Source organism: Ornithodoros turicata, chromosome 1, assembly GCF_037126465.1.
Source record: "Ornithodoros turicata isolate Travis chromosome 1, ASM3712646v1, whole genome shotgun sequence".
Taxonomy (NCBI): domain Eukaryota; kingdom Metazoa; phylum Arthropoda; class Arachnida; order Ixodida; family Argasidae; genus Ornithodoros; species Ornithodoros turicata.
Window position 1 is genome coordinate 103,749,346 of NC_088201.1, and position 273,582 is coordinate 104,022,927.

The 273,582-nt window shown below is 46.1% G+C and overlaps 5 protein-coding genes, 2 long non-coding RNA genes and 143 other non-coding genes across 152 annotated transcripts; 4 read left to right on the plus strand and 146 right to left on the minus strand.

The window, feature by feature from the left end:
- Window positions 1–7,087: 7,087 nt before the first annotated feature.
- On the minus strand, window positions 7,088–55,719 carry LOC135381243 (uncharacterized). Its single transcript, XM_064612539.1, has 4 exons — window positions 54,928–55,719; window positions 42,749–42,752; window positions 33,723–33,975; window positions 7,088–7,214 (listed from the first exon to the last, which is right to left on the minus strand). Exons 1-4 carry the CDS (start codon window positions 55,717–55,719, stop codon window positions 7,088–7,090), a joined length of 1,176 nt encoding a protein of 391 aa, XP_064468609.1.
- On the minus strand, window positions 26,696–26,767 carry Trnat-ugu (transfer RNA threonine (anticodon UGU)). Its single transcript has one exon. It is a non-coding gene; the product is annotated as a tRNA-Thr (tRNA).
- Trnat-ugu (transfer RNA threonine (anticodon UGU)) lies at window positions 26,940–27,011 on the minus strand. The gene has a single exon. It is a non-coding gene; the product is annotated as a tRNA-Thr (tRNA).
- Trnat-ugu (transfer RNA threonine (anticodon UGU)) lies at window positions 27,184–27,255 on the minus strand. Its single transcript has one exon. It is a non-coding gene; the product is annotated as a tRNA-Thr (tRNA).
- On the minus strand, window positions 27,428–27,499 carry Trnat-ugu (transfer RNA threonine (anticodon UGU)). Its single transcript has one exon. It is a non-coding gene; the product is annotated as a tRNA-Thr (tRNA).
- Window positions 27,916–27,987, minus strand: Trnat-ugu (transfer RNA threonine (anticodon UGU)). Its single transcript has one exon. It is a non-coding gene; the product is annotated as a tRNA-Thr (tRNA).
- On the minus strand, window positions 28,155–28,226 carry Trnat-ugu (transfer RNA threonine (anticodon UGU)). Its single transcript has one exon. It is a non-coding gene; the product is annotated as a tRNA-Thr (tRNA).
- Trnat-ugu (transfer RNA threonine (anticodon UGU)) lies at window positions 28,399–28,470 on the minus strand. Its single transcript has one exon. It is a non-coding gene; the product is annotated as a tRNA-Thr (tRNA).
- Window positions 28,640–28,711, minus strand: Trnat-ugu (transfer RNA threonine (anticodon UGU)). Its single transcript has one exon. It is a non-coding gene; the product is annotated as a tRNA-Thr (tRNA).
- On the minus strand, window positions 28,884–28,955 carry Trnat-ugu (transfer RNA threonine (anticodon UGU)). The gene has a single exon. It is a non-coding gene; the product is annotated as a tRNA-Thr (tRNA).
- On the minus strand, window positions 29,124–29,195 carry Trnat-ugu (transfer RNA threonine (anticodon UGU)). The gene has a single exon. It is a non-coding gene; the product is annotated as a tRNA-Thr (tRNA).
- Trnat-ugu (transfer RNA threonine (anticodon UGU)) lies at window positions 29,368–29,439 on the minus strand. The gene has a single exon. It is a non-coding gene; the product is annotated as a tRNA-Thr (tRNA).
- Trnat-ugu (transfer RNA threonine (anticodon UGU)) lies at window positions 29,612–29,683 on the minus strand. Its single transcript has one exon. It is a non-coding gene; the product is annotated as a tRNA-Thr (tRNA).
- On the minus strand, window positions 29,856–29,927 carry Trnat-ugu (transfer RNA threonine (anticodon UGU)). The gene has a single exon. It is a non-coding gene; the product is annotated as a tRNA-Thr (tRNA).
- On the minus strand, window positions 30,100–30,171 carry Trnat-ugu (transfer RNA threonine (anticodon UGU)). Its single transcript has one exon. It is a non-coding gene; the product is annotated as a tRNA-Thr (tRNA).
- Trnat-ugu (transfer RNA threonine (anticodon UGU)) lies at window positions 30,344–30,415 on the minus strand. The gene has a single exon. It is a non-coding gene; the product is annotated as a tRNA-Thr (tRNA).
- Trnat-ugu (transfer RNA threonine (anticodon UGU)) lies at window positions 30,832–30,903 on the minus strand. The gene has a single exon. It is a non-coding gene; the product is annotated as a tRNA-Thr (tRNA).
- Trnat-ugu (transfer RNA threonine (anticodon UGU)) lies at window positions 31,076–31,147 on the minus strand. Its single transcript has one exon. It is a non-coding gene; the product is annotated as a tRNA-Thr (tRNA).
- Window positions 31,320–31,391, minus strand: Trnat-ugu (transfer RNA threonine (anticodon UGU)). Its single transcript has one exon. It is a non-coding gene; the product is annotated as a tRNA-Thr (tRNA).
- Trnat-ugu (transfer RNA threonine (anticodon UGU)) lies at window positions 31,564–31,635 on the minus strand. Its single transcript has one exon. It is a non-coding gene; the product is annotated as a tRNA-Thr (tRNA).
- Trnat-ugu (transfer RNA threonine (anticodon UGU)) lies at window positions 31,808–31,879 on the minus strand. Its single transcript has one exon. It is a non-coding gene; the product is annotated as a tRNA-Thr (tRNA).
- Window positions 32,052–32,123, minus strand: Trnat-ugu (transfer RNA threonine (anticodon UGU)). The gene has a single exon. It is a non-coding gene; the product is annotated as a tRNA-Thr (tRNA).
- Window positions 33,146–33,217, minus strand: Trnat-cgu (transfer RNA threonine (anticodon CGU)). Its single transcript has one exon. It is a non-coding gene; the product is annotated as a tRNA-Thr (tRNA).
- Window positions 33,390–33,461, minus strand: Trnat-ugu (transfer RNA threonine (anticodon UGU)). Its single transcript has one exon. It is a non-coding gene; the product is annotated as a tRNA-Thr (tRNA).
- LOC135378531 (uncharacterized) lies at window positions 48,086–54,538 on the plus strand. Of its 3 annotated transcripts, XR_010418438.1 has the most exons (5): window positions 48,086–49,463; window positions 49,624–49,710; window positions 50,487–50,628; window positions 54,294–54,391; window positions 54,470–54,538. It is a non-coding gene; the product is annotated as an uncharacterized LOC135378531 (long non-coding RNA). The 3 variants fall into 3 exon arrangements; XR_010418437.1 differs by having other exon boundaries at window positions 48,086–49,710; XR_010418439.1 differs by having other exon boundaries at window positions 48,086–49,710; window positions 50,490–50,628.
- A 741-nt stretch (window positions 55,720–56,460) lies between the features above and the next one.
- Trnat-ugu (transfer RNA threonine (anticodon UGU)) lies at window positions 56,461–56,532 on the minus strand. The gene has a single exon. It is a non-coding gene; the product is annotated as a tRNA-Thr (tRNA).
- A 172-nt stretch (window positions 56,533–56,704) lies between these two features.
- Window positions 56,705–56,776, minus strand: Trnat-ugu (transfer RNA threonine (anticodon UGU)). The gene has a single exon. It is a non-coding gene; the product is annotated as a tRNA-Thr (tRNA).
- Window positions 56,777–56,948: 172 nt separating this feature from the next.
- Window positions 56,949–57,020, minus strand: Trnat-ugu (transfer RNA threonine (anticodon UGU)). Its single transcript has one exon. It is a non-coding gene; the product is annotated as a tRNA-Thr (tRNA).
- A 171-nt stretch (window positions 57,021–57,191) lies between these two features.
- Trnat-ugu (transfer RNA threonine (anticodon UGU)) lies at window positions 57,192–57,263 on the minus strand. The gene has a single exon. It is a non-coding gene; the product is annotated as a tRNA-Thr (tRNA).
- Window positions 57,264–57,434: 171 nt separating this feature from the next.
- Window positions 57,435–57,506, minus strand: Trnat-ugu (transfer RNA threonine (anticodon UGU)). The gene has a single exon. It is a non-coding gene; the product is annotated as a tRNA-Thr (tRNA).
- A 171-nt stretch (window positions 57,507–57,677) lies between these two features.
- Window positions 57,678–57,749, minus strand: Trnat-ugu (transfer RNA threonine (anticodon UGU)). The gene has a single exon. It is a non-coding gene; the product is annotated as a tRNA-Thr (tRNA).
- Window positions 57,750–57,920: 171 nt separating this feature from the next.
- Trnat-ugu (transfer RNA threonine (anticodon UGU)) lies at window positions 57,921–57,992 on the minus strand. Its single transcript has one exon. It is a non-coding gene; the product is annotated as a tRNA-Thr (tRNA).
- Window positions 57,993–58,163: 171 nt separating this feature from the next.
- On the minus strand, window positions 58,164–58,235 carry Trnat-ugu (transfer RNA threonine (anticodon UGU)). The gene has a single exon. It is a non-coding gene; the product is annotated as a tRNA-Thr (tRNA).
- A 171-nt stretch (window positions 58,236–58,406) lies between these two features.
- Window positions 58,407–58,478, minus strand: Trnat-ugu (transfer RNA threonine (anticodon UGU)). Its single transcript has one exon. It is a non-coding gene; the product is annotated as a tRNA-Thr (tRNA).
- Window positions 58,479–58,649: 171 nt separating this feature from the next.
- Trnat-ugu (transfer RNA threonine (anticodon UGU)) lies at window positions 58,650–58,721 on the minus strand. The gene has a single exon. It is a non-coding gene; the product is annotated as a tRNA-Thr (tRNA).
- A 171-nt stretch (window positions 58,722–58,892) lies between these two features.
- Trnat-ugu (transfer RNA threonine (anticodon UGU)) lies at window positions 58,893–58,964 on the minus strand. The gene has a single exon. It is a non-coding gene; the product is annotated as a tRNA-Thr (tRNA).
- Window positions 58,965–59,135: 171 nt separating this feature from the next.
- Trnat-ugu (transfer RNA threonine (anticodon UGU)) lies at window positions 59,136–59,207 on the minus strand. Its single transcript has one exon. It is a non-coding gene; the product is annotated as a tRNA-Thr (tRNA).
- Window positions 59,208–59,378: 171 nt separating this feature from the next.
- Window positions 59,379–59,450, minus strand: Trnat-ugu (transfer RNA threonine (anticodon UGU)). The gene has a single exon. It is a non-coding gene; the product is annotated as a tRNA-Thr (tRNA).
- Window positions 59,451–59,621: 171 nt separating this feature from the next.
- Window positions 59,622–59,693, minus strand: Trnat-ugu (transfer RNA threonine (anticodon UGU)). The gene has a single exon. It is a non-coding gene; the product is annotated as a tRNA-Thr (tRNA).
- A 5,307-nt stretch (window positions 59,694–65,000) lies between these two features.
- On the minus strand, window positions 65,001–65,072 carry Trnat-ugu (transfer RNA threonine (anticodon UGU)). The gene has a single exon. It is a non-coding gene; the product is annotated as a tRNA-Thr (tRNA).
- A 172-nt stretch (window positions 65,073–65,244) lies between these two features.
- Trnat-cgu (transfer RNA threonine (anticodon CGU)) lies at window positions 65,245–65,316 on the minus strand. Its single transcript has one exon. It is a non-coding gene; the product is annotated as a tRNA-Thr (tRNA).
- Window positions 65,317–65,488: 172 nt separating this feature from the next.
- Trnat-ugu (transfer RNA threonine (anticodon UGU)) lies at window positions 65,489–65,560 on the minus strand. The gene has a single exon. It is a non-coding gene; the product is annotated as a tRNA-Thr (tRNA).
- Window positions 65,561–65,732: 172 nt separating this feature from the next.
- Trnat-ugu (transfer RNA threonine (anticodon UGU)) lies at window positions 65,733–65,804 on the minus strand. Its single transcript has one exon. It is a non-coding gene; the product is annotated as a tRNA-Thr (tRNA).
- Window positions 65,805–65,976: 172 nt separating this feature from the next.
- On the minus strand, window positions 65,977–66,048 carry Trnat-ugu (transfer RNA threonine (anticodon UGU)). Its single transcript has one exon. It is a non-coding gene; the product is annotated as a tRNA-Thr (tRNA).
- A 172-nt stretch (window positions 66,049–66,220) lies between these two features.
- Trnat-ugu (transfer RNA threonine (anticodon UGU)) lies at window positions 66,221–66,292 on the minus strand. Its single transcript has one exon. It is a non-coding gene; the product is annotated as a tRNA-Thr (tRNA).
- Window positions 66,293–66,464: 172 nt separating this feature from the next.
- On the minus strand, window positions 66,465–66,536 carry Trnat-cgu (transfer RNA threonine (anticodon CGU)). Its single transcript has one exon. It is a non-coding gene; the product is annotated as a tRNA-Thr (tRNA).
- A 5,516-nt stretch (window positions 66,537–72,052) lies between these two features.
- Trnat-ugu (transfer RNA threonine (anticodon UGU)) lies at window positions 72,053–72,122 on the minus strand. Its single transcript has one exon. It is a non-coding gene; the product is annotated as a tRNA-Thr (tRNA).
- Window positions 72,123–72,294: 172 nt separating this feature from the next.
- On the minus strand, window positions 72,295–72,366 carry Trnat-ugu (transfer RNA threonine (anticodon UGU)). The gene has a single exon. It is a non-coding gene; the product is annotated as a tRNA-Thr (tRNA).
- Window positions 72,367–72,538: 172 nt separating this feature from the next.
- On the minus strand, window positions 72,539–72,610 carry Trnat-ugu (transfer RNA threonine (anticodon UGU)). Its single transcript has one exon. It is a non-coding gene; the product is annotated as a tRNA-Thr (tRNA).
- A 173-nt stretch (window positions 72,611–72,783) lies between these two features.
- Window positions 72,784–72,855, minus strand: Trnat-ugu (transfer RNA threonine (anticodon UGU)). The gene has a single exon. It is a non-coding gene; the product is annotated as a tRNA-Thr (tRNA).
- A 172-nt stretch (window positions 72,856–73,027) lies between these two features.
- Trnat-cgu (transfer RNA threonine (anticodon CGU)) lies at window positions 73,028–73,099 on the minus strand. Its single transcript has one exon. It is a non-coding gene; the product is annotated as a tRNA-Thr (tRNA).
- A 172-nt stretch (window positions 73,100–73,271) lies between these two features.
- Trnat-cgu (transfer RNA threonine (anticodon CGU)) lies at window positions 73,272–73,343 on the minus strand. Its single transcript has one exon. It is a non-coding gene; the product is annotated as a tRNA-Thr (tRNA).
- A 172-nt stretch (window positions 73,344–73,515) lies between these two features.
- Trnat-ugu (transfer RNA threonine (anticodon UGU)) lies at window positions 73,516–73,587 on the minus strand. Its single transcript has one exon. It is a non-coding gene; the product is annotated as a tRNA-Thr (tRNA).
- Window positions 73,588–73,759: 172 nt separating this feature from the next.
- Trnat-cgu (transfer RNA threonine (anticodon CGU)) lies at window positions 73,760–73,831 on the minus strand. The gene has a single exon. It is a non-coding gene; the product is annotated as a tRNA-Thr (tRNA).
- Window positions 73,832–74,003: 172 nt separating this feature from the next.
- Window positions 74,004–74,075, minus strand: Trnat-cgu (transfer RNA threonine (anticodon CGU)). Its single transcript has one exon. It is a non-coding gene; the product is annotated as a tRNA-Thr (tRNA).
- A 172-nt stretch (window positions 74,076–74,247) lies between these two features.
- Trnat-ugu (transfer RNA threonine (anticodon UGU)) lies at window positions 74,248–74,319 on the minus strand. The gene has a single exon. It is a non-coding gene; the product is annotated as a tRNA-Thr (tRNA).
- A 172-nt stretch (window positions 74,320–74,491) lies between these two features.
- Window positions 74,492–74,563, minus strand: Trnat-cgu (transfer RNA threonine (anticodon CGU)). Its single transcript has one exon. It is a non-coding gene; the product is annotated as a tRNA-Thr (tRNA).
- Window positions 74,564–80,076: 5,513 nt separating this feature from the next.
- Trnat-ugu (transfer RNA threonine (anticodon UGU)) lies at window positions 80,077–80,146 on the minus strand. The gene has a single exon. It is a non-coding gene; the product is annotated as a tRNA-Thr (tRNA).
- A 172-nt stretch (window positions 80,147–80,318) lies between these two features.
- Window positions 80,319–80,390, minus strand: Trnat-ugu (transfer RNA threonine (anticodon UGU)). Its single transcript has one exon. It is a non-coding gene; the product is annotated as a tRNA-Thr (tRNA).
- Window positions 80,391–80,562: 172 nt separating this feature from the next.
- Trnat-ugu (transfer RNA threonine (anticodon UGU)) lies at window positions 80,563–80,634 on the minus strand. The gene has a single exon. It is a non-coding gene; the product is annotated as a tRNA-Thr (tRNA).
- Window positions 80,635–80,807: 173 nt separating this feature from the next.
- Trnat-ugu (transfer RNA threonine (anticodon UGU)) lies at window positions 80,808–80,879 on the minus strand. The gene has a single exon. It is a non-coding gene; the product is annotated as a tRNA-Thr (tRNA).
- Window positions 80,880–81,051: 172 nt separating this feature from the next.
- On the minus strand, window positions 81,052–81,123 carry Trnat-ugu (transfer RNA threonine (anticodon UGU)). The gene has a single exon. It is a non-coding gene; the product is annotated as a tRNA-Thr (tRNA).
- A 172-nt stretch (window positions 81,124–81,295) lies between these two features.
- Trnat-cgu (transfer RNA threonine (anticodon CGU)) lies at window positions 81,296–81,367 on the minus strand. Its single transcript has one exon. It is a non-coding gene; the product is annotated as a tRNA-Thr (tRNA).
- A 172-nt stretch (window positions 81,368–81,539) lies between these two features.
- On the minus strand, window positions 81,540–81,611 carry Trnat-ugu (transfer RNA threonine (anticodon UGU)). Its single transcript has one exon. It is a non-coding gene; the product is annotated as a tRNA-Thr (tRNA).
- A 172-nt stretch (window positions 81,612–81,783) lies between these two features.
- Trnat-cgu (transfer RNA threonine (anticodon CGU)) lies at window positions 81,784–81,855 on the minus strand. The gene has a single exon. It is a non-coding gene; the product is annotated as a tRNA-Thr (tRNA).
- A 172-nt stretch (window positions 81,856–82,027) lies between these two features.
- Trnat-cgu (transfer RNA threonine (anticodon CGU)) lies at window positions 82,028–82,099 on the minus strand. The gene has a single exon. It is a non-coding gene; the product is annotated as a tRNA-Thr (tRNA).
- Window positions 82,100–82,271: 172 nt separating this feature from the next.
- Trnat-cgu (transfer RNA threonine (anticodon CGU)) lies at window positions 82,272–82,343 on the minus strand. Its single transcript has one exon. It is a non-coding gene; the product is annotated as a tRNA-Thr (tRNA).
- Window positions 82,344–82,515: 172 nt separating this feature from the next.
- On the minus strand, window positions 82,516–82,587 carry Trnat-cgu (transfer RNA threonine (anticodon CGU)). The gene has a single exon. It is a non-coding gene; the product is annotated as a tRNA-Thr (tRNA).
- Window positions 82,588–82,759: 172 nt separating this feature from the next.
- Window positions 82,760–82,831, minus strand: Trnat-cgu (transfer RNA threonine (anticodon CGU)). The gene has a single exon. It is a non-coding gene; the product is annotated as a tRNA-Thr (tRNA).
- Window positions 82,832–83,003: 172 nt separating this feature from the next.
- Trnat-cgu (transfer RNA threonine (anticodon CGU)) lies at window positions 83,004–83,075 on the minus strand. The gene has a single exon. It is a non-coding gene; the product is annotated as a tRNA-Thr (tRNA).
- A 172-nt stretch (window positions 83,076–83,247) lies between these two features.
- On the minus strand, window positions 83,248–83,319 carry Trnat-ugu (transfer RNA threonine (anticodon UGU)). The gene has a single exon. It is a non-coding gene; the product is annotated as a tRNA-Thr (tRNA).
- A 172-nt stretch (window positions 83,320–83,491) lies between these two features.
- Trnat-cgu (transfer RNA threonine (anticodon CGU)) lies at window positions 83,492–83,563 on the minus strand. The gene has a single exon. It is a non-coding gene; the product is annotated as a tRNA-Thr (tRNA).
- A 172-nt stretch (window positions 83,564–83,735) lies between these two features.
- Trnat-cgu (transfer RNA threonine (anticodon CGU)) lies at window positions 83,736–83,807 on the minus strand. Its single transcript has one exon. It is a non-coding gene; the product is annotated as a tRNA-Thr (tRNA).
- Window positions 83,808–83,979: 172 nt separating this feature from the next.
- On the minus strand, window positions 83,980–84,051 carry Trnat-ugu (transfer RNA threonine (anticodon UGU)). Its single transcript has one exon. It is a non-coding gene; the product is annotated as a tRNA-Thr (tRNA).
- Window positions 84,052–84,223: 172 nt separating this feature from the next.
- Trnat-ugu (transfer RNA threonine (anticodon UGU)) lies at window positions 84,224–84,295 on the minus strand. The gene has a single exon. It is a non-coding gene; the product is annotated as a tRNA-Thr (tRNA).
- Window positions 84,296–84,467: 172 nt separating this feature from the next.
- Trnat-ugu (transfer RNA threonine (anticodon UGU)) lies at window positions 84,468–84,539 on the minus strand. Its single transcript has one exon. It is a non-coding gene; the product is annotated as a tRNA-Thr (tRNA).
- A 172-nt stretch (window positions 84,540–84,711) lies between these two features.
- On the minus strand, window positions 84,712–84,783 carry Trnat-cgu (transfer RNA threonine (anticodon CGU)). Its single transcript has one exon. It is a non-coding gene; the product is annotated as a tRNA-Thr (tRNA).
- Window positions 84,784–84,955: 172 nt separating this feature from the next.
- Window positions 84,956–85,027, minus strand: Trnat-ugu (transfer RNA threonine (anticodon UGU)). The gene has a single exon. It is a non-coding gene; the product is annotated as a tRNA-Thr (tRNA).
- A 172-nt stretch (window positions 85,028–85,199) lies between these two features.
- Window positions 85,200–85,271, minus strand: Trnat-ugu (transfer RNA threonine (anticodon UGU)). Its single transcript has one exon. It is a non-coding gene; the product is annotated as a tRNA-Thr (tRNA).
- A 172-nt stretch (window positions 85,272–85,443) lies between these two features.
- On the minus strand, window positions 85,444–85,516 carry Trnat-ugu (transfer RNA threonine (anticodon UGU)). The gene has a single exon. It is a non-coding gene; the product is annotated as a tRNA-Thr (tRNA).
- A 172-nt stretch (window positions 85,517–85,688) lies between these two features.
- Window positions 85,689–85,760, minus strand: Trnat-ugu (transfer RNA threonine (anticodon UGU)). Its single transcript has one exon. It is a non-coding gene; the product is annotated as a tRNA-Thr (tRNA).
- Window positions 85,761–85,932: 172 nt separating this feature from the next.
- On the minus strand, window positions 85,933–86,004 carry Trnat-ugu (transfer RNA threonine (anticodon UGU)). The gene has a single exon. It is a non-coding gene; the product is annotated as a tRNA-Thr (tRNA).
- A 172-nt stretch (window positions 86,005–86,176) lies between these two features.
- On the minus strand, window positions 86,177–86,248 carry Trnat-ugu (transfer RNA threonine (anticodon UGU)). Its single transcript has one exon. It is a non-coding gene; the product is annotated as a tRNA-Thr (tRNA).
- Window positions 86,249–86,420: 172 nt separating this feature from the next.
- Trnat-cgu (transfer RNA threonine (anticodon CGU)) lies at window positions 86,421–86,492 on the minus strand. The gene has a single exon. It is a non-coding gene; the product is annotated as a tRNA-Thr (tRNA).
- A 172-nt stretch (window positions 86,493–86,664) lies between these two features.
- Window positions 86,665–86,736, minus strand: Trnat-ugu (transfer RNA threonine (anticodon UGU)). Its single transcript has one exon. It is a non-coding gene; the product is annotated as a tRNA-Thr (tRNA).
- A 172-nt stretch (window positions 86,737–86,908) lies between these two features.
- Window positions 86,909–86,980, minus strand: Trnat-ugu (transfer RNA threonine (anticodon UGU)). Its single transcript has one exon. It is a non-coding gene; the product is annotated as a tRNA-Thr (tRNA).
- A 172-nt stretch (window positions 86,981–87,152) lies between these two features.
- Trnat-ugu (transfer RNA threonine (anticodon UGU)) lies at window positions 87,153–87,224 on the minus strand. Its single transcript has one exon. It is a non-coding gene; the product is annotated as a tRNA-Thr (tRNA).
- A 172-nt stretch (window positions 87,225–87,396) lies between these two features.
- Window positions 87,397–87,468, minus strand: Trnat-ugu (transfer RNA threonine (anticodon UGU)). Its single transcript has one exon. It is a non-coding gene; the product is annotated as a tRNA-Thr (tRNA).
- Window positions 87,469–93,127: 5,659 nt separating this feature from the next.
- Trnat-ugu (transfer RNA threonine (anticodon UGU)) lies at window positions 93,128–93,199 on the minus strand. The gene has a single exon. It is a non-coding gene; the product is annotated as a tRNA-Thr (tRNA).
- Window positions 93,200–93,371: 172 nt separating this feature from the next.
- Trnas-uga (transfer RNA serine (anticodon UGA)) lies at window positions 93,372–93,443 on the minus strand. The gene has a single exon. It is a non-coding gene; the product is annotated as a tRNA-Ser (tRNA).
- A 171-nt stretch (window positions 93,444–93,614) lies between these two features.
- Window positions 93,615–93,686, minus strand: Trnat-ugu (transfer RNA threonine (anticodon UGU)). Its single transcript has one exon. It is a non-coding gene; the product is annotated as a tRNA-Thr (tRNA).
- Window positions 93,687–93,857: 171 nt separating this feature from the next.
- Trnat-ugu (transfer RNA threonine (anticodon UGU)) lies at window positions 93,858–93,929 on the minus strand. The gene has a single exon. It is a non-coding gene; the product is annotated as a tRNA-Thr (tRNA).
- Window positions 93,930–99,113: 5,184 nt separating this feature from the next.
- Trnat-ugu (transfer RNA threonine (anticodon UGU)) lies at window positions 99,114–99,185 on the minus strand. The gene has a single exon. It is a non-coding gene; the product is annotated as a tRNA-Thr (tRNA).
- A 172-nt stretch (window positions 99,186–99,357) lies between these two features.
- Window positions 99,358–99,429, minus strand: Trnai-uau (transfer RNA isoleucine (anticodon UAU)). The gene has a single exon. It is a non-coding gene; the product is annotated as a tRNA-Ile (tRNA).
- Window positions 99,430–99,601: 172 nt separating this feature from the next.
- Window positions 99,602–99,673, minus strand: Trnat-ugu (transfer RNA threonine (anticodon UGU)). Its single transcript has one exon. It is a non-coding gene; the product is annotated as a tRNA-Thr (tRNA).
- A 172-nt stretch (window positions 99,674–99,845) lies between these two features.
- On the minus strand, window positions 99,846–99,917 carry Trnat-ugu (transfer RNA threonine (anticodon UGU)). Its single transcript has one exon. It is a non-coding gene; the product is annotated as a tRNA-Thr (tRNA).
- Window positions 99,918–100,089: 172 nt separating this feature from the next.
- Trnat-ugu (transfer RNA threonine (anticodon UGU)) lies at window positions 100,090–100,161 on the minus strand. The gene has a single exon. It is a non-coding gene; the product is annotated as a tRNA-Thr (tRNA).
- A 172-nt stretch (window positions 100,162–100,333) lies between these two features.
- Window positions 100,334–100,405, minus strand: Trnat-ugu (transfer RNA threonine (anticodon UGU)). Its single transcript has one exon. It is a non-coding gene; the product is annotated as a tRNA-Thr (tRNA).
- A 172-nt stretch (window positions 100,406–100,577) lies between these two features.
- Trnat-ugu (transfer RNA threonine (anticodon UGU)) lies at window positions 100,578–100,649 on the minus strand. The gene has a single exon. It is a non-coding gene; the product is annotated as a tRNA-Thr (tRNA).
- A 172-nt stretch (window positions 100,650–100,821) lies between these two features.
- Window positions 100,822–100,893, minus strand: Trnat-ugu (transfer RNA threonine (anticodon UGU)). The gene has a single exon. It is a non-coding gene; the product is annotated as a tRNA-Thr (tRNA).
- Window positions 100,894–101,065: 172 nt separating this feature from the next.
- Trnat-ugu (transfer RNA threonine (anticodon UGU)) lies at window positions 101,066–101,137 on the minus strand. Its single transcript has one exon. It is a non-coding gene; the product is annotated as a tRNA-Thr (tRNA).
- A 172-nt stretch (window positions 101,138–101,309) lies between these two features.
- On the minus strand, window positions 101,310–101,381 carry Trnat-ugu (transfer RNA threonine (anticodon UGU)). Its single transcript has one exon. It is a non-coding gene; the product is annotated as a tRNA-Thr (tRNA).
- A 172-nt stretch (window positions 101,382–101,553) lies between these two features.
- Window positions 101,554–101,625, minus strand: Trnat-ugu (transfer RNA threonine (anticodon UGU)). Its single transcript has one exon. It is a non-coding gene; the product is annotated as a tRNA-Thr (tRNA).
- A 172-nt stretch (window positions 101,626–101,797) lies between these two features.
- Trnat-ugu (transfer RNA threonine (anticodon UGU)) lies at window positions 101,798–101,869 on the minus strand. The gene has a single exon. It is a non-coding gene; the product is annotated as a tRNA-Thr (tRNA).
- Window positions 101,870–102,041: 172 nt separating this feature from the next.
- On the minus strand, window positions 102,042–102,113 carry Trnat-ugu (transfer RNA threonine (anticodon UGU)). The gene has a single exon. It is a non-coding gene; the product is annotated as a tRNA-Thr (tRNA).
- A 172-nt stretch (window positions 102,114–102,285) lies between these two features.
- On the minus strand, window positions 102,286–102,357 carry Trnat-ugu (transfer RNA threonine (anticodon UGU)). The gene has a single exon. It is a non-coding gene; the product is annotated as a tRNA-Thr (tRNA).
- A 172-nt stretch (window positions 102,358–102,529) lies between these two features.
- Window positions 102,530–102,601, minus strand: Trnat-ugu (transfer RNA threonine (anticodon UGU)). The gene has a single exon. It is a non-coding gene; the product is annotated as a tRNA-Thr (tRNA).
- A 172-nt stretch (window positions 102,602–102,773) lies between these two features.
- Trnat-ugu (transfer RNA threonine (anticodon UGU)) lies at window positions 102,774–102,845 on the minus strand. Its single transcript has one exon. It is a non-coding gene; the product is annotated as a tRNA-Thr (tRNA).
- A 172-nt stretch (window positions 102,846–103,017) lies between these two features.
- On the minus strand, window positions 103,018–103,089 carry Trnat-ugu (transfer RNA threonine (anticodon UGU)). Its single transcript has one exon. It is a non-coding gene; the product is annotated as a tRNA-Thr (tRNA).
- Window positions 103,090–103,261: 172 nt separating this feature from the next.
- Window positions 103,262–103,333, minus strand: Trnat-ugu (transfer RNA threonine (anticodon UGU)). Its single transcript has one exon. It is a non-coding gene; the product is annotated as a tRNA-Thr (tRNA).
- A 172-nt stretch (window positions 103,334–103,505) lies between these two features.
- Window positions 103,506–103,577, minus strand: Trnat-ugu (transfer RNA threonine (anticodon UGU)). The gene has a single exon. It is a non-coding gene; the product is annotated as a tRNA-Thr (tRNA).
- Window positions 103,578–103,749: 172 nt separating this feature from the next.
- Trnat-ugu (transfer RNA threonine (anticodon UGU)) lies at window positions 103,750–103,821 on the minus strand. Its single transcript has one exon. It is a non-coding gene; the product is annotated as a tRNA-Thr (tRNA).
- A 172-nt stretch (window positions 103,822–103,993) lies between these two features.
- Trnat-ugu (transfer RNA threonine (anticodon UGU)) lies at window positions 103,994–104,065 on the minus strand. The gene has a single exon. It is a non-coding gene; the product is annotated as a tRNA-Thr (tRNA).
- A 172-nt stretch (window positions 104,066–104,237) lies between these two features.
- Window positions 104,238–104,309, minus strand: Trnat-ugu (transfer RNA threonine (anticodon UGU)). Its single transcript has one exon. It is a non-coding gene; the product is annotated as a tRNA-Thr (tRNA).
- A 172-nt stretch (window positions 104,310–104,481) lies between these two features.
- Trnat-ugu (transfer RNA threonine (anticodon UGU)) lies at window positions 104,482–104,553 on the minus strand. The gene has a single exon. It is a non-coding gene; the product is annotated as a tRNA-Thr (tRNA).
- A 172-nt stretch (window positions 104,554–104,725) lies between these two features.
- Trnat-ugu (transfer RNA threonine (anticodon UGU)) lies at window positions 104,726–104,797 on the minus strand. The gene has a single exon. It is a non-coding gene; the product is annotated as a tRNA-Thr (tRNA).
- Window positions 104,798–110,683: 5,886 nt separating this feature from the next.
- Window positions 110,684–110,755, minus strand: Trnat-cgu (transfer RNA threonine (anticodon CGU)). The gene has a single exon. It is a non-coding gene; the product is annotated as a tRNA-Thr (tRNA).
- A 172-nt stretch (window positions 110,756–110,927) lies between these two features.
- On the minus strand, window positions 110,928–110,999 carry Trnat-ugu (transfer RNA threonine (anticodon UGU)). Its single transcript has one exon. It is a non-coding gene; the product is annotated as a tRNA-Thr (tRNA).
- A 2,027-nt stretch (window positions 111,000–113,026) lies between these two features.
- LOC135381274 (uncharacterized protein K02A2.6-like) lies at window positions 113,027–115,247 on the minus strand. The gene is made up of 2 exons (XM_064612540.1): window positions 113,625–115,247; window positions 113,027–113,539 (listed from the first exon to the last, which is right to left on the minus strand). Exons 1-2 carry the CDS (start codon window positions 115,245–115,247, stop codon window positions 113,027–113,029), a joined length of 2,136 nt encoding a protein of 711 aa, XP_064468610.1.
- An 18,743-nt stretch (window positions 115,248–133,990) lies between these two features.
- On the minus strand, window positions 133,991–134,062 carry Trnat-ugu (transfer RNA threonine (anticodon UGU)). Its single transcript has one exon. It is a non-coding gene; the product is annotated as a tRNA-Thr (tRNA).
- A 172-nt stretch (window positions 134,063–134,234) lies between these two features.
- Window positions 134,235–134,306, minus strand: Trnat-ugu (transfer RNA threonine (anticodon UGU)). The gene has a single exon. It is a non-coding gene; the product is annotated as a tRNA-Thr (tRNA).
- Window positions 134,307–134,478: 172 nt separating this feature from the next.
- On the minus strand, window positions 134,479–134,550 carry Trnat-ugu (transfer RNA threonine (anticodon UGU)). Its single transcript has one exon. It is a non-coding gene; the product is annotated as a tRNA-Thr (tRNA).
- A 172-nt stretch (window positions 134,551–134,722) lies between these two features.
- On the minus strand, window positions 134,723–134,794 carry Trnat-ugu (transfer RNA threonine (anticodon UGU)). The gene has a single exon. It is a non-coding gene; the product is annotated as a tRNA-Thr (tRNA).
- Window positions 134,795–134,966: 172 nt separating this feature from the next.
- On the minus strand, window positions 134,967–135,038 carry Trnat-ugu (transfer RNA threonine (anticodon UGU)). Its single transcript has one exon. It is a non-coding gene; the product is annotated as a tRNA-Thr (tRNA).
- A 172-nt stretch (window positions 135,039–135,210) lies between these two features.
- Window positions 135,211–135,282, minus strand: Trnat-ugu (transfer RNA threonine (anticodon UGU)). Its single transcript has one exon. It is a non-coding gene; the product is annotated as a tRNA-Thr (tRNA).
- Window positions 135,283–135,454: 172 nt separating this feature from the next.
- Trnat-ugu (transfer RNA threonine (anticodon UGU)) lies at window positions 135,455–135,526 on the minus strand. Its single transcript has one exon. It is a non-coding gene; the product is annotated as a tRNA-Thr (tRNA).
- Window positions 135,527–135,698: 172 nt separating this feature from the next.
- Window positions 135,699–135,770, minus strand: Trnat-ugu (transfer RNA threonine (anticodon UGU)). The gene has a single exon. It is a non-coding gene; the product is annotated as a tRNA-Thr (tRNA).
- A 172-nt stretch (window positions 135,771–135,942) lies between these two features.
- Trnat-ugu (transfer RNA threonine (anticodon UGU)) lies at window positions 135,943–136,014 on the minus strand. Its single transcript has one exon. It is a non-coding gene; the product is annotated as a tRNA-Thr (tRNA).
- Window positions 136,015–136,186: 172 nt separating this feature from the next.
- Trnaa-ugc (transfer RNA alanine (anticodon UGC)) lies at window positions 136,187–136,258 on the minus strand. Its single transcript has one exon. It is a non-coding gene; the product is annotated as a tRNA-Ala (tRNA).
- A 172-nt stretch (window positions 136,259–136,430) lies between these two features.
- On the minus strand, window positions 136,431–136,502 carry Trnat-ugu (transfer RNA threonine (anticodon UGU)). Its single transcript has one exon. It is a non-coding gene; the product is annotated as a tRNA-Thr (tRNA).
- A 171-nt stretch (window positions 136,503–136,673) lies between these two features.
- On the minus strand, window positions 136,674–136,745 carry Trnat-ugu (transfer RNA threonine (anticodon UGU)). Its single transcript has one exon. It is a non-coding gene; the product is annotated as a tRNA-Thr (tRNA).
- Window positions 136,746–136,917: 172 nt separating this feature from the next.
- On the minus strand, window positions 136,918–136,989 carry Trnaa-ugc (transfer RNA alanine (anticodon UGC)). The gene has a single exon. It is a non-coding gene; the product is annotated as a tRNA-Ala (tRNA).
- A 172-nt stretch (window positions 136,990–137,161) lies between these two features.
- Window positions 137,162–137,233, minus strand: Trnat-ugu (transfer RNA threonine (anticodon UGU)). Its single transcript has one exon. It is a non-coding gene; the product is annotated as a tRNA-Thr (tRNA).
- Window positions 137,234–137,405: 172 nt separating this feature from the next.
- Trnat-ugu (transfer RNA threonine (anticodon UGU)) lies at window positions 137,406–137,477 on the minus strand. Its single transcript has one exon. It is a non-coding gene; the product is annotated as a tRNA-Thr (tRNA).
- A 172-nt stretch (window positions 137,478–137,649) lies between these two features.
- Window positions 137,650–137,721, minus strand: Trnaa-ugc (transfer RNA alanine (anticodon UGC)). Its single transcript has one exon. It is a non-coding gene; the product is annotated as a tRNA-Ala (tRNA).
- A 171-nt stretch (window positions 137,722–137,892) lies between these two features.
- On the minus strand, window positions 137,893–137,964 carry Trnat-cgu (transfer RNA threonine (anticodon CGU)). The gene has a single exon. It is a non-coding gene; the product is annotated as a tRNA-Thr (tRNA).
- A 172-nt stretch (window positions 137,965–138,136) lies between these two features.
- Window positions 138,137–138,208, minus strand: Trnaa-ugc (transfer RNA alanine (anticodon UGC)). The gene has a single exon. It is a non-coding gene; the product is annotated as a tRNA-Ala (tRNA).
- A 171-nt stretch (window positions 138,209–138,379) lies between these two features.
- On the minus strand, window positions 138,380–138,451 carry Trnat-cgu (transfer RNA threonine (anticodon CGU)). The gene has a single exon. It is a non-coding gene; the product is annotated as a tRNA-Thr (tRNA).
- A 172-nt stretch (window positions 138,452–138,623) lies between these two features.
- On the minus strand, window positions 138,624–138,695 carry Trnaa-ugc (transfer RNA alanine (anticodon UGC)). Its single transcript has one exon. It is a non-coding gene; the product is annotated as a tRNA-Ala (tRNA).
- Window positions 138,696–138,866: 171 nt separating this feature from the next.
- Window positions 138,867–138,938, minus strand: Trnat-ugu (transfer RNA threonine (anticodon UGU)). Its single transcript has one exon. It is a non-coding gene; the product is annotated as a tRNA-Thr (tRNA).
- Window positions 138,939–139,110: 172 nt separating this feature from the next.
- Trnaa-ugc (transfer RNA alanine (anticodon UGC)) lies at window positions 139,111–139,182 on the minus strand. The gene has a single exon. It is a non-coding gene; the product is annotated as a tRNA-Ala (tRNA).
- A 171-nt stretch (window positions 139,183–139,353) lies between these two features.
- Window positions 139,354–139,425, minus strand: Trnat-cgu (transfer RNA threonine (anticodon CGU)). Its single transcript has one exon. It is a non-coding gene; the product is annotated as a tRNA-Thr (tRNA).
- A 172-nt stretch (window positions 139,426–139,597) lies between these two features.
- Window positions 139,598–139,669, minus strand: Trnat-ugu (transfer RNA threonine (anticodon UGU)). The gene has a single exon. It is a non-coding gene; the product is annotated as a tRNA-Thr (tRNA).
- A 172-nt stretch (window positions 139,670–139,841) lies between these two features.
- Trnat-ugu (transfer RNA threonine (anticodon UGU)) lies at window positions 139,842–139,913 on the minus strand. The gene has a single exon. It is a non-coding gene; the product is annotated as a tRNA-Thr (tRNA).
- A 172-nt stretch (window positions 139,914–140,085) lies between these two features.
- Window positions 140,086–140,157, minus strand: Trnaa-ugc (transfer RNA alanine (anticodon UGC)). The gene has a single exon. It is a non-coding gene; the product is annotated as a tRNA-Ala (tRNA).
- Window positions 140,158–140,328: 171 nt separating this feature from the next.
- On the minus strand, window positions 140,329–140,400 carry Trnat-ugu (transfer RNA threonine (anticodon UGU)). The gene has a single exon. It is a non-coding gene; the product is annotated as a tRNA-Thr (tRNA).
- Window positions 140,401–149,157: 8,757 nt separating this feature from the next.
- Window positions 149,158–150,381, plus strand: LOC135381290 (uncharacterized). Its single transcript, XM_064612541.1, has one exon. The coding sequence runs from the start codon at window positions 149,158–149,160 to the stop codon at window positions 150,379–150,381; it is 1,224 nt and encodes a 407-aa protein (XP_064468611.1).
- Window positions 150,382–172,854: 22,473 nt separating this feature from the next.
- On the plus strand, window positions 172,855–189,728 carry LOC135367273 (uncharacterized). Its single transcript, XR_010414408.1, has 3 exons — window positions 172,855–172,977; window positions 173,080–173,097; window positions 189,567–189,728. It is a non-coding gene; the product is annotated as an uncharacterized LOC135367273 (long non-coding RNA).
- A 38,149-nt stretch (window positions 189,729–227,877) lies between these two features.
- LOC135381321 (uncharacterized) lies at window positions 227,878–228,510 on the minus strand. Its single transcript, XM_064612542.1, has one exon. The coding sequence runs from the start codon at window positions 228,508–228,510 to the stop codon at window positions 227,878–227,880; it is 633 nt and encodes a 210-aa protein (XP_064468612.1).
- A 6,497-nt stretch (window positions 228,511–235,007) lies between these two features.
- Window positions 235,008–235,784, plus strand: LOC135381338 (uncharacterized). Its single transcript, XM_064612543.1, has one exon. It carries the CDS (start codon window positions 235,008–235,010, stop codon window positions 235,782–235,784), a length of 777 nt encoding a protein of 258 aa, XP_064468613.1.
- The last annotated feature ends 37,798 nt before the right edge of the window (window positions 235,785–273,582 follow it).

The following is a 273,582-nucleotide window of genomic DNA, read 5'->3' on the forward strand; positions in this document are numbered from 1 at the left end:
CCCTTTACTTTATTTTAGGTAGCAGAACTCCACAATACTGCTATTGCAACGTGTTTCCCACGCCATGGAGGTTTTAGTTAACTACATTTTATGATTGTATTATACATTTTATGATTCGCGAAACAACAGTGATCACAATCAGTGAGCACTGGCAATGAGGACTTTATATCACAGAACATCAATGGCCGTGAGTGACTGGGCTTTACATAATCAATTATGATAATCGTCAAAAACAATGTTCCAGGGCAACTCATGAAATGACCGAATGCCTTACGGCCTTGGATGGCCAGACTTATTTGCACTGTTCACCGACAGTGGTGAATCCTTCCTGCCACCTGCAGCAGGGCGTGATCTGGGTGTAGCCAGGTTAAGCTTCTTGTTTTTCTTTCGTTCTTTTTTTTTTGCGGGAAAAGAACTGCAGCCGACATCTAAAAAAAATTAAGCTCTTCAGCTGTTTTCTGGATTTAGTGCGCACTCCATCCAACGCTAGGACCCGGACATATGACATATATGTGAGGTACATATAACACCTTGAAGGTTGCACGGACCTGTGCCAACTTTCTCAGCAGGGTGTACTGCTTCTATTGTGTGTCCCACAGCGTCCGCTTTATTCGGTTAAGTTCTGCTTTTATGCAGACATGTGAATCAGTCCGACAGGAATTGTTGCCAGTTTTACTGCAGGCTAGAAAAGATAAATTAATGAATGCGTGTTATTATGGCCACTTGTTGGCTGAATTGCAGTCATATGTTACAACAGACAAGTTTCAAAGGGCTTCTATGAATAGTAACGCACATTCTACTTTGATGCGCCTAGCTGTCTGTCTTGAACGCAGAGTTCTGCTGTTCCAACGTCGATGAGAGGCGCCGAGCTTCTACCACCACTACTCATCCGTTTTCTTTTCGAGGACGGTTTCGCTGCTGGCAGCCTCGTCGTTGCGCGACTTTTAGGCTTTGAGGTGCTCAAGTATTGCGGACACCCGTCAACAATTCGTGGCACGGCCTCAGGACGCAGCTTTGACCTGTCGCGAGGCATTGTGACCTTCTCTTTGCTTGCGGTGTCATTCAGAGCTTCGCGTGTCACGAGGAATTCGTCCGCTCTGACAATGTCGGGTGCGTCAAAGTGCTGCTCGCATACACGTGTCCACTTTGACTCAAAGCTGAAACGCGAGTCCTCTTTCTGAGGTATCGAACGGTTCCACTTGTCTCGCTAGATGGCATCAGTCGGCAACGCGAAAAACGATATCTTTTCACCAGAATTATCATCTCCCGAGCGACACGCTGGGATACAACACGTCTGCGGCATGCATAGATTAGCCGAAATATATTCACAGTCTAAGTATGCACGTGGATTTCAGGAAGAAGCGTCTACACTGGTCAAAACGCAGGCAAAAGAAGAGGCATTTACCCGTATCAGCTGGCGTTTTCTCCCCAAGTAGCGACGCGCGCGCCTCCGCGCGGCGGCGGTTCTCCCTAGGCAAACCAGACCTATTGTTCTCCGGCGGAGTTTCGTGACCAGAGAGAGTATCAATGGACCGTGGTACCGCTCAGCGCTGGATTCCATCATGGACTTAGTGTCCGCAGTACAGGAAGCAATGATCTGCAAAAGGAAAATGGTGGCTGTATTCCTCGATGTGAAACGGGCGTATGATACCGTCAGTCGCATTTTCATCCTATACATGCTTACTTGTGCTTCTTTGCCATTAAGGGCCATGCGTTGGATCACGGATTTCCTTCGCGGTAGGTCCCTGTTTATCCGCACAGCTGAGGGAGATACTGCGCGTGTTCCATCAGACTACGGGGTGCCACAGGGAAGTGTGCTTAGCCCGCTTCTTCTCTTCAACGTAGTTATGGCCGGTCTTAAGGAATGCATAGGGAGGAAAGTATATTTCTCTCTTTATGCCGACGACATCTGTATCTCGACTACCAGAAAATCTCGCCCCGCCATTCAGCGGCGACTGCAGTCAACCCTTAACTCCACACACCAATACCTGTTGACGGCAGGCTTAGATATCTCGTGGGAGAAGACAGACGTCATCGCCTTCACGCGAAGGAACATGCTTCCATATCGTCTTTCTGTGGCTGGACAGCAGCTCCGGTACTCCACCTCATGTAAGTTCTTGGGTGTAACGCTGGACTCCCGACTCTCGTGGAGAAGACGTATAGCGGGCCTAGAGGCGAAACTCTCCAAAGGGATCGCCCTAATGCGACACATTGCTGCCTTAGGTGGGGCTGCGATGCGCGATCTCTTTTGGCCATTCATCGAGCCTTGGTGCATGGTCCGCTCCTATACAGCCTTCCCGTATTACACGGGATTTCGCCATCCTCCGAGTCCAAGCTTCAGTATCTTTTGCCACGTAGCCTTGGTGTGTGCCTGGGCGTGCCAAGAACAACGGATACTTGTTTAGTCATCGCAGCAGCGAGAGAGACTCCGCTTGCTATCCAGCGCTTTAATGAGACGAGCCGTCACTATCTCCGTTTGTTGGCTCATCACCGGCAGCGCCCTTTACTGCTGAAGCTTTCCCGTCGCAGGAATAACAAGTTCAGGTCCTGCATTCAACAGCTAAAGCCTCTCCTGCCACGTTTTCAAGTTGAACCACAGGCGCGTTCAACTCCACCTTGGACCCTCCCTCTGCCATCTGCTTCACTATCCGTTCCCGGGCTGCAGAGAAAGAATGATGTCGCTGCAGGTGTGTCCAAGGCGCTCACACTGGATATGATGAGCGAGCTGTATGCAGGCTTTACTCCTGTTTTTATGGATGGCTCGTCCACAAAATCCAGCTCTGCATGCGCCTATATTATTGCGGACATAACTGGTATCTTCCGTCTCTCGCATCTGACGTCGTCAACATGTGCTGAGCTACATGCTTTGCTCTTTGCCACGCGCAAGATCATGCAGTGTTCAGCTCGGCCATGGGTCTTCTACACAGACTCGATAGCTGCTATCCAATGCCTCGCAACAATGGCCATTCGAGGTCCTCTCATGTCCATTGTTGCTGACGTGCTTGAAACTTACAAGGATCTGCTGGACCTGGCCCACTGCATAGTATTACAGTGGGTACCTGGTCATGTCGGCGTACCCTGCAATCAAGAGGCCGACCGAGCGGCCCTGCGGGGTCATCATATAGATTCAGCCCACTCTATCATCTTGCCCAAAGGTGATCGTCAGGCCCTCGTCCGTGCTCTCTTTGCAGACAAGACAAGATCACAGTGGCTCCATGACATTACACCCTACTCTCTGCTCCACGCAGTGGATCCTTCTCTTTCACTGTCGCTTCCTCATCGCCTTCCGCGACACTACGCATCCCTGCTTCACCGCATGCGGCTGAATGTTGCATTTACACCAGTTATGAGGCAGCGTCTTGGCCGTGCGCCCTCGGACCTTTGTGCAGCATGCAGTGTGCGTGCAGACCTGCACCACCTACTTATGGACTGCCCGGACTACCAGCGGGAGCGTGCGATCTTGCAGCACGAACTGCATGCGATCGATCATCGCCCATTTACCATAGGCAAGGTGCCGGGCCCATGGTCCAGTCCAGCTCATACACGCCAAGGTCTGCGTCACCTTTGGGACTTCGTGTCATCAACAGGCCTCTCCACCCTGCTTTGATTACCGGACCCCTTATCATATCCATCATCATCTCTCATCACGTACAAGTGGCACTGGGGCAGGGCCCAGCCTGCTGGCCGGCATCAGCCCCATCTCATCATCGTATCTCTATTTGTGTGTGTGTGTGTGCATCACTCTTGTCGGAAACCTCACCATTATTGTTCTACAGGTTTCGTGTTGCTGAAGATAGCTGGCAATAACCTTCAATTGCTTGCACTTATGTGAAGCAAAATAAGTGGTGGAAAAAGTGATAAAAGTGGGGTAAGCAAGAGTTATAAGCTACAACTACATGCCAGTTTTTGGCAGTCCTCCCAGAAATTCTACCCGAGAAGGAAGCCTTGGATAATGCCCCGGTTTCACCAACTCTAAATTGACATTTAAACCGAGATCAACGGTCCCTTAACTTTCATTTTACGCTTAACATTACGTGCAAGAAAACTTGCTGCAACTCCATGCATTAAGACAATTTAACCAAAAAGTATAGGGCACCACAAGGAAGCAGGATAAGATGTAGAAATCAAGGGCACACACAGCTCAGCTATCAGGTCTTCTTAACATCGCCTTCTTTGTGATTCCCACCTTACGAAAAACAGAGCGTTTTTTTTCAACAGATGTGTAGTGAAGAAGTAAGCAGCTCAGCTAAAGATCAACCATGTCTGCATTTCTTGACTGCAGATCATGTCCCACTTCAGATTATTAACACAAGATGGCATAGCGACCCTCAAGACAGCTACTTACACATGTGCTATGCATACTATGCAGTTTGCTTAGGACATGCGGTAAAACAACTTTTTGCATGTTAGAAGCATTGTGGTTTTCGTTACAGGTCCCGGAAGGGATGGCGTGCAGAGGTGCTCAAACATGTCGTATCAGAACCTGTCAAAGTATTTTCAAGTTAGCAGTTAGTGTACATGATGTTTTCGCCTCTTTTGACGCAGCCCTTGCTATACTTCAAAGAAACATATTTCCTGCCGATTTCATATTTCTGAAACGCTGAACATCTGTGCTTCCTATTGTTACTGTTGAATTATTATAAGTGACTCATAAGCATCTACTACTTAAGAAGAAACTTCAGTCTGATATGCAGCCTACTGCACAAGTTCTTTTTACTAATGCAAGTTTCTAACCATGTTATTCTTACCTCTGATAATTTGTTATGAGAAGTTGCGACATGTTCCAATTATTCCCTATCAAATTCAGAAGCAATGACACGGCAATACACTACCCCAAACATTGGAGAGTATATGAAATTGAATATGTATTCTAATTCAATGGAATACTGAATTACATGTTACATGTATGAAATATATTTCACTGTTGACATTTTTGCAAGAATTGTCAAATCCGTAAATAAGGACAACAGAGCAATAGTGCACAGCACACTAGAAATTCACACATACTCTGGCTCAGTTCAGACCCTATGTGTATACATTAGGGTTACATACATTACATTACATACATACATTATACACCTTCCTAATACAGTGCATCATGAGCATTTATCACATGCCTGCTGCCTTGTCTGTGTAGGAAAAGTTGCTCACCTTCATGTTCTGAAGGTCTCTCACAACTGTGTGCTGAGAAGTAGACTGCACACCATATACGTGAAAATATCTGTCAAATTCAATTGTTTCGAGAACTTGTGCAACTCCAAGTACCAAGCGGTTCACTGTGTAAATGTCACAGAGCTGGAGAAACAGGGAGCTCATCATCATTAATGTTGGGCACAAGAACAGAGCCTGATGAGTGCACAGCGTCATCAACTGTTATGGACCTCACCACAATAATATTATCAGAACTGATGTTCTTAGCACATAGAAAATTCTTTAAAACGTCAGGTACGTGCTCAAGGAGGCAAGGCCTGCTTCCAGTTGTAGTCAACTTGGCTTCGCAGTGGAATTGCGAGAAGAGGTACATATGGAGGTATTGATCCCTTGTAGCCAGACTAAAAGTTATGTTTCTGAAGTTGCGAATTTTGTGCGAAATGTCTTTGAAGTAAGGTCCATACCTATAGATATATGAAGGATAGTGAATTAGGTAGTGCATCTTGGGTGGTGTTGCAACAAATGGGAAAAGTCTGTGAAAGTCCATCAAGAAGAAATAAATGAGACACTCCAAGTACGGTACACAGGACACAGGGATCCTTCTGCACATTATCAGGTCAACTACCTGCTTCAGTAGTGTACATACTTTCCATGCAGGACAATCAGAGGGTACACAATCTCCCACATAGAGAGACAAATGCCGGAAAAAACAAAAAAAAATGGACTAGCATTTCCCTTCATGCTTCCGGTCCCATGAATGAATTCTCTTGACACAGGCTGTGGCTTGTTTCTGTTGTTTTATGTGGAGTACCCAAAATGAATTATTTCCTTGTTGAGGTCATCAATGGAGAAAAAATATAAAGAAACGAGGTTTGAAATAATGTGTTTCATAGCAAATGGTAAGACTCCTTCGTGAATGTCATGCATGACGCAAGGTGGAAAGTGGTGCGTAGGGTCAAATCCGGAGAACGTCAGTTCGCATGGCTCTCTTACACCGTAAAGTGACACTGTGAGTGCACCACATTGTGCATTGCTAAATGATGTTGATGACCACTAGGAGTACGGAGTACAAACTCCTGTTCAATATGCTTGATGTTGATTTCACGGCGAAGAGCCAGACAGAATCTGCAGATCCTTCCATGGGAGAAACTGCACTTAAATCCACCAAGTCTATGTTGTGATAAATTGTCCCCGGCAACTGCAAATACTGTTCCTTTTATAGCATGACCTTCAACCTCAATGCCTTCAGTCTCAAGAAGGACAACAGGTTCCAAAAGTGGGCGAAGTATGCTGTTCAGCCCGTACGTATTGACATGTTTGTCCTTCACAAGCAGAGCAAGGTGGATGCTCGAAAGTGATGATCTAGATTTCTGTGGCAAGTTTACAATGGAGAAATACACTGTCATCAGTTTGTGCACTCCTCTTTTACTTCCTAGAGGGTCACATACTTCGAACTCGACGCTATATAGTTGCATGCACAGTTTCGATTTGTCCCCGCGGAAGTATACATGATCATGGAATGCTGTTCCATCAAACACCAATGTGAGATAACCATCGTGTGATGTTGATGGGCGTAGTTGTTCAGCCATACCTGGGGACTGCAGCAGGTGTTTCAATACATCACATACTGGGACATAATGGCACACATTGGCCGCACCATTTTCAGTTTGCCCGAGGACAATCGTGCGTGGCTCCACAAATGGCAAGAACAACTTCCAATTGGACTCCCGGCCATTTTTGGTGCTCAACTGCTCCATACTCTGCTCCAAAACTGATGTCAATCTGTCTTGAATGTCAACCGCACAGCCTTGTTCAAGCAGTCCTTGAATGTACAGGGTGATATCATTCACAATTTCATTGACAGTGGAATCTGCTATACGCCTCCCTGCTTTCCATTTGAAAATTAGCAGAGCAAATTCCTTCACACTGTCTCGTGTTAGAACCCCGCAGTTTGCCTCAGGGTCTTGTTCATGATCCACCTGGTCACTGGGTCCAGGGCTGCTGGTCTCTGGCACACAATGAAGACCTGCTTGTGGTTCATGGGAAGTTTTCTCTGCGTCCTCCTGAAGCAGATTTTTATGCTGATGTGTAACATGTCGTCGGTATGCTGAGTACCGTTGGAAGGTTCTCATGCACTGATTTAACTCACACACACAGTTGCCCTCCCTCGTGTCCATGGCACGTTCGAAAGTGTCGTAAAAGACATTTTAGTGTCGCAGTCTTCCAGTTGCATATTGAGCAGCAAAAGTGGCGCACCCCAGGCATGACAAAGTGCACGTGCAGTCTTATACGGGTCACATGTGTCAGTGGGGTTCACCCTGCAGTTGTGTTGCCACGGTTTATTAACACAAAAGTCACCACAAATGAAGAAAGAGTTGAACTGCAAGGATTGTATGCCAGAAAATTACTGCTGTTTACTGGGCAGTTTCACCAACATCGTTGATGACTTAAACAACGATGAATAGTTCCTTAACAGAGAACTACTGCGTATAACTCTTCTTAAAAATGTTGTTTAATGCTACTAGAGTTTACGTGGCGTCACTGTAACTAATGTTTAAAACAAGCCCTTGAGGGTTAACTACACGCTTGATCTCTGCTCACTTGACATTAGGGGAAAGAGGCGACAGCAGCAGCTGATTTGAAACGGAATGTGGATGTATTACCCAGACCGGTCATATAGTCAACTTTTGCCAGATAAAGAAGTGCGCTGCACCCTCTTTTCCACCTGCACCTGTATGTTTTACCTGTTTGAAAGCACTGTGTACAACAGTGGTTTATCCAGAATCCCAAGCACGGAGGGATGTTAGAAAAAAATGGGGAGGGAGGTCGTTATTATAGTTACGTCATTACAACTTAACATATCATTACCGAGATGTTTCTAAAGCTGAAATCACAAGGGCACCCTTCTAGGGGGTACACAGCTGAAAAAGTTAGGGGAATGTCACTGAACATTTGGGGGGGGGGGGGTCTGGATAAATCACTGGTGTACAAAACCTCAGGTAAAACCACTGACGACTTCGCAAAACTATCCCTATACTCATTGCATGTTAATCGGAAGCGTGTGTAATGCTTCAGGATCCTTACATGTTTAGAGCTGTAACAGCGCTGGGGGGACGAGCGAGCGATGCGGTCGCCAAGAAGAACTTCGAAGCCCAATGTTTCTAAGCCCCCGAAAGCAAATGCGATGCAGTGACGCTCCCAATCACCACGATGTGAGGATAGGCGAGCGATGACTAGCAGTGGTATCGCCATATTCACGTGATACCAATGTCTTTCTGGAAAGTTTTGGGAAATTTTTGACGAAATGATTGAGTATGGCAACCATTGTCGGGATTATGTGTCATAGCACCGCGTGGAACATACATTGTTTGCATTACATGCGTTAAAGAGTATCGTTTTTTCTTGGTAGTCTGGCAACAGCAACATGTAATGCTCTTGCAAGTGCCCGCAAGTTTGACGGCGCCGAGGAACGCGCGCGTTCAGTTCTTGTTTGTTCCGTTGTACCCCGCTCGGGTTCGTTGATAATACGTCGAGAGAAGAAACCCCGAACGACCCCGAACCATCTCGTAAAACTGTATGAACGGCGGAGGTTACATGCCTCGTTGAAGTTGTGTCGGACGTGGTTAAGAGAAAGTGTACGCTGAAGACGTCTAGCCTTACCAGGCTACGGACAGCCGTTGCGTCCAGCAGCGCTTTGGGCCCTTTTGCAACAGTTGAGCAGACTGGATACCAGGTAGATTAATCTTTTATTTTGTTTTTACTTTGCTGCTTGATCGCTAAAAGCCACTCATGTGATTTCCTGTAGATATTCGACGAGGACTTTCAGGATTATATAGAACTTTCAGCGGCTGACACCATTGGTGACAGATCACGCGTCCGGATGGTTGTAGAGACAGCAAAAAATTCGCAACGCTTGAAAGGGACAGTTGATGGCCCAACCTGCTCATTCCCATTGCATCCTTGGATGCAAACGGTACGATTTCGCATGATAATTTTCTTGTCGCGCTTTCATGTTCTTTCGCAATGTGGATCGGTTTTTGCGAGAGTAATTGTATGACCCATCTTGGTAGTCGATTTCTAGTGTTAAATATGAACTACTATACGCAGCTGCAGTTTGAGGTGGAAGAGTCTGACAACAGGGCAGGAACGCCGCCGACACCAAGCAACCCAGACAGAAGCGTTGGAAGCGTCTACTCACTGTCAGCTCTCAGGTAAATGAACACGTTTGGTGCTCAGTTATTTGTCTTCCATATGGACGAGAAAGCAGGCGGCCTCGCTGGTCACTTGTTGGAAAGCAGTCTGTTGGTTGTGCACAGTTTAAATTCCAAAGACCAAAACAAAAGCTTGCACCATTTCCAGTTCATACTTTGCAATAGTAGTGCAATAGAGTGGGCATTGCGGCTCCGATATGTGGATTGCCCAGATTGCCCTTGGAGCTGCCTTGCCCACTTGCTTTGTACTGTTCCGTGTGCGAATGCTACTGTGTTTTATATGCGGCTTCTGTCCTGAGGCAACTCCCTTCCTACATCTCTACCGGTTCGCTGGATTTCTACCCATCTGTGTTTTATATCAGTTGCTTACCTACTTAGTTTGTAAGCTTTATGATTATCGATGAAAGATGTCCCTTCTATGTTGTTCCAACCTCAGAACATCAGTTCTTTCATGTTTATGATTATGTTCCACGTCTTCTCATACTGTCCGGCAACGTTGAGCTGAACCCGGGCCCGAAGGGCGGTCAGTCTGACAGCATTCTTGAAATACTGAAAGAACTGAGCGCACGGTCTAGCACACTGGAATCTGGTCAGACACGACTGTTAGAAGCTGCAACATCTATCCAGAAAACTCAGGCTGACATCTCATCACAAATTTCTGAATTGAGTTCGAGGCTGGTTGCTGTCGAAAATACGGCCTCCTCCTTGCATACTATCAAAGACAAACTTGGTACGCTTCAGAAACAAAATACTTGCTTGTGATCCCATTTTAACGACCTTGAAGATCGTTCCAGGCATGAAAATTTGATTTTGCATGGGATTGCTGATAGCCCGATGGAAACGAAACAATCTCAAGAGAAGGTTCTCGCCGTGCTATCCGAAAACCTTGGTGTTTCCGTCACAACTGACTCCTTTCAACGAGTACATAGAATCGGTGCGCTCAAATCAGCTAAACCACGTCCCACCATAGCAAAGTTTACCTCTTGCAAAACACGCGAGCTGGTCCTACATGCTAAGGCTAAGCTGAGGTCAACTGACATTACACTATCTGAGGACTTTTGTGCGGTCGCTAGATTAGCACGAAAAAAGTTAGTAGAACATGGCAAGTTAATAGGCTCACCTTTTAAGCTAAGATACAATACTCTGTTACTGACCAATCGTTAGTTTCGTTACGACAGTAAAAACGACTGCGTTCAGGAGCTTCGTGCTTTTGCAACCACTTCGGGGCACTCTGTTTCCAATAATCATCCTCCCCCTCACCTGAAGATGATAATGCAGGCCAGTGCTCATCACTCCCTAATGGCAATAACTCTAAGCTGAGCACTGCATAGCAATCCTCTCATGGCAATATCTCTGTTGTTTACACTAACATTATGTCTTTGTTGAAAAATCGCGATGAGCTTTCATCCTTAATCGACTCGTGATGCTGATATCCTGTTGCTAACAAAAACCTGGTTGTCACCCAAGGTGCCTAATCATGAATTTTTTGTGTGTCACAAACGTTACAATGTATATCGCGCTGATAGAGGTATTAGGACAGCTAGGGGCGTGCTTATAGCTATTGCGGAAGGGATTATGTCCTCAATAATCAACTGTCCCTGATCTTGAAATGATATGGGTCTGTGTCATCTTTAATTTCAAACGTATTTTACTTGGAGTGTGTTATCGACCACCGTGTTATCGCCATCTTCGACCTCGACACTTGTCAATGAGTTGCATGACGCATTAAATGTTATCGTGAATAGATTTTCCGGATCTCCCATACTGTTAGTGGGAGAATTTCACTACCTGAATATTAACTGGCCTGATGTCATGTCTCAAGCAGCTCAGTCGCAATTTAATGCTTTTCCAAATATGTGTCATGACTTCAACCTGTCACGAACTTGTCACTGATTTATCTTGCATAGACGGGATTAGCGATAATTCTGTCATTCATTTCTTTATTGACATTCCGATACAGAGGCGCGTGACAAAGAAGAAACCGATCAGGAATTACAATAGAGCTAACTTCACAGATATTAACGATGAGCTCAGTGTGTTTTTGGACACATTTGTCACGGATTTCGTTTCTCGTTCTGTTGAACAAAACTGGTCTTTATTCAAAGCAAAAGTGCTGGAACTGATCGACGAATACATTCCCCTGGTATACATACATACTAATTCAAAGCTTCCGTGGTACAGCAGACATATTCAACGAGTATGTAACAAGATGAAGCGACTTTTCAGAGCGGCTAAATCGCCCCAATGTGCAATCAAATGGAGTAAATGCCATGAAGCTGCCTCCCAGTACAAAGATGCCATCAAGAAAGCTAAGACCCATTTTTTTGCCGTTTCACTTCCAGACATGCTTAAAAACAATCAGAAACACTTCTGGAATACAGTGAATAGCCATCAGAAGTGCAACTCCTACGTAGCACTAACCGACTCATCTGAGGAGAATATTCCTCCTCATGAATGTGCCGGGGTGTTTAATAATGTGTTTTCCGAGGTATTTTCTCGCACTGCAATAGCCAACATACCCGACATTCCTGCTTCGAATTACGTTGTTATGGATCCTATTACAATTGACCCCTTCGGGGTTAAAAATGTCATCGAGTCATTAAAACTATCACCAAGTTCCGGTGCAGATAAACTGTGGACCAGGACTGAGAAGGGGCTCACAACTGGTTTACTATACAGTTATACAGGAACTTGAAAGTAGATTGTGGGTGTCCAAATCGAATATCTGTGGCCCTATTCTCGTCTAAGTAATGGACCTCAATTGCTTTCTGCCTTTGTCCGCCATTGGTCATTGCGTGAAGAAGGCGTGACGACTAGTGACAAAAGAGGCACGAAGTAATCGTGGCAGATTACTTTGATGATAATACGGCCCCTGATACCTTTCACAGGGTGTCTATGAAATTGCAGCTGATAAGTTCCCACCTCATTGAACAAGGTTTTGTTTTAGTTTTGCACAGGTGCATATTTGATGTTCATTGACAAGAAGTATAATAGTGTCCCCTCTCCCTTTGTACAGTACAGTGAAGACATGCATGATGTGAAGGTGTCAGTTTCTCACACTAAAATAAATTAAGGTTGCCCACAACAATGCATGTGGTTTTCTTCTGGCCAACAAAAACTGGTGGATTTGAATGATACCTTATTTTAGTTGTCAGTATATTTTACTATATAATAATCACTCGCCAGTAGCCGCTGATGAAAGTTAGTACCTGTGGACGCTCAATAGTAATATGGTGCCCCCACCCCTGCTTTTTCTTTTTTTTCCCCAAGGCCAATGAATCGGACTCTTTTATTTTAATTATCCCTCCACTGGAGATTGCGTAGCACGATCTGTGCTCACCACTCGTTAATGGCTGTAATAGCTGTCCCAACTCTCATAATTTCCCAAACTCATACATCCTGTCTTTTTTTTTCTTTTTTTACCAAATTCTCTGGCACTCCCTCGACTTTTCCAGTTGTGTTGCTTGCAATTCCCTGATAATGCCAGTTTTGTAGACATCCTGTTTCAATGACAAAATGACATGGAACACATTCATTTGGTACGGAGAAGTCCCTGCTCAATGGGGATCTTCATTTATAGCATTTTCTTCGCAGAATGTCCTGTGACCACAGCAGCATCATGTGGGTCCTATTCTTCTCAAATTTTGTGTAATCTGTTATTATTTGCCAACGTACTGAAGCCGAGAGCAATGACAATGCCATAGCGAATGGCTTTCACATGCCGTCAGCCAATTAAAATAAAACACATTATCGTGCAGCCTACCTGCTGTGTCTGTGTTTTCTCCTTGCGATAATGAATAAACACTACAGGGATATAAAAACAGCTACAAAAAAGCAATCGGAACTATGGGAGCACGCTCAGAATACAGGGCATACTCTAGATTTAGATAAGCCACTTATGTTTGCCAGAGAAAATTGTTCATGCGTATACAAACAGTTGGAATGCGGGTACACTGTAAAAAGAACTACAGTAAAATGTACGTATATTTTAATGGCAGCTATGTTGCCGGACTTTTCTCGATAAAACTATGGCCACTTTTTTCCGATGGGATAGCTCCTGAATATCCCTGTCAATTATCATTAATTTGTGTAAATTAGACACGCTCTTCACATTGGTGAGGTAAAAACGTGACCTTTACTTGGCAAATTTCCGACTTAAGCTCGCAAAAATTTACATCATTAAACTTACGTTACACGACATTCACATAAGGAGGTGGCAAAAACCCAGTAAGAACAAATGCCGTTGACCGCGTGACTCTAAGTGGTGTAGTTTTTTATTATAATTCAATGACACGTTTTCTGGGACACCCTGTATATTTTTCCTTTTGATGACTAGTGCCACGGGTGATATATGCAGGAATGAGATGGTTAGTTTACAGCAAATCACTGCACTAATCTCACCGTGCACCCGAGAATTGCACGCCTGTGTTTTTTCCATAAAATATGTACCACATAAATTTGCTGCACCCTAATGTCCTTCATACTGTCACATGCACGTTCCGCACCTGTACTACTCATCACCGTAGAAAAAGGGAGAGAAAGCACACAATTTCCATGTTGAATCTAACACTGACTTCTTTGTTCCGCACACAAATCATGATTGGAACCACCTCCCCACTTGCCTCGTAACCATTTTCCCACTAATCATTTTAAAACAGCATACTGCAATTACGTCGCACCAGTATAACAGTTTGTGACCAAAGTGGACTTTCTTTACTACTGAGTTTTTACTATCGTCATAACAAAGAAACAACTCTGTAATGCTTCTTGCATTCTGGAGGAATAAATACTATGGAGAGTAGAGCACAGCATCGTGGTGCACCAGCCTTACAGAGGGTACCACACTTTCTAACTGCTATGGAGAAACAGAAGCTCTGAATATATAAATTAGGATAGACAGGTGCATGTGCTAGCCAGCGACTAGTAGCTTTACTCAAGGACTTTGTTTCCGACAAAAAATAAGGAGAGGGACACCGAACACTATCCGCCATGCTATGCACTTATTGCCGCAATTTCTAAGTGGGTAAAAAGGCGCAATTTCAATCGCAAAGGAATGTTAATGTTCAAGGGTGGACAAGCATCATGACAACCCAACAAAATACCCTAATTTCATGTGAAGTTACAATTGGGACACCAGTTCCTTAGGTTCTACCTTTCTATACATAGGTGTGATATTTAAGTTATGAACACTACAAGCATGTGTTACAGTCACTAAAGAACGGCGGTACATACGGCTAAATAAATAACCCGGAATAATATCAGTTTGAAGTTGAAATCTGCTGCTGCAGAGTGAAGGAGTGAAACGATAAAGTGATGCAAGACTGATTGATGAGAAACCACGGAAAAGAGATGCCCCCTCCTGGGTCTTCTTTCAGCAGTTGATCCAAGGCCAAGCGCGTTTTGGATGCCTGTGCACGCGACTTGGCCAGGAAGAATGGTGTGCCCAGAAGTGACCATCTCTGCTGGAACAGATTGGAACCGAACAAATGAGGCAGGGGTCAAGAACACCTAAAACATGTTCAACAATCACGACGGGATTTCAACTTCTAATCTGCTCCGTGAGGCGCCTCCGTTGTGCCTAGTAAGGAAGACGTAATCGTGCTATAATTAACCGTGCGCTGCTGATACATATTTCGGCAATGCGAAATATGATCACAGCGCAATGTGAGGTGAGTGTTGAGAAACAATAACATTTTATACATACCTGAAACCCACTGTATTTAGATACATGGAACTTGCATCGACTTCTCTGTCGCCATTTGCAAACGCCGTCTGTCAATTTGAAAATGACGTTGGCGATGACGATGTGTGCGGCCTTGGCCATCGTTGGTTCAGCAAATGCCGCCGACGCGGCTACACTGCTGCCGGCAGCATTGCGCGCTGCAGCCCTGTTGTGTTTGTTTTTGGTACGTATTTTCCTGTCCGTTTATGTAATCTCTGTGTATATTAGAAATCCGTCATCCTGTTCCCAGCGTAAGTAGCCTTTGTAGTGAACTAAATGGCAGTATGGGCTGGGCCCCAGTGCCGTTGCGTTTGCGTCGCTAGTACACGCTGCACAAGTGTACTTTGTCATATTAAATATCCTGAACAGTAAACGCTGACGTCTGTTCGTGTATGTTCTTTGTGTGTTTTTGTCTTTAGAGCACACGGTATGCTAAACAATGATGCCCACTGTTTGTACGACATGCCGAGGTGTGTACGTACAGCAGCAGATATGAAAGTTATTGAAGTATGGACTTGGCATCTAATGAAATGAAATGCATAGCAACGATGTCCCACCATATGCATGTGTACATGTACAGCAATCAACCATTTATTAAAATTCACTGTTCCCAGCAAGCGTAGCACAATGTCAGAGATTGGAAGGCAATGTGAAAGTATGGAAGACTACCATAAAATCTACAGCCATTTGACCGTAATCAGGATTACGGACACACTACCGTCTTATTTACGCTGGTAACCGTCATAATTACGGCATATTTCATTGGTGCCATATTAATTACATTGCTTGGACCGTATTTCCAATTACGGCAACGTACCTGTTCCTTTTACGGCAAAAAAATGGATTTTGACCGTCAGTTTTACGGCAATTTTTTACAGTGAACGTTAAACGAACACAGGAAGCTATTAACAAAGGCCCCGAACCACTGCCTGATTGCTAGGCCCCATTGGTACTGGGCCATTCCACGCCAAGTGATCTAGAGGTACCACTCGACCCCATGGAATTGTATGTGAATTTTTTTGGTGATTCCTCATGACTCCGAAAGCAATAGAACATTGGTCTTCTCTAACAAAATTGAAAGTTATGGGGTGCAGAGCCCCTCAAAGATGCAGTGCTTGGCGAAAACCTATGTCGTTTTAAGTTGGCATTACGGCCCACGTAAGGCACGTAGCATGTTAAAAGGTCTTATTTAATAGGGGAGAGTTCACTTTACAGTATGTAAGCAATTTTCAACATCGCACTCGACGGAGTCGACGTTTGTGTCGTGCAGGAAATTTGCGAAGTTTGTGCAAGTTAAGGATTGTTTTGTAATATAAAATTCTGGAATTTCTTCTTCACAACTTTTTGTCGTATAGCCCCCGTGTTGCAAACACGTCTTTGCCTCCTTCAATACCCGACGGTTGTTAACTGCGCGCTCGTTAAGCTGGTCATCTTGTGCTCTAACGAAACATAGCCAGCTCGTGGTGCTGGTAAGTGAGAGATAAGGAAAGACATGGGAGATAGGGGTACATTAAGGCTTTATGGTACCATATGGTTGATTTTTGGCCGTGTGGCATCCGGCATTCGTCAGTCGAGTCCTTGACGTGAGTAGAGTAATCATGACATGAACAGTGATCAAGTACTTCCTGCACCGAACACAAGCGGGGTATGCTTTAACCAGTAAGTTCTTTGTATGTGCCGTTGTTCCTTTCATTTTTTTGCATGTGTTTGTTAACTAATTTCATATTGCAAAGAGATCCCTTTAGCTGCCCACTCCTCTTGCCCATATATAAAACTTCGTAGCTGTGAGGTACGATCTTTTCGCTCTGTGCGCCAACAGTTGAGATGTACGTATACTAGAAAAATTTTGTCAGTCACGAGTGCTATCTCTTTCACTACCGGATAAGCTATTTCCGGGCATTCATGTTGTGTACGAAGCTATGATACATGTACCGCGTTATTCAGGTCAGGTCTAACGTTTCTTTCATAGTCATCTTGCATACCAGGGATTGTTACCTCAGAGAAAGATGGACGAGCGTACCTGGACAGGCTTGCCATGTGAACACACTATAGTGTATAAGCAAGACCTTAAAAATGACTTCAGGGACGTCTGGGACTTTTCGCCTTCGCTTAGATCTTTACTTGAGCAGTTCAAGCAGTTGTTTTATGGCAGTGATCAGGCTCCAACGAACAAGGCGAAAAGTCCCAGATCTCCCTGAAGTCATTTTTAAGGTCAGGCTTACACACTAGGCTTCGCACGACAAGCAGTATCAATGTGCCTGTCCTCGTACGCTCGCCCATGTTTCTCTGAAATAGCCATCCCCCGTATGAAAGATGACAATCAAAGAAACGTTAGACCCGACCTAAATAACCCAGTATCATAGTTTTGTACACAACAGAAATGCCCGGATGTAGCTTCTCCGGTAGCGAAAGTGATAGCACCTGTGACTGACAATTTTTTTTCTGTTATGCGTACACCTCAACTGTTGGCACACAATGCGAAAAGATCGTACGTCATAGCTACTAAGTAAGTTTTATATACGTGCTAGAGGAGCGGACAGCTACAGGTTATGTTCCCAATACTGGAATGAGTTAACAGACACATGCAAAAAAATGAAAGGAACAATGGCGCATCCCCAGGAACTTACTGGTGAAAGCATTCTGCGCTTGTGTTCGGTGCAGGCAGTACTTGATCACTGTTCATGTCATGATTACTCTACTCACGTCAAGGACTCGACTGACGAATGCTGGACGCCACACGGCCAGAAATCAACCTCATGGTACCATAAAGCCTGAATTGCACCCTTATCACCACATCTTTCCTTATCTCTCACTTACCAACACCGTGAGCTGACTAGAAATTTGTTGGTGCACAAGATGGCCAGCTTAATGAGTGCTCACTGCGCAACTGTCGTGTGTCGAAGGAGGGAAACACGTGTTTGCAATCGTGTTACAACCGCTCAGTTGTTCATTTGGTACGATGGGACGCAGCACGCATACACGTTTGCGAAGTCGCCTTCAATTAAAAAAAAATATTTGAGTTTAACAAAAAGTACCTCGGAGTTTTTTTGCTACGTCTTGCTAGGAAGACGATGCATCGAATGGCACCTTCATCATGCTTCTATCCCGACACTGAATTTTTCTGCCAAAAATGTGCATTTTGTCGAATTTTCACAGCATCCCAATTTTCTACTGCGGTTTACAGTGCACCGGCTGGGTTGGCTCTTTTTTGCTTAAACTATAGCATGGGGGCTACACGACAAAAAGTTGACGAAGAAATTCCAGAATTTTATATTGCAAAATAACGCGTAAACTTGCAGAAACTTTGCAAATTTCCTGCAAGCCACAAGCGTCAGCTCGTCGAGTGTGATGGTGAAAATTGCGTACGTACGGTAAAGTGAACTCTCCCCTATGAAACAAGATGCTTTTTAACATGTTCCGTGCCTTACATGGGCCTTTGCCCGCTTAAAATGACATAGGTTTTCGCCAAGCACTGCATCTTTGAGGGGCTCTGCGCCGCATAAATTTCAATTTCGTTAGAAAAGATGAATGTTCTGTTTCTTTCAGAGTCATAAGGAATGACCAAAAAATTCACATAAAATTCCAGGGGGTCGAGTGGTACCTCTAGATAGCTCCCTGTGTTCATTTAATGTACCAGGAGTCCAATAGTGTGCGTACGTTCGAACAATTTTCTCTGACAAACATAAGCGGCTTATCTAAGTCTAGAGTATGCCCTATATTCTGAGCGTGCTCCCATAGTTCAGATCGCTTTTTTGTAGCTGTTTTTATATCCCTATAATGTTCATTCATGCGTGTGTGTGTGTCTTGCTCCCTGTTTCACCAACGTAAGTTGCGGGACAGTCCGAGCATAACACCTTGTATACAACGCCGCAACTGTTGTACTGTTATCACATGAAGTACATACAGACTGATCACCCCCACATAGCCAGATGGTACATGTACTGTCCTTTACTTTTAATACTTTCACATAGGTCACAGTATGTAGCACGAATGTACTACATAGAGTATCTAGTCAGCATCATGCTACCACATATAGTGGCTGCCTAATGCTGTGCATGCTCTGTATGACTGAGGGATAAATGACCCTATAAGTGGGTGAACCCTTCAGACGAGTTTGTCGCAGTAGCTCTGTCCAGCAGCTCGTGATGTGTAGAGTAGCCAGGTCGCTTACTTTGACAAGAATAGGGCCTCCGCAGTGCGTAAGGAGGGGCACAATGGCTTGTCTTGACTTCAAAGTGCAAAATCTTGAGATACACTATGCTGGCTTATGCCCTCTCATGTCCTTTGCTACAGTTATTTCATGTGTCTGTCTTACCACCACAGAAATGACATGTCTGATGATGGTATTGCTTACTCACTTCCAAACATTGGAACATTGAGTGCAAGCATAAAAAACGGGGAGCCCTTCGCCTCTTCCGTCCACGCTATATGCCGACGACATCTGCTTATGGACATCTGCCGCTCGCCGCGACACCATTCAGCATCGACTGCAGGGAGGCTTAGATATTATCGTCGCGTATCTCGCCGACCGCGGTCTCTCCGTTTCACCCAGCAAGACTGTGGCCATGGTGTTCACTCGTCGATCATTCACGAGGTTCCCGCTCGTCATTGAAGGTTCACCACTGCCATTTGTCCCGTACTGCAAGTACCTGGGCGTGGTACTCTACCGTGACCTTTCCTGGTCTCGCCACATTAAGTCTCTCACCACCAAGATCAACAGCTACGTTGCGGTTCTTCTTTGCCTCGCTGGTTTGCGATGGGGCCCGTCCTTCTCTGACCTCCGCCGTGTCCCCCAATCATTCGTGCTGGGTTCTCTCCGATATAGCCTTCACATCTTGCATGGTATCAGCCGAAGCAGAAATCGAGATCTCCCCTTTAGCCAAGCCAGGAGCCTCCGCGTTTGCTCGGGAGTCCCTTCGATCACTGAGACATACTCTGTCCTAGCCGAGGCACGCGAACCGCCGATCGATGCCCTGCGGGACGGTGCAACCCTCCGCGTTCTCGCACGGTACCTTACTCGGCACCCTCTTCACTACCTTCGCCACGTCGACGAAGACTGCCCGGCCTCTGACTTCGGTCGTGCTCTCGTTCGCCTCAAAGGTTCCGTCCCTGCACAGTTCTCCCTACCCTCGCACGCCCTTGCGATGTGGACGCTTGCAAGACCCGAGATAGGTGCCATTATCCCCGGGCCTCCAGAGGAAAAACGATGTGCTTGTGACAGTAGCCCGCCAGCTCGCTCGAGCATCTCAGTTCGGCCTATCCGCTGAGGCGCGCCATTTATACTGATGGATCGGTAACGAATGAGTCCTCAGCAGCGGCTTACTGAGGCGCCCAGGAAAACCGTGACCTCGCCCTCCTACTTCCCTACACAGTGTCCTCCACGGATGCGGAGCTGCTCGGACTGCTTGACGCTCTGCGACATATCGCTGCGTCTGTGCCTGATGCGTGGGTCGTCCTCACAGACAACAAGGCGTCTCTGGCGCTCCTGTTAGCATACCGCCCGAGCGTCGTGAGTGACCTCGTACCATGGTACTTCAGGAGTACGCCCAACTCTCCTCGGTCGGCCACCGCATCTGCCTTCAGTGGGTACCCGGGCATACAGGGCTACACGTAAACACCTGTGCTGACGCGGCTGCGAGACGCGACGCGCTTGATGCGGCCACGCCGGTGCCCCTACTGGCCCTCCCGGTGTCTGCGTGTCGCCTGATTATACGGCGTTTGTGCGGCGACGGTGCTATCCGACCTAATTCGTTCCTGCAGTCCATCGATCCCTCACTGTTGATTGTCATCGGCTGCCACTGTACCCGCGAGGAGGAGTCCCTTCTACATCGTCTTCGGCGGAACGTTGCCCTCACCCGTTCACTCCTGTTCAAAATGGGCAGCGTCTCATCTCCCACTTGCCCCTGCTGCGCCGTAGAAGACGATATCTCTCATCAGCTCCTGCACTGTCAGCGTCACCACCATCAGCGGGCCATGCTCTGGCAACACCTCTCAGAGCTTGGGTGCACGGACGGACGGTGCTCCGCTTTCTGCGTGACACGGGCCTCCTGGGCTCCCTGTGAGCCGAGTGTCTTTTTAAATTTTTCTTGTTTTCATTTATTTATTTACCTTCTTGTTATTTCCTTTTCTCTTGTTTATATTTTCCCTTTCTTTTTTCTTTTTTTAGGCAATGGCAAGACGGCGTGCCGCATGGCTGACCTTTCGCCTTTCTTTTTTTCTTATGTTTTTCTGCCAATAAATTCCCCCCGTCCACAGCAAAGTTGTGGAAGTGCTATTCCAGTCGATGGCATCCCAAACGCTGTGAGTAACTTTCTCTGAGCACTTGATGCATACGTATCTTTCATGCACTGCTTTCTAATCCATCGGTCACCTAAGAGCTACCAGTTCATTTTTTGTTTTTCTTTGTTCCAGCTATCCATCAAAAAAGTTTTATTTTAAAGTTGCAAATCTCTTGCTCCAGAGATACCCTGGTCTTGCTGATGCCATTGGGGCGGGCCATGTATGTTTGCCAGTTTGAATAAGTGCAAACATATCATTTTGTCATGATGCAAGAGAGTTCTTTCTTCATTGTCAGTTTTCGGGCGCATAGCTATGCGGCAACTTCAATCAAAAGGTTTTAAATCTGAATCCTTTGGAGTTGGATGCTGAAAGGTGATAAAAGCCCTACTGCAAATGTATAGATTGGAATAACAATGCGTGCGTTTGTCGGCCTAATTTAGCATGCTGGCTAACATTGAATGCAGAAGGCTAATTCCATGTCAAATGATCCAGTGTCCCTGTTGGATCATCAGCAATGTTTAAAAAAAAATGCGGGTGTTGCTTACCTCGCCCAATGATATCCTGCAGAGAAATTTGTCACGTTCAAGCTCTAGGCGGCTCCGAAGCGCTCCTTTTCTGCTAGAACCACTGTCGGCTTGACAGTGAGCTGAGACACTCCATCTTGGGAACACTTCATTTGTGTCTCTTGGCAGAAGAAAGAATGTTTATTACTGCGCAACACTGGCTTGCACAACAAATAAAAACAACGATAAACAAGAAAAGGATGATTCGACGCCTATGCGGGCGTCCTCATCAGCTTCAAAAAACGTGAAGGAACTGTTCATGAGAAGGGGAAACCTTTCATGGGAAGGGGAAAGAAGGAAGAATATTTTAGATCTTGGTCGGAATTGCAGTCCACTTGCTTAAAGGGGTGCAGGAACGCACAAGCCATAATGAACAGAATATTTCCTTAGTTTTGCGATTCTTTTTCTACAAGAATGTAAGTTCTCCAATTTCGACGAGATATCTTCTGACCCGCACAGCATACTCCACAATAAAAAAAAAATAAGCTTCACGTGAAACAGTTATTTGAAGAAAAATAGGCAAAATAAGTATTTTCTTAAAGAAATGGTTCAGTTTGTGACAAGCATTGCGCAATGACTAGGTCGCATTACCCGAGTAAAAGTTGTGTCTTGTTATGAAACAAACCTTCCTTAATAACAGATAGAACAATCTCGAGGGTATTTTTTGATATACTTTAGCACTTCTTTCTTTTTTTTGCGTGTGCCACTTGTACGCATTTCCAGGGTTCTATGCGCAGCAACCACATGCCGCACCTGAATGTGTTGTGCTATTTCTTATCTCTCTCACTCTTTTTCTTTCATATTGTACTCTTCCATTCTTAACTTGACTGGCTCTATAAAAAATACCATAGCTATAGTTGTTTCTTTATTATTTATATTTTTTCGTACAGTTCTAGTTCTTGGTGCGAAAGGGCAAACCGAGCTGTTGTGTGTGCAGACTAAGATGCGTAAGATGTGTGAGAGAAGGAATTCGTTAACAGAATGCGTAATATTGCTCAAAACCAGATTATTATACTGGCACAAGGCATATTGCTGCAACAAATAGGCTCGTAGGGCATACAGCTGCGCCATACCAGTTGGAGCAAGGAAGTACCATTTCTTCCAGCCTGAGAGCCATTGCAAAGTGACAACTACACACACCCCCTCGTCGAATGTCAGTAAACGTTTCTTCGTCCTCCACCCGTAACGTTGTATACAGTCGCCAGTATAGCGAAGTTCTCATTCATGTGACACTTTGTCTTCCTTTAGCTTCTCGTCTAGTTGAAATGCATACTATGTGCGGCGGCGTCTTCCGTCGGAGGCAACTAGGGCTTCGCGAAACATGCTAGATTACATGTGTAGACGGTATTCTATGGTTCGCAATTAAAAACGAAGAGATGTTCTTGTTTCAATTGCTTCATATTTAGCTTTCGAAATATTACGGTCCCCAGTATAGCAAAGTTTTCATTCATGTGACACTTTGACTTTCTTTAGCTTGTCGTCTAGTTCAAATCCATACTTTCTGCCGCGTCGACAGCCGCCAACATAAACTGGGGCTTCCAGAAACATGCCAGATTACATACGTAGACGGCATTCCAGGGTTCGCAGTCAGAAAGGAAGAGCTATTCTTGTTTCAATGGCTTCATATTTCGCTTTCAGAACATTACGGTCGCCAGTACAGCAAAGTCGCTCATTCATGTGACACTTTGACTTATTTTGGCTTCTCGTCTAGTTCAAATGCATACTTTCTCCCCGGCGACAGCCGCAGACAACAAATGGGGGTTCCAGAAACATGCCATTTTACATGCGTAGACGTCATTCCAGGGGTCGCAATTAAAAAGGAAGAGATATTCTTGTTTCAATGGCTTCATATTTCGCTTTTTGAACATTACGGTCGCCAGTATAGCAAAGTTGCTCATTCATGTAACACTTTGACTTCCTTTAGCTTCTCGTCTAGTTCAAATGCATACTGTCTGCCGCGTCGACAGCCGCCGACATAAACTGGGACTTCCAGAAACATGCCAGATTACATGCGTAGACGTAATCCCAGGGGTTGCAATTAAGAAGGAAGAAATATCCTTGTTTCAATGGCTTCATATTTCGCTTTCGGAACATTACGGTCGCCAGTATAGCAAAGTTGCTCATTCATGTGACACCTTGACTTGCTTTAGCTTCTCGTCCTGTCCAAGTGCATAATTTCTGCCGCCTCGACAGCCGCCGACATAAACTGGGGCTTCCAGAAACATGCCAGATTACCTGCGTAGACTGCATTCCAGGGGTCGTAATTAAAAAGGAAGAGATAATCTTGTTCCAATGCCTTCATATTTCACTTTCGGAACATTACGTTCGCCAGTATAGCAAATTTGCTCATTCATGTGACACTTTGACTTCCTTTTGCTTCTCGTCTAGTTCAAGTGCGTACTTTCTGCCGCGTCGACAGCCGCCGACATAAACTGGGGCTTCCAGAAGCATGACAGATTAAATGCGTAGACGGCATTCCAGGGGTCGTAATTAAAAAGGAAGAGATATTCTTGTTCCAATGCCTTCATATTTCGCTTTCGGAACATTACGTTCGCCAGTATAGCAAAGTTGCTCATTCATGTGACACTTTGACTTTCTTTTGCTTCTCGTCTAGTTCAAGTGCGTACTTTCTGCCGCGTCGACAGCCGCCGACATAAACTGGGGCTTCCAGAAACATGACAGATTAAATGCGTAGACGGCATTCCAGGGGTCGTAATTAAAAAGGAAGAGATATTCTTGTTCCAGTTCCTTCATATTTCGCTTTCGGAACATTACATTCGCCAGTATAGCAAAGTTGCTCATTCATGTGACACTTTGACTTTCTTTTGCTTCTCGTCTAGTTCAAGTGCGTACTTTCTGCCGCGTCGACAGCCGCCGACATAAACTGGGGCTTCCAGAAACATGACAGATTAAATGCGTAGACGGCATTCCAGGGGTCGTAATTAAAAAGGAAGAGATATTCTTGTTCCAATTCCTTCATATTTCGCTTTCGGAACATTACGTTCGCCAGTATAGCAAAGTTGCTCATTCATGTGACACTTTGACTTTCTTTTGCTTCTCGTCTAGTTCAAGTGCGTACTTTCTGCCGCGTCGACAGCCACCGACATCAACTGGGGCTTCCAGAAACATGCCAGGTTACATGCGTAGACGGCATTCCAGGGGTCGCAATTAAAAACGAAGAGGTGTTCTTTGGTTCAATGGCTTCATATTTCGCTTTCGGAACATTACGTTCGCCGAGAAGGAGGAGGAGTGTCGTTGGGAGGAACCCGAGAGGTCTGCCTGCCTGATTAGGCGGCATGTTTCTCGGGAAGGGAAAGTTGGTGGAGAGGAGAGGAAAGGGTGAAGTGGAAGACCGAGCGGAATCCGCTCGGGGGGAGGATAGCTGCGTCTATGGGCCGACTTCAGGGGAACTGTGCCGGCATACGCCTATTACACATCTGAGGGAATCCCAGGAAAAACCCCAGACGGCACAGCCGGCCCGCGGATTCGAACCGCGGACCTCCCAGTCTCCAAGCGCACGCGTTACCGCTGCGCCACCGGAGCTGGTATTACGTTCGCCAGTATAGCAAAGTTGCGCATTCATGTGACACTTTGACTTCCTTTTGCTTCTCGTCTAGTTCAAGTACGCACTTTATGCAGCGTCGACAGCCGCCGACATAAACTGGGGCTTCCAGAAACATGCCAGATTACATGCGTAGACGGCATTCCAGGGGTCGCAATTAAAAAGGAAGAGATATTCTTGTTTCAATGGTTTCATATTTCGCTGTTGGAATATTACGGTCGCCAGCATAGCAAAGTTGCTCATTCATGTTACACTTTGAATCTCTTTAACTTCTCGTCTAGTTCAAATGCATACTTTCTGCTGCATCGACAGTTGCTGACATAAACTGGGGCCTTCAGAAACATGCCAGATTACATGCGTAGACGGCATTACAGTGTTATGTCGTAGTCCGGCGTGTGCTGATCAGAGGACACAAGAAACATGCGAGATCACATGCGTAGACGGCATTCCAGGGGTCGCTATTAAAATGAAGAGATATCATTGCTTCAATGGCTTCATATTTCGCTTTCGGAACATTACGTTCGTCAGTATAGCAAAGTTCCTCATTCACGTGACACTTTCACTTCCTTTAGCATCTCGTCTAGTCCAAATGCGTACCCTCTGCCGCGTCGACAGCCGCCGACATCAAGTGGGGCTTCCAGAAACATGCCAGATTACATGCGTAGACGGCATTCCAGGGGTCGAGATTAAAAAGGAAGATATATAATTGTTTCAATGGCTTCATATTTCGCTTTCGGAACATTACGGACGCCAGTATAGCAAAGTGTCTCATTCATGTGACACTTTTACTTCCTTTAGCTTCTCGTCTAGTTGAAATGCATACTATCTGCCGCGTCGACAGCCATGGACATAAACTGGGGCTTCCAGAAACATGCCAGATTACATGCGTAAACGGCATTCGGCCCGTAGAAATTTAACGTTGCCTTTTATGCTGTAATTCTTGCACGACTTCCTACATGTCGCCAGTGAGGATTGAACTCACGACCGTTAGTTTACGAGACCAGTGCTCGGCCACTGAGCTATTTTTTTTTCTAGCGGCTTGTCGCTAGAAATTTAACGCCGCCTTTTATGCTGTACTTGTTGCACCCCTCGCTACATCAAAATATTGTTTGGTTGATTCGACATGACAGGTAGACTCCTACCGTCTTGGTCTCGTGAAACCGATCTTTCCTTGTATGTCAAACGAGAGTTGGAAGTCACCTGACGTTGCCGCCAGTGAGGATTGAACTCACGACCCCTGGTTTACAAGACCAGTGCTCTGCCACTCAGCTATAGCGGCCCGGTGCTAGAGATGTAACGGTGCCTTTTATGCTGTAATTGTTACACCTCCCTCTACATAAAAATATTGTTTGTTTGATTCGAAACGACAGGTACACTCTTTCCCTCCGTCTTTGTCTCATGAAATCCATCTTTCCTTGTATGTCAAACGAGAGTTGGAAGTCACCTGACGTTGCCGCCAGTGAGGATTGAACTCACGACCCCTGGTTTACAAGACCAGTGCTCTGCCACTGAGCTATAGCAGCACGGGACTAGAAATTTAACGTTGCCTTTTATGCTGTAATTGTTACACCTCCCTCTACATAAAAATATTGTTTGGTTGATTCGAAACGACAGGTAGATTCTTTCCCTCCGTCTTTGTCTCATGAAATCGATCTTTCCTTGTATGTCAAACGAGAGTTGGAAATCACCTGTCGTTGCCGCCAGTGAGGATTGAACTCACGACCCCTGGTTTACAAGACCAGTGCTCTGCCACTGAGTCATAGCGGCCCAGTACTGGAAGTTTAACTTTGCCTTTTACGCTGTAATTGTTACACCTCGCTCTACATAAAAATATTGTTTGGTTGATTCGAAACGACAGGTACACTCTTTCCCTCCGTCTTTGTCTCATGAAACCGATCTTTCCTTGTATGTAAAACGAGAGTTAGAAATCACCTGTCGTTGCCGCCAGTGACAATTGAACTCACGACCCCCGGTTTACAAGACCAGAGCTCTGCCACTGAGCTATAGCGGCCCGGTACTACAAATTTAACGTTGTCTTTTATGGTGTAATTGTTACACCTCCCTCTACATAAAAATATTGTTTGGTTGATTCGAAACGACAGGTACCCTCTTTCACTCCGTCTTTGTCTAATGAAATCGATCTTTCCTTGTATGTCAAACGAGAGTTGGAAATCACCTGTCGTTGCCGCCAGTGAGCATAGAACACGTGACTCCCGGTTTACAAGACCAGTGCTCTGCCACTGAGCTATAGCGGCCTGGTACTAGAAATTTAACGTTGCCTTTTATGGTGTAATTGTTACACCTCCCTCTACATAAAAATATTGTTTGGTTGATTCGAAACGACAGGTAGACTCTTTCCCTCCGTCTTTGTCTCATGAAATCCATCTTTCCTTGTATGTCAAACGAGAGTTCGAAGTCACCTGTCGTTGCCGCCAGTGAGGATTGAACTCACGACCCCTGGTTTACAAGACCAGTGCTCTGCCACTGAGCTATAGCGGCCCGGTACTACAAATTTAATGTTGCCTTTTATGCTGTAATTGTTACACCTCCCTCTACATAATTTTTTTTTTTATTCGAAACGACAGGTAGACTCTTTCCCTCCGTCTTGGTCTCATGAAACCGATCTTTCCTTGTATGTCAAACGAGAGTTCGAAATCACCTGTCGTTGCCGCCATTGAGGATTGAACTCACGACCCGTGGTTTACAAGACCAGTGCTCTGCCACTGAGCTATAGCGGCCCGGTACTACAAATTTAACGTTGCCTTTTATGGTGTAATTGTTACACCTCCCTCTACATAAAAATATTGTTTGGTTGATTCGAAACGACAGGTAGACTCTTTCCCTCCGTCTTTGTCTCATGAAATCCATCTTTCCTTGTATGTCAAACGAGAGTTCGAAGTCACCTGTCGTTGCCGCCAGTGAGGATTGAACTCACGACCCCTGGTTTACAAGACCAGTGCTCTGCCACTGAGCTATAGCGCCCCGGTACTACAAATTTAATGTTGCCTTTTATGCTGTAATTGTTACACCTCCCTCTACATAATTTTTTTTTTTTTATTCGAAACGACAGGTAGACTCTTTCCCTCCGTCTTGGTCTCATGAAACCGATCTTTCCTTGTATGTCAAACGAGAGTTCGAAATCACCTGTCGTTGCCGCCATTGAGGATTGAACTCACGACCCGTGGTTTACAAGACCAGTGCTCTGCCACTGAGCTATAGCGGCCCGGTACTACAAATTTAACGTTGCCTTTTATGGTGTAATTGTTACACCTCCCTCTACATAAAAATATTGTTTGGTTGATTCGAAACGACAGGTAGACTCTTTCCCTCCGTCTTTGTCTCATGAAATCCATCTTTCCTTGTATGTCAAACGAGAGTTCGAAGTCACCTGTCGTTGCCGCCAGTGAGGATTGAACTCACGACCCCTGGTTTACAAGACCAGTGCTCTGCCACTGAGCTATAGCGGCCCGGTACTACAAATTTAATGTTGCCTTTTATGCTGTAATTGTTACACCTCCCTCTACATAATTTTTTTTTTTTATTCGAAACGACAGGTAGACTCTTTCCCTCCGTCTTGGTCTCATGAAACCGATCTTTCCTTGTATGTCAAACGAGAGTTCGAAATCACCTGTCGTTGCCGCCATTGAGGATTGAACTCACGACCGCTGGTTTACAAGACCAGTGCTCTGCCACTGAGCTATAGCGGCCCGGTACTACAAATTTAACGTTGCCTTTTATGGTGTAATTGTTACACCTCCCTCTACATAAAAATATTGTTTGGTTGATTCGAAACGACAGGTAGACTCTTTCCCTCCGTCTTTGTCTCATGAAAACGATCTTTCCTTGTATGTCAAACGAGAGTTGGAAGTCACCTGTCGTTGCCGCCAGTGAGGATTGAACTCACGACTCCTGGTTTACAAGACCAGTGCTCTGCCACTGAGCTATAGCGCCCCGGTACTAGAGATGTAACGGTGCCTCTGATGGTGTAATTGTTACACCTCCCTCTACATAAAAATATTGTTTGATTGATTCGAAAGGACAGGTAGACTCTTTCCCTCCGTCTTTGTCTCACGAAATCGATCTTTCCTTGTATGTCAAACGAGAGTTGGAAGTCACCTGTCGTTGCCGCCAGTGAGGATTGAACTCACGACTCCTGGTTTACAAGACCAGTGCTCTGCCACTGAGCTATAGCGGCCCGGTACTAGAGATGTAACGGTGCCTCTGATGGTGTAATTGTTACACCTCCCTCTACATAAAAATATTGTTTGATTGATTCGAAAGGACAGGTAGACTCTTTCCCTCCGTCTTTGTCTCATGAAAACGATCTTTCCTTGTATGTCAAACGAGAGTTGGAAGTCACCTGTCGTTGCCGCCAGTGAGGATTGAACTCACGACTCCTGGTTTACAAGACCAGTGCTCTGCCACTGAGCTATAGCGCCCCGGTACTAGAGATGTAACGGTGCCTCTGATGGTGTAATTGTTACACCTCCCTCTACATAAAAATATTGTTTGATTGATTCGAAAGGACAGGTAGACTCTTTCCCTCCGTCTTTGTCTCACGAAATCGATCTTTCCTTGTATGTCAAACGAGAGTTGGAAGTCACCTGTCGTTGCCGCCAGTGAGGATTGAACTCACGACTCCTGGTTTACAAGACCAGTGCTCTGCCACTGAGCTATAGCGGCCCGGTACTAGAGATGTAACGGTGCCTCTGATGGTGTAATTGTTACACCTCCCTCTACATAAAAATATTGTTTGATTGATTCGAAAGGACAGGTAGACTCTTTCCCTCCGTCTTTGTCTCATGAAAACGATCTTTCCTTGTATGTCAAACGAGAGTTGGAAGTCACCTGTCGTTGCCGCCAGTGAGGATTGAACTCACGACTCCTGGTTTACAAGACCAGTGCTCTGCCACTGAGCTATAGCGGCCCGGTACTAGAGATGTAACGGTGCCTCTGATGGTGTAATTGTTACACCTCCCTCTACATAAAAATATTGTTTGATTGATTCGAAAGGACAGGTAGACTCTTTCCCTCCGTCTTTGTCTCACGAAATCGATCTTTCCTTGTATGTCAAACGAGAGTTGGAAATCACCTGTCGTTGCCGCCAGTAAGGATAGAACTCACGACTCCTGGTTTACAAGACCAGTGCTCTGCCACTGAGCTATAGCGCCCCGGTACTAGAGATGTAACGGTGCCTCTGATGGTGTAATTGTTACACCTCCCTCTACATAAAAATATTGTTTGATTGATTCGAAAGGACAGGTAGACTCTTTCCCTCCGTCTTTGTCTCATGAAAACGATCTTTCCTTGTATGTCAAACGAGAGTTGGAAGTCACCTGTCGTTGCCGCCAGTGAGGATTGAACTCACGACTCCTGGTTTACAAGACCAGTGCTCTGCCACTGAGCTATAGCGGCCCGGTACTAGAGATGTAACGGTGCCTCTGATGGTGTAATTGTTACACCTCCCTCTACATAAAAATATTGTTTGATTGATTCGAAAGGACAGGTAGACTCTTTCCCTCCGTCTTTGTCTCACGAAATCGATCTTTCCTTGTATGTCAAACGAGAGTTGGAAATCACCTGTCGTTGCCGCCAGTGAGGATTGAACTCACGACTCCTGGTTTACAAGACCAGTGCTCTGCCACTGAGCTATAGCGCCCCGGTACTAGAGATGTAACGGTGCCTCTGATGGTGTAATTGTTACACCTCCCTCTACATAAAAATATTGTTTGATTGATTCGAAAGGACAGGTAGACTCTTTCCCTCCGTCTTTGTCTCACGAAATCGATCTTTCCTTGTATGTCAAACGAGAGTTGGAAGTCACCTGTCGTTGCCGCCAGTGAGGATTGAACTCACGACTCCTGGTTTACAAGACCAGTGCTCTGCCACTGAGCTATAGCGGCCCGGTACTAGAGATGTAACGGTGCCTCTGATGGTGTAATTGTTACACCTCCCTCTACATAAAAATATTGTTTGATTGATTCGAAAGGACAGGTAGACTCTTTCCCTCCGTCTTTGTCTCATGAAAACGATCTTTCCTTGTATGTCAAACGAGAGTTGGAAGTCACCTGTCGTTGCCGCCAGTGAGGATTGAACTCACGACTCCTGGTTTACAAGACCAGTGCTCTGCCACTGAGCTATAGCGCCCCGGTACTAGAGATGTAACGGTGCCTCTGATGGTGTAATTGTTACACCTCCCTCTACATAAAAATATTGTTTGATTGATTCGAAAGGACAGGTAGACTCTTTCCCTCCGTCTTTGTCTCACGAAATCGATCTTTCCTTGTATGTCAAACGAGAGTTGGAAGTCACCTGTCGTTGCCGCCAGTGAGGATTGAACTCACGACTCCTGGTTTACAAGACCAGTGCTCTGCCACTGAGCTATAGCGGCCCGGTACTAGAGATGTAACGGTGCCTCTGATGGTGTAATTGTTACACCTCCCTCTACATAAAAATATTGTTTGATTGATTCGAAAGGACAGGTAGACTCTTTCCCTCCGTCTTTGTCTCATGAAAACGATCTTTCCTTGTATGTCAAACGAGAGTTGGAAGTCACCTGTCGTTGCCGCCAGTGAGGATTGAACTCACGACTCCTGGTTTACAAGACCAGTGCTCTGCCACTGAGCTATAGCGGCCCGGTACTAGAGATGTAACGGTGCCTCTGATGGTGTAATTGTTACACCTCCCTCTACATAAAAATATTGTTTGATTGATTCGAAAGGACAGGTAGACTCTTTCCCTCCGTCTTTGTCTCACGAAATCGATCTTTCCTTGTATGTCAAACGAGAGTTGGAAATTACCTGTCGTTGCCGCCAGTAAGGATAGAACTCACGACTCCTGGTTTACAAGGCCTGTGCTCTGCCACTTTTTTTTTTTTTTTTTACTGAGCCAGCTTTTTATTATTATTCAGATGTTAAAATACAGCTAAAAACCACAAAAAGCGCCTTTGCCTTTTGCTTCAGTGGTGGCTTCTTCTTGTCATGGGTCTTGCTCGGGTGCTCTTTAGCAGGCGCGTATTTGAAACCAGTCCGCTCTTCCCCACTTCACGACCTGAAAATTCGTTCCGCATGCCCATGCGTTCAGGTTGCTTCTCGTCCCCTTCTCCAAAACGAGCTGTGGCTCCCTTCTGTAGGCTTACCAGGCTACGCCTCTCTATTTTCCGGGCACCCCCTTTTCTCTGTCTTGATGTTTTGCAAGAGCACCCTCAACGAGTCGCACAATGCATTATCTTCTGTTGCTTTCACAGTTGCTTCGATCCATTCGAGGGTTCCCAGAAATTGAACCCAAGGTGTCTTTACCTTCGGAACGCACTCGGCAATAGCCCTCCGGTATCGCCACAGAGCATCTAATCCTGCCACCACTAGCGTAGCCGGGGTGTCGTTTTCTTCTCTGCCCTCGAAGACCAGGAACTTGACCGACATCCAGTTTATGTTTATATCGAGGTTGGTGTACAAGGCCTGTGCTCTGCCACTGAGCTATAGCGGCCCGGTACTAGAGATGTAACGGTGCCTTTTATGGTGTAATTGTTACACCTGCCTCTACATAAAAATATTGTTTGGTTGATTCGAAACGACAGGTAGACACTTTCCCTGCGTCTTTGTCTCATGAAATCGATCTTTCCTTGTATGTCAAACGAGAGTTGGAAATCACCTGTCGTTGCCGCCAGAGAGGATTGAACTCACGACCCCTGGTTTACGAGACCAGTGCTCTGCCACTGAGCTATAGCGGTCCGGTACTACAAATTTAACGTTGCCTTTTATGCTGTAATTGTTACACCTCCCTGTACATAAAAATATTGCTTGGTTGATTCGAAACAACAGGTAGACACTTTCCGTCCGTCTTTGTCTCATGAAATCGATCTTTCCTTGTATGTCAAACGAGAGTTGGAAATCACCTGTCGTTGCCGCCAGTGAGGATTGAACTCACGACCCCTGGTTTACAAGACCAGTGCCCTGCCATTGAGCTATAGCGGCCCTTTTATTATACAGCAGACATCGACGTAAGACATGTCATAAAAACATTGTTAAGTAAAAAGTGAGCTCTGTCTTGGAGCCACACTACCACAAAATTTCTCCATCCAGTCCAGTACGTGCCCTCTGCATTCCGCAAAACGCTTCATTTGAATGAGCTGATCCGCTATATAGGTCATGGGTGTTCCCATGGGCTCCTCATTTCTCCCAGCAATTACCAACTTCCACAAGGAAAACATAGCAATCACACAGAGTGTATCGTACCGTGGTCCCGACTTTTCTATCAATGGGAGATACCGAATCGTGTGTGGGTTGAGTCGAATTCTTTTTCGTATGGCTGTACTCAGATCATCCCACATAAACTGTGCTTCCGTACAGTACAAAAAGACATGTTCAATTGTTTCTGGCTCTTTACAGTACCTGCAGTTAACAGACCAGGGTACAAAGATGCCCTTCTGTGCTAGCCAGGCTTTCACAGGTAATGTATTGGTGTGTATCTTAAAGAAAAACGTTTTCACTGTAAAAAATTACCGTAAATTTTACGGTCAAAATCTATTTTTTGCCGTAAAAAGAATAGGTATGCTACTGTAATTGGAAATACGGTCGAAGTAGTGTAATTAATACGGCACCAATGAAATATACCATTATTATGACTGTTATCACGTAAATAAGACAGTAGTGTGCCAGTAATCCTGATTACGGTCAAATGACTGTAGATATTACGGAAGTCTGCCACACTTTCACATTGGATTCCAGTATCTGACATTGTGCTACGCTTGCTGGGAACAGTGAATTTTAATAAATGGCCGATTGCTGTACATGTATACATGCATATGGTGGCACAGTGTTGGTATGCATTGTATTTCATTAGATGGTACCAGTTGAAGTTGGTCTGGTGAGCAACTGGAAGTGAGGTGGTGCCAGTTCGAACTGGACCAGTTTACATGTTTAGGGGAAGTTTCGGTTTCAGTGCCATGACATGTTAATATAAAGATTGCAAGGCGAAGTTAAAGTAATTTTATTAGTAGAAACAAATAATATTTCAATTTTTGGAAAACTTCATTAGCGTTAACGAATGTTATTTTGGAATTCTTATATTTGTATTTTGTGCGTTCCTGCTCCTGTGAAGAATGATGCCACGGAGTAGAAGTAAGGAGGCCGATCTCTCCCCGAGCGCTGTTAGGAGAGTTTCGTACCTAATTCATCGAATATTTGTGGCCGTGTGGCGGCGCTCGCGAACTGACGGAGGCTGGCACCGCGGCCCTTCCCGTAGTTACGCCTTGGTTAGCGCTATTTATTCCGGTTACGAAAAAACCTTCGAAACAAGAGCTCAAGGATAGCTTGATGAAGAAACACGTCCATCTTGTGTCCATGCAATTTTCAATCTACGCCTTTTGTCTCGAGATGCATTCTTATTTAACTCGCAATACCTTTTTCTGTGCGCCTTGTGGGAAAGCCGCCGTTATGGGACTCGCAGATGTGTGTAGTGTGTGTAGAACAGCCAAGGGGAGTCCCGACTGTTGAACGGCTGTATACAACGGCAGGTTTTCTTATGTTGGTCGCTTTCTTTCTTTCAATGTAGTGTTACAGCATTACTGTTATCCGCAGCAGATATTAAGCCACAGCTCTACGGGCGCCTTTACATGCAAAATGTCGAACGAGAAATACCCGTGATGGAAGGTTGTTCTCAGGCTCCTTTTACAGACATACCCACCATACTTCGTACTAAAATGACTCATGAACGCAGGTACGGATAAAACGTAAGTTTTTTTCGTTTCATTTCCATCTGTTTTCATAGATCGTTAGCATTTGAAGATAGACCAAAAGCCAGGGGACATCAGGAGAAAAATTTACACACATTGGCTTGACGTAACAATGAAACAAAATGTAATATGACGTTTCGATGCCTGTTCGGGCATCCTCATCAGGATTCAGAATTCAATCAATCATGCTGATGATGATGCCCGAACAGGCATCGAAACGTCATATTACATTTTGTTTCATTGTTACGTCAAGCCAGTGTGTGCAAGTTTTTCTCGTGATGTCCCCTGGCTTTGGGTCTATCTTCAATCGTTAGCATTTGCCTGTCACATCAAACACAATCGCAGTGTGACCGTGATTCAATATAGGGGGAAAGACAGTGCGGTCGTTCACTCACCGCCGTATTCTTGAACAAGCCTCGACTCGACGCTCCGCCTCGACTCCAACGAGTGGAGGAAAGTGGCGCTGCTCCACTCGAAGAGCCCATGCGTTTCATGAACCCTATTCGGGGATTCCTCCGCCAAGGCGCTCCTCGAGAAACCGTCCTCGAATAAAGCTGTAGTCTCGTTCCCAGCCGTCTTTCGGGACCACTCGAAAATGTTAATTATCGTGCTTAAAACACACTTATGGCATGAAAAATAAATGTAATTCTTTACTTTATTTCGACCAACGTCCATTACAAATACAAACACAAAGGTCTGCAAGTGTTTGAAGAAGGGTGCAGGTGTTTCGAACTGGGAAACAGACTGATAGGTTTCCTAGTTTTCTGGTCTGGCAATTATAACCACAACGGCAGCAGCTAGCTTAATGGCATGGTCACCTCGTATCAAATAATATGAAAGATGATGTCACTGCTTGTCACTCTTCTATTATGTTACAATATGTGGCGTGAATGACTGTTTGTTAGCGGATGGGTACGTTTACCCAACGCCTTGAGGGTAGCTATAAACAATCAAACAAACAAAACAGATTTTACAACAACATCCCGAGCAAAGAATCGGGGAGACCATTCTTGGGGAGTCACCGCGAGCATGTTGTACGAACGTTGGCCCTCAATCGCGCTCTGCCTAAACGGTGGAGCCTGTTATCCCGCCCAACAAACGGAATTCGTACTATTGGAACAACAACTGCAAAAAAAAAAAAAAGAAAACTAGAGAAAAAAACACATGAATGGAAGATTTGTTGAGCCGTTTCGGTGATAGCTGGAGCAGGGGTTGGGCCAGCTTGATACAGTATAAAGATTACGGAAAAACATTGAGGAGGCAGATCAGATGTTTATTTTCTTAGATGTCCAGTCAATGCACTGTTTCTTTTTTTGCACCACTTTTTGTGTGAAAACATCCTTCAAACACACCTTCTTTGTGCTAAATAGCGCGAAAGAAGGAAAATTTATTACACCTTGTCTTGAAAAGTGTGCTTGCGAGAAGGTGTGGGATTTTTTCCACAACGCGGCACAGCGTCGTTTCTGACACATTCGCAATGTCTCCCGTGGCAGTTCGAAAAGTCCTAACGTCATAAAATCACATGTCGACGGGCAGCTGTAGCACAGGAGGTAGAGGCAGCCCACGATTGCACACATTTTCCTCCACTTGCAATGTACGGTTGCTTCGTGCGGTTTTCTTCATGAAGCGGTACCGCACACCATATGAGGAACTCGTGATCATCAAAATGGTCAAAAGGAGTTTGATGGCCCCTTATTGAACGTTGTCGCTCATGGTGATGTTGTCAGCACCCAGTTAAAGGCCATCGTGGCACAAAACGCAGTCGATGGACGCAGCGAACGACCTGTCTTCCGCCATGACACCAGCCAAACTCGAGTTGAGGAGCGTTCTCGAGGTAGCACCGATGTTACCTCGAGATTTTCGAGGAATGCACGGAGGAATTCCTCCACTCGAGGAGCGTTTCGAGTCAAGGTCGATTTATGAAGCGCAAAACCGGCCTCGAGGAGCAGCTCGAGCCGAGTTTCGAGTCGAGGCTCGTTCAAGAATACGGCGGTCAGTCTCTGACTTTTGCTTTTTCTTATCACAGGTTTTATCAGTTCCCAGTCGAACTCTATCATTGTAACTTTGATTGCTTTTGCAGCAGTTTTGTCTTCCTTGCCTTGTCTCCGTGTCGTCTGTTTTCCATCTTACATCCGATGTGCATCCTCATCACCGTGTAATAAGATATGACAGATCTTGTTAGGTCATCCTTGTGTTCTTCACAGCCCACAGCTGGCACAAGAGTCTGTTCCATGTCGTCAACAATGCAAAAGAGCATATCCTCATGCATCCTCCCACTCAGTCTCTTCATTATTATGCTTTCGAGAAATGTTAGCAGGTTCAACAGCTGGCCTGATGGGAACGTTAGCCCCCCCCTACTCTTTAAAACTATCAGCCTGTACTGTTCATCAAGCTGTTCGTCTGCTGTTGCGGTGAGAGCCTGTTTGCAATCTTCGCAGCTGCTAAGAGTTGCAACTTTCCTTGCGACAAATCCGCCGACATAGGCCAACACGTCCAAATTAGTGTCCGTTATGTTGTAGCTGTGCTCGTCGGCAGTTGCTTGGCTGACCGCCTCACTTTGTGATGTGTGACCTGTGATGCCTGCTAGTCGTTCCCTGATATCTGCCTGTCCAGAGGTGGAACTTTGTGGACACTCAAAGTCTGCCAGAGCCGTCAGGATTTCGCCCCCTGTAATATTTGACCCCTTTGGTGGCTTCATCAGCGAATAAGCAGTGAGCAGTCGGAACATCTGAGCGAACATTGCAGAATCTGGGTGTTGGTTTTGGCCGCAGCTGTTCCGCATCATACCAAAGAATCGCTGAAAAAGGAAACAGTATTGTGTTTGCATCATGGCATAATGCCACACTTTTGTGCGCAGGAACATCAGGTACCTCCAAAGCATCCTGGTTCAGGCGTGCTGTCATCAGGTAATTGAATCCACACTCAGAAGTCAGGTAATCCACAATCTGCAACGTCGCCTTGATCGTAACCTTTAACCCAACTGATGTCTGAGTCGTCATGTAGTTCTCCTCAGCTGTTCCCCATGGCTGGTTGTTGCTCATCGCCTCCCATTCGTTGATGAATGCCAGAAATTCCTCAAGCACCTATGAACATAGCAAAACGGAGGAAATGTTGGCACCTTTTCCTTTTATGTTGTTAGCTGATTATTAATGAGCTGTTTACTTCAGGACCTGGAACATTCTTGCTTGCTGTATGCATGTTTGTTACATGTCAGCATGAGTTGTGTATAGAAAAGTATTTTAGGCAAAAAGCTATGGAGCTAATACAAGGCAATTCATGACACTAATGCAACAAAATGCTGTGATAGGGAAGGGAGGAAAGACCCAGTGACATCCTTTTGTTTTAGAAAGCTGCTGTGTCCACAGTCTTGGCCATGTTTATTATTTCTGTATTACTTTGTCTGTTCTTGGCTATTAGGCACTGTTGCAGGTTCCCCATAAACAAGCTTCGATATGAAAGCACTGGAGCTTTTGTCTATACTGTTCCTGCACACACTGATATATAGTAAGCTCTGTTTCCATGACGTCAGTCCCTTTCTTGCCTCCGCCAGGTACTTTCCATCTTAGGGCATACTTTAATTATGTGTTTAATAAAGAGTACTGATGCAACCAGTACTCATCATCATAGGTCATCACAGGTACAAGGCTTGTACTGTATTATGTTTATGCTTGCTGTCACTAGACACTATTGCATATTTTTTATGAAAGTGCTGGTTTTTACCGCTTGTTGTCGCTGGCTGTTGCCCAGTGCCTGGCTCGGTGTCCTTGAGTTCATTACGTCGACAAGGCTGTCAACCTACTCTACAAACTGGATGGTTCCCTCTGAGTCTGTTAGGTCTGGATGCTGTGGCATGTACAGTTTCATTGCCTTTGCAACGCTGTTGCTAAAGAACTGAAAAAAATCGCAGAACGTTTCATTGTCATTTGTATTTGCATTTTGTGGATTGCTGGGTCAGCTAAAAAAAGAAAAAAAAAGAAACAGAGTTGTGCTAAGGGCAAGTGTAAATTCACCTGAAATGCCATTGCAACGTTCATCTTCTGAAATGGCCGTGGGGGTTCACATGGTCAGGTGTTAGCTTTGGACAGGCTTTTAATGTTAGGGCCTTGTGCTGGTCCATCTGAACCACTGCTTCCCAGTGCTTCATGCTTACAGTTCCACATGGGGTCTGCAGTATTGAGGCAGAATCACTACATTATTCACAGACATAATAGTGTAAGTTTGAAGTAGTGACGTACCAGTAGCTCCCTCTTTTTCAGGATGGCATTTCTTAAGCACTTGATGAGGTGTGGGAAGTCGGAGGTGAACCACAGCCTCCTGGAAAAATCACTTGGGTGGGTGCAGCTGACGTCATCAACGTTGAGGCCAAAGTGATTCCACATGTTCCTGTTCCAGGAGGCGCCGTCCGTAGTTACTGCATCTACTCTGAGACCCGCCCCTTCCAAGAGTATGACACACTCAAGTACAAGCTTGTGTAGGATATTGCCTGGTGCACTTCCCTTGCTGAGGAAGCAGGCTAGAGCCTGTACCCATTTCCCCTTGAAGGGTTGAAACATGAAGACCAGCGCATGGTCTCCCTTCTGGGCCTTCTGCTCCTCCGTTGTGTATTTTCCAAGGTTGATGAAGCCATGGACCTTTAGTGTTGATTTGTCAACTGAAACAGCCTCGGTGAGCTTCATTTCATCCACGAGTAAAGCACCTGTAATTTTTTGGGTTAAGGATAAATTTTTTCCCCTTTTTGTTGCTGACTTATTTGTTGTTTTTAACTTGTGGTAGGTAGCCCTGTATCAAGGCAGTCATCTTTAGATGTTGCTTCACTTCACATTGGATATGTCAAAACAAACTGTATTTTAGAGCCTCCAATTGCTACAATAGGTGTGGTCCAAGCCATACTGAGCACCGGAAGAAATGGGTTTAAGTGACAAAGTTGAAATAACAAGCAGAACTGCTTCAAGCTGGATAGTCTTCAGTATCATTTTAGTTACTGGAAGCTTGAGCAAAATGTTTGCGAGTTTTGGGCTTTTGATTCTCATCAAAAGGCATTCATAGATCCATTCTACTGTATAGCGATGTCCCTTAGGGCCCTTTCTCCTTGCAGCATCAAAGCACTGTCTCACTGCTTCTTTCTGTGCTTCGGGAAGGTCACGGAGCAATTCTTCGATAGCCTGGGCCTTCATTTCGCCACATTTTGCTTTTATTTTGTTGACGTTCTGCTTCAGCTTGAGTACCTTCAGGGCAAAAAGAATGGGGAGAGAGAGCTGTTTATATTAAACATACACAGGGGTCGTGCTCATTGTCCTATGGCTCGTGCATATGATTACCGTTTTTCTGAGGTAGTGCCTGCTCCTAACTACATTCCTTTTACTGTGCTTTGCAGGCCTCCCTCTTTTTGCACTCTTTGCGTGGCTCTTTTGGCGTGCTCTGTCGCGGCTTCGTTTGCCATTTTGCCTGCAGTAGAAGCACCTTGAAATCTTGGGCCCAGGTACCTTATCATCCTTCTCCGTGTAGAAGCCAAGGCATTGTTCTGAACGGCTGTGAATGAACAAAATTGGTACACAATTCCCCTGTTACGCTTAGCGATGTACAGTGGTGTTCAGCCTAGAGCTGTTGCTTTACCTTGTACTGTTGCGTATTCCTGGGCATGGAAGAAGGCCATCCATACACTGCAGAATTGCCACAATGTCATGCTTAGACTGGGGAGGGATGACTAGATGTGTTGGCAGTTGCACAAGCTTATCTTTTATGAATACTTTCACTTCAAGCTGGTCTGTGATTATCAGACGTTTCGTCACGTTATAGTCTCTTGCTATGTACACAAAAGCTACAAAGTGTTTTTCAGCATCTACTGAGGCAGCCCGCTGACTGTTTGGCCTCTGTATGCTTTCCACATCACTCAAGAGCACATTAAACAGTGGTTCTTCGTGCCTTGGGTCGTCGTCATCGTCTGGCATTTCCTCAAAGTCTCCTAAGGTATATGGCATGTCCTCAAAGTCTCGTAAGCTGACGGAGTCAGGATCATCGTGTGAGCAGCTGGGTATTGGCTCATCGCTTGACTTTAGAGCTGTGGTCGACTTCCTCTTTGCTGCAGTTTTCTCTGCAGCTGCATCTCGGTCAGTTGGGGCTTTTCGCTTTTTCGTAGAGGTGCTTAGGTAGGATGGAAGACCAGGAAATATGGATGGGATAGCACTTGGCTTTATAATGGGCCGTGTCCTTTCAATCCTTTCCACGGTCCCGTCTTTAAGAGTGATGGTATAGAACCGTTCAATATCGTCCTCTTGGAAGTGCTGCTCACACACTTTGTCCTTTTCTGTGAACTCCCTGTCCTTCCGTGGGATTTTCTGTCGCCATTTTTCAAGAACAATGGGGTCCTATGAAGCCAATATTAACATTTAGAATGTGATCCTTACTGATAATGATGTCACTTCAGCTTCAGCAACTGTTCATGTGTCATGTTCTGTTTTAGCCAACAGGAGGCAGAGTCAACGCAGTAAGCACGGGCTATAAAAATTATTTTTCGTACTCTTGTCAGGTGCCTGCACTATACTTTTTCCAACAACAAATAGTTAACTGCTGAGTACACATACAACAGTGAAATAAGAAAGAGAGAAGGGTGTACTGACATCGGTGGTGGGAGTAAAAAGGGAGGTTCAGGGGCCGGGACGTTTTGAGCACCAAGCTCTTATTCGTACGGGAAACGAATAAAGAAAGGGAGTGAGGACGGCATGGTCTGCTAGGGGGCCAGGACTTGTGGTTGTGCCGCCATGCACCGCGATCCTCCAAAGGAGAAAGAAACTGATCACAAACCAAAAAGTAACCTATCGTTGAGTCCCCAAGATGAATAGAGCTAGGAAGGTAGATAAGACGACTGTCGTTTGATTATTGAATCCTGATCTAATCGCAACTTTAAACAGCGGGGAGCATCACAGGGGAATGTACCACTTTGCTGTAACCAGTCTGGTGTCTGCAGTCAGCTATGGACCAGAGGGGGCCTTAGGATCTGAGGTTGTGCAAAGGTTATAGCAAGAGATAAACTGAGCTTGTGAACTTGGTAGAGCCCTGGATCGGCAATCCAGAAGATGTGGGTTCGATCCCTACAGCTGGCTAACCTTTTCAGTGACTTTCATCTTTCATCAAAGGTTATAGCAGCAAGTTTAGAGACATGCCCGGCAGCAGCAAGATCTGACACACTGAATGTAATTTGTCTAAGCAAGGGGAGGGTGGAGGGGTGGAACTCTGCTACCAGAGGAAGTGTAGCACCCCTGTTTAAGGAAAACGGGTTTTTCATCCTTTTTTTTTTCTTAGGACTGGAGCGCATGCTTTCACAACCGCACATGCAAGTGCTGGCCCCCTAGCCGACCATGCTGTCGCCATCCTCACACCTTTCTTTATTCGTTTCCCGTCTGAAGGAGAGCTTGGTGCTCGAAATGTCAAGGCCCTGATCCCCCCTTTTTACTCCCACCACCCATGTTAGTACACCTTTCTCTCCTTATTATTCCACTATATTTTCTCCACCAGTGTTCCATCACTTACTGATCTCCAACATACTTGAAGGAAATAAAATGGGGGGGGGGGATATGTTTATTAAAGAAGAAAAAGGGAAAAAGAAAAAAAAGAAAATGGTCAAAGCACATTATAGGCGTAATTGAAACTCCATTAACAATTCGGCTTAACAACAGTCGCTCCTGAACACCGCGATGCATCCATGATCTCCACTAACCTTACTTATTATTGTTGCCTTCATTCATTACTTTATCACTATGCGTACAGCAGCGTTTTCACCTAACTGCGTCCGTATCGTCAAGGGTCTGAACAGACGTGTGAAATGGATAATCTGGTTTTGTTCTCCCAACATCAATAAGCTGATTTGGAAACGGATGCTGTCAACTGGAAAGCAACATCAGCGACAGTTGTTCCCAAACACTAAGTGTAAACAGTGCTGCTTACCTTTGGTGCTCCGAAAAGGTACGGATTTCTCACTCCTTTCGCCTTGTTTTCCCGCTTTGAAGCTGAGTACCCAGTTTTGCAGGCAGGTATGAAGCAGTTTTTGCTCATAATTTACACAAAAATCACGCGTCTTCTGTGCAGGACACGGCGCGCTAAACACTGGCGACTTTCGCTTTCTCTGAATTGCAGTGGAGTTGCGCAGTCAGCAAAACAACAGCGGCGTCATATCCTTGAAGTTGGCTTCACACCACAACATTCCAACTTAGATTATCATGATAACAAAAGGTATAGAGTTAAAACAGACTCAAAAGACAACTTCTTTCGTTTGTAGTGTTTTATTACAGAAGACATATAGCCCCTCACAGGCTTAAAGTCAGTCAGTGCTTCTTAGATGTCACTGGAAAACATATAAACATCGCTTCCAAGTTCTTCGCTAAGTGCTTCTGCTGCGTTTACACTGACAGTCTCATGCTAGAAGCTTCGACGGCACTAAAATAAAGACAAGCAATTGGGAAGATCATTTTTCGGCGTTCGCGTTCATCTCTGCGGAAACTTTGCTTTCGCTGTCGGTATCCCTTTGAGGTGGCTTCTCCTCATCACTGCTAGTGTCGTCAAGAAGGCTTTCCCACCAAGCTTGGAAACGAAAGCGTTGCTTACTTCCCCGAATCATACTGTAGGCGCACAATTGACGAATGACAGTTGATACTTCTTCCAGTGAACGTGTTTATTTATCAAACCCAGTTTTAATCCCAGTATTTGACATGTAATATAAGTTCGCACGAAGCGCATTTCTAAGGCATAACTCCAGGAGAGGCCTCCGACCCAGCCTCCGGCAGTTCACGAGCGCCGCCACGCGGCCACAAATATTCGGTGAATTATGTACGAAACTTTCTGGCAGAGTTCGGCCTCCTTACTTCTACTCCGCCCAGGCGAAAATCTGGACTGGTCCCAGAATGGTTCCAGTTGAATCTGGACTGGTTCCAGTTGGATGTTTGATGGTCCCGGAATGGTTCCAGTTGAATGTGGATGGTCCCAGCTGGATTCCCAAGTGGGGTGGCTGGTTCCACTTTGGTGACATCAGTGGTACCACTCTGGTCTCAGATGGTTCCAGAAGTTCCAGCTGGAGCCTCACAGGTACCATTTTGTTCCCAGAATGGTCGCTGAGACTCCAAGTCGGGCAGCTTCCCAGCTTCCCCCTTTGAGATTTCATCTTGTCCACACTTGCCATGTTTTGTTTGTTCTATTACTCTGATCTATTTTAGCACAGGCATGGTCTCTTTTTATTGCTGTTTATCCAGGTGCGCGCGTCTGCGAATGCTGTAACTCCAATTCGTGCACATTCTCATCTGAGGTGAATATCATAACATATTAAGTACCAGAGAAATGTAAAAAAATACATCTCAACAACAACAAAAATTAAGCTAAATACTAGAAGAAAGACAACAACAAAAAAAGAAAATGTAATTGCAGAGGCTGATGCAATGTGAAGACGCCACGGCAATTCAAACTTCAAACGGCGAGAGCCAAGAGGGAGAGGAGAGGGCGAGAGGCGAGCGAGCGAGAGTGGCAGGTGGCAGTTGGAAGTTAGAACTTCGACGCGTTGGTTAGTTTTGTCTTCAGTAGCCGTCGCAAGGATGGTGATGGTGTATCTCCTGTGCAGTATTTACGTGTGTTTCAGTGCGCTTTGTAAGACAATGCGATGACAATGGCTCCTGTGCAACACATTGTCGATTTCCCGGAAGAGTTTTGACGCCAAGAAGACGTAAACGGCGTAGAGGCAAGAACGCACTATGAAACGCCAATCGGACTGCACGTCGCGAATGTTTGCAGGTATGAGTGATGACCGTGATGTTTTGATTACTATTAATTAGATGTTTCATTTTAGAAACTTCGGAGGAACTTGAAGAGAAACAGGATCAGAAGATTCCGAACGTACGGTGAAGAGGAATGGGGTGTATGTCGCGACCTGCATGGAAAACAGGAGTGTCGTGTCATCTTCTCCAAGAAAATACAAGATGTGAGGTGGCCAACGAACGAAAGCTCCCTGTGGTCCGTGAGTGCATCGCACAGTCAGGCATATGCTTTGTCTAGACCAGTGTTGCGGATTTGAATCCACGGATTTGATTTAAATCCGGATTTAAATCCACCGGAGGGCTGGCGGATTTGATTTGCGATTTGATTTGCGCAAAAAAATATGGGCAGGATTTGGATTTGGATTGAATCGCATTTTCCACTAATGATTTGGATTTGGATTCAATCGCATTTTCCACGAATGATTTGGATTTGGATTCAATCGCCCCTTTTTCAGCGGATTTGCGCGTGGATTTCGCCAAGCTCCCTCACAAGATGCATGGATTTGAAATTGAGCGAAGCGCCGTTTCGCATTCTACACGAATTGATGTGACTTTGTCTGAAATCTGCACGAGCACTAGCGGCGTCCTCTCTCCAGAGCGGCAGGAGTAGCCGTTTTGTTCCAATCACAATCACCGAGGGAACACCAGGTGCAGTTCTTTGAACGCAGTTAACGTTATTCTGTCGATTGGACGGCTTTCCCGTGGACCTCTAGCTGAGTCTTCAAGCACGACCCGTTTCAAGCTTGCCAAATCATGTCGGGAAATTCTTGGTCTTCGCCATCATATAGAACGCATATAGGTACACGCATTCACGTCAAAACAAAGTAAAAACGAATAATAAATATATCACATCCTATCATTTCGTGATTTTGGGAATTAAAGCCTTTCCTACTCCCACGGACAATGATGGCAAGATGTGCCACTCTTCCTCGCGTACCTTTTTTTCCCCCTTGATTACAACTGCCTGTACTGCGCGAGGAACATTTTTACAAAGCCCCGAAATGTCACCATTAAAATAGACCCATGGGCTCAGGGGCGGATTTAAGGGTCTGTCATGGGGGGGAGGGCGGTCTTAAGGAAATTTCGTGCTTTGCGGCGTAGCATCGTCCAGGAGATAGTGTTTTTACAAAGGCGAACACGACCGTATGGGAGGCGCCCCCCCCCTCCCCGCCCCCTTAAATCCGCCCCTGCTACATGTTTAGTATAAGTATTCGTAACATGTCCCACGATTTATTAACTATCCAGTTAATTGTGACCCCCAGGGTATGGTAACCAACGACCTGTGGTCTTTCGAGTACTGATGGTAGAAATCGACGCAGGCGTGTGTTTTTGGGCGTAGCTGAGCCTAGGCCCGCGATAGGAATTCCTTCACTCAGGCGTGTTCGCCCAGTGCTAAATGACGAGGAGGTTCCTGACCCAAAATCCGCTTTTGGGAAGGTGTACCATACCTACAACTCCACACTGTTCATTCCCCGAGTCAACACCAACACGTACGTGATGATGGAGGGGGGGGGGGGTTGTGCACTGCCCCTCCCAGAGGGAGCCAGTCATCTACGATTCAATGCACTTTTAGTATCACTTTTTCTATTTTGGTGTAACACAAAAATTTAAGGGCACTTAATGAATTACGTGTTGGCAATGCAACAGAAAGTGCGGCTGATTTTCGATAAAGTTTTACTATTTTCTTTTTGGATGCCTTCAACTCAACTCCCATCATTCATTCATTACATGTATTTTCGTTGGGCTTCCCTTTGCGCCCCTCTTCCACTGGCATTGCGCAATTCCGCACGGCGGAGTGGCCAGCTGTCGGCTACGCACTGGCGAGGCGAGCCGTCTGAACCAACGGGGAATTAAATGACGGAGCACGATTTTTTTTTTTTCGTGAGGAGGAATCTAATGCTATCACACTGCAGGCCGACGCAGCTCTGGGCTCGAGCAATGCTCGGGACTGCCTAGCTCTGGGGGAAGTACTCATGCCCTCCAAAACGCGGCCGGTATTAGCTTCCAGCTAATCGTACGGCGGCTGGTCGAGCGTGAAATACAACATCCACATTCAACGATCCCAACGATCCGAAATGGCTGCGCGTCTTCAACCTTTAAGAAGGAGCACGCTCGGCATGCCCGTTGCCCGCATGGGGCGTGCGAACGCTAGAGGTGACAGTCAGGTCGCCTTCTGTCCACTCTTGGGTAGTTCCTTTTTAAATCGAAAAGCGTGGGAAATTGACAATTTTTAATTTCCATGAAAAAATATTTATGTTAGATAGCATCTCGATTGATGACAAATGCAACAATTTCCAACTCCATCCGATGAACCGTTTCCGATATGGAGAGGCGGAAGATTGCGGCGGCGTATGTTGGTTCGAATTTTTTCCCAACTTTGACCTCATAGCAACGCGCTTCTTGTTTTACCACATCCTTCAAATTTGGCTGATAAAAACTATGGGTTCAAGACAGCACGCGGAAAAAGTCCCGTGACTCCTACTTTAAGGGGGCGCTACGAAAAAATTCACGAACACAGCACTTCCGGCAAAAAAATGTACGATTTGGAACTTTTATTGTTCATGAGCGGGTACGCGCATTCGCTTGAAGGTAGATTGATTAGAACCGCTAACTCATTCTCTATCGAGTGGTATAGATATCATTTATACATCCTGTGGTAGAGCGAGCAGACGGCTGTAAGTAGAAGCAACTCGCCAAATTGCTCCCCCCCAAGCGCCCCCCAAAACGTGAGTTTATACATTGAATTTCCCTCTCCCCCGTTCCCCACTACGCGCTGCGACAAAGAAACCGGCCCCCAAACCGAGCGTCTGGATCCGCGCCTGACACAGACTGATATGTGATGACTGATAGTCTGGTACACGCCGAGCAGGCGTAACCGAAAATGTCTTTCTAAACTCAAAAATTTATGTCCTAAAATATGAATAAAATTTCGGCCAGCGGATTGATAGGTTGGCACTTTATATCCTCGTCAATCAGACGAAATTTATTGCTCTTTGTGCCACGTGACGCTGTTATTTAAGCGTTGTTTAGTGAATACGTGCAGTATTAGTAATTTGTAGATACGGTTATAGGTCTAGTAATACTACTGCACGAATTTTGGCTCCCGGATTTGTCAAAAGATTCGATAAATCCGGATTTAAAAGCGGATTTGATTTAGGTCCAGGAAAACAAATCCGGATTTAAAAGGATTTGATTTAACGTGTCAAAATTAAATCCGGACTTGATTTGGATTTGATTTACTACCTTCAGAAAAAATGCGGATTTGATTTAAATCCGATTTGAGCGGCCAAATCCGCAACACTGGTCTAGACACAGTCAGTGATCAGACTTACGTGGTATGTAAATGTAGAGATGTATTGATTATTTCTTTCTGCTCAGTGTATGCTTTTAGCAGAATAAACGGTAATTACTTGAGCAATATGTGCATTTCTACGCATTATTTTCGGTCATGCATTCAGTGGTCCCAGCTGCTAAGTGGCCGGATCCCGGACCACTTAGCAGAGGGGACCACTGGATCAATTCCACTGGTTCCACTTCAAGTGGGACCATCGTGAAGCTGGTTCCACTTTCGACTGGTCCCAGTCACTAAGTGGTCCCACACTCAAAGTGGGACCTGTCCAATAAACCACTTTGAAGTGGTCCCACTCCAGATTTTTGCCTGGGCGTGAATGATGCGTTCACTGTGCAACGGTCGCTTGCTTAGCGGCTTGCCTGTGCAACGCATTTTTGCTCGTTATTAGCGTGATGTGTGACACAGGCGTTGGTTTTATAATCGAAAGGATTTGTCTGTAAGTTACGACAGTGCGACAGTACAATGAGCGCCAGCGGCCGGGCGGGCGGGTGTTATAGGATTACAGCTGGACTACAACTGTGGATACCGCTTTATCGTGAGTACTATGCTTAAGTGCTTTTCCCTTGTGCACCATTTAGAAATATTCTACTAGAACCTCATCTCTTTGTTCCGCGTCAGGTTCGTGGCACCTGTAAGTGCATGCCGTTTTACGAGTAACACGTACGAGTAGCTAGTTAACGTTACCAGCAACTTGTTTCATTCTCGTGTTTCTGTCTTTGTATTTCTTCGTTCATGCTCGTGTTTTAGATCCTTCACACCACGGGTGTTCTCGAACTAGCGTAGAACTAAGAGCTTCGCCGGCTTTCGGGGGCAATGAGTAGTACTCATTGCCCCCGAAAGCCGGCGAATCTCTTAGTTGATATGTCCAACTACTCCACAACAGAAAGGTTGAGAGATTTGCGTGCTTTTTGGGGCCACGACTGCTCAAATTAACTGCACACTTTAATTACATGTTGCAATTGAATGCATATTTACTTGTGCCTTTTCAACTTTCCAGAGACCTTAAGCTACTTGGGCTCAAAGGAAAATGTCGATCCATCGTGTGCTATTAAGAACATCTCACATACTTTGTTGAATGATTCAAGATGACCACAAGGTAGTCGAGCAAGGGACCCATCAGCCATGAAATATTATCTATTCCATGTAACTCTGTAGTTCCTCTACTGCTTTTGTTTAATTACATTATAGTTACGCTACATGTACATTAGAATATGTGCAATGTTTGATTACAAATAAAATGTAATTTTGCATTGCAGTTCTTTGGATCTGTCGTTGCTGGGAACAGCGATCCTGCGAAGTGGCACTGGTTGGCTACCAGCTAGCCTCTGTCCGAGCAGGCCACTGTAAGTCAAACCACTTCAACTGGTCCAAGTTCAACAATTAGGTTTGCAACCAGCTCCAGTCGAGACTGCGACCGGTTAGAAACCAGTTCAGATTGGGACTGGCCAGAAACCAGTTGGGCCAAATGGTTTCTGGCTGGTCCTAGTCACAACTGGTACCAGTTGGCCCAACTGATTTGGCCCAGTCTCGGCCCAGTTGGCGCATTTGGCCCAGTCTTGGCTGGGACCAGTTGCAACTGGGACTGGGTGAACTGTGTTATCGAACAGAGACCAGTTGTCCCAACTGGTACCAGTTGAGCTGGAACCGGTTGCACTGGTCCCTGTTCGATAACACAGTTCAACTGGTGCCAGTGAAAAAAATTTTTGGCTGGGGTACTCCCAGAAGACATATACTTTCGCCTTATTGTACGCGAAAAGGGAAATGATCCTGTGTACTATTTCCAGTCACCGTTACTTGAAGCTGCTGCCGGCTAAAAGAAGCTGAGCAAGCTCCGTGCGCATATGCCCACTGATGTAACCTGGGGGTAAATTATCTCGCTTATGTGTTAGATTTACTTCTTTGCATACTTCAGTGCTCCAAGATACTGAATGCTAAACCGCTCTGCTGTAAATTTTGTATTCTAGGTGAAAAGATCTAAGAACATGCGTATATGACATATCACATGCTTCATATGCGTATGACTTGTCAATGCGGTGTTACTTGAACGATGTCATGATTGTTGAACATGTTTAACGTGTTCTTGACCCTGCATAATTTGTTTGGTTCCAATCTTTTCCAGCAGAGATGGTCACTTCTGGGCACACCATCCTTCCTGGCCAAGTCGTGTGGAAAGGCATCCAAGACACCCTTGGCCTTGGACCACTTTCTGGAAGAAGATCCAGGAGGGGGCATCTCTTTTGCATGGTTTCTCGTGATACTGAGTGAGTATTTCAGTTTTTATCATCAATCAGCATTGCATCACTTTATCATTTTAATCCTTCACTCTGCAGGAGCACATTTCAACTAGAAACTGATATTATTCCAGCTTATTTCATTTAGCTGTTTGTACTGCTGTTCTTTAGTGACTGTAACACATGCTTGTCGTGTTCATAACTTAAATGTCGCACCAATGTCTCGAAAGGTAGAACATAAGGAGCTGGTGTTCCTTATAACTTCACATGGAATTAGGGTATTTTGTTGGGTTGGCATGCTGCTTGTCCACCCTTGAACATTAGCATTCCTTTGCAATTGAAATTGTGCCTTCTCACCCACTTAGAATTTGTGTCAATAAGTGCATAGCATGGCGGATAATGGTGTCCCTCTCCTTATTTTTTGTCGGAAACAAAGTCGTTGAGTAAAGCTACTGGTGGCTGGCTAGTACGTGTAGCTCCATATCTTAATATATTGAAAGCTGGGTGACCACACCGGATCAGACAGGGTGGTCCGGTCGACCTCTTCATTTTTTTTCTTTCAAACATATTTTAAAGCCTTGTTCCTAGGAGGTATATTGGCGCTGAAAGTAGTTGAAAATAATTGGTGGTTATTTTTTAATGTACTATCATTCAGATGTGGGCATTTCGACCATTGCGCTTTCTATGCAGTTTGACGCCAAGTATCTTCATAACTATTTGACATATTTAGCTGAATTTGTTATCCGTGTATTGCCTGGGATGGGTAGCACTGCATACGAAGTTCTGCAGATTGTAAGAAGGTGCATCTTTGATGAGCAAAAAATCGCAAAGTTGCTTCATTTGTAAAATATGATACGTTTTGGGAAGCTCATAACTCGTCCCCCATTTGTGATACCGGAAAATTACCGACATCATTGCGTTCGTCTCGAAATGCCCTTTCCTCGCATAACGAGTACATTGCATTGTGAATTATGGCAACGGCCCTAACAGTCCACTTATGAAGGGTGTCTACGAGAAATGCGTAAATTCAACAGCGTGTATCCTATATGTTCCCATTCGTGACATTGTTCATTTTACTCACAAACATTCTCCGAGAAGACTCGAAACAGCACACACAAAAATTTGCTTCAGGGATGGTCGAAGTTACGTTCATAACTCAATGTCATTTGCAACGTAATTTCGACCATGTCTGAAGCAATTTTTTTTATGTGCTGTTTTGAGTCATCATGAAGAACGTTTGTTAGTTTACGAGTGGGAATATATTTATTTATTTATTTATTTATTTACATACGTTGAGGACCCCCAAGGGGGTATTACACAACGGAGGGGCAAGGAAAAAGGCAAGGAAACAAAGCATGTAAAAAATAAAAAAAACAAACAAACAGACAAATAGCAAAAATATTGCAACAGATGTACAACCAATATAAAACAATAGATTTGCAGTGCTCACTAAAAATGACATTGGATGAATGCAAAAGGAGAAGACGGTCGAGGTGAGAAAATAAAAGAAAAGAGGTGGCGGAAAGTGACGCTGGAGCGATCATGAGATGTAGGCTATGTTTTGTAGTGTTGGGTGATGGCAGCCTTAAAGTGGGCGGGGTCTTGCATAAAAACGATCGACTCTGGCAAGTTATTCCAGTCCCGAATTGTTTTAGGAATGAAGGAGTACATGAAAGAATTAGTATGACATTGTGGGGTTCTAATCTTGTGAGCGTGGCCGTGACGTGAAGAGATGTAATTCTGTACATCATGTAACTCTGTAAACTGTGCATTATGTATAGACGTGAAGAGATGTGGTAGAGATGTATATTGTAGAGAGGGGGAGAAGACGATCACGAGTGTTTCTGTTATAGAATAGCTTATGGAAAAGACACAGACGGGAGACCTTTCGTCTGAATGTGAGATGGTCCATGCCAAGGTCTTCTTTTAGTCCCGAGACGCTACAATCCGATGAATAATTGGAGGTGATGAAGCGTGCGGCCCTGTTCTGGACTGATTCCAGGGCATGTATCAAATATTCCTGGTGTGGATCCCAAACAGCATATGGGATGTGCAATGTCGAGTATACGCATTTTCCGTAGATACCATTCACAAAACGACCGTTGGGGTGCAGTTCGCGATACGATGTAATCGCTATGCGGAGAAAGGTCATTTCGAAACAAACAAAATGATGCAGATCATTTTCAAGCATCACAAGTGGGGGCCGAGTTGTGAGGTTCTCAAAATGTATCATATTTTACAAATGAGGCAACTTTGCGATTTTTTATCTCCTCAGAGGCAAACCTTAGGATTCTCAGAGCATAGGACGCAGTGCTACCCACCTAACACAACACTTGAAAACAAATTCAGCTGAATATGTCAAATAGATATGAAGATATGTGGCGTTGAACTGCGTACGAAGTGCAATGGTCGAAATGCCCACATCTGAATGATAATTCATTAAAAAATAACCACCAATTATTTTCAACTACTTTCAGCGCCAGTATGCTTCCTAGGGACGAGGCTTTAATGTATGTTTGAAAGAAAAAATTGGAGACGTTGATCAGACCACCCTACCTGATCCTGCGTGAAATCACCCAGCTTCTGTTTCTCCCTAGCAGTAAGAAAGTGTGGTGCCCTCTGTACGCTGGTGCACCGTGATGCTGTGGTCTGCTCTCCATAGTATTTATTCATTCAGAATGCAAGAAGCATTACAAAGTTGTTTCTTTGTTATGACTATAGTCTAAAAACTGAGTTGTACAGAAAGCCCATTTTGATCACACAATATTATACTGGTGCGACACAATTGCAGTATGCTGTTTTAAAATGATTAGTGGGTAAAATAGATGCGAGGCAAACAAGTAGGTAGCTCTAATCATGATTTGTGTGCGGAACAAAGAAATCAGTGTTAGATTCAACATGGAAATTGTGTGCTTTCTCTCCCTTTTTTTTTCGGTGATGAGTAGTACAGGTGCGGGACGTGCATGTGTCAGTATGAATGACATTAGGGTGCAGCGAATTTATGTGGTACATATTTTATAACAAAACACAAGCACGCAATTCTCTGGTGCATGGTGAGATTAGTGCAGTGATTTTCCATAAACCATCTCATTCCTGCATACATCACCCGTGTCACTAGTCATCAAAAGTAAAAATTTGTGCTTTCTTCACTAATGGCGTTGCTGATTCTTTCATTTAAAACGTATTTTGTGATTGGAACTACCTGTTGAATTGCTTGGCATGTATTTCCTGGAACAATCTCAGTGACATTTGTGATTATACGAGTGAAGCGTGCTTATTTCATAACCAAACATATTCTTCGTTTCAACAATTTTAGGCTACATCTATAATGACAAACACTGTAAGGTCATTCCTGAGGCAACTCCTTCCTACATTCTACCGGTTCGCTGGATTTCTACCCATCTACTGTAAGGTCATTGCGTCTTCACACAGTCACTCCACATGAAATCATCAATATCTAACAATATTCAAATCGATATATGTACTATCCCAGTATGAGTGAAGGTCTTTATGAACAGTATAAGACCTTAAGATATTTCTTCGCTTGTATTGGAAAGTACTCAGCCAGCACCATGAAGGTGCCTGTACTAGTGCCACCATACTGAACGTGTAATGTGCAGAGGTGTGTGCATGTGGACCTGCATTCGAATGGTAGTAACTGTCGTACTACATATCCTGCATTTTCTTTCTTACAGGGGTATACTGTGGATCAGCCCTGCAGGGGCAGCAAGCTGAAGAACAAAGCCAGAACCTATGAAGAAGTTCTGGAGATTGTGTCGAAAACAGCACAAGTGTAAGGGAACGTTTTACTTGGTAACCAGATACACTTAATATACTTTGCAACTCTAAGATGTTTTTTTTATCGCTGCAGATTCAACAGATGTCACAGATTTTTCACCATTTCTCTGTATGTACAATAAATGCTCAGTCCTGTACTCTATGACTTGTGTCACACATAACTGCATGACTTGCAATTCCATTAAAGGAAGACAAACACAATTACACATCCTTCAGTGCTGTTCCCAAATTTGTGGGAATTAATGCACTCCACACTTCAAACAAAAGCCGACTCTCTCATGTGGCCGTGAAAATTACGGGAAAGAGCCGGCAACATAGCTGCCATTAAAATCCTTGTAAATTTTACGGCTGCATTTTTTGTAAGGCACCGTAATTTTCACGGGAAAAACAGCATTCTAGTTACATCAAAATTACTGTAAATTTAACGGCAGTACTTCTTCCGAAGTGGCCGTAATTTTAACGGGAAAAGTCCTGCAACATAGCTGCCATTAAAATATACATAAATTTTACGGTAGTTTTTTTGCAGTGTACAGGTTTGATTGGCATTTTCCTCACTCTGCATAATACATCCAATCCCGACCATTCATCCGGAATTTGTCGATAGACTGGCACAGGGAAAAGACAGTCTACTAGGTCTACTCTGAGTTTCGACCTTGACACACTGAATAAATATTCTGGTGAAAACCTCGTCAAAAGAAAACGGATGCTTTCCACCACTTCTTTGTAGAAACCGGACACCGAGAAGGTACGTTTAACTGTTTCTACAACAATCTCGGGGAGGTGCACATAGCCGACACTCTGTAACATGCTACGCAACACAGGGTGCCTGCACCGACGAAAGAAAAACAGTCTCATTATCAATTGCTTAACGAAAAGATGCTGCAATCCCGCGCCTCCGTCACACACAGGTTTGAAAAGGTTGCTTCTTCGCATCGATTCAAAGTTGGATTTCCAGATAAAACTCGCAAAAACCCTATGAAATTGTTGCAACTTCGCCCGTGAGCACTGCATCACCTGCAACCAGTAGACAAGTTTTGCCACTAAAAATACATTACACACAGCTGCCCTTTGAAAAATGGACAGTTCCTCTACTTTGCACATGTTCGCACGGGTCCGCACTTTCTTGCACAGTTTCGTCCACATCTTGTTTGGGTTTCGAGATTCCTGCAGCGGCACTCCTAAATATACACTGGGTTCGCATTGCCATTTGATATCCTCAAACGTTATCGGTGTCGACCCCCACTGTCCAGCCCATATTCCAATAGACTTGTCTTTGTTAAGGCACGCACCGGAATCTTCGCAGTATGACTCAATTTCCTTCATCACGGCTTTAACACTGTTCTTGTCTGCCACTATGAAGGTTAAGCCATCAGCATACGCAAGCACCTTCACTACACTCTCTCCCAAATGGTATCCTCTGATCTCCGTGTTGCACAACACATTTCGGCACAGGGGCTCAATATAAATGTCAAAAGGTAGAGGGGAAAGGGGGCACCCTTGCCGAACCGACGAGCTCAAAGGAATTAACTTTGTGCACCTATTATTGATGATGAGTCTTGTTTTCACTTGCTTGTAGCACAACTGTACACGTCTTGTAAAACTCGTTCATCTGCTGAAGCGTGGAAAATAGAAATTCGTGGTTGACTCTGTCAAATGCTTTCGACATATCAGCCTCCATCACAGCCGCCTGGTCGCCCTCCTGCCTACACACGTCTAGTATGGTTCGCAATACATGGATATTATTTTGAATGTTTCTACCCTTAATGGCACATGACTGGTGTTCGCCGACGATGTTTGGGATTACTCTTTGAAGCCTAGCTGCGAGAACCTTTGCATATATTTAATAGTCTACGTTGCACAAGCTAATTGGTCTGTAATCGAGCTATAGCGGCCCGGTACTAGTGATGTAACGGTGCCTTTTATGGTGTAATTGTTACACCTCCCTCTACATAAAAATATTGCTTGGTTGATTCGAAACGACAGGTAGACTCTTTCCCTCCGTCTTTGTCTCATGAAACCGATCTTTCCTTGTATGTCAAACGAGAGTTCAAAATCACCTGTCGTGGCCGCCAGTGAGGATTGAACTCACGACCCCTGCTTTACAAGACCAGTGCTCTGCCACTGAGCTATAGCGGCCCGGTAGTAGAAATTTAACGTTGCCTGTTGTGGTGTAATTGTTACACCTCCCTCTACATAAAAATATTGTTTGGTTGATTCGAAACGACAGGTAGACTCTTTCCCTCCGTCTTTGTCTCATGAAACCGATCTTTCCTTGTATGTCAAACGAGAGTTGGAAATCACCTGTCGTTGCCGCCAGTGAGGATTGAACTCACGACTCCTGGTTTACAAGACCAGTGCTCTGCCACTGAGCTATAGCGGCCCGGTACTAGAGATGTAACGGTGCCTCTTATGGTGTAATTGTTACACCTCCCTCTACATAAAAATATTGTTTGGTTGGTTTGAAACGACAGGTAGACACTTTCCGTCCGTCTTTGTCTCATGAAATCCAACTTTCCTTGTATGTCAAACGACAGTTGGAAGTCACCTCTCGTTGCCGCCAGTGACGATTGAACTCACGACCCCTGGTTTACAAGACCAGAGCTCTGCCACTGAGCTATAGCGGCCCAGTACTAGAAGTTTAACGTTGCTTTTTATGCTGAAATTGTTACACCTCCCTCTACATAAAAGTATTGTTTGGTTGATTCGAAACGACAGGTAGACACTTTCCCTCCGTCTTTGTCTCATGAAACCGATCTTTCCTGTATGTCAAACGAGAGTTGGAAATCACCTGTCGTTGCCGCCAGTGAGGATTGAACTCACGACCCCTGGTTTACAAGACCAGTGCTCTGCCACTGAGCTATAGGGGCCCGGGACTAGCAGTTTAACGTTGCCTTTTACGCTGTAATTGTTACACCTCCCTCTACATAAAAATATTGTTTGGTTGATTCGAAACGGCAGGTAGACACTTTCCCTCCGTCTTTGTCTCATGAAACCGATCTTTCCTGTATGTCAAACGAGAGTTGGAAATCACCTGTCGTTGCCGCCAGTGAGGATTGAACTCACGACCCCTGCTTTACAAGACCAGTGCTCTGCCACTGAGCTATAGCGGCCCGGGACTAGCAATTTAACGTTGCCTTTTACGCTGTAATTGTTACACCTCCCTCTACATAAAAATATTGTTTGGTTGATTCGAAACGGCAGGTAGACACTTTCCCTCCGTCTTTGTCTCATGAAACCGATCTTTCCTGTATGTCAAACGAGAGTTGGAAATCACCTGTCGTTGCCGCCAGTGAGGACTGAACTCACGACCCCTGGTTTACAAGACCAGTGCTCTGCCACTGAGCTATAGCGGCCCGGGACTAGCAATTTAACGTTGCCTTTTACGCTGTAATTGTTACACCTCCCTCTACATAAAAATATTGTTTGGTTGATTCGAAACGGCAGGTAGACACTTTCCCTCCGTCTTTGTCTCATGAAACCGATCTTTCCTGTATGTCAAACGAGAGTTCGAAATCACCTGTCGTTGCCGCCAGTGAGGATTGAACTCACGACCCCTGCTTTACAAGACCAGCGCTCTGCCACTGAGCTATAGCGGCCCGGGACTAGCAATTTAACGTTGCCTTTTACGCTGTAATTGTTACACCTCCCTGTACATAAAAATATTGTTTGGTTGATTCGAAACGGCAGGTAGACACTTTCCCTCCGTCTTTGTCTCATGAAACCGATCTTTCCTGTATGTCAAACGAGAGTTGGAAATCACCTGTCGTTGCCGCCAGTGAGGATTGAACTCACGACCCCTGCTTTACAAGAGCAGCGCTCTGCCACTGAGCTATAGCGGCCCGGGACTAGCAATTTAACGTTGCCTTTTACGCTGTAATTGTTACACCTCCCTCTACATAAAAATAGTGTTTGGTTGATTCGAAACGGCAGATAGACACTTTCCCTCCGTCTTTGTCTCATGAAACCGATCTTTCCTGTATGTCAAACGAGAGTTGGAAATCACCTGTCGTTGCCGCCAGTGAGGATTGAACTCACGACCCCTGCTTTACAAGACCAGTGCTCTGCCACTGAGCTATAGCGGCCCGGGACTAGCAATTTAACGTTGCCTTTTACGCTGTAATTGTTACACCTCCCTCTACATAAAAATATTGTTTGGTTGATTCGAAACGGCAGGTAGACACTTTCCCTCCGTCTTTGTCTCATGAAACCGATCTTTCCTGTATGTCAAACGAGAGTTGGAAATCACCTGTCGTTGCCGCCAGTGAGGATTGAACTCACGACCCCTGCTTTACAAGACCAGCGCTCTGCCACTGAGCTATAGCGGCCCGGGACTAGCAATTTAACGTTGCCTTTTACGCTGTAATTGTTACACCTCCCTGTACATAAAAATATTGTTTGGTTGATTCGAAACGGCAGATAGACACTTTCCCTCCGTCTTTGTCTCATGAAACCGATCTTTCCTGTATGTCAAACGAGAGTTGGAAATCACCTGTCGTTGCCGCCAGTGAGGATTGAACTCACGACCCCTGCTTTACAAGACCAGTGCTCTGCCACTGAGCTATAGCGGCCCGGGACTAGCAATTTAACGTTGCCTTTTACGCTGTAATTGTTACACCTCCCTCTACATAAAAATATTGTTTGGTTGATTCGAAACGGCAGGTAGACACTTTCCCTCCGTCTTTGTCTCATGAAACCGATCTTTCCTGTATGTCAAACGAGAGTTGGAAATCACCTGTCGTTGCCGCCAGTGAGGATTGAACTCAGGACCCCTGCTTTACAAGACCAGTGCTCTGCCACTGAGCTATAGCGGCCCGGGACCAGCAATTTAACGTTGCCTTTTACGCTGTAATTGTTACACCTCCCTCTACATAAAAATAGTGTTTGGTATATTCGAAACGGCAGGTAGACACTTTCCCTCCGTCTTTGTCTCATGAAACCGATCTTTCCTGTATGTCAAACGACAGTTGGAAATCACCTGTCGTTGCCGCCAGTGAGGATTGAACTCACGACCCCTGCTTTACAAGACCAGTGCTCTGCCACTGAGCTATAGCGGCCCGGGACTAGCAATTTAACGTTGCCTTTTACGCTGTAATTGTTACACCTCCCTCTACATAAAAATATTGTTTGGTTGATTCGAAACGGCAGGTAGACACTTTCCCTCCGTCTTTGTCTCATGAAACCGATCTTTCCTGTATGTCAAACGAGAGTTGGAAATCACCTGTCGTTGCCGCCAGTGAGGATTGAACTCACGACCCCTGCTTTACAAGACCAGTGCTCTGCCACTGAGCTATAGCGGCCCGGGACTAGCAATTTAACGTTGCCTTTTACGCTGTAATTGTTACACCTCCCTCTACATAAAAATATTGTTTGGTTGATTCGAAACGGCAGGTAGACACTTTCCCTCCGTCTTTGTCTCATGAAACCGATCTTTCCTGTATGTCAAACGAGAGTTGGAAATCACCTGTCGTTGCCGCCAGTGAGGATTGAACTCACGACCCCTGGTTTACAAGACCAGTGCTCTGCAACCTTCTTTTTTTTTTACCGACTTTTTTTTTTATTAAAATCTTATATCGAAAAGTCTATAAATCTAAAACACTTCAACATGACTGCCTTGTCATGCGACTCTCGTGTTGCTCTGTACCGCCTCCGTATGACGCAGCCAAACGTTTTTGGGTCCATGTTCTCAATTACTGTGGCTAACCTCTTCCATTCGGGCTCTTCCCTCAACCTCTTCTGTCCAACCAGGGACAACGTCCACATCAATTTCGATTTCAGGTATGCCACCGGCGATAGTGCTCGCACGTCGCACTCTACGCGCGCAGTTCGGCTTTTCCATAGAGCATGCAATCCCTCTGCGGCAACCACACTGACGAGTTCAGGGAACCTGGCCCGTGGGAAAAAGAGGAACTTGAGTTCCTCGTATGAGAAGTCGATCGACAACTCCAGCGTTGCACGAAGGTCGCTCCAAAACAGCACGGCTGACCTGCAATCGAACAGTGCATGCCGGAGAGTCTCTTCTTGGCCGCACACATGGCACATACCAGCTCGTGGCACGTCGAAGCCTTTGCCTAAGAGCCATTGCTGCACCGGAACCACTTCGACATGAAAGCGTACAAAGAAGTCCTTTGTGCTGGTCGGAATGGGGAGTCTTCGCACGCGTCTTAACACATCCTGCCCATGCTCTCCGGGTGTTTCATTGTAGCTGCGGCGATAAAGGGGAGGAGGGAAGGAGCTGGATACCGTATCCCAGTATAACTTCTTCTTCTTCACCTTGGACAGGTAGTCCCAGGAAAACTTCTCGCAGAAAAAGGTGATGCTTTTCTGAATCTCCCTGTAGAAGCCAAGCACCCTGGTGTTGGGCACGCCGTCTTTCGTGCTGACGATCTACTGCAGAAGATGGTGGGTTCCTAGGGTCTGAATAGCAGTTCGAAGCTGGGGTCTCGCTTCGTCTCGGAAATATATAAAGCGTAACACTTTTATTTTGATCTCAAGGTTGACGACACCGAGCCCTCCCGCTTGTAGTGGCCAGAAGATGTTGGTTCGCCGCATTCTTTCGAATTTGGACTGCCACAGGAATACGGCACATGTCCTTTCAAAGCGATGTACTGTCGCTGCGTCAATGGGCGTAGCCTGGGAGGGGTACAAGATTACTGGGAAGAGCACCGTGTTGCATACGTAGCTCCGGCTTATCAGTGACAGTTTTCTGCCTTGGTACGGTTTTAGCTTCGCCTGAAGTGCGTTGATTTTTGGCTCCCATTTTGCAGTGTCGGCAGTTTCCCAGTCTAGGCTTACTCCCAGGTACCTTCCAACTTCTGAGGTCCACTGTGTCTCGAGATATTGCGTAGGCTTCTCTTCCCAGTCTCCTATCCACGCTCCTTTCGATTTGTTAATGTTGAGGCGGGCTCCAGACGCATCACAGAAAGCTTCCACAATCGCAAGGGCGACCTTCACTTGTTCCTTACTTGAACAGATTACCGTGACGTCGTCCGCATACGCTACAAGTTTAACCTCTTGATGAGGCGCCCTCAGCCCACTTATTAGGACGTTGTCAATTATCGCACGGCACAGCGGCTCCAGGTAGAGTGCGAACAAAATTGGCGACAGGGGACGTCCTTGCCGCACAGACCTCGAAACTGAGAAGCGTGGACTCAGACAGCCGTTAACCACGAGCTGCGCCGAGATTTCCTTGTGACATATTTGCACCCATTCTACCATGTCCTCCCCGACTTCGATCCATCGCAGAAGGTCGAAAAGGAAGCCGTGGGATACCCTGTCGAAGGCCTGGTTCAGATCCGCTTGAAATACTGCTAGTGGAGGGCCAACTGTTTTTGCCACCTCGCATACTGTCCTTATCAGGTGAATATTACTTGAGATTTTCCTCCCTTTGATTCCATAGGTCTGATGGGTGCCAATGATTTTCCAGAGCACGCTGTCCAGTCGTCGTGCTAGTATCTTTGCAAGTATTTTATAATCACTGCAGAGGAGGCTTATTGGGCGGAAATCAGACACGGTTGGGACTCCCTTCTGCTTCATCTTCTTCGGAATGAGAACTGTGTTGCATTTCCTCATTGTCAGAGTCATCAGTCCACGATTTCTAATATCCTCAAAAACCACTTCTAGAACGGGAGACAAATCGTCCACAAAGGTTTTGTAGAAAGCTGAACCGAGGCCGTCGGGTCCAGGTGCCTTGTTCCTGGATAGCTTCTTGATTGCCGCCCGAATTTCTTGCTGAGTGATTCTTACACGGCCTTGTTGCCTGTCTTCGGGGTTCACCTTTGGCACTCCTTCGCAAATATCCGCGCATTTCACACGTGTGTTTTCTTCCGCGCTGAAATGTGTTTTGTAGTGCTTGTAAAGCTCTTCCTCTACAGTCTCCGTCCCCTCCATGTCGGTGGCGTCACTTCGTATCCTTGATATGAATTTCTGTTCCTTTCTTTCTCTTTCCCGCACCAGGAAAACTTTCACCATGGTCTCGTCTCTCTCAATGGCTTCTACCCTGCTGCGCACTTGTGCGCCACGGTACCTCTCTCGCATATTTTCCAGTATCTTTTTCTTTATTCCTTTTATGTCTTGTGTGAAACAGCCGGGCGTTTTCTCCTCTGCCATAATTATGGTATTCAAGCTTCCCATTAGCACCTTCATCTCTTTCTTTTTTCCCGCTGCCATTTTCAGCCCGTACTCGATTGCACTGGCTCGTACTTCCTCTTTGAAACGTTCCCACGCTGGGGCGTCTATTCCTTCCTTATTAAGCTCCGCAAGCATCTTTTTTATCAGTGACACGAAGGCTTCGTCGTTCAAAAAGCTCTCGTTCATCTTCCATGGGACCACCCCTCTTTGCTTCTGTGGCACCTTCGACACCTTAAACTGCGCAATGACAAGTGCGTGATCAGTGAAAGCCACAGGCTTAACTTGGTATTCTGCTCTGCTAGGGCTCAACTCCCCCGAAACATAAATCCGATCTAATCTGGCATGTGACGTGCCCTGCCAGTGCGTAAACGTGACTGGCAAATCGTCGTTGCCTGTTGAAACATCTTCTAAGTCATTTCCCACCAGTATATGTTTTAGTGCTGTTACACTGCTGTCTTTGCTTTGTTTCTTATATGTGCAATCACGTTGGTGTTCCACACAGTTAAAATTGCCGGCCACTATCACCTTGCTATCTGTACTCACGAAGTGCGCTAAGCTGCTTTCAAAAAACAATTTACGTTCTGAAGACTCGTTCGGGGCGTACATGCTTATCACCCTCACGATTTCGCCTTGCCATATCATATCAACACTGGCAATGCGGCCGTTTTGTTCCAAATCACAGTCAATAACTTTCATCTTGCTGCTCTTTCTTATCATGACGGCAGTTCCTGCGCTTCTGTTCACCCCGGATGCGTGATACACGAAAAACCATTTGCTGAAAGCATTAACCAGTTCAATTTCATCTTCAACAGATGAAATCTTCGTTTCCTGTATGCAGATTACGTCAATGTGTTCATCAAGAAGTATAGTCAGGAGCCAATCTTTCCTTTCTCGTCGAAGTAAACTGTTTGCGTTCAATGTAGCGACTTTTAAGTGAATTCTTCTCATTGTAATGTATCAGTACAGCACTTACGATTTGTGATCTTTCTTGAGGCGCCGTCTTCGTTCTTCAGGTGTTATGAAAGGCGCTGGGGTATAACGGGACTTTTTGTGACCTGGGCCAACTTCTTTCCATTTGCCTCCGTCAGAAATGTTTCCAATTCCATTGGTGGCAGCAGTAGGTGGCATCCCCAGTATATCTTCGGTGGTGCTCATCCTGGTTTTGTCGTTGTCTTCGTTGTCAACGTTCATTTCAGAAGCGCTGCTGGTGGTCGCCGTGGCTGGATCCACAGTATAGGCAGCTTCTGAAACGGAGTGGTGGTGCCCTTCTGCCTGTAGGTCCGTCGCTTCGTTGGCTTGAGGTTGTTTGGCCTGAGCTTCGTTGCTCCCTCCGGACCTCTCCTCCCCAGTCGCTCCTTGTTTCAATGCTTCCCCCTCAGCACCAGAGCTCAGCTGGGCCGGGGCTGTATCAACGCTTCCAGGCACTTCGCTCATCGCCTTTGACATCTCGGCCACGTCCATGAGTTCGTCAACCACTGTTTGTTCCATTCTTGCTTTGGTCCTAGACGCGTATGTGCTGATGCAATCTTCGGTTTCATGACCGAAGCTTCTGCACGACCGGCACCATGGGGACCTGCACTGTTTCCTGATGTGCCCCACTTTTTTACACCGCAGGCACAATGGTGGCCTTCCGGGTATGTCAACGAGCACTTGCCCGCCCAGGACGTTTATGATGTGCGGAATGCCGTCCACTGTTACTCCCCCATGGAGTTCTATGGTTACTTTCCGAGTCGTCGTCTCAACGCCTGCGAAAGCCGTTGCCTTCAACTTCTCTCTTTGGACGTCTTTGACCTTTCCGAACGTACTCAGCACGTTTATCAGGGCAAGGTCAGGAACATGCATCGGCAACCAGTGCACCGATAATTCCACCTCCTTCTTATTGGGATCCAAAATGACGCATTTTTTCCCCTTCACCAGAAATTCTTTCTTTTTCACGAGTTTCTCTTTCGCTAGCCTCGTGTGCAGCGTCAAGGCCCATACGTGGTTGTACAAATAGGTTCCTAGCTGAGCCACATCTTCTTTTTCGATGACTGATAGCACTCCGTCCGCAAAATCGTCAGCCTTGTAAGGCCTGCCGGATGGGTCCGCATGCAGGAAAATAGTATTGAAAACAGTACTACCTGTCGGCAACGTAGGCAAAAGAAGCCGGTAACTGTTTGTAGACCCACTCAAAGATTCAGTGACATTCTCCCGGCTAGGGTTAGCCGTATCGTTCGTTGCTCGCACGGAGCTCATTCCGCCCACAACCGTCTTCCAAGAATACCGGAAGTGAACTGACCAGTGCTCTGCCACTGAGCTATAGCGGCACGGGACTAGCAATTTAACGTTGCCTTTTACGCTGTAATTGTTACACCTCCCTCTACATAAAAATATTCTTTGGTTGATTCGAAACGGCAGGTAGACACTTTCCCTCCGTCTTTGTCTCATGAAACCGATCTTTCCTGTATGTCAAACGAGAGTTGGAAATCACCTGTCGTTGCCGCCAGTGAGGATTGAACTCACGACCCCTGCTTTACAAGACCAGTGCTCTGCCACTGAGCTATAGCGGCCCGGGACTAGCAATTTAACGTTGCCTTTTACGCTGTAATTGTTACACCTCCCTCTACATAAAAATATTGTTTGGTTGATTCGAAACGGCAGGTAGACTCTTTCCCTCCGTCTTTCTCTCATGAAATCGATCTTTCCTTGTATGTCAAACGACAGTTGGAAATCACCTGTCGTTGCCGCCAGTGAGGATTGAACTCACGACCCCTGGTTTACGAGACCAGTGCTCTGCCACTGAGCTACAGCGGCACGGTACTAGACATTTAACGTTGCCTTTTATGCTGAAATTGTTACACCTCCCTGTACATAAAAATATTGTTTGATCGATTCGAATGGACAGGTAGACTCTTTCCCTCCGTCTTTGTCTCATGAAATCCATCTTTCCTTGTATGTCAAACGAGAGTTAGAAGTCACCTGTCGTTGCCGCCAGTGAGGATTGAACTCACGACCCCTGGTTTACAAGACCAGTGCTCTGCCACTGAGCTATAGCGGCCCGGTACTACAAATTTCACGTTGCCTTTTATGCTGTAATTGTTACACCTCCCTCTACATAAAAATATTGTTTGGTTGATTCGAAACGACAGGTAGATTCTTTCACTCCGTCTTTGCCTAATGAAATCGATCTTTCCTTGTATGTCAAACGAGAGTTAGAAATCACCTGTCGTTGCCGCCAATGAGGATTGAACTCACGACCCCTGGTTTACAAGACCAGTGCTCTACCACTGAGCTATAGCGGCCCGGTAGTAGAAGTTTAACGTTGCCTTTTATGGTGTAATTGTTACACGTCCCTCTACATAAAAATATTGCTTGGTTGATTCGAAACAACAGCTAGACACTTTCGGTCCGTCTTTGTCTCATGAAATCGATCTTTCCTTGTATGTCAAACGAGAGTTGGAGATCACCTGTCGTTGCCGCCAGTGAGGATTGAACTCACGACCCCTGGTTTACAACACCAGTGCTCTGCCACTGAGCTATAGCGGCCCGGTAACACAAATTTAACGTTGCCTTTTATGCTGTAATTGTTACACCTCCCTCTACATAAAAATATCGTTTGGTTGATACGAAACGACAGGTAGACTCTTTCCCTCCGTCTTTGTCTCATGAAATCGATCTTTCCTTGTATGTCAAACGAGAGTTGAAAATCACCTGTTGTTGCCGCCAGTGAGGATTGAACTCACGACCGCTGGTTTACAAGACCAGTGCTCTGCCACTGAGCTATAGCGGCCCGGTAGTAGAAATTTAACGTTGTCTCTTGTGGTGTAAGTGTTACACCTCCCTCTACATAAAAATACTGTTTGGTTGATTCGAAACGACAGGTAGACTCTTTCCGTCCGTCTTTGTCTCATGAAATCGATCTTTGCTTGTATGTCAAACGAGAGTTGGAAATCACCTGTCGTTGCCGCCAGTGAGGATTGAACTCACGACCCCTCGTTTACGAGACCAGTGCTCTGCCACTGAGCTATAGCGGTCCGGAACTACAAATTTAACGCTGCCTTTTATGCTGTAATTGTTACACCTCCCTCTACATAATTTTTTTTTTTTTTGTTGATTCGAAACGACAGGTAGACTCTTTCCCTCCGTCTTTGTCTCATGAAACCGATCTTTCCTTGTATGTCAAACGAGAGTTAGAAATCACCTGTCGTTGCCGCCATTGAGAATTGAATTCACGACCGCTGGTTTACAAGACCAGTGCTCTGCCACTGAGCTATAGCTTTTTTTTTTCGCCATTTTATTGTTCATAAAATGGTCTCATACACAACTTGTGTATTGGATATTTAAAACCCCATAGTGGCGTTCTGACGCCCACTTTCTTTCCTACCACTTGCTGCTTCTGCTTATCCCACGGTTTTTACGACACCTAAAGCGTTGTCCAAAGGATTCGGGTTGCAGCGCCATGATCACAGGGGCTAGGTCTTTCCACTTTTCTTCGTCCCTGAGCCTTCCGGTGCCTATCAGGGACAGTGTCTACCGGAGCTTGTTCTTCATGTAAACTACTGGCGACTTGGCATTAACATCACACTCAACTCTTGCCGTACGTGCTCTCCACAGGGCATGCAGTCCCACTGCGACGATGACGCTCCTCATTTCTTCGTGAACTTGTCCTCTGAAGTCTAACAGCTTGAGAGTCTCAAATGAAAAATCGTCAGTTAGTTCCAGCGAGGCTCGAAGGTCACCCCAAAACAGTACAGCGTTTCTGCAATCCCAGAATACATGTCGAAGGGTCTCCGTTTCTCCACAAATATGACATCTTGGTTCCTGTGGCATAAAGAATCCCTTTCCTTGGAGCCAGACCTTAACAGCGAGTACTTCAATATGGAACCGTACGAAGAAGTCCCTTGTTCCCACGGGTACCGGTAGGCTTCTCACGCGCAGCTGAAGCAGCAAAGTCCTGTCTGTACAGCGGCGGAGGGAACAGACTGGTCACTGTGTCCCAGTACAGCGTTTTTTTCTTCACCTTTGCCAGATATTCCCACGAGAACTTCGTAAGGAAAAAGGTTATGCTCTGCTCGATTTCTTTGTAGAAACGTAGCGTTTTTGTCTCCGCCGCTGGTGTCGCAGTGGTCACAATCCACTGTATCAGGTGTTTGGCTCCTAGGCTTTGCATTGCCGCGCGTAACTCAGGCCGTGCCTCATCTCTAAAGAAGATGAAACGATGTACTTTGATCTTTATCTCCAGGTTGACGACGTTCAGTCCTCCTGCCTGCAGAGGCCAGTACGTGTTCGTCCTTCGCATTCTTTCGAACTTCGACTCCCACACGAAGGTAGCACATGTTCTCTGAAAAAGCTGCGCAACATCAGAGTTCAGTGGTATCACTTGCGCCCAGTAATATAGCGATGGATATAGTACTGAATTGCATATATAGCTCCTGTTGAGCAGAGAGAGCTGGCGTCCTCTATAGGGCTGCAACTTGTCGTGCATAGCATTCAGCTTAGGTTTCTATCTACCAATGTCCCCTGCCTCCTCATCAATGTTGACGTCGAGATATTTCCCTATTGCTTCCGTACATTCAATGCCGAGAAAGCTGTTGCTCTTCACTTCCCAATCACCGAGCCAGGTTCCTTTTGACTTGCTGAGGTTGATCTTGGCCCCCGACGCCTCGCAGAAGGTCTTAATTTTCCCTAAGGCAGCTTCCACCTGCACTTGCGCAAATGAGCGCCACGTCGTCTGCAAAAGCCAGTAACTTGACTTCTCGCTGCCCTACATTTAGGCTGCTGACTGATTGGCTCTTCACGACTGCACGGCATAGAGGCTCCAGGTATAGCGAGAAGAGTGTGGGGGACATTGGGCATCCCTGCCATACAGAGTTAGTGATGGGAAATCTCTCTCCTGTATTTCCATTAACCACAAGCTGTGCCGAGATATCTCGATAGCAGATTTGGATCCATCGGCGGAGGTCTTGTCTTACTTCGACGTAACGTAGTAGATCAAATAAAAAAGCATGAGACACTCGATCGAATGCCTGACTGAGATCTGCCTGAAAAACCGCGAACTTGGAGCTGGTTGCCGCTGCAGTTTCTATTACCACTCGCATCATGTGCAGATTTGTTGCTATAGACCTTTTCCTTATGCCATACGACTGATGCTCCCCTATGATTTTGTCCAGGATACTTTCCAACCGTCGTGACAACACCTTTGCGAGTATTTTATAGTCTGTGCACAACAAGCTTATTGGACGAAAATCGGACACTGTCTGTGTTCTCTCATGCAGGCACTTTCTTTTTGGCACTAAAACCGTAAGGCTCTTCCTCATCGATGGCGTCATTAGACCTCTTATTCTCATGTCCTCGAAGACGGCTTCTAAGATGGGACCTATTTCCACAGCGAACTTCTTATAAAACGCAGAGCCAATACCATCCGACCCCGGTGCTTTGTTTCTTGGGAGCTTTTTCACTACAGCTTGAATTTCTTTCTCTGTTATCTTCCCTTCTCCTTTTTCTTTTCCCTCTTCTGTCATTTTGAGCACGTGCCTGAAAAGATCCTCTTCCGCTGCATACGCCGCCACCTTCTTACTGAATATGTTCTTGTAGTGCTCCAGAAAAGTAGCTTGCACCATGTCTGCGCCTTCCTGAACTGTGCCGTCCACCATGAGTCTAGTGATTTCATTTCTTTTTACTTTCTCCCTTTCTCGGACAAGAAAGACCTTGCTCGGCGTTTCATCCCTTTCAATGGTTTGCAGCCGACTTCTTATTTGTGCTCCTATGAACCTTTGTTTCATCTCCTCTAGGATTTGCCTCTTTATTTCTTTTACATCTTCCATGAAACTTCCGGGATTCATTTCTTCTTCCTTTAAAGCAGTGCATAAGCTTTCTGTGAGCACACTCATTTTCATCTTCCTTTCTGCCGCTCTCATAAATGTGTATTCGATGGCCTTGACCCGAACCTGTTCCTTGACCCGAACCTGTTCCTTGAATCTCTCCCAGGAAGGTGCATCCACTCCCTTTTTCTTTAAGTTGGCGATCATTCTTTGAATTTCCTCTACAAACCTGATGTCTTCAAGACCTTCCTCGTTCATCTTCCATGTTGTGTTCCGCGAATGGTTGGGTCCACTTTTATCGGCTTTCAGTTTAACGCTTACACAGGCATGATCTGTGAAAGCCATTGGTATGACATTGTATTCGCTCAACTGGAAACTGATTTCGCCCGACACATACACTCTGTCTAATCTAGCGTGGGAGTCTCCTTGCCAGTGGGTAAATCTTATCTGTCCATTGCCTTTTACGATCCCGCTGTCCTGCAGGTCGTGTTCGTGCAGCAACCTTCTTATCACAGTCACACTGCTATCTCGCTTTTCTGTTTTGTAAGTGCAGTCTTCCCAAGCAGCACAATGTACCGAAAGTCGAGTGCAATAGGGGTGGACGGTATGTGTCTTATCAATGTTCTTTAGTTTCACCAGTTCGTTCAAGGTCTTCCACCTACCCGTCCACCCCTATTGCACTCGACTTTCAGTACATTGTGCTGCTTGGGTTCTTTCCTCAACACAGAATTAAAGTCCCCTGCCAGAATCACTTTGCATGCTGTGTCCACAAAATGCCTCACACTGGTTTCAAAGAACAACTTTCGTTCCGCACATTCGTTGGGAGCGTAAACGCTAATAATTCGAATGATTTCACCCCTCCAGAGACAGTCTGCGCAGACAACCCGGCCATTCTGTTCTAGTTCATAGTCGATAACCGCAATTTTGTTGCACCTTTTGACGAAGATTGCAGTTCCCGAACTCCCTTTCGTTCCCGCGGCATGCAGCACGACGAACCCGCGTTGGAAGGCTTTCACTAACTCAGTTTCTTGTTCTTTTGACGAAATCTTGGTTTCTTGCACGCAGAGAACATCTGTGTTGGTTTTCAGTACGGCGTCCATTAACCAGGCTTTCCTTTCTTTGCTTATCAGACTGTTGGCGTTAATAGTAGCTATTTTCAGACAATCGCTTCTGCTCATATTTGTGGGCTTGTCCGACTTACTTCTTCTGTTCTTTCAGTAGCCGTCGTCTCTCCTCTGGGGTAATAATCGGCGTGGGTGTGTACCTTGTTCGTTTTAGGCCTGTTCCGACTTCTTTCCACTTACGGTCACTCTTCCCTCCTTCTAATATTCCCTCGTTCAGAGCGTTGCCTGACCCCTGCAATGATTCAACCTCATTACAGCTTGCAGCTTCGTCCTTGTTGCGACTTGATTCTAGTTCGTCCTTGTAGCCTGGTAGCTCCCGCTCTTGGTTGCTGCTCGGTTTTCCTGCATCGCATTGGGGCGTCCCCTGTATTAGACTCGATATATTGTCACGCTCTGTCGAACGGTCAGCCTTGGAAACCGATTCTTCTCCATCGACGGGGGCCGCAGTCTGGCTTTGACCGGGGTTATGCGCATTAGTCCTGACTTGGATATCGGTGGGTGGCTGGCTCACACGTTGAGGATCCGTATTTGCCTCTTTTGCGACAAAGGGGCTTTCTTGCTCCTTGTTTCCTGCTTTTGTTGACTCCTCAACGTCCATCAATTCCACTGTCGCACCATCTTCATCGACTACTGTTGCTTTAGAAGCATAGGTGTCCACGCAGTCCTCCGTCTCATGGGCAAATCTTCGGCATGACTTTTCACCACGGCACTTTGCAATGCTTTCTCAAATGGCCCACTCTCTTACATCTGAGACAGACTGGCGGTCTGCCTGGAATGTCGAGGAGCACTTGTCCCCCAAAGATCTTCATAATATGCGGGATGCTGTCAACTGAGACTCCTTCCCGCAGGACAATCTTGACCTTTCGCGTCGTGGTTTCTACACCAGCAAATGCAGTTGACCGCCATTTTTCACGCTGTATGTCCTCCACCTTACCAAACGCATTAAGGGCACTTATGACTGCACTATCTGGCACGTGCATCGGGAGCCAGTGGATTGACACTTGCGTATCCTTCTGATTTGGATAAATAATTAAGCACTTCTTGCCTTTCGCAGTGATTTCCTTCCTTGCTGCCAGCTTCTCCTTCGGTAGCCCAGAATGCAACGTCAGAGCCCAAACGTGGTTGAACAAGTATGCCCCGAACTGTGCAGCATCGTCCCTGTTTATCACTGCAAACACACCATCCGCAAAATCGTCAGCCCTATATGGCCTCGCTGACGGGTCGGCGTGGAGGAAAACCGTATTCCTGGAAATGTTTCCTGTAGGCAGAGTAGGTAGCAGAAGCCGGTAATTATCAGTCGAGGTAGAAGACGATGAAACATTGGTGTTTTCCCGGCTAGGCTTAGCCGTGTTCGCTGCTCCGTCGGAGTTCATTTTTCCCACGTCCTTACGCTTCCGCTGCCGGAAGTGGAATCGCCACTGAGCTATAGCGGCCCGGGACTAGAAATTTAACGTTGCCTTTTATGGTGTAATTGTTACACCTCCCTCTACATAAAAATATTGTTTGGTTGATTCGAAACTACAGGTAGATTCTTTCACTCCATCTTTGCCTAATGAAATCGATCTTTCCTTGTATGTCAAACGAGAGTTGGAAATCACCTGTCGTTGCCGCCAGTGAGGATAACTCATGACCGCTGGTTTACAAGACCAGTGCTCTACCACTGAGCTATAGCGGCCCGTTAGTAGAAATTTAACGTTGCCTTTTATGGTGTAATTGTTACACGTCCCTCTACATAAAAATATTGCTTGGTTGATTCGAAAGAACAGCTAGACACTTTCCGTCCGTCTTTGTCTCATGAAATCGATCTTTCCTTGTATGTCAAACGAGAGTTGGAGATCACCTGTCGTTGCCGCCAGTGAGGATTGAACTCACGACCGCTGGTTTACAACACCAGTGCTCTGCCACTGAGCTATAGCGACCCGGTAGTAGAAATTTAACGTTGTCTTTTATGGTGTAATTGTCACACCTCCCTCTACATAAAAATACTGTTTGGTTGATTCGAAACGACAGGTAGACTCTTTCCCTCCGTCTTTCTCCCATGAAATCGATCTTTGCTTGTATGTCAAACGAGAGTTGGAAATCACCTGTCGTTGCCGCCAGTGAGGATTGAACTCACGACCCCTGGTTTACAACACCAGTGCTCTGCCACTGAGCTATAGCGGCCCGGTGACACAAATTTAACGTTGCCTTTTATGCTGTAATTGTTACACCTCCCTCAACATAAATTTTTTTTGTTTGTTGATTCGAAACGACAGGCAGACTCTTTCCCTCCGTCTTTGTCTCATGAAACCGATCTATCCTTGTATGTCAAACGAGAGTTGAAAATCACCTGTCGTTGCCGCCAGTGAGGATTAAACTCACGACCCCTGGTTTACAAGACCAGTGCTCTGCCACTGAGCTATAGCGACCTGGTAGTAGAAATTTAACGTTGTCTTTTATGGTGTAATTGTTACACCTCCCTCTACATAAGAATACTGTTTGGTTGATTCGAAACGACAGGTGGACTCTTTCCCTCCGTCTTTCTCCCATGAAATCGATCTTTGCTTGTATGTCAAACGAGAGTTGGAAATCACCTGTCGTTGCCGCCAGTGAGGATTGAACTCACGACCCCTGGTTTACGAGACCAGTGCTCTGCCACTGAGCTATAGCGGCCCGGCACTAGAAATTTAACGTTGCCTTTTATGCTGAAATTGTTACACCTCCTTCTACATAAAAATATTGCTTGGTTGATTCGAAACGGCAGGTAGACTCTTTCCCTCCGTCTTTCTCTCATGAAATCGATCTTTCCTTGTATGTCAAACGAGAGTTGGAAATCACCTGTCGTTGCCGCCAGTGAGGATTGAACTCACGACCCCTGGTTTACGAGACCAGTGCTCTGCCACTGAGCTACAGCGGCACGGTACTAGACATTTAACGTTGCCTTTTATGCTGAAATTGTTACACCTCCCTGTACATAAAAATATTGTTTGATCCATTCGAATGGACAGGTAGACTCTTTCCCTCCGTCTTTGTCTCATGAAATCCATCTTTCCTTGTATGTCAAACGAGAGTTAGAAGTCACCTGTCGTTGCCGCCAGTGAGGATTGAACTCACGACCCCTGGTTTACAAGACCAGTGCTCTGCCACTGAGCTATAGCGGCCCGGTACTACAAATTTCACGTTGCCTTTTATGCTGTAATTGTTACACCTCCCTCTACATAAAAATATTGTTTGGTTGATTCGAAACGACAGGTAGATTCTTTCCCTCCGTCTTTGTCTCATGAAATCGATCTTTCCTTGTATGTCAAACGAGAGTTGGAAATCACCTGTCGTTGCCGCCAGTGAGGATTGAACTCACGACCCCTGGTTTACGAGACCAGTGCTCTGCCACTGAGCTATAGCGGCCCGGCACTAGAAATTTAACGTGTCCTTTTATGCTGTAATTGTTACACCTCCCTCAACATAAAATTTTTTGTTTGTTGATTCGAAACGACAGGTTGACTCTTTCCCTCCGTCTTTGTCTCATGAAACCGATCTATCCTTGTATGTCAAACGAGAGTTGGAATTCACCTGTCGTTGCCGCCAGTGAGGATTGAACTCACGACCCCTGGTTTACGAGACCAGTGCTCTGCCACTGAGCTATAGCGGCCCGGCACTAAAAATTTAACGTTGCCTTTTATGCTGTAATTGTTACACCTCCCTCAACATAAAATTTTTTGTTTGTTGATTCGAAACGACAGGTAGACTCTTTCCCTCCGTCTTTGTCTCATGAAACCAATCTATCCTTGTATGTCAAACGAGAGTTGGAAATCACCTGTCGTTGCCGCCAGTGAGGATTGAACTCACGACCCCTGGTTTACAAGACCAGTGCTCTGCCACTGAGCTATAGCGGCCCGGCATTAGAAATTTAACGTTGCCTTTTATGCTGTAATTGTTACACCTCCCTCAACATAAAATTTTTTGTTTGTTGATTCGAAACGACAGGTAGACTCTTGTCCTCCGTCTTTGTCTCATAAAACCGATCTATCCTTGTATGTCAAACGAGAGTTGGAATTCACCTGTCGTTGCCGCCAGTGAGGATTGAACTCACGACCCCTGGTTTACGAGACCAGCGCTCTGCCACTGAGCTATAGCGGCCCGGCACTAGAAATTTAACGTTGCCTTTTATGCTGTAATTGTTACACCTCCCTCAACATAAAATTTTTTGTTTGTTGATTCGAAACGACAGGTAGACTCTTTCCCTCCGTCTTTGTCCCATGAAACCGATCTATCCTTGTATGTCAAACGAGAGTTGGAATTCACCTGTCGTTGCCGCCAGTGAGGATTGAACTCACGACCCCTGGTTTACAAGACCAGTGCTCTGCCACTGAGCTATAGCTTTTTTTTTCGCCATTTTATTGTTCATAAAATGGTCTCATACACAACTTGTGTATTGGATATTTAAAACCCCATAGTGGCGTTCTGACGCCCACTTTCTTTCCTACCACTTGCTGCTTCTGCTTATCCCACGGTTTTTACGACACCTAAAGCGTTGTCCAAAGGATTCGGGTTGCAGCGCCATGATCACAGGGGCTAGGTCTTTCCACTTTTCTTCGTCCCTGAGCCTTCCGGTGCCTATCAGGGACAGTGTCTACCGGAGCTTGTTCTTCATGTAAACTACTGGCGACTTGGCATTAACATCACACTCAACTCTTGCCGTACGTGCTCTCCACAGGGCATGCAGTCCCACTGCGACGATGACGCTCCTCATTTCTTCGTGAACTTGTCCTCTGAAGTCTAACAGCTTGAGAGTCTCAAATGAAAAATCGTCAGTTAGTTCCAGCGAGGCTCGAAGGTCACCCCAAAACAGTACAGCGTTTCTGCAATCCCAGAATACATGTCGAAGGGTCTCCGTTTCTCCACAAATATGACATCTTGGTTCCTGTGGCATAAAGAATCCCTTTCCTTGGAGCCAGACCTTAACAGCGAGTACTTCAATATGGAACCGTACGAAGAAGTCCCTTGTTCCCACGGGTACCGGTAGGCTTCTCACGCGCAGCTGAAGCAGCAAAGTCCTGTCTGTACAGCGGCGGAGGGAACAGACTGGTCACTGTGTCCCAGTACAGCGTTTTTTTCTTCACCTTTGCCAGATATTCCCACGAGAACTTCGTAAGGAAAAAGGTTATGCTCTGCTCGATTTCTTTGTAGAAACGTAGCGTTTTTGTCTCCGCCGCTGGTGTCGCAGTGGTCACAATCCACTGTATCAGGTGTTTGGCTCCTAGGCTTTGCATTGCCGCGCGTAACTCAGGCCGTGCCTCATCTCTAAAGAAGATGAAACGATGTACTTTGATCTTTATCTCCAGGTTGACGACGTTCAGTCCTCCTGCCTGCAGAGGCCAGTACGTGTTCGTCCTTCGCATTCTTTCGAACTTCGACTCCCACACGAAGGTAGCACATGTTCTCTGAAAAAGCTGCGCAACATCAGAGTTCAGTGGTATCACTTGCGCCCAGTAATATAGCGATGGATATAGTACTGAATTGCATATATAGCTCCTGTTGAGCAGAGAGAGCTGGCGTCCTCTATAGGGCTGCAACTTGTCGTGCATAGCATTCAGCTTAGGTTTCTATCTACCAATGTCCCCTGCCTCCTCATCAATGTTGACGTCGAGATATTTCCCTATTGCTTCCGTACATTCAATGCCGAGAAAGCTGTTGCTCTTCACTTCCCAATCACCGAGCCAGGTTCCTTTTGACTTGCTGAGGTTGATCTTGGCCCCCGACGCCTCGCAGAAGGTCTTAATTTTCCCTAAGGCAGCTTCCACCTGCACTTGCGCAAATGAGCGCCACGTCGTCTGCAAAAGCCAGTAACTTGACTTCTCGCTGCCCTACATTTAGGCTGCTGACTGATTGGCTCTTCACGACTGCACGGCATAGAGGCTCCAGGTATAGCGAGAAGAGTGTGGGGGACATTGGGCATCCCTGCCATACAGAGTTAGTGATGGGAAATCTCTCTCCTGTATTTCCATTAACCACAAGCTGTGCCGAGATATCTCGATAGCAGATTTGGATCCATCGGCGGAGGTCTTGTCTTACTTCGACGTAACGTAGTAGATCAAATAAAAAAGCATGAGACACTCGATCGAATGCCTGACTGAGATCTGCCTGAAAAACCGCGAACTTGGAGCTGGTTGCCGCTGCAGTTTCTATTACCACTCGCATCATGTGCAGATTTGTTGCTATAGACCTTTTCCTTATGCCATACGACTGATGCTCCCCTATGATTTTGTCCAGGATACTTTCCAACCGTCGTGACAACACCTTTGCGAGTATTTTATAGTCTGTGCACAACAAGCTTATTGGACGAAAATCGGACACTGTCTGTGTTCTCTCATGCAGGCACTTTCTTTTTGGCACTAAAACCGTAAGGCTCTTCCTCATCGATGGCGTCATTAGACCTCTTATTCTCATGTCCTCGAAGACGGCTTCTAAGATGGGACCTATTTCCACAGCGAACTTCTTATAAAACGCAGAGCCAATACCATCCGACCCCGGTGCTTTGTTTCTTGGGAGCTTTTTCACTACAGCTTGAATTTCTTTCTCTGTTATCTTCCCTTCTCCTTTTTCTTTTCCCTCTTCTGTCATTTTGAGCACGTGCCTGAAAAGATCCTCTTCCGCTGCATACGCCGCCACCTTCTTACTGAATATGTTCTTGTAGTGCTCCAGAAAAGTAGCTTGCACCATGTCTGCGCCTTCCTGAACTGTGCCGTCCACCATGAGTCTAGTGATTTCATTTCTTTTTACTTTCTCCCTTTCTCGGACAAGAAAGACCTTGCTCGGCGTTTCATCCCTTTCAATGGTTTGCAGCCGACTTCTTATTTGTGCTCCTATGAACCTTTGTTTCATCTCCTCTAGGATTTGCCTCTTTATTTCTTTTACATCTTCCATGAAACTTCCGGGATTCATTTCTTCTTCCTTTAAAGCAGTGCATAAGCTTTCTGTGAGCACACTCATTTTCATCTTCCTTTCTGCCGCTCTCATAAATGTGTATTCGATGGCCTTGACCCGAACCTGTTCCTTGACCCGAACCTGTTCCTTGAATCTCTCCCAGGAAGGTGCATCCACTCCCTTTTTCTTTAAGTTGGCGATCATTCTTTGAATTTCCTCTACAAACCTGATGTCTTCAAGACCTTCCTCGTTCATCTTCCATGTTGTGTTCCGCGAATGGTTGGGTCCACTTTTATCGGCTTTCAGTTTAACGCTTACACAGGCATGATCTGTGAAAGCCATTGGTATGACATTGTATTCGCTCAACTGGAAACTGATTTCGCCCGACACATACACTCTGTCTAATCTAGCGTGGGAGTCTCCTTGCCAGTGGGTAAATCTTATCTGTCCATTGCCTTTTACGATCCCGCTGTCCTGCAGGTCGTGTTCGTGCAGCAACCTTCTTATCACAGTCACACTGCTATCTCGCTTTTCTGTTTTGTAAGTGCAGTCTTCCCAAGCAGCACAATGTACCGAAAGTCGAGTGCAATAGGGGTGGACGGTATGTGTCTTATCAATGTTCTTTAGTTTCACCAGTTCGTTCAAGGTCTTCCACCTACCCGTCCACCCCTATTGCACTCGACTTTCAGTACATTGTGCTGCTTGGGTTCTTTCCTCAACACAGAATTAAAGTCCCCTGCCAGAATCACTTTGCATGCTGTGTCCACAAAATGCCTCACACTGGTTTCAAAGAACAACTTTCGTTCCGCACATTCGTTGGGAGCGTAAACGCTAATAATTCGAATGATTTCACCCCTCCAGAGACAGTCTGCGCAGACAACCCGGCCATTCTGTTCTAGTTCATAGTCGATAACCGCAATTTTGTTGCACCTTTTGACGAAGATTGCAGTTCCCGAACTCCCTTTCGTTCCCGCGGCATGCAGCACGACGAACCCGCGTTGGAAGGCTTTCACTAACTCAGTTTCTTGTTCTTTTGACGAAATCTTGGTTTCTTGCACGCAGAGAACATCTGTGTTGGTTTTCAGTACGGCGTCCATTAACCAGGCTTTCCTTTCTTTGCTTATCAGACTGTTGGCGTTAATAGTAGCTATTTTCAGACAATCGCTTCTGCTCATATTTGTGGGCTTGTCCGACTTACTTCTTCTGTTCTTTCAGTAGCCGTCGTCTCTCCTCTGGGGTAATAATCGGCGTGGGTGTGTACCTTGTTCGTTTTAGGCCTGTTCCGACTTCTTTCCACTTACGGTCACTCTTCCCTCCTTCTAATATTCCCTCGTTCAGAGCGTTGCCTGACCCCTGCAATGATTCAACCTCATTACAGCTTGCAGCTTCGTCCTTGTTGCGACTTGATTCTAGTTCGTCCTTGTAGCCTGGTAGCTCCCGCTCTTGGTTGCTGCTCGGTTTTCCTGCATCGCATTGGGGCGTCCCCTGTATTAGACTCGATATATTGTCACGCTCTGTCGAACGGTCAGCCTTGGAAACCGATTCTTCTCCATCGACGGGGGCCGCAGTCTGGCTTTGACCGGGGTTATGCGCATTAGTCCTGACTTGGATATCGGTGGGTGGCTGGCTCACACGTTGAGGATCCGTATTTGCCTCTTTTGCGACAAAGGGGCTTTCTTGCTCCTTGTTTCCTGCTTTTGTTGACTCCTCAACGTCCATCAATTCCACTGTCGCACCATCTTCATCGACTACTGTTGCTTTAGAAGCATAGGTGTCCACGCAGTCCTCCGTCTCATGGGCAAATCTTCGGCATGACTTTTCACCACGGCACTTTGCAATGCTTTCTCAAATGGCCCACTCTCTTACATCTGAGACAGACTGGCGGTCTGCCTGGAATGTCGAGGAGCACTTGTCCCCCAAAGATCTTCATAATATGCGGGATGCTGTCAACTGAGACTCCTTCCCGCAGGACAATCTTGACCTTTCGCGTCGTGGTTTCTACACCAGCAAATGCAGTTGACCGCCATTTTTCACGCTGTATGTCCTCCACCTTACCAAACGCATTAAGGGCACTTATGACTGCACTATCTGGCACGTGCATCGGGAGCCAGTGGATTGACACTTGCGTATCCTTCTGATTTGGATAAATAATTAAGCACTTCTTGCCTTTCGCAGTGATTTCCTTCCTTGCTGCCAGCTTCTCCTTCGGTAGCCCAGAATGCAACGTCAGAGCCCAAACGTGGTTGAACAAGTATGCCCCGAACTGTGCAGCATCGTCCCTGTTTATCACTGCAAACACACCATCCGCAAAATCGTCAGCCCTATATGGCCTCGCTGACGGGTCGGCGTGGAGGAAAACCGTATTCCTGGAAATGTTTCCTGTAGGCAGAGTAGGTAGCAGAAGCCGGTAATTATCAGTCGAGGTAGAAGACGATGAAACATTGGTGTTTTCCCGGCTAGGCTTAGCCGTGTTCGCTGCTCCGTCGGAGTTCATTTTTCCCACGTCCTTACGCTTCCGCTGCCGGAAGTGGAATCGCCACTGAGCTATAGCGGCCCGGGACTAGAAATTTAACGTTGCCTTTTATGGTGTAATTGTTACACCTCCCTCTACATAAAAATATTGTTTGGTTGATTCGAAACTACAGGTAGATTCTTTCACTCCATCTTTGCCTAATGAAATCGATCTTTCCTTGTATGTCAAACGAGAGTTGGAAATCACCTGTCGTTGCCGCCAGTGAGGATAACTCATGACCGCTGGTTTACAAGACCAGTGCTCTACCACTGAGCTATAGCGGCCCGTTAGTAGAAATTTAACGTTGCCTTTTATGGTGTAATTGTTACACGTCCCTCTACATAAAAATATTGCTTGGTTGATTCGAAAGAACAGCTAGACACTTTCCGTCCGTCTTTGTCTCATGAAATCGATCTTTCCTTGTATGTCAAACGAGAGTTGGAGATCACCTGTCGTTGCCGCCAGTGAGGATTGAACTCACGACCGCTGGTTTACAACACCAGTGCTCTGCCACTGAGCTATAGCGACCCGGTAGTAGAAATTTAACGTTGTCTTTTATGGTGTAATTGTCACACCTCCCTCTACATAAAAATACTGTTTGGTTGATTCGAAACGACAGGTAGACTCTTTCCCTCCGTCTTTCTCCCATGAAATCGATCTTTGCTTGTATGTCAAACGAGAGTTGGAAATCACCTGTCGTTGCCGCCAGTGAGGATTGAACTCACGACCCCTGGTTTACAACACCAGTGCTCTGCCACTGAGCTATAGCGGCCCGGTGACACAAATTTAACGTTGCCTTTTATGCTGTAATTGTTACACCTCCCTCAACATAAATTTTTTTTGTTTGTTGATTCGAAACGACAGGCAGACTCTTTCCCTCCGTCTTTGTCTCATGAAACCGATCTATCCTTGTATGTCAAACGAGAGTTGAAAATCACCTGTCGTTGCCGCCAGTGAGGATTAAACTCACGACCCCTGGTTTACAAGACCAGTGCTCTGCCACTGAGCTATAGCGACCTGGTAGTAGAAATTTAACGTTGTCTTTTATGGTGTAATTGTTACACCTCCCTCTACATAAGAATACTGTTTGGTTGATTCGAAACGACAGGTGGACTCTTTCCCTCCGTCTTTCTCCCATGAAATCGATCTTTGCTTGTATGTCAAACGAGAGTTGGAAATCACCTGTCGTTGCCGCCAGTGAGGATTGAACTCACGACCCCTGGTTTACAAGACCAGTGCTCTGCCACTGAGCTATAGCGGCCCGGCACTAGAAATTTAACGTTGCCTTTTATGCTGAAATTGTTACACCTCCTTCTACATAAAAATATTGCTTGGTTGATTCGAAACGGCAGGTAGACTCTTTCCCTCCGTCTTTCTCTCATGAAATCGATCTTTCCTTGTATGTCAAACGAGAGTTGGAAATCACCTGTCGTTGCCGCCAGTGAGGATTGAACTCACGACCCCTGGTTTACGAGACCAGTGCTCTGCCACTGAGCTACAGCGGCACGGTACTAGACATTTAACGTTGCCTTTTATGCTGAAATTGTTACACCTCCCTGTACATAAAAATATTGTTTGATCCATTCGAATGGACAGGTAGACTCTTTCCCTCCGTCTTTGTCTCATGAAATCCATCTTTCCTTGTATGTCAAACGAGAGTTAGAAGTCACCTGTCGTTGCCGCCAGTGAGGATTGAGCTCACGACCCCTGGTTTACAAGACCAGTGCTCTGCCACTGAGCTATAGCGGCCCGGTACTACAAATTTCACGTTGCCTTTTATGCTGTAATTGTTACACCTCCCTCTACATAAAAATATTGTTTGGTTGATTCGAAACGACAGGTAGATTCTTTCCCTCCGTCTTTGTCTCATGAAATCGATCTTTCCTTGTATGTCAAACGAGAGTTGGAAATCACCTGTCGTTGCCGCCAGTGAGGATTGAACTCACGACCCCTGGTTTACGAGACCAGTGCTCTGCCACTGAGCTATAGCGGCCCGGCACTAGAAATTTAACGTGTCCTTTTATGCTGTAATTGTTACACCTCCCTCAACATAAAATTTTTTGTTTGTTGATTCGAAACGACAGGTTGACTCTTTCCCTCCGTCTTTGTCTCATGAAACCGATCTATCCTTGTATGTCAAACGAGAGTTGGAATTCACCTGTCGTTGCCGCCAGTGGGGATTGAACTCACGACCCCTGGTTTACGAGACCAGTGCTCTGCCACTGAGCTATAGCGGCCCGGCACTAGAAATTTAACGTTGCCTTTTATGCTGTAATTGTTACACCTCCCTCAACATAAAATTTTTTGTTTGTTGATTCGAAACGACAGGTAGACTCTTTCCCTCCGTCTTTGTCTCATGAAACCGATCTATCCTTGTATGTCAAACGAGAGTTGGAATTCACCTGTCGTTGCCGCCAGTGAGGATTGAACTCACGACCCCTGGTTTACGAGACCAGTGCTCTGCCACTGAGCTATAGCGGCCCGGCACTAGAAATTTAACGTTGCCTTTTATGCTGTAATTGTTACACCTCCCTCAACATAAAATTTTTTGTTTGTTGATTCGAAACGACAGGTTGACTCTTGTCCTCCGTCTTTGTCTCATGGAACCGATCTATCCTTGTATGTCAAACGAGAGTTGGAATTCACCTGTCGTTGCCGCCAGTGAGGATTGAACTCACGACCCCTGGTTTACGAGACCAGTGCTCTGCCACTGAGCTATAGCGGCCCGGCACTAAAAATTTAACGTTGCCTTTTATGCTGTAATTGTTACACCTCCCTCAACATAAAATTTTTTGTTTGTTGATTCGAAACGACAGGTAGACTCTTTCCCTCCGTCTTTGTCTCATGAAACCGATCTATCCTTGTATGTCAAACGAGAGTTGGAATTCACCTGTTGTTGCCGCCAGTGAGGATTGAACTCACGACCCCTGGTTTACGAGACCAGTGCTCTGCCACTGAGCTATAGCGGCCCGGCACTAAAAATTTAACGTTGCCTTTTATGCTGTAATTGTTACACCTCCCTCAACATAAAATTTTTTGTTTGTTGATTCGAAACGACAGGTAGACTCTTTCCCTCCGTCTTTGTCTCATGAAACCGATCTATCCTTGTATGTCAAACGAGAGTTGGAATTCACCTGTCGTTGCCGCCAGTGAGGATTGAACTCACGACCCCTGGTTTACGAGACCAGTGCTCTGCCACTGAGCTATAGCGGCCCGGCACTAAAAATTTAACGTTGCCTTTTATGCTGTAATTGTTACACCTCCCTCAACATAAAATTTTTTGTTTGTTGATTCGAAACGACAGGTAGACTCTTTCCCTCCGTCTTTGTCTCATGAAACCAATCTATCCTTGTATGTCAAACGAGAGTTGGAAATCACCTGTCGTTGCCGCCAGTGAGGATTGAACTCACGACCCCTGGTTTACAAGACCAGTGCTCTGCCACTGAGCTATAGCGGCCCGGCATTAGAAATTTAACGTTGCCTTTTATGCTGTAATTGTTACACCTCCCTCAACATAAAATTTTTTGTTTGTTGATTCGAAACGACAGGTAGACTCTTGTCCTCCGTCTTTGTCTCATAAAACCGATCTATCCTTGTATGTCAAACGAGAGTTGGAATTCACCTGTCGTTGCCGCCAGTGAGGATTGAACTCACGACCCCTGGTTTACGAGACCAGCGCTCTGCCACTGAGCTATAGCGGCCCGGCACTAGAAATTTAACGTTGCCTTTTATGCTGTAATTGTTACACCTCCCTCAACATAAAATTTTTTGTTTGTTGATTCGAAACGACAGGTAGACTCTTTCCCTCCGTCTTTGTCCCATGAAACCGATCTATCCTTGTATGTCAAACGAGAGTTGGAATTCACCTGTCGTTGCCGCCAGTGAGGATTGAACTCACGACCCCTGGTTTACGAGACCAGTGCTCTGCCACTGAGCTATAGCGGCCCGGCACTGGAAATTTAACGTTGCCTTTTATGCTGAAATTGTTACACCTCCTTCTACATAAAAATACTGTTTGGTTGATTCGAAACGACAGGTAGACTCTTTCCCTTCGTCCTTCTCTCATGAAATCGATCATTGCTTGTGTGCCAAACGAGAGTTGAAAATTACCTGTCGTTGCCGCCAGTGAGGATTGAACTCACGACCCCTGGTTTACAAGACCAGTGCTCTGCCACTGAGCTATAGCGGCCCGGCACTAGAAATTTAACGTTGCCTTTTATGCTGAAATTGTTACACCTCCTTCTACATAAAAATATTGTTTGGTTGATTCGAAACGACAGGTAGACTCTTTCCCTTCGTCTTTCTCTCATGAAATCGATCTTTGCTTGTATGTCAAACGAGAGTTGAAAATCACCTGTCGTTGCCGCCAGTGAGGATTGAACTCACGACCCCTGGTTTACAAGACCAGTGCTCTGCCACTGAGCTACAGCGGCCCGGTAGTAGAAATTTAACGTTGTCTTTTATGGTGTAATTGTTACACCTCCCTCTACATAAAAATACTGTTTGGTTGATTCGAAACGACAGGTAGACTCTTTCCCTCCGTCTTTCTCTCATGAAATCGATCTTTGCTTGTATGTCAAACGAGAGTTGGAGATCACCTGACGTTGCCGCTAGTGAGGATTGAACTCACGACCCCTGGTTGACAAGACCAGTGCTCTGCCACTGAGCTATAGCGGCCCGGTGACACAAATTTAACGTTGCCTTTTATGCTGTAATTGTTACACCTCCCTCAACATAAAATTTTTTGTTTGTTGATTCGAAACGACAGGTAGACTCTTTCCCTCCGTCTTTGTCTCATGAAACCGATCTATCCTTGTATGTCAAACGAGAGTTGGAATTCACCTGTCGTTGCCGCCAGTGAGGATTGAACTCACGACCCCTGGTTTACGAGACCAGTGCTCTGCCACAGAGCTATAGCGGCCCGGCACTAGAAATTTAACGTTGCCTTTTATGCTGAAATTGTTACACCTCCTTCTACATAAAAATATTGTTTGGTTGATTCGAAACGACAGGTAGACTCTTTCCCTTCGTCTTTCTCTCATGAAATCGATCTTTGCTTGTGTGCCAAACGAGAGTTGAAAATCACCTGTCGTTGCCGCCAGTGAGGATTGAACTCACGACCCCTGGTTTACAAGACCAGTGCTCTGCCACTGAGCTATAGCGGCCCGGCACTAGAAATTTAACGTTGCCTTTTATGCTGAAATTGTTACACCTCCTTCTACATAAAAATATTGTTTGGTTGATTCGAAACGACAGGTAGACTCTTTCCCTTCGTCTTTCTCTCATGAAATCGATCTTTGCTTGTATGTCAAACGAGAGTTGAAAATCACCTGTCGTTGCCGCCAGTGAGGATTGAACTCACGACCCCTGGTTTACAAGACCAGTGCTCTGCCACTGAGCTACAGCGGCCCGGTAGTAAAAATTTAACGTTGTCTTTTATGGTGTAATTGTTACACCTTCCTCTACATAAAAATACTGTTTGGTTGATTCGAAACGACAGGTAGACGCTTTCCCTTCGTCTTTCTCTCATGAAATCGATCTTTCCTTGTATGTCAAACGAGAGTTGGAGATCACCTGTCGTTGCCGCCAGTGAGGATTGAACTTCACGACCCCTGGTTTACAAGACCAGTGCTCTGCCACTGAGCTACAGCGGCCCGGTAGTAGAAATTTAACGTTGTCTTTTATGGTGTAATTGTTACACCTCCCTCTACATAAAAATACTGTTTGGTTGATTCGAAACGACAGGTAGACTCTTTCCCTTCGTCTTTCTCTCATGAAATCGATCTTTCCTTGTATGTCAAACGAGAGTTGAAAATCACCTGTCGTTGCCGCCAGTGAGGATTGAACTCACGACCCCTGGTTTACAAGACCAGTGCTCTGCCACTGAGCTACAGCGGCCCGGTAGTAGAAATTTAACGTTGTCTTTTGTGGTGTAATTGTTACACCTCCCTCTACATAAAAATACTGTTTGGTTGATTCGAAACGACAGGTAGACTCTTTCCCTTCGTCTTTCTCTCATGAAATCGATCTTTCCTTGTATGTCAAACGAGAGTTGGAGATCACCTGTCGTTGCCGCCAGTGAGGATTGAACTCACGACCCCTGGTTTACAAGACCAGTGCTCTGCCACTGAGCTACAGCGGCCCGGTAGTAGAAATTTAACGTTGTCTTTTATGGTGTAATTGTTACACCTCCCTCTACATAAAAATACTGTTTGGTTGATTCGAAACGACAGGTAGACTCTTTCCCTTCGTCTTTCTCTCATGAAATCCATCTTTCCTTGTATGTCAAACGAGAGTTAGAAGTCACCTGTCGTTGCCGCCAGTGAGGATTGAACTCACGACCCCTGGTTTACAAGACCAGTGCTCTGCCACTGAGCTTTAGCGGCCCAGTACTACAAATTTAACGTTGCCTTTTATGCTGTACTTGTTACACCTCCCTCTATATAAAAATATTGTTTGGTTGATTCGAAACGACAGGTAGATTCTTTCACTCCGTCTTTGCCTAATGAAATCGATCTTTCCTTGTATGTCAAACGAGAGTTGGAAATCAGCTGTCGTTGCCGCCATTGAGGGTTGAACTCACGACCCCTGGTTTACGAGACCAGTGCTCTGCCACTGAGCTATAGCGGCCCGGTACTAGAAATTTAACGTTGCCTTTTATGCTGAAATTGTTACACCTCCCTGTACATAAAAATATTGTTTGATCGATTCGAATGGACAGGTAGACTCTCTCCCTCCGTCTTTGTCTCATGAAATCCATCTTTCCTTGTATGTCAAACGAGAGTTAGAAGTCACCTGTCGTTGCCGCCAGTGAGGATTGAACTCACGACCCCTGGTTTACAAGACCAGTGCTCTGCCACTGAGCTATAGCGGCCCAGTACTACAAATTTAACGTTGCCTTTTATGCTGTACTTGTTACACCTCCCTCTATATAAAAATATTGTTTGGTTGATTCGAAACGACAGGTAGATTCTTTCACTCCGTCTTTGCCTAATGGAATCGATCTTTCCTTGTATGTCAAACGAGAGTTGGAAATCAGCTGTCGTTGCCGCCAGTGAGGGTTGAACTCATGACCCCTGGTTTACAAAACCAGTGCTCTACCACTGAGCTATATTGGCCCGGTGTTAAATATTTAACGTTGCCTTTTATGGTGTAATTGTTACACGTCCCTCTACATAAAAATATTGCTTGGTTGATTCGAAACAACAGCTAGACACTTTCTGTCCATCTTTGTCTCATGAAATCGATCTTTCCTTGTATGTCAAACGAGAGTTGGAGATCACCTGTCGTTGCCGCCAGTGAGGATTGAACTCACGACCGCTGGTTTACAACACCAGTGCTCTGCCACTGAGCTATAGCGGCCCGGTAACACAAATTTAACGTTGCCTTTTATGCTGTAATTGTTACACCTCCCTCAACATAAAAATTTTTTTTTGTTGATCCGAAACGACAGGTAGACTCTTTCCCTCCGTCTTTGTCTCATGAAACCGATCTTTCCTTGTATGTCAAACGAGAGTTGAAAATCACCTGTCGTTGCCGCCAGTGAGGATTGAACTCACGACCCCTGGTTTACAAGACCAGAGCTCTGCCACTGAGCTATAGCGGCCCGGTAGTAGAAATTTAACGTTGTCTTTTATGGTGTAAGTGTTACACCTCCCTCTACATAAAAATACTGTTTGGTTGATTCGAAACGACAGGTAGACTCTTTCCCTCCGTCTTTGTCTCATGAAATCGATCTTTGCTTGTATGTCAAACGAGAGTTGGAAATCACCTGTCGTTGCCGCCAGTGAGGATTGAACTCACGACGCCTCGTTTACGAGACCAGGGGCGCGTTCCCGGACACTGCGCGAGCTCGCGACCTCGCGTCGAGCGTCCCCGTTGCCCCAGCAACAAGAGCACCACGTGGTACGCTTCGCGAGCATGCTCAGGAAACCCCGTTCCTGCACCTGCTTCGCGAGCTCGCGCTGGGAGAAGGTTGTTGTTTTCTGAGAGGAGGAACAACAACGCAAAGCTCGTCGGTGTTCGCGTCGAAAATGGCGGACCTCTGTTTCATTTCGGAAGAACAAAGTGCTGGAAAGGAAGAGCCGGGGCGCAGATTCCGCATTAGCAGCGATGCTTTCTCCACATTGTCGGATGATGAATTCGTCGCTATCAAATGAGGCTGTCCGGGAAGTATATGAAGCTTTTCGGGAGGATGTGCAACGCAGTAAGTACACTTGCGAGAATCTGAAACTTTCCATGATGAGCGGTCATTGTTTTGTAATTAAATAATGCATTTCAGCCCGGCAGTCGCATCGTACGACAGTGACCGTGGAACGGAGGGTTCTGTCATAGCTTCCACGAATTAGCAGTTTCACAGGCTGCGTCGGTATGTTCTAATTATATATGTGTGTGTAGAGTTTGAATGTGTGTGTGTGTGTGTGTTTGCTATGAAGAACAATCTACTCGTGCTTTGTATTCAGTGTGCAATAGTATTCAGAATCTTAGACTATTATCCCGGTTCATACTGTTATGCAGGTCATAAATTATAAATGCACCATCAACTAGGTGCAAGGTACGTTTATGTAGGTAAGTATATGCTTCAGATCGCTAACTCCGAGTAGTAAACGTACTTTGCACTAACATATGTGTGGTTACGTATTGGTTGATCTTATTAACAAAGAACGGATGCTGTCTCCCACTACAGTATCTAATTTTGTGTCATAATTCAGGAAGCTATTGGTGGTACACAGGTCGCAGCAGAGCCTCTTTGATCAGCGGTTTGTTGATTGTAATTGCTATTGCCATAAAGGCTTCCTCTCCATCAATGTATTGATGTGCATATATATATATGCCGATGTGTGATGTCCAGCATGCTAGCTTTTGTATATCAACAAGAATGCCAGCACAATGAACCACGCTATTCCTCCTCCTTTGAGGTCTGTGATGCCTGAAGTCAGGTTCTCTTCATGAACGCAAGGTTCCCTGGATCGTGGCACGGTGCTCCTTAATGGACAGCCTGCAATCTGCATCAAGCAGCTGCCACTATATTCGAACATGGAGATTGACCTGTAGGTATGAGATGTTTGTGTGCTATTTATTTTTTGAGTGTGCACATCAATGCAGCTTTGCATAATAAAATTTATGTACTTCAAATACGCAAAAAGATTTCTGCGTAACTGACAGGCATAGTGTACCCTGTAATATTATGGCTGCACCAGTGCTGACATATGATTCATTTTTACTGAACACATTGCTTGTATTTATTTACAATTCAATGTATAACACATTTAGTGCACAGGCAATCAGTCTTGATTTACAATTTTTGGATAAGTAGTTGAAGTGTAAAACTATTTACAGGTTATAACGGCAACCCGCTCCACCCCTGGCTCATGGCACCTGTCCGTTCGCACTCAACACGTTAAGAACAAAGCTACAACACTGCACACAGCAGGACCCATGTGTGCATTGAGCACTACTTTGGGGTACTGAAGACGCGATTCCGGTGCCTACAGAGGTACCGCACACTGCACTTCGCTGCTGACCAGTGTTGCAAGATAATCAATGCCTCTGCCGTCCTCCATAACATGGCTCTGTGTACAACACTCTTGAGCCTCTGGGTGATGCTGGTGAGGGTGATGAGCCAAGGGAGGAACAGGTGGAAGGCGGTGCCACCGGAGAGACTGAGGAGGTGAGAATAGAAGACGTTGAACCTGACCCTTTGTTTGTAAGAAACACTACATCACAACTGAGAAGCCAAATTATCAGACAGTGTTTCAGACGTACAGAACAGATGACTCACCTCAGACGTTCACAGGAGAGAGCAGCTGTAAACAATATACAGTGTTACTATGCACAAACCTTGTTAATTTTTCATCCTTCCACTATAGGGGCATTGTAAAAGTGCATCTGAGCCTTGTTAATATGGATATCCCGAATTATGGAAGACGTTACTGAGGTTTAAGCATTTTTAGTGCATTGATAACTCCTTAAAGGGACTATGAAATTTCCCGAACCCCCATACTTTTTTTCGATGGAAACTGTTCTTCCGGCAGAGAAACTGATATGCCACAAATTTTTCCGGACGAAATCGCTCCACTCTGCGAGGAGCGCGCGCTGGAAATGTCTCTTCCGCGTTCCTCCTCTCCCGCGCATATTTCCCTGCCGATGGTGTAACTGTGCGGACCGCACTTCGGTTCCCCGTTACGTCACCGGTGTTGCACAATGGCAAGTAATGCCGCGAGCTCGCGCTGTGGCTGCCGCCACTGCCGAAATCTGCCGATCACGCGAAAGCTGCTGTCATGGAGATTTCCACTCCCGATGAACGCATACGCGGGATCCTACGGCGCATGCTCCTGGTGGGATTCCTCGGCTCGGCAGCACGTCACGATGACGTGTTGCTGAGCCGGCCGTGGTCGGGTCAAGTTGCCCGTTGTGTCTCCGCTCGGCAGCTCGCCACGGCGCGGCGCTAGCTGTTTTCCCTTCACCGCGCCGTTTAAATTCGCTCCCGAGAAATCCGCTCGCGCGACGAAAGTAAAATTTCGGTTCTAGACTCAGAAAAATGTCTTCTTTCGAACGAAACGAAGAAAAAAATCGTTTCATAGTCCCTTTAACTTGCTGTTCCAACAATGTAGAGTAGAACAGGGTACAAACCCCACGTAGTTAATGTGTTTCCGTAATTATTATGGACGATATCTGCATGGAGGGTAGCAAGTCTCTCCCCACATTCATCACGAGAACTTCTTAAAGTAGGACAGTCCAAGTGCTGTCTTGTACAAACGAAAAGCTATGGCTTTTCATTCACAGTGGTTCCTTTTGTCATAAGGATTCCGAGAGAAAAAGACTGTACCATAACAGACTTGCTTTATCCGTAATGTCAATCTTGAAATGTTCCATTGTTTCCTGTAATTTCCTTAGCACATAATAATAGGGACCATTCCCTTTATAAACGATTTTTTGTCGGGGACAAAGGTGTCCATATTAACCGGGCAAGAACTGCCAACAATAATTTCCTTACATTTTTAGTATTGTACAGCAGTGTCGCCCCAGTATTACCCAAGAAAGTGTATGCATGTTTGTGACAACAGAAATGTACTGTTAAGTGCAAAAGCCATGACCCTCAAAGTAAATAAATCCTAGCTCTGTTGTCTATCACTGTCCCTTATGTGTGTCCTTGCATATGCTTTTTGTATTTCCTTTTGCTCATTTGTCACTTATTTGGTAAACCTCCTTACCTTCTGCTTCCCGACTCCTTGGTTCCACGAAGACCGGCCGAGGTGGAGGGAACCGGCTCTGTCTCGTTCTGAAAACGTGCAATTGATATAAACATTGTGAGGTGTGCTGCATTCACTCATGCTTTATCTTTTCCACTTGTTTCATATTCGTGTTTGGCTAGGACCGCTGTATATTACTTACGACTGAGAGGGGCAACATCGCTTTCATGCGGTCGGTCTCGATGGACATCTCCACCGCTCCTGGTACGCCGACCGTCGTGTCCCAGCCCACAAGGGCCATGACACGCCGGTCGAGCCCAGACAGACGCAATGAGGTGTCCACTGGGGCCGGCCCCATGTTAGCGACAACGTTGCCGCTTCCTCCCCTTGTAGCCTGCAGTCTTCGCGACAATTCTCTGGCACTGCTCTGCACGCTGTGGCGCCAGTGCTTCCAAAATTGCTGACACCCCTTGCCGTCTTTGTTGTATGTTGCAAGAGCGTTCAGGGTGGCAGCAATTCTGTCCCACTTCGCTCTGCGCTGTGCTGCTGTCACACACTCGAGGAATCTCCTGTTGCTACACAGTTCGGGCGACTCCTCGAGCAGTGACAACAGCAGCAGCTTTTGGGTTTCGGTCGCCATATCTGTAATGTGAGAAAAAGAAATAAAATAAGATGCACACCAACTATCACTTCTTGACAACCACCTGATTTCTAATTGAAAGTACACTAAAGCAGGACTGAGCTAGTTTCCCCTGCTAAGTTGGACAAAAATTATGGCCATATTTTGTCCATCTCAACCCTTTTTGTGCAGGGAGGTCCTATGAGTGGTCCATCTTTTACTTTTGTATTTTCTTTTTATTGGATGGGCTAGACATTTTGTTCTTTTCTAAATTCGAAAGAATAGTTGTTCTAGGTCGCTGGCATGCTTTATCATTAACGGGTGCTAGTGTTCGGTTTTTCAAGTGCTTCAACAGTGCACTGCACCACAAGCTTCAGCTGAATGTCTCGAAACGTGTATTGCAAGGCCCAAAAACGTGGAACTGGTGCGTAAGAAATGTTTTTGTTTGTTTCACTGTACATGGCTGCATGTTTCAAAACTCTCAACCACTGCTCAACTGTGCTCAACCACCTGAGCTTTCAACTGTGCTAACAAAGCATTACTTAAACGTTCCGTCTACATCAAAACATATTACAAGTGGCTTAACGTCCGGCGACAGGTATGCAGAGAAACGTAATTTCACCGCTACACAGGTGAAAGTTGATGAAGCTGATACAATTCCATACATAGCAAGCAACATTTTATGCACGACGCCTTGCAGACAGCGTGAGCAGTCATGCAAAATATCGAAGCAATAACCGAAATGCAGCGAGGAACTACATAAATATGGTTCACACTCAGTTTTCTTGTGTTACGTAGTTGCAAGAGGTAGTACGCGACTAAGTTATAGCATACGGAATGATATCTGAAGAACTTTCATACTCACCAAACTTTTGCAGTGATGCGCGCGTCCAAGTGTGACTTTCAAGTCTCAACCGCTTTTTCAGCAGACGACGGCACGTAGTTTCTCATTGGCTGATTTGAACCAGAAATCAAACAGTTGAAAGGAATGCTGTTTGGAGTCGTACTTACAATGTAATTGTTTATGTAACCAAAATTATGTGTCCCGTTTACACATTATTTCAACTTCATTTCTGCTACTAAGTGCGTTCGCAGCAGGCCTGTAGCCGAGAGTGCCGTCACCTCGTGGCGGATCGCGCAACGATAGCGCAACGGTAGTGTTCCCGCACTTTCATTGTCTTCCTGCGTAGCGGCAACGATGGGCGTGGTCAGCGCGAAGTCGCGAGCTCGCGCAGTGTCCGGGAACGCGCCCCAGTGCTCTGCCACTGAGCTATAGCGGCCCGGTACTAGAAATTTAACGTTGCCTTTTATGCTGAAATTATTACACCTCCCTCTACATAAAAATATTGTTTGGTCGATTCGAAACGACAGGTAGACTCTTTCCCTCCGTCTTTGTCTCATGAAACCGATCTTTCCTTGTATATGTCAAACGAGTGTTGGAAATCACCTGTCGTTGCCGCCAGTGAGGATTGAACTCACGACCCCTGGTTTACAAGACCAGTGCTGTGCCACTGAGCTATAGCGGCCCGGGACTAGCAATTTAACGTTGCCTTTTACGCTGTAATTGTTACACCTCCTTCTACATAAAAATATTGTTTGGTTGATTCGAAACGACAGGTAGACTCTTTCCCTCCGTCTTTGTCTCATGAAACCGATCTTTCCTTGTATGTCAAACGAGAGTTGGAAATCACCTGTCGTTGCCGCCAGTGAGGACTCAACTCACTACCCCTGGTTTTCAAGACCAGTGCTCTGCCACTGAGCTATAGCGGCCCGGGACTAGCAATTTAACGTTGCCTTTTATGCTGTAATTGTTACACCTCCCTCTACATAAAAATATTGTTTGGTTGATTCGAAACGACAGGTAGACTCTTTCCCTCCGTCTTTGTCTCATGAAACCGATCTTTCCTCTATGTCAAACGAGAGTTGGAAATCACCTGTCGTTGCCGCCAGTGAGGATTGAACTCACGACCCCTGGTTTACAAGACCAGCGCTCTGCCACTGAGCTATAGGGGCCCGGAACTAGCAATTTAACGTTGCCTTTTACGCTGTAATCGTTACACCTCCTTCTACATAAAAATATTGTTTGTTTGATTCGAAACGACAGGTAGACTATTTCCCTCCGTCTTTGTCCAATGAAATCGATCTTTCCTGTATGTCAAACGAGAGTTGGAAATCACCTGTCGTTGCCGCCAGTGAGGATTGAACTCAGGACCCCTGGTTTACAAGACCAGTGCTCTGCCACTGAGCTATAGCGGCCCGGGACTAGCAATTTAACGTTGCCTTTTACGCTGTAATTGTTAAACCTCCCTCTACATAAAAATATTGTTTGGTTGATTCGAAACAACAGGTAGACACTTTCCCTCCGTCTTTGTCTCATCAGACCGATCTTTCCTGTATGTCAAACGAGAGTTGGAAATCACCTGTCGTTGCCGCCAGTGAGGATTGAGCCCGCTCTGCCACTGAGCTTTTTTTATTTTTTTTATTACTTTTTATTATTATTTTTACAGTTTTGTAATAAAAGCACTAAGAGCGTGGAGGCACCCCGCCATCCACTTTGGCCGAAGCCTTCAGACTTGTGCAGCGTTGTTTGTCCGGTGGCGGTATTTCCCGGCTGTGCTATTCGTGACACTTTAGTTCGCTGAGCGCGGATCCGCATCACTCAGCTTTCCTTGCAGCCCTTGGGGTTGTCTTCTCTTTCTTCATTGTTTCGAAGAGTAACTTCAAAGTGTCTGTGAGAGTGTCTGCAGCATCTGTGCGAGCGACCAAAGTAGCCTCTATCCAAGCCAGAGTACCCATGAAGCAGTTCCATGGCGTTTTTGGATTCACTTTGCAGTCTGCGATGGCCATGCGAAAGCGCCATATCCCATGGAGTCCACTTACCACTAGGGTAGCTGCAGCGTCGTTCTCAGAATGGGTGTCGAACACCAAGTACTTCAGGGACATCCAGTCGATGTTTACATCGAGCTTCGTATGCAGTCGAAAGTCATGCCAGAAGTCCCTTGCTCTTTTGCAAGTTACGAATACATGGAAGAGAGTCTCCTCTGCTCCGCACAGGTCGCAATTCAAAGACCACGGCACGAAGAACCCTTTTTCCCGAAGCCACACTTTGACTGGCAATACCTCGCAATGGAATCTGATGAACAGATCCTTGGTGCCCGTTGGAACGGGGAACCTTCGAAGCCTCCGAAGGACGCTCTCAGCCAGTGGCGAAAGGCCGGGGTGCCGGTAGAGGGGGTCTGGTAGGACAGTCTCTATAGTGTCCCAGTAGAGATTCTTCTTTTTCACTGTGCAGAGATACTCCCAGGAAAATCGCTGCTCGAAGAATCTGACTGCAGCAGCAACCTCTCGGTAGAAAGCTGTTACCTGTTTCTTTCCTAGGTAGGATCCCGCTAGCACCGTCCACCTAGATAGGTGATCTCAGCCAAGCGCTTGTAAGCCACTTCTTAGGAATGGGTCGGAGTTGTCTCTAAAGTAGAGGAATCGTTGGACCTTCATCTTAATCTCTAGATTGACTAGCCCAAGTCCCCCTCTCTTCAAACTCCAGAAGAGGTTGGTTCTTCGCATCTTCTCCATGGGGGAATTCCAGACGAAGGTGGCGCAGGTTCTGTGAAACTTGTTTATCATCCCGTTGTTATATCTACTGCATTGTGCTGTGTACAGTACAACCGGATACAAACTTGAATTGCAGATGTAAGCTCTGTTGAATAAGGAGAGATAACGGCCATGCCAAGGTATCAAGGCTCCCCTGAGGCTGCTAACTTTTGTTCTCCAAAGCTGCTCCGTTGGCGTTCGTAGGTCGAATGGGATACCCAAGTATTTGTCTAAGCTTGTAGTCCACTGAATACCGAGGAACACGGAGGGTGTTTCATTCCACGGCCCCAGCCATGCTCCAATGGTCTTCTTGAGGTTTACCTCTGCACCGGATGACGTTGCGAACTCCTTGATGAATTCCATAGTCTCATGTATTCCCTCTCTCGATGTGCACACCACCGCAACGTCATCAGCATAAGCCAACAGCTTGACGGTCTCTGCTCCAATCTGCAATCCTGTGATGCGATTGTTAGCCAAAATATTCCTGTACAGCGGCTCCAGGTACGCTGCAAACAGAAGGGGAGAGAGTGGGCAACCCTGACGTACTGAAGTATGAATGTTTATCGGAGCGCTGACCTTTCCATTTATGACAAGTCTGGTGCAAATGTCCGTGTAGCACACTCTTATCCAGTTTCCTAGGTACTCTCCCACCCTTAGCTTCTTTAAAACTTTCCAGAGGAATTGATGACTGATGCGATCGAAAGCCTGTTTCAGGTCCACTTGGAGGATGCCAAGTTTCACAGTCAGGGCTTCCGCTGCTTCACATGCTGTCCTCATGATGTGCAAGTTTCTTGCAATTGATCTCCTTTTCATTCCGTATGCTTGGTGTAAACCTACAACCGTGGTTAAGCAGGCTTCCAGTCGATTCGTTAGGGTTTTCGCCAAGATTTTGTAATCTGTACATACCAGACTGATCGGACGGAAGTCATTCACCGTGGGCGCTTCACCCTTCTTGACAGTCCTCTTCGGAATGAGCACGGTGTAGCTTTGTCGCATAGATGGTGGCAAGAGCTTGCGGGCTGAAATATCGTCGAACACTCTTTTCAGGATAGGTGATAGCTGCGTTGAGAACTTCTTGTAAAAGAGAGATCCAATACCATCGGGCCCCGGTGATTTGTTCAGGCCCAGTTTCTTGATTGCCTTTTCTATTTCTTCCACCGATATTGGTGAGTTCATTACCTCTGATAAGTCCTCTTTGACCGCAAGTTTTCCAAGTATCGTAGCGTTTCCCGCGAGTCTGCTGGGGGTTGGGAAGTGAAGAGCTGGGTGTACGTCTTGTGGAACGATTCTTGGATTTCCTGTTGGGTTTCTACGGTTGTCTCCCCCACTTTCACTGACGTTATCTGGTTTTCGCATGCCCTTTCCTTTTCTCGCAACAGGAACACCTTGCTAGGCTGTTCCTCTCTCGACAATGCATTCAGCCTGCTTCTAATCTCTGCTCCTTTGTAGCGTCTTTCCATGATGCAAAGTATATCTTTCTTCACCCGCTGTATATCTTCTTTGTGACCACCAGGATTGATGCTCTCCTCTGAAACAAGTGTGAGAAGATCCTGCATTAAGCACCTGATTTCTGCCCGCTCCTTGTGCTTTTTCACTTCACTGAAAGATATAGCCTTCTTCTTGAGGGTTCCTTTAAACATTTCCCACGTAACAGCATTAACTTCATTGGTGGTCCCATATTCTTCTATAAGTTGCTCTAGTTGTTGCGTGAAGTCTTCGTCTTCTAAAATGCTTTAATTGAGTTTCCAAGTGCTTGACCCTGTAACTTTTGAGGGGGTTCTTCGTCTGTTGAAATTCACCTCCACGCTTACCAGTCCGTGATCAGAAAAGGCAACTGGGGTGACGAGATAGTTTTCGGCCATTGCTATCCAATCTGCCGACATGTAGATCCTATCCAGTCTCGCGTATGATGCACCTTGCCAATGAGTATAACGAAGAGTATTGTCGGACTGTTCTTCCGCTACGTCAACCAGGCTGAAGTCTCTCAACATTCCCTTCAACTCTGCCACACTGGGATCGCTCCGGAAAGTATAGCTGCAGTCCTTTTTGCCCGTCACGACACTGAAGTCCCCACAAAGAATAACCTTTGCTGGAGTGTCCACAAAACTTCTCAGGTTACGGAAGAACAATTTACGATCCTCGCTCCTATTTGAAGCGTAGATGCATAGAAGTCTAATTAGGTTTCTGTGTATGAGAAGGTCGACACACGTAAACCGTCCTCCTTGGTCTAAAACAAGATCAACTACGGTAAAGCTTCGCCGCTTCCTTATTAAAATCGCCGTTCCAGCACTGCGCCCGCAGCCTGCAGAGTGGTAGCACCAGAACTTCTGCTTGAAAAAATTGATAAGTTCGTTCTCCTGGTTCACTGTCGAAATCTTTGTTTCTTGAATGCATACAATATCGAGCCTATGCTCATCTACTGTTTCCATCAGCCATTGTTTCCTGTTTCGCCGGATTAAGCTGTATGTGTTTAAAGTTCCTACTTTAAGCTTTTTTTCATCATTGAAGGCTTTCAAAAGGACAGCAAGCGTTCTGTTATGTGTCGGTAAAGTGCACATCGTCAAGCTGTGATGCCCCGATCTCTTCCAGCGCAAATTGCGGTCTCATAGCATCAGCCTTCTTCCAGCGGCTTTCTGATCTCGCGTCTCGCCTCTGTTCTTTTAAATAGTCTTTTCCTATCGTGTTCTGTTTGTCGCGTCTTTTACGCTTGACCACTTTTCCCTCCACTTCGACTATATCCATATCGCTGTCATCCTTTTGGCTGCTATCATCATCTTTGCGAACTATCGCTGTTTCTGTGCTGATTGGGGTGTTATCTTGTGTGACGTCCTTTTTCCCTTCCTTGTCTTGTGCATTAATCTCTTCGCTATTTCCTGTTTCTTCATGGTACATCAAATGTTCCACATTGATTTCATTCACCTTCGGTTTTGTCTTGCTTGCGTAAGATTGCACGCAGTCATCTGCATCGTGTCCGAAAGTCCTACATTTTCTGCACCACGTGGCCCTGCACTGACTGCGAATGTGCCCGATTTCTTTGCACCGCAGGCAGAGTGGCGGTTTTCCAGGCACTGCTAGCAGAATAGGGTCGCCTCGTATATAGATCATGTATGGTATGCGGTCAACAGTGTAGTTTTCATTCAAGCGCAGCTTTACAGTTCTGGTCATGGTTTCTATTCCTGCAAACTCCTCGCATTTCCAGTTCTCCCGAACTATATCCATAACCTCGCCGTAGTCCCACAAAGCCACGTTGATTTCCTCGTTCGGTATCTGAGTGGATATCCAATGTAGTTTTATGGATATGTCCTTCGAATGTGGGTCCAGGACGATACACCTTTTCTCTTTTACTGTTATTTCTTTCTTTCTGAGAAGACGTTGTTTCTCTGCCTCGTTGTCAAACGTGATAGCCCACACATGATTATATCTGTAAGCTCCTATAGCACGGATCGTCTTCCGTTGAACCACTTCCTTCAACGGTGCGTCAAAATCCAATATCTTGTAAGGCTTAGCAGACGGGTCTGCGTGCAATAGAAGAGTTGTGGCAGAAAAATTACCTGCGTTTATGGTGGGCATGATTATCCTGTAGTCTTTTTCGGTACCACTAGGACTAAGTTCATCCCGGCTCGAAGCCGTTGTCACCGCCCGGAGCGAGCTCATCCTGCGTCCGTACCCCTCGGTGCCCAGTACTTGGAGTTTAACGTTGCCTTTTATGCTGTAATTGTTACACCTCCCTCTACATAAAAATATTGTTTGGTTGATTCGAAACGACAGGTAGACTCTTTCCCTCCGTCTTTGTCTCATGAAACCGATCTTTCTTTGTATGTCAAACGAGAGTTGGAAATCACCTCTCGTTGCCGCCAGTGAGGATTGAACTCACGACCCCTGGTTTACAAGACCAGTGCTCTGCCACTGAGCTATAGCGGCCCAGTACTAGAAGTTTAACGTTGCCTTTTACGCTGTAACTGTTACACCTCCCTCTACATAAAAATATTGTTTGGTTGATTCGAAACGACAGGTAGACTCTTTCCCTCCGTCTTTGTCTCATGAAACCGATCTTTCTTTGTATGTCAAACGAGAGTTGGAAATCACCTGTCGTTGCCGCCAGTGAAGATTGAACTCACGACCCCTGGTTTATAAGACCAGTGCTCTGCCACTGAGCTATAGCGGCCCAGTACTGGAAGTTTAACGTTGCCTTTTACGCTGTAACTGTTACACCTCCCTCTACATAAAAATATTGTTTGGTTGATTCGAAACGACAGGTAGACTCTTTCCCTTCGTTTTTGTCTCATGAAACCGATCTTTCTTTGTATGTCAAACGAGAGTTGGAAATCACCTGTCGTTGCCGCCAGTGAGGATTGAACTCACGACCCCTGGTTTACAAGACCAGTGCTCTGCCACTGAGCTATAGCGGCCCAGTACTAGAAGTTTAACGTTGCCTTTTATGCTGTAATTGTTACACCTCCCTCTACATAAAAATATTGTTTGGTTGATTCGAAACGACAGGTAGACTCTTTCCCTCCGTCTTTGTCTCATGAAACCGATCTTTCTTTGTATGTCAAACGAGAGTTGGAAATCACCTGTCGTTGCCGCCAGTGAGGATTGAACTCACGACCCCTGGTTTACAAGACCAGTGCTCTGCCACTCAGCTATAGCGGCCCAGTACTAGAAGTTTAACGTTGCCTTTTACGCTGTAACTGTTACACCTCCCTCTACATAAAAATATTGTTTGGTTGATTCGAAACGACAGGTAGACTCTTTCCCTTCGTTTTTGTCTCATGAAACCGATCTTTCTTTGTATGTCAAACGAGAGTTGGAAATCACCTGTCGTTGCCGCCAGTGAGGATTGAACTCACGACCCCTGGTTTACAAGACCAGTGCTGTGCCACTGAGCTATAGCGGCCCAGTACTAGAAGTTTAACGTTGCCTTTTACGCTGTAACTGTTACACCTCCCTCTACATAAAAATATTGTTTGGTTGATTCGAAACGACAGGTAGACTCTTTCCCTTCGTTTTTGTCTCATGAAACCGATCTTTCTTTGTATGTCAAACGAGAGTTGGAAATCACCTGTCGTTGCCGCCAGTGAGGATTGAACTCACGACCCCTGGTTTACAAGACCAATGCTCTGCCACTGAGCTATAGCGGCCCAGTACTAGAAGTTTAACGTTGCCTTTTACGCTGTAACTGTTACACCTCCCTCTACATAAAAATATTGTTTGGTTGATTCGAAACGACAGGTAGACTCTTTCCCTCCGTCTTTGTCTCATGAAACCGATCTTTCTTTGTATGTCAAACGAGAGTTGGAAATCACCTGTCGTTGCCGCCAGTGAAGATTGAACTCACGACCCCTGGTTTACAAGACCAGTGCTCTGCCACTGAGCTATAGCGACCCAGTACTAGAAGTTTAACTTTGCCTTTTATGCTGTAATTGTTACACCTCCCTCTACATAAAGGTATTGTTTGGTTGATTCGAAACGACAGGTAGACTCTTTCCCTTCGTTTTTGTCTCATGAAACCGATCTTTCTTTGTATGTCAAACGAGAGTTGGAAATCACCTGTCGTTGCCGCCAGTGAGGATTGAACTCACGACCCCTGGTTTACAAGACCAGTGCTCTGCCACTGAGCTATAGCGGCCCAGTACTAGAAGTTTAACGTTGCCTTTTACGCTGTAACTGTTACACCTCCCTCTACATAAAAATATTGTTTGGTTGATTCGAAACGACAGGTAGACTCTTTCCCTCCGTCTTTGTCTCATGAAACCGATCTTTCTTCGTATGTCAAACGAGAGTTGGAAATCACCTGTCGTTGCCGCCAGTGAGGATTGAACTCACGACCCCTGGTTTACAAGACCAGTGCTCTGCCACTGAGCTATAGCGGCCCAGTACTAGAAGTTTAACGTTGCCTTTTACGCTGTAATTGTTACACCTCCCTCTACATAAAAGTATTGTTTGGTTGATTCGAAATGACAGGTAGACTCTTTCCCTTAGTTTTTGTCTCATGAAACCGATCTTTCTTTGTATGTCAAACGAGAGTTGGAAATCACCTGTCGTTGCCGCCAGTGAGGATTGAACTCACGACCCCTGGTTTACAAGACCAGTGCTCTGCGACTGAGCTATAGCGGCCCAGTACTAGAAGTTTAACGTTGCCTTTTACGCTGTAACTGTTACACCTCCCTCTACATAAAAATATTGTTTGGTTGATTCGAAACGACAGGTAGACTCTTTCCCTCCGTCTTTGTCTCATGAAACCGATCTTTCTTCGTATGTCAAACGAGAGTTGGAAATCACCTGTCGTTGCCGCCAGTGAGGATTGAACTCACGACCCCTGGTTTACAAGACCAGTGCTCTGCCACTGAGCTATAGCGGCCCAGTACTAGAAGTTTAACGTTGCCTTTTACGCTGTAATTGTTACACCTCCCTCTACATAAAAGTATTGTTTGGTTGATTCGAAACGACAGGTAGACTCTTTCCCTTCGTTTTTGTCTCATGAAACCGATCTTTCTTTGTATGTCAAACGAGAGTTGGAAATCACCTGTCGTTGCCGCCAGTGAGGATTGAACTCACGACCCCTGGTTTACAAGACCAGTGCTCTGCCACTGAGCTATAGCGGCCCAGTACTAGAAGTTTAACGTTGCCTTTTACGCTGTAACTGTTACACCTCCCTCTACATAAAAATATTGTTTGGTTGATTCGAAACGACAGGTAGACTCTTTCCCTCCGTCTTTGTCTCATGAAACCGATCTTTCTTTGTATGTCAAACGAGAGTTGGAAATCACCTGTCGTTGCCGCCAGTGAAGATTGAACTCACGACCCCTGGTTTACAAGACCAGTGCTCTGCCACTGAGCTATAGCGACCCAGTACTAGAAGTTTAACTTTGCCTTTTATGCTGTAATTGTTACACCTCCCTCTACATAAAGGTATTGTTTGGTTGATTCGAAACGACAGGTAGACTCTTTCCCTTCGTTTTTGTCTCATGAAACCGATCTTTCTTTGTATGTCAAACGAGAGTTGGAAATCACCTGTCGTTGCCGCCAGTGAGGATTGAACTCACGACCCCTGGTTTACAAGACCAGTGCTCTGCCACTGAGCTATAGCGGCCCAGTACTAGAAGTTTAACGTTGCCTTTTACGCTGTAACTGTTACACCTCCCTCTACATAAAAATATTGTTTGGTTGATTCGAAACGACAGGTAGACTCTTTCCCTCCGTCTTTGTCTCATGAAACCGATCTTTCTTTGTATGTCAAACGAGAGTTGGAAATCACCTGTCGTTGCCGCCAGTGAGGATTGAACTCACGACCCCTGGTTTACAAGACCAGTGCTCTGCCACTGAGCTATAGCGGCCCAGTACTAGAAGTTTAACGTTGCCTTTTACGCTGTAATTGTTACACCTCCCTCTACATAAAAGTATTGTTTGGTTGATTCGAAACGACAGGTAGACTCTTTCCCTTAGTTTTTGTCTCATGAAACCGATCTTTCTTTGTATGTCAAACGAGAGTTGGAAATCACCTGTCGTTGCCGCCAGTGAGGATTGAACTCACGACCCCTGGTTTACAAGACCAGTGCTCTGCGACTGAGCTATAGCGGCCCAGTACTAGAAGTTTAACGTTGCCTTTTACGCTGTAACTGTTACACCTCCCTCTACATAAAAATATTGTTTGGTTGATTCGAAACGACAGGTAGACTCTTTCCCTCCGTCTTTGTCTCATGAAACCGATCTTTCTTCGTATGTCAAACGAGAGTTGGAAATCACCTGTCGTTGCCGCCAGTGAGGATTGAACTCACGACCCCTGGTTTACAAGACCAGTGCTCTGCCACTGAGCTATAGCGGCCCAGTACTAGAAGTTTAACGTTGCCTTTTACGCTGTAATTGTTACACCTCCCTCTACATAAAAGTATTGTTTGGTTGATTCGAAACGACAGGTAGACTCTTTCCCTTAGTTTTTGTCTCATGAAACCGATCTTTCTTTGTATGTCAAACGAGAGTTGGAAATCACCTGTCGTTGCCGCCAGTGAGGATTGAACTCACGACCCCTGGTTTACAAGACCAGTGCTCTGCGACTGAGCTATAGCGGCCCAGTACTAGAAGTTTAACGTTGCCTTTTACGCTGTAACTGTTACACCTCCCTCTACATAAAAATATTGTTTGGTTGATTCGAAACGACAGGTAGACTCTTTCCCTCCGTCTTTGTCTCATGAAACCGATCTTTCTTCGTATGTCAAACGAGAGTTGGAAATCACCTGTCGTTGCCGCCAGTGAGGATTGAACTCACGACCCCTGGTTTACAAGACCAGTGCTCTGCCACTGAGCTATAGCGGCCCAGTACTAGAAGTTTAACGTTGCCTTTTACGCTGTAATTGTTACACCTCCCTCTACATAAAAGTATTGTTTGGTTGATTCGAAACGACAGGTAGACTCTTTCCCTTCGTTTTTGTCTCATGAAACCGATCTTTCTTTGTATGTCAAACGAGAGTTGGAAATCACCTGTCGTTGCCGCCAGTGAGGATTGAACTCACGACCCCTGGTTTACAAGACCAGTGCTCTGCCACTGAGCTATAGCGGCCCAGTACTAGAAGTTTAACGTTGCCTTTTACGCTGTAACTGTTACACCTCCCTCTACATAAAAATATTGTTTGGTTGATTCGAAACGACAGGTAGACTCTTTCCCTCCGTCTTTGTCTCATGAAACCGATCTTTCTTTGTATGTCAAACGAGAGTTGGAAATCACCTGTCGTTGCCGCCAGTGAGGATTGAACTCACGACCCCTGGTTTACAAGACCAGTGCTCTGCCACTGAGCTATAGCGGCCCAGTACTAGAAGTTTAACGTTGCCTTTTATGCTGTAATTGTTACACCTCCCTCTACATAAAAATATTGTTTGGTTGATTCGAAACGACAGGTAGACTCTTTCCCTCCGTCTTTGTCTCATGAAACCGATCTTTCTTCGTATGTCAAACGAGAGTTGGAAATCACCTGTCGTTGCCGCCAGTGAGGATTGAATTCACGACCCCTGGTTTACAAGACCAGTGCTCTGCCACTGAGCTATAGCGACCCAGTACTTGAAGTTTAACGTTGCCTTTTATGCTGTAATTGTTACACCTCCCTCTACATAAAAGTATTGTTTGGTTGATTCGAAACGACAGGTAGACTCTTTCCCTCCGTCTTTGTCTCATGAAACCGATCTTTCTTTGTATGTCAAACGAGAGTTGGAAATCACCTGTCGTTGCCGCCAGTGAGGATTGAACTCACGACCCCTGGTTTACAAGACCAGTGCTCTGCCACTGAGCTATAGCGGCCCAGTACTAGAAGTTTAACGTTGCCTTTTACGCTGTAACTGTTACACCTCCCTCTACATAAAAATATTGTTTGGTTGATTCGAAACGACAGGTAGACTCTTTCCCTCCGTCTTTGTCTCATGAAACCGATCTTTCTTTGTATGTCAAACGAGAGTTGGAAATCACCTGTCATTGCCGCCAGTGAGGATTGAACTCACGACCCCTGGTTTACAAAACCAGTGCTCTGCCACTGAGCTATAGCGGCCCGGGACTAGAAATTTAACGTTGCCTTTTATGCTGTAATTGTTACACCTCCCTCTACATAAAAATATTGTTTGGTTGATTCGAAACGACAGGTAGACTCTTTCCCTCCGTCTTTATCTCATGAAATCGATCTTTCCTTGTATGTCAAACGAGAGTGGGAAATCACCTGTCGTTGCCGCCAGTGAGGATTGAACTCACGACCCCCTGGTTTACAAGACCTTTTTTTTTGAACGTTTTTATTATTACTAAATATGTAAAAGCACGCTACATTTCTTCCGGTTCCTTGCTGGCTTCCGCCTCACAAACGAGTTGCTGCTCTCCTACCATACACCTGGCAACTGATGTTGCCTTCACCGCGTTCGATCTTTCTTTGGACCTCGGCCCACAAACCCACCAAGTCCTCGTTTGGTAGCACAGTAATTGTCCATAACACCTTTTGCACAAACTTCTCCCACGCTGTTCCGTTTCCTTCACGACATTCAACATAGTCCATGCGATAGCTCCAGAGGGAATGTAGTGCAAGAATTAAAAAACTGTCCAGTGTGTCACCAAAATGTAGAAACTACATGCAGGTCCAATGTAGATCCAAGTCCACGTCAATGAAATTCCTGAATGCACCCCAAAATTGTATGGCTCTTTTACACAGCAAGAACACATGAATGAGAGTCTCCTCTTCCTCGGGGCACACAACGCAGTTAAGGGACCAGGGAACTATGAAGCCTTTCCGTCTCATCCAGGTTTTAACCGGTAAGACCTCCCAATGGAACCGAAAGAAGAAATCCTTTGACCCTGTTGGGAACCTTAACCTTCTCACTTTCCTGAGCACGTCTTGTGAGCCGTAGTGTGGCTTACACTGTCTATACAACGGAGTTGGCGTAACTTTAGCTATAGTGTCCCAATACAGTCTTTTCCTTGAAACAGATACGAGATAATCCTGTGAGAAGAGGTCCTCAAAAAAGGATATTGCACTTGCTATTTCTTTATAGAAAGTTAAAGAGTGAATGTGGTGGCTTCTATCTTCAGATGTTACTGTCCACTTTCTGAGGTATACGCCGCCTAGAACTTGAAGTGCTGCTCTAAGGAACGGATCTTTCTGTTCTCTGAAGTAAAAGAATCTTTGCACTCTTATCTTGATCGTTAGGTTTACGAGGCCTATGCCACCTTGCTTCAGGTTAAGGAAGAGGTTTGAACGTCTCATGCTTTCCATAGACGAACGCCAAATGAAAGTCGCACAAATCCTGTGGAACTTGGCTTGGGAGCGTTGATCAATGCTAGTACACTGAGCTGCGTAAAGTACAGCAGGGTACAACACTGCATTGCAAACGTATGCCCTGTTGCAGAAAGACAAGTATCTGCTTTGCCAGGGGACCAGACTTCCACGTAGAAGGTTCATTTTTTGTGTCCACCACATGTTTAAGGTACCCTGCCCGTTGAAGGCAATACCCAAGTATTTTCCAATGCTTGTGGTCCAGGTGATTTGCATGAACTGCTCCGGTGTATGTGTCCAATTCCCTAGCCAGGCTCCTGTTGATTTCCTCAAGTTCAACTCAGCTCCAGAAACCTTAGTGAATTCTTGAATGGTACCTATAGCTTCACATACTTGCAGTTTCGTTGAGCAGATTATTGCGACGTCGTCCGCATATGCCAGGACGTTGACGTGCTCTGCACCGATCACTACACCTCTAATGTTCTTGTTCATAGCTAGCTTGCGGCACAGGGGTTCGAGGTACATGGCAAACAGAATGGGTGAAAGTGGGCAGCCTTGTCTGACGGAGGACCGGATCGGTATGCTTTTTCCGAGCTTTCCGTTTACCAAAAGCCGAGTGGTGACTTCATTATAACATATCTTGGTCCACCTACTCAGATAGTCCCCTACCCGACAATGCTGTAGAACAGCCAAGAGGAATTCGTGGTTAACTCTATCGAAGGCTTGCCTGAGATCCGTCTGGAGCACTGCAAACTGCTGAGAAGTACAGTTGGCTATTTCACAGACTGTTCTCATTACGTGGAGGTTTCTAGCAATGGATCTGCCGTGAAGACCGTATGGTTGATGATTTCCAATAATTCCCCGAAGTGCTGTTTCGAGTCTGCCCGCCAGAATTTTTGCTAAAATTTTGTAGTCCGTGCACAGAAGACTAATGGGTCGGTAGTCAGTGACGGATGGGTTCTCCTTGCCCTCTCTCTTTTTTGGAATCAGGACCGTGAGTGACTGTCTCATGCTTAGCGGTAACAGTCCTCTTCTTAAGATGTCGTCGTACACAATTTTCAGTATACTGCATATCTGCTCAGAAAACACCTTGTAAAAACCTGCGCCAATCCCGTCAATCCCAGGAGACTTATTTCTTCCTAATTTTTTTATGGCCTTCGTGATTTCTTCTTCCTGTTATTTCTGCGTTGTTCGTTTCCATACATTCCTCACCTACTGTTGGTAAACCTTGTAACCAGGTTTCGTACTGCTTCCGGTCGCTGTCCTTCTCTTGAAAAAGGCTGAGGTAATGTTTATAAAAGATATCTTCAAGCTCGTTATCCTCCTTGACGATGCGCTTGCCTGTATCAATAAACTTAATAGCGTTGCCCTCTGCTCGTTCACGCTCCTTAAACCGGAAAATCGTAAATGGTGTTTCTTCACGTACTAGTGTCTGCACCCTACTTCGTATGAGCGCTCCACGGTGTTTCTCTTCAAACAGTTTCTGAAGTTCTTCCTTAACTTTCTTGATGTCTTCTTTAAAGAAGCCTGGGTGTTTACACTCAACATGTGCCAAAGACGTCAGTGTCCGCATCAGATCCCTTATCCGCTGATTCCTTTCGAAGGCTCTTATTTGTGAATATTCAATGGCTTCTTTCCTTAACGCATGCTTAAATTCTTCCCAGGTCACGGCCATTGACATTTCCTTCTTTCTGATATTCTTCTATCATACTTCTTATTTTGTCGCAGAAACTTTCTTCCTCCAGGATACTCTCATTCATCTTCCAGCAGGTTCTGCTCTCTTTTCCGACCCTACTTGTACGGTTCTGACATTGAACTGTCATGCTGACTAAAGCGTGGTCCGAAAAAAACTGTGGCTTTACTTAGATGGGTAGAAATCCAGCGAACCGGTAGAATGTAGGAAGGGAGTTGCCTCAGGACAGAAGCCGCCGATATTTCGAACAGAGACTGTTCTTCTTCTGGGCACCGTCCTCATCATTTAGGTGTGACGTGTTTAAAGGTTCATGCGAATTGTGGGTCAACAGCCCGGAGGGAAGAAAGGTTCCGTACGGGTTTTTACGGCCGGAGTGAATGGCTGCTTTGTTAGAGTGTGGAGGGGATTATGTGAACGTAGTGATCTAGGCTACAGACCGGTTACAGAAAAATGGAAGGTTCACGAACACGTGGACGAAATGGGACAACAGGCAAGAATTGGCAAGCATAGCGAAAGATAAGGAGGTTAGTGGTTACGTGGGGAAACGTAACCACGTAACCCCACGTAACCACTAACCTCCTTATCTTTCGCTATGCTTGCCAATTCTTGCCTGTTGTCCCGTTTCGTCCACGTGTTCGTGAACCTTCCATTTTTCTGTAACCGGTCTGTAGCCTAGATCACTACGTTCACATAATCCCCTCCACACTCTAACAAAGCAGCCATTCACTCCGGCCGTAAAAACCCGTACGGAACCTTTCTTCCCTCCGGGCTGTTGACCCACAATTCGCATGAACCTTTAAACACGTCACACCTAAATGATGAGGACGGTGCCCAGAAGAAGAACAGTCTCTGTTCGAAATATCGGCGGCTTCTGTCCTGAGGCAACTCCCTTCCTGTGGCTTTACTTGGTAGTTTCCAATCATAGGGAGACGCAGCCCCGATGTATAGAACCTGTCGAGCCTTGCATGGGAGGTTCCTTGAAAATGCGTGAATTCGATATTACCTCCGGACATTTTTTCCCAGACGTCGGTCAGGTCGGCATTCGTTGTGAGTTTTATCAGCTCCTTTCTGCTCACGTCACTCTTTACCTGCCTGTAACTGCAGTCCGCTTTCTTGAGAACACAGTTGAAGTCCCCGCACAATATGACGTTCCATGATACGTTCACAAACTGACTCAGTGACGCGAAAAAGTCTTTTCTTTCCGTAGGATCATTGGGTGCATATACAGAAATAAGCCGTATCATATTTCGTCGGAACAAAAAATCCACCACGCACAGCCGACCGCTCTCGTCCAGCACGCAGTCCACCACCACCAAGCCTGCTTTCTTCCTAATAAGAATGAGAGTACCCGCACTTCCTCCTATCGCCGACGAGCAATAACACCAGAATCTTGACTGGAAAAAATTAACAAGTTCTCTTTCTTGCTCTATCGTTGCGATTTTAGTTTCTTGAAAGCATGCCACGTCGACCTTTTCAGCAGCTAACATGTTTCCAATCCAGTGCTTCCGTCTGCTTGATATCAGGCTGACGACATTAAGTGTTGCAAGTTTTATTTTCTTCTTTCTTATCATACTGCTATCTCGGCCGACAATCGCAATCCTGTTTACCATTAGAAGAAACCTGGGTCGTCCAGTTGTGCCAACCCGACCTCTTGAAGGGGCAGCTGCCTTTCCAGCACCTGAACCTGCTTTACTTTCTTCTTCCCCGTAATATCAGATTTTCCCAGATGGCTTTCAACGGATCTGTCCAAAGTTTTCTCAATTTCAGCACCTTTCCTTTTTCCGGTCAACTCCTGTGAGCAGTCCATCTTTCGTTGTTCATCTGTCCGTTTGTCTTTGTGCGAAGCATTTCCCTCCTCTTCTTGAAGTACTATCGATGAGTTTTCTTGCGGTAGACCACTTTCTTCTGTGTGCGGGTATTTTTCCTTTTCACTTTGCAAGGTCGCCTCAGTATCTTGAATGTCCATTACCATCTCCTCGTTACTTTTCCTCGACGTGCCCTTTGTCATCGAAGCATAGGAGCGGACATCGTCTTCCGTTAGATGGCCGTAGCCCTTACAGCTACGACAGTAGTCTGTGCGACACTGACTGCGTATATGGCCTACCTGTTTACATCGTAGGCACAGGGGAGGTTTTCCAGGGACCGACACCAGCACTGTCGCACCCATTATCTTCAGTTGGTATGGGATGCTCTCCGAAGTTACACCATCGTGAAGCTGCACGGTAACGGAACGTGTCGTCGTCTCCACCCCCTCCAGACCCGCACAGTTCCACATTTCCCGCACGATATCTGTAACCTTCCCGTACAATCACAGGCAACGACGAACCGCCTCGTCAGTCACATTCGTTGGCAGCCAATGCAGTTTAAACGTAACGTCATTGGAATTCGGGTCCACCACAACACACCGTCTTCCTTTGACTACCAGTTCGCCAAGTTGCCGGAATTTCTCTTTTGTCGTCTCCGAGTGGAAGGTAACCACCCACACACGATTGAAGAGGTACGAACCGAATCCCGCGATGTCTGCCTTGTTCACTGCCACTCCAAGAGGGGCTATGAAGTCTTGAACTTTATACGGCCTCCCATTAGGGTCCGCGTGCAGAAAAACAGTGTTACGTGAAATTTCGCCTTTTGGTAACGTAGGCATAATCATCCTGTAGGACTTCTGAGGCACAGTAGACGATTCCTCCCGGCTAGGGTTAGCCGTAACAGCCGCTCCAACGGAGCTCATGTCGCACACAACCGGTTAGCACAAGCGCCGGAAGTGGAATGCCCCCTGGTTTACAAGACCAGTGCTCTGCCACTGAGCTATAGCGGCCCGCTACTAGAAATTTAACGTTGCCTTTTATACTGTAATTGTTACACCGCACTCTACATAAAACTATTGTTTGGTTGATTCGAAACGACAGGTAGACTCTTTCCCTCCGTCTTTATCTCATGAAATCGATCTTTCCTTGTATGTCAAACGAGAGTTGGAAATCACCTGTCGTTGCCGCCAGTGAGGATTGAACTCACAACCTCTGGTTTACGAGACCAGTGCTCTGCCACTGAGCTATAGCGGCCCGGGACTAGAAATTTAACGTTGCCTTTTATGCTGTAATTGTTACACCTCCCTCTACATAAAAATATTGTTTGGTTGATTCGAAACGACAGATAGACTCTTTCCCTCCGTCTTTATCTCATGAAATCGATCTTTCCTTGTATGTCAAACGAGAGTTGGAAATCACCTGTCGTTGCCGCCAGTGAGGATTGAACTCACGACCCCTGGTTTACAAGACCAGTGCTCTGCCACTGAGCTATAGCGGCCCGCTACTAGAAATTTAACGTTGCCTTTTATACTGTAATTGTTGCACTTCCCTCTACATAAAAATATTGTTTGTTTGATTCGAAACGACAGGTAGACTCTTTCCGTCCGTCTTTGTCTCATGAAACCGATCTTTCCTTGTATGTCAAACGAGAGTTGGAAATCACACAAAACAATGTGTCAACAAAAAGGCTCATTGCACTTCCCGCCACACACATGTGCCACGAAAACTCCAAGCTACTTGAGGGCCCTCGCTACTTAAACAACAATCCTAAGTGGAATCACAAAACACATGGTTCAGCAGCATGCATACACATTCCCGCACCAAGCAATCGTTAGTCATTCGTTTTCTCTTTGCACGAATTCATGTTAATGTTATTTCCGGACCTCTTCAAACAGGCCCATTCCTTGTACTTTTCTCTTCTTCTTTTGAGTCGGGTTTTTAGCTCATCGAGGCCGTCCATTTGGTAGCGATCTGACGCTGCAACCAACTTCAATGTCCATTGCACGGCACTAAAGAAACAGGACAACGGAGTTCGTACGTTTTCCTTACAACTAACAAAGTCTTGCCTGTGTGTCCATAGGGAGTAAATTCCAACCACCACTATCACTTCCCAGATATCTGTGTGAAGGATGTCACCAAAGTCGAGGAACTTCATTTCCTCCCACTCCATTGTGGTTCCTATGCCTGCTATAATGCGCGCTTCTGCCCAGAACTGTATGGCGTCCCGGCAGTCCACAAATACGTGTCTCAGGGTTTCTTCTTCACAAAAGCAGCTGTCGCATTTGAGGGACCAGGGTATCTCAAAACCCTTCATGTGCATCCATGTCTTAACTGGCAATGTCTCCGTGTGGAATTGCAGAAAACAGTCTTTGATGCATGGAGCCACTGGCATAGGAGTAACTTTTTGAAAACATCCGATTTTTCCCTGCTGGGGAACACGCTTCCGTATATCGGGGAAGGAAACAGTAGGTCGATGACGTCCCAGTATAGCTTTTTCCTTTTCACGTTTATCAAGTACTCCCAAGCGAACCTATCACACACGAACTGCACAGCCTCGGCCAAGTCCTTGTAAAACTTTAGGGCGGGGTGCTTCTTGAATCCACCTCTTGAAGTGGACATCCATGGTGCTAGGTATGCCGAACCCATCGTCTGCATGGCTTCTCGTAGGATCCCGTTCATCTCGCCCCGGAAAAACAGGAAGCGCTGAACAACAAGTTTCACTGCTATGTTGACCGTCTGGAGGCCACCACGTAGCTTCGAATGAAACAGGTTGGTGTTTTGTCATGCCTGCGGCCGACGCGGCAAACAGCACACTCTCAGACAACTTCGAGCAGGCGGAATAAGAGCTTGTTTATTCCCGTTCAGTCACTTTTAAGCCAACCTACCGGAAGCGATCCACGCCCCCTCTTCCGTACATGCTTATCTGCTGACATGTGCATGAACTCCTGATAAGCGTATCACACGCGTATCGTACATCTCCCTTTCTTCGGGAACAGCGTCAGCACACTAATATAACAAAGTATAATTAGTACAAGAATAGTTCTGATCCCTGGTTCAGAAACTACAATAACATTCGCAATGAAGAATACGATACAAACGTTAACATCTTCACAAATTAAGTCTTTGAGGTGGTTTGATGCAGCGCCCACTCAGAGTATGTTGGTGCGAGTCCCTGCACTTTTCCTCAGAAGCACTTTCCCCTTGCCTAACGGTAGAATCGCCAGTGGCCACAGACGAGTCGTCTGTGTCATGTGTAGACGTTGGTTCTATCCCGGGTGTAGTCTCCTGTAATGGCAGTGCTCCGTGAAAACTTTCACACTGCACGTCCCGTGATGCTGGAAGTCTCCCTTCATCTTGGTCGCATGAGGAGTGGTAGCGCACCAAGTGACTCCTCGTTCGGCGCACGTCCTTTCCGTTTGTCTTCACCCAGAACGACCGTGGTGTGCCGGCCCTTCGTTCCACGATTCCCCGACGTTTGAGGTCGATGACCCAGACCTTATCTCCCTTGTTGAGTTCCGGTAAACGTCAAACCCCATGGCGAGAGTTATAGGCGGCTGCCTGACTGTTTTTCAGCATCAGCTCCTTCCGTTGTAACTCGTTGTAGTCTGGGATCTTAGGCAGAAGGTTGCTGTCAGGAGTCGGTATGGTTGTCCGAAGTCTCCGACCCATTAGTAGTTCAGAGGGACAGTACCCATTTTGCAGAGGAGATGACCGGTAGGCGAGTAGTGACTCGTAGGGGTCGCCAGTCTTTTTCATTGAATTCTTGATGATTTTTACAGCGGCTTCCGCGAGGCCGTTACTTTGGGCGTACCGAGGGCTTGATGTGACGTGGCGAAACTGGTACATCTCGGCGAACTTCTTAAACTGTGATGCTTGCTCTCCGGAGAACTGAGGTCCGTTGTCCGAAATGACCTCCTCTGGGATTCCATGACGCGCAAAGATTTGCAATGCTCTGTCACCGTCGCCGATGAAAGGTTGTGGAGCGGGACGATCTCCGGGAATCGAGAGTAGTAATCTACTACGATGAGCCACCATCATCTGTTAATGAAAAAAAGGTCCATAGCCACCTTTTGCAAGGTCTCCGGGGGAACGGTGTTTGGAGTAATGGCTCCTTTCGGTTCACCGCATGTTCAGTGCAGGGAATACAGCTGCGAACGAAGTTCTCGATGTCCTGCGCTATACTTGGCCACCAAACGCTGTCTTTAGCCCTTGCTTTGCATTTCACCATTCCCTGGTGGCCGCTGTGTATCTGCTGCAGCACATACTTCCGATGCGAGGCTGGTACGACAATCCGGTCCTTGAACATGAGGAGGTTATCTGCAAGGGCGATGCTGTTTCTGCACTCCCAGTAAACTTTCATTTCTGGGCTAAGATCGCGGCGAGAGGGCCATCCGGTCGTGCTGAACTTCATAAGTGCTTGGCAAATTTTGTCGTCCTTCTGCGCTGCACTGATAGCTTTGATGCTCATCGAAGTGACAGGCAGTGAGCTTTCCACCATCCGGACGTATGCTCCGACTTCTTGGTCGAGTATCGATGGGCCCGTTGACTGCACTGGGTTCCTCGAGAGCGCATCGGCAGCAATGAGTTGTTTTCCTGGGACGTACGTAACTGTGTAGAAATATCTCATGAGTCTCATTCTTATCCTTTGAAGACGAGGCGTGAGGTCGTCCAAAAACTTTGTGCTAAGTAGCGTCACAAGCGGCTTATGATCAGTCTCTAAACGGAACGACCTGACGATCAGGAATTCTTGAAATCTATCGCATGCCCAGGCGAGTGCCAGCCCCTCTCTCTCAATCTGAGCGTAGCGACGTTCAGTGTCACTAAGGGTCCTGGAGGCGTAGGCGATGACGCATAACGACCCATCATCTTGTTCTTGCAGGAGGACTGCACCTAAGCCGTAGGAGGATGCGTCGGCAGAAACTATAGTTTCGCGGTTTACGTCGTAAATCCCTAGGACGGGTGAGGAAGACAGTATTTCCTTCCAACGCAGAAAAGCTTCTCGTTGCGGCTCCTCCCACACGAATTCACTTTTACTGCTCAGCATGGAAGTCAAGGGTGCTAAGAGGTCTGAAAGGCGGGGCACGAAACGTCCGAGATACGTCGCTAGCCCGAGAAGATCTCTGAGCTCCGTTCTTGAGGTCGGGGCAGGAATGTTCGTGATGGCATCCAGGGTTCGTTTGTTGGGGCGGATGCCATCTGCCGCAATAGTGTTACCGAGAAAGTCAACAGTTTCCACTCCAAAGACGCATTTCTGGGAGTTTAGCGTGATTCCGGCTTTTGTTAGACTGTCCAAAACAGCGCGAAGTCTTGCGTCGTGAAGTTCCCTAGTTGAGCCGAACACCAGTACATCGTCCATATGGCAAATAACTCCTGGCAGACCCTCCAGCACTTCAGTCATGCGTCTTTGAAAATGTTCCGGTGCTGATGAGATTCTGAATGGTAGTCGGTTAAAACAAAAACGACCAAATGGAGTGATAAAGGTGGTGAGGAGGCGACTGTCACTGCTTAATGGAACCTGCCAAAAACCTGCGTTGGCATCAATCTTCGAGAAGACTTTTGCTCCTGACAGCCGTCCCAGCGTGTGTTCCACTGAAGGGATCGGGTACCACTCCCTTAGAACAAACCGGTTAAGTTCCGTAAGGTCGACGCATATGCGCACCTTGCCGTTCCTCTTCGGCACCACCACCATAGGCGCGCACCACTCAGTTGCCTCTTCAACCCGTGAGATGACTCCTAAGCGCTCCATCTCACGTAGCTCTTCCCGGGTGCTTTCGTACAATGGTAGTGGAACCTTCCTCGGTGAAGTTACGGCGAAGGGTATCGTTCCGGACTTGACGCGGAGTAGTCTCCCTCAATAACTCCCAGGCCTCGGAAGAGTTGCGGGTAGTCTTTTCTTGGGTTTACGGACATATTTTTGACGTTGTCAATTTGAGCCAGTAGACGAAGGTCCTCTATTGCCGGCTTCCACAGCAAGTTCTTCTTCAGTCCCCGAACGATGAAGATGTTTTGATCGGAATGGTTGCCCTTACAGGCAAGTTGTAGTGTTACCATTAAAAACGACGTTCAGCGGCGTCCCGTCGGGACCGCAGAGTACTCGAAGTGGTTGACGTAGCGTCAGTTCCGAGAAGTGTCGGTTGAAGAAAGCTTCTGATAGAACGGATTCGTCGGCTCCTGTGTCAAAGCGGAAAGGTAACAAAATTCCATTCACCACGACGTCGAGGTCCCACGTCGATGCGGGAGTAGATGATGACGCAAGTCCCAGGAAACCTTGCATTGCTCTTGGCTGATCCTTTGAACGGCAAACCGCAGCGAAGTGTCCTCGTTTGTGGCATTTATTGCAAGAGGCGTTTTTAGCCGGGCAGGAGCTTCTAGAATGACGAGAACGTCCACACCAGCCACAAGTTGGTTGCTTCTTAGCGGTTCTTTTGTTATCCCCAGATGCGTAGTGTTGAGCTGGTCGCACTTGTTCTTGTTGAGAACGTAACCTTCTACTGGCAGCGGGATTATCTGGTTTGGTAGTGATGCGACCTACCGTTTCAGTAACAGGGTGGATTTCGGCTTGCTGCTGTTTCACGGCTTCTTGTTGACGCGCTATGGTGAGGGCGCTTTCCCATGTTAGTTTAGAATCCAGCTGCAATCTTTCTGAAAGGTGCTTGTCACGTAATCCAACAACGAAGCGATCTCGCAGGAGGTCATCTTTGAGTACCGCATACTCGCACGTCTCTGCAAGCTGATAGAGAGCTGTAGCAAAATCATCAACTGACTCCGAATCACCTTGTGTCCTGCTGTTGAATACAGCACGTTCGTAAATTATGTTTCGGCGAGGAAGGAAATAGGCCTCGAACTTTTGCAAGACGTAGTTGAAATCCTGTGTTTGCCCATCGCTAAGGCTAAATGTCTGGAAAACATCCTCTGCTTGCGGACCCATGATGTAGATGAGCGCATCTACTTGCTGTTGCCCCAGTTGCTGATTGAGACCGGAAACGGTGTAGAAACGTTGAAACCTCCGTTTCCAGGCTGTCCATTCGTTAGGTGCTGCGAAGTTGAAAGCTTCGGGTGGTTCCATTCGGAAACTTGTGGAAGACGGCAGTGTTGAAACCCCTTCCGTCTTTTGTACGCCGGTGTCGTTATGGGCCATTTCCGCGGACGGCAGGAACAGCGTAGGTTCAAGCGAGTGAAGAAGACCCGACCACTTCTGACACCATGTTTTGTCAGGCCTGCGGCCGACGCGGCAAACAGCACACTCTCAGACAACTTCGAGCAGGCGGAATAAGAGCTTGTTTATTCCCGTTCAGTCACTTTTAAGCCAACCTACCGGAAGCGATCCACGCCCCCTCTTCCGTACATGCTTATCTGCTGACATGTGCATGAACTCCTGATAAGCGTATCACACGCGTATCGTACAGTTGGTGCGTCGCATTCTTTCCATCGGGGATCTCCAGATGAAGGTTGCGAATATCCTGTGAATACGGTGTGCCGTGCCTCCATCGGAGACTCTAGCCTGTGCGTAATACAGTATTGCTGGCTACAAAGAAGTGTTGCAAATAAAGCTCCTGTTTAAGATAGACAAGTATCTTCCAGACCACGCTGCTAGCGATCCTTTTAATTGCTTAAGTCTTCTATCCCATTCATCTCTTGCATAACATTCTTGCGAGAAGTTCACTCCGAGATATTTCCCAAGTTGCCTAGTCCAAGTTGCTCCGACGAACTGTGCTGGAGTTTCCGGCCAGTGCCCTAACCAAGCCCCTTTGGTCTTCTTCCAGTTTACTAGCGCACCTGACACTTCACAATATCGACTCACTTCCTCCGCAGCTTCATTGATGCCTTCCTTGGAAGAGGAGACCAAAGCGACGTCATCTGCGTAGGCGAGAAGTTTCAGTTCGGCGGTGTCAAATCGTAGTCCCGGTATATCGGTGTTAGCAATAATTTTCCGGTAGAGTGGCTCTAGGTAAAGTGCAAAAAGTATAGGTGATAGGGGGCATCCCTGTCGCACTGACCGTTTCACTGGTATGGGTTTCGTAGTCCTTCCGTTTATAATCAGGCTCGTCGTCAGGTCCCGGTAACACGCTTCGATCCATTTTATCATATAATTTCCTATCTCACACCACTGTAAGAGCCGGAGTAGGAATTCGTGACACACTCTGTCGAAAGCACGACTGAGATCTAGCTGCAGGACTGCCAGTGGAATACCGCTTGTGGCCGCTTTTTCGCAGATCACTTTCACGTGATGTAACTGCGTCGTGATTCTGCGTCCCTTCAATCCGTACACTAGGTGTGCGCCTATTATCTCCCTCAACGCTCGGTCTAGTCGTGCTGCCAGGATCTTCGCAAGGATCTTATAGTCCGTCGAGAGTAGACTTATCGGTCGAAACTGACTTACTTCCGGAGCCGTTGTGCTATTCGTCTTGGGAATGAGGACTGTTATTGCTTGTCTCATGGTGGGGGGTAGCAGATGTCGACTGTGTATGTCCGCATAGACACCTACAAGGATCTCCGATAACAACTGGCTATATTTCTTATAGAACGCCGTTCCGATACCATCAGGACCAGGAGCCTTATTTCCTGCTAATTTCTTGATGGCCGTCTCGACTTCCGCCGTAGATATTGGCCTGTCAAGTTGCTCCTTCGCCTCTTCCTGCAGTCGTGGTATTCCCCGTAGGAATACGTCCATGTTTCTCCCAGCCGTGTGTTGCTGCTTGAAAAGCTCTTCATATTCCGCCACAAAATGCTGCTCAATTTCGATTGGGTCTGTTAAGATATTCACCCCGCGTTTAACGCTATTGATGTTCTTCTGCTTCTGTCGTTTCTTTTCCAATGCTAAGTACACCTTTGACGGTTCCTCATCCTTTTCGACAAGCGTGACCCGGCTTCGCACCATAGCTCCTTGTAGCCTTAACCTTTGTATCTTGTGCAATGTCTTCTTGCATTCTCTAATGTCTTCTTTATACCCCCCGGGACAGCTTTCTTCCAAGGTGATTAACTGCCGTAGCGTTGCCATCGCTGCGAATTCTTGGGCTTTCCTTTGCGCGTTCTTACTTTCACAGTACTCCACAGCCATAAGTCGGATATTAGCCTTAAACTCTTCCCAGTCGCACGCGTTCGTTTTCTCTTCTGCTAACATCTTTCCCAGCAATTCCTGAACTTTTCCATCAAACAATTCGTCCTGCAGTATACTGTCATTGAGTTTCCACGGTTGCTTCCTCCCACTCCTCGCTCTCCCATCTTTCCCCACTAACCCACACACTTGCACAAAGCCGTGATCCGAAAGGCTTACTGGGTTCACAGTGTAATCCTCCGTGCAGAGCTCCTCTGATACGTAGATTCTATCGAGCCATGAATGTGCTGACCCTTGCCAGTGCGTAAATCGAATGGCATTGTCTTCATTTCGTCCTGCCACATCCCTCAGATTGTTATCTTCTACTAAGGAACGAAGCTCCTTTGTACTGGTGTCAGAAAACCGAGTTCTTCCCGTCCGATCACCTGCTGTCAGAACACAAAGTCACCTCCCAGAATGACGCTAGCCGGCGCCTCCAGAAAATCCCTTAAGTACCGGAAAAACTCCTTGCTATCCGTAACGATGTTCGGGGCATAGAGCGCTACAACTCTTAACAGCTCATTGCCGATAAGACAATCCACTGCACTAATCCTTCCTTCAAGATCGTGGGCAATGTCAGGGACAATTCTCGCTCCGCTTCTTCTCCTAACGAAGACTGCCGTGCCACCACTGCCCTTTTGTGCGTTGGAGTGGAAAACTTGAAAATTTCGTTTAAATATCCTCCTCAGTTCCTCCTCATCTTTCGTGGTGGTAATCTTTGTTTCTTGTACAAAACAAATATCGATACATCTACTGCAGAGAATATGAAGAAGGCCAAGTTTCCGTTTATCCGACACCAGGCTGTTGACATTAAACGTGGCGACACGAAGCTTCATTCAGATTGCGAATCATTGAGATAGCCCTCGGTCACGTGGGTCGTACGGTATAGTTGGTTTGAACGCCTTCCAGCGCTTTGAAGTGACCGTCTTCCATTCCCTCGAAGTAGTGGCTGGTGAGAAGCTGCTCCTGGTTTCTTCGATTGCCTCTTGCGGCACGTTCGCGTCGGACGCGCTAATCATTTCTGCTTCGTCACCCTTGGATTCCTTGGGGGGGGGGGGGTACTTCTATGTTCGTCTGTTCGATTGTTTCACCAGTTAACTGTACAACCACTTGCTTAACTGCCTTTCCTACCGCTTCTATATCACCCCCATTCTCAGTACTGCTATCATGAGACTTCCTTTCCTTTCTTGCAAGATTATTCGCCTCCGCATTGTTGTCTTCTAACGTTTCCCTTGTCTCAAGGTCGTCCATGATGTAATCTTCGTTCGCCTGCATAGCTGCGTTTCTGGTTCTATCTGCGTATGTCTTGAAGCAGTTATCGCTTTCGTCCCCGAATCTGCGACATTCCATACATTTAGGTACTTTGCATTGTTGACGCACGTGGCCAACACGCCTGCACCTAAGGCATAGAGGCGGTCTCCCTGGTATGAACACAAGGACATTGTGCGAATAAACCTTGAGCATATGTGGAATACTTTCTGGCGTCACTCCTTCCTTCAGTGTTAACTTGAAATTCCGTGTCGTCGTTTCGACTTCTTTGAAAAAATCGTCACTGAAGGTGTCTCGTTTTACTTTAGCGGGTTCACCGTACAGACTGAACGCGCTCTTCACAGCCTCATCTGGGATGTGGTAAGGCAACCAGTGAATCCGCACGGTGACAGTAGTAAGTACTGACCACGTTTATCCGGAAACGCTACAAGGCTTCTGGACGCCATTAATTCGCAATTAGAGCTAACTGGGACCCCCCATTACCAGCTCCGGTGGCGCAGCGGTAACGCGTGCGCTTGGAGACTGGGAGGTCCGCGGTTCGAATCCGCGGGCCGGCTGTGCCGTCTGGGGTTTTTCCTGGGTTTCCCTCAGATGTGTAATAGGCGTATGCCGGCACAGTTCCCCTGAAGTCGGCCCATGGACGCAGCTATCCTCCACCTCTTCACTATCTCCACTATCTTCAGGTCTTCCACTTCACCCTTTCCTCCTCTCCACCATCTTTCCCTTCCCGAGAAACATGCCGCCTAATCAGGCAGGCAGACCTCTCGGGTTCCTCCCAACGACACTCCTCCTCCCTCCTCCTCGGGACCCCCCACATTAATCAGCATCATCCAATGAGTCATCATACTAATTGGGGAGCGTCTAACTAGTGTCCAGACCACCCTGTGCGTTTCCTGATAAACGTGGTCATAGAAAATAAAAAATAGAGAGAGAGAGAGTGGAGAGAAGGAGTTTAGTTGATGATCAACGACGCCATCTTGAAGAAAGTGGCCCGGAAAGGCCGCTGACCATCGCCGGGCGATGGAGCACAGAGGCAGGTTGCAAAGCATCGCAGCTATGACCACCAGTTCCGGACATCCTGTGACGTCAGCTGTGACGTCATCACGGCATGTCTGGGCAAGTTAGGACAGCCCTGGACATGCAAGGAGAAAAACACTCGTAATACAGAGGCTGGGAAAGCAAGAGTATGCAAACCATCAATAGCTAACAAGAAAAAACAATTAGTTACACAACAAATGAGCCCACCAGAACAGGAGCGCAGAACGATGCGACTGCTCCATCCGAGAGGCAGGCAGAGAACTGACTCGTAATGGTTTTTTTTTCTCCTGTATAAAGCCCCGCAGCTGCATCCCCTAGCGGTTACTTTCTCAATTAATCTCACAACAAAATTATTAAGAATCACGCCAGCGCTACTCCCGTTCTCAATGCAGAAGATGATAGAAAATGCCGGGGATGCCCGGACAACAGCAACCAGCACCCGACGTGCACGGGCACGAAAATCGCAAACAAAGCGGGAACAAAGTTGACGAAAGCATTAGTTACACAACAAATCACCTCACCACAGCAGGAGCGCAGACCGATGCGACTGCTCTCCATGACAACCAGCCAGAAACTGAGCGAGCGCGGGGAGCGCACGTCTGCTTTCCGCGACAGCCGGAGAGAAACTGACTGGGGCGCCGCTCCGCGGCCGCTACGCATACGCGCTCCTAGCGCCCTCTGGGGCGACCACCTCCGAGAGGCTAAGAGTGAAGAGCATTCCTGCGCCCCCTGCTGGCCGTTCTCATTGGTCGTGACGTCATCCTATTGTCTCAGGGCTACCCTGTTTTTTTCCACTAATGCTCCTTTGGTCAATCTACAATGAAGCCACAGTATGACGTCATCATGCACCTGTGTGGCTCAAGGACGCGTACGCTCTAGACAGGGGACCTATTATTTATTGAATCACTATCCCATGATTATTTCCTTTATTCTTCTATAACGATTGAATAGGAAACTATTGCAGAAGAGCACCATGCATGAAAGCTGATCGTAGGAATTCCAAAGTCTTACTAAATGAGACTTGCAAAAGAACAAAATATCCTAACACGTAACTCCATCAACAACAAATAAGAGGACTAGGCACTCAACAAATGAACACAGAGTACGGGTAACCAGGAGCGCAGAACTCAGGGCAGCACTATCATCAAGACAACAATGTTCCTTGTCAAAAGAGAAAAAATACTAAGCGTCAACAAAGGAAAGCATGCATATCGGGGCATGTCAGGACACGTCAGGACAAATCGTACGACTGCTGGGCAACAGAGGAAAACAAACACTTGAACAGAGTGAAAAAGGCACTCACCATCATTTTTCCCATTCACAGCATTCCCTCATTGTAAATCCGCTCGTCACAAAATCCACCTGCATCATCGAACGCCATTCACCAATGACGAACCACACATCCGCACCCCATCAGAGGCAGACAGACAGAACCCCACCGAAGCTACGCTCTTCCACTGACGGCCAACGCAATTACCAGGAGCAGAATTTGCGTGTCGAGACCCGTCAGTGTCCAAGAGAGAAGTGAATCCTTGCGCCCCCTGCAGGCCATTCTCATTGGTCGTGACGTCATCCTATTGTCTCAGGGCTACACAGTTTTTTTCCACTAATGCTCCTCTAGACAAGGTCAACCTGAAACAATAGTCTCTCGGTATGACGTCATCATGCAGGTGCGTGGCTCAAGGACGCGTACGCTCTAGACAGGGCACCTGTTATTTATTGAATCACTATCCCTAGATTATTTCCTTTATTCTACCGTAATGATTGCATAGGGAACTATTGCAGAAAAACACCATAGACAAGAGGAGATTGTAGCATTTCATTCCCAAAGTCTTACTGTACAGGAAAAAAATGGTTCAGCAAGACATAAAGCCACACACCTGTCCCCCTCGCGGTTACTCTCTGAACTAAATGAATCGCAAAATTATTAAGAATAGCTCTACTCCCATTCAAGGCAGCACTATCGTCAAGAATATTCCTTGTACAAAAAGAAAAAACTACATGTAGAAGGAAAGCATGTCAGAACAAGCCCAGGCATGTCAGCACATGTTTGTCAGACAAGGGGGGAAAAAGCGAAAAGAAACAAAGAAGGAAACCAGCATCAAACTATTTCTAAGCAAACACACTCCTCTTATTCAAAAACAGTGCTCATCATAAATCTGCCCAGGACAATACACACTATTTTTCTATTGCCACACTTTTTTCCAGTAACAGTCAATGCATTGCTACAGACTGCGTGACGTCATCACATCCTGTCTGAAGAAGACACCGGCAAAGACTCCTATTATTTATTGAATCGCAAGATTATTCCCTTTGTCCTACTCTTAATGACATTGATTCTGTCATTAAAATTCAACAAAAAAGCACCCCGCATATTAACGATTTTCACCCCAAAGGCTCATCATGGTCATTAGAATTACAGTAAACTGCCACTGCTCTTTTAAAATAATAAGTGAGACCACTCAACATCACCTCCAGGTTTATGTAATACATGACCCTTTCTATGCTCATACATTCGTTGTCTGAGGCTATACCTGCGAGCAAAAAGGCGCGAAAGCACAAGACAGAACGCCTTTACGGGAACACGATGGCATTCCTATACTATATTAATGATTATTGCATTGCAGTTTAGAAAAACTACAACTAAACTATAATTTTAGGAGTCCATTAAAATTCTACTTTCTATGGAAACTATAATTGCCCTATTACTTGGATCGCTATTAATGAAGCGCTTCAATTTTTTCTCTCTTCCCATTTCAGCCTTGTCATGCAGGGAAGCAGACTCACATCCAAAATAATTAATTTACACTGAGGGTGCCGTGCTTCAGGAATTCCTATCCTGCGCTCAGATGCAAGCATTTCTTCACGGATACCTTTAACAGCTGACTTCCTCAACATATCGAACACCCAACAAAATCAAACAAACAATCAGAGAAACCCTCTTCTCAGCTGTACCATGCGACTGTCTTCTTCTTCGTAAAATCGGTGATCTGAGGGACAGAGCAGCGAAAAATTGCGCGCACTTGTGCTTGACTTAAAAAACCTGAAGCATATGCCAATAAACCAAGAAAAAGACACTCATGTCTGGTATCTGATAGTGCCACATACACAGACGCATTGCCCTTGCGTAAAGAAAGCACAGGACAGGGATACACAAATATCCTTAGGTGAGCAAGACTGAACAAGTCTAGACATGCGATATCGAATGCGAAAACACTGGTGATCGGGGAAAAGGCCTAAGCCTGCGGCGGATCATCATCGAGCATACACAACTTCATTTTTCTATTTTGCGTAAACTAAACGCGGTCTGCTTGGAAAACGACGTACAAATTTTCTTAGGGAGCAGAGAAATATATAAATTTGTACTCCGTGCTCAGATACCAGCATTTCTGCTCAAAAACCTTCAAAATTAAGCACTGCTTACTTCGTCAAGATATCGAACACCCAACAAAATCAAACAAACAACCCCAGTTCCACTGGTAGAACACTATTCAGCTTTTACGCAGGAGGCTTTCTTCTACATGAAAAGTAGAGAAAATAAGAAAAGAGCAGCGAAATATTACACGCACTTTTGCTCGCATAGCTATAAAAGAAAAAAATAAATAAAAGAACGACGCACACGCTAATAAACTGTGACAAAGACACCCTTTTCTGCTATCAGATAATTATTGCATAATGCTAAATACTCATTTGCATTGGCCCTGCGTGAAGAAAGTACAGGACAGGGATACACAATCTATCTTAAGCGAGCACGGAAAGTCACTTCTACTCGAACAACTTAACACCATAAAGTCTGAATTTTTGCAAAGAAAATAAAGCCTGAACAGCGCTACGAAGGTGACAGACACATACTATCAAACAAACAAACACTTCTTCGAGTCTGTATTATCTTTTAAAAAATAACGAAAGCACACATAAAAAAAAATCAAATCGGCTATAGGTAGCCTACTAGACGTTGTGCCTTAACGTTGGCTGCACGCAATGCGCCGAAGCATGCTGTGAAGCCAACTTGCGGTTTTGCTGGATGCACATGAAGTCCGATTCGAATTGGAAATCGCGCTAAGGACGTGCCAAACGTGGAATTTTCGCAAGATTAATCCCAATACCTGGAATTCTGTTCATTTTAGCGGGAATGCTAGCGCTTGTGCTCCATTATTCGAAATTTTCGAATATTCGAATTTCTCGATTATCAAATTTTTGAATACGAATAGGGTTCGAATATCAACAATATTCGAACAATATTCGAAATTTCGAATATTCGCACACCTCTAGTGAATACTAGCACTCAACGATATATAACAAAAAACAAACAAATTCCATTCTCATGAACTCTCCTCTGCCGAGCGGCTTTCTCCTGCTCTACCTGGATGCTGACTTTTTCCCCCCTCACCTACATTCTGAGTAAAAGCAGTGACAGAAGAGAAGAACCGCGAAAAACTACACGCATTTGTGTCACAGGACAGGGATACACAAATTTCCTTAAGTGAGCAGGGAAAAGGCTTAAGTCGTACCGCTCAGGAATAATCGGAGAATCACCGCTTATCGCTACGCGGCTAGCGCTTGAACAGCGCTACGAACGTGACAGATACAAACAAACAAACAAACAAACAAACAAACAAACAAACAAACAAACAAACAAACAAACAAACAAACAAACAAACAAACAAACAAACAAACAAACAAACAAACAAACAAACAAACAAACAAACACTTCTATTCATTTCTATTGATAAAGGCGTAAACCACACTACAAGAACAAAGCACGCTGCTTCAGGAAAGCGTATCAAATGCATCGCAACAGGACCGGCTCTCATAAAATAGCCTGCCCAAAACGAAGACTTCACCAGGTTCGCGAGGTAATTCCATTAAAAACTCTCTCGGTCTATCCTACAGATAGCAATGCAAGCACTGCTACCCTTATTTTTTAAGCCACTATTCCACGCAATAGTACATAAATGTATCACTCGTGTCACATGAAAAGGCACACACAAAGAACTTACTTGTCAAGTGGGATCCCTGGTTCAGGAAAGCGCGCGCGCCCGCGCGCACACATACACAGACACACACTCACATTTTCACACTCACAAACACAAAGTCTATTCTCACAACCACATAAATCCATATTATTCCTCAGGTCAATAATTATCCTACCATCGTCAAAAGATGGCTCACTCTTGTATGCGATCGCAAAGCGATAGATCCTCGTTCCGGATGTAATAGGATATCGCCACTCGGCCGACGCGAACCAAAAAAGAAAGAAAGGAATGCGCGTTCGCTATACCTCCACAAAGAAAACGGTGCCGTGCTTCTACGCAGCGCTCATCATACAGGAGTGAATTGTCTTCTTCGTTTTCCTTTTATTTTCTTGCACCCACATATTTTGCAAGAATACTATAGAGCAGAACGGACAAATGTGAACATCATTCGCTACACACTGTAGCTCTCATCATTTTTAAACCAAACCACTTAACATGTGTTCATATGTCTTCACTAAATAGGTGAGGCGATAATGACTCAAAATGAAATGAAATCAAATAAAATAATCATTCCAGCATCGCTGGCTGCAAGCTTGGGTACCCTGCTTGGGTCTGCTGGCGCTGGAATAAAAGATTTATCGCGAGGGTACTACAATGGTGAGCTCTGCTGCTGTTTAAGTGATAAAACAGTGCGCCTGCTCGGGGAAAGGGATCGCGCGCGTCCAAACCGCGAGGCCCGCGTTGCGCTCGCACGGGGAATCGCGCGCGTCGCGTCCCTAGAACGGGTCCGCGCGCGGCTCGCGTGGGGCGCGGTTCGGGAGCACTGTTTTATCACTTAAACAGCAGCAGAGCTCACCATTGTAGTACCCTCGCGATAAATCTTTTATTCCAGCGCCAGCAGACCCAAGCAGGGTACCCCAGCTTGCAGCCAGCGATGCTGGAATGATTATTTTATTTGATTTCATTTCATTTTGAGTCATTATCGCCTCACCTATTTAGTGAAGACATATGAACACATGTTAAGTGGTTTGGTTTAAAAATGATGAGAGCTACAGTGTGTAGCGAATGATGTTCACATTTGTCCGTTCTGCTCTATAGTATTCTTGCAAAATATGTGGGTGCAAGAAAATAAAAGGAAAACGAAGAAGACAATTCACTCCTGTATGATGAGCGCTGCGTAGAAGCACGGCACCGTTTTCTTTGTGGAGGTATAGCGAACGCGCATTCCTTTCTTTCTTTTTTGGTTCGCGTCGGCCGAGTGGCGATATCCTATTACATCCGGAACGAGGATCTATCGCTTTGCGATCGCATACAAGAGTGAGCCATCTTTTGACGATGGTAGGATAATTATTGACCTGAGGAATAATATGGATTTATGTGGTTGTGAGAATAGACTTTGTGTTTGTGAGTGTGAAAATGTGAGTGTGTGTCTGTGTATGTGTGCGCGCAGGCGCGCGCGCTTTCCTGAACCAGGGATCCCACTTGACAAGTAAGTTCTTTGTGTGTGCCTTTACATGTGACACGAGTGATACATTTATGTACTATTGCGTGGAATAGTGGCTTAAAAAATAAGGGTAGCAGTGCTTGCATTGCTATCTGTAGGATAGACCGAGAGAGTTTTTAATGGAATTACCTCGCGAACCTGGTGAAGTCTTCGTTTTGGGCAGGCTATTTTATGAGAGCCGGTCCTGTTGCGATGCATTTGATACGCTTTCCTGAAGCAGCGTGCTTTGTTCTTGTAGTGTGGTTTACGCCTTTATCAATAGAAGTGTTTGTTTGTTTGTTTGTTTGTTTGTTTGTTTGTTTGTTTGTTTGTTTGTTTGTTTGTTTGTTTGTTTGTTTGTTTGTTTGTTTGTTTGTTTGTTTGTTTGTTTGTTTGTTTGTTTGTTTGTTTGTTTGTTTGTTTGTTTGTTTGTTTGTTTGTTTGTTTGTAACGTTCGTAGCGCTGTTCAAGCGCTAGCCGCGTAGCGATAAGCGGTGATTCTCCGATTATTCCTGAGCGGTACGACTTAAGCCTTTTCCCTGCTCACTTAAGGAAATTTGTGTATCCCTGTCCTGTGACACAAATGCGTGTAGTTTTTCGCGGTTCTTCTCTTCTGTCACTGCTTTTACTCAGAATGTAGGTGAGGGGGGAAAAAGTCAGCATCCAGGTAGAGCAGGAGAAAGCCGCTCGGCAGAGGAGAGTTCATGAGAATGGAATTTGTTTGTTTTTTGTTATATATCGTTGAGTGTCAGTATTCACTAGAGGTGTGCGAATATTCGAAATTTCGAATATTGTTCGAATATTGTTGATATTCGAACCCTATTCGTATTCAAAAATTTGATAATCGAGAAATTCGAATATTCGAAAATTTCGAATAATGGAGGACAAGCGCTAGAATTCCCGCTAAAATGAACAGAATTCCAGGTATTGGGATTAATCTTGCGAAAATTCCACGTTTGGCACGTCCTTAGCGCGATTTCCAATTCGAATCGGACTTCATGTGCATCCAGCAAAACCGCAAGTTGGCTTCACAGCATGCTTCGGCGCATTGCGTGCAGCCAACGTTAAGGCACAACGTCTAGTAGGCTACCTATAGCCGATTTGATTTTTTTTATGTGTGCTTTCGTTATTTTTTAAAAGATAATACAGACTCGAAGAAGTGTTTGTTTGTTTGATAGTATGTGTCTGTCACCTTCGTAGCGCTGTTCAGGCTTTATTTTCTTTGCAAAAATTCAGACTTTATGGTATTAAGCTGTTCGAGTAGAAGTGACTTTCCGTGCTCGCTTAAGATAGATTGTGTATCCCTGTCCTGTGCTTTCTTCACGCAGGGCCAATGCAAATGAGTATTTAGCATTATGCAATAATTATCTGATAGCAGAAAAGGGTGTCTTTGTCACAGTTTATTAGCGTGTGCGTCGTTCTTTTATTTATTTTTTTCTTTTATAGCTATGCGAGCAAAAGTGCGTGTAATATTTCGCTGCTCTTTTCTTATTTTCTCTACTTTTTATGTAGAAGAAAGCCTCCTGCGTAAAAGCTGAATAGTGTTCTACCAGTGGAAGTGGGGTTGTTTGTTTGATTTTGTTGGGTGTTCGATATCTTGACGAAGTAAGCAGTGCTTAATTTTGAAGGTTTTTGAGCGCTGGTATCTGAGCACGGAGTACAAATTTATATATTTCTCTGCTCCCTAAGAAAATTTGTACGTCGTTTTCCAAGCAGACCGCGTTTAGTTTACGCAAAATAGAAAAATGAAGTTGTGTATGCTCTATGATGATCCGCCGCAGGCTTAGGCCTTTTCCCCGATCACCAGTGTTTTCGCATTCGATGTCGCATGTCTAGACTTGTTCAGTAGTGTTGCAATTTTTACCCTTCACTAATATCTTGTTGCTGCCGTCTTGTGTTAGACGTTGAGCTTCGTAGCGATGTGCGGTAACGCTACGATTATTCCTGAGCGCTCCGTGTGTTTAATGCGTTGTCCTCTGTGCGTTCATGCGTGTGCTTTTTCCCCTGATTTGTGACGTCATCGTGGCATGTCTGGACTTGTTTAGCAGTGTTGCAGTTCTTCCCGCCGCTAGTATGTTGTTGGTGTCATGTTGTGCTAGCCGCGTGGTGATGTGTGGTGACCTGAGGTCTTAAGCCTTTTCCCTGCTCACCTAAGGATATTTGTGTATCCCTGTCCTGTGCTTTCTTTACGCAAGGGCAATGCGTCTGTGTATGTGGCGCTATCAGATACCAGACATGAGTGTCTTTTTCTTGGTTTATTGGCATATGCTTCAGGTTTTTTAAGTCAAGCACAAGTGCGCGCAATTTTTCGCTGCTCTGTCCCTCAGATCACCGATTTTACGAAGAAGAAGACAGTCGCATGGTACAGCTGAGATGAGGGTTTCTCTGATTGTTTGTTTGATTTTGTTGGGTGTTCGATATGTTGAGGAAGTCAGCTGTTAAAGGTATCCGTGAAGAAATGCTTGCATCTGAGCGCAGGATAGGAATTCCTGAAGCACGGCACCCTCAGTGTAAATTAATTATTTTGGTTGTGAGTCTGCTTCCTGCATGACAAGGCTGAAATGGGAAGAGAGAAAAAATTGGAGCGCTTCATTAATAGCGATCCAAGTAATAGGGCAATTATAGTTTCCATAGAAAGTAGAATTTTAATGGACTCGTAAAATTATAGTTTAGTTGTAGTTTTTCTAAACTGCAATGCAATAATCATTAATATAGTATAGGAATGCCATCGTGTTCCCGTAAAGGCGTTCTGTCTTGTGCTTTCGCGCCTTTTTGCTCGCAGGTGTAGCCTCAGACAACGAATGTATAGCATAGAAAGGGTCATGTATTACATAAGTCTGGAGGTGATGTTGAGTGGTCTCACTTATTATTTTAAAAGAGCAGTGGCAGTTTACTGTAATTCTAATGACCATGATGAGCCTTTGGGGTGAAAATCGTTAATATGCGGGGTGCCTTTTTGTTGAATTTTAATGAGAGAATCAATGTCATTAAGAGTAGGACAAAGGGAATAATCTTGCGATTCAATAAATAATAGGAGTCTTTGCCGGTGTCTTCTTCAGACAGGATGTGATGACGTCACGCAGTCTGTAGCAATGCATTGACTGTTACTGGAAAAAAGTGTGGCAATAGAAAAATAGTGTGTATTGTCCTGGGCAGATTTATGATGAGCACTGTTTTTGAATAAGAGGAGTGCGTGTGCTTAGAAATAGTTTGATGCTGGTTTCCTTCTTTGTTTCTTTTCGCTTTTTCCCCCCTTGTCTGACAAACATGTGCTGACATGCCTGGGCTTGTTCTGACATGCTTTCCTTCTACATGTAGTTTTTTTCTTTTTGTACAAGGAAAATTCTTGACGATAGTGCTGCCTTGAATGGGAGTAGAGCTATTCTTAATAATTTTGCGATTCATTTAGTTCAGAGAGTAACAGCGAGGGGGACAGGTGTGTGGCTTTATGTCTTGCTGAACCATTTTTTTCCTGTACAGTAAGACTTTGGGAATGAAATGCTACAATCTCCTCTTGTCTATGGTGTTTTTCTGCAATAGTTCCCTATGCAATCATTATGGTAGAATAGTAGAGTAGAATCTAGGGATAGTGATTCAATAAATAACAGGTGCCCTGTCTAGAGCGTACGCGTCCTTGAGCCACGCACCTGCATGATGACGTCATACCGAGAGACTTTTGTTTCAGGTTGACCTTGTCTAGAGGAGCATTAGTGAAAAAAAACTGTGTAGCCCTGAGACAATAGGATGACGTCACGACCAATGAGAATGGCCTGCAGGGGGCGCAAGGATTCACTTCTCTCTTGGACACTGACGGGTCTCGACACGCAAATTCTGCTCCTGGTAATTGCGTTGGCCGTCAGTGGAAGAGCGTAGCTTCGGTGGGGTTCTGTCTGTCTGCCTCTGATGGGGTGCGGATGTGTGGTTCGTCATTGGTGAATGGTGTTCGACGATGCAGGTGGATTTTGTGACGAGCGGATTTTCAATGAGGGAATGCTGTGAACGGGAAAAATGATGGTGAGTGCCTTTTTCACTCTGTTCAAGTGTTTGTTTTCCTCTGTTGCCCAGCAGTCGTACGATTTGTCCTGACGTGTCCTGACATGCCCCGATATGCATGCTTTCCTTTGTTGACGCTTAGTATTTTTTTCTCTTTTGACAAGGAACATTGTTGTCTTGACGATAGTGCTGCCCTGAGTTCTGCGCTCCTGGTTACCCGTACTCTGTGTTGATTTGTTGAGTGCCTAGTCCTCTTATTTGTCGTTGATGGAGTTACGTGTTAGGATATTTTGTTCTTTTGCAAGTATCATTTAGTAAGACTTTGGAATTCCTACGATCAGCTTTCATGCATGGTGCTCTTCTGCAATAGTTTCCTATTCAATCGTTATAGAAGAATAAAGGAAATAATCATGGGATAGTGATTCAATAAATAATAGGTCCCCTGTCTAGAGCGTACGCGTCCTTGAGCCACGCAGGTGCATGATGACGTCATACTGTGGCTTCATTGTAGATTGACCAAAGGAGCATTAGCGGAAAAAAACAGGGTAGCCCTGAGACAATAGGATGACGTCACGACCAATGAGAACGGCCAGCAGGGGGCGCAGGAATGCTCTTCACTCTTAGCCTCTCGGAGGTGGTCGCCCCAGAGGGCGCTAGGAGCGCGTATGCGTAGCGGCCGCGGAGCGGCGCCCCAGTCAGTTTCTCTCCGGCTGTCGCAGAAAGCAGACGTGCGCTCCCCGCGCTCGCTCGTTGTCATGGAGAGCAGTCGCATCGGTCTGCGCTCCTGCTGTGGTGAGGTGATTTGTTGTGTAACTAATGCTTTCGTCAACTTTGTTCCCGCTTTGTTTGCGATTTTCGTGCCCGTGCACGTCGGGTGCTGGTTGCTGTTGTCCGGGCATCCCCGGCATTTTCTATCATCTTCTGCCTTGGGAACGGGAGTAGCGCTGGCGTGATTCTTAATAATTTTGTTGTGAGATTAGTTGAGTAAGTACCCTAAGTATGCTAAGTACACCTTTGACGGTTCCTCATCCTTTTCGACAAGCGTGACCCGGCTTCGCACCATAGCTCCTTGTAGCCTTAACCTTTGTATCTTGTGCAATGTCTTGCATTCTCTAATGTCTTCTTTATACCCCCCGGGACAGCTTTCTTCCAAGGTGATTAACTGCCGTAGCGTTGCCATCGCTGCGAATTCTTGGGCTTTCCTTTCCGCGTTCTTACTTTCACAGTACTCCACAGCCATAAGTCGGATATTAGCCTTAAACTCTTCCCAGTCGCACGCGTTCGTTTTCCCTTCTGCTAACATCTTTCCCAGCAATTCCTGAACTTTTTCATCAAACAATTCGTCCTGCAGTATACTGTCATTGAGTTTCCACGGTAGCTTCCTCCCACTCCTCGCTCTCCCATCTTTCCCCACTAACACACACACTTGCACAAAGCCGTGATCCGAAAGGCTTACTGGGTTCACAGTGTAATCCTCCGTGCAGAGCTCCTCTGATACGTAGATTCTATCGAGCCTTGAATGTGCTGACCCTTGCCAGTGCGTAAATCGAATGGCATTGTCTTCATTTCGTCCTGCCACATCCCTCAGATTGTTATCTTCTACTAAGGAACGAAGCTCCTTTGTACTGGTGTCAGAAAACCGAGTTCTTCCCGTCCGATCACCTGCTGTCAGAACACAATTAAAGTCACCTCCCAGAATGACGCTAGCCGGCGTCTCCAGAAAATCCCTTAAGTACCGGAAAAACTCCTTGCGATCCGTAACGATGTTCGGGGCATAGAGCGCTACAACTCTTAACAGCTCATTGCACAGCATCCACTGCACTAATCCTTCCTTCAAGATCGTGGGCAATGTCAGGGACAATTCTCACTCCGCTTCTTCTCCTAACGAAGACTGCCGGGCCACCACTGCCCTTTTGTGCGTTGGAGTGGAAAACTTGAAAATTTCGTTTAAATATCCTCCTCAGTTCCTCCTCATCTTTCGTGGTGGTAATCTTTGTTTCTTGTACAAAACAAATATCGATACATCTACTGCAGAGAATATGAAGAAGGCCAAGTTTCCGTTTATCCGACACCAGGCTGTTGACATTAAACGTGGCGACACGAAGCTTCATTCAGATTGCGAATCATTGAGATAGCCCCCGGTCACGTGGGTCGTACGGTATCGTTGGTTTGAACGCCTTCCACCCCCACTCACACTGTCCTTTAACACGGCTTTGAAGTCTTCCCTGCGATATGGTCTTCCGGTCACGTCCCCGTGAAATATCACGGTATTTTCAGAAAATTCAGCTGTCGGAAAAACTGGCAAAATCACCTGGTGGTCGTGAACTTCGCTCTTCGTATCCTGAACGAGGCTAGTCCTAGCCGTAGAAACCTCCCCTCGGGAGCTCATGATTCCCGCGTCCGTACTCATCGAGCGCCGGAAGCAGAATGTAAGACCAGTGCTCTGCCACTGAGCTATAGCGACTCAGTACTTGAAGTTTAACGTTGCCTTTTATGCTGTAATTGTTACACCTCCCTCTACATAAAAATATTGTTTGGTTGATTCGAAACGACAGGTAGACTCTTTCCCTCCGTCTTTGTCTCATGAAACCGATCTTTCCTTGTATGTCAAACGAGAGTTGGAAATCACCTGTCGTTGCCGCCAGTGAGGACTGAACTCACGACCCCTGGTTTACAAGACCAGTGCTCTCCCACTGAGCTATAGCGGCCCAGTACTTGAAGTTTAACGTTGCCTTTTATGCTGTAATTGTTACACCTCCCTCTCCACAGAAATATTGTTTGGTTGATTCGAAACGACAGGTAGACTCTTTCCCTCCGTCTTTGTCTCATGAAACCGATCTTTCCTTGTATGTCAAACGAGAGTTGGAAATCACCTGTCGTTGCCACCAGTGAGGATTGAACTCACGACCCCTGGTTTACAAGACCAGTGCTCTGCCACTGAGCTATAGCAGCCCAGTACTTAAAATTTAACGTTGCCTTTCATGCTGTAATTGTTACACCTCCCTCTACATAAAAATATTGTTTGGTTGATTCGAAACGACAGGTAGACTCTTTCCCTCCGTCTTTGTCTCATGAAACCGATCTTTCCTTGTATGTCAAACGAGAGTGGGAAATCACCTGTCGTTGCCACCAGTGAGGATTGAACTCACGACCCCTGGTTTACAAGACCAGTGCTCTGCCACTGAGCTATAGCAGCCCAGTACTTAAAGTTTAACGTTGCCTTTTATGCTGTAATTGTTACACCTCCCTCTACATAAAAATATTGTTTGGTTGATTCGAAACGACAGGTAGACTCTTTCCCTCCGTCTTTGTCTCATGAAACCGATCTTTCCTTGTATGTCAAACGAGAGTTGGAAATCACCTGTCGTTGCCGCCAGTGAGGATTGAACTCACGACCCCTGGTTTACAAGACCAGTGCTCTGCCACTGAGCTATAGCGGCCCAGTACTTGAAGTTTAACGTTGCCTTTTACGCTGTAACTGTTACACCTCCCTCTACATAAAAATATTGTTTGGTTGATTCGAAACGACAGGTAGACTCTTTCCCTCCGTCTTTGTCTCATGAAACCGATCTTTCCTTGTATGTCAAACGAGAGTTGGAAATCACCTGTCGTTGCCGCCAATGAGGATTGAACTCACGACCCCTGGTTTACAAGACCAGTGCTCTGCCACTGAGCCATAGCGGCCCAGTACTTGAAGTTTAACGTTGCCTTTTATGCTGTAATTGTTACACCTCCCTCTACATAAAAATATTGTTTGGTTGATTCGAAACGACAGGTAGACTCTTTCCCTCCGTCTTTGTCTCATGAAACCGATCTTTCCTTGTATGTCAAACGAGAGTTGGAAATCACCTGTCGTTGCCGCCAGTGAGGATTGAACTCACGACCCCTGGTTTACAAGACCAGTGCTCTGCCACTGAGCCATAGCGGCCCAGTACTTGAAGTTTAACGTTGCCTTTTATGCTGTAATTGTTACACCTCCCTCTACATAAAAATATTGTTTGGTTGATTCGAAACGACAGGTAGACTCTTTCCCTCCGTCTTTGTCTCATGAAACCGATCTTTCCTTGTATGTCAAACGAGAGTTGGAAATCACCTGTCGTTGCCGCCAGTGAGGATTGAACTCACGACCCCTGGTTTACAAGACCAGTGCTCTGCCACTGAGCTATAGCGGCCCGGGACTAGCAATTTAACGTTGCCTTTTACGCTGTAACTGTTACACCTCCCTCTACATAAAAATATTGTTTGGTTGATTCGAAACGACAGGTAGACTCTTTCCCTCCGTCTTTGTCTCATGAAATCGATCTTCGCTTGTATGTCAAACGAGAGTTGGAAATCACCTGTCGTTGCCGCCAGTGAGGATTGAACTCACGACCCCTGGTTTACAAGACCAGTGCTCTGCCACTGAGCTATAGCGGCCCAGTGCTTGAAGTTTAACGTCGCCTTTTATGTTGTAATTGTTACACCTCCCTCTATATAAAAATATTGTTTGGTTGATTCGAAACGGCAGGTAGACTCTTTCCCTTCGCCTTTGTCTCATGAAATCGATCTTCGCTTGTATGTCAAACGAGAGTTGGAAATCACCTGTCGTTACCGCCAGTGAGGATTGAACTCACGACCCCTGGTTTACAAGACCAGTGCTCTGCCACTGAGCTATAGCGGCCCAGTACTTGAAGTTTAACGTTGCCTTTTATGCTGTAACTGTTACACCTCCCTCTATATAAAAATATTGCTTGGTTGATTCGAAACGACAGGTAGACTCTTTCCCTCCGTCTTTGTCTCATGAAACTGATCTTTCCTTGTATGTCAAACGAGAGTTGGAAATCACCTGTCGTTGCCGCCAGTGAGGACTGAACTCACGACCCCTGGTTTGCAAGACCAGTGCTCTGCCACTGAGCTATAGCGGCCCAGTACTTGAAGTTTAACGTTGCCTTTTACGCTGTAATTGTTACACCTCCCTCTATATAAAAATATTGTTTGGTTGATTCGAAACGGCAGGTAGACTCTTTCCCTTCGCCTTTGTCTCATGAAATCGATCTTCGCTTGTATGTCAAACGAGAGTTGGAAATCACCTGTCGTTGCCGCCAGTGAGGATTGAACTCACGACCCCTGGTTTACAAGACCAGTGCTCTGCCACTGAGCTATAGCGGCCCGGTAACACGCATTTAACGTTGCCTTTTATGCTGTAATTGTTACACCTCCCTCTACATAAAACTATTTTTGGTTGATTCGAAACGACAGGTAGACTCTTTCCCTTCGTCTTTGTCTCATGAAATCGATCTTTGCTTGCATGTCAAACGAGAGTTGCAAATCACCTGTCGTTGCCGCCAGTGAGGATTGAACTCACGACCCCTGGTTTACAAGACCAGTGCTCTGCCACTGAGCTATAGCGGCCCAGTACTTGAAGTTTAACGTTGCCTTATATGCTGTAATTGTTACACCTCCCTCTACACAGAAATATTGTTTGGTTGATTCGAAACGACAGGTAGACTCTTTCCCTCCGTCTTTGTCTCATGAAACTGATCTTTCCTTGTATGTCAAACGAGAGTTGGAAATCACCTGTCGTTGCCGCCAGTGAGGATTGAACTCACGACCCCTGGTTTGCAAGACCAGTGCTCTGCCACTGAGCTATAGCGGCCCAGTGCTTGAAGTTTAACGTCGCCTTTTATGTTGTAATTGTTACACCTCCCTCTATATAAAAATATTGTTTGGTTGATTCGAAACGGCAGGTAGACTCTTTCCCTTCGCCTTTGTCTCATGAAATCGATCTTCGCTTGTATGTCAAACGAGAGTTGGAAATCACCTGTCGTTGCCGCCAGTGAGGATTGAACTCACGACCCCTGGTTTACAAGACCAGTGCTCTGCCACTGAGCTATAGCGGCCCAGTGCTTGAAGTTTAACGTCGCCTTTTATGTTGTAATTGTTACACCTCCCTCTATATAAAAATATTGTTTGGTTGATTCGAAACGGCAGGTAGACTCTTTCCCTTCGCCTTTGTCTCATGAAATCGATCTTTGCTTGCATGTCAAACGAGAGTTGCAAATCACCTGTCGTTGCCGCCAGTGAGGATTGAACTCACGACCCCTGGTTTACAAGACCAGTGCTCTCCCACTGAGCTATAGCGGCCCAGTACTTCAAGTTTAACGTTGCCTTTTATGCTGTAATTGTTACACCTCCCTCTACACAGAAATATTGTTTGGTTGATTCGAAACGACAGGTAGACTCTTTCCCTCCGTCTTTGTCTCATGAAACTGATCTTTCCTTGTATGTCAAACGAGAGTTGGAAATCACCTGTCGTTGCCGCCAGTGAGGATTGAACTCACGACCCCTGGTTTGCAAGACCAGTGCTCTGCCACTGAGCTATAGCGGCCCGGTAACACGCATTTAACGTTGCCTTTTATGCTGTAATTGTTACACCTCCCTCTACATAAAACTATTTTTGGTTGATTCGAAACGACAGGTAGACTCTTTCCCTTCGTCTTTGTCTCATGAAATCGATCTTTGCTTGCATGTCAAACGAGAGTTGCAAATCACCTGTCGTTGCCGCCAGTGAGGATTGAACTCACAACCTCTGGTTTACGAGACCAGTGCTCTGCCACTGAGCTATAGCGGCCCGCTACTAGAAATTTAACGTTGCCCTTTATACTGTAATTGTTACACCTCCCTCTACACAGAAATATTGTTTGGTTGATTCGAAACGACAGGTAGACTCTTTCCCTCCGTCTTTGTCTCATGAAACTGATCTTTCCTTGTATGTCAAACGAGAGTTGGAAATCACCTGTCGTTGCCGCCAGTGAGGATTGAACTCACGACCCCTGGTTTGCAAGACCAGTGCTCTGCCACTGAGCTATAGCGGCCCGGTAACACGCATTTAACGTTGCCTTTTATGCTGTAATTGTTACACCTCCCTCTACATAAAACTATTTTTGGTTGATTCGAAACGACAGGTAGACTCTTTCCCTTCGTCTTTGTCTCATGAAATCGATCTTTGCTTGCATGTCAAACGAGAGTTGCAAATCACCTGTCGTTGCCGCCAGTGAGGATTGAACTCACAACCTCTGGTTTACGAGACCAGTGCTCTGCCACTGAGCTATAGCGGCCCAGTGCTTGAAGTTTAACGTCGCCTTTTATGTTGTAATTGTTACACCTCCCTCTATATAAAAATATTGTTTGGTTGATTCGAAACGGCAGGTAGACTCTTTCCCTTCGCCTTTGTCTCATGAAATCGATCTTCGCTTGTATGTCAAACGAGAGTTGGAAATCACCTGTCGTTGCCGCCAGTGAGGATTGAACTCACGACCCCTGGTTTGCAAGACCAGTGCTCTGCCACTGAGCTATAGCGGCCCGGTAACACGCATTTAACGTTGCCTTTTATGCTGTAATTGTTACACCTCCCTCTACATAAAACTATTTTTGGTTGATTCGAAACGACAGGTAGACTCTTTCCCTTCGTCTTTGTCTCATGAAATCGATCTTTGCTTGCATGTCAAACGAGAGTTGCAAATCACCTGTCGTTGCCGCCAGTGAGGATTGAACTCACAACCTCTGGTTTACAAGAACAGTGCTCTCCCACTGAGCTATAGCGGCCCAGTACTTGAAGTTTAACGTTGCCTTTTATGCTGTAATTGTTACACCTCCCTCTCCACAGAAATATTGTTTGGTTGATTCGAAACGACAGGTAGACTCTTTCCCTCCGTCTTTGTCTCATGAAACCGATCTTTCCTTGTATGTCAAACGAGAGTTGGAAATCACCTGTCGTTGCCGCCAGTGAGGATTGAACTCACGACCCCTGGTTTGCAAGACCAGTGCTCTGCCACTGAGCTATAGCGGCCCGGTAACACGCATTTAACGTTGCCTTTTATGCTGTAATTGTTACACCTCCCTCTACATAAAACTATTTTTGGTTGATTCGAAACGACAGGTAGACTCTTTCCCTTCGTCTTTGTCTCATGAAATCGATCTTTGCTTGCATGTCAAACGAGAGTTGCAAATCACCTGTCGTTGCCGCCAGTGAGGATTGAACTCACAACCTCTGGTTTACGAGACCAGTGCTCTGCCACTGAGCTATAGCGGCCCAGTGCTTGAAGTTTAACGTCGCCTTTTATGTTGTAATTGTTACACCTCCCTCTATATAAAAATATTGTTTGGTTGATTCGAAACGGCAGGTAGACTCTTTCCCTTCGCCTTTGTCTCATGAAATCGATCTTCGCTTGTATGTCAAACGAGAGTTGGAAATCACCTGTCGTTGCCGCCAGTGAGGATTGAACTCACGACCCCTGGTTTACAAGACCAGTGCTCTGCCACTGAGCTATAGCGGCCCAGTGCTTGAAGTTTAACGTCGCCTTTTATGTTGTAATTGTTACACCTCCCTCTATATAAAAATATTGTTTGGTTGATTCGAAACGGCAGGTAGACTCTTTCCCTTCGCCTTTGTCTCATGAAATCGATCTTTGCTTGCATGTCAAACGAGAGTTGCAAATCACCTGTCGTTGCCGCCAGTGAGGATTGAACTCACGACCCCTGGTTTACAAGACCAGTGCTCTCCCACTGAGCTATAGCGGCCCAGTACTTGAAGTTTAACGTTGCCTTTTATGCTGTAATTGTTACACCTCCCTCTACACAGAAATATTGTTTGGTTGATTCGAAACGACAGGTAGACTCTTTCCCTCCGTCTTTGTCTCATGAAACTGATCTTTCCTTGTATGTCAAACGAGAGTTGGAAATCACCTGTCGTTGCCGCCAGTGAGGATTGAACTCACGACCCCTGGTTTGCAAGACCAGTGCTCTGCCACTGAGCTATAGCGGCCCGGTAACACGCATTTAACGTTGCCTTTTATGCTGTAATTGTTACACCTCCCTCTACATAAAACTATTTTTGGTTGATTCGAAACGACAGGTAGACTCTTTCCCTTCGTCTTTGTCTCATGAAATCGATCTTTGCTTGCATGTCAAACGAGAGTTGCAAATCACCTGTCGTTGCCGCCAGTGAGGATTGAACTCACAACCTCTGGTTTACAAGAACAGTGCTCTCCCACTGAGCTATAGCGGCCCAGTACTTGAAGTTTAACGTTGCCTTTTATGCTGTAATTGTTACACCTCCCTCTCCACAGAAATATTGTTTGGTTGATTCGAAACGACAGGTAGACTCTTTCCCTCCGTCTTTGTCTCATGAAACCGATCTTTCCTTGTATGTCAAACGAGAGTTGGAAATCACCTGTCGTTGCCGCCAGTGAGGACTGAACTCACGACCCCTGGTTTACAGACCAGTGCTCTGCCACTGAGCTATAGCGGCCCGGTACTAGGAATTTCAGTAGTGTCAGTAGGTCAGTAGCACAGTGGGCACAGTGCTCGGTTGCCATTCATGAGGCCCTGGGATCGATTCCCCTCCCATCCAACATTTCTTTCTCAACTGTGGACAGGCAGGGCTATGACATGCACTTTGACCCCACAGGAGGGCGGTTGGTCGGTAGCACAGTGCTCGGTTGCAATGTATGAGGCCCTGGGATCGATTCCCCTCCCGTCCAACATTTCTTTCTCAACTGTGGACAGGCAGGGCTATGACATGCACTTTGGCCCCGCAGGAGGGCGGGGGGTCTATTCTATAAGGAAATCAGGCACAGCATTGAGTTCTTCCTTGAGAAGTTCTCTTGGGATTACCTGGTAAATGTGAAAAGGAGGACACTCTACTGGGACACGGTGACAAGTCTCTTCCCACCACCGCTGTACAGGCTTCCGGGGCAGGACGTGTTGAACCGATTAAGAAAATTGCCGATAGCCTCAGGTACGAAAGACTTCCTCGTACGCTTTCACATCGAAGTTCTCTCAGTTAAACAATGGCTAAAGGGTAAGGGTTTCTTTCTACCCTGCGATGCGTGGTGCCACGTCTGTGGTGATACGGAATCCCTACGGCATGTGTTCTATGATTGCCGAATCGCCTTGCTCTTCTGGAGTGACCTGCAAGCAACTCTGCGGATTAGGGAGGAGTTGTCTTACTAGAGCTTCAAGTTCCTTACTTTCACGGAAGCAAAACATGCCGAAGTGGTGTCAGTTGTAGCAACAGCCGGACTGCACGCGATTTGGAAGTCGAGAACAGGACGCGTTGAATGCGACGTCAGAGTGGAATCGCCAGTGATATATCTGAAGCAGAAGCACCTGTGGACTCTTTCTTTACGCGGGAAAAACAGACTGCGCGATGAAGAAAGGTGGGAGCAGTTGGCTTCCGTCATCAATGCTCTGCAACAACCTTTGGTCGAATTGGGAAGCTCGTTCCAGGATCCTCGTCGGAAGAGTTGAAGACCGGGAAATGAACTCTGCATGCAAGTCGGCAAGCGACAGAACGTGCACGGTTTTTAAACGGTGGTGATGCGCAAGATGTGTATTTCGATTGATTTTATGCAATAAATAAATAAATAAAAAAGGGTCAGTAGCACAGTGCCCACAGTGCACAGTGCCCACAGGCACAGTGCTCGGTTGCAACGTATGAGGCCCTGGGATCGATTCCCCTCCCGTCCAACATATCTTTCTCAAATGTTTACAGGCACTGCTATGACATGCACTTTGACTTCACCGGACGGCGGGTGGTCGATAGCACAATGGGTACAGTGCTCGGTTGCAATGTATGAGGCCCTGGGGTCGATTCCCCTCGCGTCCAACATTTCTTTCTCAACTGTTTACAGGCACTACTATGACATGCACCCTGACTCCACAGCAGGGCGGGTGGTCGGTGGTACAGTGCTCGGTTGCAATGTATGAGGCCCTGGTATCGATTCCCCTACCGTCCAACATTTCTTTCTCAACTGTTTACAGGCACTGCTATGACATGCACTTTGACTCCACTGGAGGACGGGGGTCGGTAGCACAGTGCTCGGTTGCAATGTATGAGGCCCTGGGATCGATTCCCCTCCCGTCCAACATTTCTTTCTCAACTGTGGACAGGCAGGGCTATGACATACACTGTCACACCACAGGAGGGCGGGGGGTCAGTAGCGCAGTGGGCACAGTGCTCGGTTGCCATTGATGAGGCCCTGGGATCGATTCCTCTCCCGTCCAACATTTCTTTCTCAACTGTATACAGACAGTACTATGACATGCACTTTGACTCCATAGGACTGCTGGTGGTCGGTAGCAGAGGATTCTGCTTCCGGTGCTCGATGAGTACGGTCGCAGATGCTTCGAGCTCCGGTGGAGCGAATAGTATGGCTAGGCCTAGCCGGGTGAACGACGGAAAGGAATCTGCTTCGAAGGATACAATGGATTACAAAGTCATCATGCCGGTTGTTCCAACAGGTACCGTAACGCAGGATACTTTATTTCTGCACGCAAACCCAGAAGCGAGACCATATAACGTAAACCATTTTGGTGAAGCGCTGCGGCATGTCGTGAATAAGAAGGATATATCAAACTTATCAGTATAATCACGTGTGGGCTATCAGTTTCAACAACGTAGAGGCCAAAGAAAAGTTGTTGGTGCAGAAAGAACTTCAGGTGAAAGGTCAAAGGTGTATCATCATTGAACCGAATAAGAAAGAAATTGAAATTAAAATCGACTGGCTCCCTGGAAACGTGCCCGATGAAGCTGTTGTGACAGGGCTAACTACTTACGGAGATGTGAAGGAAGTTCGTCGTGAGAAATGGAGAGATTCCTTCTTTGAAGGAATTGACTCAACAACAAGACTGGTTACGGTTCGTCTGAAAGAGAGCATCACCGTTGATCATTTGCCACATCAAATGTACGTGGCGGGGTGCCGAGTGCTGCTAGCTGTGCAAGGGAGGCCACCGATGTGTCTGAGATGCAAACAAATAGGTCACATTCGAAAACAATGCCGCACTCCTTGGTGCAAAGTATGTAGAACCTTTGGGCACGAGGAAGATGAGTGTGTAAAAACGTATGCATCGCGAGTACGCCAGCCTGAGGGAGCCCAGTGCGAGTTGTATGTAGTGGAAGAAGACAAATCGGGGAAGCCGGGGGGTGTGCCCAACAACATTGAAAACAGTGGCTCTCTAGATGAGGAGAGTTCAGCTAATGTAGCAGGAAACATGGTGGGAAAACAGTACAACGGCGAAGAAATGAGAGAAATTGATGGTGTGCAGAAGCGTAAAGGGAGCGGCAAGGACAGTAACGCTGAAACTACTGAAAACAACGAAACCATGGATGGAATCTTGTGAGAGAGAAAAAGCCAAAGGCGAATGAGAGTACTTTGCTAAAGCCACAGGCAGCTTATACGGATTCGTCGCAGTTGGAAGACATGCGCTTCCTGTCCATGTAGTGAATTCACGGATAGCAGCAGTTGAGGTTTCCCACAAGAGGCGTCTAAAATGGAGGCAAGGGTAATTACAGTTGGCACACTAAATGTACGGGGAATAAACTCCCGGAAAAAGCAATACCATCTTAAGCGATACCTAGAAAGATTTCCTGACATCGACGTTCTTGCAGTACAGGAAACTAAAATCAGCACGCAAGAGGGAACAGATATATTGGTGTCGAATTGCTTCAGCAAGCACTATGACGTCGTTGTAAGTCACGCAGTAGGCCATTCAGCTGGCTGCGTAATACTTCTGAAGAAGTTGGACTGTTTCAAACCTGTCGCACACATGGTTGATGATCAGGGAAGATTAGCAGTGTTAGACGTTTTGATCCATAATGGACTATGGCGCTTCCTAAATGTGTACGCGCCAAACAAAAAACAAGATAGAATAGCGTTCTTTACAATGCTTGGAAGTTATATGAACAATATCTACAAGACCGTATTAATGGGAGATTTCAACTGCACTTTGCGTGAAAGTGACCGCACTAACAACGTAGTTGACAACGACGAAGGAACGAATGCGCTTGAAGGGATCCTCGAACATTATGGCTTGTGTGATGTGGTGGAACAAATCCCAAGGAAACGTGTTGTGTATACTCATTTTCAAAATAAGTCTCATGCAAGGTTGGACCGAATACATGCGACGTCGATTAGTTCTATGCGCGTAGCAGAGTACAAAGTATTCCCAGCATATTTCAGCGACCACTGCCTTGTATCAGTAACATTAGGCCATGACAGACCGGAACGGAAACAACGAAATGGATGGGAAACGTGGAAGCTAAACGTCACACTCCTTGAAGATAAGAAATTTACAATGGCCAAAGTTGCCTTTGCGCCATTAAAATCCTAAGAAATTTACAAACTTTATCAAAGACGAGATTGTGGACAGGACAATCCAGCTGGAGCGAAGCATGGGAAGAATTCAAGCTTAAATTACGAGCCTTCGCAATAGAACGAAGCAATACACTCGCCTTCGAGGCAAAACATCGTGAAAAAGAACAAGAGTGCACACTGCAAAAACTAATAGAAATGGAGTCAAGAAATCCTGGGGAATTTTCTGAAGAGATGAGGCGTATAAAATTGGAACTAAGTTTAATAGCAGACTACAAATATGAAGGGGCAAAGGTGAGGTCAAGGTTACAGCAATATTTGCCAGACGAGGCGCCCAGCAAATGCTTCCTACGAAAAGAACAAGAATACGTCAGGATGAAAAGTATTACTGCAATCAAAGAAGACGGAAAAATAATATCTAGTCCAGAGCAAATAAAATACACATTCGAGAAATATTACGCCCAACTGATAGGAAGAACGATAGATAAGCGAGACTCAGCTGCGCAAGAACGTATACCAACACTTGTTCCGCAGTTATCGACTGATAAGCAAGACATTCTCGGAAGACCGATAACCCTTGATGAAGTTAGACAGGCAATAAGTACACTGAAGAGGATAAACTGAAGAGGGATCCCGGACCGGATGGTATCGGAGCGGACTTTTATATCAAGTATAAAAATTATGTATCTGTGATATTACTGGGAATATACCAGGAAGCGGAAGCAAATGGTGTCTTTCCCCCTTCTTTCAGAAAGTCACATACAGTACTTACACCGAAGAAAGTGCCCGAAGGAAATGTGCCTAGGGTGACGGACTACAGGCCAATTACGTTGTCGAACGTGGACTATAAGGTGTTTGCAAAAGTACTAGCCTCAAGACTCTAGTGTGTTGTGGGAACACTTGTGGGTGATCATCAGACATGTGCTATTAAAGGAAGGAACATTCAGACGAATATTCACGTTTTACGTACGATCTTGGACATTAGCAGAATTCATGGAGATCAGGTAGCGGTACTGCAAGCAGACTTGGCAAAGGCATTTGACAGGGTTTGCCATTTCTTTTTGTTCACAGTAATGGAAGCAATGAAATTTGGCCCGGTTTTCATGCATCGTGTCAAACTGTGTTATTTGAATGTCACAACGAAATTAATTGTAAATAATCAGTGTACAAATCCAGTGCCGTTACGTTCCTACGTACGGCAAGGATGTCCATTGTCTCCACTGTTATTTGACCTGTATCTTGAACCGCTTTGTCAAAGTGTCATACAGAATAGAAGTATTGTTGGCTACAAACTGAATTCCACTGCGGTTAAAGTTTTAGCATATGCCGATGATTTAGTGTTTCTAGCAAGTGATAAGAAAAGTGTTTGTGCTGTTTTAAACGAAATTAACAGGTTTTGTGATATGTCTGGAGCCAAGCTTAACATGGAAAAGTCATTGGGCATATGGGGAGGTCAGTGGGGTTCTACACCATCCAGCTTTGAAGGAATAACGTGGAAAACCGAGCCAACCACGTACCTTGGTGTCCCGCTTGAACACAGCAAAAACACAAATGTCGTGTGGACAGAAAGGGCTACGAAGATACGAAGGCATGTTAATATATGTAAGCAGAGAAGATTGTCAATCTTTCAGCGTGCCGCTACATGTAACTTATTTTTTGTTGGAAAGCTTATATATCTGTTGCATGTGCTCCAATGCTCCCGGAAAAATATTCAAATATTACATCGTACATGTGCGACTTTCATATGGAATTCTACATTTGAGCCTATGCGAAGAGGGAATCTGTTTCGGCCACTTATGGAAGGAGGTCTGAGCTTGAGTCATTTATTTATCAAGCAGCTTGTGATGAGACTGACCTTCTTTAGGGATAGTAAGCACCCACTGCTGATGACTGTACTACAGTGTGTAGGAAATGAGTGGTTACCGACCGTAACTGTTGCTGTTAGAGAGAGAAATATTGCACTTAGTGGTTTTTATCGTGAAGTTGTTGAGCCCTCAGGGTTTTGCTGGCGAGGTTCTCAAGAGAGTATGTCTTTACTGTTTCGAAGAAAAAACTTGCGGCTGATCTGGTCGACACACTTTTCCCTATACCGATGTATAGACAAATACCCGCAGGGTGGCCAGGTGGTGATATTTTAAAGAGAGTTACTAGAATGAGTGTTAGATCTGAAATCAAAACGTTTTTCTTTAAGTTGCATACGAGAACCTTGCCAGTAAAGACATGGCTCGAGAGTAAAGGTATGTTCGTACCTTGGACAACGAACTGTCGATTTTGTAAAGCCCAAGAGACACTGGAGCATGTTTTTCTCTATTGTACAGAGGCTCAGTTTTTATGGAGTGAGCTTAGTATGTTGCTGGGGAGGAACCTGAGAATAAATCCTCACACAATGCGTTTTCTGCCAATAACAAGGAAAGACGAGGAGAGATACGATGTGTTATGTATAGTGGCATTGTAATGTTTGTGGAAAGTCAGAGTGCTTGACAGAAACGAGGAGCCATTGTCACCAGCACTTATGTTCGTTCGACAGGAACTAAAGCAGCTCAAAGATGTAGCAGAAATTAAGGGCGATGTGCCAAAATCGTTGACTTCTGTTTGTGAAAAGATTCTTGTGAAGTGTACAGCCCCCTTTTAGCGCAACCGCAGTTTGCGGCGCAAGTGCATGCATGCATGCATGCATGCATGCATGTATGTATGTATGTATGTATGCGTACCACCTATTTTACTTGTGCACGTGGTTGAAGTGTGAATCACTGTGTTAATTTTACTGTTGTTACAATACTCTGAAACTGACCAATAAGTGGTAAAGTGGTCGGTAGCAGAGTGGGTACAGTGCTCGCTTGCAATGTATGAGGCCCTGGGATCGATTCCACTCCCGTCCAACATTTCTTTCTCAACTGTTTACAGGCACTGCTATGACATGCACTTTGACTCCACTGGAGGACGGAGGTCGGTAGCACAGTGCTCGGTTGCAATGTATGAGGCCCTGGGATCGATTCCCCTCCCGTCCAACATTTCTTTCTCAACTGTGGACAGGCAGGGCTAAGACATACACTGTCACACCACAGGAGGGCGGGGGGTCAGTAGAGCAGTGGGCACAGTGCTCGGTTGCCATTCATGAGGCCTTGGGATCGATTCCCCTCCCGTCGGACATTTCTTTCTCAACTGTGGACAGGCAGGGCTATGACATGCACTTTGACCCCACAGGAGGGCGGTTGGTCGGTAGCACAGTGCTCGGTTGCAATGTATGAGGTCCTGGGATCGATTCCCCTCCCGTCCACCATTTATGTCTCAAATGTTTACAGGCACTGCTATGACATGCACTTTGACTCCGTAGGACTGCTGGTGGTCGGTAGCAGAGTGGGTACAGTGCTGGATTGCAATGTATGGGGCCCTGGGATCGATTCCACTCCCGCTCAACATTTCTTTCTCAACTGTGGACAGACACTGCTATGACATGCACTTTGACACCACAGGAGGGCGGGGGGTCGGTTGCCATGTGTGAGGTCCAGGGATCGATTCCCCTCCCGTCCAACATTTCTTTCTCAACTGTGGACAGGCACTGCTATGACATTCTACAGGAGGGCGGTGGGTACAGTGCTCGGTTGCAACGTATGCGGCCCTGGGATCGATTCCACTCCCGCTCAACATTTCTTTCTCAACTGTGGACAGGCACTGCTATGACATGCACTTTGACACCACAGGAGGGCGGGGGGTCGGTTGCCATGTGTGAGGTCCAGGGATCGATTCCCCTCCCGTCCAACATTTCTTTCTCAACTGTGGACAGGCACTGCTATGACATTCTACAGGAGGGCGGTGGGTACAGTGCTCGGTTGCAACGTATGAGGCCCTGGAATCGATTCCCCTCCCGTCCAACATTTCTCTCTCAACTGTCGACAGGCAGGGCTATGACATGCACTGTGACCCCGCAGGAGGGCGGGGGGTCAGTAGCACAGTGGGCACTGTGCTCGGTTGCCATTCATGAGGCCCTGGGATCTATTCCCCTCCCGTCCAACATTTCTTTCTCAACTGTGGACAGGCAGGGCTATGACATGCACTTTGACCCAGCAGGAGGGTGGGGGGTCGGTAGCACAGTGGGTACAGTGCTCGGTTGCAATGTATGACGGCCTGGGATCGATTCCCCTCCTGTCCAACATTTCTTTCTCAAATGTTTACAGGCACTGCTATGACATGCACTTTGACTCCACAGGAGGGTGGAGGGTCGGTAGCACGGTAGGTGCAATGCTCGGGTATGAGGCCCTGGGATCGATTCCCCTCCCGTCCAACATTTCTGTCTCAAATGTTTACAGGCACTGCTATGACATGCACTTTGACTCCATAGGACTGCTGGTGGTCGGTAGCAGAGTGGGTACAGTGCTCGCTTGCAATGTATGAGGCCTTGGGATCGACTCCACTCCCGTCCAACATTTATTTCTCAACTGTTTAGAGGCACTGCTATGACATTCACTTTGACTCCACTGGAGGACGGGGGTCGGTAGCACAGTGCTCGGTTGCAATGTATGAGGCCCTGGGATCGATTCCCCTCCCGTCCAACATTTCTTTCTCAACTGTGGACTGGCAGGGCTATGACATACACTGTCACACCACAGGAGGGCGGGGGGTCAGTAGCACAGTGGATTCTGTTTCCGGCTTTCGTAGCGAAAGGACGCAGGATGTCAAGCTCCGTACAGGAGGATTCAACGGCTAGGCCTAGCCGCGGTGTCACGAATGATTCTACGCTAGAAGGTTCTACGGAATACAAGTTAATTCTCCCACCGCTTCCTGCTGGTACAGCGACGCTCAATACCGTATTCCTACATGGCGACATCACAGGTAGGCCTTATAAAGCGGAACATTTCGAGGAAGGACTGAAAGCGGTGCTCAACATAAAAGAAGAGGTTGTCAGCACAGGAGTATACCAGATGAATCACGTGTGGGTGGTGACTCTGCAATCTGCGTTGTCGAAGCAGAAATTAGTCAGTCTAAAAGAGCTGCAAGTGAAGGGCAAGCAATGCCACATCATCGATCCAAACGTAAAAGAAGTGCAAGTGAAGCTGCATTGGCTCCCGGTATTTGTTCCGGACGAGGAGGTAAAAAATGTGTTTGAACCGTTTGGAAAAATCATGCAGCTGGAAAAAATCAAATGGACAAGACCAGGCATGGAGGGAGTGTACACTGCAACAAGGTCGGCCAAGCTCAGATTAGGGAAAGGAATAACTGTCGACAGCTTGCCACACCAGGTCAAAGTGTTCGGAGGGACAGTCCTCGTGGTCGCACAGGGAAGGCCCCCCCTCTGCTTGAAATGCAGGAGAGTTGGGCACGTTCGCAGGGAATGCCGCGCAGTTAAATGCAGTAAGTGTTTCCGCTTCGGACACCCAGAAGAGGAATGTGTGAGAACATACGCCAGGGCAGCTGAGGCGAAAACTAAAGACGACATCGAGCAACAGGACATGTTCGTCGACGAAGAGGACATGAACACTTTGCAACTTGAAGGCCAAGATATGTCACGTAAAGCAGGGCACGAGGAACTAAGCCGGAAAACAGGAGAAACAAGCCCAAAACAGCTTGCGTCAGGATGTGATCACATAGAAGAAGCCGCCGATGATAATAACACAGGAGGCACAAAAGAAAACAAGCTTCAAAAAGAGGAACAGATAGACACTGGTGATGCAGAGCAAGAAAGTGAGTCAGCGTCAATAAAGGAGAAAGCCTTAAGCGTAGCCGATAAGAGAAGCAATGTGTTGAAGGATGGTCAACTGCAAGGACACGACGAAGGCGACATCGAAGACCGGACAGGTTTTAAGTGGAAAGTCGTCCCGAATCGCAGAAACAGGTTCAACTCTGCTCCAAAGCTACCAACAGAAGAAAGACGGAGAAGTTCGTCGAACCATTACTGAGTGGTTTGTGTGTCCTCAGATGCCCTGAACATAACAGCATGCGCGCGATCAAAATAGGAACTTTCAACTGTTAGCGTTGAAAGTCTGGTTTCGCAGAAACGGAAATGGTATTTGCAAGATCTACTAAAACGTGAAAACTGTTACATAATTTTACTTCAAGAAACCAAGCTCTGCACGATGGAAGAGGAAAGAAATTTTATACAAGTGTTCAAAGACTCTTATTATGTGGCTCACTCGCTAGGCATAGGAGGAAGTGCGGCCACAGCGGTCATGCTAAAGAAGTCTGATAATATATCACTTGTGGACCATAATCTGGAAGAAACGGGCCGAATAGCAGCTATCGACTTCCTATGGGGGGAAACAGTTGATAAAGGCAGTCTCGGTGTACGCCCCAAATGAAGTACAGGAAAGGAAACAATTCTTTCGCACTCTTCGTCACTTCGTGGAGATGCCGTGCACTGTGTTTATCGGTGGCGATTTTAACTGTGTAATGAAGAGTGAGGACTGCACATACAAGCGCCCGCACAGTGACACCAGTGTGAAAGAACTACAAAGTGTTCTACGAGATTATGATCTACGAGATGTTGCGGAAAGTCAACCCCGCACGGGTGTACAGTTTACGCACTGGCAAGGGACATCCCATGCCAGACTTGATCGCATCTACGTATCATCAGATAACGAATACAAAATAGAGTACATTGTTAAACCCATATGTTTCAGCGATCATGGTTGGGTTAGTGCAACGTTAAAAGGAAACGCTAGAAGCAAGTGGGATCGAAATCAGCAAAGAGACCTGTGGAAAATGAATGATAGGCTTCTGGAAAGTGCAGATTTTATAGAGACCTTGAGGAAACTGATAAAAGTGCTGTTTGAAGAAGAAGGCAATGAGGCAACGAAATGGGAGCTTTTTAAGCAAGAGGTTAAGCTAATAGCCGTGGAACAATCGCAAACAGCAGCATGGCATAGTAAGAAGGAACAAGAAAGTTTAATGAACACCCTTAGAGAATTAACTCGGGAGGAAGAGACAATGCCGGTAAGGTACCAGGACATCATTAGAGAAACAAAACAACGACTTTTAAACGAGATGGAAAAGAAGTACCACGGCTACAGGGTTCGCAGCACGAAAGAGGCACTGGAAAAGGAAGAGCAGCCAACGAAAGTGTTTCGACGATTTGAACGGGAGAGGGCTCAGAGCAATGCTATTCTGACAGTTGTAGATGGTGACTCCGTGAAACACAAGAACACAGATGTCCGGGATGTATTTGAGAGAGGATACACTAAAATGTTCATGGCAGACGAATTCGTAGAACCAACTGAAGTACGCGGAAAGCTGCCTCAACTCTCAGAAGAAGACAGGGAAAAAGGCATGGGAGCTATACAGGCTAGTGAGGTGGAGTGGGCGGTAAAGAAGATGGCAAAAAATAAAGCTCCTGGTCCCGATGGCATTGGTGCACTTTTTTACAAGACTTTTGCGAGCGAATTGCGTACAGTACTCACGAGAGTGTACAACGATGTTGCGAAGGTGGGTCTTTTGCCTCCGTCCATGAGGAAATGCCACACAGTCTTCATTCCAAAAAAGAAATGCAAGGATCAACACCTCAAGGTATCAGATTATCGTCCGATCAGTCTTCTCTGTAATGACTATAAGATATTGGCTAGAATCATTGCAAAGAGACTCGACAGCGTTTTGTGGAAAGTCATCGGACAGCATCAGTGCTACGGTGTAAAAGGACGAAAGGTTGTCACGAATCTTCATAAAATGCGAGTCATCTGCGAACAGGGCACTGCAAGTGGAACTCAAGTTGCAGTAGTACAAGTAGACCTCAGCAGAGCTTTCGACAGAGTATGTCATCGCTATCTGTTTTGGCTGTTGAAGGAATGTCGTGTCGGTAAGGAGCTGGAACACCTTGTACAAACATGCTACCGAGACATAACCTGCCAGTTGGTTATCAATAAGGAAATCGGAAAGAAAATTAATGTCTCGCGATCCGTAAGGCAAGGATGTCCAATGTCCCCACTGCTTTTCGCTCTGTTCTTAGAGCCGCTGTGCATATCGGTGATGGAAAACCCGCAAATAGAAAGTATTCGCGTTGGAGAAAGGGCGGTAAAGCTGTTGGCCTACGCCGATGACGTTGCGTTCTTCTGTACAAAAGAAGACGAAATACCACAGGTTTTGAAACAACTGCACATCTTCTGTCAATACTCCGGTGCAAAAACCAACCTGCATAAATCATCTGGTGCATGGCTAGGGGACTGGCTGTGCAAACCACAAGATTTCCTTGGGATGAAGTGGACACAGGCAGGACCCAAATACCTAGGGGTCCCCATGGACTTCGATAGATGTTCGACGCAAAAGTGGGATGCAAAAGTAGCAGCCATTCGCCCAAAACTGGACGCTCACAATGGCAGGGTGCTCTCACTCTTCAACAGGACTTTTTTGTGTAATGCTGTGGCGTACCCAAGTTTCTTGTTCTGGGCAAGAGTTATTCCAGTGGGAAAAGCCGCAACAGGGAAGTTTCAACGAGCAACAGCCACATTCATATGGTCTTCTACCTTTGAAAAAATGCGAAGGTCCAACCTATACTGGCCACAAGAGGCCGGAGGTTTTGGTCTTGTGAACGCGGGTATGAAAATCCAAGATCAGCGTTTCTGTTTCTTTAGGGACACCACAGATGACTTCCTCATCTGTGCTCTTCAGAGCAGTGGATTTCCACAGCTCGCCCCGTGGCTTGTCACTACAGCTCCGCATATGCAACACAACGGAGGACTGGCCTTCTACAGGGAAACTGCACAGGCTATCCGGTTCTTCGAGAGCCAATTCAGCTGGGAGTACCTAAAAACAGTGAAACCCAAGAGGCTGTACTGGGACAGCATCGCCAAAGTGTTTCCGCCGCCGTTGTATAGACCAGGAATCACTGAAGGACGATACAAAAACGTCTTCCAGAGCGTTAGGAAACTGCCCGTGCCGACGGCTACAAAAGACCTTTTTGTGAAGTTCCACGCTGAGATCCTACCTGTCAAAGTATGGCTGAAGGAGAAAGGTTTCGATCTACCGGAGACTGACAGATGTTATGTGTGTGACTCGCCCGAAACGCTAAGTCACCTTTTTCTGGAGTGCAGAAAAGCCAGGCTGTTCTGGGCTGACCTAATGGCATCTCTTGGGCTAGACTTTCACTTGACCTGGGAAGCGCTGAAAGGACTAGAAGTTGGAGGGTGCACGGATACAGTTCTCAAACAGGTTCTTCTAGTGTCGGCTATGCATGCTCTATGGAGAGGAAGAACAGCTTCTGTGATGTGCCAAGAGAAGCCCATGCCACTATGGTGGTATTTTAAGACGGGTGTGCTGTGGTCTTATTCCATTGTGGACGAAGGGTCACCAGTTTGGTCAGAAAGTTGGAGCAAGTTAAGGAAAATTGTGACAGCACTGGACAGTTCATGGTTTGGTTGTCGCTATAGGGGAGCCACAGCATGATGCCTGTCAGGTTAACCGGTACTATACTGGTTTCTGGGCAAGAGGCCCGAAGCAGACACCCCACAGAAGCAAGCCGCCCCAGTGGGAGCTCTACACGCGAGACGACACACATGAGTTGTGGATGACTCGTGTGATATGTACATAGCACGGTTTTATCCTCAATAATAATAAAAAAAAAGGGTCAGTAGCACAGTGGGCACAGTGCTCGGTTGCCATTCATGGGGCCCTGGGATCGATTCCCCTCCCGTCCAACATTTCTTTCTCAACTGTGGACAGGCAGGGCTATGACATGCACTTTGACCCCACAGGAGGGCGGTTGGTCGGTAGCAGGGATGGACATAAATACATTTTTTGAGTATTTAAATATAAATGCAAAATACTTTGTTGAAAGAGGTATTTAAATACTCTGCATAAATACTTTTCAACATGAGTATTTAAATACAAAATATAAATACAGTATTTAAATACCGTAACTACTATCATAAATACTGTGAGGAAAATGTCATCTGCAATTACAGAAATAACGATGATCATAACAACAAATCAGCAACGAACAATAGCATTTATTTGTTAGATTATCATGGCAATTTTAATATTAGAAGTTTCTCGAATATTGCATCTTTTAGGCATCTTCTGTTCGGCCGTACAATCAGATTCGCAAAGGAGAAGAGCATCTCCACAGGTGCCGATGAACAAATGCTTTTATTAAATTTGACGAAGATGCTTCGTACAACAAGGTAATTGGCTAGACGCGACCGTTGTCCGCAACAACAGTGAAAAACTTGCCATCTAAAATTTTTTGTCGCATGCGCATGGTAGCGCAAGCACAGCATAACTGCGCCCCAAACTCCCTCTTCTTCCCGAAAGGTCAAATGGAGGGCAACTTTAAGATATGAGTCAGTATATACTGTATTTAGGAGTATTCACAACGTATTTACAAGAATAAATACCCAAAAATTGGTATTAAATATAATTATAAATACATTTTTCAGGTCTGTATTTAAATACAAATATAAATACATGTATTTATATTTTAAATAGTATTTTAATTACAATGTATTTAAATACTGCCCATCCCTGGTCGGTAGCACAGTGCTCGGTTGCAATGAATGAGGCCCTGGGATCGATTCCCCTCCCGTCCAACATTTCTGTCTCAAATGTTTACAGGCACTGCTATGACATTCACTTTGACTCCACTGGAGGACGGGGGTCGGTAGCACAGTGCTCGGTTGCAATGTATGAGGCCCTGGGATCGATTCCCCTCCCGTCCAACATTTCTTTCTCAACTGTGGACCGGCAGGGCTATGACATACACTGTCACACCACAGGAGGGCGGGGGGTCAGTAGCACAGTGCTCGGTTGCCATTCATGAGGCCCTGGGATCGATTCCCCTCCCGTCCAACATTTCTTTCTCAACTGTGGACAGGCAGGGTTATGACATGCACTTTGACCCCACAGGAGGGCGGTTGGTCGGTAGCACAGTGCTCGGTTGCAATGTATGAGGCCCTGGGATCGATTCCCCTCCCGTCCAACATTTCTTTCTCAACTGTGGACCGGCAGGGCTATGACATACACTGTCACACCACAGGAGGGCGGGGGGTCAGTAGCACAGTGCTCGATTGCCATTCATGAGGCCCTGGGATCGATTCCGCTCCCGTCCAACATTTCTTTCTCAACTGTGGACAGGCAGGGCTATGACATGCACTTTGACCTCACAGGAGGGCGGTTGGTCGGTAGCACAGTGCTCGGTTGCAATGTATGAGGCCCTGGGATCGATTCCCCTCCCGTCCAACATTTCTGTCTCAAATGTTTACAGGCACTGCTATGACATGCACTTTGACTCGATAGGACTGCTGGTGGTCGGTAGCAGAGTGGGTACAGTGCTCGGTTGCAATGTATGGGGCCCTGGGATCGATTCCACTCCCGCCCAACATTTCTTTCTCAACTGTGGACAGGCACTGCTATGACATGCACTTTGACACCACAGGAGGGCGGGGGGTCGGTAGCACAGTGCTCGGTTGCAATGTATGAGGCCCTGTGATCGATTCCCCTCCCGTCCAACATTTCTGTCTCAAATGTTTACAGGCACTGCTATGACATGCACTTTGACTCCACAGGAGGCCGGGGGGTCAGTAGCACAGTGCTCGGTTGCAATGTATGAGGTCCAGGGATCGATTCCCCTCGCGTCCAACATTTCTTAACTCTGGAGAGGCACTGCTAAGACATGCACTTTCCCTCCACAGGAGGGTGGAGGGTCGGTAGCACACTGGTTAAAGTGTTCGGTTGCAATGTATGAGGCAATGGGATCGATTCCCCTCCCGTCCAACAGTTCTGTCTCAAATGTTTACAGGCACTGCTATGACATGCACTTTGACTCCACAGGAGGCCGGCGGTCAGTAGCACAGTGCTCGGTTGCAATGTATGAGGTCCAGGGATCGATTCCCCTCCCGTCCAACATTTCTTAACTCTGGAGAGGCACTGCTAAGGCATGCACTTTCCCTCCACAGGACGGTGGAGGGTCGGTAGCACACTGCTTAAAGTGTTCGGTTGCAATGTATGAGGCCCTGGGATCGATTCCCCTCCCGTCCAACAGTTCTGTCTCAAATGTTTACAGGCACTGCTATGACATGCACTTTGACTCCACAGGAGGCCGGGGGGTCAGTAGCACAGTGCTCGGTTGCAATGTATGAGGTCCAGGGATCGATTCCCCTCGCGTCCAACATTTCTTAACTCTGGAGAGGCACTGCTAAGACATGCACTTTCCCTCCACAGGAGGGTGGAGGGTCGGTAGCACACTGGTTAAAGTGTTCGGTTGCAATGTATGAGGCAATGGGATCGATTCCCCTCCCGTCCAACAGTTCTGTCTCAAATGTTTACAGGCACTGCTATGACATGCACTTTGACTCCACAGGAGGCCGGGGGTCAGTAGCACAGTGCTCGGTTGCAATGTATGAGGTCCAGGGATCGATTCCCCTCGCGTCCAACATTTCTTAACTCTGGAGAGGCACTGCTAAGACATGCACTTTCCCTCCACAGGAGGGTGGAGGGTCGGTAGCACACTGGTTAAAGTGTTCGGTTGCAATGTATGAGGCAATGGGATCGATTCCCCTCCCGTCCAACAGTTCTGTCTCAAATGTTTACAGGCACTGCTATGACATGCACTTTGACTCCACAGGAGGCCGGGGGTCAGTAGCACAGTGCTGGGTTGCAATGTATGAGGTCCAGGGATCGATTCCCCTCGCGTCCAACATTTCTTAACTCTGGAGAGGACTGCTAAGACATGCACTTTCCCTCCACAGGACGGTGGAGGGTCGGTAGCACACTGGTTAAAGTGTTCGGTTGCAATGTATGAGGCCCTGGGATCGATTCCCCTCCCGTCCAACAGTTCTGTCTCAAATGTTTACAGGCACTGCTGTGACATGCACCGTGACTCCACCGGAGGACGGGGGTCGGTAGCACAGTGCTCGGTTACAATGTATGAGGCCCTGGGATCAATTCCCCTCCCGTCCAACATCTCTGTCTCAAATGTTTACAGGCACTGCTATGACATGCACTTTGACTCCACCGGAGGACGGGGGTCGGTAGCACAGTGCGCGGTTGCAATGTATGAGGCCCTGGGATCGATTCCCCTCCCGTCCAACATTTCTTTCCCAACTGTTTACAGACACTGCTATGACATGCACTTTGACTCCACAGGCGGGCGGGTGGTCGGTAGCACAGTGCTCAGTTGCAATGTATGAGGCCCTGGGATCGATTCCCCTCCCGTCCAACATCTCTGTCTCAAATGTTTACAGGCACTGCTATGACATGCACTTTGACTCCACCGGAGGACGGGGGTCGGTAGCACAGTGCTCGGTTTCAATGTATGAGGCCCTGGGATCGATTCCCCTCCCGTCCAACATTTCTTTCCCAACTGTCTACAGACACTGCTATGACATGCACTTTGACTCCACAGGAGGGCGGGTGGTCGGTAGCACAGTGCTCAGTTGCAATGTATGAGGCCCTGGGATCGATTCCCCTCTTTTCCAACATTTCTTTCTCAACTGCGGACAGCCACTGCTATGACATACACTGTCACACCACAGGAGGGCGGGGGGTCAGTAGCACAGTGGACACAGTGCTCGGTTGCCATTGATGAGGCCCTGTGATCGATTCCCCTCACGTCCAACATTTCTTTCTCAACTGCTTACAGGCACTGCTATGACATGCACTTTCACTCCACAGGAGGGCGGGTGGTCGGTAGCACAGTGCTCGGTTACAATGTATGAGGCCCTGGGATCGATTCCCCTCCCGTCCAACATTTCTTTCCCAACTGTTTACAGACACTGCTATGACATGCACTTTGACTGCACAGGAGGGCGGGTGGTCGGTAGCACAGTGCTCAGTTGCAATGTATGAGGCCCTGGGATCGATTCCCCTCTTTTCCAACATTTCTTTCTCAACTGCGGACAGCCACTGCTATGACATACACTGTCACACCACAGGAGGGCGGGGGGTCAGTAGCACAGTGGACACAGTGCTCGATTGCCATTGATGAGGCCCTGTGATCGATTCCTCTCACGTCCAACATTTCTTTCTCAACTGCTTACAGGCACTGCTATGACATGCACGTTGACTCCACAGGAGGGCGGGTGGTCGGTAGCACAGTGCTCGGTTACAATGTATGAGGCCCTGGGATCGATTCCCCTCCCGTCCAACATTTCTTTCCCAACTGTTTACAGACACTGCTATGACATGCACTTTGACTGCACAGGAGGGCGGGTGGTCGGTAGCACAGTGCTCAGTTGCAATGTATGAGGCCCTGGGATCGATTCCCCTCTTTTCCAACATTTCTTTCTCAACTGCGGACAGCCACTGCTATGACATACACTGTCACACCACAGGAGGGCGGGGGGTCAGTAGCACAGTGGACACAGTGCTCGATTGCCATTGATGAGGCCCTGTGATCGATTCCTCTCACGTCCAACATTTCTTTCTCAACTGCTTACAGGCACTGCTATGACATGCACGTTGACTCCACAGGAGGGCGGGTGGTCGGTAGCACAGTGCTCGGTTGCAATGTATGAGGCCCTGGGATCGATTCCCCTCCCGTCCAAGATTTCTTTCTCAACTGTGGACAGGCAGGGGTATGACATGCACTTTGACTCCACAGGAGGGCGGGGGGTCGGTAGCACAGTGCTCGGTTGCAATGAGGCCCTGGGATCGATTCCACAAAAGGAAGGAAGTTTCCGCACAAATGTAGCATAGTTTCCCAGTTATAAGTACAAAACATTTCTCCATGGTGTTTTTTCTGATACGACCGCGACGAATTTTTAAGTTCACCCTGGTGCGCGTTTCGCGACGCTCCGCACGGGATGGGCTTCCTTGCGGCACTCTCCTCATTCCCCACAAAAGTCAGCGCAGAAACACTGGCCTTGACAAATTCCAAGCTGTTACTCAACTCCGAAGCACGATTAAGCATTTATGACACTGGCGATGGTCCTGGCAAGGGAATAATAATAAACCAAGCAAGGTTTAATAAAAGGGCTCATAAAAGGGCTTTGGCGGCTAACCCGTTCCAAAGCTGCGGAGCCCTTTCTCTGTTAACCCTCTCGTACCTCAAGTGGAGCGTTTAAAATGGAAAGACTCTTCATCATCAGGGCTGGCCGAAGTCAAAGAACTTTCGATTGGAACATTCGCAGTAGACCCCTCATCTTTCAAGTGCAAGCACTTCTTGTAGGACGTTGGACAAAAACCATCACCAGGCACCATGCCCCGCGACGTCAGTGTTCGGGCCAAGGTGACCGAGATGTACTTTGTTCCCTTTACGTTCTTCCGGTGGGAAGAAAAGTGGTTAGCACAATTTCTTTACGCCACAGAATGAGGGTGCCTGCGAAAATACAGGTCGTAATGATACTTGCATATGCTGGGGATAGTTTTCACGTCATGTCGTGATCCTTGATATAATGAACTGTTCGTCTTCGTGAAGCTCCGAAAAATTGAGGAATGGTCTTTCCTGGTCTGTCATGCACTTCTGAGGTCCGAACGTACAGGAATGCCGTACGTCACGTTCCTCAAGCTCGCAATAAATGCTTGATGCCCCTGACATAGGTACGCAGATGCTCAGGCGACAAGCGAATATCCGGCGACACCTCTCATAGAACGGTGGGACTCTTGTACGGTTCTTGCGTGAATGAGTTATGTCAGCTGCTCTAAGCAGAATCACGCTGAAATGTGAATTATGTATTCTTTTCCCTTTCTTTTTCCTAATGATCTGTTATTTGACATGGGGCTAAGAAAATAAATAAATAAAAAGAAACGGAAATCGGCATCATGCTCATTTTCCTATGAGAGGGTCAACAGAGATAGCGCTCCGCAGCTTTGGAACGCGGTTAGCCGAGGGCCGCAAAAGGGTGTTGGGGAAACCTTGCTTGCTTTATTCTTATTCCCTGGCCAGGACCATCGTCAGTGTCATAAATGCTTAATCGTGCTTCAGAGTTGAGTAACGGTTTGAAATTGGTCAAGGCCAGTGTTTCTGCGCTGACTTTTGCGCGGAATGAGGAGGGTGCCGCAAGGAAGCCCATCGTGTGCGGCGTGTCGCGAGAGGCGCTCCAGGGTAACTTAAAAATTCCTCGCGGTCGTATAAGAAAAAACACCATGGAGAAATGTTTTGTACTTATAACTGGGAAACTACGCTACATTTGTGCGGAGATTTCGTTCCTTTAGCGCGTCCGCCAATGCCACTTTTTCTTCGGCGAAGTTGTCATTTTTTCCTAAAACTACCGAATTTCGCATTTTTTTACAGTCTAACAGTTTAATTTTCTGGCGTCAAACTTTTTCGATGGAATATACTGGTAGGTCCCTACAAATAAAAAATATAACTTTAGCAATAACTATGATAACTATAGCAATTTCCGCTCATGGCGTTTTTTTAGAAAAATTTTGAATTGGTTCGATTTTACGCCTCTTTCGCGGAAGCGTAGCTCGCTATTTCTCCACTCGCGGCGACTGGAAATCTGATGATAACTAGATTGAACTTTTCGGAAACTCGTCCCGTTTATTTTTCAGATATGTAAAGCCGTTCACCCTCTGCGCCTGTTCAAACGCATTACGGTTTTGGGTTCGGAGCGGAACTTCGAAGCCCCCTAGCGGCGATTCCGTGCGGATCCCGACAGAAATGTTTCACACAGAACGTATGTACATCAGTGAGAAGGACATATATTTTTTTTCACGAAAATCGGCGACGGTCCAGCCACGTGATTGGGACGTTTGAGCTGGAATGACCCACATACCGTTTGGCACAAAGCGCCGTTGGTAACCTAACGTGGTTGGTAATCTCCCGATTGGCGCTCATAATGCGTGTCTGCGAAGAGTGGTAAAAGCGTAAAGTGAACAGGAATGCGTGTCACTAACAAAATCATATTTGACACATCGTCTACATACCTCAAAAACAGTTAGAATCCCGAAGACAAAACGCAAATTACTTGAGATCCGCGGCCCACGTCCTCACACTTCAACGTTTCAAAACAGACTGATTGAACCGCTGGCGACTGGCAGAAACGCTTCCACTTACGTGCAGTGCAAAAATGCTCGGATTGCAAGAACAATAGCTTCAAGGGGGAGCGGCAATACAAGGTTATCACGGCACGTGTTCCTTGGAGGAATAATGCACAAACATGTGAAATCTTGGGAACTATTTTCGAAAGCGGACGAGGTAGCACGTCCCGCGGCGCGGAAAACATGTAGCAACTTGCTCTGGGAGGTCTTGCACGACGCAGTGTCGCAAAACTGTCTGAGAGGTCCCCCCAAACCTCTCAGGGCTACATGAATGATTCTACAACGTCTTCCACATTTTCTCTAAAAGGTCCTCTCAGACCCTTCAGTAGTGCTAAAGGGTCCTACCAGACCTTTCAAGATTTCTTGAAAGGTCTGGAAATTTAGACTCACTCAGGAAATTTAGAGAGGTATTTTAGACACATTTTCGATGCCGAGGTGCACCGGTGAGGTGTGATGCACCGAGGTGCGAGTGCCTTTGTGTTCACGGATGTGAACAATATGATTCATTACCAATACCGAATACCACCATCACTGTCGCTCTTTTTTGGGCACCAGTTGAGATGCTCCCCAGTATACTCATGATTCGCAGCTGCGGAACTTACGAGTGGCATGACTGAGCGGGTAAATGGGTCCGCTCGTTGGTAAAAGCCAAAGTCGTGCTGAAGGGTTTTTCACCTAACGCGAAAACACAATCGTACTAAAAATGTACTTGCCGAACAATATGGGGTCAACGCTGCTTATCTCAGTGGAGATCACTTTCTGACCTATGCGTCGAGAGCCCGTAAACATAGTAGCCATGACACTCAATGCGAGATGGAGTTTGATGACGACAACGATAGTAATCCTCTGCCTTCTGCTGCTGCATCGGGTCCGGTACCAGCGGCTGCCCCGTCGCCCGGCTGCAGAGCTTCAGCTGAACCGGTCGACGGTGCGACGCTGGCTGGCTGGCTGGCTGGCCATTCTCTTTTAGGCCATGAATGTTGCAAAGGCGCTTCGCATGTTTGACATATGAAAATGTCTACCCCGACGAAATCACAGTACTGTTTAAAGGCACAAAGCAGCATTTCTTATTAATTGCTGTGAATGACATGAGTGCATTAATGTGGTACAACTTTGGACAGTACACGTCTCATGCTCGTAACTGTTTCTATTTCCTACATGTAATTAAGACTAAAGCACACTGAGAGGCGAAACTTTGATGCTGTCTTATGTGTCTTTTGTTGAGATGTTGTCATATTCTGCACAGGGCTTGTAATTCTAATTCTCCCATCATATTTGTTCTCGATTATTTCCATGCCCTTTAAATACTGTGGTAATGATGAGGACAGTGCACAGAAGGACAACAGTCAAAATATAGGTAGCTGTCCTCCAGAGGCGCTTTCCTTCACATTTCCTAAGCAATTCGCTGGATTTTTTACCAGTTTATATTTATGGACAAAGATGTCCAAAGTGGCATCAGGGAGAAATTGTTTCATAAACTACTTGTTATTGTGGGCATATTTTGTGTGAGTTAGTTGCTGTTTCATTTGCCTCTCACTTGTACTGCTGTTGCATTTCAGGGATGCATTAGGTTGACCCTACCCTGTGCACATCTGATGCCCATGCACCTTGGACCTCCTGGCTAGGCTGCTAGCTCTCGGTACATTAACACATCCCACAAGCAAATGGGGACCCAGGGGCCTGGACCTGAATGCATCACGGTGAAGTTGAACATGGTGGAGAAATCACAGGGACAAGTACAGCAAACACACACAGCGTTCAACTAGCATTTGGTTTATTTGGACAAACACCCCTAGCCCAATTAAATCTATTACTAGTTGAACACTCTCTGTGTTTGTTGTCGTTGTCCCTGTCCATTCTCAAATATGTTAAGTACAAACAGATATGCTCTATTGTTGCACTGTAAAGTTTTCAAGATAAAGCAAAATTTCAGTCATGCTTTGCTTATCCTTTTATTGTGCAGTTCAGTGTACATCTACACCACATTACAGAGCAGAAACAAGACATGGACAGCAGGAATGAGACAGGTCTCAATGTTATGCTGCCTGACATGAGTTACAACTGGACTTATCAGAAAGATTTACTTGCAGCTTGTTAGTTTACAACACGGGATTGCTGTGGAGCAAAAGGATGCAAAGAGCAGCAATTTATATGAAAGAAACCTGCATAAAATGTAATAAGTGTGCAAACACATGTATGCTCACATAATTTCCATGTCCTACGAATACAGGCAATCATCTTCAACCAGCAAGAGACAAGGATACAAACATGCACAACAAGACTATCTACTTCACTATAGCAACTGCATGACAGAATACAACAAAGACATTTCTTTTACGTGAATAAAAATTTAAGAACACAGGCGCAAGACCTGGAAAACCTGGGATTTCTTCTGGAGGATACTCGCCCAGTACAAACTACTCCACTTTGCAAGTTTGCTCCAAATACAGGCAAGTAGCAAAACTCATAGTGTTAGCAATATACTGCATTGTAAAAAAATTGGTATCCATAGTAAGTTAAGTTGTAACATGTAAAATGGAATATGTTATCCTTCTGAATCTGTTAGTACCATCATATGGCGATTGGACGAGCAACAGCACATCCAGGTAGTCCCAGATCCAGCTGGTGAATCATAGACACCTGTGAGAAAAAAAGAATCCTTAAATCTGACGTGTCAATTAAAAAGGGTAAAAGCAATAAAATATACCTTGTGCCATGAAAGACAATCAAGCTAAACACCACACAGGATATAAACATGAAGCAACATACATACAAAGTATGCCACCAAAGTGTGTTTGGCCATGTGTGTGTGTGTCCCTTCTTAGTGTTTGTCCTGTACAGTTAACATCGTAGTCCAACACGCCCAACAAGATGTTTCACGTAATATAATAAGCAGGGTGGGACTTGTTCAGATGAGGTGCTTTTCTGAATTCAGGCGATAAAAAGTGGGGTGCTAGTTGTGGAGAAACATGCATTTCATGTGAAATACAGCACAGAAGGAACAGATAGACGTAAGATTTGATTCGGAATTTGTAGTTTCTTTCACTTTTCGACACCACTTTGACACGGCACTGTTATAACTGTACGATCACATCAGCGATGGCTGCGTGATTTCTAGCTATCTAGCTATCGTTTGAAAGTGATAACCAGTGCCCCTCAAAGAAAAAAAAAACATCTGAAAAAAAAAAAACATGTTACTGTACCTGTTGTCTGTTGGAGCAGGAAGTTGCAGCCGGTAGCATAGGTGGGGGAAAAAAGAGGATGCTCCGTAATGCACTAGAACAATGTGCTAGTGCAGAGCGTCGCTACCGGGCCGACTGCACTGCAACACAATACACGTTGCAGTACACGTTGCAATACACAACATCTGATTGCAAAAACCGCAGGGGCAGCTGTTGGGATGTTGTTTATGAAATGGGCGTGTGTCAAGCACTGAATCGAGAAGCTGCTCGTAACTGACGAACGGCGTATGATCGTATCTCTAGTATACAGTGTCGTCCCAAGCAGCAAAATGTACTGAAAGTCGAGTGCAATAGGGGTGGACGGGTAGGTGGAAGGCCTTGAACAGACTCCTGAAACTAAATAACATTGATAAGACACACCCCTATTGCACCCGACTTTCAGTACATTCCCAAGCAGCACAATGTACTGAAAGTCGAGTGCAATAGGGGTGAACGGGTAGGTGGAAGACCTTGAACGAACTGGCGAAACTAAAGAACATTGATAAGACACATACCGTCCACCCCTATTGCGCTCGACTTTCGGTACATTGTGCTGCTTGGGGTTGCAACGGATTCGTAGAATCAGGATCATTGTCCTCTATTACTGCATCACTGCTGTACTCGCGAGGAAATCTCTGGATAGCGACGATAGGTAACATTTGCTCGCGTCGGACATGTTGACATCCAAATGCAGACGACGGCGGATCAAAAGCGTCCCGGTCCAGATTCTGGAGGCCGCGCCCTGTTTGGTTCTGAGATAAATACGTTTCCACACTTTTTGAGAGAGGGATTAGCGGAATACACACAACATTCGTCGTCTGCTCTTGTCGTGTATTCCATCGAATAACAGCCGAACAACGCCACTATTTCGTGTGGGGTTTTCGATGGCGTGTTCAGCAGTCCATAAGGAATAAAATGACACAAAGGTTTCGAAATCGCCCGAAACGGATGCGACTGTCACTTTAAGCAGGAGGTCAGATCATTTGCAATTGAGCGAAGTAGCGTATTGTCCTATCAACGCATGTATGAAGAGAGCAAGCTGAAAGAGGCGTGACAACCTCTACTGCAGTTGGAAGCAGGAAACCCTGGGTCGTATTTAGAGGAGATAAGCGATATTAAACTTGGTCTAGAACTCCTCGACCATAGTCGGTACGAAGGCGCAAGAGTTAGGTCGAGATCCAAACGGTTCCTTGCTGTTGAAGTTCCCACAAAAAGCAGCATCCCAAAGGAGCGTAAGCACACGGATGGTCGGCTCATCACGTGCTTGGAGAGTGAGGGGAAAGTGGTGACTAACCTCGAGGACATAAAACCCCCTTTTTGTGCAATATTACACTAGTTCGTTTGGGACGGCAGCAACCACTGTCAATCAAGGTTGTATCCTAGCTTTCCTCTCTGCGATGCGTAAACTCGGGGAACCGGAAACAGAAATGTTAGCGTCGCCGCTCACAGAACAACAAATCAGCGACGCAATTGTATCACTGAACTTAAATCGTTCCCCTGGCCCTGACGATCTAGTGCCGAATTTTACAAAAAGTTTGCCGCTTATCTCGTACCTATTTTGCTGGATGTATACGCTGACGCTGAAGAAAACGGGATTTTTCCCGGCAGTTTCTGGCGATCGCACACCGTGCGGTTCCTAAAAAAGTTGCAGAAGGTTCAACGGCAAAAAGGTTACTGATTACAGGCCAATTACCCTATGCAATGTCGATTACAAGATATACGCCAAAGTTATGGCTGCCCGACTACAACTTGTGTTACCTCAATTGATAGGTGATCACCAAACATGCGGAATAAGGGGCAGGACAATACTGACGAATATCCATGTGGTGCGTACCATCCTGGACTGGTGTCGGTGTGAGGGGGGCCATGTTGCAGTTGGACCTTTGCTTTTGACGGCGTATGTCACACATATTCGTTTGCGTTGCTAGAATACGTCAACGTCGGAGCTCGCTTCTGTGGCAGGAACAAAACCCTCGTTATCTTGGTGTCCCGTTGCAAGAAACCAGGAACCCAAAATAGAATGTGGTCTCACAGGCTCGACAACATAAGGAAGCACGCTTTCATCTGGAGGAAGAAAGATCTTTCAATTTTTCAGTGAGCGGCGGTATGCAGCGTGTTTCTAGCCGCTAAAGTAGTTTACCTTTTGCAAGTCTTGCAATGCCCACGCAAAGTAGTGCATGCCTGTCACATGATTTTTGCCACGACAATATGGTGGTCTACATTTGAGAGGATGCGTCGCGACTATCTTTTTCGAAAGCTTCGTGATTGAGGTCTCGGGCTACAGCACCTCTTTATAAAACAAATGGTCATGAGACTGCATCCCATTCTCGAGGGTGTAAAACGCGTCCTTGCATATAATTACATCCCGGAATTACACATCAAGTTCACAGAGGGGACGATGCAGCTAACAGGCTTTTTCAGGAAGGTCGTTGAGTGCATGCTGTCTTTGAAAGCCAGACTTACCCTTGAATACCTCTTCTGTGACAACAAGAAAACGCTAGCGGCCCACTTGATCCCACTTTCCCGTGCCTGTCTATCGAGATATTCCACCCAGTTGACCAGGCAAGGATGATTCGGTCGAGTTCAAAGGATGCCATACAAACCAAACATGAGGACATTCTTTTACAAACTTCACACGTCAAGACCACCTGTCAGGGCATGGCTCGCGCAGAAGGGTATATACGTGCCCTGGTCGGTAGACTGCAGATTCTGCGAAGTTCCTGAAACGCATGATCCCCTTTTCTTAGTCTGCACAGAAGCCCAGGTTTTCTAGCACAATCCCCAGTATAAAGTTTTAAAAACACGACTTCGGCTTAACCCACACACCATACGGTTTCTCCCATTACACCCGAGGGAAAGAGTCAGGCACCATAGTGTCATCCTTATAGCCTTGTACTGTCTGCGGAAACTTCGTATGGCTTACAGGAATGAAGAACCGTTATGCCTCCTATGAAATACATTAATTTGGAAATATCTCAACTTAAGCTGTGCCTCATGCGACGATTAGAGCTGCCAGATTGGTTAGAAACGTTGTCTGATGCCCTTACGTGCTTGTAAAATTATGTCAAAATTCAAAAGGTATTGAGTTTTCTCTTTAGACGTTTTGTAATGGCCCTCGGCGTTGCAAGCGTGTGACGTACTTGTACTTGTGTGTATTTGTTAATAAAAGGTGTAAAAAAAAGGTGTGTTAGCTTAGCTCATTGGTAGAGCCTAGGACCGGTAATCCGGAAGATGCGGCTTCGAATCCTACAGCTGGCTAACCTTTTCAGTGACTTCCATCTTCATGGATAATTATGGTGCCGCGATGTTACACACAAGCTTTGTCTGCCTAGTGTGGCGACATGCTGCACATGCCGCAGGGTTGGACTGCGGATAATTTTGTCCACCTGAGGTTCTTTCGACATGCGCCGGATATCTCTGAGACACGGTGCTGGAAGCAATCTTTACCTCCCCCACATTGCTGCCGTCCTCGGCCAAAATTTAGCACAACTTTGATAACTTTCGACAGAAAGGAAGGAAGGCTACATACTTTTTTTCCCTACCATCGTTCCCAGTGACCACGTTGTTAAGTGCGATGCAGACAGACTTCTTAGTTGTCTCTGCTTGTGGTACTCATCCAACGGCGGGCCTTTTCACCGCCACCACCACTCATCCAATTAAGTTTCTTTCAAAAAGCAAATATTTTGTGAAATAATTTGATGTTTCGCTAGTTTCGAGCAAAAGAAATAAAAATATAAGTATTGTAACTGTATAATGCTTCATATGTTCGGCCTTGTTGTCTTAATTATCTGCACTGACATCATTTGCGAATTACATTCCCTTTCTTTGGTAGCTCAAAGTAAGACAAACGAATGACATTCGGTGCGACTCTCATTCGTCGGGACTCTCATTGGATTTGTCGTGTGAGAGTGGTAAACAATATCGTTTTCGCGAGGCCATTTGTTGGTGTACTTAACAGATTCTCCCGTCATGATGTACCTCCTGGTCCTTGTATACATATTCTCTTGGTTTCTTTTTCCAGTTGCATGATGCCCAAGAGGCGCACAAATTTTGCGGTCCAGCGAGGTTCCCGCCCGGACCGTAGGGAATCTGCACCAGACGACTCAGGTGACATTTCCGAGGGCTCCACGTTTTCGGTCTGTGGCACTGTGGACAGTAATAGCAGGAGGCTTTTATGTTTCGTGGGCCTCCCGATCGAAGTGGACGGCGTAGCCCAGGCCTGTTCGATGAATGGGTGAGAGCCAGGTACCACCACCTTTTCGTGGGATTACAGTCGAAGAGCGGCACACTGCGGATCCCCTAATCACTTACACAGAAGAAAAACGTCGAATCCTTGAGCCCACTGTGCCAAGTCACAGTAATGCATAGGGCTGCTCATCGTCGGTGCGTACTGTATCGAGCCAGGACAGAAGCTGCTCGAACACCCAGAGTCTCCGAAGGAGACGTCGCGGCCGCCGTCTTGGAGAGACATCGTTCAGAACTATTACAATGTCCTGAGCAGCCCCCGGACCGCCTGGGCCACTGACATGACGTGCAATATCCCTGATCGATATCCCTGAGGAACTGAACCTGTGAACCCGAGTCTGATCCCCAACAACCTCGAACTCGTTCGCTTTTGTGTGTATGTGTGACACTCGTACTTTTCACTGCTTGATGTATTTTTGATGAGGGTGAGATGTGGTGATAATAAGGGTCCTTATCTCGTGACGCGACCTGGAACAGACGAGGACGGGTCGCGCATTAACGTTTCACGCGATGCGAAGGGCGCGCGGTGTGCTAGGAAGCTTTAAAAGATGTGTAAGAGTCGGCATCAAGGCTTTTTCCTGACTATTTGCCAGGCCGAGCGGAGCTCAGGCTCTCTTTCTTGCAACTGGTATGTAATAAATGTCTTGTTGAGTACTTCTCCTCTGTTGATAAGCGAACGCGGATGACCGCCAGAGTTTAATGGCCTGCCGTGAGGCAGGGAAGAAGTGGTTTATACAAAGTGAAAAATAGCCGGAGCGCTTGGCCGCACATGGATAATATGTTTGTTTATTTATTTATTTCCATACGTTGAGGACCTCCAAGGGGGTATTACACAACGGAGGGGCAAGAGATAAACAAGGAAAACAACAAGCAAGCCAAGCATGCAAAAAAATAGTAATAAAAACAAACAGAAAAAATATTTAAACAGATGTACAACCAATATACGACAGAAAAGATGTGCAGCACTCACTTAGAGTGACACTGGATGAATACAAAAGGAAAAGACGGATGAGGTGAGAAATGATAATAAAAAAAAAAAAAGAGGTGGCGGAAAGTGACGCTGGAGCGATCATGAGATATAGACTATGTTTTGTAGTGTTGGGTGATGGCAGCCTTAAAGCGGGCAGGGTCTTGCATGAAGACAAGCGACTCCGGCAGGTGATTCCAGTCCCGAATTGTTTTAGGAATGAAGGAGTACATGAAAGAATTAGTATGACATTGTGGTATTCTAATCTTGTGAGCGTGGTCGTGACGTGAAGGGACGTATTCCGCAAGGGGGAAAAGACGACCACGAGTGTTTCTGTTATAGAATAACTTATGGAAAAGACACATACGGGAGACCGTTCGTCTGAATGAGAGATGGTCCATGCCAAGGTCTTGTTTTAGTCCCGAGACGCTACAATCCGATGAATAATTGGAGGTGATGAAGCGTGCGGCCCTGTTCTGAACTGATTCCAGGGCTTGTATCAAATACTCCTGGTGTGGATCCCAAACAGCAGAGGCGTATTCTAATTTGGGTAGTACGAATGCTCGATAAGATAGGAGTTTGATGTGAGCCGGAGCAAGTGCAAGATGGCGGCAAGGCAAGATATCCCAGGGTCCTGTTTGCCTCAGACACAATCTTATCAATATGCAGGGACCAACGCATTGTTGAATCTAAATGCAGGCCTAGGTATTTATACGTGGGAACGCCTAACAGCTGGGAGCCGTGTAGCTGATAAGATGAAGAGACATGTGAAGGGGAACGTGAGAAGGATATGACCTTGCACTTAGTGATGTTGAGAGACATGGACCAAGTGTTACTTATTTTGAATTTTTTTAGTTTACTAGTCGATCGTACACTCCCAGCCGCGGACGGCCGTTTTCTCCTACTTTGGACTCATCGGCACGGCGCAGGGACGTGACACGGTCATAGGTCGGCACGAACAGTATGTCTCGGCGATACATCAATGTCCCACGGTGACAGCGCCACCTGTGGAGGCCGCAGTGCGAACCAGCAAGTACATGCACAAGTGAAAAAGATCCGGAGCTCTGTGGCTGCAAGGACGGTGGATTTGAATAGTGACTGGATCCATTTGTGCTATCTCGTATTTACCAGAAAACATCAAAATACTAAGTTATTTAACGAACTTAGTTCATTAATCGTCCAGAAGCTGCATACGCTATTACACGATGTCGCAATTGCAGAAACGAAATTTATGCTGTTCGAATAGTTTTTTTTTAACTCTGTGTCGAATTCAAAAAAAAAAAGGAAGAAGTAAAATATCCTATATATTAAAATCACTGTAATTCACTGTAACTCAATTACTTTTCAGTGTAACTGTAGTTGTAATTTGTAACTCAGTTTAGTTACAATTCTATTTGGTAATTGTAATTTAATTACTATTATGAGCATGTAGTAATTAATCGTAATTCAGTCACGTTTAAAAATAAATTTGTACACGTCTCCAGTGGTGACACTCTAAGAATGGCGGCAGCAGGCTCAATTTCCCCTTTGTAGAGTCCAATCAGTGCGACATAACCATGTGGAACCCTGAATTATTTTGTCAGAGGGCGTGAGCACGGCTTTCGGTAACATTTACATGGTGCTACTCGTGTTCAGGAGAGCGAGTTTACATCTTTCGCGAAACGGTGGGGGAATGGGAACTTCTGTAACGGAATCTTTGTAGCTAAATAATATTAATACAGTCCCCGCCGCAGGCTTCGTTCGCACCTTCCACAGTCTAAGAACTCGACAACAGTAAAAATCCACACTCAACTTCCACACTCTAAGAAATCGAAGAGTAATACAGAGATTAATTGCAGCCTCTAGTCCCATTACTCCCCATTTTAGTCCTCAAACCCTCCCTTCATATTCATCATCTTAAAATAAAGTTGTTGTTTCTCCTGTAACCCCGAAATTTACACCACAGGACTTCAAATCGCCACTGACCTTCGCAAATAGGTCTCCTAAATGCAACAGTCTACGTAAATATGTGCTCTTCGTGAATTTGATAAAATAAGACTATAGAAGTTAGCTAACTTACCAATTTTCCAACCACATCGATGAAGAAATGGTTAGATAGAAAAAATAGATTGTTTCTCGCGAAATTGGTACCTATGCATGCCGTGAGATCTCATGTCACTCGACATATCACGGTTGGCGGTTTCATTGAAAGCTTTGTCATTCATGCATGTGAATCATGTAGTTGGGACACTGAGAACAGAGCGTGAAACGCGGTCCTCACCCTGTGACACTCATGTAGTCCCATGTATTTACTCCTTCCTGTTGTCCTCTCTCCATCGGTCCACGCCTGTGCGCCGCTCATAGCCACAGTTGCTTCGCTGCGTTAAGAAGGAACCAAAAACATACATTTATTCGCTAAGGGGACTAATTGTTGTGGCAACGCATTTTGTTCCAAAAAGGGCTAAAATCACTCGGCGTACAAATCCTTCCCTCCTGGATTGAGCGCATAAGTGAACGAGGCACCTGTCATGCCTTATGTATACACCACATGGTATGTATAGCGTAGATGCTAGTAAAAACCGATCTGTACCTACTTGATGTAACCTTGACAGAAAGCGGTTTATGTTTCGTAGCAACCACGGACAAGATTAACGCCGCAGTGCCGCATTAGTTAACCTCCCCCCTCGAACCATATTAATATATCATAGCCCACGCTAAATATTATTCTGCATACTGTCGCCTTATGGAACTAAGCCTGATGTCTGAGCGTCACGAAACACGTCTGGTTCTGAAACGTATCTGATATTCAACGCGCTAATATAGCAGCCCCCGAACAAAGAGAACGGCACGACTCGACAACAAATGTGGCGACATCATTTGCCGCACGTGTTTGATGCTGTTCCGTGGGCAGCATCGCATCACGATCGTATGAAATTCGAAATGAATATTTAAAAATGTCGTCGCAAATGGGGCTTGTAAATGTCATCGTCCCCTGTTAAACACGGGCATGTGTTTATGATAGGACAAATTTATAGCAGCGAGGAGTATCGGAATACACGACTCGGCGTAAAAATGTGGACTGCCACGAGTCTCATAGCAAACGTGTGTGTACGTAGTACGTCCAGCTCCTTGAATTAGGATGTGGAAGGTGGTGTTGCTGTTGCTATGCGTATCGGGTACGTCTGGCTTAAGACAGTGCATAAGAGACAATGGAAGAGCCGCTTGACTCCATTATGAATCCAACTTGTAACTTAAATATGCGTATTTTCTGTTTTCAGTTCTGAGCAAGGTGCCACGTAAGTCAGTTTAACTTCCGGGGTTAAATCATACTATTGGCGACTGTGTTAACTGCGACTTTTCCAATTTTGCATCTCCCATATTCACCAGAAGTCTGCAATAAGCTTCACAGTTATGCAGGGAGAGGTAACGGAATCCTTTTCGTTTCCGTTAGCGCCTCCGGTACTGGCCCATATTTGTGTCTGTTTCAGTTTCCGTTACCGCCATCGTCGTTCTCGCTTTCATTACGGTTCCGTTTCGGTTTTTCGTGCCTCCCCAACCCCAGTTTGATGTTTGCCCTCCCTTCTTCTGCTTGTTTTTTTTTTCTTTTTTGTAAGCTTAGACACCGTGACACAACCCAATATATCTACGTATACAGGGTGTCCCAGAAAACGTGTCACTGAATTATAATAAAAAAACTACACCACCTACAGTCATGCGGTCAATCGCATTTGTTCTTACAGGGTTTTTGCCACCTCCACATGTGAATGTCGTGTAAAGTGAGTTTAATTATGTAAATTTTTGCGAGCTTAAGTCGGAAATTTGCTTAGTAAAGGTCACTTTTTTACCCCACCAATGTGAAGAGCGTGTCTAATTTAGTCAAATTAATGATAATTGACAGCGATATTCAGGAGCTATCCCATCGGAAAAAATAGCCGAACATCATGCTCTACGGAGGTCGCACAGAATAGCGCACGATTAATTTTTCAGCGCAATCTTTGTCAGTCCGACGAAAGGAGGTTGGAAACCCAGCCCTCCCCGACATCGCAGAAAGAGATAAAACAGGCACGGTTTAGCACGTCCGACTTTCGCTGGAATAATGTTTTCCCTCTCCCAATTTTAGGAACTGTTACTTTTTCTACTATCACTCCGTGGGCTGGCTTCGGAACCTCCTTTCGTCGCGCTGAGAGCGATTGCGCTCAAAAAGTCATCGCGCGTTATGGTCCGGTGCCCCGAAAAGCATGATATTCGGCTATTTTTTCCGATGGGATAGCTCGTGAATATTACTGTGAATTATCATGAGTTTGAGTGAATTCGGCACGCTCTTCATATTGGTGGGGTAAAAAAGTGACCGTTACTTAAAAAATTTCCGAGTTCAGTTCGCAAATATTTACATAATTAAACTTTGAGTACATGACATTCACATTTGGAGGTGGCAAAAATCTAATAAGAACAAATGCTGTTGACCGTATGATTCTAGGTGGCGTAGTTTTTTATTACAGAGACAACATTTATTCAAATATATAGTTCTGGGTGGCTTCTTTGGACAGCTAATATGAACAAGGTTTTCACGGTTACTCTCGCTTGCAACTTGCGAGTCACCATAAGCATATAAGAACTGTGCTCTTTCTATGTACTATACTCGGTGTTTCACGAGCTTGGCTGAATAATTCGTAAATAGGTGGCGCTATCGAAAACCTTTCTTTTCAGTGAGCATCGCTGAGACGTCCGCCAAGGGCTGAGCAGTGAGCGGCTCTCTTGCATACGCTCAAGAAATAAATAAGATTCCCAACTTTACTTCGGACGCTTTCGGAATATCTCTTCAACCGATCGGAAGCTTCAGCGAAAAAAAAATGTTCGGGGAAAAACAAAACGTAACGAAAAAATAAAACGTCGACACTTAGCGATTTTTAGAGTAATTAATTGCTTTCGATTTACATATTTCTTGAGCGTAGCAGCGTACCGACTTCTCTCTTTCGCCTAGCTATCCGTCTGCCAATTACGTTTATCTGCCTAGTTCACACGGGGTGATGGAAGATAAGGAGCAGCCACAGAGCGTCCCTTTTTTCCGGATGGTTCAGATACACCGAAGCATCTCTTGTTCATGTTCCTTATCTTTGGTCATCCACTGTTATGAACCAGGAAGATAAACCTGTAACTGGCAGCTGGACAGCCGAGCGAAAGTGCGCATTGGTACGCTGCATCGTGCAGGAAATATGGAAAGAAGAACCAGTTCATAAATCGAAACATCTTTGAGTGCCGACGCGGGCGTCTTCGTGAAATATTTTTCGCTGAAGATTGGTGAAACAGAAGTTTCGAAAGCATCCGAAATAAAATTTCAAAGTTAGAAATTTTATTTCATTATTGAGAGTATGCAAATGAGCCATTCAGTGCTCAATTATTGATCGACGTCTCAAGGACGACGACTAAAAATAAAGCCTTCCTATAAGTCCACCTGTTTACGAATTACGGGGGATTTTCGTAAGGCCCGGTATGCTCTTCAGCCGTACTTACATGCTCCAGTTGGACAGTCCGTTTTAGTTTTAGTTCTTCAGTTAATTTTAGTTCGCTTCGCTCAGGTTTTTGTCCAATGATAAGGTAAAATATTGAAATAATTCGGGTCCTGCGGTAAACGAATTATCGCCGTAAATTATTTTCGTTTCTGTTTCAGGTACTTTGAGTGAGCGATGTCCGTATCTGTTTCTTTTATTATTATTATCTTTTAATTGGGGACTTACGCCGCCAGACAACTGAGATCATGAGCGACGCCACACCGTCGCTCTGTGTATTGCTTTTGCCTACCTGAGGGTTCTGTGGGTGCGATAAAAACACATGACACGGTACCCCGTTTTTAACGTCCTTCGCGGAAGGCGGCGTGTCTAAGCAACTTGTACCTTGCCACAAAGTTGCTGGCGTCCTCGACCGAGTTCGAACGCGCGATCACTGATCACGGGATCAGAAGGGGAACACGCTACCGACTGAGCCACCGAGGCCGTATCTCTTTCTGTTATACTTCCCTGCAATTGCGTGCCTGAGTACTTCGCTACCCTTCGCTGTTCACTATATCATTGATTTGAAAGAACTTACATGAAACTTCAATTTAAACACGGCTGTTCTCGGATCGTGCAACAACAACAACAACAATAAATGTCGGAATACTGATGATTACATTCCAAGCAGCACAACATCCTGGCCCAATACTGGCACAATATTGGCAATACTGGCTCAATATTTGTCAAATCTTCGTCCAATATTGGACCGGCATTGCCAATATTGGTCCAATAGTGGGCCAAGATGTTGTGCTGCTTGAGATGGGAGATTTCCGAGCGGTGGTCGCTGCACCCTACCCAACTTCAAAGAGGATGAGTAAAGTGGGGAGCACAAAGAGAAGCAAGTCAGGAGTTTAGAGTTCTTGGAGGAGGCTGGGCAGCTTGAAGCCAAAGAGGGATTGAAGAACTCGGCACTGATGGGCAAAAGTGCTATATGGGTCAAGGGCTTTGGACACGCTAAATAGTCGGCAGTCCAGGATTTCAAGTTTTGGTGTCTAAGCTCCCCGCATCCCGCCGCTCGCACGTGTACAGGTCGTAGACCTCAATTACATTTTAAGTTTAGCACAGCATCATGCTATATCGACCCAACCTACACTAGAACACAGTGGTGAAGGCGACGTGGAGTTGTAGGTTTATCGTGTAAACTTTGCACTGATATCGTGGAACGTACCGATGCGACAAAGCAGCATGGATACGGTAACGCCGTTAAATGCAGCTCTCGGCCGTGACTCGCCACGAGCTTCGGCGGAAAGGCCAATGACAACGCTTATCTCAGATCGTCTCAGTTGTCTCGCGACGCAAGCCCCTAATTATTATTATTATATATCTCAAATCGCGAGCTACCAAAACGGTTTTCTCGTGCCCCCGCGTGACGTTTGGAGGGCGCCAGCTTCAAAACTCACGGTAACGCTTGCTGTGAGAGAGTTCAAGATTGGGACCCGGTACCCTTCGTCCATTCTTTCCATGATGCGTTTAAGTTTTCCGGTTTGTGCGCAGTATTGATTGTGTGCAGTATTATTAAGCGGCTGGATACGAAATATTGCTACCATTCTCTGGTTACCGACTGCGAAATATGTTTATTTTGGTAGGAAAAGTTAGCCGGAAAAGACGGCTTGGTGTTCCATAACGGGATGGAGCGGGACAAGTTGATACGAGTCCAACATGATTGCGTTTGTCTACAATCACACTGTTTTCTTGTTCTGTCCGTCTTCGTGCTGCAATGGCCAAAGAAGTACCTCATGGTCGCGACAACTTACATACGCACAATCACGATAGCCGATTGAGTTCACACCGCGTGCGAACACCTCTGCGATAATCTGCCATCACGTTGGCATTGCAACGACCGCAATTATTGTGACCGCACTCACGCTGCACTCAGATATCATGAGTGCACTCATGCTGATGCGCAGCGGTACTAACGCGAACCACTGCGTACGGCTTCGAACGAAATCGTTCGCTTCAACGCCATTAGTGAGTTTTAGTATATCGAACGCTTTCGCCTTTGCGTACGTAAGAGATAGCGTGGTGGTTGTGTGCAATGCTCAAGGCTCTCTTTATGATTTGAGCGTTCGCGGCACCACCAACGTACGTATTTCTTACATACGCAAAGGCGATAGCGTATGGTATACTAAAACTCACATTATCGCGTGAGTCCGCGATCATTGTCCTTACGTCGCTGTCTGTCGTTGGGGCAGTCTGACATTGATGTTCAAATAGCTGCTGCACAGTCGCACTTGCTTTCTGGAAAGTTTTTCATTAGTGAGCTTTATTTTCATTTTCCCTGCCAGAGGCAAGAGAGCGGGTGCAGCTCCGTCCAAACTTAACTTGAACACGGCGTCGGCCTGCGGAGCAAGAGGGACGACACCCTAGCGGCTCTAACTGGAATTATCGGGAGAGAGCATTGAGGGCTGTCCTATTCGCATCACGGGGGTGCCCGTCTGAGAACTGGTGCTTCGCTTCGAACGGGCGATGATAGGCGACGCATCGCTTCATCTTGTTTGTAGTGATTACGTGAGCTTGTCCCATCTGATATCGCTGTGAAGGGAGATCAGCTGCCTCAAAACTGCCGTTTCTTTGCTATTCACTGCACGGGAAAGGCTGTTTGTGTTCAAACGCTAGAAGATAATTTCACTCGCATAACGGACTTTAAATATTCTCGAAGCAGCACGGAAGTGGTAATGGACAGTGAATATGTCAATAATTCGACTGGGTAACCACACTGTGATATCGCATGGAAAAGTCCATTCTTACGACGTTCTACAAGGCCTTGTTTACCGTAAATTTGGACGTAAGACGTATACAGGGTTGTCAATCCCAAGCCACTTTTGCAGTCCCGGGGTTTCTGGATTTTTTGCTGTCAATCCCGGGATCCCGAGGCGGGATTTCGAGATTGCGACGAGTTCAGATAGTGCTTCCAAGTAGAGCCCTGCGTGGGTCAGAATTATTAATTAACTGCATTTACCTCAAATGACTACATCGGTGTGTTGTACGCAGTTGACGTGCGCTCTGCGAATTCTACATTTTCTCGAACGAAAGCACTCGAAAATTCCCAGTGTGACCACATTGGTAAGATATCAAACGCGAAATTATCTTTTTTTTTTTCTCCTATGACAGTTATATTCTTTCTCTATTCATGTGCATTTCACTATTACACGTGAAAAGAAGGCGAGTTCCGCTACACTTGAAGCAAGAGGAAATACAACTTGATCTCCTCAAGCAGTGTAACATCACTTGAATGAGAAACAGCAAAAAACAAAAACAAAAAAAAAACAATGGAAAGAAACGAAACACTAATCAGTTTACAACACCGTCGCTCTGTGCTTATCACATTGTCGAATCATTAACACACGGGAGAACTGTCCTTCAGCTGGCTAACCTTTTCTGTGACTTCCATCTTTCATCGTTAAGACCTATGAAAACAGAGAGCGTCGGGGGTGGTGTCCCCCATTTCGGAGCAACATTTGTGAAAATACTGGTTGCCAGAATGAAGTCTGTTCAGCTTCTGCGGTAGAAGACACAACAGTCAGCAAATATCTGTACGCACGTGTTGGCAGGGGTCCCCTGCCACCTCCAAACTTAAAACGTTCACAATTTCCTTACGAAGGAGTGAGTCTGTGCCTGACGGGCAACATGTGATTTTTCTGTCATACTTGCTCACACGGAATCCCGGGACTTCAGGACGTCAAAAATTGGCCAGGATCCCGGAATTTCGGGATTAGGAATATCCCGATTGACAGCCCTAGTCGTACAGCAAGCCTTACATCTTTGTTGTTGTTGTTGTTTGAAGAAATAAATAAAGAATAGGGTTGCACTCATAAGAGCACCGGCTACTCCGCATTGTTTAGTTAAGATTTCTTCATCGGCATGTATTACCGACTGCAACACATGGCGAATCACTGGGATAATGGAACAAGCTTGTCAACTGGCTGGTCCTAAAGCGAAGGAATTTAAGGATAAAGCATTTATAGAACAAGCGACGTGTTTAGCGGGTTACCGACAGAAACCCCAAGTACTGCAAGTATACAAGGGAACGTAACCAGTAAACAGAGGTGGGGAGTAATGCATTACAAAATAATGCATTACTTTTGAGTAATGAGTAATGGTAATGAATTACGTTTTGCCAGCAAGTAATGCGTAATGGTAATGAATTACGTTTTGCCAGCAAGTAATGAGTAATGGTAATGCATTACATTTCGACTGAGTAATGCAGGGTGGCATTACTCATTACTTTTGTCGAATGTTCTTTGCGCCACGTGAAGATTGGGAACATCCAGGTTTTCTTCAACCCCCCTTTAACAATGAGCACAAGGCAACAAGGAAAGAGAAAGGCACAGCCTGGGGAATTCTGCAAGAGTTCAACAGTCGGCGGTGTGTGTCACAAGTGTCTACATGATGATATCACCGATTTTCTCTTGTGCGCATTTGGAGTAAAAGAAAATCAATGAAATAGAAACATAGCCTCCATGAGGGTAATCAGCAGTGATGGCCACTAACTACTTCTACAGTAGTTTAACTATAACTACTAACTACTTTGCGATTCAGTAGCTTAACTAGTAGTTCAACTACTTTTCAGGGGAGTAGTTAAAACTACTTCTTTAACTACTGCAACGCAGTTTAACTACATCTATAACTACTTAACGTTGTCCATCAACACCAATCCCTTGTAGTGTTCTTGGACACCTAAATATGAATCACAAGCAATGTTAAACTTTGGCTCAAGCCATTGCTACTATCGTCAAATACAAAGCTTGCGACGAAATTCTTTCTGTGCCTACGCGATAAACTAAATTACAGAATGATTTCACAGCAAATGAGGCTTCACTAGACAAGCAATATTTATTTCTTTATTTATTCACATACCCCAAAGGCCATACCCTGGGGGACACCAGATGATACGTGACAAAAGGACGAGGAATGGTTGTTCACGAAAGTGGACTGGAGGCGGTCAGTTAAGAACATATGAATCCAGGACAGAACATGTGCATCAAGGCCTAGTTGTGAGAGTTTTACCATTAATCTAGCGTGCGGTACAGAATCAAAGGCTTTAGCAAAGTCCAGGAACACGGCATCTGTTTGAGTAGAACTGTCCATATTTGAGTGGAGGTCATGGATAAAACCAGCTAGTTGTGTTTCACACGAGAAATTTTTACGGAAGCCATGCTGGCAGGAGGAAAAGTAAGCATTTGACTCTAGGAAGTTGATTACCTGTGGATATATAATGTATTCCATGATTTTGCAGGGGACGCTGGTAATGGAGAGTGGTATTTAGTTCAACGGTGAATGAGTGACACCACTTTTATGCACTGGTATTATCATTCCCCGACGCCGGTCTTCTGGCAGAACTGAACTATTAAGTAGGAAGGGAGTTGCCTCAGGACAGAAGCCGCCGATATTTCGAACAGAGACTGTTCTTTTTCTGGGCACAGTCCTCATCATTGGCATGGTATTTAAAGGGTTAGGTGTGACGTGTTTAAAGGTTCATGCGAATTGTCCCTATAAACCATGCCAATGATGAGGACGGCGCCCAGAAGAAATATCAGCGGCTACTGTCCTGAGGCAACTCCCTTCCTACATCTCTACCGGTTCGCTGGATTTCTACCCATCTATGAACTATTAAGTGATTGTTGGAATATTGCAGCAAGAAATCTGCTCGAGTGAGCCTTTGTGTTTTTAAGAATTTTGCTGTTTATTCCATCGAAACCAGCAGAGGAGGAAACCTTGATGGAAGAGATCATCTTTTCAATGCCAGCAGGAGATATCGCTATCGGTGACATGCTATTGAAGATGGATGTGGGAGGCGCGGCAGGGGGAGTTGTGTCTTCGTTGGTGAACACGCTTGCAAATGCGTTATTGAAGATAAGAGAACATTGGTTATCTCTAAAATTACCATCACGGTCTTTCAGTTGGATGTTTACCGATGGAGATTTCGGGTTTATAACTTTGTAGAATGCTTTGGGGTTGTACTTCAAGAGGTTAACGAGGCCCTCGCTATAGAACATGCGTTTCGTAGAAGTCACCAATGATTTGTATTTCCGGGCGCACTCTTGATATTTTAGCAGTGATGATGCAGACTTAGAGCGCTTAGCAAGCCTGTACAGACGTTTCTTTTTACGGGCGAGCAGTTTGATTTCATGATTGTACCATGGGGCATGACAATGTGTCTTGATGAGAATGGAGGGTATATAGGCTTCAATAAGTGCATTGATCTTGAATTTATTTTATTTTTTATTTTTTATTTATAAAATACGACAAACCCTGAAAGGGTCCCAGTAGGAGGGGCACAGAAAGTCCAAAATAATTTACAACAGGACACATATGTCACATCATGTAACTGCGTTCAAGCCTTTCACAAATGCCGTGACAGAGCGGTGTGTATAATATAATATATAATATTTGTATAAATACCAGTTTTCCTCGACTGTCCGTACTTCAAAATTAGCGAGAAAGGTAGCCTAATTGGATAATTCAGAATTTATTTGGTCGTAGTTACCCTTATCGTATAATCTTATCCGTTTGCACGAGGAACGACGGGGCACGCTGGGGACAGATATTGTAAAGTGTAGTACTTTGTCGTCACTCAAGGCGCATGGAGCAAATACAGGACCTACTATATCCGGGTCGTTAGTGAAGATTAGGTCTAGGATGTTTGATGAGGTGGGAGTTACACGGGTGGGTTCATGTACCACCTGATGAAGGTCAAACACATGACACAAATCAATGAAAGAACGTTCTTCACTACCAGAGGCTGAGGTGAATCTCCAATTAATTGAGGGGTAGTTGAAATCACCAAGAAGAATAACATTTGAATTTGGGAAATATATGATGTAGTGATTTGTGTAATTCTGGGATGAATGCATCACAGCGATAGAAGGTAAAGCCAGGACACTCTGGTAACAGCTCACTGTCTCTTATATCTGGCGATAACCAAGTTTCAGTAAGTGCAACAGGGTCACATTCACAGGATTGCAACAAACTACACAAATCCTTACGCTTTGGAATCAAACTGCGGACGTTACAAAAAAACAACAGGTAAAGCATGTGCGGTAGTACAGTGGTGGGAAACAGAACAGATCAGCTATGGTGTACGTTCAACAACCTGTTTTAAACATTGTTTTAAAGCAACCTGTTTTAATGCATTAAAAGTGAAGATTTAGTAAACATGCACAACACAGTTGCTCTGCGACTCCGTTCTCATCAAACAAGTAGCTCAAGGTAAAAGTCGGACGCACAATCGTGCCGTAAAGGTTGCGGCAAAATCGGAAGTAGTTGGCGCCTTCAGTAACCTAACTACTGTAGTTAACTACTTAAAATAGTAGTTTAACTAGTAGTTGCCACTACATTTCTGCAAGTAGTTGATAACTACTTTTTAACTACAATCAGGTAGTTTAACTAGTAGTTTAACTACATGTAGTTAACTACTGGCCATCACTGGTAATCAGTAACAATTGCCGTAGGGATTCACTGCTTTGGTATGGTACCATGTTAGCTTCTCTTGTGCTTTCAGGGGTAGTTTTTCTGCCAGTACAGAACTGTATAGCTGGGCCTCATCCACCGGATCCATAATGCTAGAAAAGGCATCATCTGCAATAAATCTTATCTATAGCTTTTGCCTATCAGACTAGCTTCTGCGGGGAATTAGTGGCACCGATTTGGGGACACTCGGGTGGCTATTGCATATAGCAAAAAAAGCAAGGAAAAAACTTATGCATAGCTCCTTTGAGGCTTATGCCCTAAAACGTAAATGTAATGTCAGAGTAATGCCGTTACTTCGTTAAAGTAACGGCATTACTAATGCATTACTAATATCCAAAAAGTAATGAGTAATGTAATGCATTAGTTTTTATACAAGTAATGAGTAATGGTAATTCATTACAAAATAAAAGTAATTTCCCCACCTCTGCCAGTAAAGGAGAAAAGCTCCTGCTGTTCTCGATTTTTAATCGCTACAGAACAATGCATTAAGCATCACTATCCGGAGCTTCAGCTCCAAACGGTGCCTATATACATAAGTAAGAGGTGCACTACACGAAGCTGAAGAAACGCATTGCCTCTGCGAGCCTTCGGCAACTTTGCTTCGGGCTCTGGACATGATGCCACATCATTGCTCGATGCACGTCGATTAGACGACGCGCCCATGAAACAGTAGGGCTCCGCGTTTTGTGATTACACGTGACTTGGTAGTAACATGATAAGTGACAACATAAATACAACCAGTCACATATGCTCTCCTGCCATTTCGGTGTTACACTTCATCGCCTGTGATGCCAGCACGAGTATCCATCGAGAGTCGCATGAAAATCGTCGCGCTTTCGCAGGCTGGTTTGTCACAACGACAAATAGCGCATCAGATAGGTTGCTCTCTGACAACTGTGAACCGCGTGATACGAGCGTTTAGGGAGGAAGGTCGCATAACGGATGCCCCTCGTGGACACCGAACAGCATCCACAACCAGGGAGGAGGACGAGATGATCATTGCCGCTAGCGCTGTTGACCCATTGACTGCCACTGACATAAAGCGGGAACTGGGTCTCCAGGCTTCCGTCTCAACCGTGAAGAGAAGGTTGAGAATGATAGAGCTGAAGGGCTGTGTGGCAGCGCAAAAGACTGCGTTCACTGAGCAGCACACAGAAGCCAGGCTGCTCTTTGCGCAGCAGCACCAGCACTGGATGGTGCAGGACTGGGCTAATGTGCTGTTCATAGATGAAGCCACATTTTCGTCTTGCTGCAACCAACGGCGCCGCGTCTGGCGGCCACCTTGGCACAGGTAATTGAGCTGTTCAAAACAACAAAAACTCTTATGTTTGCATGCTTAGTAGTTTGAGCTATAACGCAATGCTTCAACGCTCTTTCTAGGTTCGTTCCAGCTTATGTGCACAGATCCTTCCACAGTGGACGATACTCTGTGGGAGTGTGGGGAGCAGTCTCCATCCACGGGCAGGGACCGCTCGTTCGAGTGCACGGGCGTTTCAATGCTGCCGCTTATAGGTAAAGAACGATGTCTCCGTCGTCTTTTGTGTTTCTCGTTACACTGAGGGCAAGACTATTGAAGATATATGCATAAAGTATGACATGTCAAATTTACAATAGGTAGCTGATTGGGGACATTTTCATTCAAGCCCCCTAACTGCTGAGGGGGCGAAAGAGCTAATTCGGTTTCAGTACATTAATCGATATTTATCAGTTGTTCAAATAATGCTCTTATAAAATTGGACATTTTCTCCACTAACTTACAGGGACATCTTGGAACAAGCGATGTTGCCCTATGCGCTCGACGGTCCCTTTCCGGATGGCTGCTTTCTCTACCAACAGGACCGCTTCAGTGTGCACATGGCTAGGACAGTGCAACAGAGACTAGAAGAACTTGGTGTCAGACAGCTCGAGTGGCCCGCTAAAAGCCCCGACCTCAACGTCATCGAGAACATGTGGGGCATAATGAAATACCGTCTGAGCAACAAGCGACGTCGGTTTCACTCCGCTGACGAGCTGTGGACGGCAGTAGAGAGTGAATGGAACAACCTCCGCGAAGACGCTGGGCTCATGGACCATCTCTTCGCTTCACTGCCACGGCGCATGCACCTCGTAATAGAGGCGAACGGAGGGCCCATTCGTTACTAAGCTCAAGCCTTCACCCGTGCAAAGGTGCAGCGCACAAGTGCTGGAATAAAATATTTTGGATTCGAATTTGCACACTGAACATTTGCCCACACTGCGAGACGGAGGTGAAATCTTATCACCCCAGGCTTTTTTTTTTTTGCATGAGCCTTAGTAAGAAATGCATCAGCAAAGCTGCTGGTAATGAGAAGTTCGCTCTCGTCCCTAGTAGTGCCTGCTAGTTGTTGTTTACAAGTTGCATTTCGTAATGCGCTCTTCCTCCATGAACTCCTGCGTTACACGGTTTGCGGTTGACAGACAGCAACGTATTCCATCATGAGTGAGTTTTAGTATACCGTTGATAAAGTTATCAGTGGAAAACCTCCCCACTTTATCATCACAATATATATGTTGTTGTTGTTGTTATCGTCTCTATCGGGACCCATCGCACTCGTGCGTGACTCAGAATCTTATCCACTGATTGGTTCCGGTTGATACGGTGAGACGCTAGCCACGTTACCAACGGTCTGCTAAAACTCTCTATTATCGCATCATTATGTTTCTATCTGAGTTGTCTCGCGACGTAAACCCCCAATTATTATTATGTTTCTGTTCTCACTGAACACTTGGAGTGTTTACGTTTACTATGTTTATCACATTAAATGTTTCGAATAGTCCCCAACAGAAGTTCCTTCAAGACAAGACAATGCAGAACGTCGAAAAGCCATTGCAAACATATGATACATCGTGGCGCGGAATGTGGTGCTTTAAGCAAAAATATTTTCCACCTCCATGCATTCACGTGTATTATTCCATTGCTTTCATTCTATTCTTTCTTTTTTCCTTCCTTTTCATTCATTCTTTTCTTTAACTCCAATCAATGTGGCGCCGTTGTATCCCATACCGTTGACATCCTTGTTAACCTGGCTGCTGGCGCGAACAATCACTGATCAGATGGCGAAGATTTCAATCGCCCGCAGCAGTCTCTAGAACAGACTGGAACGGTATCTAGATAACAAATATCAACATAAAAGTCAGCGCCCGTGCGAAGCAGAGGGACGGCCACCCCCGTGATGCGAGTAGGACAGCCCTCAACGCTCTCTCCCGATAATTCCAGTTAGAGCCGCTAGGGTGTCGTTCCTCTTGCTCCGCAGGCCGACGCCGTGTTCAAGTTAAGTTTGGACGGAGCTGTACCTGCGTTTCTGTATTGCAATCGCTCATGCCGCTTATTGGCACATGTCCAACTTTTATTTCAGTTTTTATATAGGTGATTCTGGGCAGGCACGCTTGCGTATACATAGTGATTTTGCCAAACGGTTCATGCAACCCGCTGTATTTGGAATTGATTGGATTTAATTAGATTTGCATTTGATTAGTCGCTGCAGTAATTTATCTCAGCAACAACATACACAGCGATGATGTATAAGGAACTTCGTTTGGGGATTCGTGGCCCACTATCCCTATGGAGCGAGCCTCAAATGACATGCGTGTGCACTGGTCCTCAGGTTAGCGGTAGGATTTGTGATTTTTGATGTTTAGTTTTTCACAAAATCGGATCTGATCAGTCATTATTTCGCCCAGCCACCAGCTGGCTGTCGCTGACTCTTGATGGTCAAATTTAAAATTGGAAGACAGTTGGTGGGAAGCGAAGCCGTACTCTCCAATGTACACAGACCGACCGCTCTACCGATCGACTGATCGAACGACCACAGCTCAACCTAGACCGCTTCTTCGTGAAACAGGACTAATTTTAACCTGGACATACCCTAAGTATAGCCCATATAATTTGACCCTGTGACAGGTGGGAGAGTAGTTGATTATAAATTTTTCTGCAAATTATTTAATTTCTTGCGTCTATTGTCCAACAACAACAACTTTATTGGTGATCATGAGTGAGGAGTTCAACATGATGCCAAAGCAAAATAAACCTTTAAACCTTAGCGCGTCGAAGCGCTCAGTCCGGAGATTAACGGTGTACAATTCATTTCCATCCACCGCGTGAAGATTATAGCGGTCTACGTTTATCGATACTGCTTGTCGCTGAATATCAAACACCGAAGACTCTATGCCTATTGACCTAACCTGTATCGAAGGAGATTTCACATAGACCTCTGCCTGCTTACAAACAAATGATGTCAGACAGTACAACAGCGCCGCCACCTTGGTAGACTGGAACTACTATTCACAAAAAAATGGATAAGTCACAAGAAAGCCACGTTTAAATGTGGCCTCTCATATTGTAAGATTTTTTAAAGAATTCCTTACACATTATTAGTTGCATGGCCTTGTTCTGCTCCATTCTATCGGTAGCCCTATCTCTTCGATGGCCCTTTCTAAAGATGCCTACCAGGGTCTTCCATCTTGTGCAGTCCAAACGAAACGAGTTTCTCCTGGACTGCACAAGGCGTTTCTATACAAGGCAACCGCGAACTAAGTCGTAATAACCAACCACATTCCGCACAGGATTACGACATTGGCTTTCAGTCGATAACGCACTTTGGGGTGAAGGCATGTTATTTTTCCGCGGTGGACTGGGAGCGTGAATGAATACACGAAAGCGACTAAAAACATGATATCATTTGTGTGTACTATAAAAAAAATAAGCGACCGTACCCTCGTGAAGGAATCCGGCTTTGTGAAAGGAATATGGCTATGCGGTTTTCCATCCGCGTTGTTTCAGTTTCGACATATCACAAAAACGTCATCATTACGTCACGGTGACGTTTCTTCGGTGGAGGTCTATTGTTCAAAGCCTCTTTCCTCCTCCTGTCTATTACACACTATAGTGAGTACACACTATTATGCACAAGATTTCCTTGCAGACTTTGTATTCAGGCAGCCACAACTGGCAATACGGCTTTTTAAAATAAAGCAAGGCAGAATAATTTCTTGAACGTGAACATCTTCAACACAAGTGTGTCTGGTTACGTAAAGAAAACGATGGTGACGAAAACCTCCAATGTTCAGGGTGTTCCCAATCTGTTTATCAGGGTTCGGAACTACATATGATCTATGGTTCATGGAACATATGCATAGGAAAGAGATACGTTCAGCCAACACAACTCCCGCATGACATTCAGTCATGGTCAAGGTCGCGCCACAAACAAGTTTTGATATCAAGCAACTTGACTGTACATTTTCGGGTGTACTTTTTACATTATCTCGTCAGTGCACTAATATGTCATAACTGATACGCGTATATCTTGACGCCTCATATCTCTTCGCGAGGTTGCAATAAGTCATAATTATTTGTGTGATGTTCGTCTGGGGGGCGAGATCGCCAGCTTTTGTCACCTCGAGCCGTTTGATTATTTTAAGCTGCTGAAACTACTGCAATCACAATATGCGATACAGGACGCGAGATTGACCTTCGCGTGAGATGACAGTGATTCCGAGATGGGTGCCCTCCTAATCCTTAATGATTGTGAGCGTGAGTGATCGCGTCCCAAACTGCCGACCTCTGTGCAGTGGTAGTTCATCAGATTTGGCTTGCTATACCTTAGTACATAATTATTTAGTGCGCAATCATGTTCTGATGGTAGCTAAATTCAGCAACTGAGCCGATGTGGGGCCACAGGTCTTCTGTCGTGCCAAACACCATGTCACAGGATGGTGATGACAGCAGTATCCCGCAGGTACTTGATAAGTGTTATGGTTATACCACCGCTGCATGTGCTAAATAAGGTTCTAATGTTTGAATATATGAGACTGGTTAGGTTGAATTCAGCGCGTCGCCGGTAGTTCTCAAAATGGCGCGAGTAGCGAAAGACATGCCGAATATTTGGCTCAAGGTGTAGGTACAACAAAAAGGGGTAGATCGCTGGCCCATTTCGAACAGCGGCGACGGAGCGCGAGCGACATCAAGCCGGAGTCGATGGTGGACAGATCCCTCCTATAGTGACGGGACTGGAGTGAATATAATCCATCGTTGGGTCAATGGACCCCAAGGAGGGGCTGGTCCTGGCAACGTTCTCGACAGACAGTTTCCTCGGCAGGCAGTAACCTCGGACAGCCCCATGGTATTCGAAGCCCTATGGTATCCAAAAAGTGAAAAGAGCTTTGAGGGCAGAGCGTTTGTGGGCTAGATTTGTGGAGGGGCTCATTATTTCATTCTTTACATCCCTACCACCATGGAGGTAGAGTAGCGCCCTAGCGATAAAAATTCTCATTCATCATCTAAAGTTGTTGGTAGTGGTGGTGTTCGTGATATGGTGTTCATTGATATGGGCGTCCGTTTTTGCTCCTTTTGCGACAAATATGATGTAAAGTAAGTATCACATAATTTACCTAAAATGTGCCACACTTTTCTGAAAGCGTGGCGATAGATGTCCTGAAGTCGGCGGTCATTCCAGGATTTTTTAAAATGCGATTTTTCTAAAGTATAACCTCTCCAAATTCCTGAATCTTAAATACTACGTCCGAAAACAGCTAATGGAAAAGCTGATGGACTTTGTGTGACCAGGGTTACCAGAAAAAATATACGACGTTCATGTCGCTGTTTGCAGTAGGGTGCACACTATACAATGGGAGTCATTCGATTTATTCATTTTTTTAAATTTGTTCGTTTATTCCCTTAGGGTATGTCTATTGTTTACTCTGAAATATCGATTCGTTCATTTCATTTGCAGATGAGAACAATATGTATAAGCACTCGTGCGACGAGCAGCCTGACGGAACAAACTGCGACGCCTACTGTCAAGTGCAGAGGTCCAGTATGGTAGCCAAGGGTGCCTGCCACGGTGGAAAGTGTGACTGCCGTTAGTGGTCGGCGTAGTCGCCCATTTGAGGTGGGGGGGGGGGGGGGTTCCCTGCTGATACTCCAATAAACTTCTCATTCAAAACACTATTGTTGTACGAGAAACACGGAACAAGTATGTTGTCTATCTTCCAGCCGCAGTGAAAATGTATCCCTCTGGCCTTCGCAATCCGCTTCGCAATCCGCACAGATTTCCAGACAGAATTTGGGACAACACAAACTAAGCGGCTTCCAAAAGCCTCTTCAAGAACAGGTATACTATAACTGATGTCTCGCTAATATAATGTCCAACCAACTGAATGGTGATAGAGATCCTTGAAGGGGTTTTTTTTTTTAAAGTCACCTGTTACTCCTTGTCCATCAAGATTGTCCTAGACACAGGAACAAGGCAAGCTTATGATTCCAGCACGAAAATTCACTACTGCACACCTGTCCTCGTAACTTCTACGCACGAAATGGCAACGGTAATGATAACGAAAACAGAAACGGTATACACAGTTTATTCACTGGAGAGTTTCAGTATATCGTACGCTATCGCCTCTGCGTACGTAAGGGGTAGCGTTGATGGTTCTGCGCACACACATAACAGAAAGAGAGTTTTGCGCAGTTCGCTTAGTCACCAATGCTATCTGTTACACACGCTATCATCTTTGCGTACATCGTGCTAAAACTCTCTATTGACGTCACACATCCAGAAGGCACTAGATTTAAAAAGGCAGCCATGATGTAGGATGATGATTTAGAGGACTGTTAACGTTGAAAACATGGAAGTTACTTGGATATAGTCCAGATAATATCACACGGTACAGTAACTCTGAAACCAGATGTACGCGGTCAATGATATATGGGTGCCTGATCAGTTAAAACCCGAGGACCTGCAATGTGGCGGCAAATCTGCTAGCGACACTGGCGCTCTCCTACGCTTACATCATGTGAACAAATTGTATAATACCAAAATCGGGTATGGTAAAGATACCGGAAACAGAAACACATAACAGAGTCCTTCATTACTGGTAACAAAAACGGAAACGAAAATGATAGTTCGATATTGAATTCAGGGAATGACAATTCCTGTTGTGTGATGACATCGCAGATTTTTCGTTCTATTTTTTATTTTGGTGACTTCATTCCCTGTAATACAGGGTGTTTCGCCTCACGTCAAAACAAATCGTTCTGAAAAAAATTATTTGTCTGAGCACTATGGGGTCAACGCTATTTTTGACGCGGAAGATTTCGCCATCACTTCTGATCACTTTTGTGAAATTTAATTCGCGAGAAATATAATTTTCCGAATTGAACTCCGAAATTTAGCCACATCTATTCTTTTTTACGGAAACAGGAAGCGCATGCCCATTGTATTGAAAAATACATTCACTGTTACAATAGTAATAGCATGAAAAAAATGCGAACACTGTCGTTTCGAGAGGCGCAAATTGCCTGCCGCGCTCTGATTTACAACGGAAGCGATAAGACGACTCCCTGTACCAGCCTTTTCTCTTTACCTTTTCAAGCTTTTGCTCATAACAGCCGCGTGTGGTGCGTTCGTAAACGTGTGGCATTCGTTGGGTCACGTGACAGTGTTGTACCACGTGACCCCAGAGCAGACAGCCGGTACACTAAGCTTGGGAACGCATGTTGCACTCTGATCGAGTACGCATGGAAGCGAGCGGCTTTCTACGGATGATGGGTGGGGAGACGTTATGGACCTCCTACAGGATGGCTACGTCGTGTCGCAAAATCGCATGACACGACAAAGACGAAAGCAATCCAATTTCAATGGTGTCAAGATACAGTATGAATATGCAATCGCGATTGTTTTCAGGCACAGGAAGCTTGAAAAAAAAAAAAAAAAAAGAACAATACAGCATCACCCTAATTTTGCTTGGACGTCGGCTTAACTTGAGCGTATAGAATACAAAGAAAGAAAGAAGAAGAAAAGAAAGATTGAGCTAGGAAGAAGCAAAACCTGCTTCGGCAACTGCGGAGGTCAATCTCCTTCTTTCGCTTTTGAAAACCAAGTCATATAACGTGCTTTTAAGAAGTGTGCCAGCTTGTTTGTTTTCGGACGGTGTTATGATGGTCCATCCCGCGACACGGTGCTTCTGATGGGTTATTCCCAGCTCTGGTTATTCCCACGGTACGTTTCACCAGTTTCGTTTCCTAGTTCTCAGTTGCTCTGCAGTTGCGTCTGCTCAAGAGCAGACGCAACCTGCTTGACGTTACTGCTCTGTCGTAGGCCGCGTACCTATATGCTGCAAAAGCGCGTGTAACGGGAATGCGGAGCGGAAAATCCTTGCCGGAGTGGTGGAGAAGCCGCTTCCACGTTCCGCTTTATCTCGACCGCGTAATGCACGATTTTTAGCGGCATGCCGCCCATCTTCGTCCAGTCAGGAGGGAACCCACACCATTGTTTTTGCTCCGGCCACCCACGCAGTATGCGGCAGGTTGACAGAGTCGTCGGTGTAAATATCTTGAGAGCCGCGGAAACCGTAAGCGGTAGCTGCTGATGGGCGGCAAGCACTCTTTCTTGCCGCTCAGCGGTAGCCCGCACGCCGTTTCCGCACATGCGTACCGCATGTGTGTACGGACCCTTACCCATCCCTGTCGACCGTGGGAACGTGAGTTAGCTCGTCAGTTTAATCAACCTGGTTTTGAAACGGAGGTGCAGGTTGGGACAGAAGTTTACGGAGCATGCGAGCGGCGTACTTTTCTTCGGTGCGACACCCTAGCGGCTGGCGGAAGCGGGTGGGTTCACTGTTTTGGGAGGGGTGGAAGGTTGCGCTGTTAGCGACACACAGAGGTAGCTTCCACTTCCCAGACACCCCCAAGCGACACCGGAACTACTACTGCGTGTCGCTAACAACGCACGCTTCCACCCCTCCCAATCCGTGAACACAGCCGCTTCAGCCAGAGACTCCCAACATGGTCTGAGCTTGGCAAATGTACCAAAACTCTGTAGCTTCTGTTTCATTTTGCTGTAGTACCAATAAAGATAGTTGGGAAGGTCAACAAAGTCTGGGATATCTCCTGCAATATCTCCATGTAGAACAGAACACACGGATCTACATGTCTAGATGTGCTTCCCTGCCGGAACGAGAAGACATAACATATTGAATTATCGCCATAATTCCAACGGGATTCAAAGACAAATCAGACAGCCAATTCATTCATTACGTACCTGTCAGGTACAAGTTACTCACTGACGGAATCATGGGTTTTGCGGAGAAGCTACCTCCGCTGTTCCATTATGCTGTGTGGCGAAGACCGCACCCACGGAATAAACAAGCAATTCAATGAATTGGCTTGATGGATATAAATGCTAAACGCTTATTTCCAGTTGAGTTAATGTGATCGAACATGTATTGTACACACTCCACCAGTTCAAAGAATGTGAAACCAATTGAAGGAACTGGCCTACAATATCAATAAAACAACAACTTTATTTCTAAGGCTAATATGGGGAGTTTCGTCTCTAGGGGCGATACTCTACCCCATTGCTGACATAAGGGGGGGGGGGGTGAAAGAATGTGCCCCTTCACCATAAGGATCGAAGTCCTGTTGTGTCCAAAAAGACCAAAGAAGCTCTCATCGCCGAGCGTTGATGGGCTGGATTTGGCCAGGGGCCAAGCAATTTTGATAGAGAGAATAGGTGAAATTCCAACTGACTAAGGATCTCAGAGAGCGCGGTTCGGGAAGGTTGGTAGCATGGACAATTAGGAAAAATGTGCTCCAGGTCCCCTACGGCACCGTACAGCATCGATCAGAATACATCAGGTATGTATAGAGATTCCAACTGAGCACTGCGCATGCCACTTGAGGTGGCGGTTGATACAGGCGTCTTCAGCCATCCAATGGTGGTTTAACCCCATCGAGCGACATCCCGGTGTTGCTCGATAGGTTTTCGTATCTAATATCTTGGCCTGCAGCGGTCATATCGGGATGCGGTTTCTTGTTACGAATTCCCCTTTCCTTCCCCTTCGCGTGTACCTTGGGGCTTGTGAGAAGTCCTGACGGTTGTCGAGATATTCTAGGCCGCCGTCGGTGCTTCAGACACTTTGGAAGTCCTGTAGCTCCCGCCTCGATTGTCGGATGGAGACCAAAAATTCATGTAATAGCTCTATGACCGCTCAAATCACACAGGAGCTGATCTGTAGTGGTTTGGAAGCTGTAGGCGGAGACGCGTTAGTAAAATTCGTTTTTCCGAACTTCAGGGCCCTTTTTTGCAAGGAAATTCACGTCCGAGAGGGTTCATATTTCGCTATCTTTCTGTTGTCGGCGCGGAGCGCGTGGTAAAATTTACCGCATCTCTCTAACAGCAGCGGTTCTCGAGTTACAGGATTCCGCGTTTACACTCCTCCCAATACATGGGACCGGCGGCTTCTCCCCCCAAAAAACCTTCCCGTTGCTGCCACATGATCGCCTTCGTTATGAAGGTCTCGATGTGCTCTTTCCAACAGCGTTTGTCCCGCAGGCGCGCGACGTTCCGTTCTCCCGATATCGGCTCAGGAGTATGACGAGCTGACCCGGCTGGCTAGGGCCACCCTGAAAAGCTTCCCACTTTTCGGTGTCTTAACTCGCTTATCCGATGTCCAACTTAGTCAAAATTTTGTGTGCGCGTGCTCTGTTCCCTGCTCTACAACTTTCCGATTGAGACCAGCCGTGCATTTCCAGTGGTTAAGGCGTCGTTCTCGAAATTCCTCACACCGAATCCCCGTTCCTCGACTTTTGTACCTCTCTACATGTTGGAAGCCCGCGGCGGATCCGACTTCCTTTTAATGGGCACACGCACACGACATGGCTAACGCGTAGAAACTTAAGGCATCTTTCTATCCGTCTCCGTTCTCGAGTTAGGACACCGTGGCAACGGCGGCGCTCTTATACATGGGGCCGGTGCATTTTTTTCGATATCGGGTTCTTGCTGGCGTAGGAGGGTGATTGAAGTCTGTTTTTGACGAGGAAAACGTCCTCTTTCCGATAGCGTTGGTCTCGCCTTCGCGCGACTTTCCGTTCCCTTGCCATATTCCGAGGAGCGCCTGGGCAGCTGACCATCCTACCGGTTCTGCATTCCTGCCGTTTCTGCGCTGCCACCGCTGCGGGGCCAGTCCTCCTCAGGTAACCGAGGATGCGGCTGTAGAATATGTACCACTGCGCCAATCTACAACGTTGCAAGCTCATTGGCCCAGACTGTGTGCGCGCTCCGATTGGTCGCCAATGTTTTGAAATCGCATTTTGTACGCGCGCATGTGCGTGCAGCGTCCCGGCGGACGTTTCAGCAGTTTCAGCGTAGTTTCGAAATAGCACGCATCGGCCGGCACGGCGTCCGTCCACTCGTGTTCTGTGTTTCGGTGATGTCAATCGGCAGAACAGTTTGTGATTATACGTGTGTTGTGCTGTTCCTGGACACGAATATTATCCCACGAACAGTCTATGAACAACGAAACTGGAATGCTTCGTGAGTTGGAGCGGTTCGAGAGTGAAGAACGCGTTCGGGCGCCGTCGGACTTTGAGGGCTGACAACGAAGACAGGATTACGATTACGTGCCTCACAAGCGCCTTCCGCTCTGCAAGCAACGAAAGAAGATGTTCGTCATAAAATCGGCCGGCACGGCGTACTCTTGTGTTCCGTGTTTCGGTGGTGTGAGTCGGCAGAACAGTTTGCAGAAATGTGTTCGCTGGTTTATTCATGCCCCGATGTGATTCTACGTGTGTTGTACTGTTCCTGTTCACGACTATTATCCCACGAACAGTGTATCAACTCCGGCTGGAATGCTTCGTGAGTAGGAGCGGCTGGAGAGTGAAGAACACGCTCGGGCGCTGTCGGAATTTGAGGGCTGACGACAAAGACATTACGTGCCACATAAGCGCTTTCCGCTCTGCAAGCAGCGAAAGAAGATACTCATCAAAAATGGTACGCACTCATAAAACTGCCTCGGTATTAAGAAATGAACGATGTGATCGTTTTGCTTCATGTTCGAACTTGGTTACAGTGCGTCAGCAACGCAGTGGACTTTGTATTCACAGTGCATCCATGTATCAGATCTTTGAATCAGTGCTTTGTGTCAAATAAATATTTCTTTTAGCCAAAAGAAGCTTCAGTTATTTTGAATATCGGGTAACTGCGGTAGGCGTGAAATCCGGTAGAAGTCGATGGTAGCCAGAACCGGTCGAAAGGTCAGCCAAAGTTAAGGCTCCTGATTGGCCGACTGGCATTGCATAATTTCTACAACGTTGCACTCTCATTGGTCGTGTGCCCAGTGTTGTGTGAATTATCTCAAACTATGGGCTCTATGGGGAGCAGTTGGAGCCTGGCGGCAGTGTTGCCAAATCTGGGGAAAAGTCGCTAAATTTAGCGGATTTCGGGGTCTGTTTAGCGACAAAATTTTGTATTTGGGATTAGCGGATTTTTTGGTGACTTTCTGAGATGTTCAGCGACTTTTTAGCGACACAAATATTCCTTCATGAAGTCAGGAAGAATCGTGATTTTCCTGTCACATTTCACTGGCCCACAAGCTCTAGCGAAGAATAATATGAAATTGCGCCACTTTTCGCTGGCCCTAACTCCTCAGGGCCAATCCCCTGTAACGGAGATCTCTCAGCGTGCTCCCTGCAGCGTGCAGTGGTGCAGTTTCGTTGTTGTTCTTCGCAGCGCTAGTTTTTTTTTAGCTGTTTCCAGTTTGCCCCATTTCTGGCGCGCCACGTGGCCTAGACGCAAGCGCTTTCCAAAATACCTCTTAAGTAACATCAGAAATACCGCAAGAGCTGGGTGATGCTGCCAGTATTCAAGGGATAGCTTCGTCCAGTCAAAGACTGACACAAGGGTGCTGTGCACCTATATTGCAAGCGTGAGATTTATGCGAGGGTGTCAGGCAAGCAGGTCGCAAAAACACGAGAAGGCATCGGAACTTTTTGTAAGCAATAAACAAACCATGTTCAGCGCCTCCGGTGACAAAACGAGAAAAAGTTCTGCAGAAGATGTTCAAGATGCCGAATTTCATTTACTTTCTCTCATTCTTATCCACCCATGCCCATTTTTTCATGTACTGTCTTGGCTATCCACTGCGCTCATTCGCTGAATCATCTTGGTAGGGCTGTCACCATATTGTTTCATAACATGCAACGAGCAAAAAGGGCACAATAGCGGCAGCGACTTTTTTAGCGACTTTCAGTTTCAATTTTAGCGACTTTTAGCGACTTTTCGGGGCGCCACTAGCGACTTCCTGCGAATGAGATTTGGCAACACTGCCTGGCGGCGCCGCGGCGTCCATTTCGCTTGCAAACTTCGTTGAGTTCGCACGCTTTGGTCTCGCTCGTGTTGTCTCGCGTTTCGTCGTGGCTCTGGTGCCCTGGACTGCTGTGAATGTGGTGTTTTTATGCCCTACTAGTGTTGCATGGGCGTGCTTTTATACTTGTACATACCTTGGAGGATACGTCCAGAAGCCCTGCGATTTCGTGAATAAGGTTAGTTTTTTGTCTGTATGTTTCGTGCAACTTTTGGTTCGTATCCTTCCTAGCGTGTGGGTTTCTATTACACTATGCCAGCAGTGTGATTATTATCCTTTTGATTCCTATTACTTTATGCTTTATCTGTCAGCTCAGTGTACTCGTGACCCAAACTAGCACTTATCAGAGTGAAGAAGTCACGTGCGATGCTTCAGTGGCCCGGTTACTAATGTCGAATGTGTGAATTTCAGATGCTTTCGACATATTCGTTGCGGTGAACAAAGCGGTTGGGACAGCACACACACGACGTGGGAAGATACATCACAGAAATGGTTAAAGATATTAGGTAAGTTACGCTGAAGTGCGTTGCAGAGCTCTTCACTGGCTTATGTGTACTGCGAAACAGATGGGGCACTGAATGCTTTTAATAAATAATTTGCAGGGAAGTAGAATGTGTCGCAGGCTTACTCTTTTACAGATGTGTCGAAACGGCGTAGCGGATGAATGCGAATTATGGAACTTCAACAAGTGGCATCATCCCTGCGTCATTTTCAAGGTTTTACCCGTTTTCAAGGTACGTTGTCAATATGTGAGACATTCACGCTACTACTACGTGGTTATCCATGCGTTTACCCGTCTTCGCAGGCAATAGAACTGTTGATAGGGAAAATGCAAGGCTGCTGTCGCACCGCAACCATAGGCGCTGTGTGTAAAGGTATGTGTATAGGTCGTTGCGTACTTCACCGTGACATGCTGCTGCAGCGATGTTTTTGAAATTGCATTTCTTGCAGGTTAAGGGGGAGAGCTCCCACTCCGTTACGTCTGCTTCTTTCACTAGATGGCGCGCGAGAGAAATTTTTATGCTTCTCTTTTTTCACCTTCCTTGCTCTCCTTTATGGAAGTGACGGTTTCCTCCTCGTAAGCGCGAAGCCGTCGAGAGCAGGCTGCTTGTGGCATGACAGGCCTGACCTTGAAGTATGAATCACGTATCGTTTCCTCCTATTTGGCTATATTTTAATTGTTTTTCGTCGCGGCGCGTGTTCCAGGGGCGCGTTCTTCGCCATCTCATCGCAGCGCAGCCGTCAGCGCTGTTCGTCACCGTCACCGCGACGCTGGGAAGATGACGATATGCACCGAGTAGCCAAGAACGCCCTTCAAACACGTCGTCGTCTGCTGCGCTGCCGCTCCCCACATCCGGGACGCTCTCGTGACGCTACTCTCGCTACCCGACGCCTGTTTCTAGCTAGAAAAATTAGAAACACTTATCGATATGATGGTTGTTTCTGCCTGAATTGGATATCATTTCTTCTGTTGTCAAGTGTAGCTGCATTTCACCCATCGACAAAGAGCTGGCACCGTAATTTGGTACCAATAAAACCGCAACTTCACCTCAGCCAATCAGAACTTTCCAAGAATGGTCTGCTATCTCTGTGAAGCCTTTCTCGCCGGATACGCTTTGTTGAAACAAGAACATGTTAGTTCTTTTACACACTGGTAAATTTACTAATTACATGCGGCAGTAAGTACCCAGCCGTGGTATATCGGCTGCTACACCCACTAAATACGAGAAAAATGTGTTATCAACTTACTTGCAGCTGGTGATGTCCGAAGTGCGAAGCGCAGAAAATGCAGCTGCTAGCTTATATGGAAGAATTCCCGGATCTGTGAAATAACTGAGAGGGACATACTATTCAGGCACCCCACATAAAAGGTATGTGTACTGCTGTGATCGAATAGTATGTGGACAAGGACTAGAAGCACTTGTACTTGGTACCAACTCAGTGATCATTGCACATTTTTATTTGTATATGAATTGAGGAACTGAACAAGAATCGACAATGTCGACACGTACATATGTAATGCTATACATGTACTACCCATTTACAACAGATTTACATAAACCATTTCACAATATGTAACACAGTGTTGTTTTGCAGACCTATCCTCGGCTCACACAGGACATCCTAGGTGAGGATCTCCCTCAAAACCACGGTGCAGAGAAAGCGACACATGATGACCAAGAGGAAATTGATAAAATATAGGTTCCAGGAATCTGCTTGGCCAAGTGCATCCATCCCTTCACCTAACGCATCAGTGACAAATGTTACTAGACCGCAAACCCCTGCACAGGAGCCTCGGGAGCTGAAACCACGATAACGTCGCCACAGCTTCAGGAGGGTGCCCGTTCTTGTTGTGGACCAAATCGTTTGCATACTGATCAATGAGGTGGCACAGCTTTGAGAATTAAATATATTTATCAATACCATTCAGCTTTTGCTATTTCACTGATTGACTTCCACACAATTACAGCATTCCAGCTCAAACGTCCCAATGGCGTGGGTCGACAATCGCCAATTTACGTGAAAAAAAATATATGACCTTCTCACTGACGTACATACGCTCTGTGTGAAATATTTCTTTCGAGATCCGCACGGAATCGCCGCTAGGGGGCTTCGAACTTCCGCACCGAACCCAAAACCGTAACGCGTTTGAGCAAGCGCAGAAGGTGAACGGCTTTACATATCTGAAAAATTCGAACAAGACGCTCTTCCGAAAATTTCAGACTAGTTATCATCAGATTTTCAGTCGCCGCGAGTGGAGAAATAGTGAGCTACGCTTCCGCGAAAGAGGCGTAAAATCGAACGAATTCAACATTTTTCTAAAAAAAAACTACGCGGAGAAATTGCTAAGTTATATTTTTTATTTATAGGGGCCTACCAGTACATTCCACCAAAAAAGTTTGACGCCAGAAAATTAAACTGTTAGGCTGTAAAAAATGCGAAATTCGGTAGTTTTAGGAAAAATTGAAAATTTCGCCGAAGAAAAAGCGCTATTGGCGGACGAAATTTCCGCACAAATGTAGCATAGCTTCCCAGTTTGAAGTACAAAAAATTTCTCGAGGGTGTTTTTTTTTATACGACCACGACGAATTTTTAAGTTCACCCTGGTGCACCTCCTGCGACGCGACGCACGGGATGGGCTTCCTTGCGGCGCCCTCCTCATTCCGCACAAAAGTCAGCGCAGAAACACTCGCCTTGACAAATTTCAAACCATTACTCAACTCTGATGCACGATGAAGCATTTATGACACTGACGGTGGTCCTGGCCAGGGAATAATAATAAAGCAAGCAAGGTCGGCGCTCAGAAAGGGGGCTTTGGCGGCTAACCCGTTCCGAAGCTGCGGAGCGCTAACCCTCTCACACGAAAATGAGCATGCTGCCGATTTCCGTTTCTTTTGATTTCTTTATTTATTTCACGTTGCGCCATTGACCTCTTGTTTGTAACTGGTGTCTCGCTGAGTAGCTCAAGTGAAGCGTTTAAAATGGAAAGAATCTCGCCATCATCAGGGCTGGCCGAAGTCAAAGAACTTTCGATTTGGGCATTCGCAGTAGACCCCTCATCTTTCAAGTGCAAGCACTTCTTGTAGCACGTTGGATACAAGCGATCACCAGGCACCATACCCCGCGACGCCAGTCTTCAGGCCGAGGTGACAGAGATGTACTTTGTTCCCTTTACGTTCTTCAGGTGGGAAGAAAAGTGGTCAACACAATTTCTTGACTCCACAGAATGAGGGTACTTGCGAAAATACAGGTCGTAATGGTACTTGCATATGCTGGTGATAGTTTTCACGTAGCGTCGTGATCTTTATGATGTAATGAACTGTTTGTCTTCGTGAAGTTCCGACAAAATTTTTGTCGGAGCTTTTCTGCACTTCTGAGGTCTGAACGTACAGGAATGCCGTACGTCACGTTCCTCAATCTCGGAACATGGGTACACAGATGCTCAGGCGACAAGCGAATATCCGAGACACCTTTCATAGAACGGTGGGACTCTTGTACGGTTCGTGCGTGAATGAGTGATGTGCACCTGCTCTAAGCAGAATCACGCTGAAATGTGAATTATGTAGTCTTTTCCCTTTCTTTTTCCTAATGATATGTTATTTGACTTGGGGCCAAGAAACTAAATAAATAAAAAGAAACGGAAATCGGCAACATGCTCATTTTCCTATGAGAGCGTTAACAGAGATAGCGCTCCGCAGCTTCGGAACGGGTTAGCCGTCAAAGCCCCCTTTATGAGGGCCGCAAATGGCTGTTGGGGAGACCTTGCTTGCTTTATTATTATTCCCTGGCCAAGACCACCATCAGTGTCATAAATGCTTCATCGTGCATCAGAGTTGAGTAATGGTTTGAAATTTGTCAAGGCCAGTGTTTCTGAGCTGACTTTTGTGCGGAATGAGGAGGACGCCGCAAGGAAGCCCATCCCGTGCGTCGCGTCGCGAGAGGCGCACCAGGGTGAACTTAAAAATTCGTTGCGGTCCTATAACCAACAACACCCTGGAGAAATTTTTTGTACTTATAACTGGGAAGCTATGCTACATTTGTGGGGAAATTTCGTTCCGTTAGCGCGTCCGCCAATTGCGCTTTTTCTTCGGCGAAGTTTTCAATTTTTCCTAAAACGACCGAAGGATTTTCGCATTTTTTTATAGCCTAACAGTTTAATTTTCTGGCGTCAACCTTTTTTGGTGGAATGTACTGGTAGGCCCCTACAAATAAAAAAATATAACGTAGCCATTTCTGCTCATGACGTTTTTTTAGAAAAATGTTGAATTCGTTCAATTTTACGCCTGTTTCGCGGAAGCGTAGCTCACTATTTCTCCACTCGCGGCGACTGCAAATCTCATGATACTAGGTTGAACTTTTCGGAAGCGCGTCCCGTTTGAATTTTTCAGATATATAAAGCCGTTCACCCCCAACGCCTGCTCAAACACGTTACGGTTACGCAGACTTCTCGAACTGCTTCTTTCGAAAGCCGGAAGTGCCTGATGAACGCATCGTCTGACAGGACAGTAAATGCGTCACTGTTAGAACGAAATACGCGTGTTGTTTCGTCCTCACGCACGCCAACATCCTCGAAAAATGCGTAGAGCTCCGCCATGTTTTCTTCGCAGACGACGCTCACTGAGGACCATCTGAGGACGAATGACGCAAAGATTTCCGTCGTCTGTCACCCTCGCCCAAATGACGGTTACCGAGATGCGCAGCTACGGAGGAGGATGGCCAAGAACGGCGTTCCACGTGCGGGTGACGATAGGGGTCACGTGCGCGCGACGTTGCCGTGGCAACGGTAACGAGCTGCGCTAAAGGCGGGGTCCCATAGCCTTGATTTGAGCAGCAGCAGCAGAGCAACAGCAGCGGAGCAGCAGAGCTGCAGCGACACGAGCGGTCCCATAGCACTGGGCGAGAGCAGCAGCGCTGCCGAGCTGCAGAAATTCCCTGCTGCTCTCGTATCCGAATTTTTGGTTGCTGTGCTGCCCTGTTGCTCTGCAGCCTGAGCAGCCGGGCTCGAAAGCCAATCAGGAGGCTGGTTGGTATTGTTTTCGTTCGACGGTGTTTAGGGTTAGCAGGGCGGTGAGTGACGGCAGAAGGTTTGTTTCTGGTTGTTCTGTGATTTGATTCTGAAGACCTGGATACGCTTGTGATTGCCAGTAGTTTGGAGCGAGTGTTCAATCATCGGGACTGCGTGAAGTGCGCTTTCAGGACATAATTCAGTTCATAAAGTTCAATAAAGTGTTCGACCGAACCTACGTGATACATATGTTGTGTACCAGTTGTAGCTACATGTTCGCTTGTTTTCTGGAAAGTACTTCAAAACCCGTGACCTGATAACGTACAAGCAAATTACTTTCACGTCCATGCCGTGTGAAAACCAAACCGAACAAATTTCTTGTGGTCGGTATTCCAAGACCTTGCTAGGTGGTTGTAAATGAAACTGACCCTTGAAAAGGGTAGATGGAGATAGACAACCTTCAGACAACAAGAAAAGGTTCGATAGAGATAGATAATGAACCCATTCCTTGTGAAAACAGGCAGAAAGCAGTGAGTACTAGCAGAAGGGGCCTTTGTTTTCGTTAGACAGTTTTATTTCACTAAGAGCAACGTACGCATTTGACAGTCACCGTAAATCAAAATGTCGAATACTATAGTAACGAGGCAATATTTATACGACAAAATCCCGTAGAAGAATCTCCACACAACACAGAAAGGACTGTTCTGCACAGCACAGCAGTAGGACGAACCTACGTTGGATGTCATGAAACTGACTACACATCAACGAAGAGTCAGGTAATACGAGGCTCAGACCACCACCACACTCATCTCAAAGTTCACTTATGAGCTCCAAATCGACAATATATCTCTCACACAAACGCCTTTCACCTAGGATTGCGTTCCTAGGTGTGTGCACTAAAAGGCTTAGCCGCTGCGTACGCCTTCGGAATGTGCGAAATGTAAACAATGACACAGTTGCCAACACGTTTTGTGTTTCCTAAGCCGCTGCTGCCGCTAATTCAAAACGAAGCTATGGGACGCCTCCAGCAGCAGAGCAGCGGCAGCAGAAAGCTGCTCTGCTGCCATGTTGCCGTGTTGCTGCTGCCGCACCGCTGCTGCTTTGCTGCTGCTGCTCGCATAAAGCTATGGGACCCGGCCCTAAGTGATCGTGGCCAAGAACGCGCCCCTGGCGGGTGACTCAGCTTCTCCGACAGTCTCGGTTGGTTTCTCGACGCTTCGCAGCTTTGCTGACGGTTTCGCGAACGGCTTGAAGTGATAATCATTTGGAGTTGCTTACCGAATGTAGGGTTCTGCGTTTTCGGGTTTATGATTTTTTAAATTCGGGAGGGAAAAATCGGGTTGCTATTTACAGACGAGGATTCGGGGAGAAATCGGGCCCTATGATCCCTGTGATGGTGTCCAAAATTGGCACACCTTGATGAACATAATAAATATGAGTCCCGAGCAAAATACCAAGCCGTACCGCTTCTCTGAAAAGTGTTGAATTCCTGCGCTGTCACACCTGAAAAGCGATTTTACAGAAAAAATATTTCTTACATATACCTCGCACTGATAAAAGTGTCATATTTTTCTGTGTATAAGCGCAGTTATAAATTTAAAAAAAAATCTCTGAAGAAGCCCTGTGCAGGATGATGACGCGCATATGATGACATTAAATGATGCGCGGCTTCGGCAAGAACTTTTTCAAGTGTATAACGGTGCCTATACACAGAAGAATACGGTGCATTTATCAGTGTAAGTTTTGGGAACCTGAGGCAACCGAAGCCTTACTTTCAGGTGAGAGAAGCTCGGGGCTGGCCTATTTGTATGGGGAAATACTCTTCCGTTATTTGCGTCCTCACATGACCTCACAGGTCAATCGGAAGCCTTCCTGGTTTTCTTGCCGTATGACTATTTCGGCCCTCTGGGCATTAGTGGGCACCTTATCCCTTCCCTGCACATTTCTTCCAAATGCTCAAAAGGCCCAATTATTTTTCAGGTCTTGTGAACATTTGGGCGTTCTGGTTACTTGAGACTTATGCACACTCGGACCCTTTTTTATATTCATTTATACACATTGAGCACAATACAATGTGGGTCGGCTCTGTGCAAAAAGCTGCATATGCAAGCTTGACACGGCACAGGCCCCCCTTGTGGACAGTGACAGTCATAAATACAGGGTGTGTGCAGAAAAACGTGACCCGCATTTAGGCACATAGCTTGTTGCCTACCTAACTAACGAACTTCCGGTGGCGCACGATGGCGCATTTATGCGTGCGAAATCTGTAGAAAAATTGTGGAAGCCATACCCAGCTTAAAAAATAAACGGAACAACGAAAACTTCGGCTTCCGTGCATCAGAATAGGGTAACATGGTGGACAACAGGGTGTATGTGAAAGGGCAACACGGTGCACGTAGGAGAGTTGTGTTCAAGTACCGCTAGGGGAGCTATCGGTGCATAAATCGAAACGATGTCCCACATGGATGCTCATCGGCAGTACCCCTAGCGGTGCCTGCACATAACTCTCATAAGACTGAAATCCACTACCATGCACTGTCAGGACCGCCCTATTCTAATGCATGGAAGCCCATGTTTTCGCGCTGTGTTTATTCTTTTACGCTGAGTATGGCTTCCAGGATTTTTTTGTAGCTTTCGCACGCATAAATACGCCGTCGTGCGCCACCGGAAGTTCCTCGGCTATGTAGACAACGAGTTACACGTAAAAATGCGGGTCATGTTTTTCTGCACACACCCTGTATATAGAAAAATGGCCCTTAAGTACACAATTCTCTACATACTATACGTACAACCAAATTCTGAGTATAACACAGGGACACTAATGGGTGAAGCAAAGCAAGTACATACATGGGAAAAATTTATGCACAATATACGTTATTTATTATCAATTACTAAACATAAGTCTCTGGATTTCTCCATGTGAGATATAACCGGACACAGAGTCCATGCTGCACAGCGGCGCACTATCGCTATGATTTCACATGTCATGCGCTTCACCTGATTTTGAGTGTGCCTTCTTGTTTAAGAATAGAGGAACACAAATATATAAATAAATAAATAAAAGTAAAATGATGAAATGAAGCGATCTTCTTGCTTGACACACACATACACATAATGGAATGACGATGGGATGGGCAGTTCACCGAACGTGAACGTGTGAACGTTTTCAAGTGCACTGGAAAATGAATGAACACGAAGTAATATTGTTCTTCCGTACTGTTTTTGCACTAACGAAAGGTATCAATGCTTGATATGAGGAGGTTCAAGACGTTGAAGAAAAGGCCCACTTCGCATATGTAGCCACAAAGGTCAGAATTGAAGAACAACAGGACAACAGCAACAAAAACGACAGCATAAATCTTGATTTTGTTAGAGGATGCCTTTCCATCGGGGTCGGGTACACACAGGCTCAAGAACTAACCGTATCAGTCGGCCTCCCGTTCCTTTCGCGTAAGCTCTACCAGAAATGTGAGAACAAAGTTGGGGAGAACCTTCAATCAGTGACATTAGACTCCATAAGAAGAGCCCCGGCCGAAGAAGTTGAGCTTGCCAAAAAACGGAAGCAGTGTCACGATCCCGACGGCTTTTCGAACATCCCAGTCATTGTAGATGAAGGATGGAGCAAGCGATTTTTCGGCCATGGGTACAATGCAAATAGGGGAGTGGCTGTCATTGTCGGTCGTTACTTCAAGCAAGCAAGCACCGTTGGAGACAAGGGCTATGGAGGGCAGTCTCAAAGGTCAGATCTGGACAGGACAATTTTTGTTGAGAAAGCCAGGGACTTTGTGCGTGGAATACAGTTGACCAACCGGGAAGCTGACAGTCAGCAGAAGTCCACACTGGCACAGAACAAGTCTGACGTATGGCACTCACAAGGAAAGACGAGGATACCATCAACCTCAACAGTATATGTCGCCCACACAGAAAACATTCTAGCACCCTTCTTTAGTGAAGGCCATAATGTATCCCAAGTCGTTCCCCATTAAAGATTGTCAGTACGCCGTCGACCACGAGAAATAAGACATTCCAAGCCAGCTATGCGAACGTTGAACTGAAAAAATGTGGCATTTTCGTCAACCCTGATGTACCCTACGTATGCACCACTCCTGACCGCCTTATCGACAACGACGGAATCCTCGAAATAAAATGCCCTGCAACAGTACAGAATTACATGACCATCGCAGAAACCGCTCGCAACCATTTCATCGGCGTAAAAATATCGAAAGAAGGCAGCTTATATCTTACACGATGACACAAGTACTTCTATCAAATATGCTCAGCTAAACATTGTGAAGAGGAGCTACTGCAAGCTCGCAGTGTAGTCGCCGAAGGACCTGCAAGTTGTAACCATCAAGAAGAACCCTGCGTTCTGGCAAAATATATTGCCAAATATATGTAGGATATATGATTCCTGAGCTAGTTGATCCACGAGTCAGGAGGCACATGGAACGACGGGATAAAGCAGTGGGCATGGGCGAACTGGACGAACTTTTTTTAATTCTATGGCAGGTCCATCATGCTGGCGAGCTTCATAAGAACGTACTCGCGCGCAGTGAGTGTAGATATCGTTTGTTGAGGAAGCGCCAGAGATGTGCACAGAACAGGGTTTAATGAACAGATGATTAGAACTACTGTACAATGAGTGAATGCGTGCGCGAGCCCCCCCCCCCCCCCTTCTTCCTTACTTCCGACATTCTCCTCCCCTCTATGTTGAGCAGAGTTGATCCAACGCTCGCTTTCCGCATGCCACGAGACACCTCTCGTCAAGATGCTGCATTAATCCACCGAATGCGCCTCGATGTGGCTTTTACAGCTCAGTGGCGTTACCACTTGAGACAAGTTGACTCTCCCACCTGCTGCCACTGTGGGGCTCTTGAGGATCTGGAGTATATTCTTCTTCAACCTTCCCGAACCACACTCTCCGAGTGTCTTCGACAGCTGGACTCTCGCCCCTTCTCCCTATCGAAATTGCTTGGTCCCTGGCCCAATCCAGCCCAGCAACGCTCTGCGCTCAAAGCTTTTTTGACATTTCTGGACACCATCGGACTTCGATCTTTATGGTGAAGGGGCTCGTTATTTTATTCCCCACATCCCCACCAGCAATGGGGTAGAGTATCGCCTCTGCGATGAACCTCCCCATTTTCCAAAGTTAAGATAAAGTTGTTGTTGCTGTCGTGAGTGTATACAGTCAATCTGCATGCAATGCAAGCCCGCGCTATGCACAACTTTATAGGCTCCAGATGGTGAGCGCATTGCGGAAGCCATAGGACTGTGCATGGCTGGCCCTTCACTTTCACTATTTTTGCAAACATAGATCCGCCCCTCATCCCCCCATCGGACTGTTGCGCTAATCACAGCACGGAGATACGGCGGTGACGCTAGGGTTATCCCGATGACTTGCCTGCCTGCGTCTGTTATTTCACTTATGAGAAAGGCACAAGTCAACATAATTTCACGGCCGAAAAGATGATGTGCTGCACCATCAATGCAAGCACGCGAATAACTATGAATGAAGCCTTGTGGTTTGTCGCACACAAGTCCTGTAGCTAGACCCGAGAAAACTCAACGCACATCCATAACGAGCAAGACGCAAGCAAGATCAACCGTCGTCTCATATGTCCCGTGTCAGTAAATTTAGCTGGATATTTTGTACCTCTTGTACTTACGGTCACCTGCATGCATGGACACCTGTGTGTACGTGGTGCAACTAAGCAGAAATGAATAACACTTGTCTATGTAGATGAACAGTCCAGTTGATCGACTTTAATTTTGTCCTCTTGACAACTAGTACACATCGCTCCCACACTTAGGAATGACTCACAGTACATAGAAATGGCACTAAGGAACTAAGAGAAACAGATGCACGATAAAATTCCATAAACATATGGTCTGATTTATGACGGACAGAACCTGCTGTTGCATGTAGGGACAGCCACACACGACGTTCGAAAGGTCCTCATGAGTGGAATGCTACACAACAATAATGGTACGCAATTCAGGCGCCTTTCCGACACACTTGTTCAAAATCAAGGCACGTCTTCTCGTTCTCAAGCCACGTTTCACGGGGGCTCTGCCCGTAGCGGCCGCTTAGTCACATCCTGGACACCTCATCATGCACACCTCATGTTATCGTGCAGTTGTGTTGGTTGCATGACATGTCAGCACTTCTCGACCAAACCATATTCAGGTATGAATACTGAAAAATATCTGTCCTTCGCTCCATATTTGGGCTGAAGCCTACACTGGGTCGTGAACGAGTGTAATCAAAGAAGTGCACTCCCGAAAACAACACGCACCTGATACACAGAAAGCACGAGACGTACCTTCTCTTCAACACCAATTTGTATTGTGCACGGAAAGTGATTACGCCAATTTATGTCCTACTGATTGCAGCCGAGGTCGCAGTAACAGGCCATGCGTGAGCAATATCGATGCACGACGCTGACGCTGGATTGAACAGGCAATGTCATCATTTGAATCCGCTTCCGAGCAACGAATTTGGGCGCATACAAGTCACTTTGTTCGGCAGAAAGTGGGCGGACCTGCTGTTCGGTCTTGGTTATTAATCCGCTTTCACCATTGAGAAGACAGGCGTCGTTCTGGCCCGTCGCCGAGGCAGGTTGAAACAACCTCGCGCAATGTAATGCTCCGAGCCGTTGCTGCTGCTGCTTACCCCGGTTACCCTCTCTCTCTGTAACTCCGCTCTCGATGTATCCCCCTCCCCCGGAGCGGAAGCCTATTGCCGTGGCAGCACAATGCAGTGCATGCTAGCAGACGACAAATGTCCACACTTTTGTCCAGTTCATCTTGAATAATACGGAGGTTAATGTTGCAACTTAGCTTGTTCTGTCATCAGAGGACACAGATGCACGTCCCGACATATTTTTCATGCGTTTATTTCGTCGCTGAAAGATCTGAGGAAGTGTTTTCTGCTGCCCCCATAGGACTCTATGTATTCGCATTCACAGAACCAAAAAAATCATATAAATTCGTATTGTACCTTGGTATTCTACCTTGGTACATATAAATTCGCCTATTTGCTGTATTCAGATAAAAATATATCAGGACGTGCAGAATTTACCCATGTATTACCAGCTCGGCGTACTGCTTCATTACTGGAGTATTTTTCGAGATGAACTGGACAAAGCAATGCCCATAGAGAATACATTGGGGTGACTCCGCCTTAAGCTCACATGACGCGGCAGGCAGGGGAGGCCGTATTTGTGATGAGATGGTGAAAACTGAAATCTCGCCGAAGTTGGATGGCGTTCATTTTTCAGCACGAAAGGCAAGCTGGGCGGGACATCGCAAAGCTCCAGGTGTACGAAACACAGTGCAGCATGGTCGCCGATTATCTCAGTGCTTCATCATATTTTTCATCGTCGCAGTTTGGACATTGCGGGTATATGCTTTTGAGTTTACCGCTTGTGAACCGATGCTGTGTGTGTTCATGGACATCATGTTTTCAAAGCCATGTAAGTGCTCAATGACCAGTTGCGGAAGAATGCATGTCAAGTTACGCTGTCATGTAATACCTTGTGAGGTGATACGATGCCATGACGCTCAGTTTCACACGAAATAAAGTGTTTGATCTCATGTTACTTGTTTGTATCACTCATATGCACTGTTGTGCGGTGTTGGTGTAATGTTCAGGGAACGGCAGTAAGACTGGCTAAGGCACAGGGAGAAGGTCCACTAGAGGTCCATCAAAGGTCGTCACAGACGTACGACGGACTTCTTTGGGACATGCGCGGATGTTATTTTGGCACTTCTGAGTACATCCCAAGTATGTCAAAATTATGTTTCAGGATGTCCTCAGGATGTTTTCATCGTCCTGGGTGTAACATTATGTGGACGTCTTCGGGATATCGGTGGTTTACTGGCGGACCGAGGAAAAAATACGGCGCTCGCATGTTCCGTAAACTTTTGTCTCAAACTGCATCTACGTCATCGAGTTATAATTGCTATGGTACACGTCCAGCCTTCGACGACCGCCCAAACCGACTGCCTCGAAAAACACAAGTAGCACCAGCAATCGTGTAATGTGTCAAATTCAAATCCGGCTGAATCCAATGCTGTTTGTGAGGTTGACACATTACACGCTTGCTGGCGCTACGCGTGTTTTTCACGGCAGTTGGCTTCAACGGTCGCGGAAGGCTGCCCATGCAACAAGGCTATAACTCGACCCGATTTTGCAATGACGCTTAATTTCGGAGTTAATTTCAGTAGGCTTAGGAACGCACCCCGTACGTTCAGCGTAAAGTTATCTGAAAGAAGAACGAAGAGAAAACAGGAAGGACCGGGTTTCCTCTGCCGCGTCTTGCATTAATTTGTCGGATAACTGAACTAGGCCCACAATTTGCGCACTTCGAAACAAGGTATTTTTTCTTTCATCTATTACCAAAGCATTATGGAATGCATTTTACAATGCAATGTGGTAAATCCGATGTGCGATTTCTGTTTGTGATTTAAAAAAACAACGAGGTTGACTATAGGCAAATTAATTTTGGCGATCAATTGGGAAAATTCAATTTCTCTCGAATTAAATTTCACAAACGCGGTCAGAGGTCGTGGCAAGGTCTCCCCCGGGAAAAATAGCGTTGATCCCATAGTCTTCAGATCCGTAGATGTTTTAACACGATTTTACTTTTTTTTTTTTTGCACGTTGGATAGAACTCCCAGTACATGCCTTAAGTACTACGCGGGATCATGAAAAGCGCAATATTGCATCTCGATGGTGGTGGTGGTGGAGGTGGTGTGCTATTTCTAAGCGCTCTGCCTGCGTGACAGGCGGTATCATGCTCGAGGTCACGCGTCCTGGACCGACCTGTATCTCGATGGTGCATCCGTCAGCCGCTCGCCACAGTCCTCAGAACTCGTGACGTCTACACATGCGACCTACACGAGAGAGTAGACGACACTACTACTCGACATCGCACGAGGACGCAAGCGTACGATTATTTTTCATTGTTATTTCAGCGTTGCTGTGGCAGTGTTCTTCACTACTGACAGCGTCTGCCTATGAATCCGATTGAGGGCTGGTCACGCCCATGACGACACTCTCTCAGGGATGAATACATGTTTCCGGAGATATATATATATATTTTTTTTAATTTCTGCTAGATGTGTGCGAACTACCTGTCTAATGTGTACCCGTGACACCGAAGCAGCACTTGGGCAAAGCGGGGTGCTGACAGATCTGAACGGGCTGTCCTCCCCGCCGCTCTGCAACAGCCGTTCCATTTCTCTACACAGTAGCGCAAACTCAATGGGAATGAAATTCAGAGGCTGATATCACAAACGGATAACGGAAATAATAAAGTTGTTGTTGTTACGGTGACGAAAATGGAATCTGTAACCAAATCACGTTCGTTACTCTTCCCTGCTTATGCCGGTTCCTCTGCTTCAGAATTCGGGATAAAACTTCACTTGTTCATGATCCCATAGAGCCCATGGATTCAGAATCTATAAGTGCGTGCAACAATCTCTGAGCACTGTCAGTGCTTTGCATTAGTAAGCTAGTGGCGCATTGCCTGTGCCACGGCAAAGCTTTTGGTGTAATTTCTTTGGGTGAATATTTTCATCTTCGATGTTTCATTTAGGTTCCAAAATTTCAACATGTCAAGAATGCTTTATTTGCTGCACAGAAGCCCTGTGAAGCCCACCATCACCATGTGCGCCATGTATTCCGAACACATACTTTGTGAAGAGTTTGAGACCACTACGAGTAATCGGAGTGTTGTATATTATTCGTGAAATAGTCTATCAATTGGAAAAGTTGGCAAACTTAAAGTGTGCTCATGTAACTCGCTATTGTATTACTGACTGTGCGGTCTCGGAAAATGCGCCAAATGCACCTATAACGTGCGAACAAACCCATTCAATTAGCGTGTAGAAACGTGCATTTAATTAGCGTGCAACTTCGTAGTGCAGTATGGATGTTGACGCGGCTGCACAATGGTAAGTGACAGGGTTCCAAATACCGTCGCTTCGAAGAAAATGTGTGAAAGCGCGGAGGCACAGGGAGCCTATTGATTTCGGAAACCGGTGCGATACACACGCTCGCTCGCTCGGTCGTTGCGTGGTGAAGCGGCACACAAGCGGTCGGAGCCTGGCCAGAAACCGCTTTCGGGAAACGGAGAAACAAACCGCTAGGATACATGTGGCGTCATCTTTCGTCAAAAATGGAAGACAGAAACAGTCAGTCTTCCCAGCCAATGGAAATATTATCACGGAATTATCTGTGTAACCACTGCAGAAGACGCGCCACTTTTGAAATAACGCGTGCACATGGACCGCGCTATTCAGTTGTTCTGGCAGTGCAACATGACTGACAGTTTTTAATATGCATAGGTTCACGCTTACGTACTTGAGTCATCCCTGCATCCCGGCCTGGTCATGCATGACTCCACCACGGGAAGGAGCCCTTACGAGCTTGCACATTCCATTCGCCATCGTTCCTGCCATGCCTATCTTCCCGACTTTTGGCCAAGCGGTCCAGCGGGTTTCCTTACAAAGTGGAAGCACAGTTTACCTCCCACTGCATCACCAGCCAAGGGTTCATGTGCAACGCTGTTGCCTCCGTCCTTCCTTCATCGTCCTCAAGAAAGAAGTCATCGAGCGCGCTACCGCTTCCGAACGTCGTCCTGTGAAACAGTTATTGACAGCAGGAGCCCTCGGCGACCCAAAAACCCACGCTATTGCCTTAACGATTGCAACATCTGTTGGCACTCGCGGCCGTGTGTGTGTCAACTGGGACAGCGTCAAATGTGAGACTCAGGGAGCATGCCCTGGCTATCAGGAATAGCACTCCATCTGGGCACCTGTCGACACACACGAGAAGATGTGGATGCTCAGCTTTATTTGAAGAGGCACATACAGACGCGTTCTATCGCGGTCAGACTACAAGGAAGGTCCGACAAGCATTCCTTATCGCGGAAGGTATCGCACACTACTGTCGTACTATCACAGTACTATCGCATTGACACAGGTAGTTGCGTCAGCACCCCCTCTATTCTGTTGACAACTCAGGAGATACAGTATCTCCGTCGTCGTCCCCCACGGAACAACTCCTACATAGCTAACAACCAAAATTCCTACACCCCCTTCTCCTTTCCCCCTCATGCTTTTAAGCGGCTAGGTCAAAATACATTCCTTTTGTTGTGAGTAGCAGGGTGTGTGTGGTTGTATTTCTGTCTTGTTTTTGTGCCTGCTTGACCTAAACATGTAACTTTAGTACCATATATGATAACCATTATACGTAGTAACATGGACTTTAGTACCTATCTGGAGATTGGTTCACCCATTGAGGAAACTTTTCGCCGTGGATTCTTCCTCCAACTTCCCAACTAGTGCGTATGATATTGACTGCTGCTGGAGACGTCGCATTGCACAACCTCACTCAGACCACTATAGCAACTGTCTGGCAACCGCGCGACTCAGAAATCGCGGAACTATCAGCAGCACAGGTCGCTCTCCTCACAAAGTTGGTGAACTCTCAATCAAGCTACGACGTCACTCCTCCCTCTCACCGACAAACTGCAGAACTGTTGAACAGCCAGAACAACAAGTCAGTCCGTTTGTTCGCGGGTAGTAGGCTGTGGTCGTCCGATGAAGGGTGTTCGTAAGTGTAAGTACGCTGACATAACTTCAGCCAGGAATACAAAGCGTGATCACTCAGGAGGATATGTGAAGCGCCAAGACGTAAAACAGCCTGTCGTAGAATATAGGATGCAACCCTTGGGCTATACCTGATGGAACAGCAGCTGTTTCCGTGGTGCGGGAGAGACGGTCAACAGCAACTATAACCCACAGGTTTCCCGACGTTGATAGCGGAAGCGGATTGAGGAGATTGACACCCACTCTAAAACGGAGACTCGGGGGGATCTAGAGACAGGAGGTGCCCAGCAGGTGTAAGGGTTGATGACTTATGTCGCTGACAGTCAATGCAGTATTTCAGATGACGGACGACTGTCTTGTACATTCCAGCCCAGTAGAACTTTGTCGAAGGCGACTGCTTACATAAACCGAGATGGCCTGCTGTCAAGTCATCATGTGTAGCCGCGATGACATAATTCTGCAACTGACGAGGGACGACAAGCAACAAAGGCTGTACAACGCTACGACAGTTCTAACGATACAAAATTCCGTACATCACGGTAAATAGCTGGGCTGAACAGGGGTTCAGTTGCCCTAATCCTATGGTACGCTTGCACAGGGTTGGATCTCGCACTTGTTCCGCCCATATGTCAAGCGAGTCGATGGTACAAATATGGTCAATCGAATCGACAGAATCGTCCTTAAAGGTGGTGTCCGGACAAAAACCGCAGTTGAACTGAAGGTACGATCGCAATTGTTGGTGCCTGAAATGCACGTAACCGGAATATTTCGTATTGAAACATACCGGCGCTTGTCTTGTTTCGTATTGACACGTTTGTGTGATCCTGCGACTATCGAGCTATCGAGTGTTATCCATACCGCAATCTGCAATCATCGTTCATCCCAAGCATTAGTGGTACGACTTGTGCTGCTGATGACTGTAAGAGAACATCGGTGAAAGAACCCACTCTTTCATTTTTTCGTTTCCCAAAAAAGGCGGAATTACGCAAAGCATGGTTAGATGCTTTAGGGAAACCACATGACTGGAAGCGTGCGAAGACGGGCAGAATATGTTCTGCGCATTTCTCAAGCGATAGCTTTCAATTAGCTGATCGTTTGAAGTTGGAGTTCGGACTAGGAAAACTTCGGAGAACATTGAAGACTGACGCCGTTCCTGTTCGTAGTAGTGAGCTTTGTCCAGAAGACGAAGGTGTCAGGCTCACAAAACGGAGACGCAAAGAGGTAAGATCGACATTTTTTTATGCTTTGTTCTCGAGTTACGACAACCGCCGTTATTGCAGCTCGTCGAGGAGGCACTCGTTGACAATAACGTGTCTAGCGGCGACGTGAAGATGTCGGAAGACGATGTTTAAACAGGTAAGGTTACGCTTTGTGAAGCTCAATGCTGATAGGAGTGGCATAGTTCTTCCTGTGTGATCGTACAATATAGCAGTAACAACTTGAAAATATTGTCAGTGACATGAGGAACATGGTATTATAGTAGAATGACAGACATTGCAACTGGTGTGGTTGCTGCAGTATTGTGTACAGTACAAAAATGGTTATGTTCACTGTAAGAATAAATAAATAGACGAAATTTTCTCTCGCTTTCTGCAAGACTGATGGAAATACATGCAGGTTAACTTCCCAACTGCTATTTTGTTCTTTGACTAGTTGCAAAGATCTTCCAAAAGCCAGGATTCGTCATGATGAAAAATATAGCACACCGGCTTTATACAACAGCGTGGAGGACGAAGTGTCTAAGTAAACCAGTTATTCAGTTGTGTAAAGTTGATGTGATAATTATTATTGACTAGTGTATATTGTCATACTATTATTGTTAGCAGTACGTAGTTTATTATTGACTAGTGTTGAGGTGCAGACTGCAAGACATTTTCCTTTCCTTTTTGTGTGTGTGTGGGGGGGTGGCATTTCAATGTATATACAATGTTTATTATGCTGTATACACTGCCTATGTCTGTCAAAAATATAGTTCATAGCCTTGACATACACCAATGCTTGTTTTCTTTTCCCTTTTTTGTGTGCACGGTACGACCCTTGCAGGCGCAGAAGCCGCCAGACACTCCATGTACAGTGGACCGTCAGAAAAACCCTTCTAGCTTCCAGCCAGTTTGATGACATTGCCCACACAACCGATCTGTCAACAGGAGAGCATGACAGAAGCCGAGACGTCGCACGTTGCCTTCTTGACTCCTCCAGTACACCCTCCTGTTCAGTGTACTCTTCGGACAGCTGCATCCTTGCCTGCCCCATGTCACAAATACACATGTGACAAAGGGACACAGACGTATCTCAAGAAAAGGAACAAAGGTATATGAGCCACGGTGTAGTCTCTGCACGAGATGATACTGACATGTCTTCCTTTTGTGCATTTGACTGGTACTTGTCACCATTAACTCAAGGCAAACACATTACGTGTTCGCTATGTGTCATGGAATACACCCCAGAATTGTTTTGCCCTGGCATGTCGCTTGTGACCAACAGAACACAAAATTCATATAATGAAACTATTTTGTGTAATTTGTTTGTGTATGCTGTAGGCATACAGACTAAGTCACGCACACATCACTAGGAAGTGCAGACATGCGACATCCCAGCTGACCCTGTACTCCGAAGCTCAACGCCTATACCAGCCAATGAATCGTACGAATGGAACAAAGACAGCACAGCAGAGTAGGCTTTTCAGCAGGAACATTATTTACAACTACAACATTTCTATGTCGAAAGTTAGAGGAGCTTATAGTCGTAATTCATTTCAGGATACGAGATCTTCACGACACTACATATGAGCCTAACCAAAGTGACCTGATTGCGTATGTTGAGCTCCTGCTTTTCAATTAGTGTTACCAATGCTCAGAAGCTTATTGCAGTTCATGTCCCTATTACAGGACTGCAGACACCTCATTATTTGAAAAGTCTTTCAGTGAACACTACGAGCCAGTCGGGGTTGAGTAAGTATACAAGTTCGATCCCTACAGCTGGCTAACCTTTTCAGTAACGTTCGTCTTTCATCGTCATACAAGTGCACTCCTGCTTTTGCTGCATTAGCTCTACATTCTTGTTTGCTAGAGAGCTACTTGCAAAATAGAATGCAGTATGTTCATGGCTCGGGCTACGATTCTTCTATTAAGGCTTTATCAACTGGCATTCCTCAGGGGTCAATTTTGGGTCCCTTCCTTTTTCTTATGTATATCAACGACCTTCATCTCTGTCTGTCTGAGAAGTGTTTCTTATATGCCGACGACACCAACATTTTTGTTGAAGACCCAACTATTGCAGGGCTGTTCGTGAAGGCTGATAACGTTTTAACGAAGTTTTCCGCATGGTTGATAGCTAACAAACTCGTTCCTAACATAGGTAAGTCTTCATATGTAATCTTTCGCCCACGCAAAAAATTACTTGACCTAAGCCAATACACGTTGCATTTTTGTGGGCATTCCCTGTCAAGAACGACATCCGTGAAATTCTTGGGGGTTATCTTGGATGAACATTTATCGTGGACTAACCATATCCAGTCTGTGCGTTCCAACGTCACCAGCGGGCTCTATGCTCTTTCAAGAATTCGATACCTGGTCCCCGTCTTGTCTCCTTGTCCACTTGTTGTGGACTTGTCTCCTAATACTTTTCCATGCTCTAGTCCATTCTTATGCCCTGGAAGTTTATGGGCTCACTTATTCATCCTGCCTGCTTCCTCTACTCCACGCTCAGAAGAGAGCAATGCGCATAATGATGTTCGCACATCCCCGCGATAGCATCTCATTTGCATTCCAGTGTCTGTCTATCCAGAGCATATACAATTTACTGAAATATAAGGTTGCCATCCTAATCTACAGATTATGCAACGGCATGATCTCAGATCATCTTATTTCAATCACACATCTTCAAAAACCCTATTCGCTCCGGTGCGAACCTGGTATGCTACAGGTACCTCAACCTCCAACGAATTACGGGATTCATTCAATGAGTTATTTCGGATCCAATATCTGGAATTCATTGCCGTCTCATATACGGTCCCTAACCTCTTTTCCCCATTTTAAGTATCTGTTACGCAGTTTGTTACACTCCCAGCATAATACCCCATCATCACTGTAGATGTAACCGTGTGATGAATTACATGATAACATATGATGTTTTGGTTAAAATTGTTTTTCTCAACAACTGTATAAGGCTCCTGTTCCCGCAAGGCTGCTCAATAACTTACCAGTCTGTTTATTGTCGGGTAACTCCCCGTATGTTCTGTAGTAACTTTTGAGTGTATTAGTTGTTGGGTAACTCCCCGTGTGTACTTTAGTTACTTATTAGTGTTTTAGTTGTCGGGTAACTCCCCATGTACTTTTTTTTAAAGTCTTATATCGATTTGACGATATCTTAATCACAACTAAACTGTATCTTTTAGCTATTAATTCTTGAACTGTGCTGGGACTGTACTACAGGGCTTGCCCTCACAGTCCCGCTTTCTGTACATTTTACAATACTGACTAAATAAAGATTACGATTACGATTAGGATTCATTCACACACTAACGATTTCAGGCAGATGGCTGAAGGCAGCCAGGATGCAAGTGCTCAGTCTGGTGATGATGTTCAGAATGAAAAGTCTACTGAAGATGAGAAGTATGGTTGCGTCCCTAACTGGCTAAGGTCATGTATTACACAATAGTTAACAATACCTGTACTTGCAGGTCCTAAGGGTAGACACACTGATTTCGGTGGGTTTCGAGAAAACATGTATATGGTGTCAGAGTCCTGCCTCCTGGAGCTACTGAAAACTTGCCCGGAATGTTTGACAGAGAAGACAGTGGCAGAGCTCAACTGCAAGGGCTCATGCCTACGTGTAGCTGTAACGTGCCAGAACGATCACACTAGGGTGTGGTATAGCCAGCGCTCACATGGAGGAAAACCCATAGGGAACACCTTGATGTGTGCTGCAATACTGTTCTCTGGGTGCAGCCCAACAAGTGTAGAGAATGTGGCAGTTTCTGAAGCTTGCAAGCGTGAAGAAGACACAGTATTTCAAGATGCAACACTGCTACCTCTTTCCTGCTGTTCGTGAGGTAGGGCAATTCATGTCTACACGGATTGTCATTTTTTAAATTATAGAAAACATGTTATTGAACTGCGGACATCACAGACCATTTGTTGTTCAGAAGAACTGCCATTCAAAGTGTCATTATCTCTTTATGTTCTTCACAACTGTCAAATGATACCTACCTCAGAAAGAAAATATATGAAAATAACGTCATGCGTGATATCCACTCTTTCTAGGCATGGGAATCTGAACAAGAAACCCTTGTGTGCAGCCTGAAGGAGAAGCCACTAAACCTAGCAGGTGATGCAAGATGCGATTCACCGGGACATTGTGCTTTGATGGGGACATACACACTCTTCGAGACTTCGGTCAATAAGATTCTCCATTTTGAGCTACTAATGGTAATTGAAGGCGGCATATTTATATTTTATCGATGAAACAAGAACATCCAGTTAACCGAACCCTGCACGGGTATTACAGACACCGCCCCCTCAGCCGCACCTCCTATAGTACAGTCACCAGAAATCAGTTCTAGCAACCAAACGGAGAAAAGTGGACTTGAGCGAGCTTTGGACTACCTTGAACAACAACAACTGAAAACTGAAATGCTCATCACCGACAGGCATACTGGGGTAAAGGCATTAATGAAGACAAAGGCCATTAAGCATCGACGTATATACAAGTGACGTACATACAATAATTTCAAATCTTAACCTTAAGGGATTAAGAAGAAAATTGCTGCTGTAGCACAGACCAAGGCACACAAAGTATTAGGCATGTGGTGCGAAAGCATCATAAGGCACTTATACTGGTGTGCGAAGACCAGTTCAGACAATGCTGAAGAGCTGTTGGCTAAATGGACCTCGATAATGCGGCATGTGGTTAACGTTCATACACACCCCAATGCACTGCACCCAGTATGCTTTCACGGTAACCTCGGGGATAGACTGTGGCTTCATGAAGGTAATTGTAGTGCAGCTAAAGTGTGTCCACGTTCTTCGCTTTTGTCACAGCTACCCCAAATTATGTACCAGGCACTGAAACATTCAGAAAGCCCCACAGTATACTCATGTCGAAGCATCTCCTGGCCGACATCGCGAAACTGTCCCCACGTGAGCAGACCTACGGACTCGAAACCTTCCACAGCATTCTCATACATTTTGCTCCGAAGTCTCACAGCTTTACATTCGATGGAATGCAAGCAAGGTGCTGGACGTTTGATATCATACCATTTATCTTCACCATGAATGCTACTTGCAGTGTTTGCCATTCAGTGTTTCTGTTGCTACATGTTTCAAGCAATAATGAATCAGAGTACTGAATCACATGCCCAACAGGATCCAGATTGCTGCACTGCACTACAATTTTAACAGTGCAGGGGTTGTGCTGAAGAATGACGATGGAACCGACAAATATATACTCAAAGGGTCAAAACCAAAGAAGCAGTGGGTGGTAGTCCCATTGAAAGAAACTGCATCGTATGGTAAGTACATCCAGGGTTTTCCACCATCTGTGTTCTCTAGAACCGAAAGCTTAGAAAACAAACTTTCATATTTTTCAGGCTATGTAGGCAAGCTCTTTGTGGAACTTTTTAAATGCATTGACAGATGGTGAACAATGACATGGACACAATAAGGGCGTAGATTACATGTGAGGTGAGTGGGCCCATATTTGTGTGGTGATATTCCGCGGGTAGGACCACGGATAATTTGAACCATTTGTGTTCCTTTGGAGTGCAGCAGAAATTTTCAACACAAGACGCTGGAAGCAATCTTTACTTCCCACACGTTGCTACAGTCCTCTGAAGAATGTGAGGTATGATCACTTTTCTAGTCATGGCTATGTGAATAATGCAAAGAAAGATGTTCATACAAGCAGAACACTATTATGAATGACAAAATCAGAAAATAAGACTGGCTATGTCTGTAATATGACAGTGAGTTGATGTATAGTTGATATTGGCAACATATCTCTGAGTCTTTGGAAAAAGACAAATGAACAGAACACTTGAACGCAAGAAATGAATGAACGCTTCTTTGTCCTTTCCCCAGACTCTGGGGTGCCTTGCAAAGCTAAAAAAAAAATTGGTTAATTACCTATCACGTGTGCTCCCCAATTTGTATTCGTTTGGACATTGTGCCCATCATAATTACAGAGCTTCCTGCTTCGATGTTGGTTTGTGCAGGAGTTGCAGATCGAAGTCATTGGAGAAGACAGAGTTCAAAATCCACTGGCAGCTGAACGGAATTGTTTGAGAAAAGTATCAAATCACTGTCAAATTCCATTTATATATTATGAGCAATTACAGATTAACAATTCAACGTGTAAAAAAACATTACTACTGTAAGCTTATGTGGAACCTGCTGCATCCATTGTTTTGGTGTTTGGTGTATCTTGAGATATGGCCAGACATGGCCAGACATGTAAGGCCAGAAGATATGGGTTTTCCAGAAGAAATGGGTCTTGTTACGGGACCTGGTTTTGGATCCTGAAATATCAGTGACATTGTATGTTTACTTGTGTACATGTTCAGAGACCATGCTGCCAAATGCAATGAAGTTCTAGAATAAATTTAAATCGCATTATGCTTGGATATATCTTTATGAATGATCTGCTATAGCATGCTTTTAGCTTCAGAACAACAACCACCGGCACCGCGGACAACGGGATTGTATCCAGCCACGCAACAGCGAACACTAGAACGTACGTGCTGTAGACATGTTTTTGATAGTTGTGAATGACATGCCACATACATGACATCATTTACCGCGTTTTTTGCAACAAGCATCGTCTCAGAATTCAAAAGTTGCCCAAAAACCAACATTCCATACACTCTTAACTCGGTACCCTTTAGTAAAGGGTAAAAAATCGCAATATTTTACCCTCTATTTCAGAAGTTACCAAGTACCCTCTGAGCAGTACCCTTTATAAAAGTTACAAAGACATCCACTAATTAGAGGTTACGGCCTTGAATTCAGAACCTGCCCGTAAAGGGTACGCCAACATATGGCTTTTTATACAGGATGTTTATTTTTATTCGCAACAGAGTAGCGCTCATTTGGCAGGTGGGTTATGTGAATTTTCGCTAATTAATCGATCTGTATAGTTACAAACACGTGCGTCAGGAAATGTTTGTAACTACGGATGGGTTAATTAGCCAAAATTAACATAACCCGCCTGTCAACTGAGCGCTGCCCTGATGCGAATAAAAATAAACACCCTGTATATTGTGCGCATATGGACAGACATTTACAGAACACACCAAGTACCAAAATGCACCAACAGAAAAGGAGATCTTGCGCATATGTATATTACAAAAACACGAGTCTATTTAGAGGTCTTGTATGCCAATTGACGTTGCGAACACTTGAAAGGCCACATGCTGACATAATGTGCACCAGTGTGATTCTGATGTGAGGAGAAGCCATGGCCGCTTTACCAAAGATATATGGAAAGAACAACGATCAGTAAGTGAGAAGTAATACATAAAACTGTGCAGAAAGCCAGCGAGTCAGAACGATTGACTTATTTTTGCTAAGCTAAACAGACACAACAAACCAGAAAATTGCAGCTGAAAACAATTTATTCCACATTCGTGTTGCAGAGGCGAGCGTAAAACACACAGTAGTACGTAAAACGCACACAACCTTGGGAAACATGTGTGTAGAGTAATGCAGGAACACTACATTAGTAGCTGTGCTGTGCACGCAGCTTGGGCAGCCAATCACATGGGGTTTTGTATGGCTCAGGCATAATGAACATCAGATCTGTGAGAAAACTTAAATCATCAAGGTAACCTCGAACAGTATCAGAAGCTGGTTGACTGCTGCGTTATCAGCGTGGGAGGCGCTCTGAGACGAGTTTGTGTGACGTACGCCATCGCGCAGGTGACGGCCTGTGAACCTGCATGTGAGATCCTGGGAACACAAGTTTGGGCATTGAGAGTAACATTTACGGAACCATTCAATATGTTATTTGTGCATATACCGCTTTCTGATGAGCCCTTCAGCCACTGCCCTCCGCTCGAAGAACTTCCTGAGATGAAGTAAATAAGCAGGTAGCCAATAAATAACCTGTAGCACTACTCAGAGTTTTATGGAACACCTTTCAAGCAGGGAAGCGCCACCACAAATGCCAAAAGGAAAAAATAAATAAAGATCACATACCTTCTTCTATCCATGTGTCGTGTGGCACCTCAGCCTGAAGAGGCGGCCTTTTTTAAGGCATCTAATCCTGCTCCATCTGCAAACATCAGCAGCCCATTATACCTAGCAACAATTATGTACGAAATGTGCCGTGACCGTTAGATACATGAAATCGGAGGCTAGCAATACGATAACACTTGCTGCGTTGTGTGCCTCTATTTGCAACAATGCAGAACAGCCATCCTCATTTAGCAGCAGGTTGGACGAAAAAATGTTTTGCTGAATTACATCCGTAGAAAGCACAAGGTACGCTTAGAGAACAGCATAAATGCAGGAAGGCGTTCACTCCACGACTGAGTCTTAGAATATCGTAAGAATACAACAAGTAGGACGCCGCGAATTATAGATACTCGTGTTCTCTATGGATATATCCGCAGCTCAAAAAATGCACGCCGGTGTATCGACTTGGCGACCAATTGAGGGCAGAAAAGTAGCAACCGTAAGTGGCGTTCACATGCAGGACCACAAAACGCTTGCCATAATCACAACAAACAAGCGCTAAACAGCTCTTGCTATAAAAAAATCCAGGTACGTAGCACAAAATGTACACTTACCCAGTGTATGAAGCTTATTGTGTAAACCAGGGCTGTGGCTACAATATAGGCACTTCAGCTGCGGTGAATGACGTTTGTATTCCTTGCAATTTTCGCACTCACTACACCTTCCTCTCAGAACACCGAAAATATCCTTGTTTCTTAGCGACATCTCGCATTTATGTTGTTCCTGACGATGCTATGATAAACGCGAGGTAAATCGACGGGCAAAACCGCCGATGAAAACAGATGACACCTGTCAATGGGCGCACGTTAAGCGTTCCCCATTTCAAGGAAACCGCCATCAGTGTGGCTAGACCAGGCTCGACTACGCAGCGAAATCGAAACTGTCGGAAGTGCGGAACTCTTGGTGGTTGCGGCATTGGCAATCGTTTTCCACCTTGTAGAAAGAAACATGCTAAAAGTATGCATGACTGCAAACTTACAATCCGTGTTTGTACAGCATTCATAATATTTAGTCGACGCAAATGACGCTGAAACAGATACAAAATAACACCGCGCCGCTAGATTCGCAACTGTCGTCTCGAATGTAGATGGGTAGAAATCCAGCGAACCGGTAGAGATGTAGGAAGGGAGTTGCCGCAGGACAGAAGCCGCCGATATTTCGAACAGAGACTGTTCTTCTTCTGGGCACCGTCCTCATCATTGGCATGGTATTTAAAGGGTTAGGTGTGACGTGTTTAAAGGTTCATGCGAATTGTGGGTCAACAGCCCGGAGGGAAGAAGGGGGCCGTACGGGCTTCTACGGCCGGAGTGAATGGCTGCTTTGTTAGGGTGTGGAGGGGATTATGTGAACGTAGTGATCTATAGGCTACAGACCGGTTACAGAAAATGGATGGTTCACGAACACGTGACGAAACAGGACAACAGGCAAGAATTGGCAAGCATAGCGAAAGATAATGAGGTTAGTGGTTACGTGGGGAAAATTCCAGAACAAGCAAAGTTTTTTTTAATAATATTTGTAATACAAAGTTGTGGCATGCAATAAAGAATGCAGAAAGCAGTGGCCATGCAGAACATAACAGATGATAATGGGGGTAAAAGGGAAAAGCATATTTTATTTGTGAAATGTTTCTAGGGTGCCTTGTGATTTGTTTATACCGGACGGGTGAAGAGCGTTGAACTTGTATATGAGATAAGACTCCCTATCACGTCTGTCACGTGTGGATCTAAACCCGGTTTCTAGAATATATAGTTTAATGTTGTCAAAATTGTGACCAGGAACGTTAAAGTGTTCGGCGACTGCTTTGGGGAGTTTGTTGGACGTGTCGGTTCTGTGTCCGGTAAGGCGGTTCTTCATTTGTTGGCCGGTTTCACCAATGTATTGCATAGAGCAGTCGCCGCATTCAATGTAGTATATGACATTGGAGCTTGTGCATGTGAATGCGTGGTTAACGGGGTGGGTGTAATTGCTAGCAGTGCTTTTGATGGAATTAGCGTGTTGAACGTGCTTGCATGTTTTGCAGCGCGGGAGGTTGCAGGGCCGTGTTCCCGTGTACGGGGCGCTCGTTTTGCTGATTTTGGCATTGACCAAGTCTGCTAGGTTTTTCGCGCGTCGGTATGTCACCTGTATGGGATGGGTGAATATATTGCTAAGTCGGTCACTGCTTTGGAGGAGGGGCTCGTGCTTCTGTAGAATGGCTTTGATGTTTGGAAGTGCGTTGGAATATCTTGTGATGAAGCTTATTTGGCACGCGTCAGGATTTTTTCGGTTTTCCAGAACCTCGTTTCGATCGAGTGTGAGTGTCTTGCGACGGAATTCGGTTAGGAGGGAGTCTGGATAGTCCCTTTGGGCAAGAGTACTGCAGAGTTCGTCAAGCTTCTCAGCGTAATCTGTATCGTTTGAACAAATTCTGCGTAGTCTTACACTCTGCCCATTAGGAATTCCAACCTTACAGTGGCGCGGGTGGTGACTCTTGAAGTGAAGGTATTGTTGTTTGTCAGTTGGCTTTTTGTACAGGGTTGTGATGAGGTTGCCGTTGTCTAGTGATACTGTGGTGTCGAAGAAGTTAATTAAGTGAGTTGACTGTTGTGATGTGAACTTTATGGTGCTATGCGCGGTGTTCAGTAGATCTACGAACTTTTGAAATTCATGTTCCCGTGTTCCCATATTATCAGTATATCATCGATGTATCGAAGGTACACAGTGGGTTTTAATGAGAGGGCGCTGAGAACCTTGTTTTCCAAGAAACCCATGAATATATTTGCGTATGTGGGTGCAATAGGTGTGCCCATACTTGTACCGTGTACTTGTAGGTAGTATTCGCCATTGAACTCGAAGTAGTTCAGTTTAAGGACCAAGTCCATTAGAGCGAGTATGGTTTCCGTGTCTTTTCTGATGTTTGTTGTAGAAGGGGTATTGCAGAGGGCTGTGATTCCGTCGTTGTGTGGGATGTTAGTATACAGTGATGTAACATCCAGCGTGGCTAGTATTGTGTCCCTACCAAATGTACGAGTGTTGTTTATATCTCTGATTATTCTGAGGAGGTGGGGTGTGTCTTGTACATGCGATGGCAGTGTTGTCGGAATATGGTTTAAAGGAATGTTGTTTTTGTTGTTGAATGGTGTTGTATGGTTTAAAGGAAGGAAAGGTATGGAATATGGTCTTGAATGGAATGCTGAAACGCGGCATTATGCTGCAAAACAGAACAAAAACAAACGAAAAGAACATAACAGAGAAATAACCTTCGGAGATTTTGCTTAGAGGTTACAGTGTCGGAGTAAAGGGTATGTTTATAAGTTACAACACCTTGTTTTTGTTTTTTCCGAGATGTAACTTCTATTGCTGTTGTAATGACATGACTTCCGTCGCTTCTAACCTCTAAATATACGTTACAGACGTGTAACCTATAAGAAATCTCGAGATCTACGTCTATATAGACGTTACATGTTTCTAAAAGTTACAATAAAAGGTACGGGTTTAAGAGTGTACTGTATGTACACGCACTGTACTGTATGTGTGTGCGTTCCATGCGCTCCTGCTCCAAACCACGCAATATATATCATTACGAAAATAAGAATATATGTTTGTAAAGAATGAATGTAGTACGATGGAACAAAAGGTCCATTACGTACTCGACGTCTTTTGTGTCACACAGTGCCCCGTCGTAGCGGCAGCGTAGCCACTGGTCCGTCTCGGCAGTACTATCAGCAAGCACCCAATTACCTACATAATTGTGAAGATTTTTAGAGTCTAAACTGAGTCAAATTGCAGGAAAAAAAAAAAACAAGGTGGAGGGATGTCCTACTTGCCCCATGCGTTCTGCGCTCGCCGTTCTCAAGATTGCTGCTCGATCTGACACCAACGCTTTCCGTGTTGCAAAATGGCAGCGGTTCGGTAAAGGAAGGCTGCCGGTCATAAATATTCATGCGGTTTTCTGACTCACAGTCTCCTGCCAAGCAGTAGCTTCGATAGACATGCCTGCGTTCGTGGTTTGCATGGTGGCTTGGGTGCTATGGAGCCGCCGTCAGCTGAGCGATTGGGAATCTCGCCGGCAAGTCCAATTACGTCACGGGAAGACAGGTGACGGTGAAGCGGGAAAGGGCCGTTTCAACCGGAAGCCGGCATTTGGTTTCGGAGTCGATGTTTTTGATGTTTTTTTTTTAACACGAACGAATTCTGCGAAACTTTTCAGGTGTTTTCTTCTAGGAAGGCATCTCGAAGTTGATACCACATTTACTTCACAATTCCAGATTCTTCGCGGACACCACCTTTACTGGGATAACGCGATAGACAGTCAGCACCCAAGGTAGGAAATGTAAGGGGCCGCTCGAGATACGACTGATTTTCACACGTCGCTGACACACGTCGTGACGTGTGTAGTTTTGTTCCCGTGTTTCTAATGGTCGCCCAATATCAGCATCCAAGCTTTCTTGGCGTTTTATGACGTCTTTTTTTTTTTTTTTTGCGTGGCCCCCCAGAGAGGTCTATATTAGTGAGGGGAAGCCATCTGAGTTTATTTACAAGACTGCAGCCGCAGAACGGTGCTGTTCACCGGAGCCGGACAGGAATCGAAGTGGATTGCGTATTGCAGGGCATCGCGGCGACGGTGGGAGGGGCGATGTCCAGGACGCGGTCGGCGAGTTCTGCTAGCTCTGAGAGGGGCAGGGCGCCCGATGCTGCTAGTGACACGCGTACATGGGGAGGGAGTCTCTGGAGGAAAAGTTCCTTGAGGATAGCAGGGTCCATAGATGATGCCTTGTCGCCAAAAAGGAACTGCAGATGGCGGAGAAATTGAGTGGGGCGACGATCACCGAGCTCTTCAGATGAAAGCACTTGCTGCAAACGGTGCTCCTGGGATGACATGAGCCGTTTAACGAGAGCGTCCCGGAGGACTGAATAGGGTTTGTCTGCCGCCGGCGCGAGGAGAAGGTCCCGAACCTCAGCGGCGGCGGACGGGGGAAGACTTTCAACCAGGTGCTGGTACTTGGTGGTTTCTGATGTAATGTGTCGCATGTGGAAGAAATTGTCCACCTGGACAAACCAGAGGAGGGGATCATGGGCCCAGAATGGGGGGAGACGGACTTGCGTGGAAGCCGGGCTGACTGAAGAGGCCGGTACCGCTGACGGCGAAGCAGAAGGGGCAAGGTCCACGTTCGGGTCACCAGCTTGAGGGGAAGCCATCTGAGTTTATTTACAAGACTGCAGCCGCAGAACGGTGCTGTTCACCGGAGCCGGACAGGAATCGAAGTGGTGCACGCACCGGTAAAGGCGCGAGAAGAAGCGCGGGTGGTACGGATGGTGCGATCGTCTTCGGCGCCGCCACATTAGTATATCCTAGGGAGTGGTAATGGAGTGCTGGAAAAGACCCTGTTGCAGGGTCAAGTGAAGTACTGGGAAGAAAGCACAACGAGCTCTTAGGACTGATCTACCAGGCTGCAGACTTGTGCGTAACGCGTTAGTAGTAATTGCGTTACTTGTAATCAATTACTTTTTGAGTAATTTTTCGAGTAATCAGTTACTTTACTGTCAAGGTACTTTTTCGAGTAATCAATTACTTTTCTGAGTAATCGATTACTCAGTAATTGATTACTTTTCCGGCCTAGATTAACTTATCTTTCAGATGTTCTGCCCCAAGTCAAGCCCCTCGTACGGTCAGCCTTTGTTGGACTGTTCTACTACAGCGAGCGGAGGTCATTGTAATAACGTTCAGGAATTTCAGGGCCTCTCTCCCTAATCTCTTCCTACATCAGTGTGGTGGTACCTAAAACCTTGGGGGCTTAGTTAGTCATGGGGAAGTTCCACCCAATGTTCTTTCACAGCCGGGTCAACGTCTTCCTGGGTGATAAGTACAGTAGAGGTACAGATCTACTTGTCCTACGCGTGTTATTTCAGCTATTCCCCTGTTTAACTTTTTATTTTATTTTCTGAGGCACATAACGACTGTTATAATTTGCGTGAATGCAGAGTAACGACCGCAGTAACGCGTTACTTTTCTACTCGTTACTCAATTACATTTGGAGTCGAGTAATTGGTAACGGTAATCAATTACTTTTTTCGAGTAACAGGCTGAAGTCTGGGCAGGCTGCCATGCCTTACCCCTTCGCATACCCTTCGCTTACCCTTTCGCAGCCCAGCCGGCGCTGGCTTCAAAGACGACGCTAGCAGCATAGAAGCTCCTCCGGCTATTCATGTAAAATATTTCACGACAATGTGTTCTTCATGCGTCATTGCAAACAGTCAACCATATTTTCAGGTCTCGTCCTTGTGCGATTGGCCGGAACCGATGATGATGATATTTTCTCGCGCCATCGCACGAGTTCGTTCAGCACTACGATGCGGCAAGTTGCTCAGCGTGTGAAAGGAGCCTGTACGCCCTGCCACTTCAGGTGCGTGCACCCTTTGCTGGAACGAAGTTGCAGCAGTTATCTGAGGAGCAATGTGCAGAGCGTACTCAAGCCCATTTTCTGTTGGTGATCAAACTATCGGTCCAGAACGCGTGTCTCATATTGGATCACCGTACTTTTACTACATGCAAGCACAATTCGATCAATCTGTTGTTATTATAGTCCCCTACATGTGGAAATATGCAAAGAATGGGTGCACGTCAACTGTACGAAAGGTAGTAGAACTCATATGTACTTTATTTGATTGGTTCACCTATGTATGAGAAGTGCTGAGTACTGTTCTGCGATCTCGTCTCATATATCTCAAAATGCGCAGGAACCGTGTTGGTATAATTAGTCAAAAATAATAACTCGTTCCTGTAACTACGTTACTTTTTTGGAAACTTTACCTGAACTCCTTACTTTTGAGTTCCAAAACTCCATGATCAACCTATTCTCTTCCATTTTATCAAAGAACTTTGGGGTAAGTTCCTTTTGTTCAATTCTCTTCCGTAAGGTGGTGGTGGAACCGCTTGCAAAAGTCGGCCATGCTCTTGCGGGCAACGTCACGGCTATCACAGGTGGGGGAATCGTGCGTCCTAGGCCGGCTTCACATGCAACTGTGTCGACATTTGTCTTAAAACGTCCGAGGAAAACCCAGGGAAAACACATAGACAGCGCAGAAGGCGCCCTGATTGGAACCAGGGCCAGCTCCCAGTCTCGTCGTGCAATGCCATCAAATGCCTCGTCTACAAATAACGCGAGGTTGGGTCCTTCCTGTCTAATAGGAGATGACACCCATGCGCGCTCATTTTCCACGTACACGAGGCGTCTGTCTCCGCTTTCTCGTTTCTCGTGGGGAACGCTATATATTCTCTTTTGGCTGTGTATTCAGTGGCGTTCACCATAGCGACAAATACTGCATATATAATGTTGGGAGACAGCTCGATTAAATCTCACACTTGGAGCGTTTCTGTGAAATATGCGCGGAGGTTGACAGCCCATCAAACTTCCGATTTCTCTTTTGTGATCCGTTAAAGAAACTGATTCAGTGATCATAATCATCCAACGCCAGTCTAAGGAAGCACATGAACACACGGCTTCGCTCATCATATAGAAGACTTGCATTGATGTACCGGAACTGTTATGAAGCATGCACCATCCTGTGTGACACCGAAATTTGGAATCATTGAATGACTCTCTGCAATACTGACGTAAGTGAAAATTTACATTTTTGAGAAATAAGGAAAAGAAGATTCCAACGAGCTGCCACAGCAGTTGATAAAGTTATGCCAAGTCACCTTTCTCACATAAGGTAAAGTGGGGCTACTTTAAGGGGGGGGGGCAAGTTGAGGATAGTTTGGGTTTTTCACGTGGCATTTTCTTAGCAATATTTTTTCTGTCTGTGACACCAGGATTCAGGTCGGTTCAGTTCAGTTCAGTTTAGTTTATCTTTGCACCAAGAGACGATGTTGAAGGGACTGGGCAAAAAGCAACACAAATGTGCTTGACAAGGCCCAGCCTCCTCGCGTTACATTTGGCCAACAGCAGCGCAGGCAAATACAAGGCAAATACAATACAAACAATATACAAATAATGTTGTATGCAAATACATTAATAATGGTTGAAGGTATAGTACAGAAACACTGAATATCAGAGTCACTTCTGCAGTTGAAATAAATTGGCAATACAGGTATTAAAAGGGTACTACAAGTAATAATTGAAAGTATATAGTGTTACATAATTAAGTCGCATCCGACGAGGAGGCTTCCGAAAGTATGAACGTCCTGAGTGCACCACTTCATGTTGGTTGACGATGTTCAACCCAGCTGACACTTGATTTCGTTTTTGCCTCTAAAGAGGACGAAATAAACGGCTGACTGACCGAATGCGCGCGCCTGCCCATTCGGCTTCTGCCACTCGGTCCGCAGTCAGCGAACAGAACAGTAGGGTTCACTGGTCCTTGTTCAACAAGGGTTATGGGCCCAGGAGCGTAGCCATAGGTGCTGGAATAGGGAGCCCAAGTTATTGGATCGCTGCTTCGACGGACTTCCGTTTACTCCTTTGGCGCCGCCACGAGATACGATGGAAGAAGTTGTGAAGAGCAACCACATGGAGAAGCTTGAAGGGTGCAATTACCCTACGTGGAGGTTCAAGGTATCGCTCTACCTGAAGACGAAACAGTTGTGGACAGCCATCGAAGATGACCCACCCACGGCTACGGACGCGAGAACCTCATGGAATAAGAAGGACCAAGAGGCCCTCAACATAATCGTCCAGACGCTCTCGGCTAATCAAACTACCTACGTCATCAACCAAACGACCGCAAAAGGCGCTCGGGATCGCTTGGAACAAGTCAACCGAGGAAGGGTACTCCAGAAGAAGCTAGCCCTTCGACGTGAACTTAACACCGTGAGGTGGGGCAATGGAGAGACTGCTGTTCGGTATATGCAACGAGTCGTATCACTTGGAGAGCAGCTTCGAGTCCTCAGAGACGGGATTGAAGACTCTGAGATCGCTTCAATCGCTATACAGGGATTGCCTAAGTCCTACCACGGCGTAGCACGAACCTTTGATGTTTGTTCGGCCTCTGACCTTACCCCAGAGAGGGTAAGCTACGCCTTCCTACGTGAGGAACAACGACAAATCGGCAATGAGGTCACTGATGAAGCTGCCTTTAAGGTGCAAGGTTATCGCAAGCGGGAAGAGGAAGCCCGACCAAAATGTTACCACTGTGGTAAACCAGGGCATATAGCAAGGAACTGCTACTCCAACGGAGGTACATCGTCTAGGACTCCAACGCAAGGCGGAAACTTCAGAGGGCGAGCCCGTCCGTGGACACGAGGAACCCAACAAAGGGCAAGATTTGCAAGGACTGATGACGACGAGTTGGTCAACGATGAACGAGACTTCGCCTTGCGGACCACGTCGCATGAAAACCCCGAGCCGGGCACCGGGTGGTCAATTGATTCACGGGCGAGCAGCCACATGACCATGTGCAAAGACATCCTACGAGACTTCAGGGAAGACAGTACCAAGACAATAGCTCTTGCCGATGGTGCAGAGATTGATGCCAAGGGAATTGGTACAGTGGCATTCAACGTCACAAAAGATGGACAACAAAACAGGCTAACGGCGACAGACGCACTGTACGTGCCCAGTATGGAGGACAACTTGATATCGGTGTCCAAGCTAACGGACAAAGGCGTGAACGTCAGCTTCTCAGGAGAAGGGTGCGCAGTATACCCAAATGGGAACTTCGTATTCGAGGGAAAGGAGGTCGCAGGGGTGTACAAGATGCAAGCGGAAGTCGTAACTCCTAGGGAGCAAGCAAATAAAACAGAAGACAGTTCTGCGGCAGGATGGCACCGGCGCTTGGGTCATATAAACTACGATACTCCCCATGAGATGGCCCGAAAAAGGGTCGTACGAGGACTCCGAAGCCCGCTGTCGTCAACCAATCATCATTGTGAGCACTGCGTGCTGGGAAAATGCACAAGACTGCCTTTCAAATCAACCGCAAACTCTCCTAGGCAGAGGATACATGATCTACTGCATATGGACCTATGTGGACCCTTCCCGCAATCACTTAGAGGCAGCAAATATATGCTAGTTACCGTTGACGACTGCAGCAGAAGACTTATGGTCCGCTCGATGAAGAGTAAAGGTGAGACAGCACCAATCATCCGGACAATGATTGAGGAGTTCGAAACGCAAACTGGCGAGAGGGTACACAGAATCCGTACAGACAACGGTGGCGAGTTCACAGGACATACATTGGAGGAATTCCTGAAACGGAAAACACCATGCCGTATTCCCCAGCGCAAAATGGGATTGCAGAGCGCGCCAACCGAACGCTCGTTGAAACTGCCCGGTTACTGCTCCTAGACGCCAAGTTACCAGAAGACTTCTGGACAGAAGCTGTGAATACAGCAGCCCACGTACGAAACAGATGCAGTAAGAGAGTGCTGAACGGCGCCGTCCCGGAGGAAGTCTACACTGGGAGAAAGTAAACCGTCAGCTACTTTAAAGTGTTCGGATGTCAGGCTTACGCGTGGATTACGTCACAGTACAGGAGTAAGCTTCAAGTAAAGGGGAAGCCAGGTATATTTCTAGGCTACTGTTATGATACGAAGGGATACCGCCTCTTCGACCCCAAACAGAAGGTCTTCTTCAGCAGAGATGTGACATTCCTCGAACAGAAAAGGGGTTCGGAACTCCTAAAGCAAGAGACTGACGACTCTGGACATCAAGTCGACCTTGCTATCCTTCCCGACTCAACCCTGAGCCACGAGGTCAAACATCCGGATTTCGTGGAAGTCCCTGAACCTCCCGTAGAGAATCCTGAAGAGAACATTGAAGCTATGGAAGCCGGCAACCAGATCCGGAGATCAAGTAGGACGTCACGGACCCCTCAGCGGCTACAAATAGACCCAACGGAAGCAAGCTACTCCGACACTGAGAATGTGCAAAAGGCGAAAGACAGTTCCACACCAGATATTGAGGAGCAAGAGCCTACTACCTATCTTGAGGCATTGTCATCACCCGACAGCCGCAAGTGGAAAGATGCCATGAACGAAGAATTGCACTCACTTCATGAGGCAAGCACATGGGGGCTGGTTGATCGGCAACCAGGGATGAAGGTCGTAAAATCAAAATGGGTTTTTCGCATAAAGAGAGACGAGAGAGGTGAAATACAGAAGTACAAAGCTCGCCTTGTGGCAGTGGGAGCCAGCCAAACACATGGCGTCGACTACTACGAGACGTTCTCTCCGGTGGTCAAGCTGACGAGCCTGAGGATGTTGCTGGCTTTGGTAAATGAGGAGGATATGGTCATGCGTCAGCTCGACGTGAAAACTGCGTACCTACACGGCGTCCTTGAAGAGGATGTGTATATGGAACAGCCAGCTGGCAGCGATACGGCATCACAGAAAGTATGCAAATTGCAGAAGTCACTTTATGGCCTCAAACAGTCCGGGAGGACGTAGTATCAAACATTAGACAAGGTACTGCAAGGACTTCATTACAAACGAGTGGAGACGTACCGATGTGTGTACCTTCTGGAAAATTCGACGGACAGAGTCCTCCTGAGCGTCTACGTGGACGGCGTGTTGATGGCGGCCAACAATGATCGTGCTCTAATGAAGGCTATCAAGAACTTAAGCAAGAAGGTTGACCTGAAGGACTTAGGTGAACCAAAGTATATACTGGCCATTGAAGTTGACCGAGACAACTAAACGTCAAATCACGATACACCAGCAGAGATACATCACGGAAATATTGACAAAATTCGGCATGGGAACCTGCAAACCGGCTAAAACGCCAATCGAAAGAGCACCTCCTCCGCAAGAAAGACGGGACGAAAAGCAAAGCAGTGTTAGCACGAATGAGGGGCTAAAGGACCTACCCTATCAAAACCTCATCGGTAGCCTCATGTATTTGGCACAGGCAATCAGACCAGACATCGCCTATGCCACCAACTACTTAAGCCAATTCAACAACTGCTTTGATGAGTCGCATTGGAACAGGGCGAAGCGCGTTCCCCGCTACCTGTCTGGAACGAAGACAGCCGGGATAACTTACACTGCCTGTGGACAACCACTCGTCGGGTACACTGATGCAAGTTTGAACGAAGACTCAACAGGAAGGTCTAGGTGCGGATACGTCTTTACTCTATCCCAAGGGGCTGTCAGTTGGAAGTCTACTCGGCAGCAGGTCGTCGCGCTTTCTACTTGCGAAGCCGAATATCTCGCTCTAACGGAGTGCATGAAAGAAGGGAAGTGGTTGAAGATGTTCTTAGGCGAACTGGCCCTACAAAGGCACTGCGGGGGAGAGATGCAACTTTTCTGCGACTACCAGTCCGCCATCAAACTGGCAGAGAATCCCGTATATCACCAGAGGACCAAGCACATACAGTTGAAGTACCTCTACTCCCGGAACGAGATCGAGAGCAAGCAGTTCAGTTTGTCATTCATCCCAACAGACGTCATGATCGCAGACTCCCTCACTAAACCTGTACTGCGCGCCAAAAATGCCTTCTGCGCCCAAGGTTTCGGACTTTACCTCCCATGAATATTACCTCACAGACTCTTCCTTTTTCCTTCCGTGTTTTTCGGTTTTTCTGGTATTACTAGTGTTTCTTGTAACGTCCCGTCAGCTAGTTTGAGGGGGAGTATGTTGGTTGACTATGTTCAACCCAGCTGACACTTGGTTTCGTTCTTGAATCTAAAGAGGACGAAATAAACGGCTGACTGACCGAATGCGCGCGCCTGCCCATTCGGCTTCTGCCACTCGGTCCGCAGTCAGCGAACAGAACAGTAGGGTTCACTGGTCCTTCTTCAACACTTCGCATATTCTGTATTTGTTGAACAATTATTTGGTGGGATGATCATACCGCACATTTTCAATTAGGCGCTCTGCCTTTTCTTATTCTGTATTTGTTGAACAATTATTTGGTGGGATGATCATACCGCACATTTTCAATTAGGCGCTCTGCCTTTTCTGTAACAAAACAAGAGATGTAATGTTACGCTTATCAGTTGCAGCCCACACTAAATGTCATTATAAAACGTGCGACATAATTAAAGCATTCAAGATGAGCATCTTAACAGAGGGCGGTAGTATAGATTTCAAATTGTTCATAACACATAATGCTTTCAATATTTTAATTTGATATGTGGCTAATATGATCATCCCACGTCATTGCATCTGACATGATGGACACCAAGTATCTTCACAGTCTGTTCTTGCGGTATAGACGCACCATCCAAGTAAATTCCCAATGGGGTATCAAAAGGTTTGTTCTTGTGTTGTTTGCGTTAATCGCTAGTCCGTTACTCTTCGACCATCTGGACACCGCCGATAAGACAGAGTTTGCTTGTTGAGTAAGTAGTTCTAAGTTGTGACCAGATAGGATAAGACTTGTGTCATCCGTTTATGTGATAAAAACAGGTTGATGCTGAACAATTACTGATATTATTAATGTAGATGTTAAAAAGGAGCGGCCCGAGGACGCTACCTTGTGGAACACCGTTTCGAATCAACAACTTACGGGACAGATGTCCATTGAGGTCCACGTACTGACACCTATTATTGAGGTAAGAGATGAGGAGGGCAAGCGCTAGTCTACGTATACAATGACATTCTAGTTTTTGTAAAAGTGTGGAATGAACTAAGATATTGAATGCTTTCGTAAAGTCAATTAAAATCCCGAGAGTGTACAACCTACGTACAACCTACAACTATTTCATTGCCAGAAGTGCGCTTTGAGTAGAGCGGCGCTTTCGGAATCCAAACTGCATACCTTTCAAGACAGAATGTAATGAGAAGAAAGCGTTTAGCCTTGAGTGTATGATAAGCTCAAGTGCCTTAGAGAATACCGGCAAAATTGAAAGGAGTCTATAGTTGGCCACAGATAAACGGTCTCCACCCTTGTGAATTAAAACAAGGCTTTTGGTATTTTCATTTCTAGGATGTATATGTGTAAGAACAGGGGAGAGGAACCCTATGACATACTTGAATGGGTAAGCACAGTCATTGTCTGGGCTTTGAAGTAACGTGTTGACCTACTGCACCGGGCTTTTTAGAAAGACGTGAGACGATGTTTTGCAGATGTGTGTGTGTGTGTGGGGGGGGGATATACATTTATTAGAGGGAAAGATCTGCCAGACCAAGGTCGGCATGCTATTCAAAAAAAAAAGAAAAGAAAACGCATATCAGGGATACGCATCTCAGAGCTTGGTGGCCAGGCCAGTGCTCTTCAGAAATTGGAATAAGGCTCTTGTGACGGCCCATTGTTGGTGCTGAGGCACAGGGCCAAGAAGTGCGGCCAGTGTCAGTTGGTTGTGCTCGAAGTGCTCGAGGCAGCGTGAAAGGGTGGTGGTTGGTGTACTTGGGGCAGGTCAGCAGGAGGTGCGACGTGTCCGCAACGAAATGTGGTCGAGGTAAGTGGGGGCTTTTTTTTCGTCCCATCTGTAACTTTCGCAGGCATTGACTTCCAATTTGCTCATTGCTGCTCCTCCGCTATTAAAATATGACCTCACCGTTATGATGCTGCGTCACTGCCCTGTGTTTCCATGTGCACTACTCGTGGAAGTTGATGAAAATATGTAGCCTGTCATGATTGGCTCGCACTAAATAAGTATACGGTTTAGCACCAAAGTAATTTGTGAATCATTTCTCAAAGATTTGTGGATTGGCCCACTTCATCATCAGAATATACATGTTGTTGTTGTTGTTGTTGGGGATTCAGTTAACAAATTATGGTACAATTTAGGCGATTAGTGTGATTGCTATTAACAAAAAAATTCAACTGTCTTCAACATAGACCACCCTATCCTACGCATTATTTTTAAGCTACGGGCAGTTATGTGAACCACGAGTAATGACATATGGCAACGGGTAGTGAAAGAAAATGCGGACACTTTCCGAAATTAATGCGAAAAACTTAAGAATCTGAAAGAAACTCGTTACTGCAAAAACGTAACTAGTTACACCTGAAAGTTAGTTTCTTAAGAAGGATAATTTGTTACAGTTCCTAGTTACTTTTCCAGTAAAATTACTTCCCAAGACAGCTCAGCACTGCGCATGATGATTGGAGGAAGGCCAGGATTTTGCAGAATTTTAAATAAAGTGTGACCTACACACATTACATTCATATGATGATGTACGCTGCAGCAAAAATAATTAAAAGTCGTGTTGCGCTGGCGCAGATATTGCGCTGTGTAAACATTTTGTTTGGATATAAATGACTTTTATGCAGATAAAAAAAATACTGGATTTTATTCCTTTCCACATCATTTATAAACAACTTTTGTACTACAAACACACCTCACATCGGTTACATGGCTTCGAAAGGCACGAAGCGGACGAACAATAAGATTACGAGTATCGTGCACCATATTCGCATGTCAATGGAGTTTTCAACCACAACTGCAGCATATGAGGCTGTTTTAGCCTTCGACCACGGTGTCCTCACACATCGCATATCATTCTTATCCAAGCGGCTTACAAACAAACAAAAAAATGCATAAATAAGTAAATAAGTAATGAAGAGAATCGGAACGGTACCTTCCATAAGTTCCGGTTCAGGTTCAATTACAAGACGGAAAAAATAGAGGTTCACTTCCGGTTTTTGCTACGGTTCCGGTTCGAAACCCTGGTTCAGACACGGAAACAGCCGAACTGAACTAATTATCAGGTGCTCAAAACGAAAATGATGCCCAAGGCTCCGATTTCGTTCTAATTGACAAGGGGATAAGTCCCAAAATACCAACCGAGAGAAGGGGCTTGAACCTGTTGCCCGTCCCATTGACACACTGTCCCGAAAACCAGGTGTGCAATCGCCAGAGGGTCCGTTGCGCGCGGTACCTCAATCACCGATCCGGACAATAAGAGCAAAATATGGGACGGGCTGCCCTATGTCGACCGACATACACTCAATGGGACACACATCGAAACAAAAGTCCAGGTACCAGGATATAACAAGTAATATTTAATATAAGGTTTCTAACAACATTAACTATCAACAGTGCGGACAGTGATGACAAACATAACTACAAAGACTATTTTCTCAACAGTTCGAGTACGATGGGGAGTGGGAATAAAATGTCTTATCTGATTGAGGAGTGATGATGGCGATGATTTCGTTGATGGTAGCTGTTGATGATTTGGATGGCTGAGTTGTTCGGGTAGGAGTTCCTGATGACTGTCGATGACACACTTCACCTTACATCACAATTGTAAGACATTGATTCGCGGATAAACTTTGGAGTTGGTGCTGGCGCGTCCGTTCTGGGTTCACATTTCGATCCGACTGCCCCAGTCTTTGTCCTCCCATAGGTTTTATACTCTCGATTGTTTTTCTCCATATTTATTATGCCTTTAATTGAAGTTAATCGCTTCCGTTTTAAGATTCCGACTCGCAGGTTCAATTTACGTTCCTGTGGCCCTTAAGGAACCCTGTGGAACAATATAAGGACGGACATCCCAACCATCTCGTCGGTATCCTTTTATCTTTTTTGAGTGGGCGTGATGGGAGACGCATGTCACGACAGCAGTTCACTACCAGACCTGTCGTTGCGGAGGGGCCACTTAACACAAATGCATATTTCGACCTGTGGGCCATTGGCCCCAAATGTATTACTTTACTTTAAAAGCTGGACGGGAGCATTCCCACCATCTCAATCCTACACCTTGACGGTGGAACAATGCGGCCTCGGAGAGCGCAGCTAAACGAATCCGCATGCTACCCTCGGACATAGAGGGGTGCTCTAGACGTTGGTGGGATAAGCGGGAAAGAAAAGTGCCGGATTTTGTCACGCACACATTCATTTCCCATTCCTTACCCTCCTGTAGCAGTCCAATAAATTTCAATATGGTCCTAAATTTTCCTCGGCAGGTACATCCTGGTGTGTAGATGTCATTGCGACAACAATATTAGAAAGGGGACAAGTCGACTTAGCCTACTGAGGTTCAATTTTCAGGACACAGAGGTCGGGCAATGCGCAGTTTCGGAAGAGATGCGTCGCAGGAACACGGCACTGTCAAAAAAGAAAAAAAAAAAGAAAAGAAAGAAATCCACTCCGCCTTATTGGCGAAAAGTAGGCTTCGTAAACCATTAGCACGAGGAAAAAATCTAAACTGAAAAACTGAAATGAAATCTACAATGTTCATAGCATCGACCCTGCCACCAAATAAGAATGCCGCCGTGATGTTACACGTGCGTTTTTTACCTATAGTATGGCGACATGCTGGACGTGCCTCAGGATAGGACTGCGGATAATTTGGACCGCCTGGGCTTCTGTTGACCGGGCTGCCGCCACTTGTGTACATCTGCCACGCAGCCTGGAGGTGACCCGGGTTCGAAAACCCTGAGCCAGTTGTGTTCTCTGGATATTTTCCGCGGGTTTTCCTCAGACGCTGTAAGACAAATGCCGGCACAGGACGCACGATCCCCCCGAGCAACATGTCGCCGCGCTGGCAGGCAGATCGCTCGGAAATAGCACACGATCACGGAACTTCCGCAGTATGTCCCAGAAACGATCGATACTCCAACTCTAGCCGTCAGACGGCATTATTTGTCACCCGCTAATTTATGTGTGAATAAATTCAGAGATGCCTCAGACATGCGTAGACAACGTTCGCGTAGCAAATTACGCGCACACACACACACACACACACACACACACACACACACACACACACACACACACACACACACACACACACACACACACATACACACATACATACATACATACATACATACATACATGCATACATGCATACATGCATACATACATACATACATACATACATACATACATATACGATGATGAGATGGGGGTGATGCCGGCGAGCAGGCTGGGCGCTGCCCCAGTGTCATTTGTAGGTAATGAGAGATTGTAATGGAGATGATGATTCCGGTAATCAAAGCAGGGTTTAGAGGTCTGTTGATGTCCCAAAGGTGACGGAGACCTTGGTGCATATGAACGGTACTGGACCATGGGCCCAGCACCTTGCCTATGGTGAATGGGCGGTGATCGGTTGCATGCAGTCCTATGCAGTCCTAGTGCGGCTATTAATTATTTTATACATTTTATACGCAGTGCGCATTGACGGAGCCTATATAGCTTTCTTCTATTCGGTATATAAAAATAGTGCAAATAATCGAACGTGAATTTTGATAGGCATTAGCACAGCACTTTGGGAATAAAATCGTTACAACCTAATGGATCACCCTAACGAATTAATAAAGGCTTGACTGATTGATTGATAACAATTTCCGCAGCGCAATGCCCGCATTAAAGATCATTCTCAGTAGCATCTTATTAGAAAGCCAGTCGGACAGGAACTCGGGTGTGAACGTCAAGGCTTTGCATCCTGTTGATGTTGCATCGATGTGTGTATTCAAAGAAACAATTGAAAGGAAGCCGATTTTACTGAGAAGGACAAATTTATTTTAGTCGTGATAATTGATGAGTCGTTTAACCGTGCAGGAAATTTAATGAGATTTCTTCGAAGGGATCGAACTGCGCGCTGCTAACCTTTGCAGTCACAATGCGTACAGTCAGCATCCTTTTCTCCTTTGTCTTTTAAACTATCAGTGCTATCTCTATGGGAAGCGCAACTAATTAATAGTCGTTATTGAGTTGCTAATCGTCACAAGTCCCTTTGCCTCGGATAGACAAAGGAACTTGAAGACATATGGGCTTCAGTTAAGTAACCAAACAATGCAGTGAAAGTACATAAATACTGCTTGGACTTGCCAAGTGGTGAGGGAAGGTAAGTCTAACAATTCTCACGTACGCAACAGCGTACTACAGCTTGGAAACGCAAAGCGTTACAGTAGAGACTGTTGCCATGAGCAGAGACATCTTCGCTGTTATCCTGATCTCTTGTAAGTGCAATATTCTGGATTTCCGTTGGATTAACATGTTCGTTCTCCGCAGAAGATATCACTGTAATATTACCTTTGGAACGAAAATTTGTACTCTTTCTTTGTATCCTTTCAACAACAACAACAACAAAAACAATAAATGAAGGAGAACTGATGGTAACGTGGAATGTTTCGGTTCACCAGTGTGAGGTTGTCGCTGGAGAATAAGGACAGGCTATAGAACCGTCGTTGTCGGTGAACGAAAGAAGAAACGTTTTATTCCTGCGTGAGGCAAGAGCGCGTGGCGTGGGAGGAATGTAGTGTCGCTGTTGTCGTCGCACTACATATGCCCCCCATTCAGAGTTCCGGAGGAACGTGTTGGGGCGAGCGGAGTCGGAGCCCCTGTGATACGCTTTGGAGGCCTGGGAGGGGTGACTATGTCCGGTGGCAGAGATGGGTCAGGATAGTGGGCGAGGGCTATGTTGTCGAGGAATGCGGGCTTCAAAATAAAGCTGTTATTGTTCCCCGTGGTAGACACAGGAGCCTACTCCAGTTCACGGAGCTTAATATGAGATGATTGATTATGGTGAACGCGACGCGAAGACAGGACGGAGTTCTGTTTAGAGCTCTTCGAGGGAACAGAACAGTTGAACAGGCTTTTTCGATGGCTGCAGATTTTGACTGTTTCTGCACAACATTGCGGCGTGTTTCCCTTCTCTACCCACGCAACACCCCACTATTCGTCCAATATCGGTCTAATGCTAGCTTACAACACTGCCCTATTGGCAAATGTGGCAAATATTGACGAGCCGGTATTGCCAATGTTCTGCCACTATTACTAATACTGGCCCAATAGTGACAAGCCAGTTCTACCAAAGTTTCGCCAGTACTCCCAATAGTAGTCGAGTACTGGTAAACAAATATTGCCAATGTTCCCAGTTTTCATAATGCGCTTCTAGCCAGCATATGAGAAACACCGTTTGTTTGGTCGCCATGTCTCCGTTCTTTTCCTATCGTCTTGGAGGAATCCGCCTGATAGGCGTGGGTAAAAGAGTTGTCTATAGGTGGGGGGCTTCCACTGACGTGACGGTAAACTCTGGATTTGTGCTGGTCACTCGCTACTTTGGCCATTCTGAAACACAATCCAAGAACATTCTGAGCCTCTTATTTGATGCTGCGGAAAACTGCACTCTAAACCAGATAAATGCATGTGCAATGCACCTGCTTTTCCATCAGTTCTCTAGGCGCCGAAAATGTAATTGAAAAAAAATCACAGACATGAACGGAGCACTGAAGTTTCCTCCCAAATATTTTCTTTCGCTGCGGCGTGTTCTGCAAGAAATAAAATGCGAAAGAACGACGAGTGCAGGTGACCTACAGAGCGTGTGCGATGTCCTCTGTTCCGCACATCTTTAAGAAATCCCCACTCGTGAATGGAGCGTATCGGAGAACGAGGGAACGTCGTGATGCAACGTTGCTCCCGTACAGGTGACTCGTGACGTAGGGCGGATCAAACTAAAGCAGGTGTACGTGGCGCGTGAACTGAGAACGAAGAAACAAAGAAGAAAAAAAAAGACGCAGGAAAATTCTCTACGTCACATGTCAGCCGTCCGCATCTGCTTTCTCCGGCTGCTTGTGTAAATTTGGTTGCGCAGTTGAGTGACCCCATCACAACTCGGGCAGGGTGGCCCGGACACCAGCACCGATTTCCTTTGAAAAAATATATGTTGTACTGCAACACGCGTACACACAGGAGCAATAAATATTTTGGCTCTATGTGATGTGGTCCGCCAAAAAAAGAAATGAAAATCCCAAAGAAATTAACTTGGCGGCAGAGGTTTCTGCGGAGCGACTTTGGCATTATATTTGTTGCCATCGGACGTTCCCAAACTATAGATTTTTGTTGGGGAATATGTCGGGTACAACGGCTTTCAGCGTGCGCAAATAGCACGGGTCAATTCTATCTTGATCTCGAATTAAAAATCACCAATGGTGCAACAAAATTAGATTTTGGTCATATTTGTCTATGCGCCTTACTCCTCCTATAAGGGAAAAGAAAATTAGCAAGAGCTCTTTGGCTGCACGTATAGCATATGTTTGTAAGTCAAACGTCGCCATGCCAGTACTGGACAGCTGTTTCGGCCTTGTTGGGCCATCATCAGCAGTACGCAGGCAGGCAACGTTTGAGCGGATGGCGTCAGAAGGTCACGTGGCACGTGATGCCTCCCGTCAGGGTGTCCTAAGACGCCTCTGAAAGCCCAGTGCAAAGCCAGTAAAGTGTATAAGGGAAAAGAAAATTAGCAAGAGCTCTTTGGCTGCACGTATAGCATATGTTTGTAAGTCAAACGTCGCCATGCCAGTACTGGACAGCTGTTTCGGCCTTGTTGGGCCATCATCAGCAGTACGCAGGCAGGCAACGTTTGAGCGGATGGCGTCAGAAGGTCACGTGGCACGTGATGCCTCCCGTCAGGGTGTCCTAAGACGCCTCTGAAAGCCCAGTGCAAAGCCAGTAAAGTGTATAAGGGAAAAGAAAATTAGCAAGAGCTCTTTGGCTGCACGTATAGCATATGTTTGTAAGTCAAACGTCGCCATGCCAGTACTGGACAGCTGTTTCGGCCTTGTTGGGCCATCATCAGCAGTACGCAGGCAGGCAACGTTTGAGCGGATGGCGTCAGAAGGTCACGTGGCACGTGATGCCTCCCGTCAGGGTGTCCTAAGACGCCTCTGAAAGCCCAGTGCAAAGCCAGTAAAGTGTATAAGGGAAAAGAAAATTAGCAAGAGCTCTTTGGCTGCACGTATAGCATATGTTTGTAAGTCAAACGTCGCCATGCCAGTACTGGACAGCTGTTTCGGCCTTGTTGGGCCATCATCAGCAGTACGCAGGCAGGCAACGTTTGAGCGGATGGCGTCAGAAGGTCACGTGGCACGTGATGCCTCCCGTCAGGGTGTCCTAAGACGCCTCTGAAAGCCCAGTGCAAAGCCAGTAAAGTGTATAAGGGAAAAGAAAATTAGCAAGAGCTCTTTGGCTGCACGTATAGCATATGTTTGTAAGTCAAACGTCGCCATGCCAGTACTGGACAGCTGTTTCGGCCTTGTTGGGCCATCATCAGCAGTACGCAGGCAGGCAACGTTTGAGCGGATGGCGTCAGAAGGTCACGTGGCACGTGATGCCTCCCGTCAGGGTGTCCTAAGACGCCTCTGAAAGCCCAGTGCAAAGCCAGTAAAGTGTATAAGGGAAAAGAAAATTAGCAAGAGCTCTTTGGCTGCACGTATAGCATATGTTTGTAAGTCAAACGTCGCCATGCCAGTACTGGACAGCTGTTTCGGCCTTGTTGGGCCATCATCAGCAGTACGCAGGCAGGCAACGTTTGAGCGGATGGCGTCAGAAGGTCACGTGGCACGTGATGCCTCCCGTCAGGGTGTCCTAAGACGCCTCTGAAAGCCCAGTGCAAAGCCAGTAAAGTGTATAAGGGAAAAGAAAATTAGCAAGAGCTCTTTGGCTGCACGTATAGCATATGTTTGTAAGTCAAACGTCGCCATGCCAGTACTGGACAGCTGTTTCGGCCTTGTTGGGCCATCATCAGCAGTACGCAGGCAGGCAACGTTTGAGCGGATGGCGTCAGAAGGTCACGTGGCACGTGATGCCTCCCGTCAGGGTGTCCTAAGACGCCTCTGAAAGCCCAGTGCAAAGCCAGTAAAGTGTATAAGGGAAAAGAAAATTAGCAAGAGCTCTTTGGCTGCACGTATAGCATATGTTTGTAAGTCAAACGTCGCCATGCCAGTACTGGACAGCTGTTTCGGCCTTGTTGGGCCATCATCAGCAGTACGCAGGCAGGCAACGTTTGAGCGGATGGCGTCAGAAGGTCACGTGGCACGTGATGCCTCCCGTCAGGGTGTCCTAAGACGCCTCTGAAAGCCCAGTGCAAAGCCAGTAAAGTGTATAAGGGAAAAGAAAATTAGCAAGAGCTCTTTGGCTGCACGTATAGCATATGTTTGTAAGTCAAACGTCGCCATGCCAGTACTGGACAGCTGTTTCGGCCTTGTTGGGCCATCATCAGCAGTACGCAGGCAGGCAACGTTTGAGCGGATGGCGTCAGAAGGTCACGTGGCACGTGATGCCTCCCGTCAGGGTGTCCTAAGACGCCTCTGAAAGCCCAGTGCAAAGCCAGTAAAGTGTATAAGGGAAAAGAAAATTAGCAAGAGCTCTTTGGCTGCACGTATAGCATATGTTTGTAAGTCAAACGTCGCCATGCCAGTACTGGACAGCTGTTTCGGCCTTGTTGGGCCATCATCAGCAGTACGCAGGCAGGCAACGTTTGAGCGGATGGCGTCAGAAGGTCACGTGGCACGTGATGCCTCCCGTCAGGGTGTCCTAAGACGCCTCTGAAAGCCCAGTGCAAAGCCAGTAAAGTGTATAAGGGAAAAGAAAATTAGCAAGAGCTCTTTGGCTGCACGTATAGCATATGTTTGTAAGTCAAACGTCGCCATGCCAGTACTGGACAGCTGTTTCGGCCTTGTTGGGCCATCATCAGCAGTACGCAGGCAGGCAACGTTTGAGCGGATGGCGTCAGAAGGTCACGTGGCACGTGATGCCTCCCGTCAGGGTGTCCTAAGACGCCTCTGAAAGCCCAGTGCAAAGCCAGTAAAGTGTATAAGGGAAAAGAAAATTAGCAAGAGCTCTTTGGCTGCACGTATAGCATATGTTTGTAAGTCAAACGTCGCCATGCCAGTACTGGACAGCTGTTTCGGCCTTGTTGGGCCATCATCAGCAGTACGCAGGCAGGCAACGTTTGAGCGAATGGCGTCAGAAGGTCACGTGGCACGTGATGCCTCCCGTCAGGGTGTCCTAAGACGCCTCTGAAAGCCCAGTGCAAAGCCAGTAAAGTGTATAAGGGAAAAGAAAATTAGCAAGAGCTCTTTGGCTGCACGTATAGCATATGTTTGTAAGTCAAACGTCGCCATGCCAGTACTGGACAGCTGTTTCGGCCTTGTTGGGCCATCATCAGCAGTACGCAGGCAGGCAACGTTTGAGCGGATGGCGTCAGAAGGTCACGTGGCACGTGATGCCTCCCGTCAGGGTGTCCTAAGACGCCTCTGAAAGCCCAGTGCAAAGCCAGTAAAGTGTATAAGGGAAAAGAAAATTAGCAAGAGCTCTTTGGCTGCACGTATAGCATATGTTTGTAAGTCAAACGTCGCCATGCCAGTACTGGACAGCTGTTTCGGCCTTGTTGGGCCATCATCAGCAGTACGCAGGCAGGCAACGTTTGAGCGGATGGCGTCAGAAGGTCACGTGGCACGTGATGCCTCCCGTCAGGGTGTCCTAAGACGCCTCTGAAAGCCCAGTGCAAAGCCAGTAAAGTGTATAAGGGAAAAGAAAATTAGCAAGAGCTCTTTGGCTGCACGTATAGCATATGTTTGTAAGTCAAACGTCGCCATGCCAGTACTGGACAGCTGTTTCGGCCTTGTTGGGCCATCATCAGCAGTACGCAGGCAGGCAACGTTTGAGCGGATGGCGTCAGAAGGTCACGTGGCACGTGATGCCTCCCGTCAGGGTGTCCTAAGACGCCTCTGAAAGCCCAGTGCAAAGCCAGTAAAGTGTATAAGGGAAAAGAAAATTAGCAAGAGCTCTTTGGCTGCACGTATAGCATATGTTTGTAAGTCAAACGTCGCCATGCCAGTACTGGACAGCTGTTTCGGCCTTGTTGGGCCATCATCAGCAGTACGCAGGCAGGCAACGTTTGAGCGGATGGCGTCAGAAGGTCACGTGGCACGTGATGCCTCCCGTCAGGGTGTCCTAAGACGCCTCTGAAAGCCCAGTGCAAAGCCAGTAAAGTGTATAAGGGAAAAGAAAATTAGCAAGAGCTCTTTGGCTGCACGTATAGCATATGTTTGTAAGTCAAACGTCGCCATGCCAGTACTGGACAGCTGTTTCGGCCTTGTTGGGCCATCATCAGCAGTACGCAGGCAGGCAACGTTTGAGCGGATGGCGTCAGAAGGTCACGTGGCACGTGATGCCTCCCGTCAGGGTGTCCTAAGACGCCTCTGAAAGCCCAGTGCAAAGCCAGTAAAGTGTATAAGGGAAAAGAAAATTAGCAAGAGCACGCCATCGAGATATATGAAGTAGCGACGTGTAGGTCGAAGCGTGCTCTTTGAATTGATGTCAAATTTGCATGTCTGTGCCTTGGCCCCTTTCAGCAAGGCGGTGTAGAGTACAGCTATGCTCTCAAATATTTTTTTTTTTTTACTCTCGTCTCTCAAAAACCCTACCTCCGATTTCCTTCAAATTTTGTAGTTATACAGCCTAGGCTATGACCTACCCGCTTCCGCAAAAGGGAAGGTTCCCTTTCAGCACAACTCGGGATAGCGCGAAACGAACGTGAAGTGCGGAGCACAAGATGTACATCTCGACCGGGAGGACAACGCCAGAAAGTTAACAGAATCAGTGGCGTGTGCCATAGCCAACGTCTCTGGTCTTGAGAATGACAGAGCTAAGGATGCAGACGTACCGCAATTCCCGCACTAGCAATATATTTTGGGTCTTTCTGATTCGTTTTTCTCACAGTCGAATCTCAATGCCGCTCACGTCAAGTTCAGCGACGTTCTGAGACGGTGGCTTGTGTTTCCGACATGAATTCCAAGTACAGTATGGATCGCGTGTACTGTGCCGACTATGCGGTGCAATGGTAGCCATCTTAAAGGGACTCTGACCAGAAGTTGTGGGAGCTCTTTCGTACCTCAGTCGATAGAGCACCCAACACGGACTCTCCATGCGAAAATTCACGCATTAAAACCCCACAGTTTCTCCAAACTCGAATTTTAAACATTCGACTTCATCCGAGTAGAGCACGCCTAGCGTTAAACCGAGAAAACATACGTTTATATAGAATATCCACCACGGCCCACCATCAACATGACGTCAACATGAGGGCCACTGGCAACACCAACAATTGGCTCAAACGCGTCACATGGTCACACAAAACTCTGTCAATTCCCTTTATGAAATGTCATTTATATGTTAATATGTTTTTGTTACAGAGTCTCAAAAAGAAAAATATACCTTGCATTTAACACATGCAGTAGGTTTTGCGATTGCTTTTTCAATCTGCGTTGATGTTGTCCTGCGTTCCATATGGTTCCGTATCCGGTCAGCTGTAATGGCTGCCGTGGCTGACGAGCTTGCGAAAGTGTCTGATTCCCGGCTCATCCTAACTTTTTCGGGTCATTGTATTTGGTGTTGGAGTTGCTCGCCATAACCTGAACGTTTCACCTATCATTGCGGCGTACTGTTCTTGATCTGCTGCAAAGCAACGAACCGCTACGACAGTCACTCGCCTCAGCGAAGTTCTGTTTGCTGCATATCAAAGGAGCATCGGGACCTGATGATGTACTGCAAATGCTGAAGTTGAATTCTTTGAACCTTCATCTAAAGAAACAAAGTGTGCTCTCGTGTGGTTCTGACGGAAAAGCAGTTTCAACAAGGTTAGCGCATTTATTTTTCAGTTACAAGTCCACGCACTCAAAACAATACAAGTGCATTCGATCATTCTCGTAGCTGTTCTGTAACACGTATGCTTTCTTATACGTATCCCACAGAACCCTCCGCTTCAGGAATCCAGTTATACTTTATGTGACCCATCTGATGCCTCCTGACTAGGCTATGCCGCTCTGAAGCATTGAGATGGCGAAAGGTCGTGGGGGCTGCTTTCGAACGATGAATCAGTCATTCCACACTGTGCTTACTGGCTTTGCATCGAGTCTAACAAATCCGACATGCCTGGACTGCCTTTTTCAAGGAAGTTTGAAATGTAAGTATGTGTTAGGTATGTTGGTTTCACATATCCCCACCACATATTGAGTGTGTATATCGCTGTACTTTTGATGCTATAGCATATCTACGTACATTATAATTGAACACCTAGTGTGGAAAACTCGACACCAGCCACACAATGCAAACAATTGTTTATGCCTTTTCTTCCACTGATTGTTTTTATTATAATATTATTTTAGTATAATCGTCTGATTTTTAATAGTCACAATTTTCCCATGGTTATGGCGCACTATAGCCTGAGCTGTTTATGCGCTATTAAAATTGAATCATCATCATCATCTTTAACTGCCATTATTCAATTGAAGTGTCATGTTTCAGTTGGATACAATGATTTGGCCAGAGATAGTTTTTCCTTTCGTTCCGGAGTTGCTCATTTCGAAAGAATAGTCACTGTGAAGTTTGTTTTCGGAAACATTAAGAGGGCTAACACCAAACGCTTTTCTTTCAGAGCATCCCTTATGTACCTGCATTTCAATTAAGATCTGTGTTACAAGAATGACAGACCACTCAACAGTGATGAACAACAGTGATGAAAGGTGGAAGTGCTGGAACGAAGATGCGTTAATCTGTGTGAAAGGTGCTTTGTATGTGTCTGAGTCATGGCCATAGGTCACAAGCTAATTTCTGTCCTCATAAGAGGTGTCAACTATGCTCTTTCTATCTACTAACCTGCTCCACTTTAGGGTTCCCTGTAAACTAATGGAACACATCATATACCAGCACGTTGTTAACCACGTTGAGTCTATAAATTTCTTTTTTTAAATTCCAGCATGGCTTTAGAAAAGGGTATTTAGACAAAAGTAACATAATTCGGTCACAGCATTTTAAACTGTCTTGATTTCTGGGTTCACGTAGATGCAGTATTTTTTTTTTATTTTGTGAGGGCTTTTGGCACTGTGTTTTATGCTTGCTTGTTGGCCAAACTAGCCCCATTAAAATTTGATCTTGCTACCATTAACTGGATATGCAGTTTCTTGACTAACCGCAACCATGCCAACAATTTGTGAGGAGAACCTATCATATCGCCACCATGTAGCATTCCTCGGGTTACATATGCATCACATTTTAATCAAGTGTGAAGCAAAGCCTTTAGGTGATCGGTCTTGTATAATTACACGTTCTTCCGTTATTTAACACCACACGGTTCTTCAACCTATGACAGATAAATAAATATATTGCCAAGTAAATTGTTTACAAGGTTGATTACCCCGTTTCACCACATTAACGCAAACACTTGTTAGAGTAGTGGCCCAGGGTATGAAGCTTGCCACTAATCATCATTTAAACAAAGTTTGTAATCTAGAATCCTTTACTGAAAGCACCGACTTAACACAACAATTGAGAACAAAGAGAGTGAACGTTTCGTCGCCTATCCGGGTGGCATCATCGCTACAACAGAGAACAGTCACAAACAACATCGACGGAGTCAAATCAGTGGTGTGCATTCCTTTCATCCAAGGTGTTGATAGGCCATTTGAAGGGAACTGTGCCCATCAGGCATTAAGACTGTGCATATGAAGTTAAGTGCACAGACTGTGACACAACCTACATTGGCAAGACAGACAAAAGACGTGGGAAAATACTAAAAGAGAACACAAGGGACGTTCCCAAGGCTTCTAATGCTGCTGAAACCAGGACCAAATTAGTCTACTATTGTTGGCCTGATGAACATGTATTAAATTTTGATGGTGCGGTAACCTTTGCACATGACTAGCGATGAGGCCTTAGAAAGTGCTTAGAGTCCTGGTTTATCGGACGTGATGCATCAGCCTGTAATACAAACAGTGGCCCCCTATCGGATGTGTATGATGCCCTCTTAGATAAGTAGGCTGAGGTGCTTGTCTTTGGCCCTTGTTGTACTGATGATGCCACCCAGATAGGCGGCAAAACGTTTACGCTTCATTTTTAGTCGTTATGTTAAGCGGTGTTTGCAGTAAAGGATGTTACATTGTAAGGTCGTCACCCGGCGTTTGGAATATATTTTCAAATAAAGTTGTTGTTTTACAAAGCTCATTACATTGTAGAAATCATTCTTGTTGCCTATTGTTTAGGGGATACCATTCTTGCAGTCACGTGGATCACTGAAGGGCCAATTTCAAAAGCAAAGGCAATCTGATTTATGTTCTTACGCACAAGGTAGCTCCATTTCAGGAGCCTGAGAACACTCAAAGCAACTAGTGTGCTAGAATTAGATATTGTCTGCAGCATTACATATTTGCTTTTGCTAGGGCAACTAAGAAGGGTGGATAGAAAGAGACAATGACAACCTGTTTCCACAGAAGACACTCAGGTTCATAACAATTTCCTGCAAGAGAGCTAAGGGTTTTCCAGATTTTCCAGAAGGGGTTTCCAGAAGGGTTTTCCAGAAGAACTCATACACCAGAGCTCAGTGTTGCACACACCCTGCTTTCCATCAAAACTGTTAAAAGGCGTGACCCCCTAAACCTGCACAAAATTTATGGAGTGTCTTCGCTGGGCACTGTCGCTGTTCATCTCATAAGGTGCTCTCTATGAACCTGACTCCCCGTTCTGGATGCACTGCCTGAGGGAACTCCAGCATGCTTTCCCAACATGAATGGTCGCAACTTCTACGAGCAGTGTTGTACTTACTGAAAGCAATATGAAATGCTATGCCTTGACAGGTTATGTTGATATCCTTCTTAAGACCGTAGAGAGATGTTGCTTGCTGCCCTTATTCCAAATCGCACTATCAGAAACAGGCCCACTTGCCACCAAGCCGATGAGTATTTCCTCACAGTCAGGGCAATCAAGGGAATCAATCACTGTGGCTCAGAAAAGCTGTTTTCTATGTGGATCTCATCCAGGACAGAGACATGAGTAGCCCCAAGAAAGCACCAGGTTTCTTTGAATTTAGATGTTCAGCTTTTAATTTCCTCCTTCCCCTTTTTTATGTAGTACCTGATTTAGCCTTTTACAGCTTTGGAGATTGAGGATGTGGAGGTGATGTAAGAGGTGCAATTAGGCTTTAGGCACAATGAGGCAAAGTGTGACAACAAACCTTCTGATAATGTTTATGTATCATACACACAGAGAGAGGATAGGTATTACAATAGATGTTACACCTTTTTCTGGTTTTGATATTTATTTATTCATGAATATACCTCGAAGACCCTTGCAGGCATTACATGAGGGGGGACAACAACAGGGACAAATACAGAAGTTACAAGGAACATACATATTTGAAAGACAGACTCTGCTTTTCATTTGTTCATCAGTTTTGCTCAAGAAATTGTAGCAACGGTACACAATGTCACGACGAAAGGAGTGCTCATCTACCCTTCCGCAAGACTCATTAAAAAGGACACAACATACTGAACTGATGAACCATGCATCATCCTGAGAGCTACAAGTAATCCTAAATGCAGATGCTGAATTAGTTTAAATGCCATAGACGAGCTGTGCGAAGACCTGCCTCCAGTTAGGGCGTTGGGTACTTGAAGCCTGTGGCACTTTCTGTGTGGAAGGCTTGCCAGATCCTGTTCACTGCGCAGGCTGGGATGACGATGTTCTTGTTTTTCCCAAGCTTGTGGCAAAAACACGTTGCGAACTGGCGATATGCAGTATATCCATATCGTATACGCAGGTGTACATAAAATATAGTTTAGGCAAGTAGGCAACCGGTCACAGTACAGGGTGTGTGTCGTGGCATTTCTACATGTACTTGAAAGCAGGCGCGGATCTAGGGGGAGGGGGGTCCAGGGGTCCGGACCCCCCTCAATTCCAGACTTGAACATAGGGTTCAGTGGACCAATCCCAGCATGCACATGGCACTTGTCCATAGCGGACCCCCCGCCCCCTTCAGGAAAAATCCTAGATCTGCCCCTGCTTGAAAGCGACTGCAATTTATTTGCACACGCCCTGTATATTACTACACATGCTGTATTCTTTTAGAAATTAACATTTTTTACTCTTCAGTGAATCGAAAGTAAGAACACTCAATATCGCTAAAAGCCTACGCTAAAAACATAAATACAGGGCAATACACAAAGAGGTGATTTAGGACATATCACCTTGACAATTACACAGTTGCCTAATACTGCTTTTCTCCAGTTCACAGTTCTGTATTATGTCGTCTTTTATGTGGTGCGCCCTGCACTGGAGTTTTTAGCGACTTTAATGCAGGACCAAACCAATTTCGAGTGCCCAAATTTTAACATCGTTCGACAGGGTCAAATGTGACTTACTTGTGAATATGGTCGCTCATACGTTCGCGCTGCCCACGGAATTCAATATCCACCTTCAGGACAGTCGTATTGAGGCTTAGAAGTTACAAATCTTCGTGGGTTGTAATGCACTCATATTGCTGTCATTCGGCTGCGCTTTCGAGCTCCTTGCAGCACAAGCATATTCGATCTCCTTCGGCAGTATGACACACCAGCCGCATCGGCACCTTATACAGGAAGTACGCATTAAATATGAGGAAACAAATTTTCAGAGAACACGTTTACATGTTTGATCACAGTGTGCGTTAAAAAGCTCATCGCTTACCTGTCTGTCGAAGACAGGCGACTGATCCTGTTTGCTTCATCTGTGACCGATGTTCGTAGAGTGTTGACTTCGGCTCGCATTTGCGGCATCGGCGACGTTTCGAAAGCGAGGCTTCCGAACTGTTCAGCACACAGAATTTCCTTCTCGATCGCAGAAAGGTCAGAAAAAAGTTCCGGGCTCGAAGTCTCCGAATTCTTTGCTTCGACGTCCATATTGAAGATCGCTTTCCGGATGCCGCCGCTCTCACAAACTAACAGCAGAACTTCCGATCCGGGCGGCCAATGAAACATGAACCTCATGTTTTCGTCACGCACACGGAAATTGGCGGATATCCACTACAAAGAGGCTAGATTTCGGCGTCGATTGCGTGAGTTGAGGAGGAAAAGCCAAGCGGGTTTTCAGCTCCCCATTTGGCAAACTTTGCCGCCGCGCACAGCCAAAATATTTCGCGTGCAGCTTGGAGGCATATTATACCTTCGTAATAGATGCAAACGAAAGATTTGTTGAACTTCTGGTCAGAGTCCCTTTAAGCCAAAAAGCCGAGAGAACTACGCTTTTGTTATTAGAAGCAAGTTTCCCCGAAACACACCGGGCCTCAACATTAACGTCATTGTCCAGCCAGGTTATACTTTACGAGTTATGTGATCTGTGTTATCGTTTGCCTGGAAAATATTGTATGCAAATAAATGAGTTCTTGACGACTAGGTGCTTAAAAGTGCCTGAGCTGAGATGGAATCACCCAGTTATAACACGATGCAGAGCGAAAATATTTTGCATGGTTGCTCCTAATGGACAGCTAACGATGGGTTTCAAGCCACGTTAAATGTCACATCATTGCTCCTTTAGTAACGTCAGACATGTCTGAAACAATTTGTGATACACAATCACGCCTTTGCTACTACCTGGTTCTACCAGTTTACAGTTCTGCCTAAATAATAGGTCCAATCTTTAGCCAATTTTTTTTTGATTGCGTGTTAGCGCCGCGAAGCAACTGTGGCTATATGAGCGGCGTACAGATGTGGACAGACGGAGAGAGGACAGCAGGAACCAGTGGGGGGCAGAGGGATTAGTATGCGTCCTGGGCCGACTTCAGAGAGAACTGTGCCGTCATTCGTCTGGAATGTCTTCGGAAAACTCAGGGAAAACCTGAGACAGCGCAGCCAGTGGTAGGATTCGAACCCACCACCTCCCAGTCTACAGCACGACCTTGGTTACCACCAACGAGCGGACGTCTTAGCCCACTCGGCCATGACGCTGGTCTTTAGCCAAAATTGGGATAATCTTGGAAATATTGTGCCCATATACTCCGCATTCAGTCAATGTTGGACCACTTTTGCCAATACGGGGTCATTATAATATGTTCCCACTCACGAGCCACCACACCCAGCGACGTCACCGCATCTTCTTTACACGTAATTTGGAACCCATGAAGGGGCTCTCAAAGTGAAACCACATATGCTGAAGCTTATATGCCTGCCTGGGTTCTTGATCTCGCCGTTGACCATCTCGTGCTCCACTTCTACGTTGTAGCTCAGCATGTAGGGTACCCCGTCGCCTTGAACGACGGTCATCTTGTGGAGCCGCGTCTGGTAACTCTCAATCGTCTTTGCGGCTTGGGAATGTGTCCATGCCTTCGGTGGTGTGTTGGCGCGCTGTAGTAGGTTAGCCGTCGTCCAGGAAACGTTGACGACGTCGATTGTTCGATTTAAGGCAATCCACTTTGGTCGAAATTTACATCTTCCATGCGATCACGGGGATGCAGTTGTATTTTACAGCCAGCTTCCAGCCTTCCTCCTGGACTGTCCTAGTGGGGAGAAAGATATCATCAGTACATCGTCACAAAACCACCCCATAGGCGAAGTCAGAGAGATCGGTTGGGATTAATATTTCCCGCCTTAGGGATCTTTAAGGCTTCGTGAAATCTCAACACATCGGGAACGACAACGTGTGCAAGATTATTGTACCCTGCCACAAGTTTCTTATCATCGGCCATGTGCCGATCCGTCACCTCGGTCTTAGTAAGAAGTACCTGACCTTGCAGCAAGTTCAACACTTCCCTTCTATGAAGGTGTTACATTCTTTAAATCTAAGGCTGCAAATTGCAGTGGCATTGTGTTATAAATGTAATGATGAAGCAATGACATAATAGTCTTACAAATAACAAGATTATTGGTATGATGCGAACCACGACAGTTGTGCATGGTTAAGTATTTATGCTTGTCCTCCTTTTCTGTGGCACATTACAGTGAGTATACACGCCGTATGCGGGGAATCGTCAGACTCGAAACATGGGTGCCCTACAGTCAAAAGAGATCCCAAGGTGAGTACTGCTCTGTATATAAATCCACTGTACCAGCATTACAAATAGCTCGTGCGAGAAATAGCACTCCGGCGAGCAAAGGCCCTCCAGAGATACGCTGCCCCAATAACTTGGGATGCTAGTTCGAGGCGTCTCTGGTCAAGTAAACTCGTGCGCAAAACAACACGAAACAAGGAACAAAAACTTTCTATATGCAGAGTGTTCCAGTAAGAATGTGCGATCAGCGACATTTACTACGTACTACAAGTAATTCTATCAAGTTTTAATTGAACAATTTTATTGAATTGAAGTGAAGAAATTGGACAAATCAACGCAACATTTATTTCAGGAGACACAAAGCACACGTTCGATTTACCCCATTCGATTACAAAGTCCGTTCCTACTACAATGGGGAAAACATTTGCGAAAATTGTCTACAGAACGAAACGAAAATTGCATACGAGACATGTAAGCACTGCAAAGCCACGCAAAATTGGCGCGGACCCGTGGAATAATAACGAGTTGTTTAATTTGTAGCACAGGTATGAACCAGTTCTTTCTCCTTAGTTGCCATCGAAGCACGCTAACAGCGTGCCCATATTTCGTTCCTTGCGGGACGTGATGTGGGGCTTCGATTGTTGAGGCCACTGACACACGTGCGGGGGCTCTGTGCATTGTTTTGCCCTTTTGCGGGCATTGCCTACGTCAAAGGGCGTATGTGGCGCCGTGCTTGCGAACAGAAAAACGAAACAGAACAAAGACAGGCCGTTTAACATCTACGCTGAGCACCCAAACGAAGAATAGTGCCTTTCGGCAGAAACAGATTGAATCGGCGTGTGGTCTTGTTTATAGCGTGCCTAAGGTGAAGTGACCGCTAAGTGAAGGAGATGTAGCAAAATACTGAAGACTTTTGGAGCCTCTACGAAAGGTCCACACACACGTCTTCTTCAATGTAACATGAAGTGCTGACTTTTCTAATATACCATCTGGATTATCGACAACCACCTGTTCCTTCAACATCAAGCGGCCGGCGTATTTCCTGTTCCTTGTTGTCTTGATATTTTGATGCTCCAGTTTTCTAAGTGGAAGCTTGGTTCCGTCACTATCAAACAGATCGAGTGGCGCTATACGTGAGAACTCCGCATGAAACTTCGGGATCACTCTGGTTTACACTTCGCAAAATAAACTTCGAGAATAAACTCCTCAAAATAAATCGCGAAAAAATGCACGGTGTAAAGATAAAGCCGTAAAAATCAGCTTTTGCGATACAAACACTTCAGATTCAAACTTTCAAAATAAATCGTCTCTGATTGGTCGACAGGCACGGCAGCCTCAGAGCAGCGAGGGCTTTTGGCTCCAGCGTCTGAAAGTAGTTCCCCGCAGGGTGAGGCTCTTCGCGGTGGGCTGGGAACGAGAGTACCCGAGTCTGGATGAATCGTTTACTCTATTCTCCGCCGGCTATCAGGATTCTGTTGACACTGCAGTTAATGCTTTGTTCTGCTGCTCGCCTGTCAAATTTGAGTATGCCGAACTCTGAATTCGTGTCGTGTCACCAAATCCAATATCCCCGATGTTGGTTCCAGCTATGGTGGACACCTGCTATATTATGAACATTGTCGCGAACATCGCCATTCTCTTGCAGGGCTGCCTTGGCTGTGAAATCGTAGAGTCCAAAAGTGACGATCGACGAAAAAGCCTGATTCCGATACCGTGTGGATGTGTTGTGTTTGTCCGTCTGTATGTGTTTGTGTGTGTTCCAGCCTCAGAACCGTAGAATCGTTAAATCGGAACCTGCCTGTGTACTTTCCTGCCTGTGGTTTTCCTTGTGAGCCTACGATCTGATAAATGCACGGAACAGGTACATGGACAGACTCTCGAAATGCATTTCGGCAAATAAGGTGCATATGAATGTGAAGAAATTGTTTGTTTGTTTGCAAGAAAAAACTATTTTCTCTCGGATAAATAACTTGAGTCAGCAGAGGTGCTTTAATTTTTTGTAACCAGCATACGGTAATCTCAAAGTGTAACGAAAAAGGTTCTAATTTCAGGAACATCCACATTGATTCACGCACCTTCCTTGACAACGATTTGCCATGCAAAAGCTGCAAGAGATGTATCTAGACATAATGCTTCAAGCAGTTTGTTTTCACTGGTCTTTGAATACCCTGGAACCTAAGACTGCCATTTTCAAGGTCGTAAAAACCTTTTCTCACCATATGGCTCCGTCGTTACTACATTTTCTCAAATAGCCTCATCCCCTATGGTAGCCGAACGGCCAACCGCTGAAGCGTTGTTTTCCTAGTATTCCTACGCGTAGTAATTTACGCCTGTAACTTAATTAAATTAATGAATAATTGAGAGATACATGCTGAATACTACACAGAATTGCATAAAGACTCGTTATTCTGGAGTGTGACCCTCTTAAACACTGATATTCTCGCGTAAAACCATGCTTAACACTGGACTGCATAGACCCATTGTGATTTATTCTGACAGCGTGAATTTCAAAGGGTTGCATTTTGAAGGGTGGATTTCGAAAATTTGATTATTAAGAGTGGGTAACAGGGTACACCCGAAACTACTGAGCCTCTTGTTTGAGGAGGGCGTAAAAATGGCATTGGCAGTTTTTATATACCGGGTGTTCCACGAAGGTCCCCAGGCTGAATAATTGGTAAACAGGTGACGCTAACGAAAAGCTTCCTTTTCAGCGAGCATCTCTGAGGCATCAGCCAAGAACTGAACAGCGAGCGGCTCATTTGCATGCGCTGTTCCGTAGTGTCGCGCCTGGGTTTCAAGGCCCAATGACAAGGCGCCATTTGGTGACGAAGGCCAGGTTACTTCGGGCAAACAGTGTCAGTCGTTTATAAGAAAAAAGTAACAGTAAGTTCAGTGACGACATCACGGGACGCACCACCCTCGTGCGCTTTCATCGTTGTCGTCGTTGTTTCCTTGGTCCACAGGCAAAGATTACGTCAACGGTGAATACATAACGGCAATCATTAATGAAATAAAGCTCAAAACTTTAAATGTTACTTCAGACGCGTTCGGAACGTCTGTCTTACAGACCGGAACCTTAAGCGAAAAATGTTGAAAAAAAGAAAAATAACAAAAACGCGTCGATACATAGCCATTTTTAGAGTAATTAATTTGTTTCGGTTTACATATTTCTTGCGCGGAGCAGCGTGCAAATGCGCTCTTTCGCTAGGCTATCTAGCTGCCAATTACGTGTTCATCCGCCTAGTTCACACGCAGGGCTGACGGAAGATAACGAACAGACAGAAGATACATTTCTGTGCAATCCTCGTCACCACGATAAATGCACGCTACATGGCTCTTTCTTATCTTCCATCACCCTACCGTTACCCGTTTATTTCTGGCGAAATGATTTTGATAAAAGTGCTCGGAGATTACGGCGAAATCTCACCCGAGATAAGTAGCGTGGGCCCCATAATGTTCCGACAAGTAGCCTTCTTAGCAAAAAGTGCAAAAAACGCTGCGAAGTGTTACAAAACGGACAGAAGAAAACACACTGAAGCAATCGTTTCTGTTTGTCCCTTCACTGTCCGTTTTGTAACACTTCGCAGCGTGTTTTGCGCCGTTTGCCATGGAACACCAACTAGCCCAGCGGTCCGTTTCATTTAGCTTTCTTATTACAGTGCTGAATATAGTGCTTCTGTTTCGTTCTAGCTGTTGTAGATATTAAAAAAGAAAAGAGTACAAGAACAGCATATATCTCGCTCCTCTCGACATCCTCTAGAACAAAGTGTGCAACGAGAACCTGGCTAGTTAGCTAAAATTCATTAATTAACTCTTTAAATGGGGATATCGGGCAAAAGCGAGATAGCACAATCAGAGACAATCCTCGTTAAAAGCCATCCCACGTTTAAAAACCCCCAAAACCCGCACATGCGTTAAAATATTAATCCTCGAATTGTGATATGCAAATGAGTCGAAGCCGAAACAGCGGGAACTGGAAATTCCCGACAGGGTGGCCGCGGATTCGCTCAGTTTCGGTCGTCGCAGTTTCGACGCGCTCATTTCACGTCGGAGGGCCACGTGAATTGGTGCGATGGAGATGATTAGATTAGGTGCCGATCGGCTGGCCGTATAAACCACTTCCCGGCGCAGATAACCCTCAGTAGGCGAACGTGAGGAGCTCCTGGGGCGCTCTTTCTTCGGTTTCAGCTTATATGCATACCGGGATTCTGCAGTGGATAGTTCAAGGCACGCGTTCTTTTCAAGATTTTTAAAAGATAGAATGACTCTCAACAAAGATTGTCTCCCGCTCTGCTCTCTCGTTTTTGCCCTAAATTGCCTAATTGAAGAGTTAATTAAATAATTTTAGGTAATCAATCATCTTGTAGTTACATACTGTCTTCCTCAGGATGTTCGCCTGGCCGTGTAACTCAATTGCAAAAACGACATCTGTGTTGCTCCCATAGCGTTCCTGTAAATAATAAAAAAGCCCTCTTTAAACGCCGCATATGAAACCGAATCGGAAGCATTAGGTTATGACGTATGTTTTCATTAGCTGCGTTGACGACACAAGTTGACTTAAGTCCATCTATCATCTGCATGTAAGCCGGGCTATATCGACTTAAAAGGCAACCAATACAGTAAAGATAAGTACTCAACGTTGGTTGTTCAGACGACAAATGTCGACTGAACTTCTGAATATAAACCGCGTCACTCGACGTATTCAACAACTTCCCATACGCGAGTGCCGGATGCCTCGTCCTCACTCGCCAGACAATAGAATAGGGCCATGACAGCAGGAGACAGAGGAGGAGAAGAGACAGTTCCCCTAGAAGTCGGCCCAGGACGCACATTTCCCCAGGGCGTCAGTCGTGACGTTGCCCACATACGTGAGGCCGACAACGGCAAGCCCTTTCACCACCACCACCACCACCACCACCAGGAGACAGAGGAAGAAGAATAGCTGATAAAAAGAATGGCCTGCCGATATGGCAGCTAAATTAGTTCAGAAGTAAAAGAATTCACGCCATGACAAAGTTGTACAATGTAATGTAACTTTCAAGGTTACAATCCAAATATGAGGGTGGCGGCTTAGTCGAGGATCAGTCGACTGAATTCTGCAGAGCTCTATGGCGCCTTAGTTGACCTATATGTAAACCATCGCCAGTTGACCTTAATGATCAGACGACTGGGGACTTCAGTCGACACATCCGTCCATGCAAACACAGTGACACGTAGAGACGGAGCGCTGAGGAATGAAAGAAAGCAAGACACACACACACACACACACAGGAAACGTCAGAGGTACAGCATAAATGTTGTGTATGCGCGTTACATCAGTTTTATCCCAGAAACCGATATCCCATCCCGGGATTGCGGGATTGGTTCAGATCAATCCCGGGATCGAAATAATGATCCGGGATCGCCGACACTAGGAATAATCAGTTGGGATAGACGAGAAAGACTCGCATGCGCTTTACCTCGTGGAGATTATCCGTCACACGCGGCGCTCACCGCTTCGAGGTGAGGATCGGTTCGCTTCCTGTCGTTGCATTTCGGAGACTCCCGAATAAAACTATAACACGATCGACGCCGACGCGATCAACTCTGCAGCAGTCGAGCATACCGCGGATCTCGTAATGGTTCCTCACAGATTTCCGCTCGTCGAAAACCTCGTGGGGTATTAACGTTTCTGGTTCATCGCCATTCAGAGTAGATGTTCAAACTCCTCGTAGAAGAAGAATCTCTGAAAAGACTGCTACCGCTGTTTCGAATGTCATTCCATGCAGGAATGCAATGGTGAAACTGTTCCAACGTTCCATGTAGTAAATTGTACAATGTCTTATCTGTTGAACATGTAGGGGAGTACGATTATTAATATTGTTCCGCGAAATTGTTACGGAATAATATTGTTCCGTGCTCCGCAATGCTTTTCCTCTATTGTTGACCAGAGGTGGTTCCACATATATCGTAACTGTTGTTTCCACTCCCGAATCTCTTAAACTCTCTCTGGCACCGATCAGTTTCTGCCACTTCGAACGCGCACCAATCGACCGTATGCACTGCGCACTACTTACTCAATCTTATGAATATAAACATTCTTGCCTTTTTCATTCCAACTATTCATGTAGATACCTTAAACAATCGTGCCGCCGACAGGATGTGTGTCAGCAGGTGGTTCTGCCAGCAGCGATACAACGACGGAAGCAGACGACAGTTCCCGACTTGCCTTGCGCAGCCTAGGTGGTGTTCATCCAATTCCCACAAAGAATCCACTAGTTCTACAGATCGCGAGAGGAATCCATTTCAATCCCATCCAATTCACTTGCCACCCAAAATGACGCTGCCCATGTTGGATAGAAGGATAAATAGTGAGGATAGGTTGATTGATAGTGCCCCATATTTGAAGACGTCATTTGTCAGAAAGCTGAAAAAGTGGTGCTTCAGCAATGGGCATGCCCCATTAATGGCCGTACTCCCTTTAAATATACGGCCCTTGTCACACCTCGCCTATACGCGTGCTTCTTTCCCCTATTTCTGGAGAAGTGGCGCACAACAAAAATTGCTGGGCGCTGATAGCCCTCGGTCACGGACAGACGCGAGGGCTGCGAGGAGGACATCCATCGTTCGATCCATCTGCTGATAGCGGCAGCTGTTTCGTCATGAATTTCGTCCACCAGCTATCCTTGGTTTACGCTATTTTATCAATCAGGAACGCAAAACCTTCATCTCCATGATGTATATCTGTGGCACAAGTATTATTTGTTGTATGCTGCAGAACGAAGGCAGCTTTATTTTACCCTGTTGTCCCCAATAAAACAGTTCTTGAAATGGGCGTTTGATAATACGTTCTTAGAAATTACAATAAAAAAATTCATATACTGACGATGTTTACTGCATATTGCGAAGCTTTTCGTACATAGTCGCATGCATATTTCGCGAGCTTTTTGGTGCATATTCACACGCGCTCTAGTCATTACAAATCACCCGAAATGTATACCTTACGAATTTATATTTTCGTCTCTATATCCCGTACATTACAAAAAATTGTTACATGGCACGTCTCCTGTCCTCTCGAATTCTTTAGACATAACAATGTATTGTTCAACGTTCACAGGAACATGCAAAGTATCCTCGAACGGCCTGCATATACTACTGTGAACAAGATGATGCTGGAGTCTGGAAATATGGCTTCTTCGAGAACGACACATCTTGTGAGGTAACTTCGAAACTGCTCGTACCAATCAAATGTTCACAAGAACCGTTCGTAATTGTTTCCAGTTTAGTTTATTTCACTAAACATTCAGTATAGACAATAATGGTACAAGAGGCTATTTGAAATCACGGAAGACGAGGTAACAACAACAACAACAACAAAAGAAGGTTCAATGAGAGTAACACTCACTCGTTTCAGCAAGGTATGGCTCCCGAAAACCCCAAAAAACCGATCGCATGGACCACTTTCGTAGGTGACGCACCATGTGATTTCGGTGTTCATGACGATGGTTCAGAGAACATGATGAGCCAATCGCCTCGTTCCTGTTGAGTTGATGACATCACGTTGACGACGTCTCATCTGACAGCGGGGCAACGTCATGCAACATGATCGGGCCGCTCGACCTCATCTGACATCCTCCCGATATATGTGCGCGTGTAAGGTCATGCGCAGATAAGCAGCTTTCGAGATCTCAGCTCAAAATATACGTATTATCTGGAAGGTCTGGAAGGGCCTAATAGGTAACGTGAAGCCAGAAAAGTGTAGTTCATATTTCCGCCATTTATTCCCCAGTGCTTTATCCGATCAAGTACGCAATATGATTTTTACGTTATTGGAAGACACACCCAGTAAAGGGACCAAGCACTCGTCTATCCTGAACCCTCTAATGATGCGCGCAGAAGATGCCACTTCCGCTCCGTTTGTCATTATGCCATGTCTTTCCGTCACAACTTGCAGGTAAGGTAACTAGTAAACTGGTGAAAAGCACGGACCTATATTGAATAGCATCCCAGGCATTCAAAAAGTTTCATGTTGATGTTCAGGCATTCATGTTCGCAAAAAGGCTTGTGTTTCTGCGCCAAATATTTTTTATTGGTGCGGCGCATGCATTTGGAGATTTTGGAATTTTCGAACGCAATCGTTGTAATGCGGCGGTCCGATCAAAAAAGCATCATTCGATATTTTTTGATTCCGTATTGCCGCCGCGAAGCAACTGTGGCTTTGAGAGACGTACAGATGTGGACAGACGGAGAGAGGACAGCAGGATGGAGTGGGGACAGGAGGATTAGTATGCGTCCTGGGCCGGCTTCAGGGGGAACTGTGTCGACATTCGTCTGGAAAGTTTTCGAAACACCCAGGGGAAATCTCACACAGCACAGACGGTGGTAGGATTCGAACCCACCACCTCCCAGTCTTCAGCACGACCTTGGCTACCACCAACGAGCGGGACGCTTTGACCCGCTCGGCTATGCTGCTGGAATATAGCATTCAGTAGAATGAGTCCACATGATGCAGGATTCGAATACATGATACTACAAAAACCTGGGAAACCGTTATTCAACTGTTCCCAGTCCAACGGTTCAATAGACAACGTGGTTCAGAGAACATTCTTAACTTGGGAGTGCACGATTGAGGAACCAAGGAAAGGACGGCACGGTCAGCTCTCTCTCTCTCTCTCTCTCGAGGGTTGCCCAATCATGTACTCCCAAGTTATGGATGTACTACACCAACCCAGTATGAGTCCAATACCGTTCTTGATTCAGAGAAGAACATATTCTCGCGCATTTGACATAGTAGAATCGAAGTTTCCCTGACTCATATAGTTCTATCTAGTTCTTGTATCACCTATGTTCTATCGGATGATATATTCCAGACTTTAAAACGTGTTTTATCTCCGGCTTAACACAACAGTGGGCTAAAAATATTAAAAACGTAGACGTTCCGTCGACCTATTCAGGCGGCATCATGAGTACACAATGTGTGCGAAAATACAGATCAGCCTACTTATCCCCCAAGATATCGTAAACCTTCGGCTGAGGGCCATAGTTGGCGTTACATGTTTGAGATATTGCAGCTACTGTTATCTGGACACAACAACGTTGCGCTCCAGAATTTCGAAAATTTAAAATTTCATTTTTTTAAAGAAACGCATATGTACGAAACACATACTTTTTGCGGTTCTGGGATGCTATTCGATAGATGACTGCGGTTACTACACTCGCGAGTTGTAGAGGAAGTGAAAACATGATGCAAGGGAAAATGGCGTCACGAGCCCGCATGATTAGAGGCCGAAGGAGAGAGAGATTTTGCGTGAGTTATAGAGGAGTATAGTACAGATAAAATAGCGTAAGTGATGACCAGCTGGTGGACCAAAAAAGCTTCGTTCTATATGTTCTTCTATTTCGTGTATACCATGTTCAGGCTTGTGTAATCATGGACGTGGTACTGCGTCTTCGAATAGCATAAAAACGAGTATAAGTACTTCATCAGACAAGACACGAGCTAGTAACTGACACAAACTGTGAGGTTCGTTTTTCTCACTCCAGGCTACCTGTTAAGTCCTCGAACATCCCTTAAGAAAATAGCGTGTGATCATACTCTGAGCTCGGACGTGCAAAATTAAGACTGCATGAACCCATTATACGCACATTTTTTTAAATACCTGCGACGGTGAAGGGCACGATGCGATCATATGGCATCACACGGCCCAGCTTCTCTTATCGCATCGTTTTCGTAGAGCGCTCCTGAGCTGCTAGAGCTGCTAGACTTTACGTTAAAGCTACAGTACTGCTACCGCACAACTATTTAGCTTGTGATATGTGTATTATCACACGATATCATATTTGTTCAGTAAATTAAAAAGGAATAGTGATATATTACTCGATCATATGTATTTTTATCTTATGCAGATAAATGTAGATCTTAATGGGTACTGTTACGAAGGGACCTGTAGCAAATTCCGAGGAGGACAACAGCTCCCTCCGACTACGTTGTCCGAGAGAGCTGAGGCAACACCATTAAATAAAAAACCTCAGAAGAAACCAAAGAAACCGAAGGCACCGAAAGCAACGAAGGCACCGAGAGCAACGAAGGCACCGAAAGCAACGAAAGCACCGAAAGCAACGAAGGCACCGAAGGCGCCCAGAAAGCCGAAGAAAAACTAACATGCAGCAAATTCACTGCATACGTACGACTGTATGGGTCATAACGGAAGTTGTGGGACTGAGGCTGTCTTGAAAATCAATAAATCAATAGTTGGCAAATATTTGTCCGGTCTAAGCGAAGCAACGGAGCACAGATATCACGGATCTCCCGTTGTAGAACCCATTGCGCTGGTTAATGTAGTAGCGGTAGTGGTCAGCGCAAATGTGGCTTGATTGAGCGAGCCCTGAGGTGATTTTCTTTTTTTGTTGCGGCGTGTTCTACATCAAATAAAATGAGCTACTACGGAGGAATGATAAGTTACCACCAGAGTGCACACGATACCTCTGTTCCACACAACCTTAAAAGGTCACCCGCTCGTGAAAAGAGTCCATCGGAGAACAACGGAGCGTCGTGATGTAACGTGGTCCCCCGGCACATACCCCATGACGTAGAGCGAAACAGCTCAAGCTGGTATAAACGGCGCCCGAGGTGAGAGGAAAGAAACAAAGGAAAAAGATAAGGGGAACGGCCCTACGTCACAGGAGGATCGTGTCGCCCGTCCTTCGGCGTTCACCGACTGCTTTTGTACAGGTTGATCCTCACGGATGCGTTTTGACGTACAGGCATCCGTTCCGTTGGCCTGTTTTTGTTACTTACCATAACAACGAGCTAGCGGAGAGCTCCCACGCACGGACATACAAGAGTTCGCAACGGCTCACGCTTTCCGCACATCAGCGCGCACGACGCAGCAAGAAGACCAATAAGAGCGGCGAACCTCACGCAAGCGCAGTGTGTACTGGGTAGGTAAACAGCAGTAGCGGTCAATGGAGAAGCGTTGTGTGGTATCTGGTGCTGCCATGGGCGTTGCACTGCAATAAATGCGTTGCAGTGGGGTGACAAGAGAAGGCTAGATTATAAAAAGGCAGTGCAGCGTGAAAACGTGAGTTTTTGTCTGCTTCAATTTCCGCTGCAAGAGTAGCGCTCCAGTGGAATACTGGACCACAAGATATCCAGCGAAAGCATCGCTAAGCATCACCGTTTCCGTATCTTCAATGATGAGGCACCACAGCACGCAACCAAAACCCTTTTAAAACACGATGTTCGATCTTAGTGCCTTCCCTGTGCCTTCGTCTGTGTTGTATGGTCATGCACTGAACGAATGTTGGTGCGCTTTGTCGACCATATGTGTCGATTACCGTCAAAAGACGGACGTCGGTCCGTGGCAGTGAGAACATGTAAACGAATTGCGGTGCGTTGAGCACTGAGGATACGTGCCAGAGGAACGGGTGCCTTTGCATCAAAACGCACCCGTGAGGACCAGCCTTGAATTTGATTGCGCAGTTAACGACTGCGGAGCGAAAATATCTTGCACTGTAGCTCCTGATGCGTAGCTTCGCGAATGAGACCGGGTTTCGAGCCATGTTAAATGTCACCTCATCACTCCTTTAAGACGAGGTTAACATAGTGTAAAGCTCAACTTTTTGCAAGTTTCCATAACCTCAGTGGTAAAAACGCACACAAGAGAAGAACTGCGAAGTTAAGATAATTTGCCAACGACCTTGCCGGTAGAAGGTTGCTGAGTGCTCAAAAAGAGCGTATGTTTTCGTACTAAATTCCGTCGTTGAAAGTCAGCACTTGTGTCTCTTATTTGCGTTCTACGTTAAGGCCTTAATAGCTAATGCGCCAGAAAAATCCAAATTTGCGTTCTATTTTATTTATTTATTTGTTTGATTTAATGATACTGAAATGAGCAGCAGTTTCTTGTTAGGACATCACATGCTCGACTTGGTAACTTCTTTTATCGTATCGTTTTCGTCCCAAACAAAAATCAAGAATGGGACCAGTTCAAAGTGGTCTTTAAGACAGGTCTCATGCTGGTCCCCTTTACCAGGTGGTCCCCGTAGGGAACTATTCTGGAATGGGGACTGCTTGGGATCTGGAATCAGTCAGGAACTGGAACCACTTGGCGGATGGGATTTCAGTGGGACCAGTCTAGGCCCCGATCCCAAATTAGTGTATGGTTCGGAGCGTCTTGGTCCCAATACACTGGTTCCCTCAGCTAAATGTCACGAAAAGTAGCCACATAGCCGCTGGGACCATAAGACTACTGCTGAAAGGAAGCTCGATTTTATGCACATATGTGTCATTCTATTAAAACCTTTATTATAAGCGTACAGTTCTACAAGGGCTACCCCACTTATTGTATTCACACTGTGATTGATTATGTAGTATGCGTAGTAAGTGACACACAGGCCTTGCTGAATTTTAGTGCAACCAACCCATCCTGAAACACAGCAAAAAAGATACCGGAACATAAGCACACTACATCCCAGGTGGAAAAATTGTTGAAATGGATCCACTTGTATTTGGATTATGGAACCAGTAATTGGTTTCCAGCTAGGAATGAATTTCCATCTTGGAATAGGATCCACTTCCACGTGACTTATGGAACCAAAAATTGATTTCCAGCTAGGAAGTGGATCCACCTCCAAAGTGGGAATTGATTCCTAGTTGGAAATCCATTTCTGCTTCCATGATCCACTTGAAAGTGGATTTTAGAGCTAAAATAGCTTGCAGCTGGCTCACAATCATCTTCGAAGTGAATTCAACAGGAACCTATTTGATGTCACTCTATCGCTGGAGCCACCCTCGAGCAGGAGCTGCACCTTTGACACCCTGCTTTTTCGTTACTCGCCCTTGTCCTGTGTTGCACATTTGGGATGAACAACAACAACAACTTTATTTTCGGCCTTGGGAGTGGGGAGTTTCATCGCAACAGGCGATACTCTACCCCAGTGCTTGGTGGAATGGGGGGAATAAAATAACGTGCCCCTTTACAATAACGATCGAAGTCCGATGGTGTCCAGAAATGTCAGAAGACCTTTGAGCGCAGAGCGTTGCTGGGCTGGATTGGGCCAGGGACCAAGCAATTTCGGTAGGGAGAAAGGGCGAGAGTCCAGCTGACGAAGAGACTCGGAGAGTGTGGTTCGGGAAGGTTCGTAGTGAGGGCAATGAAGAAGAATGTGCTCCAGATCCTCAAGAGCACCACAGTGGCAGCAGGTGGGAGAATCAATTTGTCTCAAGCGGTAACGCCACTGAGCTGTAAAGGCCACATCGAGGCGCATGCGGTGGATTAATGCAGCATCCTGACGAGATGTGTTTCGTGGCATGCGGAAAGCGAGCGTGGGATCAACTCTGTTCAACATAGAGGGGGGAAGAATGTCGGTTATCCGTTGGCGGGAAGCCAGGGGTGTCACTAGACGTCGCAGAATTGAACGGCGGTCTCCTCTGAGCAGAACAATACGGGTCCGGTTCCGAGACGAGAGTGCTGCTTCTGCGGCGCTGTCGGCCTGCTCGTTCCCCACGACACCACAATGGGCTGGAACCCACTGGAGAACTAGCCTATGGCCTGCGGCGTAGATAGTGTGGTAAGCCATTAACACGTCTGTGACTAGGGGTGCGGATGGGCCTCGTATGCCGGAAGTTTCAATTGCTTGAAGTGCAGATTTGGAGTCTGTAAAGACTGCCCATTCCCGGGGTGGAAAAGCAGCGATGTGTTGTAGAAAGAAAAGGATGGCATAGAGTTCCGCAGCTGTGGAGGAGGTTGGATGTGAAAGGCGTCTTCCGTGCACGACGCCTTCGGATGGAATGACGAAGGCTGAGGCGGACTTGTTGTTTCGGGATGCGCCATCAGTATATGCTGCCGTAAACGTAGAAAACTTCTCGTCTACCAGAGCATGAAAATGGGCTCGGAGGACTTGAGGGGGGACCTGATCCCTTCTTTGCAGAAGGTTTGGGAGGCGTACAAAAGTGGGCGGTACCGGTAGAGACCAGGGGGCTTCCGGCGGTATAGTGTCCTTAGTTATGAAGCCAGTGAGAGTCTGGCGTGTCCTCTGCGCTACTCGATAGAAGTCGCTTCCAGGGCGGTATCGAATTTTCCTGAGTAGCGGGTGGCGGGGAATGTGAGCACGCAAACGGAGGTAGTGCCGAGCCGTTTCCCGTTCACGGAGAACTTCAATCGGGAGCTCACCAGCTTCAGCCAGTACTTGTCGTGTTTCAGCCATTCTTGGAACTCCGAGGCATCGACGAAGGCTTCGAGCAAACAGGGACCGAAGCGTATTTAATGAAGTTGTTGATATCCTGTGCAGAATAGGAAGGCCGTAAAGCACAGTTGCCCTTACCAATGCCGCGTGAACCGCGAGCAGGGAACGCTGATCACAGCCCCATCCTGGGCCAGAAAGATGTTGGATTGCGGGGAGCCATCGCTGCACTTTAGTTTCAAGGTGTTCAATGTGCCGAGCCCAGCGCAAGTCCGAGTCGATTACCACGCCAAGGAAGCGGTGAAAGCGTACTGCTTCTAGCTTCTTTAAACCAAGCCAAAGTGGGAAATTGGCCATAGCTTTACGCGTGAAAGGGAGCTCGACACACTTTTCGGGTGAAAGGTCCATCCCGAGGTGCGTCAGATACGTATGGATATTGTTTAAAGCGAGCTGCAGGCGGCGCTGGAGAGCCGGGCGTGATTTTCCTACTGTCCAAAGGGCGACGTCATCTGCATACACGGAGAACGACACTTTGCGAGGAATTACTGATTGTAGGCCGGCCATCACCACGTTAAAGAGTGTCGGGCTGAGAATGCTTCCTTGGGGGACTCCTTGGGGAACAGGATGCTGAGGGCTTTGGCCTTGGGACGTACGGACAGCGACAGTTCGGTCCGTAAGGAAGTCTTGGAGACAGATGAAGAGCCGACCGGATACTCCAAACGAGCGCAAGGCATGCAGCACACGAATGTGCGAGACGGTATCATAGGCGCGCTTGATGTCAAGGAAGACCGATCGGACGATCCGTCGATGGGCTCGAGCATGTTGAACTGTAGAGACTAGGTCGAGAACTGGATCCATGGAGCTTCGGTGGCGACGAAATCCAGCCATTTCGTGAGGGAACGCACGTCGTTTTTCGAGCCACCAGTCGAGGCGATGCAAAACCATTCTCTCCATCAGTTTCCCCACACAGCTTGTCAGGCTCACCGGGCGAAAGGAGGATAGGGCATTTGGGGGCTTGCCTGGTTTCAGGATGGGAACAACCAAGGCCTCCTTCCATGTATGTGGTAAAGATCCTTGTTGCCAAGACGTATTATAGACATGAAGGAGAGCTTGGAGTGACCGCCCGTCAAGGTTTCGTAGGGCGGCATAGGTGATTTTATCGGGCCCAGGGGACGAGCTGGCGTTCACAAGCTTCAACGCTGCCTTTAGCTCGATTAGTGTGAAGTCGCGGTCCATAACTTCCGGGGGACGGGGCCAGTCGTGGTGAAGTTCAGCCGTCAAACTGTGGACAAAACTGTGGTGTAGGGGCGTGGTCGAGGCAGCCGCCGGAGTCGTTAGTACCACACAGAAGTCCGCCGCAAGCGTGTTCTCGTCTACACGCTGAACGATAGCCAAGGCCGCGAGAGGATTCTTTTGAGGGGGCGCCTCCTTCAGAGATCGGATTGTCCGCCAGATCTTCGTGGCCGGATCGAACGGTGAAAGGTGGTGGCACAACTTACGCCAACGCTTCCTGTCCTCGATTTTAAGTTCTCGTGTTACTTTAGCTTTCATCCGGCGGTATTCCACAATGTCCGTAAGTTGCCCTGTCCGACGAGCCGTTCTTTCTGCTCGGCGACGTAATGCTCTAAGGTGATTAATAGCGGGGGAATGGCCGATATGGCCTGTTACCCTTTTAGACATGACCACCGCGTCCTGAATACCGCGGGTAATTGCTTGAGAGAGAGCCTCTGGGGACATACCGGTGTGCACAGATGTTCTGAGGCCCGCACGAAAACGTCTCCAGTTTGTGAAAGAAATCAGTCCAGCAGTTGCTGAGAGGGGCAGTCTGTCGTGCGAAATATATAGAGGAAAATGATCGCTACCTCTAGTGTCGACGTCCGTAGCGCACGACAAGTGGCGAATTATGTCGGTTGAGGACCACGAGAGGTCCAATACATCAAGTGACATTGGGGATCGCATGTAAGTGGGCTCGCGGTTGTTCAGCAGGCACATGTTATTATTCTCCATTGCCTCTAACAACCTCCTTCCCCTACTGTCCGTCCTTCGGCTTCCCCAGGCCGAGTGATGTGCATTGAAGTCCCCTAGCACAAGCGCCGGGGCTTCCAGAGAACCAAGTAAGCGTTCCAGGTCACTCCACGGGACCTGTACCGCGGGACGGATATAGATACTGACGACCGTTAACAGCATGGGGCCAAGGCGGATCCTGCATGTGACGTAATCATAAGAGCGATGACAAACTGAGCCGATGGGTGCAGCAACGAGGTCATTGCGAACGTATAGCGCTGCTCTACTCTCAGGGGAATGATGAGAGCGATAGATTGTGTATCCACTAACACGATGTGTACAATCCATGCCGTGTTCGCATATAGCTATGAAAGGGAACTTGTACTGTTGGAGATGTAATTTAAAATCTGGGAGCTTGTTACGCAGGCTTCGAGGATTCCACTGCATGGCCAGGGCGTTTTTATACAATTCCGTCATGCTGATGCGAAGATAATGCCTCCAGTGCCAGAAGCGCTTGAACCTCGGGCAGTTGCGACGCACCAGGAAAAGCAGAGACAATGGCCTTAAGGGCAGCGAGTACCGCTGAGAAGAGTCCCAGAGGAGGCATATATTGGGGGGCTGATGAGGGTGCTGGTTCCGTCACACTGGCGTAAGTGTTTGTAATCTGTCTTGATGGACGAGGAGGCGGTGCGCT

Excerpts from the sequence above, each read along its gene's own strand:
- LOC135381274 (XM_064612540.1), bottom strand. The coding sequence starts at position 115,247 with ATGGAGCGCTTAGGAGTCATCTCACGGGTTGAAGAGGCAACTGAGTGG. Across the intron at positions 113,540-113,624 it reads TTCCCTGCACTGAACATGCG|ATGATGGTGGCTCATCGTAG; the intron begins GTGAACCGAAAG and ends TTTCATTAACAG.
- LOC135381243 (XM_064612539.1), bottom strand. The coding sequence starts at position 55,719 with ATGAAGGAAATTGAGTCATACTGCGAAGATTCCGGTGCGTGCCTTAAC. Across the intron at positions 7,215-33,722 it reads ATAGAAAAGTCGGGACCACG|GAGGACGCAGAGAAAACTTC; the intron begins GTACGATACACT and ends AATCTGCTTCAG.
- LOC135381290 (XM_064612541.1), top strand. The coding sequence starts at position 149,158 with ATGTCAAGCTCCGTACAGGAGGATTCAACGGCTAGGCCTAGCCGCGGT.
- LOC135381321 (XM_064612542.1), bottom strand. The coding sequence starts at position 228,510 with ATGGCTTCCCCTCAAGCTGGTGACCCGAACGTGGACCTTGCCCCTTCT.
- LOC135381338 (XM_064612543.1), top strand. The coding sequence starts at position 235,008 with ATGGGAACCTGCAAACCGGCTAAAACGCCAATCGAAAGAGCACCTCCT.